At 40.3% G+C, this 241,918-nt stretch overlaps 14 protein-coding genes across 36 annotated transcripts; 5 read left to right on the plus strand and 9 right to left on the minus strand.

Moving 5' to 3' along the window:
• Positions 1-2,575: 2,575 nt before the first annotated feature.
• On the minus strand, positions 2,576-19,698 carry tars1 (threonyl-tRNA synthetase 1). Of its 2 annotated transcripts, none has more exons than XM_029511388.1 (19): positions 19,547-19,698; positions 18,045-18,108; positions 17,185-17,375; positions 16,588-16,711; positions 15,542-15,663; positions 14,696-14,813; positions 14,546-14,610; positions 13,929-14,007; positions 13,570-13,716; positions 12,658-12,756; positions 11,066-11,232; positions 9,757-9,919; positions 8,548-8,685; positions 6,882-6,959; positions 6,697-6,797; positions 6,307-6,411; positions 3,642-3,714; positions 3,119-3,233; positions 2,576-2,994 (listed from the first exon to the last, which is right to left on the minus strand). In XM_029511388.1, exons 1-19 carry the CDS (start codon positions 19,603-19,605, stop codon positions 2,846-2,848), a joined length of 2,157 nt encoding a protein of 718 aa, XP_029367248.1. In that variant the 5' UTR covers positions 19,606-19,698; the 3' UTR covers positions 2,576-2,845. The 2 variants fall into 2 exon arrangements, with proteins under 2 accessions (XP_029367248.1, XP_029367247.1); XM_029511387.1 differs by having other exon boundaries at positions 18,045-18,122; positions 19,546-19,698.
• A 32,111-nt stretch (positions 19,699-51,809) lies between these two features.
• Positions 51,810-83,799, minus strand: tmem8b (transmembrane protein 8B). Its single transcript, XM_029511284.1, has 12 exons — positions 83,702-83,799; positions 83,016-83,223; positions 79,497-79,630; positions 78,381-78,649; positions 75,758-76,140; positions 68,779-68,875; positions 68,120-68,243; positions 64,838-64,980; positions 63,354-63,532; positions 60,119-60,265; positions 55,588-55,704; positions 51,810-52,145 (listed from the first exon to the last, which is right to left on the minus strand). Exons 1-12 carry the CDS (start codon positions 83,782-83,784, stop codon positions 51,810-51,812), a joined length of 2,220 nt encoding a protein of 739 aa, XP_029367144.1. The 5' UTR covers positions 83,785-83,799.
• Positions 83,800-92,049: 8,250 nt separating this feature from the next.
• On the minus strand, positions 92,050-107,203 carry mccc2 (methylcrotonyl-CoA carboxylase subunit 2). 2 transcript variants are annotated; one of them, XM_029510464.1, is made up of 17 exons: positions 107,003-107,203; positions 104,921-104,987; positions 103,532-103,616; positions 103,206-103,307; positions 102,647-102,774; positions 102,168-102,280; positions 100,722-100,835; positions 100,497-100,561; positions 100,109-100,208; positions 99,914-100,009; positions 98,842-98,914; positions 98,643-98,719; positions 96,819-96,885; positions 96,311-96,467; positions 95,186-95,300; positions 93,619-93,704; positions 92,050-92,698 (listed from the first exon to the last, which is right to left on the minus strand). In XM_029510464.1, the coding sequence occupies exons 1-17, from the start codon at positions 107,132-107,134 to the stop codon at positions 92,581-92,583; spliced, it is 1,695 nt and encodes a 564-aa protein (XP_029366324.1). In that variant the 5' UTR covers positions 107,135-107,203; the 3' UTR covers positions 92,050-92,580. The 2 variants fall into 2 exon arrangements, with proteins under 2 accessions (XP_029366324.1, XP_029366325.1); XM_029510465.1 differs by lacking the exon at positions 100,722-100,835.
• Positions 107,204-114,613: 7,410 nt separating this feature from the next.
• Positions 114,614-149,624, minus strand: LOC115048351 (transducin-like enhancer protein 4). 15 transcript variants are annotated; one of them, XM_029509759.1, is made up of 20 exons: positions 149,266-149,624; positions 148,778-148,863; positions 147,048-147,111; positions 146,886-146,930; positions 137,759-137,821; positions 134,446-134,520; positions 133,321-133,522; positions 131,467-131,483; positions 126,487-126,609; positions 125,629-125,682; positions 125,377-125,529; positions 124,897-125,029; positions 124,444-124,631; positions 123,827-123,903; positions 123,490-123,739; positions 123,129-123,376; positions 122,181-122,328; positions 121,023-121,173; positions 119,503-119,579; positions 114,614-119,058 (listed from the first exon to the last, which is right to left on the minus strand). In XM_029509759.1, exons 1-20 carry the CDS (start codon positions 149,308-149,310, stop codon positions 118,951-118,953), a joined length of 2,307 nt encoding a protein of 768 aa, XP_029365619.1. In that variant the 5' UTR covers positions 149,311-149,624; the 3' UTR covers positions 114,614-118,950. The 15 variants fall into 15 exon arrangements, with proteins under 15 accessions (XP_029365619.1, XP_029365618.1, XP_029365617.1 ...); XM_029509758.1 differs by having other exon boundaries at positions 133,321-133,519; positions 148,778-148,875; XM_029509757.1 differs by having other exon boundaries at positions 148,778-148,875.
• Positions 149,625-176,352: 26,728 nt separating this feature from the next.
• On the minus strand, positions 176,353-182,199 carry psat1 (phosphoserine aminotransferase 1). Of its 2 annotated transcripts, XM_029510884.1 has the most exons (9): positions 182,051-182,199; positions 180,611-180,671; positions 180,396-180,465; positions 179,540-179,745; positions 178,867-179,039; positions 178,552-178,721; positions 177,655-177,783; positions 177,174-177,311; positions 176,353-177,026 (listed from the first exon to the last, which is right to left on the minus strand). In XM_029510884.1, the coding sequence occupies exons 1-9, from the start codon at positions 182,105-182,107 to the stop codon at positions 176,924-176,926; spliced, it is 1,107 nt and encodes a 368-aa protein (XP_029366744.1). In that variant the 5' UTR covers positions 182,108-182,199; the 3' UTR covers positions 176,353-176,923. The 2 variants fall into 2 exon arrangements, with proteins under 2 accessions (XP_029366744.1, XP_029366745.1); XM_029510885.1 differs by lacking the exon at positions 177,174-177,311.
• A 3,993-nt stretch (positions 182,200-186,192) lies between these two features.
• Positions 186,193-189,441, minus strand: isca1 (iron-sulfur cluster assembly 1). The gene is made up of 4 exons (XM_029511101.1): positions 189,322-189,441; positions 187,928-187,981; positions 187,445-187,550; positions 186,193-187,279 (listed from the first exon to the last, which is right to left on the minus strand). The coding sequence occupies exons 1-4, from the start codon at positions 189,400-189,402 to the stop codon at positions 187,131-187,133; spliced, it is 390 nt and encodes a 129-aa protein (XP_029366961.1). The 5' UTR covers positions 189,403-189,441; the 3' UTR covers positions 186,193-187,130.
• A 969-nt stretch (positions 189,442-190,410) lies between these two features.
• Positions 190,411-201,516, minus strand: tut7 (terminal uridylyl transferase 7). Of its 2 annotated transcripts, none has more exons than XM_029511432.1 (29): positions 201,389-201,516; positions 200,049-200,499; positions 199,608-199,762; positions 199,328-199,444; positions 199,061-199,238; positions 198,875-198,963; positions 198,442-198,493; positions 198,255-198,324; positions 197,945-198,071; positions 197,696-197,815; positions 197,481-197,615; positions 196,739-196,916; positions 195,802-196,496; positions 195,414-195,564; positions 195,167-195,253; positions 194,979-195,079; positions 194,611-194,668; positions 194,262-194,365; positions 194,049-194,138; positions 193,801-193,914; positions 193,554-193,631; positions 193,280-193,457; positions 192,989-193,036; positions 192,797-192,888; positions 192,593-192,708; positions 192,292-192,491; positions 192,131-192,183; positions 191,947-192,013; positions 190,411-191,678 (listed from the first exon to the last, which is right to left on the minus strand). In XM_029511432.1, exons 2-29 carry the CDS (start codon positions 200,479-200,481, stop codon positions 191,620-191,622), a joined length of 3,945 nt encoding a protein of 1,314 aa, XP_029367292.1. In that variant the 5' UTR covers positions 200,482-200,499; positions 201,389-201,516; the 3' UTR covers positions 190,411-191,619. The 2 variants fall into 2 exon arrangements, with proteins under 2 accessions (XP_029367292.1, XP_029367291.1); XM_029511431.1 differs by having other exon boundaries at positions 200,043-200,499.
• Positions 201,517-202,495: 979 nt separating this feature from the next.
• On the plus strand, positions 202,496-204,198 carry ccno (cyclin O). The gene is made up of 4 exons (XM_029509934.1): positions 202,496-202,846; positions 203,290-203,475; positions 203,572-204,029; positions 204,114-204,198. The coding sequence occupies exons 1-4, from the start codon at positions 202,496-202,498 to the stop codon at positions 204,196-204,198; spliced, it is 1,080 nt and encodes a 359-aa protein (XP_029365794.1).
• A 2,554-nt stretch (positions 204,199-206,752) lies between these two features.
• On the plus strand, positions 206,753-209,098 carry mcidas (multiciliate differentiation and DNA synthesis associated cell cycle protein). Its single transcript, XM_029509935.1, has 6 exons — positions 206,753-206,914; positions 206,997-207,116; positions 207,719-207,779; positions 207,984-208,210; positions 208,404-208,514; positions 208,655-209,098. The coding sequence occupies exons 1-6, from the start codon at positions 206,753-206,755 to the stop codon at positions 209,096-209,098; spliced, it is 1,125 nt and encodes a 374-aa protein (XP_029365795.1).
• A 3,051-nt stretch (positions 209,099-212,149) lies between these two features.
• LOC115048879 (cell division cycle protein 20 homolog B-like) lies at positions 212,150-221,875 on the plus strand. 5 transcript variants are annotated; one of them, XM_029510713.1, is made up of 11 exons: positions 212,150-212,243; positions 216,114-216,330; positions 217,505-217,614; positions 218,257-218,308; positions 218,729-218,845; positions 219,442-219,647; positions 219,800-219,894; positions 220,015-220,243; positions 220,790-220,915; positions 221,002-221,125; positions 221,711-221,875. In XM_029510713.1, the coding sequence occupies exons 1-11, from the start codon at positions 212,205-212,207 to the stop codon at positions 221,806-221,808; spliced, it is 1,413 nt and encodes a 470-aa protein (XP_029366573.1). In that variant the 5' UTR covers positions 212,150-212,204; the 3' UTR covers positions 221,809-221,875. The 5 variants fall into 5 exon arrangements, with proteins under 5 accessions (XP_029366573.1, XP_029366572.1, XP_029366574.1 ...); XM_029510712.1 differs by having other exon boundaries at positions 219,442-219,894; positions 220,074-220,243; XM_029510715.1 differs by lacking the exon at positions 212,150-212,243 and adding an exon at positions 214,781-215,581 and having other exon boundaries at positions 216,114-216,416; positions 219,442-219,894; positions 220,074-220,243.
• On the minus strand, positions 213,581-215,449 carry gpx8 (glutathione peroxidase 8 (putative)). Its single transcript, XM_029510717.1, has 3 exons — positions 215,181-215,449; positions 214,769-215,030; positions 213,581-214,117 (listed from the first exon to the last, which is right to left on the minus strand). Exons 1-3 carry the CDS (start codon positions 215,385-215,387, stop codon positions 213,954-213,956), a joined length of 633 nt encoding a protein of 210 aa, XP_029366577.1. The 5' UTR covers positions 215,388-215,449; the 3' UTR covers positions 213,581-213,953.
• Positions 221,876-223,857: 1,982 nt separating the features above from the next.
• LOC115049308 (uncharacterized) lies at positions 223,858-226,470 on the plus strand. Its single transcript, XM_029511403.1, has 5 exons — positions 223,858-224,026; positions 224,741-225,106; positions 225,297-225,599; positions 225,806-225,937; positions 226,033-226,470. Exons 1-5 carry the CDS (start codon positions 223,978-223,980, stop codon positions 226,125-226,127), a joined length of 945 nt encoding a protein of 314 aa, XP_029367263.1. The 5' UTR covers positions 223,858-223,977; the 3' UTR covers positions 226,128-226,470.
• Positions 226,471-227,707: 1,237 nt separating this feature from the next.
• LOC115048998 (granzyme A-like) lies at positions 227,708-229,927 on the plus strand. Its single transcript, XM_029510912.1, has 5 exons — positions 227,708-227,804; positions 227,975-228,116; positions 228,707-228,845; positions 229,068-229,343; positions 229,450-229,927. Exons 1-5 carry the CDS (start codon positions 227,753-227,755, stop codon positions 229,594-229,596), a joined length of 756 nt encoding a protein of 251 aa, XP_029366772.1. The 5' UTR covers positions 227,708-227,752; the 3' UTR covers positions 229,597-229,927.
• Positions 229,928-233,673: 3,746 nt separating this feature from the next.
• On the minus strand, positions 233,674-238,619 carry areg (amphiregulin). Its single transcript, XM_029511240.1, has 6 exons — positions 238,478-238,619; positions 237,685-237,861; positions 237,155-237,371; positions 236,839-237,000; positions 235,409-235,522; positions 233,674-234,019 (listed from the first exon to the last, which is right to left on the minus strand). Exons 1-5 carry the CDS (start codon positions 238,512-238,514, stop codon positions 235,429-235,431), a joined length of 687 nt encoding a protein of 228 aa, XP_029367100.1. The 5' UTR covers positions 238,515-238,619; the 3' UTR covers positions 233,674-234,019; positions 235,409-235,428.
• Between the last annotated feature and the right edge of the window lie 3,299 nt (positions 238,620-241,918).

Consider the following 241,918-nt stretch of genomic DNA (forward strand, 5'->3'; position numbering starts at 1 on the left):
CGACCTGTCCACGGTGACCCCGCCCTCGCCCAGTGTGAGCTGAGATTGGCCCCAGCACCTCCCCATGACCTGGAAACGGATAAGTGGTTGAAGATGAATGAATGAATGAATGAAAACAAGGAGGCCGGACTGGCCTGATGTTCTTCAGCTCAAACAGCCCACTTCTCGTATAACGGCTTACTCCGGCATCATGAGCTGCAGCACTGGAACCTTTTAACATGTGAATCGATACCTTAAAATGCATGTGTGGCGAGAGAACAAAAAGTTTGCTCAGTTCAGTGAAGCGTTGTGACCCTTCATGGCCAGGTTGCCAGTGAAGCATACAGGAATGATCCAACTTGGGGGGGGGGGCAAAGCTTCACAGGGAGGCTGAGAGCCAGCAGCCCGGCCGAATCCCCAGAGATTTCTGGCAGTCTTGCGCTGTCTGTTGACACTCTCCTACTCCATTGACTTTTTCATTAACCTCTTTTCAAAATGTTTTTCTCTCCCACACTCCACCGACATTGGCCCCCCCCTTCCTCAAGATCCTGGTTGAGCTGTTCCATCTCGCGGTCAGATTTGATATGAGGGTTTCTTTTCAGCCACAGACAGATACGCCTCTGTGGATTTTTTTGTGGTTTAATGTGTGCTGTCCTTACAGAGCTGAAATCCAGTACTTTTATGTTTACTGTAATAATTACTGAGTCCATACTTTTTCTGTGTGTGTGTTTTGGCGTGTTCTTAAAAAGCTTTACCTGAGGAAAATGTTTACAAATCCAAAACTAATGCATCCAAGAAGCAACGTCACAAACCTTTCTCTCATACAACATAGACAAGTCTTGCACATATTTTATTTGGTGCTGAAAAAATTTGACAAAAAATTGACGAAAAAAAAAACAAACAAAAAACTAAAAAAGTTAACACTTCTCACTTACTTTAATTATTTGTAACTTCCAGAGCAGCCAAAATCGATATTTTCACTGGCCCGTTTTTAGAGTTGGGCCGACAGTCTTCTCTACTGCTGTGATACTTTTGCTCCAACTTTAACCTTGGTGCCCGTGTTTCTGCTTAATTCACTGGGAGAGGTTTGCATAATTAAAATGAGTAATTGCCAAATAAAATAGGAAACAGTTAACGTCATCGCTGAGTCAGCTCGCTAATCCATAGCCACCAGTCACTGGAACTGTTAATACTTTTGGAAGGAAAAAAAAAAGATATATATTCTCTGTGTGACCTGAAGGTTGTACGTAGTGTGTGTGTATATATATATTTATCTACACATTGTATTTTTTTTTACCTGCTCTGTTTATATGCCTTTTCGTGTGTATTTTTTGTCCATGTATATTGAGCTGCTGAAGCAAACAACTGTCCTTCATTAAGGGCTCAAAGGTTTTCTTATCTTAGCCAGAAGCATCAGCAGGATTTACCAATGATAAACCTGTTAAAAGCTTCATCAATATTGAACCATAGTGAGCAAAGAACAGCAAAAAAAAAAAAAAAACAGTTTAAGTATTTCTCACCAGGTTGGTGGTGTATTTTTCTCCTCACCAGCACCATTGGCATTAATCAGTGCAGGGACTAGTCTCTTGATTTATCTGCCCCAGCTGGAGTGGAGCGAACAGATATAGCACCCACTTGTGGTTGAAGTAACAGTGGTAGCGTAAAGGAAGAGTTAGGTGTGTGACATATAGACATATACATACACATTGAATTTTAAGCTTTGTATAATTTGAGCAGATAGATGGTAGTAACTCACACTAAGGTCTAATCTCTCATTTGTGTTTCATTGAGATACTTGCAGGTAATTGGAAATATTTACCGAAACTTTGAGACAGAATTTGTATAACACTTCTCTCGTGCTTCAGTGCAATTGAACAGACAGCAAACGTAAATGTTCCCTGAGAGCAGTCAGCATGTAATAATGAGAAGCATCAGGTGTTAACCCTCCAGCACATCACTGATTTCTGTCCCAAATGACAACACACTGGTGGAGGGAGGTGATAAACATCCACTTTAGCCAAACTACTACACAACTCTGACACCCGTCTCTCCAATTCCACTTCTCCTTGTGGAAAATTGGAAATTTTTAGCCCCAAACTATCTCATAATTTCCACTTCGGGCTAAATATGAATCCTGAACTTGCGCAGTGAATTGTGACTTAAGTGATGGCAAATGGCAAGTTGGGTTAGTTTTCTCTCTTCACACCTCTTTAGAACAAAACATGTTGACTTTGTGTGCTGCCGTTGTTTTACTTTATTACTGGGATTATTTCAGTGTGTATATATAGGGACCAGCTAACCATAGGGTTAGCTAACCATCAGATAGCCATTTTTAAAGTAAGAAAAAAAGCTAACCATCAGACAGCCATTTTTAAATTAAGAAAAAAATTAGTCTTAACCTGCATGTTATAAAAAAACAGCACATGCACATTCATTTGATTGATTGTTTCATTATAAAAATTGTAATTCTTGCACAATTCCCTGAAGAAACTGAGTGACGGATATAAATGAGTTAAGACAGTGGTACAAACTATTTCCTCTTCATTCCAAACATGGGAAAAGTTCTGTGTTCCAGTTTATCAATGGTGCAGAAGTGTAAATTTGCTCAGACTTTATACTGTAGAGCAGTAAGGGTACAGACAATTATACTTCATTACACGTAGTATGGCAACCATGAGCTGTAACAACAGACAAAGAGTAATGAAGAATTTTTGCAGGGATTTTTGCAGACAAATGACTAGACAATAATGTGAAATGAGTTTTGCCCCTCACCAATAACTGTTTGACCATACAGCCCTTTAAAGTTACGAGATTCAAGCACCTGTCCAGAGTGGAACTAAGCTGATAGAAGTGACTTTGGCAAAGCCTAGAATTCCTCTTCAGCATTTCGACTCCTGGAGGCCTTGAGGGTGTTCAGACGCTGAATGCACGCTTCCACGGTGTGCTCCCCATGAACCTTGTTATCACGAGTGCGCACGTTCACAGTGTTGCTTGTCTTCTCCTTTTCTCCCACCACTTTTCCATGGAGGCAGACATGCAAAGAGGACAAGAGAAATCAATATCTTGATTGACAGCGAGGAACAGATAAAGGGAGGAAATGCCAGACGTGAGAGTGAAATGGAAGTGTGTTACCACTGACCCAGGATAAAGTTGTACTGCGCCAACTGGGCATTTCTGATCTTTTTGTTCAGAGTGCAGCCGGGGTCGAGGTCCACGTCTGTCATGAAGCCACTGTTGTGGAATTCTTGCTTGACCTGCCACATTTAGCAGAGCAACAGTTTAAAATCATTTTTAAAGTCAGTGCTGGATTAGGCCATCATAGCAATCGAGAATATTAGACCGGTTCCTTTTCCAATTATGTGGACTGTGTTGACAAACCTTTCCATCAAAAGATGCTATAATATGAGCTCAAGGTTAACATTTTTAACCCATCTGAATCAAAGTCCAGAGTTTAAGGAAATCTCTACATGAATGGCATGACAACACAATACAACAGCAAAATCACAACACTGACAGCACAGGAGTCCAGCCAGTGACATTACACACCTGTGATAAAACACTCATGTGGTAGTAGAATTAGTTGAGAGCTTCAGGGCACCACTCGTTCAGACACTGCTTTTGGAGTGTGAATATGTGCTCAAGTGGCTGAGGTCAGTGCTTACCTTCTGAGCATACTCCTCACAGGTTGGTCCCACAGGTACGACCATCACTTGACGAGGAGAGAGCCACAGAGGCCTGAAATGGAGCAGGACATATTTGTGTTCGGTTGTTTAGTGGAACAGCAGGCTGGACACAGTATGTGCAAAAATTCACAGCCCTACAGATCGCAGAGAGCCATTCAGTACGCTTGGGCCCCTGTGAGACGAAGACCCAGGAATATTTGAGGATTAAAGAGTTTTGCTGCACACAACTTCAACCCCAAGTCTCCCATTCCGAGGGGGCATCTCCACTACACTTATTCTCTGCAGCGGGCTCTACTAGCAGGCCCCTGCTGGTAGGTTTTGCTACCTGCTGTTCTGCTTTGTGCCATCTGTTCGTTTGTGAAAATCACCGAGCTGGAGCAGCGCATTTCCAAACTCTACAAGATCCATGAAGCTGAACTGCAAATGGACACCATCATCTTCCATTCCACACCAACAGAGACTTGAATCAGCCACCTCTCCCCCAGTGCCTTATGCCATTGATCCTGGTCAAGCAGCTGCTGCCCCTGCTGTCCCTCCACCAACTCCAACACCGACCCCACCTGGATCAGGCAGGGGGTTAAGCCCAGATCGCTGGCCACAGGTGATCCCACATCATGGACCCTGGTTGCTCCTTGCAATAGGAGGAGCAAGCACCCCCCTCACACACTCCACCATGCCATCCAGCTGGGCAATAAATTTTATATCTTTGCCCTGCAAGACTTCCCGCCCCTAGAATCTGACCCCCAAACTCCACCGCTGCTTTTCCACACAGGCCAACAATGCACTGTCACTTTAGTCCCCCGCTCTGGGCCCTACTCTCCCTGGAGCTCACCGTCTCTCCATCCCAGACTTCACATCGGCTCCACAGCATTCTTCTCCCTCACCCTCCACCCACTCTGTCACCACCGCCCAGATGTCCATTAGAATCCTCTTTCCTTCATCAGCAACATCTGTTCGCCCCCGCCACTCCAATTGGAAACTTTATCACCAGAAAAGCCCGCTTCTTCAAGGCGGGAAGGCACTGTTGTTCCGGAGTAACTGTCCCCATCATTCTTGCTTAACTCCCTGACATACTCCAAACACGCCCACCATCAGTCCATAGAGTAATCATTCACATTGGCTGTGTAGACACACCCCAGGAACAGTCTAAAATTATCTCAATGATGAAATCTCATCCCATCATCCTATGTTAAAGACTGCTTCCCCACCACTTTTCTAATTATCTGAAGGATTACCGGCTCCTCCCTCAACCTCGCTACTGTTCCCCCATCACTGAAATTGGCTGCTGTAACCCCTTCATCAAGACACCTGGTCTCAACCCTGATCGTATCAAAACCTTCCAGTCCATCTCCAACCTCCCCTTCCTGTCAAAAATCCTGGAAGGTGTTGTTGCCACACAAATCAAAGCCTATCTCACCAATAATGACCTCTATGAACAATTTCAATCTGGATTCCGTACCCACCGCAGCACATCTTCCTCTCCTCAGACTCAGCTTACTGACAGAAAAAAATGTATCTTAAATCAACAACTGTTCCTCCTGGATTGTTCCTGTCCCAAAGTGCCCCCTAGGGTTCGGGGCTTGGTCCTCTCCTCTTCATCCTATACCTCCCCGCCCCTCAGTCAGATCACAGTCTTCGTTTCCACTGTTACACCGATGACATCTAGCTCCACATCTCCACTAAATACATCATCTCTCAGACCCACTACACCCTCTCAAACTGTCTCTCTAATATTATACACTGGATGCATTGTAATGTCCCAAACCTCAACTGCAACAAATCAAACATACTCATAATTGGTCCAAATTCCCCTCACCCTGACAACCAAAGACTTCCACCTCTCCGCTGACAACTCCACACTCTTACCGTCCGTTTTTGTCTATTTTGCACTGTTATCTGTCTGTAAAGCGTCTTTGAGTCCTGTTGAAAAGTGCTCTACAAATAAAATGTATTATTATTATTATTAGAAGACCTGAGGTGTCTATTTATATCTAAAAACCTGAAAATCATCATCGTATGAAAAAACTGTAAAAGGGATAGCAGGAGGACCAATATTTAATTATCAAGCTAATGCAAAAATTCCAGTTCATGTTGAGGATTGATGAGGGCAGTGTAATAACCCTAAAATAGTTCTAGTCTGACATCAAACTCAAAGAGAAGAAAAAGCAGACAGTAAACAACCCAAACTATTAAGACGTGGAATGGCAACCAAAGTGTGTGTGCAGCGACAGGTCTACTGCTGAATATTTTAAAGCAATTTTCACACCATTGCTCTTTCACCTTGTTAGTTAAATTAATGTGGGAGGTTTACTGAGATATTACATCTGTTATTGATCGTTATGGAATTTCATTATTCCTGGAATGACTGAACACAAATTTATGGCATCATAGCATCCCAAAAAAATGGTAAAAAGCAGCAAATCAAACCACCATAATGTATAAAGAAATGTGCTTTGTTAGTGCAAGACCCAACCCCCAAAAAAAACCTCATCACATCATTAATTTAAAATATTCTCAGTGACAATGACGATTTGATTGATTTGTGACTAATAATTCTGTTTTTTTTTTTCCCCACATCAACTGCATGTCTGGAATTGTGCCCTATTTGACGAATCAACACTTTAAAAAGAGTGTGTTTACAAACCATTTGCCTCCATAGTTTTCAGTCAGAATAGCTATCATCCTCTCAACTGATCCCAAGATGGCTCTGTGGATGATCACTGGTCTCTTCTTGTCATCACCGTCATGGCTACAAAATTATTTGAAAGGAGAAAAATCATTGTAAATGTGTATATTTTTATTAGTCATGAATCACCTTTGTTGATGATTTTTTTTTCTTTTCAAGGCCAAGACAAGAAAAAAATTACAAGTTTTACAGCTTTGGAAAAGTAGAAGAACATTGTCATTCTTAAATTTTCCTTCTTTCGTCCAAGTACTTAATACAATAATAAAAACCTTGCAGGAGCGACAAGAAAAACAACATTCTATTTTGTCATTATAATCTAATGTAAATGATATAAGAAATGACATTTACCTGACAAAGGTGAGATTAAAGCGAATTGGCAGCTGGAAATCAAGCTGAATTGTGGCACATTGATGGTACCGACCGATGGCGTCTTTGATCTGAATGTCAATCTGCAAACAAAGGAGCCGTGATCAGCGGCAGCCAGCCTGCTGTTTCGTAGACTAACTACATCATTAGTGGAGAACAAATCTCACCTTTGGTCCGTAGAAAGCACCGTCACCTGGATTAAGAACCCATTTCTCACCAAAGTCATTCAAGCTGTTCTCCAGTTGCTGTAAAAACAAACAATTACATCTTTGTTACAATATCTGTGGCTGACCAACAAGTAAATAGTGGTTTTGAGAAAAGCTATATATTTGGACCTGACATTTTCTTCATCTGGAACTAATCACTGAACTGAGAAATGTTAACGTCTCTATTATATTTTATGGTTGCTTGTGGGAGTTAATGAGGTGAGGGGAACGCAGAGAAAGTTCTGTTTCAGTAACTATGCCAAGTTTACGAGTTACTTTTGTGTGTGTATAATTTTCCACCTTTGTACATTCAAACATTAATCATAATAAGCTGGAGTTGAATTCAGAGAATGTTTCCCCTGAGAAAATTGTCCTAATAGGTCAAGCAAAACAGCTGTACAATTTACAAGCTATTATAATCTGTCTTCTGTTTCTCATTTAACAGATGTTATCCCTATTCTGCAAACTGTGACTGTCTGTAATTTTCAGACAAAAAGATAGATGTGCCATCATTAACCCATGCAATGAGTAAGAAGTAACAAAATCTCTTTATTGCTGTTTTAAGACTCTCTGGCCTCTGGTGTTTCTCAACAACAAGCTCTTTACTATTGCCTCTTGAATGTTACTGAAATGACGTTCCATTATCATCAGTATCCAGTTTTTTTTTCTTCCAGTGGGAAAATATACACTAAAAATTACACATAGCTTCAAAAAGAAACAGGAAAAAAATAGAGCCAGTAATAGGGAGTGTGTTCTTAGTGAACTCTCATTTATTGAAGTGTGAATGTGGTTGCGGTTTTCAGCTGATTTATGGGAACCTGAGACAAGATGAAATCTTTCTGGTGGGTCATGGGTGAGGAAAATGGAACATTTGGTCGACAAAAACGAGGATACATTCTGAAACTTAAGAACATTTTGACACTAAGCAGCCTGCAGCAGATTGAGATGACAAAAATCTACATTGATGACACATGGTGTGGGGACAGAGAGAGATAAAAATGTAGTCTGTCAGACACCAGTTTGAGGCAGTACAGAAAGTCAAATCGAAGTGCACTGCAGATTTAATATTTCATTGGTGAAATACAACACCTCTAAGAATCTGATCAAAGTGTAGAACTCAGCACACGCTATGTTTCTGTCAACGCACCTTTTTTTTTTTTAATCCATTCAGTGCTTGCCAGACTAATAAACTGCATGTGCTTCATACACCACTGCTACTGATAAGACCATGCAATATATTCTTGTGGCACTTTTATCTAACAACTGTGATTTTGAGCAGATTCATCTATTTGACTGAAAGGTGTATCAAAAAGCACTGGACAATAAAACATCATTGTTCTTCCAATTTTAATACATTGTCTATAAAGTGAAGCCGATTTGGATTCTCCAGGTAAGATTTTTTTTCTGTCTGAGAATTTATGGCAGCTCAACAGAAGAAAACCCATTAAAAATCGAAATGTTCTCTAGGTCCACAAATCTCACTCTAACATTTGCTGCCTGGGGGGTTGCCTGGTAATTTCCATCTTGATACCATCACATATCAGCATCTGTACTCTCCAGTGACACTTTGTGCAAGAGTAGTTCACATTTCTAACTATGTGAGAAAAACAAGAGGTATACTGATTACCTTCTCCGCTTGGACCCACACCTCTGGATCCCCGAGGAACTTCTCTGGTCTTGTGGAGAGGTTGAGTTTGAATGTGAAGCCAAACACATCATAGACAGTACGTAGGAAGTCCAGACAGCCTTTGATCTCCTCCTCGATCTGGGATCAAATATAAAAAATGAAGCAGAATTTGTGTCATCCATCTGGACATCGCTTCAAGTTAAAATTCTGATGTCATGCCTGATTTCACTTTTATAGGTCTTACTAAAACTCTGAAAAGAGATGCAGGCTTCAATGTGTTTTTAATGAGAAATCGCAGATTTTAAATGCTAATACATCAACTAAAAAATTTTAATCGCAATATAACAATCCTATGTTTCTGCTGGGCCCCTGTGGGTGCAATCATGCACCTGCACCAAAACATGATCAAAGTAATTCATTAAAAGGATGTGCAAGGATATACCACCCAATGAAAGGAAGACCTGAAAATTAACGACTTTGGTGGGTTAAGTGTCTCCTAAGAAGCATTTTCGCACTCCTCAAACTAGGGCTACCATCTGGAGTCACTGATTATAAATTTAATGGTGGATATAAGATAACGAAAAAGAATTCCCTCTGCAGTCTGCTTTAAGTTTGCTTGGATTTGCACTAACAAAAAGAAAGAAAATTAGATAACCATGCACTTGTTATTGATAAAGAGGAAACAAAAATCTGTGAGATACACACTGCAAGTTGCTGTGTCACTACATTTCGACAAAGCAATTAAGAAATCTCTCCTTCCTCCATGTCCTGTTAGAATGCATCAATATTCAAACCTCTCTGGTGAATAGACTTAACATGCAGCTTGGTGGATCGAGCTGCAGCAGATCATGGAGTTCTCTCACTTTATCTGAGAATGTGACAGACCATTCGCTGACTGCATTATCTGCATTTATTTAATAAACTGTGCCAGCTCACTGATGTACACAGATTTCAAGACTAGGCTGTTTTCAACCAGCTATAAATGATTTTTAAAAGAAAGCCACCTCTGTAACTGATGTTTTCTTGGTTTTTGTCTCATAACTGTTTAACTTGCTATAAAGTGTTTTACAGCTAAAATTTTTTATTGCTCAAAATAGCAAGTGAAAACATTTATCAGGCATGCTGTCAGAAAATTATGACACTGCTGAATAAAATTCTTTCAAATATTAAATGAAAACAGTTTCAGAATGTCAGTGATGCAGGCCTAACCTGGTCCATAGTGCAGAAGATGTGAGCATCATCCTGCTGGAAGCGGCGGACACGAGTGAGGCCAGTCAAGGCTCCTGACAGCTCATTTCTGTGGAGGACGCCAAAGTCGGCCATGCGAAGGGGCAACTCTCTCCAGGAACGTGGTCGGTGATCAAACATCAGACTAGTGACAGAGTGTAAAAACAGCATTAACAACAATAACATTACAACTACAAACTTCAACTTAAATATGCTGTATAAAATATTTCAGCTGCTTCTTAAGTACAACTGCGAAAGACTCCACCCAATAACTGATTTAACTGACAATTATCATTTTAACAAAATGTGCTTGCAAGCTTGATTTCAGGACAACCACCAGACGGGCTGCCCATGTTGAGAGCACAAAGATTGGAACAGTAAAAAGGAGATAAAAGATTTGAATAAGAGCTGCAGTGTGGCTCTTTACACTGCAATGCAGCATTCAGCAGTAAAATGAACTGGGTCATTCAACAACTGAAAACATGGCAAGCGTGTCAGTCCATTAAAAGCTGACCTGAACGGGTTGACAAACCACTATAGTGGTGAAATAAGAAGCTATTTCACAAAGACTGAGTCTTATGCTGATAACAAAAGCCTTGAGCAAACTCTTGCAAAGCTATTCAGGTGTGGCAAAATATTATTTAATGCTTGTCCCTGCTTGCCAAAATACTGTTAGACTTTTTTTGTGAGATAATAAGGTAAATATTTTACTACGGTTAAAATATTTTGCATTGTGCCACGAGCACAGCAGATTCTCTGATTATAAACAGAGAGCAAATAAAAACATGTTTCACACTACTGCACAACCTGATACACAAATCAGATGGGTGACAAACTCAGGGGTAGTTCTATCTTGTTTTGCCTGCCTGTGTCTGTCTGCTTCAGGAAATTGATGAGTGGAGCTGAGAACTTGTTTTACATGCAACACGCCTAAACAGTCTGTGCTATGAGGAAGACTTGCAACATCTCTTCCCTTGGCCTCCTGACTGATATTGTTTGTATTTCGTCCTTCACAAACACATAAGTATTCTCCTAAGCATTCACTCACACAGATAGATTCACAGATACTGCATACAAACTGACCTGAGGACAGAGTAACACGATTCAAATTTTCTGTCTTTTAGCTTGATAACATGTATCAAAATTGACAAATTTTACGTGGTCTTAATTTTAGTCAATTTTTTTTATTATAGGTTGTCATGTGTGTAGCAGAAGTTGGCATTCTTCTTAATGCGTCTTTGAAAACTTGGTTTTAATTTCAGCAAACAAGCCTGAATCCGAGAGGCCTCACCAGTGTCCGGGGCAGTTCATGGGTTTGAGAGCGAAGGTCTCCTTCTCCACCTCGAAGGAGAACATGTTCTCGCTGTAGTGCTGCCAGTGGCCAGAGGTCTGCCATAGTTTGCTGTTGTAGATGTTTGGTGTCACCACCTCTTGAAAACCTCTCTTCCTGTATTCACTCTGCCACAGACAGAACAATGTTTTCTTACAAAGAAGATTTATATGACTTCATACATGTCACAACTGCAAACAACTCCTTTAAGGTGTTTCTGTAAACGTTACCAGGAGACTCACTGATAAATAGCATACATCTTCAAAAATGTACTGTTTATAATTCTGCAAGCAAAAGCTGAGCTATGAAAAGCAGGCTACATCGAAGAATGTTTATCATTTAGTTCTTGTTCCTGCTTGCTGACTTTTTTCATATAATAAGCTAAACATTCTACTACGGTTAAATAATCAGTGCATTACACTGGTTTAAAATCTTTACACTGACTTTTAACTTATCCAAACAGCTGCATATTCTTTTAAATAATTTTATTTCCATTATTTTGTGACTTAGACTTAGTTTATGCATGTCACTGTATATTCTTTGTATGTATGTAACGCATTGAATTGCCTTTGTGTATGAAATGCACTATATAAATAAACTTGCCTTTCCCTGCGTATTGTACATTCACACTGTTTAAACACTAAAAAGGTGATCTGGGGAAAACTAATGACTCCTTTATTGCATTTTGGGTCAGGCTGTTTTGTTTTCCATCAGTTCAAAATTCAAATTCAAAAGAGACAGCTGATAGCAACAATAAAATGAACCAAGGTAATTTATTTAAAATCCTGACAGTTGTCAACATTATAAATATGTGAGTTTGAGGTGTTTTGTTGCTTCTACAGACAGAGCCATTTTTAAACCAAATCTCATTACTCTCAATCTACTCAGTGAAATAATTTTACCACATTAAAGTCATATTAACTCTAATGCACACATTGTGGCTGCACTGATAGAACAAGAAAGCAAATGTTTTGAATCATATTGATAAGTGCACTCTTTATAAGCAAGAACAATGCTGTCAATCATGTCTGTTTTACATGTTTCCATTTATTCCAAACAAACAGCTATGAATAATATGTTTGTGTTCAAAGGTTAGTGTTACTGACTCAAATTTTTATATTACTCGACCAAAAATTTTATATATCCCAGTCAGTAAGCATGCATAAACTGTGTTTATCTGTTTCCTGCATTATTGGTGTGGGAGGAGAAGGTATGGATATGAATTTGCATTTTATTGTTTGTTCTTGCCCAAGTTAATGTTCTATAGTTAATCTGTTTAAATTGTGGAAACACTGAGGCTGAGATTTGATTAATTATCCCTTAGTTTATCATTTACAAAAGCAGGTACTAAAGCTGTATCATCAACATACAGCCAAAGCTCCCCTACTCCTATAAAAAAAATATGATGTTTGAAGTATTTGCAGCAATCTCTTATGAATACATAAAGCCATTATTACACCTCAGGCCAACTGAAGGTATAAATCTTCCTGCTTCATAACCTCTGTGATCTCATGCAACTTAAAGTTTAGAGAGAGATGACAGCTCTGACTTACTCTGATGAACTCAACCAGTGTATTGTAGATGAAGGCCCCCTTTGGCAAGAAGAAGCAGCTCCCTGGACTCAGATCATGGAAGAAGAACAGGTCCTGCTCCTGAATAAAAAAAAAAAAAAAAGTATGTCATGTTTGCTGGACAGAAAGGAGCTACCACTCAGGTCAAACTGGTTTCAAGTAATGCAGCCATAATAGAACTAGATTTGTATGATAATGTACTTGATCTGCTGCTTTTCCACACCTGCAATTACTTTGAATGAATGGCAACAAGTAACATACCTCAACCAGCACCATGTCAAAACATGATGTTACAGATTATCTGGCAATAAAAATAAATAAACCCACACATTTTAAGAAGCTGCTCTTTATATTTGCGCATTCTAAATGAATTGCTGATTTATGCCATGGAATAATTTTGCCATCACTCTGAGCTGAAAATAGGTCATGTATAAATTTCCCATCATGACATTTTCTCTTGGTTGACATGTTAATTAGCAATACAGGTTAACAAATATTATTAACAATTCACCAAGTATGTAACACTGTAGTACCTAGAACTTTTACAATATATTAGCTAACAGGAAACGCTGCTATACTATGAAAATGCACTATGAGTGCCACTTTTATGCAGTCAAGAAATTACTTTGGATATCTTGTCTGTTGAGAATGTGTGGTGTGGTTACATCAGTGACACAATAAATTAAACCATAACTCAACTACTTGAGAAGTTGTCCTCCTGTATTTCATAGCATATTTGATTTGAGCGAGAGCATTACTGCAACTCTGCAGTCAAGCCACAGCTTACAGAAAATATCTTACATTTGAGAAAATAAAATCGTGACTATGAAAGTTATGGATTATAGATAACAATTCTTTTTCTAACCAACCATCCTTTCACATTGCAGTACATACCCGGCCCAGTTTGCGGTGATCTCTGTTCTTGGCTTCCTCTTGAAACTTTTCCCACTCCTTCAGCATTTTAGGGTCAGGGAAGGAGATCCCATATATCCTCTGGAGGGTTTCCATGTCTGCCTTACCCTCCCAGTACGTAGATGAATTCTAGTACATCACAGAAGTATGTTAGCTTTTATAATTCTTCTGGGAGCGTGAAATCCCTTGAGAATAATGTATAAAAAAAGGTAACTGTGAAAGGAGGACAAACATGCTTACTACCTGACAGTGGGGTCACAGACAGGAGTACTTGTGTTACATATTTGAATCAAACTAAAATCTGCATATACAACGACAGCTGCCTTGCTGTAAACACTCACCTTGTGGATCTTAAGTGCCTTGATTTTTCCAGTATGTCTCACATGAGGCCCACGGCACAAGTCAATAAGGGGACCACACCTGGAATGTGTTTCATACGTTTGAAAAATGCTATGAAATAACCAGTTCTGTTTAGGACAAAGCTAGCAATACTCCAGATTTTTACTGTCAACAAACCCCATAAATGGATGCATTAGTTTTACCTATCTGCTCGTTGAGCCTGCTCATCCCTACAGGTGGCAAAACTCTCAGAAACTGGTTACACACATAACTTTAAATTTTTGATAAAGTAAAAACATATTTTATAGTTTTCACCAAATGCTATTCATATGAGTACATTTTTACTTGCAGCTATTTTCAGTTGTGTATATGGTGTGATAAAGAGCCTTTCTGAGAGCAGAATGTTATAAGCCGCATTGGCTCAAAATAAACTCCAGCATGCAAAATTGTGTAATAACATGTAACCCAGCACAATGATGTGGCTAATTCATATCTTTTAATGGGGTTGTCTGACAAAAAACAAAACAAACAAACAAACGCAGGATCTGATCTTATCTTTCATAAATTTAAAGAAACATTTTTAAAAGATAACATTTAGAGATGCAGGCCCAAGACTCACCTGTACACTGTGGTAGTGGGAGTGGTGACCTTCTCGTTCAGAATACGGCACTTAAACTTGTTGTACTGTAAAGGACAAGAGGTGGCTTTAAAGTCCTGAGGTTTATACAGCACTCCTTGCATAGGCCTTTGTGCGTTTACTTTAAGCTACCTTGAACATTTCCAGCAAAGTCTCCTTCTTTATCTCTAGCCTCTCAAATGGCTGCTTCTCCTTGATGATTTTCTTGCACAAGTTTTCCAGACAGGGAAAGTCATTGCTCGATACACCCCTGTCCAAGACATCAAGAGAAAAGCACAAATTCGAACAGTACGCTCAACTATGACATTCTAACTTAGAAGCCTGCATTAATATGCAAACTGTCTCCAACTGCTAAATTTAGGCTGCCAGAGTCTCCAGGGGGCATTAAGGATGTGACCAGACCTTTTTTTTACCCCAACAACATAATTCTTTGACTTCAAGGAGTTGATAACCTCTGCCAAGCATGGGCAGATACTTAAAAGTCCTTGGCTTTAGGGCTTGAGCAATGTCAAAATATCCTTGCACAAAACAGCCTCCAAGAATGCTATTAGCATAAAATGCCTTCATTAAAGAGGTTGTAGAATTAATTAGATGGCACTCCTCACACCCTCATGGAGCCTGAAGTCGGTAGAAATGCATCCGTTTCAGGAAAAAGGTCAAGTGAAAGAAGTTGTTTACAAGGAAGAAGTGTTCAAATTTCTCAAGGATTCTCAACATGCTGTCGAAACTTCAGTGAGAAGCAATCTTCAGTTCTTTCTGTCTGAAAAACTATGCTTTTAGGCTTCCAATCCCAGTAAACAATATAAAAAAGGTGTCATTTGAAATCCACATCCAAGGCAGATCTAGTTTGACCAGATTAGTGTCATTTCAATCCAACTGTTTCGTCTTTGTTACCTTGTGAAATGCACTACAAATAACAATAGCACAAAGTCGACCAGCACAGATACATATCATCAAAAAAAAAATTGTGCAACTCACTCATTTTCTAGGAACATGTCATAATAGAAGCCGTTCTCAATGGGGGGACCGTAGCAGAGGCAACCTCCATACACCCTCTCCATGGCTTCACCCAATATATGGGCACTGGAGTGCCAGTAAACCTAAAAAATAATGCCATATTAGTCAAGTAAAAGTCTAGTGTACCCCTTTGTCTTTGTTAAAAAAGAAGTAAGAATAAAGAATTTATGTTCTAAAGATTGTTATGCTTTCTGTCTGTGCCAATGTTGCAATCATTCACAGGGCAGCCAACTTTGTTAGAGCCTTTTGGGAAATGAAAGATGCTTAAACAAGTGTGTCACTTCAGTATACTGATAATATATAAGACATACTAAAATATGCAAAATAAGCAACGGAACCTACTGACAAAAAGTATCTTTCAAAGCAACCTGGTGAAAATTATGGAATCACTTAGTGTAAGAACTAAACAGTGTCAGCTGAAAAATGGTTTAATACCGTGTAAACTACCTTTGTTTTTTAGAAACAAGCCTCATTATTCTCTTAGAGAGACCAGTTGCTGTCACTTTTATGACAGTACATGATTGCAGCAATTTCTTATGTTCTCACATCTCTACTTAATGTATTTGTGGTTCATACCACAGAGCTTTGAGGCTTACATATTGTAAACCTCTCCCTAATCACTTAAACATTTCATGCTCAGTACCAGGCCCTAATCGCATACTAATAGGATGGAATGAACAACAAGGGAAACAGTTACACTTTACTTAGTAAAGTAGAAATTTTAAATAAACATATTCATCATTCAAAACTTTTATTACAAATTGTTAGAATTTGTCATTATTATTTGTACTCTGAGTGTATTCCTCAAGAAGCAAGAGAATACTATTATGTCCAATGGTTTTCCCAGGTAAGCTGTCAACAGGGTACTGAATAAAAATTTGGCAGTAAAAATGAACAGTCTAGGCTTCCAGAAGATACTTAGATGAATTTATCATTCCACTTTCCTCTCTATGAAACAATATTTAGGACTTGTATGGCATCTAAAACCAAGGCTGAGAAATACTCACAGCTTGAGCTTCCTCATCATCAAATTTGAGCAATTGCAGGCTGCAGTCATCTTCCAGAGGTCGGTCCAAGTCCCACACACTGTTGTTCACTTTGGCAATCACCGTGTTGTCAGCCAGGCCTTGACTAGACATGAAATTTTTTTGAATATTCCTCAAATTGCAAATATACAAAAATATTGATTAAGTAATTGTTATTTTTAGAATATTTCCAATGTAACTAATTTATTACACTAACAAAATTTAATCTCCAAACACACTCTTTCTGCATACTGACCAAGCCAATAGGAAAGGGTTAAGTTGGCCCATACCAGGGCATTGTCTTCTCTGCTTTTAATACTAATGACAGTATTTCTCAAAGTTCTTTTTTTTTGTGTCTTCAGCAGACAGCAAAAGGTTGGTGGGTGCCATTTCTAATTACTGTTCTCATAATGAGGGTGTTGTGAAGTCTAACTATGATTACAAGCTGTACAAATAAATTTGACAGCTAATCTTTGAAAATTAAACTTCTTAATTACCACTGAGGCTTCCTTTTTTGTGCAAGATGAAAGTGTTGTGTCACATTTGAAGAGAAAGAATTAGTCTCATCATCACACTGACCTGATCCCACAGGCCACCTGGTATGGCGTGGTTTTCCATGACTCAGCGTCCACCACCTTCCCATCGGGCAGGGTCACCTTGATGGCTCGGCTACTCTTTGCAGCCCTCTCCGCGAGCAAGGCTTCATGTTCAGCCTTCAGCTTTTCATACAAACCAAGACGCTCATCGATGTACTGAGGTGGTGGTGACAGCTGAATGAAAAAAACTAAATTGTGAGTATGTGGTCTGAGGGGGAAATGCTGTCACTGTAGATAAATTTCAACTGATGTTAATATGTGCAAATTGGTAATGTCCCTATTAATAAAAAAAAATGTTGGCAGTTTGAGGTGGTTAGATGTTAGTGTTTCACAAGAAAAACATTGCAAGCCAAATAAAATATCTTCTGTGTTTAATTATATAAGGGATTATAGTGGAAAACAGTTAAACACAAAGACGTCAAAATTACACAAATTGAAGGTTGAAACTATTTTTGTAATTATATTTGCACAGAAAATGTAAATGTGCTGAAATATTTTCCTTGAAAGTCATTGCAACAATACACAGAAAAAAAGAGAAGGTAGACAACACCAAGTATTTTGAGGGAGAGTCTTTAGTAACAATCCGCTGGAGATGACTGTTAACTGTAAGTGCATTTAGAATTTAGAAAGAGCCTGTGTGTCAGTGTGGCTGGACACCACACCAGTCACACAGACATAACTTTGAGTTGTACTTTTACTGCTAGAAAGTGTGTGAGCATGCAACAAAAGATTAACATAAACACATCATATACAGCTTTTGCCTGTAATATTATCATCCAAAAAGTTAAATAGTATCTAACGACAATGTGTACATACTTTCTGATGCATAATAAAGTAGCTCACCTCAGCCCGGCCTCCTGAGTCTCCACCTGCACCTTTTGCTTTCTTCTTTCCTCCATCTTTACTGCTTTCAGCTCCTCCCTTTCCAAAAAAAAAATCACATTATGAAGTTTGTGATTTGCACATTCAGCAAAGTCACAAACAATTGCAAGAGATGGCAACAAACTCTAAACTCCATTTATTTATTTATATAGCACTTTTCATACATATCAGCAACACTAAATTCTTTACAGGTTAAAAAGGAAAGAAGAAAGAAACCTGAAACCTGATTTTGTTGGCAAAGTTTAAAAGGGCTGTGATCCGTCCCAAAACTTGATTGGTATTCCTCTAAAATACTGTTCTTATTTATAAAAAAAAAAAAAAAATCACCCAGTTGAATTTAAAAAAACCAAAACACTTTCTCTAGGATTTTGCTAAGAAATGGTAAATTGGATACAGGTTGCCACCCTAACCCTTTAAAACTGCGGGCAAGACACCCATTTGAACAGAGCAATTGATAATATTTAAAAGCTCATACTGAAAGGATCCGTAAAATTGTTTTAAAAGTGATGTGTGGATCGGACCTAAAAGGCAGGTGGCTGGCTTTATTTGGGAGAAAACTCGACCCAGCATCAGCAGAAAGCTCTCTGGTGTTCCTGTAGGGTTGAAAAGCTGGAACTAATCCTGTCAATTTTACATCTGATGTGGTCTGCAAAGTCCTCACACAGAGCATCTGGGACTTTTTCAGATCACTGTTCATTTAAATAACAGTCATGTCAAAAAGGAAAAATGGGGAATGGGATCAGTAGCTTCAGTATGGGTATTATTCTGAATAGCGATAAAATGTGCAGCCACTTCATAAGTTAGATAGAAGTCCATGCCTGATAAGATATTAGTTACATTGAGTTATTAATGGGCACAAATGTGATTTAGGAGGTCTGGGTATACATCCTGTACTAGAATAGCTGTAAAAAAAATAAGACTTAAGGCCAATCATTAAATTGCTAGATTAAACACTGTCAGTGGCCCAATAACAATTTATAAATGGTTCAGTCCTGGTTAAAACCACCAGAGTTAATACTACAACTCCTTATTTAACCCAGTTTTGAAAAGTAGGCGTTGTATGTCAGCCGGTTGAATAATGAGCATGAGTGACACATACAAAGTCTAAATTTTGCTGTGAAATAAGCGCAAGCCGGCCGATAACAATTTAATTGTCAGTTTGGGCTTCCGTTCAGAAAGCTACATTTGCTAAACCAAGCTAGCCGGCTGGGAATACTTTATTGCAATGTGGCACATTTTAGCGCAAAAACACATTTCAATACGACATGAAGATGCGCGTTTTTGCGTAATCTTGAGGGAAACGTTTTCGCTAAAGTTCACACATCCTTAGTTAGTAAAACTAGCAAGTGGTAGCGCCGGCACATTTCTGGTGGCTAAATGACAGCAGACCGGACTCCTAGCGAAATTAGCAACTAGCTAGCTGCGCTCAATGTAGCCGAAAGTCCCGGAAGTGAATAATCACCTTCTTCCCTCCGTCCACTTGCAGCTCGCTCATTTTATCCACGACAGTCTGCTCGGCCATCGCCAAATGAAATGCTACCTCACTTTCGGAGACAACTTTCACCAAGTCAGAGAAACGTGTATCTGTTGGAGTATGGGTGCCCGGTGGGATCCGTCAGCGCGACCCGGATGTCGCGATTCTGATGCAACATCGGTAAAGCAGGCGGAGCTCCGTGTGACAGACAGCACGAGTTAGTCTGATGAAACCAGAGCAGTACATCAAGAACAAACCCTGCAGCAAAAGATGAAGAATCGGAAAATACCAGCTAATAACAAAGTAGTAACTTCTATCAATGGTTATTGTACATTTCGGCACAGTTTGTTTAATGCGAAGTTGGATTAAACAACATCAACCACCCTGCTTCCCCAGAAAACCCAGATTACCTCCATATAATCTGGGTTTATGTCATTTGAGAGAAATTGGGAGCATGGTAGTATAATATCTGCTATGTCATACGGAGGACTCCACCAAGGTGTTGTTACAACAACAAAAAAGAAAAAAAAATCCAAAAGCAAATGATTTATTTTTCATTTACGGTTCTAATTAAAAATATTCTTGAACGTTATAAAAAAGTCACTGTTTAGTGGACCCAGAGGCAGAACGCTGATTAAGGTGAGTACGTTGAATTGGAGTTATTATAAAGGGAATTGGGGCAGGAAAGGTAAAGTTGAGGACTGGGAGATGAATCAGAGGCAGGCAGGTGATCAGTGGCAGGGTGATGAATCAATTAATGAGGAAAAGCTGCGCTGGAGATGAGCAGCAGGCACAGGAGATAAAAAGTTCATCAAAACAACTCTCAGACAACACAAGGAGGCCTTCACAGTGCACTGCATAGGTAGAGCGAACAATCTGGTAGTGAGTGACTGGGGAGCCAGGATGTAAGTACTGCTGAGGCGATAAGATGATGAGTATCATATGCAATCAGCAGGATGAGGAGAGTGGAGCACATCACTGCGTGTAGGGGCAAACAAACAAAGGAGAGAGAGATATCACATGAGGCGCGAGGGGGAGGGGAAAACAAGAGAAACCCATGAGATATGATAAAAATAAAACCATTATTATCCTGGCCACCTTGGCCAGCATAATTGAAAGGAAATTACATCAATATTTCCTGAATCCCAAATCAAGAGTTAAAACCCAAAATGCAAAAATTAGAAGCTGGCATAAGCGGATTTCGTCTTAGAAATTACTTAATTTTCTGTCCAGCAGTAATAGAATCATTATAATTATTTTAGCTTGAACTCCAGTTTTAATGCAGTGGTTGGTACCTTGGTGCCTGAGAGGACAATGAAAGTGCAATGTAAGGGATTCAGTTTGGGGTTGGCTAGGATTTATTGCCCAAGGGATCCCTGGGAGGTGACTTGAGCAGTGAGGACACCTATATAGCATAAGAATTTGGATTTGTCATATTTTTATACACTGTTTTTATACGCTGTTTCCTTATGGAAGTCTAAATTGCGGTTCAGCGCCCTCCATGTTAAAATTCTGGTGGAAAATAGGCTTGTCTAATACAATATTAAATTATATTGTGTTTCCATACATAGTCTAATTAACTTACACAGCATCCATCAGAATAATGGAGGCTATAGCTGCTTATCATCATCATCCTCATCATCATCATAAACATCTTCCTAAAAAGCTCCAGGAAACTTTTATTTAGGTGAAAAACACAAACACTTCCCTTAGAAAAATGCATCTTTCTGTAGTTGTCTCTGCGATCATGACAGAGTTTCTGTTGTGTGGAGGAAGGGAGAACCAGCAGGTTATTTTTGGTCATATCGGCAACCTGTTTTTGTTTTGTTTCTTTTTTTACCATTCTATTTTGTGTAAGACAACATGATTACTGACAGCAGGGTTATACTTTAATTTGGTGGAGCCATGTGTGTTCGAGCTGAGCATTGTATTTCTCTGTTTAGCACACTTTAAACCAGCGAGGTGGTTTGAAATCAACAAAAATCTGCATACTCTCAGTGCTTAATGGCACATGTGAGAAGACTACAGCAATTTGCTTAACAGAAAATATGAGAGGAAGAGAAGCAAGCATTTCTTTCTGTCTTTTTTTTCCATTAATTTGTAGTATTTTTGCTTTTGTTTTTTTTTTTTTTGTAAACTAAGTCATTGTATGTTTTCTATGATTAAATGATGATTTCTTATAAGCAACAGGTGATTTTCAGTGCACCGTTCATACACCCCTTGAGCCTCAAAAGAAGTGTTGTCAGCTAATGTTGCAGTCAAATTCTGATAAAGCCTGTTTTCAATACAGGATTATCTATGATTTGTGATAGAGGCAATGATCTTTGCAGTCTAAAAACTAGGGGCAAATAGAGGTCTTGTTGCCCTCCGTTCTGCCACCAGCAGTGGGTTTCATCCGAATATTTCGTTGCCAGTAGCAACCGCTGCTGGCACAGCTCCATGACTCTTACTATTTAACTGGGCTAATAGTTGTGACTGTGCTCCACAGAGAAAAAGTGTTAACTTCAACTAATTGATGTGCACAAAATGTTCATATTATTCATTATACACCCAGTAATTCACATTCCCATGTCCTCTGACAGTGGATACAGTATGTAGCTCCCTACTGACTATGTTGTAAATTTTTATTTTCGCCGTCTATGGATTTTCACTCATTTCTCGACCAAGAACAACCGGTACCAATGATATCATCGAAGAGGGCAAAAGGTACCATCCGTTCCCCCTACACCCTGAACTCTGACTATAAACGGCTGAGATGATAAGCCTGGGGTATAACTAAACTCTAGCTGGACCGTTTTTGGCCTTGAGCTGACAAGGATTATTGTGTGCCATGTTTTACAGATCCCCTGGGTAATAGAAGAACCAAAGCAACACACGGACAGTGCAGGCAGTGTACCAATGAACAAGCTCCACTCTTAGCATTTTTTTTTTTTTCACATGCTGTGTTAACCGTGGCGGATCTCTTTAACTTGGTTAAAAAAAAAAAAAAACAGACAAATGCCACTGTTGGCAGCTACACAAAAAAAAACCAAAACCACTAAATGGGAATAATAAGAATTTAAGATTAGTTGAGCTAATGAACCTCTAGAAATATGCGACACAACAAAAAGAGCTAAGATAGTCCTAATTACTTCACCACACAAGAATAACGAATAAACACTGATAAGTCAGAAATGTGGGGAATTTTTTTTTTTTTTTCATTCTCCAAAAAAAAAAAAAATAAATAATGCACAATGTGAGTGTCTAAAACATTAGTGTTGTCCCTAACTTGGGACAATATGTAAATAAAAGGTAATGTTTGTGCATTCTTGTTATTTATTGATTTCATTGTTAAATTGCCTAGTTTTGAAATATTAATCATGAAAGAAAGAACTGGCAAAAAAAGGCACGTCTTTAAAATATATATTATTAACTTTTTTTATGCTATGCAAGTCTCATAAGGATCTCATGTGTAGTTTAATTGCATGTGTTTAATTTTTAAATCTCTAAAACGTAATTATGAGCAACATATTCATTATAAACAATGCTCTTTGTAATTTGTAATCAGATGAAGTGACTAATCTACACATATAATATACACTCAGAATGAATGCATAATCAAAATAACAAAGAGTAGTTTGGTCTGGCTGCTGATTAGGATCCTATTGCTGATTGTGCTGCTTAATGAGAGGGTATCCGAGGATGTGTTCGTGGGTTATGTTTGAGCTTATGGTGCTTTTCATGTTATTTTCCTCGTGCATTAGTTGAAGGTGCCAGACTTCAGACAACGTGTGCATTTCAATTATGGTGGAACGGCGGTTTTAAACTTCTGATACTCTCCAAGGGAATAAAGAAGAAGCTGCAGCTCACCAATGCGATCCCACTGTTCTTGGCCTGCTGTGAAGAGAGAGAGAAGTCTTGAATAATTAACCTTCAAGCAATTGAAAAGTGAGGCACTATGTTCTATTTCCTGGCTCTTTGTTGGGGCTTTTAACATGGTTCCAGTTCTTCCTCAGAGTGTGGCTGATATGTAAGGATAAGGGAAAATAGACCTCATACCACTGTACAAGGAATATGACTACAGCGATATGTTTAAAAATATATTTAAAAATATGATCACAAACACATTTCTTACATTAGTTGTGTCATTTTTCATTTAATTTATTTCTGAAAGGAATGAGATAGTGGGCTTTTGGATATAGGCTGTAAATAGAGTTTGATATGTTAGTTATTTAATAATTCATTATGTGACGTAAGTAATTGGTAAAATACCACTCCTCTCTTTTTCCAGAAATAAAGCTGCACATAAAAGCAGGAAAAGGTGTGAGGTAAAAAAAAAAAAAAAAAGTGAAAATGGGATGGTTATTATTTATAGCCAGAAAGTGAAAAAAGGACATTTCAGCGGCCAAGATACTGTAAAAGTGGATTTATTCAAGGAGCCTCCACTCTTGTAAGAGCAAAATTTATGTGCAATATGTACAGTCATTCCCTAATTATTTGGAGATATTTTGAATATCTTTTTTATCTCTTAGCCATTAGGTGTCAGTAGAGAAACCTTCCAAAAAAACAACCCTCAGCTCCAATTCAGTACCAACTCAAACACTCTGTTCTCTGCCAGCAGTTTGCACACCCCCACAGTTCAGCAGCTGACATTGTCACCTCCTGCACTGAAGTTTTGATATAGCCAGCATTTGTCTACAGGCATCTCTGGAGAGAGCAGCACAGAGCTCCTGCCGCTCTCACTCTGTTCCACATTCAAAGGAGATTGCAGAGGCAAATACATGATGGGATTTGTTCCAAATGCATCATAAATATTTTATACTTCTATGGTAAATTCTTTTATTTCCCAATTCAATCTGGGAGATCATCATTTGCTGCCATTGTCTGTCAGACATGAAATAATCTCTGTCTCTCAATTTCTTGGGGAATTACACTTCACGAAAGAATTCATAATTGATATGGATTAGGGATGCCTAATTAAAAAAAAACTTCACTAATCTTAGCCAAGTCCAAAAGCTGAGCCTTGAATATGTGATGCAACACACAGCTGGGGAGAACGAATAGAGGTAGGCGATGAAAACATCCATGGGAGCAGGAAGATGGGTTTTAAGTTCAAAGCTGATAACACCTCCTAAGAGCTACTCATGAGGGTCATCAGCACCTCACAACCAACAACGATTTAATGATGCAGGCCTCCAAGTAAAAGCATTCGTCCAGCAAATAAGCCCACTGTGTTCCTGCTCCAAGGGCAAGCTTCAGTATGAAAAATTCCCAGCCTTCAGCTGCCCTCCATACTGGAGAAGGATGACACCAGGTCAGAGACAAGGGCAGGGAGGCTCACCATTCACCCCGACCAGGCAGACAACCATCTGCTGCAAAATCCTTTATGAGCCGGTCCAATCTCAACCCCCCCCCCCCACCCCGCCCGGCTCTTCCTGAGAGCTGTCACACTGCTCCCACCTCCAGAAACCTGAAAACACATCCCCAATACACAGAGGTGCACAAACAAGCTCTGGTGTCCTTTTAACTCACTATATCTGAGTGTGAAACCAACTACTGTTTTGATTCATTATCATCCTTTTCATTAGAGCTCGCAACATTTTCTCATAATTCACATATTAGCATACTGGGAATTCAAAACTTTTTTATTTTTATTTTTGTTTTTCTATTAATATCCCTTGTGCCTTTCAGTTTGCACTGGTTAAAAAATGTCATTACACCTAAGGAGGATTTTAGTGTCTGTTATATGTCAAAACAGTGGCAGCACATTGTGTTTCTTCTTGAAAGTATAAGAGTCTAAATACTGAAATATGGTGTTTACAGTTTTAATACAAATGTTTTTAGCGTTATTTGTATTTAGAAGACGAGCAGGAAAACAAGGCTTACAACGCAGAGAAAAATACCTTTGCATCATCCAGTATTATTATGGTATACTGCCACCAAACCTTTTACATGCCAAACAGCGTTGTTGCCAACAACCAACAATGTTTTTTAAAAACACAATTCTACTATGTTTTCATTTTATTTTAGCAAAATAATGACCTTGAGCTTCTCTATTGTTATGGGTATCTGTTAACAAAACAGCTATATGAAAATGCATCTCATCCATTGTTGTAAGACAGTTGAAAGTCCGTTCCTGCGTTATTGTTCTGAGCTCAGAAATCTGAGATATGAGAGCTGGCTGTAGAATTGCAATCACAAGCTTCATTGTCCTAAAATACAAAAAATTAACTAACACAATGTGAATTTGAGTATTCCACATATCAAAACTGATGGTGATCAGTCGTCGACTGTAAACAAGCTCTTGTTACTCTACAATATTTTGATGTGTTATTTATATTTGTGTTTTCGTAGATATTCATTGAGCAATTATTTATCATCATTCATCATAATTTAACAATGGACAGTCATTCTTGATCAGTAAAAAATTGCGATATCTATGAATATCCAACTTTCCTTATCAAAAAATCCTTCAGTCAAAGATCTCTTATACTGAATGAATACAAATAACATACTCGGAGATGCGTGACACACACACAAGCACACATGCAGACACACACACAATTCTGTTTTCCGGTGTGTTTTCCTTTCTCTGCTCAGCTTCCTGCAGAGTCATTCGTTCAATCATTTATCTTCTACCACTTATCTGTTTCCGGGTCACCTGGGGTGCTGGAGCCAATCCCAGCTCACACTGGGTGAGGGCGGGGTCAACCTGGACAGGTCGCCAGTCCATCACAGGGCCGACACACAGAGACAGACAGAGATGACAGACACAATTTAGAGTCACCAATCAACCTAAACATGATGTCTTTGGACGGTGGGAGGAAACCCACCCAATCACAGGGAGAACATGCAAACTCCTTAGAGAAAGGCCCCAGGAACTCGCAGCCTTCTTGTTGTGGCAACAGCAACAGCGTTCGCCACTATGCTACCGTGCTGCCCCTTCCTGCAGAGTCCTTCACATGAAAAGCTATGATTTGTACTACTCTATCAAATTAAAGTGTACCCATGTGACAGCACAGTCTGAAAAACTGGCTGTGCCAGGCTGCGTATGATCAAAAATGTACAGATAAATCATACAACAGCCAAACCAATAAAATTGTAGTTATGCTTGTGTGTTTTTCATTTTTACTCAAAACCTGACCGCGGCTCACTTTCCCTACAGTGCAGATGGTAAGGTCCAGGGTCCAGATTATGCTTCTTAGCTCACCGCCACCCCAGAGGAAGGCAAAATCATAAAGCTGAATGGACAAGAAAAATCTTTTTTTTTTCTTCCCTGCTTGCATCTTTGTGAGGAATGAAAATTGGTTGATATGGAAGACAAATAAAATGTATATCGCTTCAGATTCAAAGGAGCATTTATTGTCTTTCTTCTCACCGCCGGAGGTGATGGCATATCAACTGGTTGTGGTTAGTTTTGAAGGAGAGAGAAACAGAGGGGAGGGAGATGGAGAGATTAGGCTTGATTCTGGCCCCTTATCATTCAGTTCAGTCTGCTGGCTCAGCAGCAGTAAGCAAATTGAAACTAACAGGATCAGCTGTAGCTACTACCTCTTCACAGTAATATGCCAGCCAAGCCCAGCCTGACTGTCATTAAAGGATTGCTCTATATGTCCTCTGCAACTGCCAAAAGAAGCCTGACGTACTTAAAGGAGCAACTATCCCTGAAATAAAAATCACACTAAACGTTTGTTAATATGAAGATGTCTCCCTTGAAGGTGAAGCCAAGACTCTCTGTTGTGATATTATTTTGAGGGCTTGTACAAGGACAATGGTTTTGTTTTTAGTAATGACTTATTACAATGCAGTAGTTTGAAACCAGAAAGCTTCAGTCATTGCCCAATGCATTCACTCTGGGTACAATTTATGTGTTTTGTATATGGAGTGTGTTAATGGGGGCACTCTCAGAATGAGGTGCAATTGTTCCATTTTTTCACCACTGAATAAGAGCGGCTATATAATTTTATGTAAATAGGTCCCATAACAAAAGATTGCACAAAAGTAAAAAGAAAGCTGAACTTGTTTTGAACTGCGGACATGCATCTAATCACTTCAATAGCAGGATAAGCTCTTAGGATGAAATAATCCATTAGAAGCATAGGAACAAGGGGAAAAAACCCTTAATTGACCAAGACATCAGCAGAACATTCTCTGAGTCACTCCCACATCTTTGGTGAGTACGACATAGAAAATCCCCAGTGATCAAGCAAAGCTGGAGCTATCCCACAAGTTCTCTTTTCATTTCACAAGCCCAAAAACATCCAAAAAGATCCAGGAAGTTCATACATTAATATGGGATTTTCTACCTTAAAAGAGCAGCAAAACAAATTCGAGTGTTGCTGTCCTTCCCTTTATGGGTATAAAGTTTGACTTTGAAAAGCTCTGCTTCTGTATATATCGTCAGGAAAATATTCAGCCCTCGTGCAGATGTTTGTTTATGTTAGAAGCAGGTTTCATGGGTTTGAGTTGAGACCAGACTAGCATCTCTTTAGAGGTTTAGTCTGACAAAAGAATAATACAAAATACACCATCCTCCAGGTCTGGATGACAAAGTGACTTACTTACACAAATTACACAAAACAAAACATTCACGCACTTGTCCCTAAGCTCAAGAACATAAATAGACATTTTGGTTCATGACACTCCTCACCTCTTCTGCAAAGCACAAAAACAAAAGCAGGGAGTTGACCCACTTAGGGTTACACGGATTTAAATCACTGATGTTTCAAATATTGACGCTGGGGGACTAACATGTCAGGCCGGAACTGTAAACACAGACTTTGTGTAATTATACATACAACTCACATAGCTGTAACAGACTCGGTTACTTTTCTATTCTTTCACCATAATCAATATTTTTTGCAGCATTGAATCAAATGAAAATGGGTAAACATTGTGAAATTGTGGCGAACCCAGAGAGAATTTTCACCGGCACTCTCCGCTTCTTTACTGTGAGTTTCAGCTTATTGTTTAGCTGTCTGACAAACTTCACTGAAAATGTGCATCTGGTTCACTCTCACCACTCTCATAGCATCATTGTTGGCCATAGCAGGCAGCTGTTATTAGGGGGAAAAGCTCTAAAAGCTTATTGTTTACTTCCTTCCCAGCAGCAAATGGAAGACAGCTAAAGATAGCAACTAGCTGGTGCATACAGTCAACCACTTAGCAGCTTAAGTGTGAGATATTCTTTTTTTTTTTTTTTTGGCACTTGGCGGAGACAAAAAAAAGTAAAAAGGCCTGAATTACCTCCAGAGTAACTGTCAGATATTTATATTTTATTTTTGACTGTTCCACAAACTTAAGCGAGTTGTTTATCAAGACGACAACACTTGGCGGTTCACTTCTATGAGGTGCAGCCAAGCAATCCAAGTTAGCACAAGTGACCAAAGTGTTTATGTAAATTGGGTAACTTGTTCTTTAACCAATTGGCCAGAAACAAATAAATAAATAACATCTAATTGATAATTGTTTCTGCTCACATTCATCTTTATCCTTCACCAAGAAGGTTCGTCAGTCAATTGCTGATGAGGTTCTCTCTGTTTGTCTCACAGAATCTCATCTTTGTATGGTGTGGATTTCTTAACAAGGTAAATGAAAGGTAATTTCCCATGTTGTTGGTTTTGTTTTGTACATTTTATGTGCCTTCCAAACTTTGCATGAATCACTCACTCACTCACTCACTCACTCACTCATCTTCATCCATATCCAGGTTGTGGGGCTGCTGGAGCCAATCCCAGCTCATATCAGGGTACACCCTGGATGGGTCGCCAGTCCGTCACACGGCCAACACTCAAGGACATACAGAGACAACCACACTCGCATTCACTATGGTCAGTTTAGAATTAACCTACGGTTGGACCCATGACCTTCTTATTGTGGGGCGACAGTGCTAACCACTACACCGCCGTGCTGCCCCCTTGCATGAATCAATGTTCGGAAAAGCCGAGTCCAGTGTTTTTTTCAACAGACTCACTTAATTGTAAGTTATGAGTTCAATACAACAGAGATTCCATCTGGATCTGGATTTTAGAACAAAACATAGTTCATATAATAATTTCTATACTCATTACATAATAAAAAAAAAAAAAAACATTTGCAGCATATTGGGGTCAAAAGTTCAATTTTAATCCTATTAAATGACGATGCAACATTTGCCAACAGGATTTTAAATTGTGGATTGATATCAAAGGAAAACATTAAATGGTTTCAGATCAGAATAATGTTTCTGTAGACACCTTGTTGAATTGCTCAAGGTTTCTTTGGCCCTGTGCTGTTTTTCATTTACTTATTCCCACTTGGCCTTACAACATAAAACTTTGTTTCATGCTTAACTTTGTGAAGTTTCTTGTTGAGTCAGTCCCAGAGATATGACATCAACTTTAGGGTCATTTTTTAGATTATTTTGTGAGGACTTTGCCAAGAAACTACATCTAAGTGTCTGTTTGTACAACCTTAAGCAGCACAGTGCATCACAATCCATTTGCAAGCAGTCAATCACAAATAAGACTAAATTTGCAGTCCACTGCAAGCTGAAGTGAAACAGGAACTTCCAAGTTCCGTCCCCGGAGTAAAAAAGGATCATGCAAAAAAGCAGGAGGACATCAATAAAAGACAATATTTAAAAGTCCAGTTTTGGAAGAGACCCTTTCTTGTGGTTCTTGTGGTTCTACATATAGACTTAATGTGAGCCAATGTTTTTTCTGTAAGCACAAATTAACTGTTGCTGACAAAATGATGAAGGTCCTCTATAGCAAGTGTTATAGTGGATAATGATTTGAATAAGTTTTAATATTTTCGAATTTTGTTTTGCAAATTGACTTTTTGACAAAGACAAAATGTCTGTATAAAAAAAAAAGTAAATAATAGTCTTTCTAACTTTTTGGTTTTCATTTAAATAAGATATAGCAAATACATTCAGGAAACAAATTCCATGTGATAAGGCGTATTGTATTTCACTTTTAATTTTTATGTGCACTTTGCTGATGTACCAGTCTCAGAGAATTCTTTAGAGATACAATCCATTGGATAAAACTGAGCAGCACCTCAGAAAAGACAGTCAAGTGCTTCACCCTTCCCTCTGAGACCAATTTCTAAAGTTATGATAATATTTCCTTTGGAAAATAAGGAATGGCTGTTTTCCTAATTTCCTACACCAATGTAACTCTCTGTTTTGGCATCAAGTCACATATCTCTCACATTTAGGCTTTCCTTTGAATGCAGCACTTTAGATCCTAATTGCAAAAAGCAGACAAAATCACATAATTTCAATTCAGGCATCTCCTCACGGATTAACCATGTAGAATTGATTTGAAATTTTACTCATTACTTTTATGGATGAGGCATAAAGCGTGAATTTGGTCCAGTGGAACAGTTAACATTTTAACTCTAAGCTGTGATCTGAAAGCTCCATTTGTCCTCAGCTTCTGCATCTAATGTGAAAATTAACTGAGAACCATCTTCTTTTTTTTTGTCTTAATAAAATAATTAGTCAACAATTTAAATATTTCAACTCACAGAGTTAGTGGTAGAAAGTATACATATGAAGTGATGTGCCATTTTGAGACTCTTCACTTAAATCTTTCTATATTGTGCTACTTTTAATTTTGAACACATTAGTTCAGAGGCAAATTTATACTCTTTATTCCACTACATTTATATTACCACTTACACTGCAGATTTAGATTTTTAATATCATGCAAATGATCAAAGTTATGTTACATTATGAAAAGGTTAGATAACACTTTGTAGATCCCCAAAGGGAAATTCGGAGCTGTCCAGTAGTATAAATTAATTAAAATTATTCTAATCTTTGCTGCATCGATGAAGCTGTGAATGCACCAGTAATTATGATCAAATAATATACATTATTTTCGCAATGAACCACTCGGCACAATTACTTTTTCTACCCGTCATGCTTCTGCAGATGCTTATGCATTTGTAATACTTGAAGCATTTCTACTGGAACCAACTAGTAAAACAACTAATGATAAAACAAGATTATGGATAACATTAAGTCAGCAAACCTCAGGGAGATCTAATATATAATATTACTCTATGATCAATACTTACCTATAATTTGATGATGCCCTCCTTTGCTTTTTTTTCTTCAAATGTTTATTAATAGCATTATTAGCAGAAAGAGAATCACAAGCACCTGCTAATTAAAATCATTTTGTGAACCGTCTGAGACACGCAAACACACACACTCTAACACAATGGTTAATTCTATTCTTATCTGGAAAGGTAGATTTTATGAATAGCTGATTGGTGATAATCTTTCCAGGCACAATCGTCCACACACAAAAGCGGTGAAAGGAAAGTATTGTGGAACATATAATGAGACATGCACAATTCACCAGCACCTGGTGTAGAATTGAAGTAATGGAGGGGACATGAAGCAAAATCCAGTGAACCAGATAACCCATGAATAAAGCAGTAGGGAGATGGATGGAGCAGAGGCACAAGCCCCCCCCCACCCCACCCCCCACACACACCCCATCCCCTCTCATTTCCTCCAGAGCGGGTCGGGAGGCATCCTTGACTTTAATCAGGCTCACCTAAGCATACCTCAGCGCTGCCATGTCATGATGATGGATGGCCTGGAGAAATACCTGTAATGGCAAGCTCTCTGCTAAGCCGTGTGTTTGGCAAGCAGGTGCTGGCTCTCTAAAAGTTTGGTAGTGAACCCAGCAACTGATGGAGACAACTCAGACATGCGCTTTTACATATTTTTCATCATTTTCTCCTCGGCGATTATTAAATTTGTACCTGGGGAAGAATTAATGCTTTAGCCTGATGCCTTGAAGTGAGGACACAGCTGAGAAGTTCAGGTTCCGAAGGTATTTCTGACATTTTGTGTGATGTACCGTTGAGCAGTTACATGTGTCATTCCTTCTTGCCTCTGGACTGACATCACAGAGCTGATGGAGAGATGTCTTGTCCTGAACGATACATTTTGTTCTTTGAGAAGCGCTAAAGGCTCAGTTGAATCTATTCACACGCGCTTTCTCATGCCGTTGCCTTCGAGGGCTACGGCTACTGCTGCACACTGAGCAGCTCTTGTAATTGTAATAAATAATGTATGATTAATATGCCTGATTAAACAGTCTGGGAATCCTCTCCCTGTGGGCAACACTACTTCTAGCAGAATAACAAAGATTACCTCAGAGCGTTCCACTCTTGTCACACCATTGTCTGATAAAAAGTTAGACAGCAGCTTCAGATCAAAGAACACCTTTATGCAACATAACTCTTCAAGTTCAGTTTAGGTTTGAAAGTAGTGTGGCGGTTCACGGCTGGGTCGTATCAAAAGGTTTTTAGTTCAGTGATACTTGCAATGGAAGACGATGTTCATAACATAATATTTGTCAAAACTACTTTTTGCATTTTTCCAGCACATATCAGCCTTATCGCCTTCAAATTGCAGTGATGAGGAACTCTGCTGACGTCAAAGTTGAAGTGGCAACCACAAAACTGACCATCAAGCAATGGGGTGGGATTATGCTGAAATATATTGAAATGTATATCAAATTGTACCTTGTACAACTTAAAAATCGAATAAAAACACTGTATCATCTGCATAAAAAAAAAAAAAAATCAACAAGCGATTGGTAACATACAAAGAACAGCAATTGTCTTAGAGTGAAACTCTTGATACAGTGAAGGGGAAAAACCCGAGAAAAGTAAGATAGAAGCTGTTGGCCAACGTAAAATGGAACGAACAAAACAAATAAAACGGCAAATGAATAAGGAACATTTTAGCACACTTGTGTTTCAATAACGTCATTAATCACTGAATAGTTTTCTGTTTGGTTTGTAAAGTCGTACCTATGTGGTGATAAAATGCCATTTGTGTCTTGTAACTCTTGAATTTGTTCACCTGCACACTTTCCAAAGAGTAAATGGCTGGAATTGGAATACATAATCTGCAGATGGATCAGATTTGAAGCTCTGAGGTTCTCTGTCACATCATGAGGTGTAAAATTGGATGAGCGAACCGTAGAATTAATTGGGGCTTCGGCTCATAAGACTGTTTGGGATCGAGATAGCAAAGACTCAAACACAGAACCTGCAGAAAAAAAAATGTTAATTTTGTGTAGCTTGCTGCTTTCTCAAGCAGGCAAGTCGTTCATGATTACATCCCTGAGAGAATGCAGAGAGTAAAGTCGCTCTAGTTGTTCTAGAGAGGCAAAACTCAGATTTACTGAGAGCAGTACAGTGAATCTGGCGCTGTCTAAAAATTTGATTTATCATTATAAGTATTGTTGCAGTTGCCATGCTCATCAGTTTCAAAATCCTGGTTTTCTATTCCAACTACACAACCCAACCAGCTTCATCTGACTTCCATACGAGTACAGGTGTGCGGCAATTCAATAAAACATTGCCTCAGATATATAATCCGAAGAAATTTCCCTCTGACATCTCCACAGCAAATTTAAAAGCACATTTAGCAATTTGCAAACACGTGTTTCAGTGTGGAGATTGTGCTGAGCCAGTTCACAGTTTTGCTCAGGCACAACTTCACATCTGAAAGGGAAAGCTGGAACCCAAACCGACAGCTAATGATATCAACTGACAAAGTACTCTCACATCTGAACTGCAGCCATCCTAATGGTGGCCAATGTTATTGTAATGTAAACACAACAATGAATACATTACCCCGGAAGCTTAATTTTTGCAATGAATTTCATATTATCTAAAGTACAGGGACTGGTTTTGGGCAATCACCTCATTTTGTAATGTGTAGGGTGCTCAAAGTCTCATGTCCTCCATCCACTTTGCTAAGTGCTCAGTGCCATTTGTGTTTTAGCAGTAGTACTTGAGATCCTTTTTGTCCATTCAGTGTTAAACTCACCTTTTTGAAAATTGCATTTGCCACTGCACAGAGCTCTCTGTCCTGAGCCCACCCTTGGGTCTCACCTTTTCTTCTGCCCTCTACTTCAGCCTTATCCTCAAGCCTGTAACGCATCATCATCACCTCTTTAGGTAGAGAATTTTGGCCTTCATTTCTCATTTTGAGTTATTTCTTCTTTGCAGGATTTGTGGCATGCCCTGCACTCTGGACCCTTCAATGTTAGACACAAAGTATGAAAAATTATATTTTCCGTCTGTTCTTTCTGATGGAGACAACACTAAAACTTCCTCGCAATAATTTCTCTTTAAATGTCAAGTTCCTATGGACTTGAGACAAGGTCAGTGTCTTTGTCCATGAACAGGCCCCTGATGTATGAAAGGAAAATACATTACAAACTCAAAAGGCTTTTGAGAAGCATGCTCTGTCCCTGCATTTTGGCTAATACACCTAATGGGACCACTACCACAAGCGGTCAAGCGAGAGAAAGACTAGCGTATTTCTAATTTAACTGCCAGACACTTTGACAGACACTGACCTTTGAAAGACAGAGGTCCTTAAGCATTATTACAGGGTTTGGGGTGGGAAATAGAAGTCATTTAGTGTAATGTCTGGGACAGACACTCACAGCATTCAATAAAGCAGAAGGTTATAGGCTGTCCATTTAAGTCTAAAACAGAGCATTTGAAGAACACTTCCTAAGTGCTGTGTGCAGCCTTGTTGAGGCTCCAGAAAACTGACTAATCTGACAGCCCAAAATAGGAAAATAGTAGTTTGATTTAATGTACCAGATTCCCATTAAGCTGAGAAACAAACCCATTTATTAATGTATATAGTTTTTTAAATGATCTAGTTGGTAAGATAAACTCAATTCTAGGCAAATGAACACATTTATAATGAATATATCATTGGGCAAATAATTATGCAATGTTTTTGAGAAAATGCCACACTAGCTGAAATAGCCAGCTATCCTTAAACTATTTTTACTCTGCTCTCATCTATAGACTCCACCAATTATTTTAGCTATGTTTGCTATATCATGTTATGTGTGTTTGCTGCTGGAATGTACAACTGAACATACTTCAACACGAATAGTTACTGTGATTCAACTGCAATTTTTTGTCCTTGAGTAATTTACGAAGCACTGGCCGGTCTCAAAAGAAAAGACGCTGCAGTGGAATATGTGCACGCTATCTCTCCATAAAGGGGGCATAGGAGGCATTTAAAGATTCATCAGAATTTCAAGGCAGAGAGCGGGAGTGAGTAAATAAATGCAAAAATCCTGCAGACATTCTGGCATGTCATACTGTAACTATACAAAATGACACGTGAATCAAAATGAAGAACGGCTGCAATGGCATTTAACTAATACCATGACCGTGGTAAACCTTTCCATACAATTAATTATTCATTGTCTTCTTGGTTCGCAGGCTGATAGGGTTTATTCCAACACTGGGAAGAACTCTACACAACAACAGTGTGCGACAGATTGACAGTCAGTCACACTGTCATTTATGGACCGAATAGTGTCTCCAATCCAAATGACCGGCATGCGTTTGAGCAAAATCCCCCCCAAAAAAATCCAATCCGAATGTGGCAAAAATATGGAAATACGCTAACAACTGAGCCACCATGTCACTAATTTCCATTTGCAGCCACTTGAAAAATTTTTGGACATTTTTTCTGCCCCGTACACCCAGAAATCAGAATTGGGTTAGAATCCAAAAAGCTGTCTCCAAAGAAAGGACAGCAACAAGGTTAATGGCCTGGCTTGCTTTATGACTTTGGATGATTACTTTTGGTGGTAATTTGCTGTTTATAGGAACAGAAAAGCCTATAAATAGTGCAGCTTTGCAGAGTGACAATGTGATTATGGCTTTGGCAAGTCAAGATAAGAAAATCGTGTTGCTCAAAGTAAATGCTTTCTCGGGATTCACTTTCCTTGACCTAGAAAGTCCCGTCACTCCCACTCATGCACACACTTATTTCCCCCTTGAGATGGTTTAAAGTCAGTTAGGCTCTGAGGCAGCAGGTCCTATGCTGTCCACAAGAAACCTGACTCTTTTACACTTTCATTTAACTTTATTTTGTGCTGTCACAGTAAAATGACAAATGTTGTATATCACCGGGACAGTTAATTAAGACCGGGAGTTGATTAATGGTTTTTAAACTAACGTTACAGAGTAAAACAAAAGAAGTAATGGCGCCTTCATTAGAAGTCGTCACAAGTTTGCGTCTCATTTTATTGCCGCTGGACTTGGATGACTGCGTGAGATTTAGCTCAATCTGAAAGAGCTCATAGTATTACATCTGATTAAATGTCACATTGCCACAGTCACCACAGGAAAGAATTGGGTGGTTTTTGAGGTGAGAGGGAGAGTGAGATCTGTGAGCTTCATAGTTCCTGTAGATTTTTTTTTCTCGTTTTGCACCCATGAAGACCTCTAATGTTGAATTTCAAATGCCCTCATAACTCTTCATTGTGATTTACCCTCAATGTTAACTTGCACGCTAACACACTAAATTAAGATGTTGTCGCAAAAAGTGCTGCTTTACATAAATGAAGGAACTTAGACGAGCTACCAGGGCTGTAAATGCTTGTTGACGTAAAAATGTTTCAACCTTGATTTTCATTCATCCACCTCAATGGCTGGTTCTATCAACCAATCTGGCGGACACACAGGCCATATAGGGGCTTGTGATTTGTTGTGTACTTTTGAATTGTGAACCTGAAGTCTAATTTGCATTTAGACTGCGACTGCACTGATTGTGCATTGGGCAAAACATGAGCAACGAAGAGGCTCAGTAGTGTCCAGACATGCACGGCGTGCCAGAGCGCTACCATGCTAAATTACAGCCAGAAGTCCGCTATTATGTCAGTGTATGGCAAAAATATAAGTATCTGTTGCTAATATTTCACTTCAGACTCTTCTTGAACTGCCAAATGTCACAGAAAACACAAATTTATTTGTATGCTTCAAAGTGGCCAGTGGACTCTTTAGCGATAATCTGTCATACTGAACTGGCAATATGAAATAGCATCTTTTCCAGGCTTTTAACTTGTCAAACTTGAAGTTCTTATGCATGTGAAAAACTTAATGAGTTTAGGAGTTTTTACTTAAAAGGCTGTTTCCTGTGAAGAAGATGATTAGCTTTTCCAAATTTGTTTATGACAGGCTGTGGAGCCCTGATAGCCTGATTTGACTCACTCACCCTTATGTAATGCGCTCCCCAGTGCAGCTTGTATTGTTTTTCTTTTCATACAGTATATGCCTTCCCTTTAAAGTGAAAATCCTCTGAGACTGAGATGAAATTTAGGTTTGATGTGGTTATCTAACAAATATGAGATAAAAAAAAAAAAATGCTGCAGATAACAGATTCTGAAAACTGCCCTTTTGTGAGTAGTAGCATTAATGATTAGCGTAATAACCTGGCCCAAGTACAGGCTTTGCCATTATTGATCATGCTATCTAACTGCAGGTATCTGGTGCTGTGAACTGGTTCTCTTTTTTGGGATTTTTTCATTATCTTTCTCTGCTCGCTCCGTGCTGGGTTGCAGGGGCACTGGAGTCTATCTGGGCTCGGTATAAGAGCTGACAACACTGAGCATTACATGAAAGAGGCTGACCACGGTTTTACAATCAACTTGGTACCTTAGGTGAGAAACACATTAAAAATCTGCTCAAACAGCGAAGTGGATCCATTCACTCAGCAAAAGTGATCCCAGATGAGCTGAATGATGACTTCCACCCCCTTTTTTAATGTAAATGGGGTTGGGAGTGTTTTCTTTCCATTATATTGCCATTTTACAAAGTTAACCTTTTCGTCAAGGTATTTACGGACAAATTTACGCAACATATCGTATGCAATAGCATATCACATCGCTTCTATATCGCACAATTTCACTTGTCAATCTGTTGATATATCTCTTCTAGTGACATGCTATTACTTGAAATACAGATTAATATATATGGTTATGTCTCTTATGTCGCTTATGTGTTCTTAGTTGGTTAACCTTGCTTGCTCCCTTGCTTGCTTCAGTTTTAACTGTGGCTTAATCAATCAATAAAAAGGTCGCCATTAACAGTTTTTTGTTGTTGTTGTTGTTTTTTTTTTATCACAGTTGCCTGTTTTATTGTCAGGAGTCGCTGCTTCCTGACACTTCTACATCACAGAGGTGAACAATTAACTTCTGATGGTTCGTTTGACAAAAAAAAACAACAACAAAAAAACAAACTAAAACCAAAACAGCTCATTAGACAAGTCAAAATTAATTAGCAGCTCTTGTGAAGCGTAATTAAAATATTTGATGCTTAATATTTAAAGAAAGTGGTATTTTTGAAGTGCACATTGTGCTCCCTTGGGCCTATTACATTTCTTTTAATTTGGAGACAAGTTCATAAAGTCATTTTCTTTGATTGCCAATCAAGACATTAGTGAGAACATGCTTTGCAGCCAACCAAACCCTGTGAGGTTTCATCAATCCATCCATGCGATATTTACAGGAAAGAGGAGCTTCATTTGGCTCCACCATGAATAAAAAAAAAAACAAATGTTATACATATGTATCTGCTTGTCATGTCATTTATCTTTCTCTAAGAACATTTCATATATGACAGAAATTGGGAATTTTTCTGTCATATATGAAAATGGTGATTCATTGTTTTTAATCCACAGCAACAAATTTTAACCATTTGACAGCCCTACTTTTAAAACTATAAAAGCATTACAACAGCAACAACAACAACAACAAAAAATAAATAAGACTAACAGCCAATAGCAGGAGACACGTCAAACAGTACACAAACACAAAACAGGATTAAAACTGTTTGATGAAGCACGTACAGAAACTACTTGAACTGTCGGTGAAGTTTGACGGCTTGTTTTAAGTGAAGTGGTTGAGCAAATTCAAAACCTGGAACCAAGCAAAAGTAGGAGCTGTTTTTAAAAGTGTTGGTACAAAATACTGCGCATTTCTGTGTGAGTGGTACTTCCAGTAAAAGCTTGTACTTGATGAGAGCAGAATGATCAGTCTGTTGCCCTGTTGGTTTTGCATCTGTGACTATCTCCCTACCGCTGCACCTAAATGACGCCCACAGATGGCAACTCTGTTCCAGAGCTGTGTAATGCGCTGTTTTTATGACCTTGTCTATAAGCCCCCAGTCCTCATCAGTACAGTTTTCTTACGAGACTATAATATGGAAATCTTGCCTGTTACACCAGCTGCAGCTGTTGCTGAGCCTGTTGTCGGTGGCTGTACAGTGAAGGCGTTGGGCAGTTGAACTCCTAATAATGTAGAAAAAAGAAAAATCCTTTCTTCACTCCAGCACCATTGACAACAATTGGAAAGTGGTTCCTCCTGTTTGCCTTTAATTCAGGAATGACTTCCTACATCTTGGTGGCATTTAAATCATCTTTATTTTCCCTCCACCACTTTTGAGTCACAAAAACCCCTCTCTGTGAAGAGGGCTCATCATTATTCTGTATTCCCTCTATCAGTTTTTGCTGCTCTCAAATTTAATGATGCGGTCCCTATCATATTTTGCAATGCAGTCATGAGTGAAATGTGAATGCAGAAGTGAACTAAAGATGCACCTCCGGGGTCCACCTGTGTTCATTACCACTGCAGATGAAATGAAATTATCTATTCTCCATGCTAGCTGTCTCTTAGGAAAAAAAAGGCTCATTCAGTTTAACAAAAGGCTGTGATGGAACTAGTTGGTTTTTAATGGACAAATGGCGATGGTGGTTAATTAGAGGAACATGTGTTGTGTGTGCATGCCCTCTTATGTATTTGTGATTGCTGAAGAAAGCTGTAGCAAAATGCTGATTTGTGCACCTGCATAAAGTAAATCAATCAGTGAACTTTTCTTTACTTGCCTGACTACCTCCATTCGTCCAGACAGTATATATATTTGGTCTAAGCGCTATACACTGAAAAACAACTTTTTTCTAACTCATCCACATTTTAACAGATCTTGTTTTTCAACCCCTGAGTGAAATTTATTTATCAGCATAACATCTCTTTCATTGCCGTGAAGAAGGCTGAGCATACTGCGGGGCTGCATCAAAAACTAGATCAGACGTGACTTTCATCGAGCTTGACAACATAGATAAGATTAGACTACATGCTTAATATCACTGATAACGTTACCGTTAAATCATATCCAGGCCTATCACTTCAATGCACCATCTTTCTGTCTGATACAACCAGCACAGAGCAGAGCTGCAGCTGCTTTGTCGTCAAAAAAATATACATTTTTAATGTCAGCCTAGTCTACTTTTTGATTCAAACTGACTCTTTGTCCTGATTTGCTTACGAAACATCCATACTGTGATCTTCCCAGAACTAGGAATGCTCCATAAAACAAATCACTTGTTTGCACTTATTTATCTGCAATAACCACTTAAGACTTCAGAGCAGTCTGGTGTAAACAGCATGGAGCATTTGAGGGTAGCTGTCTTTGTAAAGGGAAACATTTTTCTCATCGGGATTGTAAACTGACGGGAAAAACACCATGAGAGATTAATCTCTGTGGGTCTCTGTGGGGAACTGAGGACACCCACCCTTCCCTGAGGGTGTCAGGAAGCATCTGAGGGGTCAGACAATCTGAAATGAAAAGCACTGAAGGCAACACTTTCCTGCAACTCAAAAATCTGTTGTTTTTTTTTGCCCATGGCTACTGTTCAACTCGATATCCTATACTGAGGGGTAACACTGATTTCTTTTAATCATGATCACAATCAAGCAGGACACTTATCAGTTGGGCAGAAAGAGTGTGCAGCCTGGGTAATAAACCTGCATGCAGCTTGTATCATTTGAGCAGTTGCATCACCATCTCCATGAGCTGTTAATGAACATGTGTTGTCTTCCTTTTTTTTTGTGTTTGGCACCTACTTAAGTTTCCTTTTTTTTTCTTTTGTCATCTTCTTTCTGGCAGCTGTCCAACTTCATTTCCACCTGCTCGTCCTAACCAGGTGTCACACCCTCAGCAAATGTTTTTGACACAAAACATCACACCAATACCAGGTGAACAAGGAGTTCAAAGTCTGCATGGGTTGATAATGTGGAACACACCCAATTTCACTATATTTATTTATTCATTTTTATCAAATACTGCTGTGTTAACGCCTAAAACGTCTATATTGCAGATTAAGCAAATGTTGCTACAGGCTCAGCATTGGCATATTTCACAAAACACTGTAGATTTCCAGGGCAACAACACATCTTCTTCTCCACTGAGGAACCCGCAGAAAAAGCAACAAGCTCTTTAGACTCGAGCCAGTGATTGACCTAACTTCCTGGACTCCCCATCCCTCACCTCCCAAAGCAATATTCTGTGGACCTAATTGGAAACACTGTGGGCTTATAGCAAAGAATGAGCCAATCGGGATGTCTCCGTCTCTACAGGAGTGGAACTGCATGCTGGCTGTGGAGCTTGTTAGGCATGGTTAGTTGCAGCATCATGGGATCATGGGAGCAGGAGCACACTAACACAAACAACACGCACGCTCACACACACACACACACACACACACACACACACACACACACACACACACACACAGGATTTACAGTACAGTAACTCAAATCACGACTGTCTGGAGAGAAGCAGACACAAATTTTATGTGGTACATTTGAGGAAAGTACATAGCATTATAGTCGAACATTTTGTAGTTTATCATACCACCATCTGAACCTTTCAAAATAATGGCGTTTGGCCAAGTCAAACCAACACATCATCCGCCTAACTGGAGGACAATGAGACACACTCAAGAAAAGAAAGTCAACTTACTGCCATATAATGGCACAGTTAATCAAACTGTGCCGTTGGATGCTGCTGCAGTTGTTTATCCATGGCTGGCAAATGATGTTGGTAATAGGCTGACAGTACAGCCAACGCTGTACATACAAATTAATAACACTCAGTCTCATTAATCTTTATATGAATGTCAAAATTTGCCATTTTATGGCAAGAATACATTCAGCCACTTGTCATTCAATCTCAATTGTGCAGAATGTGAAGGGAGAGTTGTATAAAAATATGTTGCTGCTGTGAGGGGCAAAATTTGCTACACAAACCAAAACCAGGATATAAACATGTTTATTCGTGCTTATTGCTGTTAAATATTGAAGTTTGAATCCACTCACTTTAAGATGAAGCCTCAAGTGGCAATCTTATGAAATGTTTTGTCACTTCCTTCTTTATTCAACCCTGAATGTTTCAGCTTGGCGACCATAAAGGACGAAAGGACTTTAGGGAATCACTAAAGGGAGATCAGTTGATTCCAAAAGGGATAAACCTTCGGGGAAAAGGGAATTTTATGTCAATTCATGGAGGGATATTTCCCTGAAAATACTTTGACCGCTGTTGGCTTTGTAGAAAAAAGTTAGATAATCACAGTAAGTAGGATTTATGTTCTGTGAAATATGAACCTTGTATCCAAAATATCACGAGGAGCTATTCATAAATTTTTTAGATATTTCCAAACAAAAAAAAAAAGGAAAAATGAATCTAAAATAATCAAAAAATCCAAACCCTCCCCTAAATCAGCAGTTAGAATGCCTCGGGCATGACAGCAGCGTCAGTGGAAGCAAGCACGTGATATGAGCCTGACGTGAGTGACAGACACCCTGTGAAAAAAAAAAAGAAAGATCACAGCACAGGTCACATCAAATTTTTTTGACCAAAAGCAGGCGGAGAAAGATGAACGCCAGAAAAAGAACCTGTCCGTCATGTTCTTTTCATCTCCTGGGTGCTTGTTTTTATGACGGTTGTTATAAGCGCTGCATCCTCCAGGAAAAATAATAAAAACAATGCTGGCTGCACAATAAACTCACAGGATCTATATGCAGTGGAAGTGACAGGCTAAAGATAAATACTTCAAAAAATGAATACCATTAAAGTAATGTTATATGATATGATCACAGGTTTTCAACAAAGAAAACTTCACTTCACAAACTATGTTAGAAAGATGGTGAAAGGCGGGAAGACAGATTGACGGACACTAATGACCGACAACCTCAGCAGGCGCAAAGTTTGTTAAAAGTAATGCAGTTTATTTAATCATATAATTTAGGTGATTTACATAATTTCATAACAGTCAGCAGCTGGCACAGGCCTACATGTGGTGAGCTGATAGGTTTGTGTATTTAGCATAATGCATCACACCCCTGGAGGCAACAGGGAGGCCAGATGTGTCTCATGATATGAGGCAACTACCACAAACTAAAGAGAAAGGCTCTTCTGCAGTTATAAAGTGAGAGAACTTTTACAAAATCAAAAGGCTGGGACGAAGATTTAGACCTTTCTGTAAATGCATTTTGCAAAACAGGCGGTGGCGGCTTATAAATTTAGACTTGGATCAGCTTATGTCCACAAATCAAGAAAAGTTCATATCTAAATTAGTATATCAATTTTAATTAACTTTTTCTTTTTTTTCTTTTTTTTTTTTTTGAAAGAGATGAATGAGATTTTTCTGAAAATTTCAAGGAAATATTTTATCACTTTCCTTCAATATTTGCTTTTGCTCCACACGATCACATACTGGAAGATTTGAGATTAGTTGAAGTCATATGGCAGGATTATGGAAAGATTGGAAAAGCCTTTGTATGCGGCACATCAAGAGCAGGTGCTGAGCCAAGAAAAAGTCCATATAAAGACTTGGGACACATTCACTGGCATGTTGCCTGTCTTTGCTTTAGTGTGATTTAGTTTCTCAGTATTTTATCTGAGGTACAAGTTACAGTTCAGATGGAAATTGGATCCGAAACAATCGGCAGTATTTTAATTGTGACACAATGTTAACAGTACGTAAAGCAATTGACTAGCTGTCATGTCATAGTTATCGATTAGCATTTATACATAATACAATATAATCCAGTATCATGTAACAAACTGACAGGGGTCATTTTGCTACACTGAGTAGTTTTAACATGAAATTAATTTTCATTCATCTACATTTAAAAACTCTATGTCTTATGCATTCTGACCTTCACTGAAGTGTAGTACAACGCACATAGTAGCAATATGTGGTGCAAACAGTTTTATCAATGTCTGCTAAAAACTAACAGATAATGTTTTGACTTTATAAAGGCCACTGCTGCAATTTTAATAGTTAACGGAGTTAAGGATTAAAACCCACTGAACGATTTGACATCTTAACAATCACAATGGTGTATTGACATAAAAATGTGATAATTGAGGCCCCTGTCCTTCGAACTGGCAGTAATCAAATCTGAGTTCAGACGACCAGCACTGTGGTCCTTTATTTTGAAGTTGCATCATTATTGCATCTTAAACTGCAAACATCATTATCACTCTCCAAACCCCGGGGCTCTTCACAGTTTCAAAAGCCAGCCATTATTTGGTCCTTCATGACAGATGACAGTCTGTGTACGGCTGCACGCTGTATGTGCCCACGACAGACTTTATTAAATCTCCCTGCTCTACCATTCAGCCGATCCTGGTCCACAACATCTGAAATGTAGCATGACCTTTCTTGTCCCATCAGACAACCCGGCTGTCTACTTGATGTGTTTAGGTCCAGTATGTGCTGACAGGAATCTGGAGAAGAAGCAAACTGCAGCCAAATTAGAGATGTGAAGCTACTTATTTCAATTTGCCTTGTTTTGACAGTTACACCCCCTGTCTTCTATATTCTCTATTTAGGATTAAAATCTGCTGCAGGGCAAATTTCATGGGACAGTGACTGATCAGTATGTAAAATATTCAGACTAGTCAGAGCCACAGTGTTCCATAAGGAACTTGTAAGACCTATTCAAAAATGACAATCTACAAGTTGCCAGAAATAATTTTGAAACAAAATGGAATTCTTATCTCACGGCAACAGGACCAAAGCACCCCAGGGACACAGAAGGTGGATATTCAGCATTCAGCATGTACAGATGTCAAAGATAATAATTACCCCCTTGCTTCAAATTTATGTATAAAAGTAACAGATGATGACACAAACTGATGAATGTTGGATTTATCTAATTTGACTTGTTAGCATTTGAGGCTGATATTTTGCAGACTGTTTCCAACTCCCAGGTGCCTTCCTAATCATGGATTATGTGGAAAAAATCGTGGAAAGAGAGGTCTTGGAAATCATTTTTGTTCAGTTATTTTGCTGCAAAACTTTCAAAATATCTGAATTATTAATGTCAGCTGAATAAGAATGGCAACATCAGAAAATATGGCTCCGTCTGTTTCATCAAAACATTCTAATGATATGGTGGCCTTTCATCTTTTATATGGAATAATGTTTGGTGTTTTCAGATTTATTTATTTATTTATTTGCACGCACACTGAGACAAACAGTCATGCCAACAGCTCTGTGACGCTGTCCTAAAAATATAGTGGTCCACTGGACTTTATATCACATAGTGCTGACATAGTGACGTAAATAAACTCTTGTGCTAAGCATGTTAGCTTGCTAGGATTTGCTAAATGGCACTGATAATGATGGAAATGTAAGTAGAGGGAATGTTATAAACTCACAAAGTTTATCCACTTCTTCCTGAGCGTCTGCACCCAATTTCGATTGCTGTTGAAACATTATCCCACAAATGTAACCAGGATTCACCCTCTGGGCACCCTAACCCTCTGTATAAAATATCATGACAGTCAATTCTGTGTAGTTGTGAAATTTTGATCTGAACTATCTTTGTGGAGTGAACCAAGTCCAACCAGACCAATATCCCATGGGTCATGCTCCTAGCATGGCTAAAAATGAAGTAAATCAGTTAAAAAAGGTCACTGCAGCAAGTTCATACAATTTAATAGAGCAGCGGAAGAGAGTCCACAGAGGCAACGGGAATGACAGCGTTCGACCTGGGGATCTCTCAAAGATATTGATTGCTCAGACACTGAGAACTGTGGGATTGGTAGAGGTGGCTGTACATCGTGAACTGTCTGTTGTCAGGGGTAACTAGACATGGCAGTTTTAAATCATACAGTGTATCTATTGAGATAGTATTGATTATACTTTGGACAGAGACAGAGACCAACAACCACTCACACTCACAGTCAGACCTACAGATGTCTTTGGACGGTGGGAGGAAGACGGAGTACCGGGAGGAAACCCCAGAACATGCAAACTCATGCACAGAAAGGCTCCAGGCCCGGGAACCAAACCCGAGCAGCGCTGTGCTGCCCCCATTACACTCCAACACCTCCTAAATAACAATCTGTACTAATGTGCATCAGCCCACAGACTAAATCATATTTGAGCTTTGACACTCACCAGACTTCTGCCGTAAGCTGTTCTGTTCTCTGCTGGGCGCGTTCCCCAGAACAGTATTTAACCTGCAGCACTGAGTTCAGCAGCTGAGATAAAACTTGGGAGCCTCTCACTCTCCCTTCAGTCTCTGTGCTATTTGCTGCTGCAGTTAAGGAAGAGCTTGTATTGCTCCTTTAACTGACCGAGCCACAGCAGCTGTAACAACCTCATCACCGCATTTTGCTCTCTTACCTAACTTTTAATCTCCCTCATGGACATTCACTAATCCCTCATTTATATTTAAATCACAACTTTATGCAGAATGTCTGTCTTAATGAGGCAAATGAGGCTTGCTACTGTTTCAAGCTGAATTTAAGTGAGAGATAACAGGATGAAGATGCAGGAAATGCTGATATTTTTCCCCTCTGTAGCAGCAGAGTTGGACATACTTTGACCTTCCCCTGAAAAATTCAAAGACAAATTACGGAGAAAATGAGAAATAAACAGGCCCATGTTTATTTCCTGTAATTGTAACCGACTCTTTATTAACTTAATCTCAACTAGCCTAGCATCATTATGGGGCAGCGTTTGCACCCTAGAGTCTATCTGGTTCAATGAAATTGCCCCATATTTCCTGGTTGCTATGCAATTGTGCAGAACAAGCATTAGACTCGTGCCAGATGGATGCCCAAATCATTACAGATCGACCAGCACGTTTAATGGCAAGCAGCAGACACTGTAGGTTAAATACGTTCCCAGCCTCTCTACAAGTCTAAACCCTTCTGGATGAGAAGAGGCTGAGAGATGGCTCATCATTCAGCATCAATCAGCCCTTCAGCGTTTCGGCCCCTTAGATCACAGCATGCATCTTTGTATACTGACCTTGGACACAAATAGTGTTCAAATTGCATTTCTGCCACAATTCCCAGCTTTGGGAAGCTTATGATGTGCAGCATTTGTTGTGGCTGAGATGGAAGTTCAATCCTAAAGTGAGTAATTCGTAGGCTTTCTCGCCAAGGCTGTTTGTCTCAGTTTGGAATAAGTTGTCATATATTCAAGTTTTCCCTCTGCAGCATTCAATAGTCCTCAGCTTTTTCTGACCGATGTTCCAGCAACTTGATGTGCATCTATTGTTTGTCTTTGTGAGTCTGCTGGCTGTCTTGTACTGATTTTCATTCTCTGAACTGTTGTAATGCAACACATACCACTAATTAGCATTCAAATGAATATGACTTGTCTGCGTGGCTGCTTTGTAACGGCGTTCTGGTTCATTTAAATTCTGAGCTTCTTTTTTCACACGGCATTTGCAGCATTTTCTCTACCTGCTGCAGTTTTCAATATCAGTTCTAATGCCTGTGTGTGTCTGCTTCTGATGTATGCTTTTAAATTGTTATGAAGCATTTTCTTCGCCAGTGAATACAATCATCCAGTATATATTTTTTTTCATTGCAAATAAATGATTATAATTTTTTTTTTTTTTCCAAATACAGCTTGTATGTACATCGAAAGCCAACAAACCCACAAGAGGGAGAATTTATATTCATGAACATGCTGCAGTATTGGTGTGACATCTACCAATTGTGCTAAGGATCACAGATTGTACAAAGTGTTTGGCGTCTGATGTGGATCACTGCAGACTTTATCATTGCCCTCTGCACTGAATAAAATTTAATTTGATGCAACCAAGATTTTCCAACAGAATTATTCATTCTAGGTTGTGAATAATCAACATCTCGCTATTTATGTGACAGTGGTTCAAATTACAGTTTGTAACACGCTACTGGCACGCCTATATCTACGCCTCTGTTTTAGGAGTGAAAATGCTTCACTAATGTTGAACAGAACGAACTAACATGCCTCTGAAGATTTGAAATACCTGCAGGTTCGAAGACTAGCTCCTCTTTACTGTAACATACTTGACATTTAGTGCTGATTAGTCTTTGACTCAGCTTGCTAGGGATTTTTTTCCTTTCTGACCATGACATACGCATTCACCTCAAAACTATCAACGCAAGCGCTTCATCTCATCTAAACAAGAACGGGGACCAGCAACAAGTGGGCGGCAAGAGCCTCCCTCCCCCAACCAGAAGCACAGCGGAGCTCATAATTTTTTACCCTATAGCTCTACAGTAGCTCAGCGCTGCAGGATTTACCCAAGGAAAAACAGTCATGGAAATGAGCTGAGCTGAAATTGCTCTAGTGCTGTAGGTTATGGTGTGTCAGAGTAATAATCCTGTTAGATATGTCAGCCGAGAATCCATGAATACAAAGAAGGCACTTGCTTTGACTTTATGTGTGGTAGAAGTACAAGAACATCCCCTGTTCAAATTTTCAATATATAAGACCTTGTCATTTTGGTCTAATTTCTCTCATTAAGTACAGTTGCAGGCCTTTTATTCCCACCACTCTGCACTTGGAATATTGTGTGTCTTATTACACGAATTTCCATCGCTCGGCTTGTCATTGAAGTGGCAGGGGCGTGACTGAGAAAGGACCTGAAACACATATATATACGGCCTCACAAAGTTTAGTTTTGATTTAAGCAGTGCCATGGTATTTTTCCTTTCAGTTTTAAAGGGATCCTTTAACACGGTTTCTGAAGTGACTGTTTGAGCTATAGACTAATTTTAATGAGATGAGGACACGACCAAGGATCCTTGATGTATTAAAAGGATGGGTATGAATCAACAGCATTTTGGCAAAGCAATGACGCAGTTCCGCTGCTTATTGGTCATTTTGCTCTGGTTTCTTGTTAAGCAAGAACTACACATTCTTTCTCATCCTATTTTCCATTTGGACAGAGCGTACGGAGTAGAAAGGTTATTGTACGGACTTTAAATACCTCCAGTGGCCTCATTCCATCACATTTTCACAACTCCACAGAAACACTCCAAGAAAAGAATGGATGCATAATTAACTGCAGCAGCGGCGGTTCTGATAAAAATGAGGAATTAATTTTTTTTTTCCCTTCTCTCCTCTATCTCACCCTGTAAATAAATGCTTTGCTTACTAGCCGTAAAAAAAAAGGTTAGCGTGCACCACTAGAATTGATTCAGTCGGGTTTTAATAGAAATATAAGTCATATCATTCAGTAAGTTTACATCACTGCTAACGTCTATCTGTTTTTTAGTTTATGTTTATTGGAATAATTGAAATCTACAAGAGTTTTTTGGGTTTTTTTGGGCCACTTGACGATATAATTTTTTTCATCTGGTGAACAGCTGTTTTGCCATTATCCTTTATTTGGTGTTTTGGAGCCATCAGCCAAATGGGAGTGCGATAGTCACTCTCTCTCTGCTCTGTTAGTCCCTACCACCTCCTGAGGAGGTAGGGACATTTGGGACATTTGGGACATTTGGGTGAAGCAATTTGCAGCTAAATGCTCCACAATGCTCACCAGCTCCTCCAAACCTGTGCCTGTCTCCTGTTTAATGCTGAAAAGGTAGTAGTGTACATTGGCTTTTTCATTAAACGACTCCCTGCTGGGGCCAGAAATGACATGAGCTGAAAATTGCTGCTGGCTCTGTACAACTTTAGATTCAGGTGATAGTTGTCGGCATGTTTTCACATTTGGTATGTTATTGAAAACGTGCATTGTAGTCTCCTCAACATTTCGGCGTACAGTGTCTCAGTTAAACTGATACCACTCTAGTGGTGTTGGGTGGAGATGAAGCTAATCTCTGCTCTCATGCCAAAATGTGGTCTAATTCTGTCCACAAACAATAAAAAATCTTTCTCCCAGCTTCTCTAAAGACAGAAATCTGTTATCAGTACACAAACTGAAAAAGAATAAAAACGACAACTTGTAGTTTTACAACAGATTAGACTTTCCCTCAAGACAGTGAATAAGTTTATTTCCCAAAAAACGATATTGATCTTCTAAACGCTGTGTTGATTACTTTTTAAATAATCTTCGATGTCAAGGCCTCCAATCATGGCGCGGGCTACAGTATATACATTTGTCAAAAAGTCTTTCATCTTAGAAAAAAAAAAAAAGAAAAATCTGACAAAAAAGACCTGGTGTGTGAACAGAATGATGAACACAGAGGAGCCTCAGAGGGATCGCACCTAATAAAAAACAAAGAACAGACTCATAAAACTCTCACAGCTCTGCCTGTCCTTACACAAGAGGAGAGACAGAGAGGGATAGAGAGACTACATATTGACAGTATGCTCTGATGGTGCCTTCATGCTGCTGCTCTGTAGGAGAATTATTTATCTCTTGCTCTATTCCTGGGAGGCTGCTGTTGACAGCGTCTCATCTCACTGTCTGAGTACCCCTGGCTTCTATTAGGGCCAAGAACTGCAATGCACTGTCTTTCTGGTGGGGGAGGCTCACCGGTTGCACTCTGGTTTTCTAAAAGCTGCGAAAGCAGAGGTAATACCGAGCCAAAGAAAGAAAACATTTATTGTTTATGAATGTGGTGTCACACAGGTCCTGTCAGAAAAGAACAGGGAGGTGAGGTCTTTGTTTGAGGTCTCTGAAGTGTTCCTGCCTCCCCTCTTCGCTTTCAACAGGCAGCTGGACTTTGGACTAGTTCCCATCAAGAACAATCAGCACATTCGTGTAAAAGCAATACATTTGCGGTTGCAAAAAAGACAGTCTAACATTCCACATGACGACTAGTTTTGTTTGTTTTTTGTTTTTTTTCTTTTTTACATTGGTGATGTCCACTTTAGTTCATATTGTTATAAAAATTTACAGAATAACATTTTTGTGTCTCAGTGCAAAAGATATATTTCAAAAGAATTTCAGAAAAGCCGTGCCCTTGATAAATGCCCCCGCCCCTCCCCCGTACATGTCTCCCCCCTGACCTGTGGCGCCCCTACAGTAAAATAACTGGCCAGTTATTTTACCGACCACCAATAAATAACCAACAGAAGCAGTTTTACAGTCACCGTCAGATAGCAGCAGTGTTTCAGCTTTGACTTTAAATACATATTCACAAACAACAGTGTGCCACTGTACACCCACGATTCATCAGAACAACTTTAACTATAGATAATAATAATTACAGTTGTATTGATAGTAATTACCATGAACAATAACAACAGAAAAGAAGAACTCCAATGTGTCACATCTGCATTTCAGTATTTACATTGCTTTTTCAAGTTCTGTGGCTTAATTTCCCGTGTGTGAATTTCCCAAGTAAAAGAAGGCAATGAAGTGTCTCTAAGGTAAAAGGCTGGGAGTTTATCAGCTCGTACAGATGCTGTTGATGGAGATGATGGCGGGGTCCACCAGGCCCAGCTCTTCGTGCTCATTCACGCACAGCTGATAGCCACAGCCCCGCCTGCGCTTCAGCGGGGTGACCTTGGCGTCAGGCTTGGCGCGAGGCGGCAGGAGGAAGCCGACGCTCCCCGCGATCAGCATGTGCCAGATGCTGTGGATGTAGAAGTAGTTCTCCTCCGTCTCAACGAAGGCGTACAGCGCCACGGCAGATGTGGCAATCATGGTGCCAGGGAAGAGGAAAAACACCCAGCGCTTCCAGGTGGGCGGGTAGCAACGCCGCCGACGGATGGTGCGCACCGTCTGACAGGCCAACAGACACATAACACAACGTTTTTCAGCCGCAACACCAGCAAGTTTAAAGAAGCAAGCTGCCTTTGCAAATGTACTTCACTGTTTTGTTTTGTTTGTTTGTTTTTTTAATGCATTCCTTAAGCTAATGTCTACATTTTGTTTTTAACAGATGTGATGGAAAAAGCCTGTGTAGTCAGGTAAAATAACATGTTAAATGGGAAGACTGATATCTGCCAACCAGCATTTCTTGTGCTAAGAATTGTGGTTAGATAAAATAAAAATAAAAATAGATGAGTGGTGCTGGATGGAGTTTATGTGAAACTGTTCAACTTGACTTCAACTTCTAAAAGCTCATGAAGGAACTTAACTTGAAACAGTTGAAAACTATGGCAAAATATGGATTGTTAATTACATTTTTTTTTATTAAATTTATTCCATTATTGGATGAATTACGTTTTTACAGCCAAACAGAAGCAGAATTATATTTCCATTCATTTGAGCTGTTCACTGGTGAGTAAACTTGAAATTAGGCTTCTGCACGTTCAAAGGACTTTTAGAGGTGTTGTCGTATACATGTGTTTCTTTAACACTTTAGCTTACTTTGGCAAACTAGAATGCCAGAGGAAGTCAAGAAATCCCGCGGAAACAAACAATTATATCTGTGCAATGCATGAAAAACTTCTCAACATTGGGATAAATCTAAATCAATCAACATAAATGAGTGAAATTATGATAAGATGGGCCTTGATGCAAAATGCTTTGAAGAGCATTTCACGTCTGGAAAATCACTTGTAACAGGAATATGCTGAGGTGGATGACTGCATTCCCGACCAAGTTTCAGTTACAATTACAGCTTTTAGATTTGCAGTACAATGTCAGGGTTTACTCTGAAATGAAAGCATTTTATAGGGAGCCTTGGTCTCTTAAGTCTTGAATTGAATTAACATTTTATGAATTATCCAGCAGCCCGCTTAACTTTGTGCCATCGAAGGTTATTAATTGAACATAAACTGTTGAATTTTTATCAAGAAATGTCGATTTGGCAGGTATAAACTTAAAGGTTTGTTCGCATCGGCTCCTCAATCAGCTATGAAGCATAATTCCCTCCTAAAAGCATCCTGGCTGTGTTGCAAATTGAAAACAAAATAATATGGCAATAGTCCTATTTTTACATTATTTAAAAAGAAAAAATGGTAAATGTCACATTTCTGTCTAGGAATTTATTAGGATACTAAGTGACCTATTAAGCATTTTAAATCTTATTCTATGAGGACAGAAAAAAAACTACTAGAAATAAAGGGAATATCACTGAGGAAGCAGCAGGCAGGCAGTTCACTTTGGCTGGAGGCACAGAGGCATCGGGCTTCTCCATAAATCTCAATTGGTTTCAGTGTCTGAAATTTGTATTCGTGCTGCAGCATAAACCTCATGCCAATGATCATTATCAGCTGGTAGATGTTTTAAATTGGTCCTCAGTGACTGGCCACTTGCCCCTTCAGCTATTTTGTTATTTATGCTCATCTTCTGTTTGGTTTTATGCATTTAATACAGAACAAGGAAATTCTTTCTGCATGTGACCATAGTTGTTTAAAGTGTGGCATTGACAGATGTGGACATGTTGTTTCTTTCAAAAACACAGTTTGGAGAGCGCTCCATAATTTTATTCCGCCTCTATTGTCGTCACTGCCTGAACTCTGATTGATTTTTTTCCCCCAAAAAATTACAACAGACTCCTTTATCAAGGGAAATTTCAAAGCGATGAATAATAAAAATATTTAGAATAGTAATTTAATCATTCAGCCAAGATTATGGCTCTGACTGAATTACTATCCTGTATGCATTTTATTTTAAAGACTAATAATTTATGTGAAAAAAAGTGAAGAAAAACGTGTAAGGTGTTTTTACTGTTCCCCTCCTTGTGCAGCTGTTCATTCTTAAGACAAACAGACCAGGGTGATCTTTCCCTGCGTAAATAGGATACCTCATTTATTTTAGAGAATTGACGATATTTGGCACTGACAAATTTGAGTTTCTCCCCTCCCTCCTCTTACTGCTCATGACACCCCTGCAAAGCAGCAGATGCTCTGTGCCCTCCGCTTGACTGATCTAATTCGGTTGTGTCAAGGAACATTCAGAATGCCAGGCTTTGCAGAAACATGACAAGTCGAAATGAAAAGGCCCTTGTAGAAAACTCAGAGGTGCAACACTGAGGAGAGAATGCTGAAATGTCGGCATACGCTATTGAACAGATGATAAATTATGAAGTGTAAAGTAATCACACAATGAGCACAGGTTTATCTTGAAAAACTGCAACATTAGCATGAGATCCAAGAGACTTTCATGGAAAAACTGCTATGAGCTAGTTTACTGATGCCTCTTGCAGTGCAGTATGGAGTTTATTGCCATGAGAAGCTGAGTGATCGTCTGCACAAATTTATACCAGTCCATGCATTGCACAGATCTGTCAAAAAAAAAAATGACAGCAAGCCATCCATAATTGACTTACAAATGCAACAAAGGCTAAAGAAAAACCTCTCGTACTGGAAACCAAAGGCTTTATGTAAATTCTTGAATGTGACAATAGCGCTGTGCCAGATTCTGCAGTGCTGTTGAAAATTAAAAAAAAAAAAAAGAATCTCGACTATGGTCAAAACATACTGTCTCCAATGTTTGCTGGAAAAGCTGGAGGGTTTACACAGCGGAGTTCTACAGTACTTCATCTACCATAGTTTCTGTAGGATCCTCCAGCTCAAAGAAAGATAAGTCTCCGTAAGGCTACAACTCCCACACTATGCTCAATGCAAAGCTTTCTCCAAGGAAGACACAAACCTTGTTTTCGAACTCATGTCAGAGGTTTGGTGTTAAAGGCTTTTTTTCCCCCAAGAACCTTGCCTGAAAGACTATTATTTTTTATCTTCTCAGTTCAGGGAGCACATTATGACTCGAAGAAGAGTGAGTGAAAGTACAAGATGACTTATAATGGAACTACAACCCATGACTAATACCCAGAGGCTGCAAAACTTTTAAAACCTCCGTCGATGCTCATGTAAAACAGCTTCATTGGTCAAAAACTGTTTTGAGCCATGCACATGCATTCGCTTAAATGGTGGATTAAGTCCTTTTACACATGCTAGCATTAGGAACAATAGAGGGACAGAGCTGACGTGTTTCATCAGCATATTTGAAAAAGCTCATGAAGAGGCACATTATGATTTAAGCAAAATGGAACAAAATCTGCTGTGCAGAACCGGAGAGAAAGTAATTTTATGACGCTGTGATTTTCCCTGTTATACTTTTCTTTGCTGTAGTAAGTACACAATTCTCATACACAGTTTCAAGTGTGAAAATGATCTGCACACTTTATAATGTAATCCCTAATACATCTCTTAATTAATCAGTTCTTAGCTGGACACTGTTCTACTGTGGGGCAAGTGTATGAATTGGCCCTTACCCAGGCCATGGCCATGATGCCCAGAGCAAACAGGCTGGGTCCCAGCAGGTTCCACAGACCATGACGATCCAGCTGCAGAGCCATGGACAGCGACATCGCCCCGAGCAGATACAACACCTAGGGAAAAAAAAAAAATAATCTAAATCACATGGATCAATAATGGTCCTCCACAAACACTTTAAGCATGGCTACTTCCACAGTAAATAAGAGGATGAGGAAATAAGTGGTGAGTTGTAATCTTTTCCCATATATGTTAAGAAAATGGCTAAAAAAGCTGCAGCTGCATGTCAAATCTACACGAGTGGTGTTAACCAAACCAAGAGCTTTGGCGTTCCTGTATATGTTCTGTACTTTCCTTTTTCCCTGTTTGGCAGCTGTGTCCTGTTTTTCAGCTTTGAGAGTTCGACTTCTTCGAACATGGCTGACTCCATTTCCAAATGATTTTACGAGAGGTCTAGTAGGAAACTGTGTTGCAGCAAATGAAAGGATGAATGTACCAAAAGCTGTGACTTACTGAAGGCACAAAGTGGTTGTACATTCATGCAGAATTTAAAAATCTGTACTTCACGCTAAAATCAAGTTTGAAAAGACTGAACAGTTACAGCTGTTTTGGAGATCAACACCAACCACTGATGGATTCTTGAGCCAGCCCAGGTGCATGAGCAAACACGGGCACACAAAAACACCACACAGCTAACTACAGTACTATAAAAAGACCCAAAATAAGCACAACAAGGAAGACAAAGAGGCACAAAATGACCTGAAAGAGTCATAAACTAACTACAAAGAGATGCAAAGTGATTGTACTCAAAAAGAGATGCAAAACAATCACATTAAAGCACAAAAGAAATATATCTCAGACTGAGGTTCTTCGGTAAAGGACGGGGTGCTGGGGGGCCTTTTACGTGTCTGTGCCGGGGGACCCATTGTCTCATAATCCATTCATGTCCAACAATGACTTGATCTTGCTAACAAGTATTGTCTGCGTATCCATAGTCTGTGTCAGTTTATTCCACTGTGCTACGAAGCTCCATTGTTTCTCAAAGACTATTAAAAAAATATCAGTGAAGCCGCACTTTTGCTCTGGGTGACATTATTTCCAACACACACACTGGTTTATTCTGACTCAGTGTCACTCTCTGGAAAACCAAGTGTCTTTGAATGCACAGCTGAAAATTGTCCTTGGCAAATTCTTTATTAACTCCTGTTTTAGTGATGCAAAACTACTGTTTCCAATTATTTTAGGAAATTGGCATAGTTGCTTTTTCTTTCTTTTTTCTGTTTTGAAATCAGACAATACAGCGAGAACAGTAACGTAAAAGACACTGACAGACGGTTTAACTATTTGCTGCCTGATCTCTTCATTGGGTTTTATTGACAATAAGAAAAACAGAAAATAATGCAAGGGTATCCTGTTAGCAACAGATATGAGAGTCTATTACAAAAATAGCATGAAATGTTGCGTTTCCTTGTCAACTGCTTACAAAAAGCTAAAAAGTTCTCATTACTTAAAGCCACTACCAGTTTAGTAGATTGGTGGATGGTGAACAAAAAAAAAACCACAAAAAAAAAAAACCCACCAAATCTATTCAGCTGAGCTGGCATCAAAATTTTTCAAAGTGCTCTCAAGGGTAATACACCATCTGAGCTTCTTTATAAGAGTGAGAGCAACAATAACAATGATAACAAAATGCTAACAATAGAGACTCGTACTATAAATACAACCAGTTTAAGTGTTTTTCCCCCCAAAGCTCACAATTTGACACAAAGCCATGGGATATGAAAGAGATAAAGGAGAGGGAGGAAAAATCAATAAACTGGGCTACACATGCTTTGGAAGAAGTTAATCCTGACCAGGATGCCTGCAGTCTGCATTCTTCTGTCTGGTAGCAAGTGTGTGGAGAAATTGGGGATTTTCGAGCAGGGAAGGGATGACCTGCCTGCAGAAGAACAGGACTAATTGGCACACACCAAGGAGGAGAGGACAGCGTGGTGCAGCTGGAGGACTCTGTGCAGCAACAGTCATCAGTCATACTGCACCGACGATTCATGAAGTAGCACCCAAGCATGCACGTGTACATGTATGAAGGTGTGAGTGTACGGAGGCGTACATGCAGAGGTTTGGCTGTGATGAATTATCATCTGTCACTGTGACGGACAAGTTTTGAAGAACTATGGTGGTGTCTAGTTTTACCTGCTGCATATAAATTCCTGCTGAACTCCACATAGTAATACACAATTTTACTGCATTTGTCCACGTGTGGATTATAACATGCTTAGCACCAGTGGCACAATAAGATAGAACAAATATGTTCAAAGTCACAGAAGATATCTAAGAGCTAGATATCCAAGCTCAAAGGTATTTGCTTTCAAAGCTATCAAACGCATCGCCTGGCCATCTCATTCAATATGAGACCTTGTGTGTTCCTGCATATATCACACGTTCTTTGACAGCTCTTTGCTCTGGTTTTGTAGATTTACACACTCTGCTGACCTGACTGCCTTTATTAATGCCCTAAACTATGCTTTCTTAGTTTAATCAGCCTTAAGTAGGCTACTTTAATTTTCCAAAGAAGCACAGATGATATTCAGATAATTGTTTGTATTGGAACTGATCTTATTGTCATCATAACGTTGTACTTTCCAAGTTAATTGCAAAAATCACCAAAAAGAAGTAAACATAAATGGTGAGATGATCAGACAAGTAGTCAAATTTATGTGACTGAAAACAAAAGTGAGAGATTAAATTACTGCTCAAAACGCCTGCTTTGGCATGTCATGCTCATGTTTCATATCCTGCTTTTCCAAAATGTCAACAACTACACTACTGAAAACAACGTTTGCAACTCCATTCGATTAAAGAAGAGACCCACATTGTATTGAACGTAACAATAACTTAAATCAATTGATATGGTTCCGATGCAGGCATTGCAACATATTATACTGGCGTAATACTGAAAGTGCAAAAAGGTCATAGACACACCACACTGTGAGGTGCTGCTGGGTCCTTCACCCTCTGCTGCTACTGCTGTGGTCATGGACGTAAACAAACACCGACACACACTGTGTGTCTGTGTCTTGTGCAAAAACACACACACACACGGTCCCACTTGCCAGTCTTGACATGTGCGATTTGATTAGTGACTGCGTACTGCAGTGCTCAGCAAAAATGAAAACTCTAGAGGACAGCAGATGTTAGTATACTCTCCCTCCCACCCACTACTCCACCTCCTCTTCCCCTCCTCTCTTTCTGTCTCGTTTATGTACATGGACACACACGCACACATACTGTCAAGACTGCTCCATCTTGGTGTGACGCCAGGGAATGACCCAGGGAGAGGGCGCACCTGTTAGTGTTTTGGGCTATCCACCGCAATATGTCAACAACCAGAGATTTTAGCACCACACATCCCCGATTCTAACACACTGATCTTTTAATTTGTTATCAAAATTTTGAAGCATATGCGATGCTCATTTATAGCTCTTTAACGCAGCCCTGCAGCTCCCCTTCTCAGTCCGCTAATCCCTCTCTGCCTCAGGGCTTATGTCAAGTTGTCGGCCACGAACACAGAGCTCTCAGCTTAAGTGCTGCCAAACCACAACACATGACAGTGGACATGCCTTATGGCCTGAAGACGTCTGGTTCCAATCACAGCCTTCATCCAACATTATGTCAAGAAAATCAAACAGGTCGAGGGGTGCTCCAGCGAGTGGCTGCTCGGCTGTGTGTGTGTGTGTGTGGAGACAAAGGTGTTGGCAGAGGCTTGTTAGATAACAGGGAGGGATGGAGGGATGGAGGAAAGGTGACGAATGAGGGGGTGTTGTTGAGGTCCAATCACTGTCAGCTAATAATAAAACATCCAAAGTTAGTGAAGATGCCTTGGTTAACTTTTTTTTTTTTTTTTTTACCTTTTTGTGAGTTGGCACCACAGGATTCATCCACAACAACACATGAATATGTGTTTTTCAGGCTGTACTCTTATTGTTGCTGCTGGTGCACGTTTTGTTTAACAGATGTTGCCCTCCGCTATTGATTTGGATCAACACTGTGTTGGCAATTAATGGGTAACAAAATCTAGCACAGCTACAGTCCTACACTGAGCATTAGTTCTTTGAAGCAGTTATTAAGCTGTGTCGGATGCTCCATCCATGTTGAGTCATGCAGACTCTGTCGGTGTACGAAGAGGTGTGTGAAGCAGAAATGATCCTCACTGAAAACATGATGGGGAGCTGTAATCGGAAGGTTGGCGGGACAGTCCGGGGCTAGCTGGTTAGCATGCTAGCTACAAAATTATGTGCTGCTGGTCGCGTCAGAGAGTAAATAAATGAAATGTCTTGCTGAGCTCACAATATTTCTTCTAGACTGCTGAGTAAGCAGTCGTTAGCTTTTTCTCGCTAATGCTAGCTATGCCGCAATAGCGAAAATAACTCCTTCAGTGGGTTGGAAGTGGAATCAAAATGGCCGACACTCACTGCTCAGAACAAATAAAGAGGGTAATAAAGAGCAGTAAAATTACATTTAGACACTCACCTGTTTGATGATGGACTTTAGCCTTGCCATAGCAATGACAGTAACCCACACTGACATGAGCGAGCCGAGGAAGTCACAGAACTGCAGAACATCGTACTCCATGATGCAGAACACCACGATGCCCGGCTGGTCACAGGCATGGTAGAACTGCCAGGAGGAAGAGCGGTGACTTAGTGTCCAGCTGACAGGTGTTGATGGTGCAATATCAAATAAAATCCCTTTTTTTCATGATGTGCCCCCCCCCCTTTACCCGGGGTGGGGAGGATACGTGTTGTTTAAGGTGAGGCAAGAAATGCAATAATTCATTAACCCAAACATAATGTCTTTGGTCAGTGGGAGGAAACCGGAGGAAACACTCTCAGACACGGGAACCGAACCCGCAACCTTCTTATTGTGGGGCAAAAGCACTACGACCACCACGCCACTGTGAATGGTCCAACTGAAGTAACACACCACCGTGTTTAAAGGCTTGTCAGACATCCAAACACTGCACAATGGTTCATAAGACTCAAGGGCGTAACTTTGAGTTGAACATTAACCTGCGAACCAGGTCTGAGGATACTGAGGCCCCCATGCTGCCCCTTTACACTGTTTGGTGTTCATGTTTTTGTTTTGTTTTGTTTTTTTAAGTCTGGAAGCTTTGATCCATTGTATCAATACGGGTACTATTACTATTTATGGATCCAGTTTTTTACAGTACAATACTTTTTTGAGGAATAAAAGAAAACTTAAAGATCAAATTAGGAACATAAATTTCATTTATTTCATTTTTCCAACTAAAAAGTTGAAATAGAATAATCAATTAAAGAGAACGAAACAGCAGTGTTTTTAAGTCATTGCCGTTGCTGCCCTGATTCTCTCACACACACACACACACACACACACACACACACACACACACACAGAGTTGTAACCATAAAATCCAAAACACCATATTAGACAACTTCTACAGGTGTTCTACCTGGAGGTGCTTTGGCTGCACACCCACAGTGACCCGTTATTACCGGACTGAACGAGAGATTAATTACCTTCAATCATCATTATAAATGAGGGTGCATAACGTTTATATCCAACATGCAACTGTTTACTAAATCTGACTGTGTGTTTAATGTTTCTATCCGACATGTAACTGTTTACTAAATCTGACTGTGTTTAATGTTTATATCTGACATGTAACTGTTTACTAAATCTGACTGTGTTTAATGTTTATATCCGACATGTAACTGTTTACTAAATCTGACTGTGTGTTTAATGTTTATATCCGACATGTAACTGTTTACTAAATCTGACTGTGTGTTTAATGTTTATATCCGACATGTAACTGTTTACTAAATCTGACTGTGTGTTTAATGTTTATATCCGACATGTAACTGTTTACTAAATCTGACTGTATTTAATGTTTATATCCGACATGTAACTGTTTACTAAATCTGACTGTGTTTAATATTTATATCCGACATGTAACTGTTTACTAAATCTGACTGTATTTAATGTTTCTATCCGACATGTAACTGTTTACTAAATCTGACTGTATTTAATGTTTCTATCCGACATGTAACTGTTTACTAAATCTGACTGTGTTTAATGTTTATATCCGACATGTAACTGTTTACTAAATTTGATTCCGTTTAATGTTTATAATCGACATCTAACTGTTTACTAAATCTGACTCTGTGCTCATTTTTCCTCAATTTTCACCCTCTGCTGTAACCATGGCAACAAAGTCGTCTGTTACCTGGGTAGCGAATCTTGCTAATTGGCTGGCTAGCATTTCAGCTAAGACACAGCAAAGCAGAAAGTGGGACAAACTTTGCTTTAGTTGACTGATTATTTGACTCATGGGTGGTGATAGCACAACTCCTGTTAGAAAGACACCTTTGCCCAGCCAACAACTTGAGATAGTTGGTTGCAAGGATGGACAGTAACGAAGTAGATTTACTTGAGTACTGTACTTAAGTATAGTTTTTGAGTATCTGTACTTTACTTGAGAATTACTTTGAGGGATAGTTTTACTTTCACTTCACTACATTTGAAGGACAAATATTGTACTTTTCACTCCACTACATTTCTATTGATGATGTTACTTCCTACTTTTGCGCTAGTCTAACATTACTCTTTCATTGTTTTTAATTGTAACAGTTTTTGTAACACGTACACCTGTGCATTTTCCAGGTGAGAATATGGCCACGATGTATAATCCTCATCCTACCTGGATTATTTCTCCATAACGATCGGCTCATTCTTCATTATACATTGTGGCCGTATTATTACCTGGAACACGCATTAACTTGTATCCACAGTTTGGATGTCTTCTGTGGACATCACTGACAACACGGTCTAACTCCTCAGCAGTCACAGTTGAATACAAGTCCGTCTTTCTGTTGTGTCTGAAGCGGTGGAGTACTTCTTCTGAATTTGTCAGAAAGTGCGGAAATAGTGCCAGAAAACAGCCTGGCATAGCAACAGTAACCAAGGGGGGCGGGGCTTAGCAAAAGCTCGGAGGCCAAACCATTTGCTGGTGTGTGTGTGTGTGTGTGTGTGTGGGGGGGGGGGGGGGGTTGACAATTAGGAAGAAAACAAAAAAGAAGTTTATGTAACTCAAATGTTACATAATCTTTTCCACAAATGGGCTTCTTTTGAGAACCCCCCCACCCACCATGGGTCCGGGACAGCCCGTTCATCCCCTCCTAGGGTTAGTGAGTTTGACAGATAAAATAAATTAATGAATCACGGCAACAGGGCCATGAAATAATTAATTGAATAATGAAATAATTATATATTACTACAGTTAATGACCTGGTATATTAAATTCTATCCCTTTTTCCTCCATAAACAAATCATCTGAGTGGGTGATTCGTTCTGTTTTTTCCTGGCTCACATGTTATAACGGCAAGAATTTTATCTTCATTAGGAAGATTTTGAGGTCAAAGAGAGAAAGACTCCTTTCATGGTTCAAAAATAATCGACAGGGAAATTTCATGTTTCATCTTTCATGTTTTACAACAACCCTCCCACAAACTTGCTGGGATAATAATGTATGTTTCTTTCTATCACAAAAACCTTAATTGTTTCTCTCGGGCTTGTAAAAAAAAAAAAAATTCTAATAATAATGATGAAGTCGTCACACGGCTTTTCCCTTGTTTGTGCCTGTCTTCTCTCCCAAAAATGTTTTACAGGTCAACTCAACACTCAGATAGTGTGCATGCACTGCTCTGACAGCGTGGCAGTCACTCACAGTGGAGAAGAACATGGTGAAGATGTAGACTGAGGCTTCCAGCAGATAGTGGCTTCGGATGGCGATGGCCACAGGTGGGACGAACATCAGGTTACTGAGGCAGAGCAGCAGGGTGGAGAGGAGCTGGAAACTGTAGGAGTAGGCCTCTGAGTTGTCTGTGCATCCCCAGCCATCCCAGCCTAACACATGGGCGCACACACACACAGTTAGTAGGATGACTGAAGAAAGATGTAAGAAGGGCAAGAGCTTTTGTATGTGCAGGTTGCTGGCATTGAAGAAATTTCAGTCTTCTTTTAACTTTCTATAAAATTTTGAAAATTCTCATCCTTTTCTTTTGGCTGAGAGATGAGAAGAAGCACTACTGTAGATGAATAACTTATTTTCAAAAGCTCTTTCCTTCTCTGCAAATGGAGAAAATTTCCCTCTAAAGCCAAGTACTTCATCAAACCTTTGTTGAAAACTCACAGTGCTCTATACAAAATTAGAAATAAACATGTGTGAAGTGGGTTATAATGCAACCCCCACCCCTCGGCCCCCACACACTCACACTCCAATTCTTTACAATTTGAATTGGATTCTTATCGAGTAGCAGATTGGACAAGACTGCAAAGCCTCAACAGAGGTTTTGCAGTGTGAGATGGGCCAAGGGCAAGGGCTGAATGCAAAGTGCCTGCCAGGAAGCAGTCACACATATGAAGTATGACAATGAATTTAACTCCAGGGAAGCCAGCTCTGATAAAAGAAGATCAAAGGAGGGATTTAAAAAAAAAAAAAAAAAAAAAAAAAGAGAGAGAGAGAGAGAGCCTCAGAGGACATGCTTTGTTTAGTTTCATAAGCTCATCTTTTATTAAAAAGCTGTTCATAATTAAGAGAGTGTTTTATTGTCTTATCAAAACAGCTTATATTAGAAGATTAATGTCACGCTGCTGTCTGTCCAATGAGTCATACAGCAGCACCTACAATTTAATTGCTGCATTGTCAGTTCAGCTCTGGAAAATGACCTGTGCCACCACATTGTGCTCCGTCCCATTTCCTTGTCACTCTGCATGATGTATTTTCCAACAAATTAGACATTCTTTGCAGCCTTGATAACCCATTTTCCTAATAAAAACTTTTATCTAATCTTGTGTGTAAAAAAAAAAAAAAAAAAAAAAAAAAAAGAGTAGCTTTTGACTGTTGAAGAGCACTTTCACTTATGAATTCATGGTCAGGCTTTTTTTGCTAATTATTAATGGCTGATGAATAATTGAAGGCGCTGTTGAGTATACATTATATTAATACTGTTATTTATCCACTTCTATTAGACAACTTGCTTTAGTTTGTTGGTAATTGGTTTTCCGCAGCTTTGTGAATGAGAATGCAATTTTAAAATGAAGTGGACATTAAACTCAGAATCAAATGATGACATAAATAGATTGCCTAATCTAATTTAGTTCACCTGCACTCAATGTGTGAGCTAACTGTGCAATGCCAAATATGATTACCTGCTTTGCATTCACATGCCGCATAAAGGTAGTTGTTGGTGCGCAGAAGCTTGCACTGTCCATATGTGCCACAGTCATTGATGCACGGAGTCAGGTATGCACGCATGTACACTTCGGCTGTGACGTTGGTGCATGCTTCAAATCTGGAAAAAAAAAAAAAAAAAAAAAAAAAAAAAGTCGCAGACAGGCAGAACAACAAAAACAGAAAAAGTTTTTTTGAAAAATTATGAATTCAGGTGGAGGCAAAAATTTGTTAAACTTTAAATGGATCTCAACTGACATATTTGCCACTCAAGCTTGACTTTTTTTTTTTTATTAAATCGGTGGGTAGAGCTGTTTTTAGCCACACTAGAGGCATTACTCTCAAAGTCATAACATTAGGCTGTTGTTTGGTGAAAGACTAATGTCTGTGCTCATTACTGGTGCTTGATGAAAAATATGAATTAGTCCACAAATTTGCTTTCTGGCTGAATACCTGCTTTGTTTTTAGTTTAGTTGAGTTACTAATTAAAAGATGCCGCTATGTTCCACTAATGCATTAAACTAATATAGTGAGAATAGTTAGTATCATGCCAATCAAATATCAGCGTGTTTGCAGCTATGTAGCATGGCTGCAAGATTGGATCAGAGTATTCCAGAACTCATATCGTGGTTTTAGCTATCAGATATCAGTTGGCTCTACTCTGTTAGATTTGCACAACCTTTAAATTCATAAAGCCATTACAAACCAAATCTCCAACAATTATGTCTGTGATTTAGGTCAAAAAGAAATCAATAGTCATTCTGTGATTGGGTGACCTGCATTAGGTCCTGCATTTGAAATTACTCTACGACTGTGTCAATAGCTCAAGCTATATTTCAACCAAATGGTTTTGCTTTTCTTTGGAACTGACATCCTGAATAGATGATGCCATACAGGTAATTGTAGCCCGCAAACCAATAATTTCTTACACGACACTGGATAAAAGAACAGCTTGTATGTTTACGCTTATACTCTAGCTTTTCTAATTGCAGGCTTCTACGATCAATCACAGACAATGAAACTACGGGAGGTAACAAATGTGTGTGGTTCCCTTTTCCCAAAAGGTTTTTTTTTGACACAGCAACTTGCTTCTTTATTTTATAAGTTATACCAATCGACTTAATTGCAGAGTTAAAGAGCACTTGATATTCACGTCCTTTCCGTCCCTCTTTGTCTCTAAAAAGATTTGACTTAAGCATGTGTAAATTCACAGAAATCTAACACATACAATTGAAATGCTCATATGTGAGGATGTGCCATATCCCACACCATCTGTTATTATCTCTTTTTCAAATATAATTGTAATTCCCAAGTAGCGTGCAAAAAGATCTGCATAATTTCATTCTGTTCACATTTTTTGTGCCACTGAGGGTTCAGCACAACAGCTCAATATGCTGAATAACTAATACTTAAAAACTTGTGAAAAATATTGTTAGGGATCAGTTAATGGAGGCCATTTTGTCCACTCTCTTCGATTTTTCATACTGTGTGTACCTATTGTCCTCATATGGGGACTAAACAGGTGTGTGAAGATGGAGAGAACGAGAGAGATTACAAGATATTTTCTGGAAAAATCAAGTGTTGTGGTATTTGCATAAAAAGACCCAACATGTTTTGCCAGTGCAATGTATCACAGTCTACTTAACATATATGTGATGGAGAAATATATGCTTTCATAATAAATCTCTTCATGTATTTATGATTAACATGACGATGATGATGATAATGACAAAGATAAAGAAAGTCTGAGACCAGATTGTTGTATCTATCTACAACAACAATACATGTGGGAGTTCTGGATATCCTGTCAACCTGATATGTCACCTGTATGTTATTTTACCATATATTTTCCTCCTCTGAAAATATTTTATCATGTAGTTTGTAACACATATGAAATGCCCATACTGAACTGTGTTTCCGGGCAAATTTTATGAATGTATTTTGCATCTGCAATATTATATGTCTCTATGTTTAAAGATGGATTTTCGTTTTGTAGGTCGGTGTGTCTTTTTGAGAAACAATATATTTTTTTCCTTTTTGCTCTAATTTCCTCGTTAATAAATTGATTTAATGAGAAAAAAGTCAGAAATCTAACCTTCTCCTGTCACAGTCATATGCTTGGTGTACACCAGCAGCTCATTTGTGAATACAACCCCAAATTAATTTGCGGATAGACAGATGGGACAGGATATGACTGATTGAGGGAGGCTGCACTGTTTAAACATTGAGCATGGTGTCTTCATTAGAGCACAGAATTATTAATTTAGGTAAACAAACTAGCAACTGTTAGAAGAAGATGACTTTTTAAGAAATACGGCTTGTCCCGATTTTAGGAAGGAAATATTACTTCACAAACATTGTTGTGGGTCACTTGGATTAAGAACTGATAATGAGAATGTAAAAAAAAAAAAAAAAAAAAAAAAAACGGATGAGCAACAGTCGATCAAATGTTTTTGGTGAATATCTGCTTGTAAATTGTGCTTTAGAGACTTTTTGGGTTAACTATTCCAAAACAATACGTTTACATTCTGGAACAACAATTTAGGAGGTAAATTTATTTGCTTTTCTGCCCAGATTTAGATGAAAAACATCAATGCCTCTGCCATTCATTTATGCTTCGTACGAAGTTACCTGGCTTAACTTTGCATAAAAACTGGAAATAGAAGTCAAACACTAACCTGACTGACCAAATTTAGATTAATCCACGTACTGACACTCTAACGCTTGCAAATGCTGGATTAAACGGCAACAAATCAAAGGCTGAGGTACGTTTTTACCTGTAAGTTTTTAACCAAATGGCCCAAATCAATCCAATTTTCAACCGTGTTAGGTCTTATGCAAAAAATTAGTACAAACATTTGCCTCATCTTAATTAAAAATGGAATAGAAGATTCACAAAAATGATAACATGGATTTTTGATTTGGTTGGTCAGACACAGCCAACTCAAAATGGCAGCAAAAGACATCAAGCAGATTTTGAGGTCATACAATTTTTGCGGACATTAAACAAACACGCAAAAGATTACCAGAGGCTCCAAGGGTGTGTGCAGCAAAAGGAGCATGTTTTACAAAGTTAGGAGAAAACGAGCATAAAGACCTTGCATCTATATTCTCTGCTAAAACAACATAATAGTAGCTGCAGAATAAGCATAAATGCGTCACTTCTGCTTTACAACTAACTGCTGAGTGACGTTCACTATTGAAGGAGCGTGTAAGCATATTAGGATCCGTACATACAGCTGCAGTATTGCCTGTCTTACCCATGTTCAGTGGCACACAGAGAGCGCAGACTGAGGTACCAGGTGCCTGTTTGTGGATAAGGAATCCTCAGCTTGGTGATATTAGCAGAGGCGTTCACAGAAAGGAAAAACCCAGACACCGATTCTGCAGCGGAAGAAAACAGCAAACGACAAGTCAAACATGAAGTGCACAAGTGGAGGATTTTCACACACTAACATTGACTTATTCACCCCAGAAAACTGGCACTTCACACATTTTGTGCTAAATTGCTGAAATACTGAAGTGTCAGTTTAAGTATAATGAGTAAGATGAGGGTTAAAGTATCAGTTAAAATTAACGTGCTGAAATTAGTTGAAAACTCAGCTATAGATTCTGTTAAAGTAGTTTTTTTTTTTTTTTTGTAGGTGATCAAGTGAGCTGAAATGAAAGTTCAATAAAATTAATTCAAGTAATTGAACTTGAAAGAGGATGGGAGTAGTTTAAGCCAAATAAATAAATATAATGTATGAAAACTCAAAAGTTTTGCAAGTTAGAGGAATTGGACAGTTGTTTTAATTGCTCAGAAGCGAAGACCTGAAAGCACCTTTAAAACGCATCAAAAACATTCTTTGTTTTGTATTATTATGTCACGATGGGCAGTTTATTTATTCAGCGATTTTGTTAATTAAATCCAACATACCTGATTCACATTTCACTGAGGAGTTTTCCCTCAAGAAAAGAGGCATCCCATGATTTAGGCAGCCAAATACTGTGACATTAGCTCCCTTCAGCATTGACTGCAGGAGAAAACACAAGCAAATGTCATTCATGCATCCAACCATCAACCATCTGCTGCCATCATGCTTGTGAGCTAACGCTGTTCATGATTGCCTCAGGTCTCATTTCCCCTCAGCTGCTAGATAGTAAACTTTAAAACTAACAAATCAAGGGAAACTGTTCTCCCACTGTCTGCCTGAGGTACTTAAATGAAGATGTTGGCAGTTATCTCCTCCGAGCATCAATTATATATTAACAAACCCATGCAATAAAAAAAAGTCCTGGAGGAGAATTATTCAAGCACCAGGGATTATATATGTCTATAGAAGCAGGCTCATTCTGCAGACAACTGAACAGCGGCCACCACGGCCCAATTTACTTTGAGTAAACCAACAACAGGAGTACCAACGGCACCAAGAAACACTGGGCGTGTCCACAGAGGATTGGTGTGCACGCCAACACTTAGTTTGACACTTCACAAGTTTGGAAATTTCTCCTAATTTATTTACAGTGTTTCTGGGAATAAAGAGGAGCTATAGCTGCAGCAGAGCAGTGGCATGTTTTACAGCCATTGTGGAAAGTGTCCATTAAATTTAGTAAACCTGAAATTACAGCTTCTCTTTGAGAAAAAAAAAAAAAACTTTGCAGAACAAGTTTAGGCACAGTCACTGCACTTACTTTGAGTCTACAGGGAAACAACCCTGGTAGTTTGGATAACGTAATATTTCTCATATAACTAAGATTACTTCTCCCCTTAGCACAACATGAGCATAATGTATATACAGGGAATTGGCAAAGTTGGTGATTAATGCAATAACTCAACAAACGCTCTGCCAGGTGCTGAGATTTCAGGATTTCTAAACTCACCATCTGGCCTGTAATCTCCTGGTAGTAAGATTCAATCATGCCTGCTGGCATTTCAGCAGAGTCCCTTCCCCCTTTTGTCCAAACTCTCCTCCAGAGTGTGAAGATGAAGAATTAAGAAAGAAACAATCATGAACAAAATATCAAATGGGCCGCTGAGACGCAGACACCAGGGACCAAACTGGAGCGGTAGCCACTCAATGCCAGGTGCTCAATCTCAAAGTCAAAGATGTATCAGCTACCAGCCAATTTCAGTCTGTTGGCCCACCACTTCAGTGCAGACTCAAACAGCCTGATAACTGTTGAATAAATTCTTATGATATTCATGGTGCATAGTGACTAAATTCTTACTAAAAATCAAATTGTACTCCAGCACCACCACCAGTAATGAGAAAAATGGCAGCGAACTAAACGGCGTTACTTTGTCAGGTTATCTAACTGATCCATCGTTACACCACCCATACTATTACTGATTATTACATTATATAGGAAGAGGTTTCTCTAGTTATTTTTAGGAACGAACCACATGTATCCTCATAACTTTAGTGATGCTTTTGATTGTTTGTCGGATCATTAGAGAAACTTTGCATACAAACATCCTAAACCAGCACGGCCTCACAGAGACACTGACATGGCGGCACACTTTGCCCCAGCTTGGAATAAAAGCCTCTTTATATGCACCTATTTAATATATCTGGTGTTTATTTCTTATGATAATTTTATTTATCTGTTTCCACACAACACAGCTAGCTGTTAATACCCAACAGAGTGAGCTGAAGTTAAGATGCAGTTTATAACCAACAGCAGCACTTACTGTGTTGTTACAGCAGAGTTATGGTTTACCGGCAAAATGCTGCTCAAGAGACACAGACACTGCTGCTACAGATAAGGAGGCTTTTTGTAAATGTCTGTGCCGAGGGGCTCATTGCACCATAATCTGTCTGTACAGAGTCAAACACAGAAAGGGATAACAGCAGTATTGTTACGGACGTTTATTATTAAGTCTGTATGACTTAAAGAAGGAGGAAATTAGTTCCCTCAACATTATTGCCCCTCATCCTGGCCTACTTATGGCTTCACTGAGGTTTTATGTGATTCAGCAAACCTTTAAGTGGTTTAAGGTGGGGATTTTTCTTTTTTTTTTTTTTTTTTTTGTAATTATCTTGCCAACACATATTTGAACCTGAAAAAAAAAAATATATAAGGTATTTTCTTATGATTGGACATTTCATTACTTGTTCTTCCCAGCTCATCAGACAAATACAGATAAAAAAAATTGGAATAAGAAAAATAATGGCACTTTAATTCCTTTGGCATCATCGGGACCACCCCCAAAATGAGATTATCAAGCGTAACCCAGAAAACAAGAGCAAAACTAAATTCTTGTCTTATAGTTTTTAATTCTTGGGTCTTGTGTCTCAGTTTTTCTTGCCTTTGCAGTGAGCTCATTCAAGAAATCTGATTAATTTTATTTTTATGTGTATTTTACAGCCCTAATATCCCAATGTTATTACTTTGACTCATAATCCCTCCATATTGTGTGTATTAAGACCAGGAAATCAAAGAAGTGAGATGCTCTCAAGTTCCAGATGATTATTTGCTGATACATTTGATCCTTCTCAGATCAGATCTGCCATGCCAGCCATTTGCTCGGTGTGGAGATCGCATCTTTGTTTTTGACTCTCCTCCGCTTGTCAGAGCTAATGTTCATTTTTTTTTGTTGATAACTTGCCGAACTCATTCTGCTTTTCAGCCCCATCCTAAATCATTTCCTCTCTGGCTGGAAGCTGACTATTTCTCAACGCCCAGCAACTTTGCTGTCCAACAGTTAGTTTTGAAAATGGAATTCAATCACGTCAAATTTCTCTTGTCAGGGCACCGTCCTTAATGTATGTTTAGTTGAGCTTATTGAGCTGGCCTGTTTTCTTCTGTGTCCCATTTGAAATTCATGTCTGGAAAGGTAATGTTAATTTTGTTTGGGCTTTTATTTATTGCTATTACTTGTAGAGCACTTTGTTACATTGTTGTGAACATTGAAACATTAATCATGTTTAATATTGCGATTTATATGCCTGATCCATTATGCAGCTGTTCATTGTGATTGTGGTATGTGAGTGGCAGAGACATAATTCAATCAGGAGCACTGTCTTACAACAAAGCAGTACTCAAGGTGACTGAGGAAAGTACTGTTAAAAAAAACAACAACACATAAGTAAACATCCCTTCAGAACCATTACTGCAACAGGACAGATACTTCAACTCTGATCTTTAGGCAGAAAAAAAACTTTTGATAAATGTTATCTGTGTGTGTCCTTGTGTGGCCTTTGATTGGCTGAATATCCCCCCGAGTTATGCTGGGATCTATTGCCAGGCAGGACACAATGCCAGCTGGTGAAAGAGCATGGATGGAGTTGGCATTTATATTCTAACTGGCCAGTTCCCAAACTAATTAAAATAAATAAACTCCATAATGACTTTTTTTTTTCAATAAAACAATAACCTGTCTCATGTTTTGACTGATATTGGACATAATAATCAGATTTTTACCCAAAAAAAATAAAATAAAAGGTTTTAAAAACAGCCCACAACAACAAAAAGGAACCTTTGTCTGTTTTGCTTTGGGTTTTTTTTTCTGCCCCTTTTGGCTTCAGTTCTGTATTTTTATATTCATTCAGCCAATGTTTATTTGACAGGGACGGATGCAATAGGCCTAGAGAATTGAATAATAATTTTCAAACGCAATGCATCACAGCATTTATAGCTACTGGTTATTTCCAGCATCTATCCCTTGAAAGGATTTTGAAACAGCATACACACAGCAATCTTTAAACACACATAAAAAACACACCCATTGAAACATACAACCATATATACATCACCCCCCCCCCCACCATCCACCTGCATCTGCACCCGTACTTACCCCCCATGCCTCCATCCTATTTCTACACATGATTGATTACCTTTCAAAAATTTCTACAGTTTGATCGTAAAGTGCTGATACTTATATTCAGCTTTCGTCTCAGTCTGCAGTTCATTCCATGTTGAAGCGTCATTCATTGAAAATAACACCTGGCCAAATGAGGTTTTTCTGTATGATATGTTTTCCAGCAGTCGTATTTCTGGCAAACAGTCAAACAGCCTGTATCAGTTGCACCAAGTCACAGAGAGCGTGAGCAGCCTGTCCATGTAAACACTTCCAAATAAGAGCGGCGTTTGCAAATGCAATATAGTTGTCTAAACTAAACTGAGCGTGTGCCATCTCTCAGGATGTGACAGTGGTGTGAAAGGCTTTCTGTTCAATGTTTTCAGTGTACAATTATGGAATCTCTGTAATGGTTTAATCACTGACCTGTCTGTGACCACGAGCTAACATGGTAGCGGTAATGGGAAAAGATCTGCGGCAATTCTACTTATTCTTTCAACCTGTTTATTAAATTTCAAGTGAGGGTCTAACAGTAAGCCGAGGTATTTCACCTCAGAGGCTGATTGGTTATCTTAACATCCAACTTACAGTAGTTGATGCGGTCTTTGTGTGACACATTGTGTGTCAAATGTGAGTTTTCAAGACTGTGTGCTATTGCCTCCAGATATATTGACAATTGGGCTGCAACAGCCGTAGCTGTTTTACCAGAAACATGCATGTGTGTGTCATCTTTGCACATTTGGAGACCAGCTGCTATGCATGACTCAGGTAAGTCATTTCTGTAGAGAACAAAGTGTATAGGTCCTAAGATTGACCCTTGAGGGTTTTCTGTTTTACACTGTTAAAAAAAAAAGAGCATTTGTTGTTGTTGATTATGGCGCATTCAAGTTAAACATCTGCAACATACAAGACCAAAAGTGACAAGGAGACAAAGAATTGTTTCACCAAGGAATAATTAATAAGTAGATTAACATATAATGAACATTGTTCAGGATTTAATTTTTTTCAGTATTTCATTATTAATATATTTATTTACCATATAAAAATTTTATTGAAAAATGTTTGAGTATATAATTACACAGTTCTATTATTTATTGCCATCGGCCATTCATTTATGTAATTCTTAATAGCAAATTTTGTTTAATAAATAAAAAATACTTTATTTGCTCAGCTATCAATTTATTTCCCAATAGAAATCACCACATGCCCACAATATAGTGGATTAATGTCGCAAAACAAGTGTAACATACAAAAGCTAACAGGGCCGACGTTGATAGTGTCTCAAGGACTAACACTCATTATGGCGCTTACAATTTCTTTCTCTGCATAAGCCCTACCTAAAGAAAACTGATCTGCTGCCAGTTGAGCTATCAGTGGAAATACAAGCCATAAGCATTACAGTCCCACTCTTTCTCAGAGAGTGATGCAAGGCAGACAAGCAGCTCCAGCCATTGTCTCCTTAAGCTCTGCAAATCTGCCAGTCTCCCACTGGTAGCGGCTGACTGGATTCTGTGCCTGTGACAAGCAAGTGATAGATCATCGCCGAGGGGGGAGAAATCTGTCCATAGAATAATATAGCGTGACAGTCTCTCTGAAGAATACATTCTTGTGGCGACAATCAAAGCAACCAGGTTTTCACCGCAGCATATTGTCCCTGACATCTGCAGAAAGCATCAACTTAAACTCAATCAACTACATCCACTTGTGACTGTTTTGGAGGCTGGGGGGTATGGGGGTCAGGGTGTAGCCCACGCTGTGAACGAGGCAGGAAAACACACAGGAGAAGTTTCTGCTGCAGGGCTGCACGGAGAAGCATGGAGGTTTACCGAGTCGCCCAGCATGACCTTTTAAATGGCGAACTCACTGCATCATCGCATCAACAGAGCAATCAGACAATACATGCTCAAATGAATTCCACAGAAAATAGTTGTCATTTCTTTAAAAGTCAGCTATTTGGGTTTCTTTTTTTCAGGGATACACCCATTTGCCTTCTTACTGGAGATTAGATGAATAGACCGTTCATCTTCATAGAGATAAAAGGTGCGTCTATCATAGCTTATCGTAGAATACGGAGGCAGGTGGAATCAGCATCGCTGCTTTTTAACAACTTCAGACCTGTCCTATTGGCATGAACAACAAACTACTCAGTTAATTACCAATCAATAATTTTCCTGATTTATTTTATTTTTATTAAAAAAGCTATCATTGACATTTAGGGAGGTAAAACCACAAAATTATATATATTTGGATTAAAATAATGACAATTGAAAATGAAGAAGTTTAAATTCCGTCAATCAATTAAACAACAGATTGATATTTTCAGCTTTATTAGTTGTAGGATAGTCTTAATATGGGTTTAGAGTGATTACATATTCTTTTGAACTGAGTAATTAAAGGTGTCTGCCGGGCTTTTATGCCTCCTCCTTCAGTTATTTCAATAGTGGCTGACTTGTTCTCCTTTGGGAGAAAAATGTTTAAAAGTCCACCTGCCAGCTTGCAGCTCTCTGGTTACTTCTGGCTCCCTGTAGAGCTCCGGCACCACTGCAGGTGCGTTTCATTACTTTCTAGAGGACAGCTTAACAAAGACGTATCAAATCCTGCTTGGCTGCTTTTTGCATTTTTCTTTGCTCTCAATTAGAGACATATGTCACAATCCCAAACATTGGCTTCTGAAACTTTTTCAGCTCCCGCAGAAAAGTCTGCAACCCACAAGGATCCACATTTAGCAAAGCAGCCACACAGTCTGTGAGCCCAATTAGTCACTCTTGCTAGCGAGGAATTTTTGCTTCACTTACTGGTGCACATTTGCATTCTTGATGACTGTCTGGTCCTTTGCAATAGTAGCATGCAGCATATGAAGGGTGAAGGTGGCAGCAGAGCTCTGTCCTACATATTGGACCAAATATCTCCTTAACCAACCTTTACCAGCCAGGTAATAGAAAGTGGACTTTGAATTACAAACTGAAGTTAGAAACTCAACATTGACATACAAACTCAAGCTAAATTTAAAAACTTAACTGAAGACTTTTCCGAATGTATCACGGGACAATAAGCATATTGGGAATGTGTCAGTTGCTCATGAGTGAAACTATTGTTCTGTTTTGAGGGAACTCACCATGTTGAGCTTGAGCTCCATGTTGAGGACTCCTCCACTGTCTAACACTGGCATCAAGTTGATGGCGAACACAGCTGCCCTGTCGGGTGGAATCGATATATTCGGACCGAAGAAGACATAGAAGTGCACGGAGAAGGTGTCCAGCTCGTTGCGCAGGGTCGGACGGATTGGCCAGCACCTGTTGGTGTTGGCTGTGGCGGTGAGGTAAATGATGCTGTCCTCCGAGGTGTGCAGGCGACTGCCGTTCTGCAATAGGCTGGGCAGGGTCGCCACTGAGAGCGTCTCAGACAGGGAGAAACCCATCGCCGTGCCAAAAGACTGAGGCATGTTCATGGAGGAGCTGGGCTGGGACTGGTCCTTTGACAAATTGGGCTTGGAACAATCTGTTTCCAGAGGAGATCAATCAAAGTGATGCACAGGTGAGTTGAACACTGGTTTGTTGTATAGGGGTTTAAAAAGCGCACCTTGCGACATCTTACGTAATGTAATAATCCCCATCATTAAATCAAACAAACAATTCCCAGAAAATCTCAAGCAAACAAGCAATAACCAAGTCAGTTATTTTTCTTGTATTATTATGCAAGCTACGCCACCGACTCCTTTGCAAACGTTTGAAATGATCCCCTGTCGGCTGGCTTCCAGCATGTAAACAGCAAGGTTCAGCACTGTACACTGCTTTTTAATGAGACAAATATTCCTAGTAATTGTAAACTGTATGCTTTCACTCAACACAAAGCAACTCACTGCAAAATGGCCATTGATGGCAACTACCAAGTACCATCAAATACCACCAACCCCAAGGGTAAAGGATTTCAAAGGCTTTTCTGCCTCAGCCTCGTTTGCATAGTGTTGTCTCTGAGAGGGTTTGAAGTATTCTGATGTACGTTCAGGCAGCTGAAGCGTTCCTAAAAATACCAAAAATACCAAAAACTACACGCTTGAGGCAAATGTAACTTTGTATAAACCTAGAAGTAAAAATTCAGTGAAACCTGAACGTACAGCTCCAGTTTATTTATGTATGTATGTATGTATGTATGTATGTATGTATGTATGTGCGAGGGCGGCTGGCAGATGAAGTCGCTGTGTAAATACTAATTCATAATCCAAAAAATTGGATTCTTTATGGTTGCATATGGAGCATAACACTAAACGCTCGATGTTCAAACATCTATCCAGGAAAGGATTGCTGCAGTGAAGATGTCATATGAACAGTCATAAATTATCACCTCCAGTCTCGTTTTAGCCCTTTTTTTATGTAGCCAGCAACCCTGATACCTGCAAATTGGACTGTATACGGATAAGGGCTCATATTTCTGGGACTGTTGATAACAACAACAAGCCATAATAGGGAGAGCATGAGAGAGGGACGCCTTTGGATGATCTTTTCCTTGAACCTGAGGTGTTCTTCAATTTAAATCCGCAAAAGGTCAAGTAAGATCTGCTTGGCAGGCAGGGGGAGAGACAGAGTGTGAATAATTAGTGTCGGTGTTGCCATGGTGACAAAGTGCACCATACAGTGTCAAACAGAGGGAGGGGATCGCTACATAGGAATGGACTTCCCACAGATTTGTGAGCCATCCCTGCGGAGAGCGCATAAAGAATATCTGTGCACTCCACAACCCAAAAACAGCATGCAGCACTTAAGCGTGGTATCACTGGCCTCTTAGCAATCCCTTATGAATCGCTTCAGTTTGAGCTCCGGCCTTTTCTTCAACAAGCTTCTTGATGGTCCAGCTGTGTCTGGCATCCCTTTCCCATCAAAATACAGGCCCACAATTCAAATGTCTGCCCTGTGTGTCTGTAAGAGGGCATGGACACTGTGCATGCATTTTTATTTTTGCTTGTTGCAAAGACAATTTATACTCTGTCTTTTTTTTTTCCCCAAAAAAATGCCTTTAAAAAGTGAAAGTCTTGTTTCTTTATATTTTGACTGTATAATTTTGAATATGATACACTGCCAAAATCAACTCTGAGCTTTTGTTAAGCCTAATTTATGAGTTTTCGTGGTCTCAGAAATCACCCCACTATCATATAAATTGCACTTCAAAAGCAGCAGGAAGCAAAATAATGAATGCAGGAGTCACCTAAAACAACTAACAGATTGCTGCAACTACCATTAGAATAACTTATCAGAAAATAATAAGCAAACAGAGGAAGTCCAATATGAAACTAAATAATCAAATAACTCAGTTTTATTGAAGAAATTGGTAAATGGCCTAAGTTACATGACGCCGTACTGCAGGAATGAGCGAAATGATGCTTAACAGTGTTATTTTAACATTAAGACAAGAAAAAAATTATTAAATACCAGTGCACTGAAAGAAGGAATGAAAGTTAAAAATGGATGAGTGAATTTTAGTCACATTACTAAAAAGTGTTCACAATCACAAGAAAACACCAAAAAGATGGCAGTTTGAATTGCTATTTTTTAATCAAATATAGCAATATAAAGGAATATTACACTACACACAGCAACGTGTTAACTATGTTATAATTCTTCCCGTTTCTTGAGTCACTTTCTTGAATTATCATAAATTGCTGCTACAATTTTACCGCCTTGTTCTGACAATGAATACCAAACGAACACTGCTGCTTTATTTTGGTAAAAAAAGAACGCACTTACCTGTGACTTGCACCCCGATATGGAAGTAGACATCAGAGTTACTTAGATATCGTTCCACCAGGATGTAGTACCATTGTTCCCAGGCAGGAACAAGGGTGTCTAATTCACAAGGGTTCCACTCCCTGCAGTCAAGGGCACTTGAGTTATGCACCGGTGGCGCCCGCGCTCTTATCTTCAGCACCACGGGACAACTGTCACTACTCTTGTTCTTGGTGCTGCAGTTTACCAGCTGAACCTTCACCTTCGATATATAATTGGGGATGAACACTCTGCACAAGCACAAGTACATGTACATGTGCACACACATACATACACACACACAGAGACAACCACAGGAAGACGTAGTTTAGGCAGCAGTTATACCAACGTATGTTGTCCACGACACATTATTTATGTGCTACACAACAGTATTGTGTAGTATTTGTTTCAATAGTTTAAACGATATATATTCAATCGTCAGAGTAGCAGTTCAATTTATTTCTTTCAATAACTTCTGAACAGCAAATCTACTTGGTTAGGTTTCTGAAAAAAATATAACGGTTTGGGTAAATTAATAAAAAGAGGTTGTTTTAGAAACAAAAGCCTGGCTCTCCACTGTGAGCCAGTGAAGTGGTCCAGAGGAGACTAAAATCTGAGTGTAAATAACCTCATTGATTAGGCGCCCTGGGTGTAAACAACACTGTTTGCTATGCAGTCCCTTTCCCCACCACGCTGTATACACCTGGGTGTAAAGAGCCAAACTGGACATCCACCTCAGCGCCATATAATGTTGTTTATCATGGACCCCTGGGCGCAAATAGCACCTGGAACAAAATTCTATTACGCTGAAGCTGATGTGATTTTTCATCGAGGGGAAGTTAATAAAGTTTGTTCGGACCAAAAGCAAACACTTGGAAATTTCATCATCTTAAAATAAAAAAATAAATATATAAAAATACAATATAAGCTTATAAAGAACACTTCAGGAAAATCATAACTCAAGAGGCAGATGAGGAGGTGAACAGAGGAGAAATATTTCAGAAAGCTTATTGTGTCTCAGATGAGATTAAGTATTCTCTTCAAAAGACGATACATTGTGACTTTAACATTTTTTGGAAGAGCAGTTAGAAGACTTACTTATACAGTGCAGATCTGTTGTGGATGGGGATCATCTGGTCGATGAAGTATCCAGGATAGAGCACTGAAATCCCAATTAGCCTCTGGACTATGAGCTGAGGTTGGAACAAATACTGGCACTCTTCAGACAGACCCTGCACATACATCACGACAATGGCTGAGTTGGTATTTTAGTGGTTAACTAACCAATATTTCTTAAAGGCTGGTAAGGAGGAGATTAGATATCATTCAGAGTTGCTGAATATTCCTAATGGACTGTGTGCATAAAGCCTGTCAGCTTCCTGGATTAATATCACTCTGTCCTCCCTCTGCCTGCCACATAGTGTAACATGCACCCGCTATTTCACTTGTGTTGTTCTGAACCATTAATTCTTGATGTGCATTACCCTGTGAGATGAGCCAAGCAGACAGACTGACTCGGAGCCATCAGCCCGTGCATTGTTTCTACACATAATCTGCTGTAAAATTTGTTTTTAAAAGGAGCAGGGGTGTACTGCACCTGATCCAAAAGGACAGGTGTGAATGCCAAATGAGCTTCTTCGTTTCCGTCAGCCGCTCGCTAATCCCTCCTGCTGGAGCCACAATTACTGTGGCGCGTCGTTAGTCCGGGAGCTGTCGATGTGACCCTTTGGTTTATTGCAGCTTGTCAGTTGGACTTCCACATGCATCTTGTAGGGCAAGTTGTGCTTTAATTAAGGCTCAACCAGTATGGGTTTTTGATGGCCAATGTTTTTTAGTTTGCAGTTGCAGACATCTTTTGATGGCATTGAGGACTTTTACATTTGACCATTTTTGTGCCAAAAAAGATATAAACATCACTTTATTTTGATCAGAATTTGATACCCTTGGCAGGGTACTGAGGCCGTTAAAGCTCCTCTAATTCCTCCAAACCTCCTGAGGCCCCCCGCCCGCACTGAAACCCTGACTGTTTTGACGGGATGACCCTTTGGGACGTTGCAATTTTAGGAAAAAATTCTGGGGAGTGTTCCAGTTTACCAGGTACACCTGGACAATTCATTTTCATTCATCACGATGCTTCTGCAATAAAATCCAGCCTCTGAGAGCTGATGGGTCTGCGGTCAGTGGTGGCATAATGAACTGCATTATACTAACAGATAGTCTAATATTTTTACCTCGCCTTACCTCGCCTCCTCACCTTTAGACAAATTCATGAGACTGAAGCAAAAACATCTCAATAAACTTTTAAAGCTCAGAGAGGATGGCTGTATGGCAGGAACAAACACTGGATGACATTAGATTATAAAAGTGAACAAAATTGGCTCTGATAACTGAAGGCTGGTCTTCGAATGAAAATAGATAAACATATGAACGACTAAATTAACTGGAAGTTGTAATATATTTGCAGTCTCGGACTGATATCTTTGGTGCTGACAGTAGACAACGCTGACTGGCCAATATCCAGCATTTAATAAAAGTCTAATATATACTGGCGAACTGTTAAGTCAAAGCCTGATTTTAATGCTCACCATAAAACGGTAACATCTTGTTAAATAATGAAAAAGTGAGAGAAAAGTGAATTAGGAACATTCCTTCTATTGAAAATGAAATGAATGCTTTGAATTAAATTAGTCCGTCCTTCAGTATTGTGACCAATTCTATTAAGACAGTCTTTGTCAGTAAAGTCCCGCAATCCTTGCTCATTAATACAGTTGCGTCACTGTTAGACTTAAGATGGCCCAAAACTTTGATGGCAGCGTCCCAATGAATGCCTTCAAAGCAAAAAGATGTCTGGATGGTCAGGTTACCATTTAATATCTCTGCTATGATTCAATATGATTCAGCTGCTCCTTTATCTTTTTAAGGCCAAACTCAAGTACAACATACAGGTGAAATAATTCAAAGTGTGATAACTCTAACTTGAAAAATTGGACTTTCAGGTCCTATTGTGGACAGAGAAAACTTACAGTGCAACCTAATTGCAATTTCAGCAGATCAAACTGGAGGTTTTATCGCTGTATCTTTGTTTTTTTGTATATTTGTTTCCAAATCCTTATATACTGTGCGCTAAATTCAGCCGGGATGGTCATTAATGCAGTGTGCATCCCCTCGTTCCGCTCGCAATGCTTCCATCCATGTTTTCTTTCTGAACAGAAAACATCTTGGTTGCCAGAAAATTGCCCCAGAAAGCAGAATTTGGAAATGGTATGTTATTTCCATCTATACAGTGTGTCATTGGGAGCAGATCACATTTTAGCCCCAGCTGTCTCTATTCCCAGTGGCCCCAGACCAAACCAATTCTTTTGTACATGCAATATTGATTGCAACTTCTGATGATGTTTTTGATTGTTGTGTATTTCAAGTGCACTTTTGCCATCCGGCGGCAACCACAGAGGAAGCTCAACTGAACACCATGCCAGCGACAAATAAATTGCCTGAAATGGAAATCAGCAGGTGTTTGTGCAGCCAAATAGGAGAACATGATGAGATGAAGAAAAACTCACTGATGCTGTTCTGGCTCTTTAAACTCAACAGTGCAAACTAGAATATTAATCACAAGGACTCCTTACATCATATTTTGTACCATGATGGGGAGTAAGTAACCATGAGGAGAATATTTTAGATGTAGATGAATGTGAATTTGCATTATGTAACACATTAGCATGAATAAGTTGTGGTTTCACCGGTCTCAATTTGTGAGAGATCCAATCGTGATGCTGACAGAAATATCTCAACTGTTAGATGTGCTTTCAATTTATTTATCTGTTTAACTTATCCAAGCAGATAAGTAGAACAACAGATGTAATTTATCTGTCTGGGCAGTTGATGGAGATCGCCGTTGAACTTGGTCAGACATTTCAGCAATAATCTTAACTTTTGATTCACCAATCAACCAATTGGCAATGTATGTTCATTTGCTCTCCCAGATTTCCCTTGGCCCTTGACAGTTTTGGCAAATCACACCCATTTGTCTAAAGCAGGGCAGGTTTTATATGATGACCGACAGCTGAGGCATTTTCATTAACATTAACAACCAAGATGGCTGTCACAGATGTGAATAAACCACTGATAGATTTTTCTTTAGAGATTTCAATTTTAGGAGAAAAAGAAGAAATCACACTGACAGTGTCCTAGAATAATAAAAACATGTATATGTGGTATTACCATGAGGATTTGATAAAAGTTTGATTTACCCTGTGCCACGTCACGCACACATTTGTTACTCTGGTCATTTTGGTTTGTAAATGCTGATGACTCTCTTCAGAAAACAAAAATGGGCTCAGCGGTTTTAGAGCCTTTCACCAATGAAAATTCCAGGCATAACTGATCATTTCGGTGAGATAGTTCCAGTGTCCTGGCATCGTGCACACTGGGTCTTTGGGACACTTGATGGAACTGAGCCATTACTATCAAAATTTGCTACACCGGTGATTTGCCTGTGCAACACAATAACAACATTGCTGCCAATGTTCGCAACATATCAACAAAATAACAACCTGCAGATTCAAATTTGAATGTGAAACTATTACGATGTCCGTTTGGGGAAAGGGCCAGGCTCACCTTGACGGAGATTTTGCCTTCATCCTTGGGTAGATGTGCTGCTAGGAACCAGTCTCCAGGCAGCGGGCTGGTCACGTTGAATGCTCCTGTTGTACGATTCGGAAGTGTCCAGGTCAGGGTCACAGCAAAGGATCCTGGGACGACTGTGTCCCGTGGGAAACGGGTGTACAAAGGGTTTATTACTGGTGGAGCTCCAGACCTGAAGTACCTGTTAATTGCAAAGCCAAAATCCAATCGCTGTTACGGATTCATACTCTCATAAACAACAGATGCGTCTGCCAAACGGAAATTCATCCATAGGAGCCACTGACAACATGAACACAGATGGTATCATCTATTTAAAATTCAAAGAACTCAAATCCAAGACACATAATCATCTCCAGTTCTACTCCGTTGAATGTGATAACCACATCACTCACAACATCACAGGAACACAAAATAGTCACCTTAGATACCGACTTTCATGACAAATACTCATTACTAATATGATTTCTTTTAAAAAGATAGGCAGAATTAAAAGCTAAAGACAGCTAATTACTTTTACAGTTGTTTCTCCTGCTCAGGGTTAACAGTATGCTAGCCCTTTCCCCAATGTTAGGGTACGTCAGAGGTGTATTACTATCTCGTTATAGCCTATATACACAACTTCAGAAAAAAAGAAAGGTGTGCCAAACTCATTGTCTTACACCGTAACATTGCGGTTCGGGCAGCTGTCTCCAAATGTGCCCCCTTGCTCCTTGAAGGTGATGAGGTTCCATACGGCCATCATGGTGTCGTCAGGCACATTGAAGTGGAACAGCTCCACACTGGCGAAGGAGTTGAAAGCATTCAATTTACGAGGCGTGCGGGTGAAGTATTCCGTCACAAAAAGGCAATCTGTGGGGAGTAAAGAGTAAAGAGAGACTGAATATGTGTGAGGATTAATAGGACGACAAACAGGAAATCCTGAAGAGTAACCCACATTTGATCCACAAATCCACGATCTCAGCAGAAGCTTAATGCCAACATTCACAAGAGCAATGCCAGCATGCAATTGATGAGCAGGTGTAACATTTGAACGGATTATCATTATTTTAATAATGTTAACATTTGCTAATTTGCTCCTTTAAAGAAATGCTGAGGTTAGGGGAATTTAGCCATAAACCAAATTGGATTCTTCCTCTGGGAATCGGCTGTGTACCATATTTTGTGCCAACTCATTCAGTAGAATGCTGAGATATATAAGATAAGTTCGAAATTTGACCTAATGGCGGCGCTAAATGAAAGGTCTTTAAAATGAATCCACTGTGGACCATAAAATCTCTATAAGATTTCCTGGCAAAACACAGCTGTTGTTCATTGAGAGATTTGTTCTGGACCAGTTGACTGCTCTTCATATCCACCGACGCTGAGAGTCACAATTAACACTTGTGCTTACGAAGGAAAACCACTTTCAGATTTTGCAGTAGGTGTTCTTGAGCAGTCTCCCTGTCTTGATTCCACAATGACAATTTTTTCCCACAATACTGCTCGACATCATCTAAATACATAATCTCAGACTTTAACTCCTTTTAAAGCAGCTGAAAGAAAGTGAACAAGTATGCAGGCTCACTCGCGTCCTGCATAATGTCAAATCCTTGGATTACATCCACCTACGGCTCTGCATATAAAAGCAGCAGAACAAATGGTGGGTGTAATCTGCCACATTACCTGCACAGGCAGGGCTGGGCAAGTGAGCACACCCAGCAGGTGGGCAAAATCTGGGGGACAGCGCGTCAGTTAATTGCTATAGTAGAATATGTTTCATCTCTTTGATAAACGTTATCGTGGCTACAGAGAACACCCTGTGATACATGACGATAATATGCAGACACCTTGATATTTCATTTGAGGACAGTTTTTATTCACCCCCCCCCCCCCCCCCCCAAATATCTGTATTACACTCTCTTTGTGTTGTTTCATGGCTACTCACTCTAGCATCAGTATTTGGAATACCTTTCCGTGTTTTCTTTCTTTCAGGGTATAATTTGTCCCCCCTGCAATTTGAGCAAAAGCAGTACAAAATTTTCTACCACACACGTCTGTTTTGAATATGCAATGAAAAGCAAGCGCCTTTAAAACAGCATGGGCCCAATTTATTTAAGAGTCGCAGTGAGAAACAGTAAGCAAACTCGTACTAATGCTGTCACTTAAAGCTGCATGTTTTGCTTTTTGCCTCTGCCGATCGCCTTGATGATGATCAGGAGGAAAGAAAACCAAGTGACCCTGTACAGTGACGAGCCACAGAGGCGTAGATGCGTGAAGGAAAAGGTTTTCTTGGATGTGCAGCGTGCTCTAATGTGTGCCGGTGGAAAAAAGAGAAAAATGGCTCTGCTTCTCCTCCACTCTATTACCCATCCTCAAAGCTTGCACTGGCTCTCACCTATGGAGGCAATCTTGAATACTAAAAGAGTAGAATAAGGAGGCAGAAAGTAAGAAGAATGAAGCAGTCTTACTGTCAAGAGCTAAAGACTAAACCCATACAAAGCTTTCAGCCTCCTTCTACTCTACTTTCTGCATTATAAGTGAGTCTTCTTTACTTTTAAAGTTCTCCTTTGCCCTTAAATTACATGGATGCCGGCGACTGAGGCTGGAGAACTGGTCTTTGTTGCAGATTGAGATGCTATAAACTTGATGGACGCGAAGGGTTTTTATCTAGCTACAGCAAGGCCGCTAAAAGTTAGTACCAGATGCTAGCTGGCTGATTCTGCACATCTGGATATAGGACTGACGATTGAATGGCAACGTCTCATAACCTCCCACCGTACCGCTCAGGAGGTAGAAACTAAGAAAATCAAATCCTTGCTGCAAATGAAGCGTATTTGTCAGACACGCTCATATTTGCATTTTGGTAGTATTACCTATTATTAGCATACAAAAATTATTCAAATGTTATTCAAGTCGATCATCTGCTCACAACTCAAAGAGCTGCATCCTGTGGGATTTGCTAGTCGGTGCTCTGCTTTGTAACGAGGTGTCAAAACAGAAAAAGTTGGGAACCAATGGCTTAATGAGACAAACAGCTTGGTACTGTTTGGCAGTCAGACTCCACATACATAAATGTAGCCAGTTAATACATTTACATTTGCCAGTAAATTACCTTTGTTATTTTTTTGTCATCCCCCCATCTGCAATGTATGTCAATGTATGTCAATGATTGTCAGCATTCTGACTTAGGGTGCGTTATGTTGGCTGTGAGTGATCACAATCTTTTTTTTTTTTTCCCCCCACCAGATTTCACACATCACGGTTATGATTCAGCCCCTTTCGTAATGTATATGACTCATATATGTAGATACAGTATCAGTTGGATTTGGATACAGATCAAACGTGCCAATTGAAACTGACAAGTTCCATCTCCAACATCTTAGCACAAATCACATCCCAAGGATGAAAATCACAGTAAAGAATAAGATTCTGCAGCATGAAGCGTATAAAAAAAAAACAAAAAAACTGTGCCGTGAAGAATCCAACCGCCACAATCGGTAACTGCACTAACTATGCAAACACATCAAAGCACTAATGTTTGTTTGCCTCCTGAAGAGACATTTATTTGTCTTTATTTGAGCAGCAGAGTGCTCACAGGATTTCTTGCAGCACAGTTTTGAATTCTGTAATCTGTTCAACGAGCACCTCCCAACCACTGTTTTACCCTGTTAGACGCTTAATATAGACATAATCCTGCTTTTTGTCATCTCAGCTACAGATTTATCCTCGAACACTGAGCTGGATCATCTTTAAACTGCATTTTTTTTTTTTTTTTTTTTGGAACGGCAAAGGTAAAGCCTGCTTTGAATTTACTAACCATCTTGTAGGATTTTAAAGTCTTGAAGAAAAAAAAAAAAACCACTTAAAAGGCAAAAGAACACTAAAGTGAGAAGCCATTTGTAATAACAGAATGTGTCATTAACAGCCAATCAATTCCCATTTGGAGTAAACACACTCTGTTCTCTGCTTCAGCCAGAATTTACCCACCAACAAGAATAAACGCCTCAGAAATCAAACACAGCCGTAATGATTATTAGGCCATCCACCTTCGTCTCAGATTGCAGACATTGACACCGGAGCTGTCACACACGAAACATTCACAATTTCAACAAATCCCAGTGTTCAGACCGGTGTGGATAGGCTGACTGTCCCAGAGGAGCACCAGGGCATGGAAAAAAACATTTAGCTCTATATATCTCATCAATAAACCCAAGTAGCTATAATATATAAGTCCCAAGAAAGAAGAGGAAAAGAGGGCAGAGTATTGAAGCGAACCTTCAGCGAGGATCGATCAAAACTGATGGAGCAAAAAAGCAACAAGTCAGTGCAGGAAAGACCCATGAGATGTTTGAGATCTTTGGCGACCACAGTCAGTGCAGTGTGCGTTGGAGGTATGGATTCATCGCTGTCAGACAGTTCAGCAGCAAGGCTTTGTCTTGAAGCAGCAAAGATGTATTTGTGGAAAACAAGAGACAACACTAAGTCTGCCTGCATAAGATGCTGTGTTTTTTTTTTTTTTTTTTTTTTTTTTTTTAAAGGGATATAAATATAGAGCAGAGAAAGAATTGAAGAATAGCAGACTGTTTTACTTCTTGGTCCCATTTTATGATAAAAGGAAACAGATTTAAAGCTATTTAAAAGGTTTAAATGCGCATTATCCAATAAAATCTGCTCAGGTTCAATTCATTATGCAATTAGGATACCTAAAAATAAATAAATAAATCAGGAAATAACAAGACTTGACCTGAAAAACGCCTTATTTAGCGAGCAGTCGTGGCATGTTTCTGCACTATGCCAGGGAGCCTGAACTTGTCTTTCCTCTCTTCAACAAAGCAAAACAACGACAAAACAAACAGAGTAGCGACCAGAGGCTTCAGAGGAGAGGAGAGTCCAGCCCCGGTCCGGCTTCCTGTGGCCACAATCGGTCCTCCAGGATCTCAGCCTACAGCCTATAAGAGCATCTGTCAAGTCGGTGTGTTGGTGCCATAATTAGCAGTAACCTTGCCCATGCGTCACCTAACTGAAGCCAGACTGTTCTCATGAAAACCTTTTTTTTTTTCTTCCCTCGGCTGAGCCCAAAATTTTAAAAAACAGCAGTTGTGGATCTTTAGGTTTGGGGAGGGGGGGGGGGGGGGGGGGGTTGGAGGAGGAGGAGGTGGGGGGGGGGGGGGTGGCTGAATTCAAACCAGAAGCGGGTTGCGAGATGCGGTTGCCGCCGCCGCAGCCGCTGCAGCCGGAGCCGGATTTCAGCACCCCCGACAAAGGAACAGCTCCCCGGGAATCGAACAGGGTAAAGGAAGGCACTCACCTCCGAGAGCGCACAGAGAGGTGTAAACAAGCACGAGGAGCCCCGGAGGGCGGCATCCTGAGCCCAGGCGCTCCAGCTGCCACATCGTTAGAAGCCAGATATGGAGTGGGGGGCTACAGCCCGGCTGCAGGTCTACAGTCGCTGTGCTGCTCTACATTTTCCCTTTTTTCTTTTTTTTTTTTTTGCCAACGACCAGCTGTTTGCACATGACGTAATGCAGACGACTCCGGGACGGCGCCTCCCCTTGGCCTTTGATTTGACAACCTCAATATGTCGGCTCGCCTCATTGGACCGGCGGTCCTGTCAGTCCGCGAGCGCTGCAGACGTCGAATGCACCACAAAGCTCGTCACATCGGCGTCCGGATCCACACACACACACACACACACTCACTCTCACACTCACTCATTCACTCACCCACTCTCGGGGGGGGGGGGGCAGGTGAGGAGCACTGAGGCTGCAGCCCCCCTCCTTCTCCTGCAGGACCCGGGACATAAAGTTTGGGGGGATAATGCAGCATCTGACATGAACCGGTGCGCTTGTAAGAGACAGGAACCTTAATCATGTTGAACATGCAGCTTCATCTGCACTGCAGTGTAATCCGATGGCAAACAAAACAGAGGGAACATTTTTATCAATCAATAAATTGGAGTTATTTAGCTTTTTCTTTGCGTGTCCCAAAAGCCCACTTATATTATCACCGTGTTACATGAAACCAGCTCATCTCAACTCCTTTGAAACAGCACGTAGAGCAGGAAATACTTCCATATTTTCTGATTCTGTACTTTCCTCTAACCCAAATCCGGTTTCAGTCACCAGGAAGGGTTAGAATTGGTTTTATTCAGGTGACAGGAAAAGGATGAGAATTGCACTGAAATGAAAAATAACAAGGTGGTCGAATTTGCAAATGGCATTTTGTTTCAATTTCCAGAAAACTGAAACACAAAGACTCCGCGAAGAGTAGATAGTGTTATAATACAATTATTCGGGATTTAATACCACCAAGTCTATGGTCTTCTCTTTTGTTCCTGAGTTGCAGCATTGAATAATGTCCAGAAGTGTTTTGTACAACATTACGATGTCACAGTGAAGTTCACTTTTGACATTTTGGATATCAAACGCCATCACTTTTCATTATTTTGTCCTACCAAACATTTGAGTTTTACCACCTTGTAAATTGACCTTTGACCTCCATATTCTAATCTGTTAATCCTTAAATCCAAATGAAAGTTTGCGCTGAATGCGAAGACATTATCCACAGCCCTGCTGATACATCACATTCACAAGACTGGGCAAGATTTGAGGTCACAGTGACCTTTGACCTCCAACACATTCACCCACGAGGTCACGTGAGCACCAGTTGACAGAAATTCCCACATGATGTTACTGAGATTTCTCATTCACAACAACCGCACAGACAGTCAAAGCCTTAAACATCTGGCTTCAGTCATGACCGTCGCTGTAGCATCAAGTGTCCAGCTGATTTGGAAATTCGAAGAATCTCTCCCATGTATAGCTGGGGACGGCCGATTTACTGCAGGGTGAAAAAAAAAAAAAAAAAATCCTCCCCAATGTCTGCATTAGACAGACACTCCCCCTCCAGGAACTGGACATTAAGACTGACTCAGATTCTCAGCCATCATTATTTTTAGACTGTGGGGTCTCCAATGTGAGTCACAACTGTCCAAGCAGATCTGTCAGAGGGCCAATGAGCCCTTGAACCAGGTTGGAGATATTAACTGGCAGAAATGAAACATTAAACTGCCGACATTGAATGAATAACAAAATGGCTAGGAGGTCAAAATCATGCACAATTTCTTAACCAAATAATTTGTTGACACTAAATGAACCCATCACCCAACACAGCTAAATTAGCTCGCAAGTCAACTACTATCAATCCTGGTCTCTGTATTTAAACAACATAAAGAGTCAGAACAAGCCTCTCAAGCAACACATGACTTAACTTCTTCCTTTCTTTGATTTGACAATTTTTTTTTTTTTTTTTGGTTTGTTTGTTTTGTTTATAACAGTGAAGTCTCCCACTTACCCTCCTCTGCAAAGTCAGTTACACAACAGAGCCACTATCAGCTCAATAGCTGAAAAGAATCCAACTCAAGACTGAGAGATTTTCTTGGGTTGTCCTGAGTCTTATTAAACGTCAAAAGTAAAAAGTGATAAAACTAAGATGGCTAGTGAGGAGTGATCCTAAGATTGGTGGAGTACCACAGTCCTGTGTTTTTGATGAGGACATGAAACAATGCGGTGAGAAAACACTTCTTTGTTTTGATGATACAACAGAGTCATAACCGGCGTACTGTTGGCAGCAGTCAAAGTTTACTCTGCGGTCTTCTTCAAAGTTGTAAAGCCCGATCCCCTGGATACCACGACCCACGCATAGCAACCCATCGCGTCTGGATGGACCCGCTGTTAAAATACTGCAATATTCAACTCAGCTCGAATGCAGCTTCATCGTGTCTGACTGAAATAGCTTATTCCTATCTAGCTCAAGACGTAATTTATACCTATAATGTAGAGATACTTGAAAGATGCACAGCAATGAATGGATTTCTGACAGGATAAGTCTTGGGAGCCCTTTTAAGTTACAATGCCTGCACATAGTCCCTTTATGTACCTGTCTGTTTGCCCGGCAATCTGTCCTAAGAGCATTTCAAAGTGTAAATCCTCTATGCTCTGAACTGTTGCACAAACTCAAAGCCAAAATATTATACGGAAAGCTTGCCAGATATACTGTTCAGACACAAGGACAACCTCACCCTCTGTAAAAGCAGGACCTGGTAGCCACCTAGTGAGTAATTATGACTGTAATTAAGTGCAAATGTGGTCATTGAGAAAAAAATTGATCTATTTTGACAGCAGGGAGTCAGAGTATAGCCATAAATCATCTTTGTTTCTACTCACGACCTTCCCCGGTCTGTTTCTTTTCTTTTTTTGCACATCTTGAAAACTCGAAAGGCTTTTATGAATCATTAGGTCTCAGTGTCACAGGCAGTTTTACTTATTTTCATAAAGTTTTTAAGCAGGCTCATGCTGTTCGGTAAAGCCTCTCACTGAGGCATTTGGTGGAAGAAAACGGAGGCATAACTAGCAAGCCAGTTTTGAAAAATTGGTGGTAGGAGGTGGTGAGGTGGTGAGAGTGTGTGCGTGCATGTGGGTGGGTGGCAGTCATGCGTGTACGTGCGCATGCACGCACGCACACACACACCATGGCCAGAGTTATTTCTGCTCTCCCTCAGGTGAGGCTCTCCACAGCCTCAGTGCACCAACCACACAGTGATGCACGCACAGAGACGGGCTTCCAGTTAGGAATTTTAGCCAGCTGGCTTTATAGAAAGTCAAGCATTTAAATTCACAGCTGCAGTCAATCCAAAGCCCCAGAAAAGTAGCGGACAACAAATATAACTTGTTTCCAAAGTGAAGTCAGATGTCCTATACCAATATGTGAACATACCAACTGCGTGCAACATGTTCAGTTAAAGAGATAAATTGACAAAAGAGGAAAGGAGGGAGGGCGAGAGGAGGAGAGGCAGCTGGTAAAATCTTCCTCTATAGCTTAGCTCTTTAAAAGCGGATGCTATTCCTGTTTGCTGAAAACGATAATAAGAAAAAGAAAACTGGTATATTGGGTTTAATAAAACCATTAGTCACATTAGACATCATTTTGAACTACAGGAAGCTGCATTAAATTGGGCATGGGGAAAAAAAAAAAAAAAACCTTCACACTGACATTTTCATCAAGGCAGGTACTCCATCAATATAAAAGCATCAGTATGTCATCTGAAAAACACTTAGCTTGGAAAATTTCTGGTGTGGATGTATCGTCCCTCTGGACCTTAGCAACCGCAATATTTATGGCAAAACAGTGCCCCCTTATGATCCTGTTTTTTTTCTAGTTAACACTCAGCAGCAATAGTTAAGAAAAAAACCCAGCACATCTAAATTCATATTTTTTTATTTTTTTTTTTTTTTATTCACCATTTCCAGTACTTAAAAAAAAAATCCTCTCCACCAAAAGGGAACGGTTTTCTAATTACAGTTGCATTTACACTGGGATATTAACAAATAAGGCACAAACCAGACAGCGGAGACGTCATGTAGTGTTTTGTTTGGTTGTTACTCTCAATCTGGTGACACATCAGAAATAGAACTACAAAAACTAGAACAGGTACAGTTCAGGACTCAGACTTCAGTCTCGACATAGTCTGAGGTCTGTGTCTGTCCAGGCCACATGAGAACTACATCCTGAATACGCCAAAATGTGTCTTCTTTGTTGGTGCATTCAGCGCTGCACTGAGACTCAGGCCCAAAACCAGACGAGTGTCAGCAGGATCAATAATCCCGTCATCCCACAGTCTGTAAAAAGCAAGCGCACCACTTTATTAAATAACACATTATGTCTCATTCATTCATGCCTCATGCAGCACTTGTGCAGTTCTATTATGAGCGACTTTAATTGAGTGGCAAGATTTGGAGTCTCGTTGAATAATTCACTCATTTAATCTCCTATTAATACACTTGTAGAGTTTTCGTGTAATCTTTTTTCCCAAGCTAGCTTGATACTATTTTTCAGCATCATCCACGATCAAAGCATAATTTTCTATTATCTGTTACAATAATCCTGATCTTTCTATATATACACACACTAATGGCTACAATGTTGATTTTAATTAGAGAAGACACTTTCACTCGATTGGGTTTAATTTCAGAGACTTCAAATGAAAAATAAATAAATAAATAAATAAAAATACACCACACATACACCATATAACACGTTCTTGTCCAGACATGCAGCAGCATCCAGGCACTTTTCCAACTGGATAACTATATGGCCTGCCTAATTTTAGCAGCTGAATTATGTACATTCCTGCAACATGTATACATAATTTTATAGAAAATAATTGTATAAAAAACACAATCATTGATCTGTGCTGTGCTCACATGCAGCATCACATGCAGCATGAAAACAGCCCAGAGGATTTAGTAAAACGCAAAGGCGGCTCATGTTAACCAACAGGGCATCTGATGGGGGAGAAATGCATCACACCATCACAGCTTCATGTGGGAGGTCCCTCTTGCTGTTTCTTGGCTTTTGGATGAGCAGGATCACACGATGTATTGTAATGATTTTCAAATAAATGACTGTTTGTATTGCAGAACAGAATGATATCTCTTGGTCCCAGTGTGTGATGCTGTGACATACTGATTCCATAGTTATAGCTTTCCCTTTTACCGCTCACTGCTCATGACCTGCAGTAGGATGTACAGTGGGTTACCTGGCACTTGAGTAATATGGGCTGCCTTCCTCTTCAAATCGTCGCACTATTGGTTCCTTCATGGCAGCCTCTTGCTCTGCTGTGAACTGTCAATAAATCAGCACAACAACAGAATTGATTGGTTTGATGAATGAAAGAAAAAAAATCTTCACATTGTATCCATTTAAACCAGCACAATGGGGACTTGTGTCAATGTGATTCTTAAGGCAAATTCATTTGTCATGGAAGCTGGCTTCAGTGGCTTAAAAATAATGAGTCAATCCTTGTGAAAATACTGAGTGTAATGAAAAATGTTTGAGTGATTGATGGTTTTTTTGCTTGAGCATCGAGACTGTTCTTATTGATTTAAATGGGACAAAATAATACCAATACCTTGAAACGTAACTCTTTAGCGACTGCTAAATTAAACACTGAATTCCCTAAATGTGGGATAAATAAAGTACTATCTTATTTTATTCTTCCAAAATAAGCCTTAAGTTGAACCTAAACCTCTTAAAAAAAAAAAATCAGCCATATATGAGAAAGAAAATCCTGATGACTGAGAAGCTAAAACCAGTAAACATGCAGCAGTTTTGCTAATAATAACTGAACTAATTATTTTTGTTGATCACTATTACAGCCCTCATAAAATCTATTTATTGCAGCTGTTCATCATCAGTAGTTTGCTGCTAGGCACCAAACTATTTGTGCCTATATAGTATATATCAAAATTATTATTAATTATATAGATGGTTTTCATGACTTATCTTCAACTAGGGCTATGCTAACCCGTTAATCAGTTAAAGGCACAGTGATGACAAGGGTCGGGGGGTGAGGCGCTTGGTTTATTCATTTCACCCTCATCCTCTTTCTGATCCAACGGTGGGAGTGAAGGAGGTGTGGGTGGTGGGACGCGGTCTGAAACAGCTCAGATGTCTTGTTGCTGCATTCATAGTCAATTGGCTTGCCCACTTTTCAGCGATCCAATTAAGTGAGATGGATTAAACCAAAATCCCCTTTGTGACTATGCCTCATTTTACGCCACACTTCAGAAATGCGTCACGAGATAAGGATGTACTAGCTGAAGGAAATGAGGAACAGGAATTGTGTACTACGTGAAATTTATTTTGTACGGGAATGTTGACAGCATTTTAGTTTAGATTCCAATTGTGCAGACAAGTGGAACAAGATTTGTGTATTTAAACTATATACAATTATTAACCCATAATTAGTTTTTGGCACCTTTCAGTCATTTTAATGCTTCATATTGTTAAACCATCTTAAGCACTGATTGAAATGCCTGCCGTCAGGGTGCTGATATGAGGTGTCATTCTGAGGCTATTAAGGTACACTTAATACACCCATAAAGGCATACTTTACGCAGTTTAATTACATCTATTTGATGACTGCACTATTCATTACTTCACACTGTTATAATTTTAACCCTCTGGTAAGTGCCATGTCAAACCATTACTGGAGAAAAAAAAAGTGTCTTTCATAACGTTTATGCTTTTGGCAGCAAATCTACCAAAGCTAATTTAAGCCTTTCCAATGAAGCAAAGATGGGATGAATAATGTGGATCATTACCTCCTTTCCTTCACGTGCCCTCTGATCCTTAGTGATGGTGGCCAGCACAGTAGCTGCCTGCTCACCGCCCATTACTGAAATTCGTGAGTTTGGCCACATGAACAGGAATCTGGGGCTGCAAAAAGACAAACGAAAAGGTATTTCTAAACCGGATCAGATTCCTGCACTCTCGATGAACTGAGGCAACTATGAAAAATTAATCTGCAGCAAATGAGGTTGTAATACCAAATGGTGACAACTACAGCAAAACATGAAGTATTAGTGCAGAGGCTGGGAGTAATAGAATTCCAGTAATCCAAGATATTTCATTAAGTACGACCAATTTTCCAAAATCTTAATTCATTTGTACTTATTTAACATTTTCATCTCATACATTAAGAACGTGAAAAATTATGGAAAGTAAAAGGGAGTAAAGGTTGAGTGGGATAAAATGCTTAATATAATCTTCCGTTTCAACAGGCATATGAATTAGAAAACTACTAATTCAATTTATAGAATGTAATTTTTGGTGCCATGTATTTTTCAATGACAGTTATAGGTGTGCACACAACAAAAAAAATGTTTTTGTTTATGCAGAGGGAACTATAAAAAAAAACATTAATCTTAAGAAATCCCTCAAGTGACAATTTGTGACAGTTTGAAGCAGTCTCTGTTGGGCCCTGAAGAGTATTAGATACTGTATCTCTGGTTCTGCTTTTTCTAAACTGTCCATCATGAGTCCAACTATGTTATGTCAGTCAGCAGCGGACCCTTTGGTAAGGAGCCCATGGCTACCATGCTATCAAAACTGGCTCTCTTCTTCTGTCTTTAATGTTTCTACTAAAGCAATGAGTTGTAATCTGTGTCAAAATATTCGGACTCAAACAGATATTCTGAATATAAAATCTGTTTTGTCTGAACGCTCTTGTTGTTCCATTTTATTGTAAAAAATTCAAGTGCATCAGTTATTGCTTTTTTAACACAGAAACTAAAACAACATGCAGAGCGCTTTTTTCCCCCCAATCAATTCAGTTATGGACAAAAAATTCTGACAATGCTAATGACTTGCATGGTGAGGTAACAAGACATGACCAGGGGTTCATTTTGTGACGCTACCAGTGCTGTCACTCATTAACCTTTTCATACCTGTAAGCTCTGCCACACATGCCATAGTTCCCAGCACCGTAGGAGCCTCCGATGATAACAGTAATCTTTGGCACATTTGCACAAGCAACTGCGGTTACCATCTTGGCTCCATCTTTGGCAATTCCTCCTGACTCATATTCTCTGCCCACCATAAAGCCTGAGATGGAAATGAAGAAACGAGATTGCAAATAAAAACTGGGTTGACTTTGATAGAGTGTGTGTTGTTTATCTCAGTGGAGAAAGTCTAAGTGTGTTAAAAATAAATGCTTAATGAGTAAAACTGAGACTTGAGAAAGAATTAAACATCATGTCATATGACCGAACAAATCAAACTATGCAATCAAATGGTAAATATGGAGTTCATCAGGTGCATCAAATCCCATAGAAAGCCACAATACCGATACAATATTTCACTGAACTCATTCCATATTTATTATCATTCCTGCAACAGGGAAAACAAAAGTAAAAATAAAATAAAACAAATCTGCAAATGAAAGCTCCCACTAACCTGTTATGTTTTGTAGGAAAATTAGAGGAATGTTTCGTTGGCAACACAACTCGATGAAATGTGTCCCCTGAAAAAAGATGTGTACTATTCAATGAGCCCAGGAGAAAAAAGGACAGGCATGTACTATGACTACCTTAAAATTAAATGATATTATAGTAATGATTTATTTTTCTGCATAATTCATGAAACAACAAGAATATAAAACTTTAAATTTACTGCCAAAAGAACAGCAATGCAAGTGCAAAATAGAGAATATATGAAAACAAAACAAGCTGACATGCCTAACTGTTTGCACACTGAAATTAGCCTGTCTGGAGTTCTTGTTGATTTCACAAATAGCTGGACAAAAGCGATATTTAAATATCAAAATAATAAAGTTGATTGATGTCTGGAGACCAAATTGACAACTTCTTTGTGTCCATAAACTCATCAAGAGTGCAACCCTCAATTGGTTTGCCTTACATTAATCATCATATTCATCTGAGACAAAACCAGTGGTGGGAGAAACTTATCAGGCTGGCAGGGAGGTCATCTGCTTTCACACTGGCTTTGTATCTGCAAAATTTAACTTTGAAATAAACGAGCTGAATATACTTCAGTCTTGCCAGGGAAAACACAACACAACACAGGGCTGCCAGGAACTATTGGACAGGCAAACAAGCACAAAAAACTGCGTGCTGTATGGAGCCACCTCATTTCCATATACTTTGTATTACTGAATTGCTGAGGTGCTTTCTTCATTTTGGCATTTACCTCTTCTGGTTTTCCCTCAGTGAGGCATCCTGCCTTGCATTGCAAAGTGTAAACAGAGGTTAGAGACAATGTGAAAGATGGCTGCCTATTAGAAACTGTCACTTGGTGACAAATGATCTATCAGTTTACTCCCTGATGGGTTTGCAACAATTGGAATTTAATATTATCTCTGGTTACTTCTCCCTTTCACAAACACGGATATCTGGGGAAAATCTTTTAACAGCAGCTAGTATAATAGAAGCCCACGTGTGTCTCCAGCAATGACAGTGTGTCACAAAAATACAGCTATAAATGCAGGTGCAGCATTGATGTTTCTTGGATATGCTCCGAACATATCTGTTCCAAATCTGTATCTGTCTGAGGCACTAAGTCTCTTTCAATCATAATTACAGTGTTGTCACATTTAGCCCTCATAGAAAAAAAACTATCAAAGAATTTTTTCTTTTTTTCTTTTTTTTTTTTTTTCAAGCCAAGCTTGTAATTGAATTCCAAATGTGTTACGGTATTAGTCTATAATCACAAATTCAGCTCCTTGTCTTTCCTACGGCTGCATACAGTGTAGCTCTGTTCACAGCAAATTGGGTTGCAAATTAAGGGAATTGTATTAAATGAAAATTATAATTGTCTCTTTGTGGTCTCTAAATGCTGTGTTATTACAATGCCATTCATCGGCCTACTCATGAGATGCCCTACACAAGTGCAATTTCAGGGCTTATATGCGGAGAACACAGCACCTCGACGGTGAAGGGTCAATAAAAATCATGAATGAACACTAAAGCTTCTTCAAGCTTCTAAAAGAGGAAAATGTATTTGGTATTCAGTGTTGTATGCAGCAAGTCTTTGTGAGCTACGTAACCAACACAGCCATTTTACATTTTTTTACATTTTGTGGCATGCAGACCTAGTCTGTATATAAAAAATAATAGTAATAAACCCCACAGTCATTTCTGGATATTCTGAACATTTTGCTGATTGAGAGACAGGGAAGAGAGAGGCGATAGCGCTTGTTTATTCTTCAGAGGAACCTCATTATTACCACCTCAGTCATTTTTGGGTACAAATGACATTTACCTTTTTTGCCGATTCTGAAAACAAGACTCCGTTGTTGCCAATGATCCCTACAGGGTAACCAAATATCCTCGAAAATCCTGCAGAGGCGTGTATTAAAAGTCAAATGGTGAGGTTGGTAGATTTCGGGGGATAAAAAAATATATTTCTTTTTTGAAGACATGGAAAAAAAAAAATGTTATTTCCATGTCATTTCACATACCTGTAACAAGAGTGTCTCCATAGAAAGCTTTGAACTCATCAAATTTGCTGCCATCTACAAGTCTGGCAATCACCTGCAAACAAACCAAGTCAGAAAGTTAGAAAAGTCAGTCATGGCAAAACATTGACAGATTTGTGGAACAAGAACACAATATTTTTAGAAGTTTTCTAAAGTGTTAAAGTACACTATAATCAATTCTAATCAGACTGTTTTTAAACAGAAGTAATCAGTCACTTATTGGGATTACTTTCAGCCACAGATATCTGCATGACAGGGTATGTCAGGAGATTTTGCTACAAATAGTTATATAAAAAAAGTAAGATAAATATATAAAATCCAAAGACTGTTAATTTAAACAATTTGTAGTTTATTGTCAGTGAAGTGGTCTGTGCTGAAAAGGCTATTACAGTAGAAGAACTCTAAGAGGAAGCAGTCAGTTGAATCTTAAATGGACTGCCAATTCTGTTCCACTACACTACAAACACTTTGACCACTCAAGAGCAATAATTCTTTCTGCTAGGTTTGCATCAGGAATCAAAGACACAGGCTTTAAACCAAATTAAAACATCTGGCAAGCACAGCCAGACATAGTGAAAACAAAGTGAATAACAGCTGTCTATTATGGGCTCAGCCCCTGATAGTGAAATAATGTAAAGTACATTCTGAACCAGTGAGATTAATTGTGTCATTCACAAATCTTGAGTATATAAAATGTATAAATATTCTATAAATTTTGTTTTCTGATGGTAATACTATAACAAACCAGTTTAATTAACAGCCAAATTGTAAAACACGTGTATCATGGAAATTTTTAAGTAACTGTTTGAATGAAACTAAGGGATGATATTTACTGATTTTAGGATATTCCTACAGATATTACTATATGTTGTGTGGTATCTTTTGAAGAAGAAGAAAAAACAGAAAAACACATATTTTTAATTAAATGATCAAGTTTAGAGTGTAACCATGTTTAAATTCCTGATCCAGCCAACAATCTCAGAGTAAGTGTCACTCAATTCCCAGTCAATCTCTTTCTTCATAGAAGAAAATGTACAGGAATCTGGACATGTACCTCTCGGACATCAAAGTTGCGTTTCAGGTTTTCTCCAACGATCCCATAGAGTTCATCTGCAGGGTAGAGAGGGGCTTCAATTGGTTCTGTGGTGACCTGAGAAAAATAATGTCAGGCTTAATGTCAGCACGGAATAGAAAAATGAAAGGTGCTGAATGATTAAATGTGTCAGATGATCAACATTATCTGACCGACCTCAAGATTTTTCCTGTAGTTGAGGTTTCGCACCGTCTTTCTTGCCAAATGAAGCGCATGATTATCGTCTAAAGCATAGTGGTCTGTCACACCTGACTTTCTGTCAAATAGGCAACAAATCAATCACTGTGAAGTGTTTCATCAATGCAAAAGATATTAAAAGGTGACACACATTCTAATGCCTGAAGCAACCTTGACAGCGTCTCAACTCAGTTTTTTACATTTGCCGAAAAAGAAAACTGACAATAAAGGTCCAATATTGAGATAGATTTTAGATTTAATTGGAGTTAGTCTTTACGATTGACCACAATAGTCTAATTAATATTCCACCTCTTAAAACAGAAACTTTTCCTCCAACATGTCTTGTAAGATGCTGTTAATTTCATACCTGCAGTGAAGATCTGCTCCACCAAGGTCCTCTGCAGAAACTTCCTCACCAGTAGCAGCTTTGACCTGTCAAGACAGAGATTTTCAACAAAACTGAAATAACAAACAATATATACCTTGCTGGAAAGCCTGGAATAGTGGTATGTGAACTGCAAGTTTGTCAACTTAATATTCTAAATTTCATCTGATCATTGCACAATTTATCATAATGGAGAAATGAGCAAACCAGTGGAGGTCCTCCAAGAAAAATGGTCCCTTGTTTTCGCACAATGATGCTTTCATCTGCCATTGCTGGGACATAAGCTCCTCCGGCTGTGCAGGAGCCCATCACTACAGCTATCTGAAAAAGACAAAGAAAAAGAATACAGTCTGGTTACAAAACATGCACAGTATTAAAAATAAACATACTGCAATGGCAAGGAATGAAAGCTCTCATACAAGATTAATGCAACACTGGTGCCAAAGAACTGTGAACTCTCTTGTATTTATTCTAAGTACAACATAGCTTCAGGAGCTTTCAGCCTCCGACTTTATTAAACCAGGAGGAACCATAGAATATATGAAAATGGGTGTTAACTCAGGGCCTAAAAGGTGAAACCAATCTAAATGCGCCTAAAGTCTGCATTTTATCTAATGACCATCAGGGGTCGACTCCACTGGTTGCGAAAACAATAACCTTTCTTCTCACTTGATTAATTCATGAGAAAAGCTGTTTCTTTACATTAATCCTCTCAATTTCTTGTTCCAGGCTTTTTCAGCACAAAACTCTATTCTTCTTTAAATTACACTTAATAAAAGGCAGAGAATGCACTGTGATTAACAGCCTGACAATCAAGAATACAGAGCAGGTCAAATCCTTCCCGCTGTCCTCTTCAGTTTCAAAAAAGGGAGATGACAACAGCCAACTTACAAATTTCAGGCTTCAAAACGTAAGTTCACAAACCAATGGGTGACGCCACATTGGGTGTCCAATTGGGAGGTACTGGTTTTGATTCTGCACTTCATCATGGAGCTTTTCTTATGAACCCCTTTTAATGAATATTAGAATTGTGAATGTCATTACCAGAATGTTAAGGGGATTGAGGAAATGGGTGCAATTCTACATACAGTATGGCCGATGGAGAAAGAAAGAAAAGGACAGATGCCAGAGAAGGAACATTTTCATCAACAACATGAAAATATGGGAAGTCAGTGTTAATGTGGATTCTATTTTGTGAAGTTGTATGAATATATTCTGTGTTTATCACTCCTTGGTTGGCTGGAGAGATGTCAGACAAGACTTGTGACTTCTCACCAGCACCCACAGTAATCATCAGCTTTCGCTCAGACAGCCTTGTTTTCATTTTGTTTTTAAAAGCGAGTATGCCTCACCTTGCCTTCAATAGTCAATTGGAGGATGGATTTTAGTTCCCCACTAACAATGAAAGATGAACCAGCTACAAGAGCACAGTTCATTTAAAATTACCATCTCTGCTTTCTGGCATGAATTTTCAGGAAAACCTTTCAGTTTTCAAAAAAGACAACAAATATACTGTCCAAGACGCTACAGTGAAAGACAGTGACCAAGAGCAGACAAGCAAATTATGAAAGCAAGCAGTCTAAATTCCCATCGTTCTGCTTTCAGTTTGTTATGACATCGACACATCAAACACAATGAGAACAAAAGCAACACCTGCGCTATTCCCTCTGAAGAGAGTCTGGCTTGGTTGAAGAAGATGCGTCCAAAATGATCCCTATCTGGAAAGACATCCGCCTGTCTGGGTAGATTGGCTCCTCCAGAATCCACTGAAGTAGACAAGAGCATCCAGATATTTAGACAATTCAATGATTAATATTAACATCTGGCCATTGGCTGCATTACAGAGCATTATTATTTACTAAGCCTTTCTGGGATATCCCAAATCTGCATGGTTTAAAACGAAACGACGACAACAACAACAACAAAAAAAAACAAAACTGAAAACCATTTAACTTTTCCACACATTATCATTTGACTTTGGAACGACTAAAAAGCCAGCTTGGCTGAAAAAAGTGCAGAATTTAATGATAAATAAACTAAACTTGACTTTATGACATACAGTATTATGTATGCAGTATTATTTCTCCAGCATCCTCTATTATCTTACCAAACTCAAACGTATAAATACTCGCCTAAGTAAATGCATGGCAAGTGGTTCTGCTGGGCAATTTCTTGTGCACGAAGGTGCTTCTTCACTGTAATTGGGTAGTATGTGCCACCTTTCACTGTGGCATCATTTGCAACAACAACACATTCCACCCTAAGGAAAAAAATAAACACTTAAATGTGTGAAACAAAAAGCCTAATACAAATTACAAAAATTAAATAACACTGCATGTAATTGTCATAAACTCATATCTGAGTATTTTAGAGTAAGTTTAGGCCCTTTTTCATCTTAAAATCTTGTCTTATGTTGAGAATGCTTTAGGAGAAAAATCTGGTCAAACTTGTGATCAATTATATGATTTCACACTGTGACGGATTCATATGTAAAGAAATGAAAGTTTCAAAGCAATAAAAGTTAGATCTTTGTCAAAGGCAAAAGTCCAACTTAGATAAAATGTCATCTTGTCATCATCATTTTTGTGGCTGCAGGTGTTACTTTTTTATTTAAATATCCTAGCGGGTAATTTGGATAATTAAACCTCTACAGATTAGAAGTGAACACAAAAGGGCCGTAGCAGTTCTTACCCTGAAACCCGCCCAATTCCTGTAATTATACCACCTGCTGGGACTTCCTCTTTTCCATACAACTCATGTGCTGCAAACTGAGAGAGTTCCAAAAATGGGGTCCTGGAAGAAACGCAGATGAAATAAGTCATATGACATCACACATTTTGAAATGTAGACGAGATATGGACATGCTTGATAAATTTGAGAGTGACAGCGTGATATCTGCAGTGATGATCATTTTACATTTAAGTACGACAACACTACCAGTGTGCATATCTGTTTTTCAGTATGACTTAACCACAAATTTTAAATTTGTTAAAACAAAAGATAGAAAGTTGTGGTACCCCGGATCCAGCAATCTGTCTATACGCTCTCTGGGAAGGAGTTTCCCACGAGAAGTATGAAGTCTTCTGGCTTTTTCTCCTCCACCTGAAATAATAAAATTAAATGTCAAACAATTTGTCAGACTTTGCATAGTCTGGGGTCAGTATAGCCGCGTAGCTGTTAGTGCTGCTGCCCCACAATAAGAAGGTCGTGGGCTTGGCCTGGGGCCTTTCTGTGCAGAGTTTGCATGTTCTCCTCGTGTCTGCATGCCTTCCCTCCGGGTACTTCGATTTCCTCCCACCATCCAAAGACACGTATACTTAGGTTAATTGGTGACTCTAAACTGCCTGTATTTCTGAGTGTGGGTGTGAGTAGTTGTTCGTCTCTGTCTAGCTCTGTATGTTGGCCCTCCAATAGATTGGTGACCTGTCCAGGGTGTAACCTGCCATATCCCAATGTGACCTGGGATCGACTCCCGAACCCCCTGCAACCTGGAAACAGTAAAAAGGTTGAAGATGGTGCTGATATTCCACTGAACACATGTTCATGTTCAGCCAAACACCAAACCTTTACCCAACAGACTCACATCAACTGTCATAATGGCAACTATAAATATATAGTGTAATTTCCTCAAAGTTAAATATGTGCTGTGAGGCGTGAGCAGTTTTACTAAAACAGAAAAGGACAGTTAATTATGTTTTACTTAGCATTTCATTAACCACAATTCCTGAATTCGAACACAATTTTTTGCTGCTTGAATTAAAAAACAAAGTGAGACATTCCAGCGTACTGTTAGGATTATACACTTATGCCTCGATACGATTTTTATCACAGTACTTGGTTGCCAAGCATCAGATGTTATTTTCATATTTTCCAAAGAAAATGTACGTCACATGCCAGACAGTTAGTATGACATTTAACTAGCAACAACATAGTGCATAGCTTGAAAAAAACAAAACAAAAACAACTAAATGTGCATTAGAATAAACATAAATAATATTAATGAGTGTATATTTCTTAAATATAAATCCTTTTGAAAGTTAAGTGCTATTTAGCTGTACCTGCTCATTTATCTTGGTCCATGCTTAGTTCCAAGTAGCGATGAGCAAGATAAGACACTCATATTGGTCGCGTTCCTGCATATACAGTACCTGCCCATGACAGATTTAGAGTCGCCCATTTTTAGCTTTTGGCTGATCTCACATCTGCTGAGCCCACGCCAGCTACGGATATTACGTCACATTGTTTCTGTCCACTTCAAATTAAATTAAGCAAGATAAAATTTGAATAAATTGATCACAGAGGAAAGAATAGATTTTTTTTCAAATCACCCATCAAAGAGTGGGTGCATCAAAAGTGTCCCCCCATCTGCGACAGTAGTGGACTATATGTCATGCACTCACACTTACCCAGTTTAATCTTCTCTGTCCGGCTTTTCAGCTCATCAACAAGAACCTGCATTCTTTCATAATTCTCCTGAAAAACAAAAACATTCATACATTTGTTTGTCATCATATAGGATTTCTAAATTATGACATTGTAGCACACATATCCCCAAATACATAAACTGTTGCTAGAGTTAGTCTGATGAGGCCTTAAAGGAACGGAACGTTGAGTATCATGTAAGGCATAGGAATATCTATAAAGCACATTTATATGTTTAAAAAAAACAAAAACAAAAAACAAATACTGAATTAACTATGTAATTAAAAGACCACTCGGATCTGGAAATAACCTACCACACCATATTATCCTCCAAATACCAAGTTAATCAACTAAGAGGACCACCATCTCACCTAATGCACTCATAAAAAAGATCATAAAAGACTCCAAAGGGCCTTTCACTGGCAACACACCCGTTAGCATGTTAGCATGCAACAACACCCAATCATCAGCTATAAGAGTTCCCCCTTAGAAAATACATAAAGTTACAATTATGAATGTCAGGGAACAGGTAAGGTCAGCTTTTATATAATTTGCAATTGAGAAGATTAGTAACCTTTCAACACTCACTGTTGAACAAATGCATTTGTTCAGAGGGAAAGAAAAAGGTCATGAATATAACTTCAATAACACAGATTTAAAGTGTCACAAAATCAAACAATGGACATGTTTTTTTAAGTTTGTATGCTCTGCAAACATGTAGAAAATGTGTCTGCAGTGCCATCAAGTGGCTTTTCTTGGTGGTGCCTAAATGAGGACGAGCAGGTTGTTTGGGGACAGCGACACCGATTATGATCTAAATGTTAAATTATAACTTCAGCCTTAACATTCTTAAAATATTAAAATGTCAAGCATTAATAAGAAGTCAGTCTACTTTGCATTTCTCCTACCTTGCCCTTAAATTTTTACTATATTTATTCATGTTAATTTATATGCAATGCTGACATTTAGGTGGTTAGCAACTGAGATTACTGTTGCAAAAGATGTTGCTTGTGGTAGATTTAGCCCTTTTCATATTTCATTTTCTAAATGATTATTTTCACAGTTTATTTATTTGTATCTTAACATAGGAAGGAGAATACATTTTCACTATTGTGGGTTTATTTGTCAGCAGGATTAATCATAGACAAATAAAGAATTTGTACTGAACTTGGTTGAAGGCTGGGGCACGACCCAAGGAGGAACCTATTAAATGTTTGGAGCAGATCTAAATGATTTATTACATTTGACTATTTTTCCCTGAAGTCGTTTGAAGTCTGTGTTACTTGAAACTGACCTTGGCAAACATCTGCTCTCTCTCAGTGCACTTTTACTTTTTACTAAGTGAACAGAGGTCATTACAATCTTTGCAATAAAACAGATTAAAATTAAGACTGTCCTGAAATGTTGACACGCGATGTCGATAACAAAACAGAAAAACACTCAAACATCAGTTTTCCCATCTGCAAAAGGATGGCCTCCTAAAGCTGTAGAGGAAAAGATTGGGAAAATCTGCCATTTTAGAAAGACAGATACTTCCTTATCTTAATTAGTTCATCTAATCATTTTACATACATTCTTTATTTGCATTAATAAGAAGGGCAATTTAAAGTCTATCTAGACAGATTCGCTTTGATGACAAGAAAATAATGCTGCTTAGCCTTTGTACATTTCGAAGTCCTTTGGAAACAGCATCCATTCATTATGTCCAATCAAACTGAAGTTGGAGTGCCTGTTTTTATTCTCACTAAAGATTATTTTAGTGGAGCGGATGAGGTCGGTGAATTAAAAGCTGAGGTTGTGTGGCTGCAGAAACACTGAGGTGACGGTGGGACCTTCAATCAACACACAGCTTTGACCTCCTGCAGCCACTGTGAACACACAGCCTCTGCACGGCAAAAGGAGCAAATAAACTACAGTTTAAATGCTTAAAGTTAAAGCCCAACTTTCACCTGATGTCACGACAACCTGTCACCTGAGCCAGATGAAGTTAACTCGGCTGTTAGCAGCACCGAGTGAGGCGTAGCATCGCAGCTGGGCTAGCTGACGTTAGCTGCGGGCTAACCTACCTGATACTCTGAGGACTGTTTATCCGGCTGGGAGCCGAGCCGAGCGACTTTATCGGCGTAGTAAGGCCGTCTGCAAGCCAAAGGTAAACTCCGGCACCGAACCAGCCACGGCCTGACCGTTTGGAGAAGCATTTTTGATGCCCGCGTCTGACTTGACGTGAAATTTGAAGGTGTTAGCTTGCTAGCTAACCTAGCAGTGACTTCTTCTACGGTTAATGTTAGTACGACGGAAGCTCCATGTCGCCCCCTGCTGTTTATATAAGCAGCTCACAGACGCACAATATCGACACTACATTGTATCTCACCCTCACTCATCTCTACAAAAAAAAAGTTTCTTTTTAAAACAAACTACTCAGTCGCCTGCACAAAAGGTAAAACAAATCGTTGTTTTTTTTTACATGATATATTTATATCTTTTTAATAAATCAGCAGTCGCCTACACAAAAGTAAGGTGAGGATGCAATAAACAATCATGCTCTTTTATTAGTTAACCTCTTAAAGACAGCAGTAAACAGAATACAACATTTTTTCTGAAGACTATTGGGAAAAAAACGAGGAATTGAAATCAGGCCTGTGGAGCCTGGTTGTGGGACTATTTATTCTTCTTGTCAATGAAGAAGGCTCCTTATGTCTCCAGCTGTCATTGTCCAGTTGCAGAATGTGCCCGGGGCCGACCAGAGGGCTCTGTGGATGGATAAGAGTCTACACATTAAGATCCTAAAACATTTTTTGCAAAATACTACATCTCTTTTTCTTTGAGTTTTAAATCAATTAACGAAGACCAAATTGTGTGTAATTATTTAATCAGCCTACTATACCCAAGGTCAAGAACGAAAGTCTGTACATTATAATTCACATATATGCCAGTCAGTTACAATCATTTGACTTAAATCTTTCATAATTCAAAGTAGCAAGGAAAAACAAATTTCAAGTCTTGAGGTTGTAAACTGCTGGGTATGATTGCAAACACAGTGATCATCATGCACGTCCACGCTGCCACCATGTGGATTTGGAAAATATTGCAGCTTATATTCTGTCAGTGTGTGAGTTCATCAGCCTTGAATTCATCCGAGTTTCATTCTAACTAACCGTCAATTTCGAGAAATCTGTTTGAAATTATTTGATAGTATACTGACATTTTTTTGGAAAGTAGAAAAAAAAAGACAAAATGCTGTTCATAACAGAATATTAGCTGAATATTGGGGTTCAAATTCATTTCATAGAAACCTGCTAGGTTGACACCAAAACCGAAGCAAAGAAAAGATGTCATCTTGCTTAGAAATGGGAGCTAAACTTGATTTTAAGTGGGAATCAGAGTTAGCCTAAAAGCTTCACAAAAAAACATCTCCTTCTGACCCGGGTGCTTTATCTGAGGTAGAGTACATTTGGCAGAGTATATGCTGAAGAGCATTCAAACCAAGAGCTTTTAGTTCATTTAGTTTTAAGAGGCCTTTCTCCTCCAACGCTTCAACTTAGTCTATCAGCATGCATAGAAATGTCCATGACCTCCACTCAAATGGCTGCTCTTGTTTTCTTAGGAAATATACAATCCTCCACTCCATTTGTGAACTTAAACCCTCTCACTCATCCAGCTCTCTCTACTTTGCCGTGACTCTTGAACCCTCCTCACCAGTACAGCGTTGAAGTGACAGAATAGATGTAGAGGCATGGAAAGTCTCTTTCAAGTAAAAAAAAAAAAATAATTATAAGTAAAATATTTTAATGATTGGGAGATGAGGGCAGCAAATTGGCTTGATAACACACGGGATATATGAAAAACAGAAAGAAGAATGTATCCTTTGGTAATGAAATGGAAAACCATACTGCTGTGCCAGCCAAGAGTCTCTGGGAATGTTTTACTCTCACTAGATTTTTTTTTTTATTATAAAGTGGTAATATTAAGTATGACTTGTGTTTTAGTGCATGCAACAATGATGGTGTGTTTAAGGACTAATGGGAAGTACGAACAAACGATCTGAACATCTATTGTAACATAGTGGTTAGCTCGGCTTGGGTTTGAAGTCTCATTTTTAAAGGTTATTTATCAAATATGAAACAATAACAAAGCAGCAAAAAAAAAAAAAAAACCCAAAACATAATAATGTCATCCAGAGCAAAGTTCAAAGGCATCTTCCAGCTTTTGGTGTGGTATTTCCTGCTTCTCTCCTCTTTGTTTTGCTAGCCAGTCTGCCCACATGTGCATGGAAGTCCCTCCCTGTGAAAAAGAAAGCCCTCCCAACAAAGCTAGACGAGTGAAGAACGCAGCGTTCAGTTGAAGCCCAATTTTTCCTCACAGAGGAAATCAGACCCTTGGGCATCAAAGGCTCCTGACAAAGAAATAGATAAGACCAGAGTCAATAATGGTTTGGCCTTTCTGATAAATAGGGCCCCCAGCTACTGGGCTCCTCTCCTGCGCAACCAGCTCCCTGTTTGGGTCCAGGAGGAAGACACCCACTCTACATCTAAGATTAGACTTAAAACTCTCTTCTTTGATGAAAACCTATGGATAGGGCTGGCTCAGGTGAACCATCTGCTATGTTACGCAACAAACTCCCCTTCCCTCTCTCTCTTCGTGTCTCCCGCCATGTATTTATATCATGTCACTCACTTTATCACTCCCATGGTTTTATTTCTCCTCTCTCTCTCTTTGTCCTCATTCTGCAGGGATCCCCTGCCAGAGCTGCAGGCTCTTGATCTGCATCCAGTTCTGTTTGAGGTATATTCTTGTGAAAAGGCGTTTGTGGTCAGTAAGGTGCCTAAAGATAATATATGATGTGGTTTGGCAATTTACAAAATAGTTTTTAATTGGATGTAAGTCATGATATCTCAGCTTGAGCTGTATTTATTTTGCCTATTCAGTCTTTACCTTCAAGCTGTAACAAAAAAAAAAAAAGAAACATGTAAAAGATTATTAAAAGATAATACTTCATCACATAACAGATCAATCAATACCTATTTTATTAGTCTTTGAAACACTGCTGTTTGGGTTGAATTGTTGAAAACAAAAAAGCTGCTTTCTTCAATCCCTTCCTTCAGATACATGTTGCAGTGCAAGGAAATGTCAGTCAGTCACACACACACACACACACACACACACACAAACACACACACACTGATTCCTCCCCTGTCTTTACACAAGCTGAGCTGAAATCTCTCATCCTACCCTTTTTAGGAAGAGATAATGATGCTCGTTTCACAGCTCAAATATGTCATTAATGGGTGACACAGCCTTGAATGTAGGATATCAAAGCGCTGCGGAGTATGGCCCCCCCCCCACCACCCACCATCGGGCACAACCTCGTTAAGACGGCGGAGACATGAATTAATCATCGGTCCTCCCTATAACAGGGCAGGAAATTGTTAGTAGCATCAGTTGTTGCATGAAATGTCCCTTTGAATTGGCCAAATGTATGAAGCTCCTTACAAATCTTTCATCTCATTATAGGATCACTGTCAAACTTACTTCACCAGATAAGCTGATGGACACACTCCTTAGCATGTACCCTCATCCAGTCTCTTTCACAGCTGTGATGGGACTGGCAAGGTGAAAAATGGGAGGAGATGGAAATTAGAAAGTCAGATATGACAAGGACTGATGTGGATGGGTTCAAATCTAATATGAGGGTATAATCAAGAACACTATGAACCTTAAAGCTGTGAAATAATCCTATTAAAAATACACTAAAGCAAATCTTCAATACATGGCCAAACCTTCCCCACCATACAGCAAAAGAACAAATCTCTATTCACATGAATTTCCTTTCAAGACGTGCAGCCCACCGGTGTAGTGAGAGGAACCCTTGTTGCACCAGGAGAATTGTTTTTATTAAACTTCTCCCTCTTATCTCAGAGTCCTATTAATGTGAATCAGCGCAGAAAAGCTTGATAGTGCAAAGCTGTATAAAATGTCAAACAGCAAAAAAAAAAAAATTGTCTTTGCTTGTTGGTTTTTTGTTTGTTTGCTGAAAAGACGTTTGGTAAAAGTTTGCTCTTTCATGTAAGACCCGGGCTACATTATTGCTATGTCAGAGCACAGCGTCTGAACCTGGCTTCTAAAGAAAAGTCTTTCACCTGCCAGTAATTGATAAGATTCCTTTTCAGAGCCAATAACTAAGAACGGAAGAGAAGCGCAGATGAAACCTCACATTATTGGCGATCAGATGTTGTAGCAATTCATCAATGTTTTTGATTTAAGAGAATAAATCCTGACATTTCCAGAAATAACTGTCACTTTTGTGCCCAACGTGTTTTCGGGGAAAATAAAAGAGCAGAGATACACAGCAGTATATCCATGGCTGTCTTCTGGGATTCGCTGTGTAACCCATCAAATGAAAGGCCGAGGATTTTTAAGTTCATTTGAGGTTTTATGATCAAAGCGCAATACAGCCACTGGAAAGGAACAGAGTTGTTCACAGACCTTCCAGTTCCTCTCATCAGGTGTTGAGGTTTTGTTAAAAAAGAAAAATATAATCTCCTAGCAACCAGAACTGATGCTGTGCCAAAAGAAAGAGCACTTTCATGGAGCAGTTTAATCTGTCCTCAGAGGGCAAGAAAGCCCCAATGAAGGAGCAAAAAATAAATTCAACTGAGCATTAATTGGTGATAAAATACAATCTATCATGTTTAATATTTGTTGCTCGTATAATTTGATTTGTTCTCCCTTAAGCCAGACTGTTCTGTATTTTGTTTTTGGATGGTTTCAATGACATTATTCTGTCCTATTTAGCCACATTTAATGAGGAAATGTCACAGCAATCATGTCATTGGTCCGGCCAAGATGAATTTTAGCTTCACCACCCTGACTCCTCTTGACAAAAGGCAGCTGGGTTTTTAACATGAGCTTTTGCATCTGAAGAAAATAAGAAATGGTTATAATACTAAATATTCCAGTCAGTCTCACCACTTTAATTAGTTTAGAAGCCTAAATGCAATCACCGGAAGTAAAAGGCTAATGATAGGCTATAGATGAACTACAACGCTGTTGCGTCATCATTGTCACCACCACTATGCTGCCAAAATTTGTAGTTTGATTTAATGCTTTAGCGGAAACCTTTCGTCTTACAAAGTTAGTTCGCAAAATCGTGAGTACAAACAAGTTCGTCCAAATAACTTTCTGGCTGTGACATCCTTCTGTGGTCTCAATTAGCCACTCTGTGTTTTTTGCATGCTACCTTGATAAGCTCAGATGATGATCAAGGTAAACCGGCACGACCATCTCAGCATACTGATGTTAGCATTTGACTCAAAGAACCACGGTGCTTATGCACATTGCAGGCTTTTGTTCGGTGCTTTTTGTAGTGAGCTGTGTTATGAAGGAGGGCTTCAAATACTTTGTTTTGAACCGCACTAAATATTCACTCTGTTGCATTTATAATCCTCTCCCAGAGTGTGCTGTCACAGCTCCGAAAGAGTGAATTAATTAAGCTTGTGCCTGACAGTGCTATGAAGTTAGCAGAGTATTGTATTGGCTCTGTAAGTGGCTCTTGGCAAACATTATGCATTCAGCAGACTTGGGGGGGGGGGGGGGGGGGTCACCAACGTGGTCATTAAGGTTTTTGGAAGGGCGACAAATGCGACAGCATTGGCTACAAACATCCAAATGCAGGATGTAGTTATGCAGAAAATTAACGCTATTTTATCAACTTTATGAGCTAAATCTACCAGCGATGCTATTTGACCCATGCAACCTAACCCCACCTTGCTTTGTGTGGCCTGTTTGTTTAATCCAACTTCTATGTCTGTCAGGAAAGTAGGCAATTTGCAAGCTGCGAGTGCTCTTAATATAAAGCGCTGAAGTAGGGTGGCTCGTTCCCACATTGCATCCACACCTTTTCTCCTTTTCTCCCACTTTTGGTTGTTTGAAGGGCTGATTGGAGAGCCATAACAGGAGTATCATTCACTGTAATGGTAGAGCGTCCTCCTCCACAGCCCTCACTTAGATCACTTAATCCACTTCAACAGTCCAGCGGTGTGCTCTGCATGAACACAGCACGTTCACAATGGGAGGTAAGACAGAGACCAACACTGACCTGTCAGCTTGCACTAAAATGTCACAGTAAACTATTTGAAACCCTCGTTTCTCACAGCTCATTTGATGTGGATGTGGAGTATGCCCGCCACCACGAGTCAAAATCTAAAGCTTTTTTTTTTTTTTTTATTGGCGGGGGGGGGGGGGGGGGGGGTTGTTACATACTGTAGTTCTTGAACACAGATGATTTAATGTGTAAATTATTGTGATATTAGGGTTGTCCACATCATCCCCCACTTGTACTTTTTTCTGTATTCATTGTGTTAATATAAAGAATATGGCGTTTTCCAGAGTTCTGTTAATTGGTGATAATGGAGTGAACACAAATGGAAGATATAATATAGTGTGTATATATACATGTGTATTTATAGAATATGTGTACTTGCAATAACACAAAATTTGTGCGGTTTTGAATTTATTTATTTTTTTATTTTTTTCATTTTAGCCCACATACTGCTATACTTTTGTTGCTCACCAGAGGCCAGCCTGGGCGCATTGCATCTCAGCCTGATTGCGTAACAACTAGAAGAATTAAAAGGAAGTGAGTCAAGAGACAGATGGTGAATTGACAAGTGATCTGTTCCCTGTCAAACAAAAGAGAGAGACAAATTAAGCTGCCCCTGCTTTCAGTTCAATCCTGAAGGTTCCATCCTCTGAGAGGGCATAATTTGATCTTTGTACGAGGTTACGTGTGGGTTGCAAACATTTTTCAGATTTTCAAGTGGGCCGTGACTTGGAAGAAAGAAAAAAATGAATGAAGGTGCAGGTTAAACAGAGAAGTAGGTTAGAGTCACAAAAGTCCAAAGCTGAAAAACGTAGACATTAAAGGACAGACTAGAAGCTGTTGTTCCGTTCTTTTGTCACAGAACAGTTCTGCAGTGTTAGTTTCTCTCAAGGGCAGAGCATCTTGAACACGTGTTAAGAGCTTTAAAGAACCTGATCTCAACAGAAATACTACAGCAGAATTAATGTCTGGTCATGGCTGACTCTTCCGCAGGTACTGTACAGCAATATCAAATTTTCAAGGAAACCATTAGAATATTGATGCCCTCGGCATGCATAGACAAGAGGCAGGTTGACAATGAGTCCATTAACAGGTTGTCATACACAAATATGTGAATTGACAAATGAAATATGTGGAGACCTACGCACAAGTCAAGTGTTCTGTTATGAACATTTAATATCTCTTTTTTTGCAGGATGTAATAAACCTGCTTTCACTGAATGTAGGTTAACCGTGGCCATCACAGCAACACTCAATTTTTGTTAATTTTTCTATATGTGTCAAATGTCATGGATACTCTTATAAAGATAAAGAAAAGCCCTATTTGTTGTACCCTGTAATGCCATAGAGGAGTAACAAGGTTTTCTTTGGCTGTTCAAGTAGAGAGCAGTCAAAAGATATCTGCAAAATAATCCGTGCATGCAGATTCATTATTGCAGGACCGTTCTGTCCGTGAACTGGCCCTTTGTCTAATGGCTAAGTAATGCAACAGACCATCTTCAATTCGATCACTTAAATTGGAGATATTTTACCTAGGTGTTACAGATCATGTGAAAGTGAATGAGGCTCAGACAAAATACTCCACACAATAATTTAATAAAATCAACCACAGACTAGAAAAAAGAGAGCAAAGGCATTTTGTATTGGGGAAAAAAAAAATCTCAACTAGCAACAGGAAGTTTCACTGTAAGCTTGAATTATTACAGTAAATTTTTTAATGCCTTCATGAGTCCAGTCAAGCTAAATGCTCAACACATCATCATTACTGTACATGTCATTGTTTCTGTAACAGGTCATGTTAGCCAGCTAACTTGGAGCAATCATGTGAGTAACATTCAGATTTGACTCTGGATATGAGAACGAGTGCAACTGAAATGCATTTTCTTCTGTTTTTTCAGTATTATTGGGTGGCTAGGTATTAGATACCGTACAAGAAGGGGCCAGCAGGTTTCATGAGTCATTCAAGAGCAAAAAGCACAGCAGAGCAGTCTTTGACAGCAAAGTGAATGAGTTGTCATTTTAATTTGAAAGCATAGCTGACTGCAGCAAACAGAGATGTTTCGGAAAGCACAACATAAGGCAAACACTGTGAAAAATAAACAGCCACCAAGACCAGTCTTTTGAAGTTACCATGTTTCTGAGTGCGGCTGCCAGGGAAATCACAAAATTATCAGCCATGACAGCGGGATATCTTCCAAGTGGTCTCTCCGGTCTCGGGTCCATGAGACCTTTCTTGTTTGAGGTGACTACACTGCAAAATGTCCTTTTGTATTCATACCAGTGCAGTAATTATGAGTAGTTTCTTCAAATGTGACACACATATTTACGTTTGAGCCATGTCCGGCAAAACTGTGTAATTGTACAAGAAGATCTGAAGCCTGCAATGCCAGTGCTCAATGCAGACCTGCCTGCGTCACAGCTGCAAAAAACAGTATTGCAAACAAAATTTGACAAACTCGAATGCAAATACAGAATGAAGCCTTTCGAAAACTGATCTTTCTGTGCGCCCGGAACCTTTAAGGAGTTCTTGCTTTGCATGAGAGTCTTCCGGGCTGACATAAGCTGAACTTTTGTCCGAATGAAAATCTTAAAATATATATTTAAGTGCAAGAACACAGAACGGAAGGTCTCAGGCAGATTAGTACTGAGCATACCAACTGCTCTCTTTATCAGCTTGGAAAGTAAATAACAGCGATATGACCATGTAAGATATTTTTAGTCATGGTTGTTGTCACTTTTATCTTTTCTAAGATAGTCATTAACAGAGGGTGTCCTTGTCAAAGGAAGAAATGACTCAGTGAAATTTTATATGCTACAGCACATCTACATCCAATGGTGACATTATCAATATTACAGGACAACTTTGATTACTATGGTGAGAACATGTTTTAGTATGTATGAGATGAGCTATATTTTCAATCATATTCCTACAGGCACTAAAAAGCACTGTGAACCTCCACCCTGCACTCAGTGGGTGCTGAAGTGAAAGTTAAAACAAAAATATGCAGGTTGTGACAAAATGTAAGTAGTACATATAATATCATTACTATACCTCTCTGTTACAGTCAAAAAAAAAAAAAGAAAAGAAGAAGAACTTTTGGTGCTGTAAATTACAGGTGGGTTACACAGGAGATTGGCCTTAGGCACATATTTTAAAATGATTTTGTTTAAGACTGAACCTCCAAACAGTTCTATTTAGTTAGAAAGTTGAACGTGGATGTTACAAAGAGGGGATACTTGGGAGTTTACTTGGGAGCCCACCACCACAATTTCTTGCTGTGGGCAAGAAAAGTTATGTGGGCGGTTGTGATTGTTGCCTTACAAAACCGCCGTAGGCTGTCGTGTGTACTTTATGACTCCAGGGCAGATTGGAAGTTAGTGACACACTTCAAGCTTCAGCAGAACAAAAGACATGATAAAGTTAACATTAGTGTAGCTTTCCCACACCAGAGAAAATTCTTGGAGAGTAACCCAATGAAGTTAGATGCTGGACTTGCAAAGTCTGCTTAAATCTCCTAACTCACTCTATCTCGTAATAATGGCTAATTCACAGCTTTTGTATATATTTACCTGTAAATTGGTCATATGAACATAGTTATGTAGCGTTACAGCAAAGCTGCAACAGCAACATGACCGAAGTAGAGCAAAATATAAAGTAGCTGTAAAACCTAAAGCACTGCGCTTCAAACATTCAGACAGATGTCGCAATAACTATGATTCATGTGTTAAGCAAAGCAAATAAAACAAGAGTGGGGTACGATTCATGTCACTTTGCTGATGAATATGTTCTTAAAAATAAAAATCAATTCAAAAATGCTGCAAGATATACAAGCAATACCAGCGATTGTTTAAAACCACTTAGCAGAGTCCATCATGTTTCAGCTCTTTGTGTAGTTAAACAGGACGAAATGGGAGTCAGAAGCTTAGCAGTATAAAGGCACTGTGTTATTTCTACAAGCCAATAGAAGTAAATCCAAGAGAAATCGCGACCACATCACTGCCCTCTTGTTTTTCAAATAAATGCCCAACAGTCTTATCAGAAAATCCTGGCAGGAAAAGTAGGGCCAGTTGACCTCCTAACACCAAACAGCTTTCCTGAAATCTGTTAGGCAGAATCCAGTGAGCATCCAGAGGAGTCTGGATTTAGGACGTAGAACCAAGTGCAAAGGGCAGTCCTGTTAGTTTGTTCCTTCAGTGTCCACAAAGTCAAAACATACACAAATACTCACACACACGCATACAACAAGCTCACAAATTAGCTGCTGAAGTCCAATGACAAGAAAGCGACAAAAGGAAAACACACAAGCACAAACTGCAACCAAAACAATAGTTTAAAATAATGGGCGACACACTGTTGAGCTTCTTTGTTAAATTTACTTTCCAGGATGAATACCACTCTCATGTTTGTCCATTAGATATGAAGCTACAAGCAATAACTGGTTAGCTTAGCTTAGCATCATGACTGGAAATCAGTGGGATCTCCAATCTTGCCCCGATCTAAGGATACAAAAGTCTGCCTGTCAGCATTTTAAAGCTCAGCAATTAAGACATTATGGCCCATTTGTTAAGCCCAGGAAAAAAAACAAAAAAAACAAAACCAAAGGGCAAAAATGATAAGTTGTGGTTTTGCTGAGAGTTAAACGTAGCAACTTGAGTCCCTACTTTCCCCTTTAACCTCACAGGAACAACAATAGGTAATGGGTACATTAGCACATATCAGATAAGCCATTTCCCCTTGCCGACACTCTTTTTAATGAGACAAGCTATCTAGCTTTATAGTTTGTGTACACTAGCTCTCTGCAAGAGAGCAAATGAGGATTCTTCATCTCAAAAGGCCAAATGATTAACTTTCTGGACAACATGAGCTGTGTCTCTCACCACCCACCTCCACATCAAGGTGATGTGAGATATATCCTCCACATAAGGTACACATCAACGTGCATTTGGCAAGAAATCGAATTTTGCTGTTTTTTTTACTTCTGGGGGGTTGATGCTTAGATAGCGATGCTCGAAAGTAAGCCAAAAAAAACGAAATAAATAAAAAAAATACACAAGAAAGAAACGCAAATACAGTGAAAGGTTGTAACATATTAAGCATAAAGACAAGATATAATTAACTGAATATGTATTGCTGTTGGATGTCACATTTCTGAAAGCATTTAATCAAAATAAAGAAACTGACAGCATACCCAAAGAGGAAGATGTTTTCGATTGAAGGCTATATGTTCGCTTTCAACAACATATTTACAGGTGCCTGCTTTTGTGTATGCTTCGACCAGAAATGAACTCTGCAAGATGAAAGCTCAGCAACAAGTGATGAGGTGGAGGGAAGAGGGGAAGTGAGAGCAGCAGCTGACTGTGACTAGACAGCGGTGTTATGTTTTGAAAAGAGACTTTTGCCATGATCTTAACATTGACAGTAACACTCTCATTTTCAGTTATGGTAAAGCTGCACAAAATCAGAGGTTCCCTCGAAAGATATTCTGAGCTCAGCTAAGTAGACTTCAAGCCTCCAGATAAACACGAAGCACGTAGGAGAAGCATTTAAGTGAACAATGACGTTTGGCAATGAGTCGGAAAGAAACTTTCCTGTTAGATGCTTACATACAGGAATGCTATCTGCTCAGTCTGGAACAGCAGCATCCTTTCCAGATTTACTACACATGGAAATTCTTTCATCCTCAGCATAAAAAAAAAAAAAAAAAAAGCACCTGTGTTCTTGGTTCTACTTTTTCATTTTGATCTACAACAAACCAGGAGATCAAAAGGTCATGGTCCAAAGAGAGACTTGAAGTGTTTGATTTGTTCCATCCAAATCCATTTACACACATCAGAAACTGTACACAGGTGAGGGAGATATCAGAGTGTCTTAGGTGGAAGGATGACCTTGTTTTTTAATGGCTGCAGCCCTCCCCCCTTAGTAGATGACCTCGTAGACTGTCGCTTTCTTATCTCCGGAGCCTGTTACAATGTACTTATCATCGATGGAGATGTCGCAGCTCAGCACTGAGGATGACTCCTTCGACTGTAAAGGAGAGAAAAGATGTGTGATAATATATAAAGTGTGCTTGACACTGGCAAAAAAGCTGTCCAGCTCAGGCTGCAAACGTTGTCTTTTCTTTATAAGACACTGATGAAGTCCTCTTGTTCAAATATTTGTGTTCTTGATGACTGATAATATCCCAGAATGAGGGCTGAATGTCTGGCTACACTTTAATATTTTTAAGAATTCAGATTTTGCCGTCCTTGGCACCTTTTGTACGTACAGCCTATTTCTAGTCATAATTAAACATTTTAACATTTTTCTAACAAAAGCTTAGTGTCAGAGAAAAGAGAGGTGCTTTATGTTTTGTTTAATGATTTTTCCATTAAGCCTGACCTGTCCTGGCAGCTGGACTGTTGGGTATCTGACCCCTCAGCGACCTGCAATATACATTTATATTCTAGCTGTATGTTCTTCCAAATGTACCTGGAATATGCTGGCTCCGTATGGGGTTCTCCATGCGTTGAGCAGATTGTCTTTTCCTGTACTCACAAACCATTTTCCTGCAGAGGATGGCAGACCACATAAGATCGCATCAAGAAATATTTCAAAGATTTATCTTTACAAGAACTGGCTGACACAAAGCTTGCCTTGATTTGTCACTCGACTCATCTAACAAAAAAAGGTATGTATATGTATATACTATATGTACTATAGTACCTCAGTTATCATCCAATCATATTAACTGAAACCATATAAGGTACACGCTCAGATATCCAGTGCAAAGTGAAAGTGATCAGGTGGCTGAGATTGTTGTCTGATTAAAAAGCAGAAAAGAACAGGGCACTGGGGTGAACCAAAAGGAAAGGATGGAGTGTTTCAACCCAACTGTCACACTGAGGGTGTAAACAATGTGATAAAATCCCCCAACAACTCTGCACCTGAACAACAGCTCCTCGTTTTAATCACTAGAGGGCGGAGTGATCCAGACTGAGTCAGATAAATATTTTACATATTTAATATCAGTGTGGATATTGTATCACTTAGTGTGGACAGAACTCTTGTTTTTTATTTATCTCTCTCTCTTTTTAAATACATTAGTCTTGTAGTCTGTTCTGTTTATCAGGCAGGTTGCCATGTCCTAATGCATAGGCTGCTTTATCAATTTATTTTTCTCTAAATGGGACCATAATTTAAAAAATGAGCATCATGTCATACTCAAGTCTTGAATCTGGTGGTAGAGACTGAAAGCTCATAAAGACCATGATAAATCAGAGCAAATAAATCAACTTAGAAGTAGGGCAATTTTCCCATAGGCTTCAGTACAATCAGATTTCTTTTTGCAACCGGTGGACTCGCCCTCTGATGGCCATTAGGATGCATGTCTAGGGCACTTCCATATTGGCATTCATTCATTTTTCAGACCAGGAGTCTACATTTCAATTCATGTTTGCAACCTCTGAAAACTGGCGGCTTCAAAAAGAAAAAAAAAACAAAAAAAACAAATATGTTATTGTAATCAATTTTTGGGGGAAGACTGGCCTGTTGGGCAGTTTACAAATTCAGTGATGACAATGTAAACATTAAAATCATCTATCTTATCAGTGAGGTTGTTTATATGGGTGCATCATGCTAACCTCTAAAACTTTGCTGCCGATTCCAGGTTTAGATTAGTTGGACTTTAGCCTGATTTCTGGCTTTTCAGTGTTCTACTCTGAAAATCGCTTCAAACTAAACTGTTTATTGACTCCTACACAAACCAGCAGCATTCAGTCGCATTTCCACTTCCCTTGCTTATCATGTAGAACTGCAACTAGCACTAAAATTAAGAAATGTAATTAACTTGTGATAGAGTTACATTAAAGCTAAAACAAGCCATCATCACTTCTAATCATTCCAGCAGGATTTGATCAACAAGTCAATATCAAACTTGGTGCATAAATGCATTCATTTCCTTCCTGTCTTTCAAAAACACTGGTTATCTACATAGACTTGTTTATTCTTACCACAGTGAGCAAATCTGAGCGAGAGCACACAGCTTTCATGCAGGTGGAGCTGGTACTTGTCAGGTTTGGTGACATGCAGGACCTCCACATTACTGTTCTCCATCCCTACTGCCAGCCATTCGCCCGTTGGACAGTATCCCAGCGAGAAGATCTGCAAAGCAACCCAAAAAAAACGATGGCAGCAGGTATACCTCTTATAAGCTTATATAAAATATCTCTTATATCAGTCTGCTCTGGGAATGATTGAGTGTGCGGATTGTGCTTGTCTGTGGGGGCGGGCGTTTGTTGGCAAATGTCCACTATATGCTTCTCTACGCCATCATAAACATTTCGGTCGTGGACGCACTAATCTGTCAAAACAGATGGCTGTTTCAGTGTTTAAAATGGTATTGAATATGCAACAGTCCCTCTAGCAGGGCTGCTGAAATGAAGTGGGTGAATAATTTAGTCAGCTCTCATTTGTTTCACATATCTTGACAAAATTTCTTTCAGACGATCAAGACCATAAACCATACTGGGCACGCACAGGACGGCTTGTTAAAGCCGGTGAATACAAATCTTCTTTTGTTGTTAAAGGCAATGGCATGAAACTGTCTTTGGAGGCCGGAGAAGGTATTATCAGAAAGTACAAGCATTTTATTGGCCAGGTTTCTCCTGAGCCGCCCTGCCCTCCCTCAGTTCTGCACACCCATGCACACCCATGCCCTGTGCACACTGAGATTGCGAAATGGGTCTTTTAAGGAAAATTGCAGTAATGGTCTATTATTGCAGCTCTCCTCCTCACCTGAAGAAAAAAAAAAAAAAAAAAGCCTAATTTTTTACTGCCAGTATTATTAATGTTAAAGAAATCTGAGGACAGGCCAGAAAACCAGAGCTCGGTTTGGCCCTGACTGTATCTTAACAGAGTTTTTAAATTGCTGCCATAAATCATAGCCTGAGGGTATCATCACATAAACTACAACTTGTTGCGACTCCTGTAACGCACAATTTCCACCACAAAATAATGATACAAACTAAATAAGAATTGTACATAACCACACCTTGAGATCACATAATCCCACAATTACTGCTACACAAACAAACTGACAAGTTACAGAGCTAACTTACATGACAACTGTATCATTTTACGGCGCCAATTGATGTGTGCGTCATGATTACCTGGGAGGTGAAGTCATGCTGTTGCAGCTGCCGTCCCTCTCTAAGGTCCCAGGACCGGACGGTGTTATCAAGGCCACCAGTCCACAGCTTGGTGCCATCATTAGAAATGTCTATACAGCTGGCTCCATCAGTGTGGCCCTGGAACTGCCTGCAGAAAATGAACACAGTCAGATAGGGGCGTTCATAAAATCAAAGAGATGCTCTCAAAACAGAAGAAGGAAAGAAGGAGTCTTTACATCTTCACTCCGTGGACCTCAGGTTGTAAGACAAACCACAGACTCATGGGCAGTGACTAAGTGACTGACACACCATCTGCCAGCAACAGGAGATCTTGTCAGTGATATCGTGAAATGGCTGGATTTGAATCACACGCAGATCACGCATGGGTAAAAAAAGACCAGTGGAATATTTTAACTGTTGGCCAATGCCCAACCTGATATGACTCATTTTAAGTGATTATATCAAAAATATGTATCATATTAATGCAGCATAGGTTGTGCAACATTGTCACATGGAGGTGAGTTCTACCAGTTACTGTCAATGCCATTGATTTTTTTGCATATCCATTTCATTTTCTTTTGTTCATATTTCTTGGGCAGAGCATCGATGAAAAACACAGTCAGCATTTAAAACTGTTTTGCAGCAACTTTCCTGCACAATGAGGAGAAAGAGCAGAAAACTAGCCCAAAGAAGAGACATAAGGCATAAATAGTATTAGAAGTTGTACTAAAGTATGTTTCATATCTTGAGTTTGAGTTATGACTTCTGGCAGTAAAACCTTTTTCCAGTTTATAGCTGAGACTCAAGGCTCTTTGTTACACAATGCTTATCTCAGTTTTGCAATAGTGAAACTTCTATTTTAACTTACAGATAATTCAATTAATCGAAAGATCAACAGAGCTCGGTCTATGACCCCAACGCTCCCACACCACACTCCCAGCGCCGTACCTGACAAGAGTCTGGTTGTGAAGATCCCAGACAGCTATGTTTCCGTCAGAGCAGCAGGAAAAGCAGACCTTTGAGTCAGGACTGATGGCCAGAGCGTAGCAGGCAGGTGCTGACGAAGTTAGTTCTGCTTTTATCCGCGGAGTAGGTGTTGCCAGATCCCAGATGGACAAAGTACTCGCCTCACCCCCGACAATCAGAGTCCGTCCGTCAGGGAGCAGCCGACAGGAACGGATGTAGTTATCTCTGTTCTGATACGATAGACACACGTGGAGACTTTTTACTGTCGTTACAAAATGTAGTTTTACAGGTAAAACTGCTAAAAACTGTGTCATGCACACAAGGGTCAGTGTAGCTCACTCACAAGGCAGTCCAGCTGGGATACAGGGGTCTTGTTGCCCGGATGACTGATGTCCCACACCTTGACACAGCCCTTGCCGCCAGTGTAGACGTGACGCGTTGGGTTACTGATGGTGACAGCACACACCACCTCCCCGTGGCTCAGAGTATTGATCTGTCGTGCATGACGCGGGATGCCAGGGCCGATCAGCGCATCCGGAGGAAAAGGCACAGGCTGCATTTGTCCATCAGCACTCACATGGAAGGAGTAAGCTCTGAAGGTGAGAAGCAAGGAGAGTAAAGGGAGAGCGAGATTTTGCGGGGAGATCGACACAAATGAGAGGGAATAAGGGGGAACGTACGGTTTGCCACCAGGAATACCCGACAGGTTGGGAGGAAGCCCAGGGACACGTATGTGGTGATGGGGATCAAATCCCACCTTACAAGACAAGAGAACAGCAATAAACAACTAGATCTGAAAATATATGAATGAAGGTCCGCAGTGTGCAGAAATTAATCAATTAACCTTTTTTTTAATTTTTTTTTAAGTAAGACATAATGTAATACTAATGTTATTAGTTTATAAACCACAGAGCCCCCGGGCTGTCACTTTTGAAGAAGTGTAAAACTTTTGTATTAATGGGTGGCGAACTTTGGTTGAAAAGTAGAGCGGCGTTATGCCATCTAGTCTTGACACACACGGATCAGATGCTGCTGATCTGTAGCTGTAGCGTGGTTTGCCATCTCAGTGCGGCTTTTTTTTTATTTCTTCTGCTCACACATGAATCATCAACGGTAGTAAAACCAGTTGTGAAAATTTCAAGTAACCCTAAATTCATCAAGTGGGAGCAACATTGCAAACTTTCAACAGACAACTTCTACCAAAGTTGATTTTGGAAACTGACTGAATACGTATGTATTACTGTTTGTATACAGAATGAAAGTGTGGAATGAATGAATGAAGTGTGCGCTCAAGTACCACTTGTGTGCGGCCATAAGCTGCCACCGCAGCAGCAGCCACGGCGCTCATTTGTGGTGAGATGTTGTGCAGGCCGGTGTAGGCAGCTCCCGCTCCACTCAGCTCTCCGTTCATACCCGGGTGAGGGACCATACCAAACGGTCCGGGGTAAGAGCAGGGCACTGCCAGAGGTGTCCGAAGACCAGGAGCTACGAGACAAAACACTGTCTGACACAAGTGGGGACATTTGCATCTGGAAGCAGCGTGCCTGTTGTTTTTAAGAGGACTATTTCAGGGTCCATCTCAAAGCACGCCTCTTACATTCTTTACATCATTCCATACATTATATATGAATATACATAATATATGAATATTATCTTCTCCTCAATTGCTATCTATGGACACCACAAGGTATTACATGAAAGGTTTTAAAGACATAACATTTCTTTAACTCAGGAGTTTTTAAACACTCACCAAGCGTCTCGACAGCAGTTACTTTACCGGGGGCAGACCTCAGGCCCGGAGTGGAGGTGCTGCTGGGTGTTGGGGCATCAGAGCGGGATGTTGGGGTGCTAGACTTGGACACAGGTGTTGTGGACTTCTCATTCTGCAGTATGATATGAATAAGAAAAGAAATCTTAATTGTACAAATAAGAACACCACTTCAGATGCTGCTCTCTTTATGGGAGGAATTCAAATTTTTTTCATTTCGCTAATATTACAAATATAATCGATATTCTTGATTCAGTTAACTGTTCGATTTATCGTATTGACTGACAGGAGTTTTCCGTCTTACTGATACCACCTTCACTCAGTTCTATGCCTTCCTTTAAGTGATCACTGAATTTTTATTTATTTTTTTTCCCCATTTTTCTGAATGCCTAAAATTAGTAAATCACCCCCAGAACTGATGAAAAAGAAGATCAGAAGGCTATAATTACCCAAATGACTCACCAAATTAATCTCTTTGGACTTGGATGAAGGTGTGCTGCTGGAGGAGGCGATGGAGGAAGGACTCAGAGGAGCATCCTTCTTCAATATGCGACTTTTGTCCAATCCATTCTCCCGAGGAGAGTGGGCAGGACTTCCTCGAGGAGACACCGGATCCTGTGGTGGGAGAGTGCACAGAAATCACAAAGGAAGATTTTTTGTTTTTTGTAGATCAGGTAACACAGAAGCTGCCATGATGTTATTTATATTTTGTACCTCATTTGAGACATCCACCACCAAGTTGTCATCACTCTTTTCTCCATCACTTTCCTAGCATCAACAAACAGAAGAAGCCATTCTTGACTTTTGCTGTACTTTGCATTGATGAACAGATGAGGGAATGATTTTTTTTGCTAAAGTCTAAATGACACTGTCCACTCTAGTATGGACAGAAGCTGCACAGTCTGTATACTCTTTAATGTTAGATAAAATTTAATGTCTCTAGGTTTTCATAACTTATATCTCCTCCCCCAAAAAATGATCGGCCTACATTAATTATCTATAAAACCGCAGACAATAAGTGCATTACCCAACACAACACCCCATTAATTTAATATTAAATGTATGCACATGATAATGAAATAGGGTTATCATAGCATCGAGGATTTAATTAAAATTATGAAAGAGTGTGATAAACCATTTTTAATCCTCCCTCTGTCAATTTCCATGTGGTGTTTTAACATTTTGCTACAATTGTTAGATAAAACTGTCAAAAAGGCTCCATTGTGGCCAAATGTGCCATCCAGATGGCACATTTGGCTGAGGTTCAGGCCATAAACTTCAGCATACTGGGTTAAAATTCATGTCTCCATTGACAACTGGCCAAAAACATTGGTGTGGGAATTTGTGAGGCTTCAGTTCCAAAATTACATGAACAATACTGTCCATCAGCATGCCTTGGTTTTTAGGAGATTTGTTTTTACACAGTTGGAACTGTTTTATTTTAAACTCAACATTGATAAGTGCAGTTCCAGCAGCACAAAGTTAATGGGATCACACGAGAACCATAAATGTAAATGAATATAAATAAAACAGTTCAACTCAGCGAAGGCTAGCTGTGACATTTTCACTCACGTAGCGTGTGGAGGCCAACTCCTTATCATCCGTCTTCTGTTTTTTGCTGTCGGAAGAGTAATCGCTTGAACTTCGGTGCTTCTCTCCTGTCCGGAAACTGGCCGAGGGAGAAACAGATGAACTCTGAAATTAATAAGAAGCGTATACTTAACAAAAATGAGCACGCAATGAAATACACTTTATCTCTGCAGTACATGTAGCAAAACCCAGCTGACACTGGGTCAGGCCAGGTCGCCAGTCCCTCACATCCTCACCTACAGTTCTTTCAGAATCGCAGTAAGACATAAATGAACAAATTAAGAGTTTAGGTTCATGACCTCTTGGTGGATCCCACTTACTGTGAACGGACACTGTCTAAGAACGGACACACAAGATCACAAAGACGGAAGGACTTGATCCAGATTTTGGTATCCACCATGTAAGGACAAACTAAATATAAGTTGACTTCATCAGTATTAAGTGAAGAAAAATGTGGCACTACGTCTGCTGCTGCTGGTTAGTGACACAAACAGGTAAATAAAGAAGATGAACAAGTCTCACTTAAAAAAGTCTACAATCCACTCCACAGCTTGATTTCCAAATCACTGTAAAAAGTACCTGCCAAAAATAGTAAAAAAAAACAAACAAACAAACAAACTGTATGGCACAACACTAACCAGCAGGGCAACATCATTGACAATTTGACTACACAATCGTGGCTTGAAGTCAGCGGCAATATTTTGAAACCGGGGGATTTGGTTCATTGATGTCTCTCTTTTCCTAATCAAATACGGCATCCTTTAAATACCATTACTGAAGGATTAATCCTCTTTGAGAAGCAAAGATCAAAATAAGGTCAGCTAAACATTCCCCCTCTTGCTCTGCCTGTCCCTGCTGATCTCTCTCTCTCATTGGGAGGCGCTCCTTAGCCGGCAGACGGCGGACAGAGAGAAGAAAAATAAAGCGGGACCTTTAACTCGACCTTTCCACTAACTCACGCTTGTAACCTTTCCACTGCCCTTTGCCGTGCTGCAAGTGTTGATGACAAAGATTCTGTGGGGGAGGAGTGATGTTCAGTGTGTGTGTGTGTGTGTGTGTGTGTGTGTGGTCGGGCAGGACTTGTACCTGTTTACATTTTAGTACTCCGTATGTGCAAACACTGTAGAGATGTCAGTGTGTATACACGTGCGAGTCTCTTCTTGAGTGAGAGAGCAGGATGAGGCCGGCCGGCCCTCCCTCCCTCCTTCCCTCCCTGTCTCCCCCTCTCTCTCTCCCCCTCTCTCTCTCTCCCTCATTTCAGACTGATTAGATTAATTAGCCTGCAAATTAGCCCTTTCAAAAACATCAAGGCAAATTAATTTTGCTGCAGAGACAAATGAAGCCTCTACCGCGCACGAGCATTGTGTGAAGAACCGTGCCGTGTTGCTGGGTGAACGTATTAATTTACAAGCACATCGTAATTATATTTGCCTCCCATTTCAAATTGATTGTGCAAGTCCTGATAATGATACCTGTAACCTCCACTGTACTTTTTCTCAGTTACATAAACAGTCTCTCTCTCTAATTAGACTTATGGAGGCAGACAATCACCAAATCGGTCTTGGGCCGCCTCAAAGCATTCAAAACCAAATTAGAGGGGCATATATTAATTAATTAGCACTAAACCTCATAAACGTGTTAATGGGTTAGTGTTACTGAAATTGCCTCTTGTCTCCACCTCTTTTATTGTTCCTGAGCACATATGGTTTTATTGGCAAGCATTAGGAGATGTTTAATCACCAATCTGGCCAAGAGCTTCAGTCATTTTTATCATAACAAGACAAAAGTTTATAATATATCAGTATGAGAATGTGACGAGGTGGTCACGCTGGGATGGAGCCAGCTGGTTAGCATGTTAACTTTGGCAAAATAAAAGAGGACTTATAGAAATAGAAGCAAAACAAGTTAAGACCTAACATTGGCTTTGATTCCAACTGCTCAAGAGAAGGGATGAAGGTTGATGCTGACAAACATTTTCTTAAGGCTGGTAACTTTTGTTCAGACTGCAACATTGGCAATGGCAAAAAAACAAAACAAAACAGAAAGTCTCAACATCCTGTTAAAAAGGCCTCCAAAAGATGCTTATCCATGTGGATTGAAGGGTTTTCCAATGTAGGGCGCCTTAAATGCAGGTTTAAGGCCCCCCAATATGCCCGTTTCCATCTTAAACAATTACAAATTTTGTAAAAAGAAATCAAAATAAATCAAAGTTGGGTTATCTAGTTGGGTAAGGCCCAAAAGAACAGGTCAGGGTCGGTCACAGGTCGTTGTTTGAAGATCACCTGACTGCCATCGTGACAATGAGCATTACTGAGCTTTGTCACTCCAGCAAAATGTAAGAGGCTTTTCAAATGCAAAATACTGAGAAACATATGTAATATCATGCACTACAGTAAAAAAAGAACCTTGATGTGAGATATCCTGTCCATGACTGCAGCCAAGGACAGGAATCAACCTTAGCTTTCAGACAAGACGTGCCTAAAGTTCTCAGAGAAAGATGGAAATGTGAACATCTATATTTTGTGTCTAAAAAAAAAAAAAAAAGATTGGAAAAGCCCAGAATGCCTCCTTCAGGCCTACCTAAAAAAATTATCATTTGCATGCATTCCCAGATAATTCATCTATCACAATATATTAAATATATGCAACATGAAAAGCAATAACATCTTTACTTCTTTCCTCTAAAGCATCCTCCCAATTTTACCTTTTGTCACATTAACCAAGACATTATCTGCTCTTTGCCTGTATGTCCAAGCTTTTCTCCCTCACCGTAGTTACATCAAATACCCCGGGTTCAGGTCAGCTGATCTCCTCCTGTGCTTTTGTTCAATCCCGTTTGTTTCTCAGTGTAACTGTAAATCTTGTTTATTGGAGAAAAGGAAAAAAACGTCAGGGCAACTGCAGAGATCACAGCAACAACGAGCTGAAGCGTGTTTACTTCGACAAGTGATTCATTGTAAAGGTCAGTCCAAACTTGAAAGTGGCATCATTAAGATTAATTTTTCCCCTTTTCAGTAACGCGTGATCGCACGTGATCACAGATGAGAGCTTTGTTAAAGCGTGATTTAGTTTGAGTTACTATATTAAAGTCTCTTAAAAACAGAAGAATGTATTTCTTATGTGCCGGCACCTCCGTCCACACGTTCTTTCAGATTAACGAAATTCATCATGGTGGACTGACAGGAAACAACACGAATAGTCAACTCACACACACAAACCCGCACAAAAACCACAACCACATTAGTCAATGGCACTGACACAGTATCTGAACCAACAATGAGATTTGTTTGGTACCTATGAGTGACATCAGCAGGCCCGAGGAGCTTCACACCACGCTTATACTGGCAGACACGCAGACACACATGTACGTCCACGCCCGCACACCTTTGTCAGTGTGTGAGGTGCTAACGCCAAGGACATTAAGGCACAGATGTTCATGCAATTCACATGCACTGTACCCTGTGGACGGTTGCCAAGGCAACTGTAGACCACTGACAAGGGGCTTATTGGTTTCATGAAGTGACTGTTGGCCACCATGTCAAAGAGCAGCTCTGTGCGCACGCTTGTGTGTGTGATGTGAGTGTGTGTGAGCGCGTGTGTTCTCGCAGGGTGCTAATGAAGGGCATTCATCATTCTGGTCTCTCTATCTTTACCACTGATTTCTGACAAGCTCAAACAAAAATAAATGAAACTTACACACACACACACACACACACACAGCTAATCGCTCCCATCATGGTGCCTACAGCTCTGTGTCTGTAAACGTGCATGTGTGTGTGTGTGTGTGTGGAGGAAGGAGGAGGATATACTACATGGGGAGCAGGAGATAACATATTAAAACATTCTTCTTGTCTCCACCTACTCCAAAACACCAGAGAACACATCTATAACCCGTTAAAGTTATGCATGCGTGTGTGTGTGTGTGTGTGTGTGTGTGCGAGCTCAGGCTGCTGGAATAAAGAAATGCTAATCTGCTCATTGAGTATTCAACAAACCAAATGTTTGCCTTGGGAAAAAGAGCTCCGCTTAAGGGACTAATTACTACAAGCGCTGGTTGTTCCGTTGATCTGTTGCGCTGCCTCTCTCTGCTCCCTCCTTCACTAACCAAAATTTTACTTTTTTTTTTTTTTTTGCTTGTTTTTTTTTTTTTTTTTTCCTGCATTCATCCAAGGGCTTCTCTTTTTTTCCAATTTGGCACCACTTTCATGTATGAGATATTTTAAATGCATCTTTTTTTTTCTGTAGAAAGCAGTCTAGAATACATAAAGGATTAAAATTAGATTAAGAAGATACTAAAATTCTTATGGGAATATATTATAGATGCATGTCTCGTCATTACTTAATAATATTAGTGTGATGAGCTGCAGTCAAGAGTCTTTAAAATAGAAATATAGATCATAATGGGTAAACTATGTGAACACCCACAAAGATGGGGAATATTTTTAACATCAAATATTTCATGTGCAAATGCTATTCAAACAAATTTTTTGATTTACATCAAATCTGAAAATTGATGTTAAATGTCCCACACTGTGTAGTGAGACGTCTGTCTTTTTTATTATAAAGCAGGTCTAGGCTCTGTAGTAACACTGTTTTTAAAGTGCTTAGTGCACAGAGAAATACACAGAGCCAAGATTCAGAAACGGAGGTTTAAGACAAGTCATAAACTACGTGATGCCACAACAAAACACACCCCTCCTCCATGCCAAGCCCCGCCCCCCTGGATCCACCATTCAATATTGCAGGATTTGATTTCTCCAAGTGTTTACCCGGAAAGTCACATATATTTTCTTGTGGAGAGCCTGATAGCGCAAAATATAATAATACTGGTGGGGAACGTTAAAGGCAGGATGAGCATTTGCTGCCAAATTTGTGCATTTTATTTACATTGAAGGGTGTCAAAAATAAAATCAGATATTAAACTGAAGTCATGCAAAGGAAAGGAATTAAGGACAGACTTACCTTCACTGAGTCTCTGTCTGAGGAGGTGATGAGCAAGGGACAAAAAAAATAAAAAATTAAATTACAGATTAAAGCAATTCAAGTCTGGAGAACGACTGCAAAAACATTTTGAGACAATTAGCACAAACAGAACAATACAGCTAAAGATAGTTTAGTTATTTTTTAACAGTCAGTGTTGTTTAATGTGGACGCTCTGGGGGCTCCATCTAAAATCTCTCTGAATTCTGACAAAGATGAATGTGCTGCTTTTGCTGCATGAGCCTTGACCCTTTGTTTTGCTTTTTTTGTTTTGCCAATTGTGACTGTGTTATGTTATATAACCACAGTGCAAAAGCTCGGTAAGACTACAGTTTTGCATTTTCTAATTAGCATTTGAATGCTGGCTTTCAAGCTAAAAATTTAAAGGAGCAAAGCAGAAATACAGAAGTGTCTTGACCACCACCATTATAACGTGAATACTCTCTTAACATGGAAGACTGTGGCAGCTTCTGTTGTGGAGAAGTTCAAAAGGTTTGTCTGCTATATTTTTAACCAATTCTGTTGAGAGGAAAGTTAGCTAAGAATAAAGCTCAGAAGGATGTCCTATTTATCCTTTGTAAGTGGAGTTATTATCAGGCCTGTTTGGAAATTTCCATAGATTTAGTGAGAAGTGGCAAATTAAAAGCAAAACCTGAATGAATAGGTGGAGAAAAATAACAAATGCAGATGCTTCCTTGCAGGTGAATCAATGTCAATGTCAAGACGCACTGACCAACATGAAAACAGTAAGTTGGTTTGTCCTTCAGTTTGTCCATGCTGCACACGTGACCAGCCGCACCCACAAGCACAGACAAACAAAGCGACGCTAAATTTGCCAAATTGGCGACCACATTTTCAGCATGATTCTCAAATTTCTACTTACCTACTTACACTTGTATTCTCCATTACAGGATCACCTGGCTATTGATTGTGCTTCTATTTGAAGTGACTTGAAAGATGTTAGCTTTAATGTGGCTGCAAGTAAATGGTGATGCTTCTCTGCATTGCTGCATTGTAAAAACTCTGATAGTCTTGAATCAAGAGTTGGCATAAACTCCCTCAGTAACACACACACACACACACACACACACACACTTTCTCCACATACAGTAATTAAATGCCTGAGTTCAAAGCGTGGAGAAGAATTACAGCTGTTCTGTGTGCACTAGAGAAAAGAGGCATTGTGATGGTTGGGTATCACTCCTGATTAGACCAATTAAAATAGCTTAATTACAGATCAGTTTTTAATAGCTTTAACCGCTCCTCATTCAGACACCTAACAACCAAGCATCTGCAAGTACAAATTTTGATATATCTCAAATATGGCCGAATATTCTAGATGTGCAAATTATGGGATCATTAACTAAACAAATGAAAAAATAATCAGCATTTGTTTTTATTAAACATATTAAGAGTGAATTGAAACGGCGCAGTAACAGGCAAATTCGGAAATATGGGCCTGATAAAGGGTTGTCACTGTGCTTCACAATATATCAGACTTAAAAAAAAAATGGTGGCCTTTGCCTCGATAAATATCAGCAAATGTGTGAAAGTTTTAGGGCAATTTAATAACACAGAATACACAAATACAAAATAAAATTAAGCATAATGCGACAATTTGATAAAAATTACTAGGTTACCCTTATGTGTCTGCATCTGTCCCATACAGCTTGACTTTTATTGACTAAAAATGCAAGAGAATGTAACCAAACAAGACTTATTGTCACTGTTAGATACATCAACAAGCAGCGATGCATGCCATCTTAGACATGGACCAACACACAGAAACAGACTAACACAAACACCTACACCATGAACACACAGAGCAGGTCTTACCTCTTGGGTGGTCGCTGTTGTTGTCATGGTGTTTCCTCTCGTCTTTGAGCGGCAGCTGGTGACTCAGGGCAGTGGAGAGCGTCAGCAGGCTAGTAGTTCCAGCCCCGGGTGGGAGGGGGGGCTGGAGACCAGCCGGGTGAGGTGTGAGCGGGACGGGGATGGCGTGGCCGTGAGAGAGGTGCTGAGCCTGAAGCTGCTGCTGCTGAAGCAGACACAGAAACGCTGATTAAAGCTACACTTTGATCTGAAACTCCTCCACGTGACAGACATGGCAAGGTGAAGAGGGAAATTGGAAAGCTGAGGGAAGGAGACTAAAGAATACAGAGGCGAGGTAAAAAGGTAAAAAAGAAATTAGCAGCACATATGATACCTCAAACACCTAAAGCCTGACCAGAGGCCTTTTTCGACTGAAAAATAAAGCTATCAGTGCTCTGTGGTCACCAAAATCCGGTTGCACTGTTCCTAAACAGCTTTTTCCGCACTGTACTTTTTGCCTTTATTGTGAGAGCCACAGTAAGAGAGAGACAGAAAAGTGGGAGACAGGGACAAAGGTTGACATGCTGTAAAGGCTTCAAACGAGCCCCAGCAGTTAGGATGCAACGCAGGCGCCGGCCATACTGAAATTTCCTCTTATGTATCAGCCAACATGCAGTGACACGTAGGATATATCTGTGATGGGCTACAGCTTGCTGACATCTGCCACGGAAAATAACAAAGATTTAAATGTCTGGCGGAAAGCAATTAACAGACAAAATAGTCAAACCATTCTTTTCAAAACATATTCTGTGATATTGATAATGAGAATCTGGTGTAATGAAAAATCTGTTCTTGACATTGGCTCATCACTGAAAAATGTTCCTTAATTTGTTTAACTCGGGTACAACTTGTATAAAACAACTTATTCATCTTTGTTGTCGTAGGTACATTTGATATGTTACTGTGTTTCTCTTGCAGAGCAATAAACTGCCCATCCTTCAGCATTAGCACCATGTTTTCTTCTTCATATTACTCTTTTCCTATTACTCTGTCTGTACCATTTATCTCTTTTAGGTCTGTCTTGCAGAATCTTGTATTTAGTGTGTGTGTGTGTGTGTGTGTGTGTGTGTGCGTGTGCAATACACCCACTCCTATGATGGCATTGAGTTCAGCCATGGTGACCTGCTTGGCCCTCTCCACCGCCTGCACCACCTGCTGCTGGTGCTGAGAGACAGAGACAGAAACAAGCAGACGGAGTGAGAGACTGAAACAGCTACTGAGACGGAGAAAAGAAAAATCTGCTGATTTCAGACATCTGTTTTTTTTTTTTAAAGAGGCGCTAAGAAGATCTATGGACAAACAGAAGGAACTGCAGCAACATCCACTCAAATGTATTCTTTCAATCAAATAAAGATGATTATTAGGCTTGGTAGGGTTTTTTTTTTAAGTCTTTGAATATGTGTAAATCACCTACCGCCTCCATCTGTTTGTGCCTCTCTTCAATAAAACATGAGCCAGCTAAGCTAAGTTTTCACCAAACTTTAAAGAGCCGGACTTTATCGATCAGCAGAGCGTTATGTAGCCCGACGCACTCTGGTTCATCTCACAAACTGCAGCAGCACAAGGAGCTACAGTAACTTACTTTAAATGTACCACACTTTTTTTTGGAGAAAATGGTAAACGGGTTCTACTTATTGAAGACAGGCCGCATTCATCCATCACTCGCATGCTCGCGCAGCCCGTTTTCTATCACAGTATACACAGTATACGATACACATGCGGTGGCAGTTCAGTACCTTCCACTCTCTATCTATCTTGCACTCTTGAATGTGGGTAGGAGGGACCAGGGATCAAACCACCAACCTTTCCATAAGCGAACGACCCACTCTAGCTCCTGTGCCACAGCTCAGTTCAGACCAGATCCAGTCCGAAGCCATCAGACACAAACTTGAAACACCTCTAAGTCATCTTTGCATTTTGTTCTTTACTTGGAAAAACAAGTTCTCCTTCTCGCAATATGATATTCACCAATACGTGCAATATCTTTCAGCTGACAGAGGAAATTGGCAGCTAATTAGGGGGTGTTAGTTGGGGAAGTGTAATTTGCACTGGCCAGTCAATCCCGTCTTTGGAGAGCAGACTTTGAAAACCAAACTGGTGATGATCCAAAGAGGTGGCTCGTGTTTAGTAATGTGTCCATGATTTACTGTAGCACAGGTTACCAAACTTCCTGATACGAACTCTTACAATATCTTATGCAGAAGCTCAGCATGTGACAAGACCCTGCAAACTTACAGCGTAAATCATTGTATGCATGTTTAATTTTTGGTACGATGAAACATTTCTCATCCATCAGTTTTTCAGTCACAACAGATATAATCAGAAATCTGATGCAATCCTGTTTTCTGTCGTCGGCCCAGTCCGCCCGCACACCTCTAGATGGTGTAGCTGTGAAACTGTCAACATCGAGAAACTGAGACAGGGACAGAAAACGAGTGAGAGAGACAGCTAACGGTGCAAAGTCATCCAGAGGGTACAGAGAGAGAGAGACAGAAAAAGACGGATCCAGACGGTGAGAGCAGAACATCAAAGTAGGCCAGAGATGAAAGAGCTTATCAGGTGTGGAAATGAACCTGACCGTTGAGTTCAGCTGCACTTCGGCAGACACAAGCTAACCTGCACTGCACTGAACCTGACACACACACACAAAGCTTCACCAGTCTGATGAGTATTGGCAAACAGATCTTAAACCGTTAGTACTGGTCATTCTAACTACCGCTCTGGGACTGGGCGCAACTAAAAACTTTTACACAATGTGAAAACAAACATCTTAAATTCTCTCATCACTGAGGGAGGTTCACACAGTTTACCCCAACACAAGTGCAGAAAACAGGCAAAAAAATAATAATAAAACATTTTCAATCCTCAAAATAGACAAGAACAAAGCTTCTTGCGATAATTAAAAAAATAAATAAATAAATAAAAGGAAATTCACATCTGTGATGGGATTAATTGGATCATACTTGTTGGATCAGCCAACAAGTATCATACTATAATCTACTATTACTATAATCATACACCAACAAAATGATAGTCTGGTCAAAACAACATACCAAAACTTTACTTTATATTAAATGGCTTCATTCGATTAACCTTATAACTTCACCTTTCAAAAACTCTCAGAAGAGTTTCGACTTAAATTCATGATTTCAGTCAAAGAAATAGCATAACTTGGACTCCCAGCTCTAGGACTCACTTATTTAGTTGTTGTTGCAAATCTATTATTAATGATATTTAAGGTGTAGACCCAACCCCATCGAAATCTACATTATGCATTATTCTCTGGACATATTGGTCTTCGCATGGGTAAATATATTTTTGAGCAATTATTTCTGGATACAGTAGGTTGAATAAAGCATCATCCCATTGGTGTCAACAATGCTACTGTCAAAGAAATTAACAAACTGTGGGAAGGAACAACATCAGAAAATGACAAAAATAAAATATAAGACAAAGAGCGCTCGCAAACGCACGCACACACAGTCGACATGATTTGCTGCACAATAATAATGTGATTCCTTTTACATTTCATATGCGCACTCGATAAACGAGGCCGTGCATCAAAACAAAGCAGTAAAAGCTGCTCCCTCTCCCTGCCTCCCCTCTCTGCGGGCCTCAGGGCTGTGTAGCAGCACCACAGTCTAATGCCATTATTCCTAATCCACCCTAAACCCTCCTAATCCATAGCTAATCTGGAGGAGAGCTTTGGAGTCCCAACTAACTCCTTGCTGCTGTTCCCACCCCTCCACACACACAGGCACACACAGGCACACACACACACACACACACACACATTTGCACATGTGTACACACACACAAACATGCTTTCAACTCCTCCAGAGGAAGGATTTATCGGCTAAACACACACACCTAAAGATTTCATAATATACACACTGCATAAAAATCACTTCTCACACCCACCACTGTGCACGCATATGTCCACAGTGTATTCTAAGACATTTTTATGTACATTCAGATGGACAAATGCACACAAACACAAATAAAAATGGTCCCCTCATGCACACACACACACACACAGTCATCCACTGGCTCCTGCATATGTTAGTGGGAGACATTTAATAAATTCAGAGCATATCTGCCTATCCCGAGAAGGGAGGATTAGCCTAGGATAATCTGTGAGTGTGAGTGTGAGTGTGTGTGTGTGTGTGTGTGTGTGTGTGTGTGTGTGTGTGTGTGTGTGTGTTTACATGCTAGTCGGCATGCATGTCTGTGTATTCATATCTGTCTGTTTTGCCTCACAATCCACCACACACTTTTTCTCCTCCTTGTAAGGTTCATATCTGTGTCTTTTCCTTTCTCTCCTCTCCCTGTTTCTTGTCTCTCCTCTCTTGCTCTCACCCGCCTCCATCTTAACTCAGTGACAGGCGTTTTTGAGTCTTACCTCCTGAGAGAGGAACGGGATGACTTGGGCGCAGATCGCGTTCAGCCGCTTGACGATCTCCGCCTGCAAGACACATGTGGGCACAGAAAACACAATCATCTTCAAATTCACAGACTGACAAGAAGACAGCCGTCCTCTGCACCCAACCCACATCTGCTCGCATCAGTTTAATGTGTGCTAAACTAAAGTAATAACCTACACAAACATATATATATCTCTAGGGCGAGTTTATGCAAAGTAGCAGTAAAGTAGCATATGCTTTTTGCATTTGCTGTTAGACACATATTATCTGGTGACTTTGGGCTCCCAGGAAGCATTTTAAATTTCAGAGTTTGATAAAGCATTATAATTAGCGGGAGGAGAAAATGAGCAGCAATGACCATGAAAAGAGCAAAACAAACAGAAACTACAATATCATCCGTGGAAATAGAGCCATCCAAGAGTGACCCACACTGTTTGACTGAGAGCACCAGTGTCACCAACACAAACCCCACACAACTTCATCACTGAGTGATTATTTTAGTAGGTTGTACAGTCCAAGAAAACTTCAACTAAAATGGAAATGATGGCGTGATTCAGTATCATTTTCTGCTCATCTGCTGTGCACAAAAACATTCACACAGGCCCAGATGAGCACACAGATTTCAGTCCCTCTGCTCCAGTCCTCCGATCTTAAAACATTTTTAGTAGCTGCATCTCCCCAGACACACACATGTTCACCTTTTCAATGACATACGTTCAGGATAAGGCAGGAAAAGGCTGCTGCCTTTATAGCTTTTGCTATCCAATGATTACAAATTATTATGTCGTATTTGGAGCTGTAGAAGGCTTCAGGACAAGAATTTGCATCTGAATGAGTCACAGAGACAGCGAGATAGTGCAGTAACACGCGCGCACACACACAGATTTTTGTGCTCGTGTCTAAAGCTCATTACAGTAAAATTATTTTCAAATAGCCCTGACTTTGGCTACGTGATCATCATTCTTGTAGGTGAAGCCAACATATATATATATATATATATATAGTGCTATCGAAAGAGTGTAGTGTTGCACAACATAACCAAGCAGTGCATCCATTACCCACAATGCAACTGACTGCCCCAAACAAAGATTCAGGTGCGTTACAATAGTAGTAACTGATGCAGCCACAAATGATGAGAGCAAATACTCCGACACCAGCTCACTGCAGTTGTTTTAGAAGTTCCTTCAGGCTGGCTCAGTGTCTTTTATCACAATTCAGACATCCCAATAAAGACTGTGTTTATGTCATGTGCTAAAATAAATATAGCAGGAAATATACTATGGCTGCGTAATGAACCTCTCACCAAGTTAATTTTGCTAATGTTAGTAATCACTTTCACTTTCGGCAATCTGTAGGTTATAAAAACTCCCTTTGACTGAATGTGACCTAATGTTCAGTCCCAATTAGCCTTAGCCTGCAATTTAAAGACAGATATGATTGGCACAACCTCTGCCCATACAAAGCAACCTTACTTTTAAAACTCATCACTTCTGCTAGTTTGAAAAGCCCAGCGTCTTCCCATTGTCTGGACAGGACTGAAAGTTTTGGAAAGACACAACTATCAGACAGTGAATGCAAAATGCACAACAGGGGTAACTATTGTTACTTTAAATACAATCACAGGTCATGGCTCAAAAATGAGGTTAATTAGCACCATATTAATCTTTTATCAAATGTGATCGAGGAGAGTTTGAAATAAGATTTCTATTGACTGATAATGATATTTATATACGCCCAGCCTCAAAATTCAATATCAACCAGGTAACATCTCTTATCCTTCAGTATCTCTGAAAGGTTATTCCACTGCTACTCTCCCTGAACATCAATCAGCATCAGTCTAATGGATGATTTGTGAATATAAATCCAGGATTTGGCCCACTTGATAATTTGCAGGAACGCAGGCAGAGGAGTCCACTTGAGCGAATCGCTGAAGGAAAATTTAAGACACCTGTGAGATTTTTGTCGACTTAATCAGTTAAATTAAGAGCCCACCACCTTGAGAGGCTGAGATAATTTTCATTAATTCCACTGAAGCAACATGGCTGACCTTGTCAGGTGCTTGTTTCATTTATCCTTGACAGAGGTGAACTTTGCTCTGGTATCAGCGGTAACAGAAGGCCCCAGAGGCCATGAGAGCAAACCCACTGATATAAACCCTTCAGACACAAGCACAGGCAACACTTCAACGGGAGGATACACAGATGAACACAAGCATGTGCACACAGACACAAGCAGATACACACCTCCATAGCCTTCTCTGTATTCAGCAGATGTTTTTACTGAACCCAGGGGTTGGCTTTTAAAGATTATACAGCACTCTCTCTCTCTCCCTACATCAGGTAGGATTTTTTTTTTTTTAAACAGGAAATTGCCTGATCCACTGTCCCAAAGGGAGTGCTAGTAGTGCAACTCAAATCCAAACACAAACACAGACAAAGGATAGACTCACAAAGAAACACTAATGGGCACGCAGGGAAGAACAGCATCTTCTTTATTTGAGAGACTAAATGCATAAAACTACACACTTGTGATTGACTGCGGGAAACATAATTTTGTCAATACTACAGAATATAAAATCTATCTGTCTGTGATTCACAACACAACAATCGTGTTGTTGTGATTTGCATGAGGGCTTTTAAAATGTTGGGTATCTTATTAATGAAACAACATTTTTGAGAAATTATGTACAGCAGCAAACCTAGTTTTAATCCAAATCAGGGCAATTAAGGAATAAAAGTGCAATTAAATTTTAATCCATCAAGGGTATGCATATTTATTATTATTATTATTATTATTATTATTAATTGTATTCCATTTGGGTGAAAAAAAAAATCCTGCAAGATTTTTTTTTTTTTTTGGGTTCATGAAGTCTAAAAACTACAAAAATGTCTTACATTTGCAGCGCATATGCTGTGGTCCCCGGTTTGATTCCCAGCTGACTGAACCTTTTCCTATATGTCACTCTCCTTCTACCTCTCCCATTTCCAAGCTTTCCTCATTGTCACATCAAAATATTAAAGGCACAAAATATCCCAAAATATTGGACCGAAAAAACCCTTCAGCGCCATCTTTGACACACATCTTTTTGATGATGTTTTGTTTTGTTTTTTTAGGACTGCTGTTCTGAGCTTTTTAAGCTTTTAAAACTTCAGATCAACTTCAGAGGACAGGAGCGTGGAGGATTTAGTGAGACGTGGGATGTCAGTGCAGCAACTATCAGTAGAGTCATGGAGCCATTTAGAGTCAGGCACATGGGAAACTCTGGGGAAGGGTGCAGTTCAGCTTACCTGTGATTAACTCAGAGCTGCAGCTGCACACACAACCTAAAACACTGACATTTTCATTTTATATTTAACGTTTATCCATGGAAGACTTGCTGTGCACACATGCCCTTTTTCATCTTGTTTCTGCCTCACATTTGTGCACACTGGGGAGCTGCCCAGTACATATTAGCCTGTGAGAAACTCCAGTGAAGCAGCGGGTTTGGGGTTTAAGAGCCTTGCTCAATGGCACCGTAGTCCTCGGTGCTAAGCGGAAACAGGGCCATTTATCATTTGGCAATCTTCCGTAAAGTAAACACCAACGCTGAAGAAGTGTATGAGTGCATGCTTTCTCTAATCTGGCATAAACAAACAGGTCAATGAGACGGCGAAAGGACACCAGATGGAAAAGGATTGTGCTCCTCAGGTAAGCAGGCACTGCCACAATAAAAGCAACTCCACCTATCCAGCTAACCTGAAGTTGGCAAAAAAGACCTAATCACATGTTTCAGCAAGAGCCAGAAGACAACACAGTCACAGTTGTCATTTTATTCCGAAATATAATCTCTCACTAAACCAAGCCGAGGTATTTCTGTGCCGAAACCTTAACCACCAGCATTGGCGCATCATGACTTTGAGTTTGGAGGACAAAAGTAGTGATCCTTTTGATCGGGTTGCCTCCGTGTTTTGTGTTTTGTGTTTTTGTGTGGCTTCAGTCAGGAAGGAAAAGGTGCAGTTAAGCTGCAATAAAATAGCATGATAAATAGTAATAATAATAATTCTTGTGCTTTTGCAAGTTTGAACACCCCAACTGTTAAAACTGATTTTGAAGTATTTTGGGGGTATTTTATGCCTCCAGAGGAGAGTTGACAGAAAAGAAATTGATACAAAAGTCGTTGGTCAGACTGAACTGTGGACGTTGCACTTCTATAGACAGAGGATTATGGCGTTAGGCCAGCCCGGCACAGCAGTTCCACATATTGAAGTGTATGAATGGCCCGATGTAATCTTTCAATGTGTAATGAATCAACAGTCAATAACGAAATGAGAGCTTCAGGACTAGTGGAGCAGCAGTAAAGAGATATAGTTCAAAAGGTGTCACACACACTTTCCCTCCTGCTGTAGCTCCTGCTGTAGCTGTCAATGTCAATGCTTTCATGTACACATGAACACATATACACCTACACACATGAAACTCATGTGTGTCATTCATGTCCACATGTGTTGATTATGTTGTGCCAAGGTATTAAAACTAACTCCTAATCTGCATCTAAATATGTCGCTGTTACATAAATATGTAAAGGTAATACATTCAGTATGCCATTTAACCTTATGGCTACATTTTCAAATCAATCTGCTCCTAAACTGTATGCCTACTTAACTATGATGTATCATTCTGAAAAAAAATAAATAAATAATGAAATTATACAAATGTCACGCTCACCGTGATGGTTTACACAGCTCAAGCAAATATCAGCTAACTGAGTCTACTGATTATTTCCTCTATCGAACAGAAATGAATGAGACCGAATGGCTGTCTGGCATGACGTCTCTTAAAGGTTCTTATTTAAAACCTAAACAATTAGTTGATTCATCAATCAGTTGTTCAACTAAGTTCTCAATAAACTAAGTTTATTAAGTTTATTAAGAACTGTTTTGACTTTTAATGAAAGCCATTTTGTGTAATAAATGGTTCAAATATTGAACAGATTCCTGATGATGACAATACACATTAGTAGCGAACAGTCCAAAACATACAAAACTTCCGTTAAAGTACTTTTAAACTGTAGTATTGAAAGCTTGTCAAACACTGATTCATCTACCAGATCAGTTGTGAAAATGTCGATGTCTCCTAACAATGCTATGACCTGAACCTCCAATCAATTCATTTTGAAGAGCTGACCCTGAGATGTTGGGTTCAGAAATGGAAACAAAAGCGCTGGAGGGAAAAAAAAAAAAAAAAGGGAAATGGATATGCTTTTCCACAAGGCAACACAACCAATTTCAGGTGACATTTTACATCAATGGCAAACAATCGTGACTGTCGGCCAGAGTGCAGGGATGTCAGCCTGTTTGGCAACCCCGTCTGTTCACACTGCAGCAGACACCGAAGCGAAAAAGCAGGGCTCTTTTTTCTCACGTTTCCTGTGGTTTGAGCAAACCTGGAGAATTTGATTCTGCAGAAAACAGAGGCCTTAACTTCGACCTGGACCTGCCAGTGTCTTGACAGTGAATTTTAAAAAAGAAATAAATAAAGTGACTGGCCTGCGAGTCTTCTAAGGTTAGGACTCAAACAGGTCGATTCATAGAGTTTATTGGTAGATTAGAGGACTCTGTGGTCACATAAAGCCCAGCAACCTCTGAGGTAAGATCATTTATGTTGAATTTATCTTTGACCTTGTGTCTAAGTCCCTGGAGAAATGTTCCTCCAGTTAAAATAGACAAGAATCGGTGAACAGATGTAGCTTAGAGAGGGGAATGTAGAATAACTTATTTTTATGATTTGCCCCCAGTGATCAGATCAACAACATGGAATAAATGGTGTGACACTCCTGAGATCGCACCAGGAAAAGGCCGACGCAGAGTTTGCCACCAAATATGGCTTCCTGAGATAACCTATTTGTAATCTTTTAGCACAGGGAGCAAAAATACCCCAGCAATAACCACTTAAGAACAAGATGTCGCCCAAAAGAACGAAAAACCAGCTCCAATACTCCCACTTCAAGTCCTAACAACAAAGAAATAAGATCAGACAGGAGCCCTGGAGTCAGATTGGGTCAGATACGAGATCAAATGTCCTTCTCCCCCGTGGAGCTTTGTAAGCACCACATCAGCACCACTTTTCACCACCAGCTAATACACCTAATGGACCCCACCATATAAAGGCTGTATTCCCCTGTGATGGTATGTGTGTGTGGGTGTGTGAAAGACACAGCTTGATAGGACAGCAGAGACAGGGAGGCAAAACAAAGGGCACTGTACAAGACGGACTACACACAGCTCAAACTGCAGAATGAGTACAGAACGTAAAGATTAAGCTGATGATTCACATGATGCAACGCTTTACAAAATGTGTAAATCCGCCTGTGGCAACTACTCAATTAACCAAACACCCACAGTTTCCTCTCCATAGAAATTACTAAAGATCTTTTGAAATAAAAAAATTGGATTATGTTTACAGATGGAAGCAGGAACTAAGTGGGACTCCAGTCAAAATCCAGTCCAGTTGTCTGGCAACGCCAACTCATTTTTTACCTCATTTTGAATTTGGATTAATGGATTAACAGAACACGATATGAAGTGTCCGTGAGTTAGCTCTACAGCTGCTCGTAGGATTGAAAAGAGTCGGCCCAGCTCTTTCCAATCTGAGTGGTAAACTAAGATAACAGCAGGCGCAGCAGGTGGTGGAGGATTGTGTTTACCGGACAGATACTGGAGTGGTATCGATCTTTTCATTTTCTTGTTGTCAGCACAAAAGAAAATAAGAATACTTCCCAAAATGTCAAATTATTCTTTCAGTCATCTCAGGACAGCTAAGATTAAACCCGTGACCTTGTGTGGACTCGAAGGTTGGAAAATGCTAAAAAGTACTTCCCAACCTCACCCAGTTTTCATCATCCAATTACACTCAGGAGTGAAATTTGAAGCAAAACCTTTCAAAAATGTTTCATATTAAAGAAGTGCGTCGACCATGAAGAAATATGACGAGATAATTACAATTAAGTCATTTAAGATCTTATTTTCTATCATTTACAATTTCCAATGTGCTTTTAATCTTGTTCTAAATACAACATTACGTGACCAAAATCCACCAAATGAAACAAATGGCTCCTTATCGGCAGCAGTGAAATGAGTTGTCAGGGCTCATTGAAAACACTGCCATTCTTCAGTATAAAAATGTCTTATTACTTCTTCCTTTCACCACACTCTCCTGCCTCCTTCTTCCCTTTTTTTCACCCCCATCTTCCGCTTGCTTTATTCCTCTCTCAGTCTCGCTAATTTGCAATTGATTAGCTGTCCTCTAGCAGCTCAGTCCCATGCTCTACACCCCTCAAAGCATCCCTCCTCTTTATCCCTTCTCACCCCACCCCACCCCCGCCCACCCGCCCTTTCCTCCGTCTACGAGTCAATTTCTCTTTAACGAGCGTTGGTACATTTCACTCCCCGGGCACCACAGCCCTTCTGTGTAAATAAAACAGAGAGCAGAGCCAAAAATCAATGGGCCTATTACCCTCAGAAAATGCTAAACAAGCAATATTAGCAATTCACTTGGTAGAGGAGGATGACTGCCTTAATAGGACTGTACCTGACCCCCTCCCCCCACCCCCCTCACCCCCCCAGCACAACACGCCCCACAGCCCCCATACAACATTGCCATTGCCCCCCAACCTCCTTCCCTCAATCTCAGCTGGCACTCAACCACACACGTCGTATCATCCCATTGAATGCCATGGACAGAAAACACACATTAACGCCTGTGCATGCTGGCATAAGAGCGCACACAAACACGGCCGTCACATCAGAATCATCTGCTTCCAAAACACACACACACACAATGAAAACAGGCACACAAAGGCTGCTGGCAAAAACTAGGAAATCAGTCTCCAAAACTGTTTCCTGACAGAAATCATTGGGCACCAGACAGAGCCACTGTCCACATTTTATCTCTTTTCATTTTTTCTACCAGTAAACACACGTACACACACACTAACAGCAGCACAGACAGCAGGATTTATAGTAGACACCCCATATTTCATCAAACAAGTCTGATTAGTGTGCCAGTAAAAAGCTGCGTGTGGTGTGTGCAACGTTCACAGAAAAACCGACACTCACACAACAGAAACAAACACAAAGACCAATACATACCTCCTAGCAAACACCTAAAATATACCAGCACATACGCACAAACACACACACACCAACTACAGTGCACACATGCACACAAAAACACACACACACCAAGTAAACATGTACAGTATACATTCAGGCGGTTCTAAAGACACCCAACACTACACTCGATACACGTGCACAAAACCAAGTAAACACACAATATAGATACACACAGCCAGACAAAGACCACACATTTATCACATCTTCTCATACTTGGAAAGCGCACACACACGCACCATGTCTCTGGAAATGAATGTGGAGCTGGTTAGCTGTGGCCGATTTAGCCTGGCAGCTGATGTGTGGTTAACACAGACATTTATGCTAATGACCCTCCGTGTTTAAAAAAGGCAGCAGTAATGTAAAGGCTCGTTAAAGGCCAAATCCTCGCTCGCTCCCTCATTTTTCAGCCCATTTTCTCTTTCAATTATACTGATGAAATTATTATTCACATGTGAAATTATTACTCAACCTCACCAGGCAGCAAAACACGCTGAAACAGAACAAATGAGAAATGGAAGAACTATCAAATATTGCAAAGAAACATTAATACATACACAAATACTGAAAATTCAATCTTTAATTTCGGTAAACACTATTAATTGAGGAAGAGCGCAAGTCATTAGAAGAGGAGTTGCTGCATGATAAATGTTCTTTAATATGTAAGAGAGAGGGCATTTATTCTGTCTATAGTGTACATGCTTTCAAAAGAGCTGCAAAATAACTGACAGAGAAAATGTTGACCACAAAAAAAGGGAAATGGTTCATTATAAGAAGGTTTAAAAAATTTAAATTGACCTATTCTTCGAGAATTAAGCAAAAACTATGTAAATGAACAACGTAAAATGTGGAACCACTAAGAAACACTATTAGCGTGTGCATTCATCTGATACCAACTACAGTGTGCGATCAGTTTCACTTCCTTTTCACGCTTGTGTTTTTTTTTTTAGTTTCCTACCTGCTTGTGCATCTCAATGTTGAGTCCGTATGACATTTCGTAGTACTGAAAACAACAGATATCAAAGTAAGGTCAAACAATCCTGTCCCGTTACCCTTTTTGCACACACAAAAGCATTGATGTAAACACAACACGCACACACACGCTGTCAGTGGAACTCACCATGACATAGTGTCTCTGCATCTCGGTTTTCTCACTGGCCAGTTTCTCACACTCCAATTTCAGACTGTGAGACAGAAGGAAAATGCTCGGTTAGTGTGTGACTACCAAACCCAGAGCGTCCCTCACACGTTTGATATGAGTAAAAAAAAATACCTGTAACCATCGATGACTTCATCTGAGGCCAATTTTTTATTTTTTTGGTCAATTTGATGTTTTGTCACATACGTTCCTTAAATGAAAGAATCTAATTACAAATGTCACATGCAGAAAGGTCGAGCACCTGAGTGACTACATCCTGTTTCTTTCCATTTGCATTTCTAAATTTAAGTGCACCGCAGAAAGAAAGAAAGAAAGAAAAAGAGAGAGAGTTGCTTGGATCACACCAGTTTCCCCTGCAGACACAGAAGACACTTACTCAGCAGGTACAGTGCAGTAATTAATGGATCAATAGACGACCACACAAAACTCATCATATATTCTTACAGGGTGAGTGGAAGGCCAAACTGCACCATCAACAAAAAGGCAACCATATAATGAGGATCCATTTTACAAGTGCAGCTACGCAAAAGCTTAACTCTTTCAGATTGTTGGTTGGAGCTGGAAAGCTGCGATATATCACCACAGGAAGCTTTTATGAGGAAATCGTCAAGTCTGTAATGGTGTGACACAAGTGCAGGCAAAGTTAGGATGCTGACAGACAAATGGAGAGATTCAAAGGTTAGAGTCGGTTATGGGCCGACGTGTAGTGAGTGCCTCTGTCTGTCCCTCCCTTTTTTTTTTTTTTTTTTAAATCTGTGTCTCCCTGTTGTATGCTGAGCACATGCAGCTGGAATTGTGCTTGGTTCAGCTCGTTCCGTATTGGCCAGAAAAGCAGACCACTGGTTCATCTCACCAGGTGATTCGGCGGTAATTACAAGGTGGCCCGAGGTGAGCGATTATTATGCATTGGTATCGTGCTTACGGTTCGTCCCCGAGCAATGTATTTCACACTTCATCATGTCGGGTGAAAAAGCATTTCACACCACTTGCACCTGCAGAGAGAGACATGCATACCAAGGTTGATGGGGTTTACCTGTGGTTCACCAAGCGAGTGATGGACCTGAAACAAAGGTGGACTACTGCTGTATTAGCTCCATCATGGGATCCCCAGATGGAGATTTACCTCACGCTGGGCATTTTTATGTCTCAATCAACTCCTTCAAAAAATCCATTTCTGTCGAATATGTCACGGCATTGCATCATGCGCTTCCTTAATAGTTTGGTGATAATGCATGACTCATATGAATGGAGCAAAGCAGGTCAATGTCACAGATATTAACCCCTGTCTAACCTCTGGAGGCTTCCGTTTGAAATACGGCCAAGACCAACGGACACTTATCACTGTTGATTCATCCATTCAGCTAAGCATTTTCTCATATAAAATTGTTTGCCCTGTATAATTTAAGCAAATGATTAAATACTACAAATTTCTTGTTTAGTAAGTCCAAGTCAAAAAACCCCAACCACCCTTCTTTTTTTCAAAGTAAGAAAATCTGTTTGTAAAGAATATTTTCTTTAAAAAAAAAATTGAATTGCATTTAATACTTCTTCTTTCAAATGCCTAACACTGCAGCTCTGATGACCCAAGAATAGCACACAGATCAAATTTAGGATCACTTTTTCATACCACCGCAGAAAGTTTCATTGCTATTTTGTGAATACATTTCCGATGCTGCATTCAAAGCTCTCACCTGTGGTACTGAGCCTGGAGGAACTGGAACTCCTCCTTGATCCGGTCGCAGGACTCAGTGACAGTGAACTTGAACGGCTGCCCCGGCTGGTGGGGGACCTCAACCCAAACCAAACAACATGTGAGGGAAGAGAGGAAGAACTGAGCCACCAAAGTTCAGCTTCACCGCACACGCACACGCACGCACGCACACACACACACACACACACACACACACACAACCACACGAACAGAGGCGAGACTGTGGATGACAATAGGCCTCTGTGATGCGAGTGGCCTTTTGGTTTCGCACAGTGCTCCTTGCACGGTAACCCACGCACACTCGCAGACACACGTACGGGCGGCAGCAGCTCGACAATGAGCGCAATTGTCAGTGCGGGAGCGCAGTGGCACGGAAACTTGATCTAAACTGATTACACATCAGGCGCGCCGCTGTTAATCTGCGCTGTTTGGACACATTGCCTTTGGCTGCCGCCGCTCTTTACTTACCGGATGCCGCGCCGGGGGGTACATCTTGCTCAGATCTCGAATCATTAAAACTGTATTGCAAACTTCATCCACATAAACACGGGAAAAAAAATAATAATATTAAATGCGCGGAACAAAGATCTGTCTCCGTGCGTAAAAAGGTCAGTCAGTGGTCGCTGTGCGGGCAGGTTGCGTGAAGAGCGAAAACATCCTCGGATCTTTGGTTGGTAAAAGACGGTGAGGCAGAATTTTTAAAAGTCCACACAGTGCGTTAAACAAAGCGGGAGTTACTTCAGTCCTCTCCAACACCTCCAGTGCGTTTTTTTTTTCGTGTGTGTGTGTGCGCACAAAGCTTTAGATTCTTCCTCTGAACTGACAGCCAAAGATCTCCTACAACAACATCGACTTCTGGCACACCGTGACCCCCCGCCCCCCCCCCCAAACCCCAAACCCCAAACCCCCTCCTCAGCTTGTCCTCGGCCGTCTCGTCGTGGCGCGTTCACGGGTTAATTTCCTCCAGCCTCCGTTAATGTTGACATCCTCACGCAGCACCGGAGGAGCGACCAGCTCGGCGACTGTGGCAGCCTGCCCCTGAGAAGCCAAATTTAGAAGCAACCAGTCGTACGGGCGCAATTACATATTCACAACAATTAGAGGAGCCCCGGACCGTGACGTCGGGACGTGTAGTTTAATTCACATTAGTCGATAATAAGCACTACGGATGCGCGTCTGCTGGAAAGAACTACAACTTCCCGGCTCCTCCGCGAAGCCCCCCAAAGCCAATGGTGTGTGGTCCGGAGGAGGGGCGGCCATTAAAGGCGACCAATGGCGACAGAGAAGAGGACGCGCTGAGCTCCGCCCTCCTGCCAATCACCGATAAACCATCCAATCATCTCCATCACGGTGCAATTTATGCAGACTCCCCACGTGGGGGCTCGCTCTGGTACTAAAAGATGTCACAGGGATTAATCTGGAAACTATCTGTTGACTTATGTGTGTGTGTGTGTTTTTTTTTTTTTTTTTTTTTTTTTTTTATAGAGACTTCCAGGCAGAGGCGAACATATGGCCCCTTGGTGTCTCATGTTTTTTCTGGGTGTTTTTTTTTTTTTTTTGTGTGTGTTTTTTTAATTGAATCGCCCATTAAATCCGTCTGCCATTATGTCCACAGATTGCACTTACAACCCTGCAATTAAATTCCCATCCAGCTCGCCCATATTCACCTCAGCCTGCTGCCATAGGACGCAAATCATATTGGAGCTGATGAGATAATGTACACACCTAATAATTAAATTCACTGTACATTACTGCGACTGATATAAAGGCGTTGTGATTGCAGGATTCGTGCCAAACAACACGTCGTCAGTCCCCTTTGTTTGGTGTCAGTGATGTGTTGTAAAAAATAAATAAATAAATAAATAAAAAGCAGTTTTTCAAGACAGTTTCTTTCTTTTCATTTTTGATTTTACCTGCAGTCTAGGGCACATTTTCTTAAGTGGCGCAAAATGCTATATGAAGCATCTTTAATGGTGGCTGAATTCCATGTGGCTGCTTCAGTTTCTCCAGATGTCGATCTGGTGTGTCATGTCTCATCGGGACATTTGGACAGAATGGACCCATTGTTGGTGTCATTAATACAGCCGCTGTGCTGGGTGCTGTATGATGAGTCAAGATGCCCGCTTTACAAGGTGACCACCAGACCACCAGAGCATTTCCAGTAACCATTTGTATGACTTATATATTGATACTGTATTGTTCTAATTTGTTTGCATGAAATGTATGAAGTACATATACCTTTCGTACTCACTTGACTGTACACTGATATTGTCTGTTTACATGTTTATCTTCCTGTTTGTTTGTTCTTTACATTGTATTGAACGTCAGACTCCTGTTAAAGTTGATTCACACTCTGCAGGCGGTTTTACCGATCTGACCTGATAGGACCTCTGCAGTCTGCGTGGCCGTGAACAGACTGCTTATAACTTATTCATTAATTGACTGACATTTTGATCAACAAGCTGTAAAGGACTTTTTTTACTTTTCCTGACCACTGTCATCTTTGGGGAGCTTTAACGGCACATGTGACTGACTCTTAAAACAGCAAGAGACGAGTTTCCCACCCTGGTATTTCCAGATCATCCAGCCATCCATTATCTATACTTCTTATCCACCAGGGGCACCGGAGTCAACCGTCTGAGTGCATGGTTCACCATGAACTGGCCGCCAGTCTGTTGCGAGTATGTCATAATATTTCATTCTCGCTAATTTTAAAGTCACCACTTAAAAATGTGGACTGAAGGGGAAAGGCCCAAGGCCCAGGGTTCAAACCCAGAATGATGTGATGTGAGGCAACATTGCTAACCACCGTCATGTTTCAAGGCCAGTTTAACAGGTAATAGTAGCAGTTTTTGGAAAGAACAAATTTGTTGTTGGTTTAGATTATCAACTGGAAAATGAAATACAGATGTTGTTTCTGGCTGTTACTGTTAGAATTAGCAACGTGGCTACTGAAGCAAGACCGTAGAAAGCCCTGTTTAAGCTAAAAACCCTGTTCTTTTCTTTATTTATGCTTGCAAACACTATCTGAAGACGTGAACTGCTGACAAGGACCGAGCCCAGCGACCATCACATGATGAACCTGTGAACCAAAAAGTTACAGAAAACTAAGCCCCATCCTCTCGCTGTTTCGGTTGTGTAGTGGCAGATGTGTTTCCTCCGTGCTGTAAATGGAGCTTTAAGTTTAGAGGGAACCAAGGTAAATATTCATGGTGCTCCATTATCCAGCCAAGTCATATTACTGTCATCACATACATATAGAGGACAATTAATGTTCACTTTATACGTTAAGACATATTTATCCAATCCAGCCAATTCAAGCTCGATGACTGGATGATTATTGTTTAAATACACTTTACTTCCCTGCTAAAATCTTGCATAGGGAGGTTTGCATCTTCAAATTATTATGAAAGAATCTAATAGGTTGTGATATAGTTATTAATCATCTGGAGTCACGATTGATTCTGAATAGTTTCGCACTGATCCAAGCCTTAGAAATGCTCAAGCAGCGAAGCACAAAACATTGTCTACGGGGGAAATTAATGGGAATCTTTCTTCTGGAGCCACAGGCCAGAAATAGCTCATTGCACTTAGCAGGTCTATTAGCACAGGGAATCTGGTTATGTTACATAACTCCCAGCACTCCTCCACCTTATTTACACCTGAGGTCTGATCAGCTGAAGGCGCCGCTGTGCGTAGAGGACCCTAAAGTCATTATACATGCATTATTTTGTTTACCCATTGCAACTAATACCATCCAATCAAAACAACTATTGTTCAGTTAACCAAAACACATCATTACTGAACCTCATCGCCTCAATCCGGCTCTTACATGCACGCACCTATTCAGTGTGAGAGAAGGAGTATATACAGTATTTCAGCCTACAGTTCCCACCATAAGTAGATGTTCAGTGTGGGCAGATGAAACACACTGTTGCTGGGTCAGCAGCTCGCCTAATCACTGCGTCCAGTCATTTAACTGCATTAACTCACTAAGTAACTATCGAAGAGCTTTATCACCTGATGCTGCGTTGCACTTCATATTTCTTCCCTCATTCTCTGAATGTCAAATTACCTCTTTGATCTACAATTAGGATTAGATTTATTACAACGTGTGCACCTAATTGTATCTTATAGCTGCTGTGCTGCTTGAACATGATGAAGCAGGACATCTATCATCGTTACATGTAACCCTTTTTTCTCCTTGCTCAAATACACAGAGGCGAGCAAATGGTTATCCACACGACGCCACCACATCAATCCTCTCTCTCCTTGTCGGTCCGTCCGCCTCTGTCTTTTTGTCTTTCCTGTTGTCTCTCCCTCTGCCTCATACATACACAGGATTGTGCACACATACACAACGGCTCAGCCATTCAAATACACATCTCTATCTGCCGCACATACAAACTAATATCTCAGGTAAGCACAGGGCCTAAAGTGACCTGCTGTCGTGGTGCCTGAATCCACTAAGACGGCGAAAAGGTAATATCGCGCCCTCCCTATTTCCCCTCCAAGGTTTGAGCCGTGGTGTGGGCGAGCAGGGGAGGTGCAGAGGTGAGGGAGGGGGGCAGGTGAGGAGGAATAAACAGATTTATTTGCCTGCGCCCCTCTCTGATTATTTTGCCCCTGCCTTTTGTTCCAGACCTTATGAAACCCAAATGTCAAGTGAGGCGAGGGCCTCATATCGAGCCCTGTCAATCATGACCCTCTGCGCACCTGAAGCCCTGACGCCGGATTATTGGCTTCAACACAAGGGCTGCCTTTGCCGCCAGCCACGACGCCTCAGATGATTCGACAGCCACGGGGGTTTTTTTGTGTTTTTTTTTTTTTTCTAAAGAGGAACTTCATTTGGCAGCTGATGCGCAGGAGATTGCACAGGAGCGTATTTTGAGGGTAGATGGGCAGCAGGCTCGATGTGTGTATGGTTGTGTGTGGAGGGCAGAGTGGCTTATTGAGGGAGAGGGGATTAAGGAGGAGGGAGGTCGGCTTGTCATGGGTAACGGAGGGGAGTGGGTGGCAAGGAAGCCCAGCCTTAACATCTTGCTCAGTGCGCTGATCCCGACCAGCTATCAACACCTGTACATATGTCTCTTAATCTCACTGCAGCTCTTTCTTCCTATCCCTCCATCTTTTCACTTGTCTCTCTCTCTGTCACACACACACACACACACACACACACACACACACACACACACACACACACACCACTTTTTACAGTGTCTGCAAATTTTTTTTTTTTTTTAATATAACTTCTCACTATTACTAACTTTTTTGATGCACATGCACACTCCACTGGCTTTGCCTACAGCTCACCAGCACCAAAGTGGATAATGGCGGAAATAGCGTGTACTTTCCACGCTGCGAGCCCGCTAGAACCTCTTTAGGTAGTTGCACCGGTAAAACAGGCGGGGCAAACAACTTTAGCTTCACATGAGTGCCAGTCATATGATCAGGTTCATTCTAAACTGGCACATCAGAGCCATATTTTTGGGTACAAAATGAATTTGTTTGTTGTCCTGATAAATTGTGAGCAAGTGCATGAGAGTAAAACTTTTGATTTAAGAATTTTAGCTGCTTTAACTGAATAAATCCGTCTGTGAATTAAAGTTTGAAATTGAACAAGCAACCTATACCTGTTTGGGGCAGGTCGATTATGCTAATCATCCCCTATCAAGACTGCAAACCTCCTCAAGCAAGGATAACCAAACTTGGTTATCAAAGTCAGTGTAGTTAAGAAAGTTTGGTGGCCAATAAGTTTCACCAAAAAAAAAAAAAAAAAGGGAATCTTAGGATAAGAATACAAAGTCCCACAGCTTGTCATAAACAGGGATACTTGGATTTCCATTAAACACCGGAGCTCTGTAGAAATCCTCATCAAAGTCTAAAACCAATAGCAATAGCTCTGTGTCATGCAAGATTTTTCGGAAAAAGACTGCAAGACAGAGATAGATGTTTGACACAGATTAAATCATTTTTAATTTGCCTTCTCCTGATTCAACATGTTTTTGTGCACATGCTCATGAATAATATGCCCAAGATAAAAAGTTTTTCAACACTGATTCATAACCCAGGTGTCCTTCGAACGGAGACTTTAAATTTCAAGTATGAGAGATACTGAACCAAAGTAACAGAGACAAAGGCGAGGCAGAAATGTAATTTGTTTTTGTTGGTATAAAAAGGGAATATGAGGACTGTAGTACTTCCTTTTGTGTGGAAAATACTTTGGAGCCACAGCCATGCACCTAAACCAGTTCTGTGCCAAAAGCTTTTGCAGAGATATGAGGATCCTGAAATGCTGTCTGAACTGCCGAAACCAGGAAAGTTTTCAAAGAATAATTTGCCATTGCCGTGTGAAGACTGAGTGCAGTACAAACCAACACATGTGAAGTAGCAGAGTCAAGGCCAAAGCCAAGTACAGGTGCCAACACTTGTTGCTATCAACTCAAATTGGAGGCACATTTGGTAATTTTATGAAGCTATTTGGTCTTCCAGACCTTTCAACTCTCAACTAACATCAGATTTATCCAGGCAAAAAGCTGTAAACATTATGTAAATGTGGTGCTGTGAAAAAAATATTTCCGCTATATATTGATAAAAAAATAAATAAATAAATAAATATATATATATATATATATATATATTGTGGAAGCTTGCAGGCAAAACATGCAAATGTTAGCTTTTGCTTTTCTTGCATGTTACTTACAGAGTGACAAAGTGAAGTCACTCACTGCTGTTCTGCCTACATTGTAATAAAGACAGCCCATCATGTTTAACCGTCTTTCTCTCCAAAGGTCATCAGTGAGATCACAGCAAGCTCATTACTCAAAGTGACGAGCGAAAGCATTGTCAAAGCAGCGTGCTCAAATCTCCAGCTCGTTGTATTCATCATGATTCATCATATTCCTATGGCAGAAGTTGCTTGGACATAAAAATGTTTATAAATCCCTGCAGATCGTTGAATGGCACTGAGGAGCCATATTTTCAGTGGGAGTGCCAAAAGTCAGGTCAGAAATTTTTATCATCCCACGCAGGAAAATCTGATGTAGTTTGACTCTATTAGACATTTAATTTGGAAAAATTTAAAGAACCCACGCTTTCCTAATCACATTGTGTAGACTGATGAAATATAAATCTGTTTTACCAGTTCTAGATGTCACTTACAAACACACTAACGTGTTTCAATGGCAATTCAAAGTGATTTAATTATACAAACATATAGGACAGTATAAGACTTACAAAATAAAAAAGGGCAGAAACACCTTCTGATATAAGAAATCTGATACATTTGCAACTGACTTCGAGATCTAGATGCTTTTCCTACAGTCACGGTGATTCTCAGGGCTTCTGCTGTTGTCCTTTAGGTCAGCAGGGTTTCAGGGGTATATTTACTCTGTTTTTACCTCCACGCCACCCTCTGGGTTTATAAAATAATAATATAGCACTTGTCTGTCATTGTGTGTGTGTGTGTGTGTGTGGGTGTGTTGGAGGTTCAGTGTCTAACTAATCACACTTCCTTGAGCACTAACCCTTGGTCCTGTTCATAAATCTCTTGTCCTTACAGCAAGCTGCGTCTAAATCCCCCATGGTCGCCCCTTTAACACGTCATTAATACCCGGCAGCCGCCCCTTTGAACAGGGAGCTTGTGTGGAGGGATAACCGGGCCTCCTCAGACACAGAGACAGAGCGGCGGAGGCAGCACGGCGTTGGATTTACTCTGTTACCAGCAGGTTAATCCTGCCTGCCCACTGAGAGAGCAAGGGGAGGCGATGTGTGTCTGAGTGTGTGTGTGTGCGGGGAAGTGTGTGTCTTTATTGGAGACAGTTAAGGATCGGCTCCATCACGGTAACGACTCTGGGGGAACATCAGCATCTGGTGCTCAAAGTCATCCAGTCCCCCCCGAAAGGAACATACAGATTGCTGCCATTTCTTTATTAGATTACAAATGGATGAATGCAAGTGTTCGTAACTGATAAAAACCGAAACAGCATGGAGAGTCCAGATGACAAACAGACCGGGACGCTGAAAGAAGAAAAAAAAAAAAAGAAAAAGAAAAAAAAAAAGGGGGGGGGGCAGGCAGAGACGAAGAACAATTAATTACCAGGGAAGTGGTGACATCGAGAACAGATGAAAAAAGAAATCCTGAGGGTCCAACTAATGCAGTGAGCTAATCAGAGCTACAACAGTCATAAATGTACAAGACACTGGTTTATGGCAGGCACCGTAGAGGAAGGTATTGTGGGTAATCCCCTTAATAAGCAGAATGTAAATGCTTAACTATCTCTTTAAAGCCGACTATAAGGACATTATGAGCATATGCAAGGTGATACTAATAAGATTCACTATTTGAAAACAATTTTCCTACAAAAGCTCATTTCATATCGCTCCTATAGTGTCACCACTGATGGTCTCCACTACTGGGTGCCTACTGAGTGTATTCATAGCAATGCTACGCCTCGATTCAAAGTGTTGTCATATCATATCATGGTCCTACAACATGATGGATTTCCATTTTTGAAAATAAAAATAAATGTCAGGTCCACCCGAACGCATCCATCGTACCAAATGTATTCCTCAAACGTACGTAACAAAAGTTGATCAATGTAATTATAGCTCAGTTTAGTGTGTTTGACAAGGCAGCAATGAGGCTGCTGACATTTTTTTTGATCTAAAAATGTTCCTCCCTTTGTCTGCTGTGCAGAAGACTCTCAGATAGGCAGTTGGACTTTTAACATTCTGTCTCCTCTTCAGTCTAAAAGACTAATCAGCCACTCGGCAGGGCTCTGGCTGCTAACCAGGACTAATTCTGCCTCCTGCTGGCTGGCGACACACACTGGGACAACCATGATTGGCTGTTTAGCACCAGGGGGTGCACCTCTGATTGTCTGCTTAGCATATTTTCTCCCCTCATTCTGTTGGCACACACGTGCTCTTATTCTCATTGCGCGGCGCCAACGCAAAGGAAACAGGGGCAAGTTATGTATGTGTGTCTACAAGTGCACATGTATTTCGTATCGCCTGCTACAGGATTGTGTTTGGGAAAACACACACACACACACACACACACACATGCCAAAAAAAAAAAAAAGCCAAATTCATCACCCAGACAAAGCTCCCTCCGCCTCTTCTTCCCTTTCGCCTATATTGTTCTTCTTTTTTCTTCCAGCACGGCGCAGATCAGATAGAATGTCACCTCTACAAACTGCCGCGAGCTAATTAGCTGTTAGCCATGTTTGTGTTCTTGACTGATGACAGGATCATTTACTCTGGTCTCCAGCTGGCTCTGTTTGTTGGAGCCATCTCATTAGCATGGCAAATTAGTCCCACTCAGTCAGGGTTGAGCCTGGCCCAATGAGAAATGATTGGAATGCAAATCAATCAAGAGGGCGGGGAAATGGAAATCACAAGATTTTGTTGAAGAGGGAAGGATGAGGATATTTTCTTTTGGAGGAGATGGGGGGGGGAAAAAAGGCCGTTTCCTTGAAATTAAAGACAAAAGTAGGAAAGGTCGAGATTGAGCCGATTCGGGGTGGGTTTGTTTTTCCACGGAGGTTTAAAGAGTACGTCACTTTACTTCACCTGTAACAAAAAACATTCAAGGGCACTGTGGCGTGTGATTGCTATTATTCTGAGGAAATTGACTGTAAATTGAAGAGGCATTATTCTGAATTTGTGAGTTTAATTCCCGTAAAAGCTCAGCTTCATCCTGAATATCAAAGCCCAAATTTAATCAGCAGCAGTCGTACATCAAATCAATGTCCTGACAACCAGGTAGTAAGTCTCTGAATTCAATAAAATCCTGGAGGGGGGGATCTACGAATAAATTTAAAAAGTTCAATATATTAACACGATGCAGAGGCTGGTGAGACAACCTGTTTGCTTGCATTGCTCTCTAATTCTGCTCATTGAGCTGTTAAAACTCAAAAACATCAATTAAATAATTTTTCCATTTTTTGGTGGTGGTGGTGGTGGTGGTGGTGGGGGGCACAGGACAAAAGATGGGCAAGCCACTGGGGTTTTCTAGGTGCATTTATGTTGTTAGGGGTGCAGGAGGTCTCTCTCTGTCTCATTTTCTCTTCTCTGTGTGTGCTTTACGCCTTCAAGTCAATCTCTGTGAAGCTGCCGCTATCTCCAGTTTCATTTGTCGACAGGCCTGGCAGTAGGGAGGGAGGGAGGGAGGGCCTGGTGGTGGAGAGAAGGACGGAGGTGAAGAGAAGGGGGGGGAGCAGTAATGTAAGAAAATTGGAGGATTAGACGGCGAGTCCTCTTCCTGTCTGCTGCAACCCCCCCTCCTCCACCCCCTCCTGCTTCTCATGCCTCCATCCAACCCCCTCAGACTATAATAACACAGCCTGACATACTGACGACCAGCTCCCCTCCCTCTCTTGCCCTTATCCCTAACAGATCTGTCATACCTCCTTTCTCCTTTGCTTCATTTTCCTCTTCTGTTTTGCAGATCTGAATCCTGGACTCTCTCCTTCTTGATTTCTCTTTTTCATTTAGAACTACATTTTATTTGTATCTTGCTCTTTCTCACTGTCATTCTCAGTTACCTGTGCTCGCCCCCTGCCATCATCAGGTTCTCTAATCATTACCAAGACCTGCTCTAAGCTGCTAAAGCATCTGCAAGATCTTTTGGTGTGAGTCGGAGGGAGATTTTTATTGTCACTGTGTTTTAGCATGCAAGTAACAGAGCGTACAAATGTGGTGCTGACATGACACAAAGCAGCCAGGCAGTGGTGGTGGCGGCGAAGGGAGGGCATGAGCAATGAGCGAGAGTTTCAGAGTGTACATGGAGGGGTCTGAAAGGGCCTAAATGGATCTGCGATTGGACTCTCTGAGGTCGTCATCAGCACAGATTGGAGGCCATTAGGGCCTATTTAAAAGAATTACTTCCAGGATGCAATCAAAAACCCTGATAGGTAATCAATGGCAACTAGATCAGGGCACAAAGGCAGTCCATGTGTCTCAATCAGCCACCATTCAGCAGGACAGGGAGATCAGTACTGGCCAGAGACTGCATTCACTTTATGCATTTATACACTACATGCATGCAAGCGTGCGCACACGCACGCACACACACACACACACACACACACACACACACACACGGTACAATTGCGAATACCTGAGGTACATGCACACATAAATGCACACCAATACACACTGTCGCAAAAGCGTACAATCTCTGGGACAACACTATGTATTCCCACAATATCCTCTCTCTCCCTCTCTCTCTCTCTCACACACACACACACACACACACACACACACACGACAGTAAGTTGATCTGCAGATGGCCATGTTACACTGCTCTTCTCCTAGACAGTGATTTATCAGGAGGCACGTAATGCTTCCAACACCACCCCCTGAGCTTTCAAAGAAGAATTACAGGACATAAAGGAGAGAGACAGAGAGAGTGATGGAGGAAGAAAGAGAGAAAGAGGGAGGAAAAAAAAGATGAGTGTGGAGAAAAAGTGGAGAGGGAGTAATGGAGGAATAGGTATGAGCGAAGGGAGGGGAGGCGGTTGTAGACAGACAGGTTGATTTATTAGACCTTCTAGTTAACAGAGCCCTCTGCACAGGCGCATGGTGTGCATGCACACACACACACGCAGCATCCGTTGAGAGTGATGAGTGGGGAGAGGTTGGTAATGCTGCTCAATGATGCGTATGGCGTTTAGTTCAGTCTGAGTGGGCCCGTTTCTACAGCCATGCAGGCTCACAATATGCCCCGGCAGGTGGATAAAGAGAGAGAGAGAGAGACGGAGAACGACGCAGAAGAGAGGGAGAGAGAAAGTGCCAAGGCCACAAATTGGGTCAATATGCCTGGTTCATAAACAGAGCAGAAACCCTCAGAGCAGACTGGCACGCTGCAGGGCAAAATTAGCACCCACATCCGAGCTGGAGGGACTTCAGGGTGCACGCAAACATGCACACATACATATGCAAACAGACACGGTGAATGTGCAATAACTCGATTTATTAGGTTATATATACGGGCACATATAAATGCAGAAACACATATACCAATAGGAACAATAATAGCCCTGACATGATAAAGCACCATCAAAAAGGGGATATGAAACACACAGCGCTCCCTGCAATAAGATTACAGGCTATCAGCCCTCAGTAGATTTGCCAGCGGGAGTCCCCAGTATAATAAAATCAGATTAAAGGACAATCATATTTATTTCTAGTATATACAATATATCAAGGTTGCTCAGTAGCTGGTATTGTGATAGGCTGTGAAAAGGCGAGCCTCTGTGTACTCTCCCTCTTCTAAGTTGACGTTAGGCTGTGTTTAATGAGCTTCAGGTGTCAAGGAGTCGGGAATGTAACAGGATGTGTTGGTGAGGGTTATTGATTTATTGTTTTTCAAGGAAGCTTTGGTACTTTTGTTATTGCCTGGCTGTCACTGGTAATGTCATTTCACAATCATTTCAGGAGAATAAAAGTTGAGGGACGATGTGTAAATGTGAGCCCGTGATTGCTCTGCAGTCGAATAAAATATTAGAAAGTGAGACGACTTGGAGAGCGTCAAATGACTTCTGACACATAAATACGTCTCCTGCTCTGAGAGTAGGAGAAGATATGGTAATGCACACAAAGGTTTAAATCGGCATAGACGTAAATGAGGGGGAAATGTAGCGTAACTAATGAATAATAAGTGTTAATTTTTGGTTTCTTCCTTCCATTATACCCACCACCTGAACCAACACTAAATACTACACAGCAGGATGGAGGACAAATATACCATAAAACTACTTGGACCAAAAAAGAAATAAATTATCATAGCTGTCATACAAGAACTGAGAGTGAGCAACTGATTTGGCAAACCTACGCTTTCTCTCTGTCGTCAATGTTCAAAGTGAAAATGTTACCGACTACGGCTGTTTTTGGCCTAGATGCTCAGTCTGAGCAGGTGTCCTTCCTCATTAATTAAAACTTAAAGGTTCTCAAACCAAAGCAAGTTACATTGGCAGGAGATGTACACAAACCTAAATGATTGTTTACTTAAATGTCAGCTCACAGCCTTCGAAAAGCAAAAGGTTCTCCTCATTAACGCATTCTAAAAATTTTTTAAGTAAGCTGTGCAACATTCAAATATGTGTTGACTATTTATGGCAGGAGCTGGTGTGGTGACATTTATTTTGCTCAGAAAAGTTTGTTTTCTAAATGTGACGCAAATGTGCAGCAATTTCAATTTTAAGCTGCTTTAATCAATATTTTTGATGTTAAGAGTGGCTGAAATGACCGTGCAGTCTGAAAAGGGATTTTCATTATAAAGAATACGCGCAAAATTATGAGCCAACTCTGTGGTGGTTTTACAGTCTGTTCATTTACAGTTTCAGTTTACTTTCACCACTCGGGTCATTTTTGCGACAGCAAGCAGGTGTTTTCATTGAAAAGGCTCCACAAACCTATTGTACGACCTGCACGGCACCAATCAGTAGACAGACAGCGTGAAGGTAGCAACTACAGCTAACTGTGGACAAATTGAACACGGCAGCTAGAATACAAATATTTTCCAGCAGAAGTCGATGGAAATCTAAAATGAGAGTTAATACCGGACTTTCTTTCATCAGCAGCTCACGCCAGAGACGTAGCAGTAAATTAACTGTTGCATGGCTGCCTAAGAAACTGTGTGGTTACAATTTCATAAGTGCTTAAGACATGAAAATTAGTTTATATATCAACTTTGGTGGCGGTTGTTTGTGTTGGCTCCGAGTCGTCATTAAAAAAATGGTTATTGCTGATTTGGACATCATTAAAAGAGCAGAGCTGTGGATGATTGCAAATTCGTGATACTGAATAGAAACAATAAAAGCAAAGTATTTAGCATTTTAATGTGCATCATCTGCGACCCGGAAACGGATAAAGCGGTTGAAGATTATTGAATGAAATGAATGAACGGATATCATTTTTAAGAAAATTTGGAAAGTCATAGAGGTTATCTGCATGAAAAAAGATCTTTATATGATCCTACTATGAGTTTGTTCGCTGTTTGTTTGATTTTTGCTTTAACATTTAATGCCAAAGTCAATGCTCACTGGGCAGACAGACTTTACACAAAAAAACCACTGAAGTACATCCAGCTGCATCAGCTTTCATAAAAAAAAAAAAAAAAAAAAAAAAACTGCTGCTCTCTTCAAGTGTATTAATCTGTGCTGTTATTTGTTTTGGTGAGACATTTAATAGTATTTTAAGCAAATGAAGCAAGTCATACACATAAAAAGGTGTCACATCTGTATGTGCATAAAAGTTTGACTGTACTTTATACTGTATGCTGCCGGCTATATATGGTAAACCTGCAATAAAGCTCATAGCTGAAGGAGTGTCCGGTATGTATGCAGTGTTAGCCTCTCCTCCTGCACTGCAGGCTTTGAGGTCACGTTGCACCACAGCATACCTTCATTTGGTCACTGTGTTTTTACAGAGGAGCTCTCTTCCCTCCTCTGAATAAAGGAAGCTCCATGCACTCTGGCCCCAGCCAGCTTTGTGCTTATGCAAGCAGCTGTTTGTCTGCTTTGCTCATCCTGTCCAGGGAAAGCAACTGTCTAAACAGCTCTTGTATCATTGGATTGGAGAGGTTGTTATCTGAGCCTAGTAACACACACACACACACACACACACACACACACACACACACACACACACACATACACACAAAAAAAAGGTTAAAAGCCCAAATAGATTTGACTGATTCCAGCAAAGGTAGGATTGCTTTGTGCACTCCGTTCTGAGGACAAAAGAGGAACAATCTCTGAGGTGACCACAGCATCCTCCGTCAGCTTTGTCAAACAGCACATCTATAAAGGACTTAATCAAAGAAGCTTGAACTAACTGTGACCAACCCAAGCAAATGGGCTAAAAATGGATCACATATGGATCATGATCAAAACTTGTTTATTGTAAATTCCAATGCATCAAGATGTACATCATTATAATCATCTTGTAGACAATTTCTAATATTTTGGGCCATAGGGAGGAGAAGGGTGTCTTTGAAATATAGTGAAATATACAAAAGCTTTTCAGGAGAGAAACAATTTTTTTTTTTTTTTTTTTAATGGAAACTCTGGAGCAGAAGAACAAGCTACGAATTTATATAATTTGGAGATTAGCTATTTACATTTTTGAAAAATTTACAAAGAAATAATTGTCTCATCTCTATCTCCATTTTCATCCACTGAAGTCCACAAACTAACCAGCCAAACCAAAACCCGTCGCATCTCTTTCCCGAAGCAACTCATGACGGTCCAAATGTGCCTGAACGATAAAACTATGACCTCGTGCATTTATGAAGATGGCTGACGTAACAAACCCAAATTGTTAAAATGCTCAGTAGCACTGAGGGGAACTGCATGCACATTCACTTCACTTGAATTGCTGATTTAAAAAAAAAAAAAAAACAATCATAAAACAGAAGATAATGTTAATATGTTCATAACGAAAAAAAAAAAGAAAATTTGATGGACAATGTACATCATGTGACCACTTGCTGTAATAGTCTCTTACACATACAAGCTTTCACTGAGCTTGCATTAACATTTAAAGTCCACTTTTTTAGTCTCAGGAAAATTGGAACTGTGCTTAATCATTCTGAAATCACATCATGCAGAGCTGGGAGGCCCAGACTTTCCACTGGTCCACTCGCCCACACGACTAGATATCCCTCTTTCCTGCCTAAATGCCACACAATTATGAGTGGCTCCAGGTTTGGCGGGGCCAAGATGGTTGAGGGGTTGTCGAGGAGTGAGACTGCATGTGCAAGCACACAAGCATATGTGTGTTTGTGCGACTGTACAATGTGTGAACAGAGAAGTCATCTTATTTACCCACCTTGGTGTTAGGGGTGGCCATTGCCCGCCCAGCTAAATGCCATGCAAATGCTGCCGCTGCCGTCAAGCTGCCAATCACGGCAGTGTTGGCATTCACGGCATGCCGGCGGAGCATTTACAGCGCCTGTGATCTTTTCTAAATGAGAAATAACCCCAGCCTGTCCAAGCTGGCCGCGACGTTTAAACAACATTATACCCAAAGTCCCAGTGGAAAAACGCCGTGAAGTGAAGAGAGCGTATTGTGTCAGAGGAATGATAAAGAAAACAAAAAGGGGGTGGAGGGGAGCCGGGTGGATGTGAGATGGTAAGGGAGGTGTCTTACTCCCATAGTACAGCCTCATTATGATGATGTGATTTGCTGGAATGGCAGCAGTGACTCTCGTCACTAATACCAGCTCCCCTGAGCCACAAAACAGCACTTTATTAAACTTTATGAAAGGCTTAGCTGTCCAATTTATGAGCCTGCCTGCTGAGGACATGAGCATGCAGAGCCAGAGGAAACACTGCAGAACCACAACAGATGAGATTGCACACAACAAAAAGTTTTACCCCTGACGGTACTTTTTCTCTCGCTTTATTCAGAAACGCAAACACGAGACATGGTGGTGTGTTAGATTGCTCTTACAAGAACTGAAGGAAAAGTGTCGGCTTTCTTACTAAAATATGCCCCCGTCATCTGACATTTCATTATATTTCTGTCATGGAATAATAACAACAAAAAAGAATATTAGTGTGTCAAACTCCGCAATGACTTTCAAGACTAGTATAACAATTTATGTCAGCACAACACACAATACAAGGTTACAATCACTACAAATTTGTACATGTTTAAGTGGAAAATGCTGGATTCATTATGGGATACTTGGCTTAAAGACTTATTTTTTTTATGGCAGTTATAAAATTCTGGATGCATAAATATGAGTACAATGGGATCCGATACAGAACTCTGAGGAATCCCAATATCACCTCCAAATGTAAAGAGATGGGACAACTACAGAAAAGGTGTAATACTCTCTGAAGTACAAAAACAGAACCTCAGACTATTTCACGGCAAGAATAATTGTTCCTTCCCGGAAAACACAACTGATGATAGAACAGTCTCAACATTTCACCATTCTCAATGCACAATATCCCTAAAAAAGGCTGCCATCTTCCTGCTCGCCAAGAGGACACGATCATGCCCATGAAAATGACTGAAACAATAGTTACAAGAGCTGGAAGCCAAGCTAGCTTTAAGAGACAATCCCATGCTGCCACCTCAAGAGTAGGAAGGAAAATTACATGATAAATACAAAAGCAATTCAGATCCTTATCGGACAGAGAGCTGCTCTGAGATCAGCTGTAAACAGAGACATCCTTTCCCAAAGTGTTTTTCTAATTGACGTTTATTTTTAGCTTTCACTGGTCAAGCACTAGTCGTGCCACACTGCTGGGCTCTCGAGCGATCAGAATAAAATAAAACGCAAATACGCACGATGGCATTTATTCCTTCTCTACAACCCAATTTATCAAAGCAGGCAGGTTCGTAAACACAGTCAGTGACACATCACAAACCATTAAAAATATAATGTACAATGATTTCCTGCCCTGACTCAACCACATCCTTGTACCACAGCGGTGCTGAATGGATGAGTGACAAAATGACAATGTAACACTTAAATCGATGGCACTCTGCTGCTAATGAATGACAAGGCTAATTGTGGGAACGGCTTGTTGCTCTTTGGTTTAGATAAATACTCCGACAAGTGAAGTGCTTTAATTATCCCCAGTGTGTTTGCGCCTGAGCACCGTCGCCACCGCTTCACTTGAGATGCCTGCCGGATGAGACAAGCTAATTAAGAGTGATTTCCCCGCTCCCCACTCATTAATAACACAACAGCAATTAAGAGGAGCTAGTGGAACATGGTGCATTTGGTGCTAACAAGATTAGCCTCATAGAGAGCAATGAGTTTACAAGACTGACAGACACACAATTTCTCTCTCGCTCATACACACAGGAAATGTAAAGCTTGAGAAAAGATTCATTTGAGAGACAATAATACCAGAAGGTGTTGGGGAGAAGGAGGGATGATGAAGAGACAACAAGGTTATGAATAGAAAGTGCAGAGAAATGAGACAAAAATAGCAAGGAAAAGGCAAATGATGTTAAATGAATAAGACAAGTATGAAAAGGTGCAGAGGAAAGGGAAGGAAGGGGCAGCAGACAAGATACTAAAAAAAAAAAAGAGGAGAAGGAGAAAGCGAAAAAGTGTGTGCTTTCTTTTTTTAAATTCAGTATGAATCAGCAGAGTGGCCTTTAAATGAGCTGTCGCATTAAGGACATTCAGTTTCATGAGCACGGTGAATAATAACGGAGGAAAAGTAGAGACTTTGTACCGCTGATCATAACAGCATTTAATTACCAACAATATTTGATCCTGCATGAGTGTGATTATGGAGGTAATAAATGTAAAATATGCAGTATGTAGGTTACGTTTACAATCAGGCACCAATTTACTGCATGTAGGTACTTCAGTCAGCACATGGGATTTGATTACCCAACATGAATTTCATGGCTGTGCTTTGCTATAAAAAGAGATTTAAAAAGGAGCCATTTGTGAGTTTGGCTAGATAGCCACGTTAGCATTAACGATCTCCAGAGACATTGCAAAATTTCAAGGTATCAAGTAGGGATGGGAATCTTTTACTATCTCACGATTCAATTCGATTCCAATCTTTGGGGCCACGATTCGTTTCAAAATTGATTTCCAATTCAAGAGGATTTGATTCATAATGATTTCTGCTTCAATCTGTAGGTGTGAAAAGGATCCTTATGATTTACGCCAGTCTGCTTTGCAAGACAGAATGACAAATGGAGACATTAAAGTGTCACATGTATTAAGTTTTAAACATTTATCCATGCTTAGAAGGAATTGTTGCATAAAAGCATTATCACATATTGCTTAAATAACAAAAAGAAAAGTGTCTCTTTCTTTTTATTTTTATTATTTTTTAAAAGGCTTCGCAAAGTGCTTAATAATTTTGCAAACCTTGCACTCTGAAGCTCATGTCAAGCTCGGTCTTCCCAGGCATTCAGTAAATAGAGCCCGATAAAATCTGTGATCACAAAAAAGGAATTCATTATAAACACGGAATAACAAAGAACTGGCCAACATTTTACATAAACGTTTTTTTGTTTCTTTTTTTTTTTGGAATACAAGAGGAACATACCTGTCGGGAAAATGCTCTGAGAGGAGGTCACTAATAATGCATGCCCCACACCAGTGTATAAATAAATAAATGAATGAATGAATGAATGTGGTGACTTGAGCAGGAGGGGCACCTGAACATGTCTAGGTTAATTGGTTAATTGGTGACGAGTAATGGACTGGGCTAATGCAAGGAATGGCGACCCCCCCCAGCTCCTAGACCCAACCAGACCAAACTAGACTGGTGACGGCACCCCTCCAGAGACCGGACCAGATCAGACCAGACTAAATGAGACCCCCCCCCACCCCTCCCTCCCTCCAGATACCAGAGACTAGACTAGACGAGAGACTGGAACCCTCAATTTTTATTTATTTTATTTTTTTTTTCGGAATAAAAAGGAACATATCTGTTGGGAAAATTCTCAGAGGGGGTCACTAATAATTCACGCCCCCCACCAGTGAAGCAGCCATCTGAGTGCCAAATGCTAAGTCCTTCACTGAGCTCAACACAAAGACGTTGACTATTATGTACTTCAATTGAGATATCAGTAATAGTTGGAAAACCAAAGAGCACGGGGGCAGAAGAAATTCAAAAGTTTACAGTGGATTTGATTTTCCCACCAAAGTTATGGAACATCTGTTTTATTGTTTTATTATGTTTTTGCATAAATGTGTGGAAGCATTAAAGTTTTCAGTTATAACTGAAAATTACTTAAAACAATCAGGGTCTCGAGGTTAAATTTGCGTAAAATTAAACAGAATTCTCAAAAATTTTAAACTGGAAAAAATAATTAATAACTGGAAAAATGTAATCGGAATTTGGAAGTTTAAAAACACGTTGGTTGAATTTCTCTTTCCTCCATTATTGTAGTTTCCCCCTTGTTTTGGTCCCTACCGCATATGCAATTTTGGGACATTTTAAATCAATTCTGAATCGTAGTAAATGAGAATCATGATTCTTACATGAATCGATTTTTGGCACACCCCTAGTGTCAAGGTACTCTCTCCAGGTTGGTCCATTCAGCCTGTGGTGTCACGTTCTGCTCAGAAGGTGAATTATAATCTCCTGTACTGAGCACCACCTGCTCCCAAGTTCAGCATCAAAAATACTGACCTACCATCAGAATAAGAAGATGAAACGGGGGGGGGGTCTGGAGCCAATCCCTGGCAGAGGACCCTGGACAGGTCGCCAGTCCATCACAAGGCCGACAGACCAACAACCGCTCACACTCACACTCAGGAAACCCACACAGGCACGGGAACAAGCTCCACACAGAAAGGTCCCAGGCCCAGGAGCCGAACCCGCCACCTTCTTTGCCGTCTTGTACTTGACATTTCAGTTCTCCGCAACCACAACAAGCAACTTGAGCTCTAGACTCTGACGTTCCTCTCAGTTTCACAATTAATAGTCTCAAAGCTTTTTGTTTTGATTCAAACTACTTTCATCACCCGTTTCCAGCAGCCTACCCCTCCCACTCAGCACCAAAGAGCAAACTGGAAAAATCTAAGCAACCAGCTGCTGAACAGACTGGAGCTGTTAGTTGTTGATGTTAGTGGAGACCAAAATGGTTAGGTGAGGTTAGGACTCCACAGAACACATGCTAATGTCGCTTTGTGCCTGCTAGATTTGCAAATGAACATTTGGATACCTGATAATAAGCAGCTGTAGCTCAGGAGGTAAGAGCGAGGTGGCCATTGGTCAGGTCAGGTGCATGTGCTGCATGTATAGAAAGTGATTCTGGCTCATTGTGTGCAGCAATTTAAGCAGTCTATGCCTTTTTTCTTGAGAGATTTTGACAATTGTGTCTTAATGCACGTTGAACAGCACCAGTCAATGGATTTAAACCAGTTCAATGATAAATTCAGTATTTGGACATACAGAGCACAGTATCTATAGAACAGACTTCAAGGCCATGCAAACTGTGTGTGTGTGTGAGTCTGAAATAGACTGTGTAAAGGATGTCAGTCACAGGAAGTTTCCATGCGGCGAGCGTGGAGCTCTTGAAAAGAGACTCAATCAGCAGCACTAAAGCCTGCCTCTGCCTCCGCCACCCTACTTTTTGTGTCGACTAATCTCCACTGTAGGATGTAGAGGAGCCATTTGATATTGTCTTCCCCGGTGTTTTTCATTATCACCGCCTTACTGCAGCCTGCCGGTGGCATTACCTCGACATTAGTGGGCTTGACAGGACGAGAATCACCACACAATCCTGTCACAACCTCCCATCTCTGCTGTAACCCCACTCGCATCTCAAAGCCCCTCTGCCTCTTCTTATCTTTCACTTGCTTTTTCTCTGCTTTGGGGTGGCTCTGCAGCAGGGTCATGGACAATACGTTTAGGGAAATTACTGAGAGGTTAGGCATTTTGTCAGAATCCAAATTGCATTTAGGCGGAGAGTAGAGTAGAAAGAACTTGTCATAGTACGTCTGATAGAGACACAAGTGAATAAATCCTCATTGGAAATGCAATGCAGAAAGCTGTGCAGTATATATGATCTCCTTCAAACAAATCCCTGCAATCAAATTTTTAAGATTAATGGAATTTAACAAAGTAAAAAAAAAAATCTAATTTTGTTAACTTCCTGTAACAGGATTTTTTTATTTTTATTTATTTTTTTGAGTCATGATCCTTTTTGTGTCGTTTAATTTTCCATTCTAATGTTATTTCTTGGCTGCAAAAAAAAAAAAAACTCACACGCCACAGTTCATTTCGTAGCCAGAAGCACAAGCAGCAAGATTTGCTCAACACAGTCATGCTTCGCAAACATGCACAAATTGTTGACAAGCTTGTTTCAATTAATGCGTGACTGCTACTGCGTCTTGCACCCTCCAGTGGCTGTTGTAACAGGAGCATGTTACCTTCTCCACATTTTCAAACAGATTGTACATCTTCTGCGGCTTCATCATCAATGCTTCTAATGAGTAATCTGAAATTTGTGCTTGTCAGAGCTTGCATTGACACGTCCTGATTTGTTCCACTTTCTTTCTGCAGTTTTTGTTGTGTGGATAAGACAGCCTGTTCATTCCTGAAACATACCTCATGCTGTAACACAAATGAACCATTCTTTTTTTTTTTTTTTTTTTATATCCAACATTTTATCCATGAAACAAAAAAAAAAAAAAGGGACAGTTCTGGCTACTTTGCAAACAGGATCATCCAGAGATGGACACTCAAAGGCAGGTTCCATTTTGAACTGAAGCGGGATACAAACAATAACTCAACCAGTTATATTTGCTATTTTTCTACATAAAGAGGGAACAGCACAACAAAGTTAAGACTGAGCCACCTGGTCATTGCTGACCACTTTAAAGTCTGCTAAACAGTGTGGGAAAACACAAAAAGGCATAAATGTTTAAACTTTGGGCAATATTAACATGCTACGTGTTGTTAGGTCTGCCATTTAACTGCGCGTTTCGTTTTACAAAAAACACAAGTACAAATGTGTAATTCGTTCAGATTTAACATTATTATGTTGAACAAGCAAGAATGCAAAACAGCCGTGACTCAACCTACCTTAAAAGATGTCTGAAGTGTGTCTCAGGTGTCCTTCAGCGTCCACAGAGCAAACAAAAGGGCAAAAACAGTTCCAGCTTGGAAATATTTCCATGTGACAGCATTTGTGACAGGTGGCAACCATTTTTAATCTGCATTGACACCACCTAGTGTGTGGAGTGAGGACTAGAGTTAACAAAAAAAAAATCTCTCCACAGGAAAACAATTCTTCTTCTTCTGTGGTTAAAGGGCAGCTGACGTCCCCAAACTAACAATGCTTATTAAATCGTTGAATGCTCTTATAGTCTCCATTTAAGCATACATTCCCCATCAGACCTGACTGCACTTTCAAGAAAAGCTGAAATTTTATTAGTTTGCCTAACCAACACGTGGACCAGATAAGCAGAAGGCCCTGATTGGATAACTCTGTTTATTTACTCTGATTATTTTAGGTTCTTTTATGCAGCTGTTAGGACCTATAGCCTCCTCTGTTGGCCAACACTTCTGGCTTCACCAAAACGTTTGTCATGAATATTTTGGCCAAGGCGTCCAAACTCCATACCTGAATGTTTGAAAGCTGATGTTTCCGTTTCACTGAAGGCACTGATGTGGCTCAGAGGAGCTAGTATCTCTATAAACCTTCCATATTTCATTTTTCATAAGTTGCACATATTGGAAAAGTCACAAATCTTCAAGTTTCCATCTTGGACATAATGACAGCGGGCATTCTCATCTTACGCTTCCACGCGCATTGGCTGTGAATTGTCTCTGACAATGTAAGAGACTAGGAGCCAAGCGGAAAACAAACAAGAAAGAAAAAGCTAAAATAGAACAGCCATCTGCAGAGATGCGGCTACTGAATTTCGAGACAGCCCTGAAGTCCTGATACGCTGATAAAGATGAATCAAGCCACATTAAAAATGGAAGTTAAGCTCTGATATGTGCTTATATTCCCCTCTGGCTCTAACAGAAAGGAAAGTTGCAAAGAAATTTTAATTTACTGGGCCTGACATGAGCAGAATACAAAAGTTGCTGTAGCTGAGGGCAGCATGAACTACGACAAGATTTCACCAAAAGACTTGAACCTCGGAAAGCTGCAGATATGAATGTATAGAAAATGATGAGGCAGTATCTCATAGTTCTGGCATTAAATCTCATCGAACTTAAAAGCAATACCAAGCGTTGGCAGAACATATTTTACCCCTCAGCACACAAACCAAACCAAGGTCCAACATCTCCCGCTCTGGGGATCCACAGTCAACACCAGCATTCAGAGTTTCTCCCCTGCTCTTATTGATATTTGCTAACAGCCAAAATTACTTTTTGGAAAGAATCATCAGGGATGTTATATAAAATAATAACTCCTGGATCAACTTTACCTTGTGTTTCATTACCTTTCAAAATGAAAGTAAGAAAATAGCTAGTCGGTTTCTTTTTCTTTTTTTTCTCACAGTCACAAGCCAGTCATTGAAACAACAGATATAGAGTCAGTTTCAGAGGTTGCACTTCGTGATCACCTACTATCTAGTAGATTTCAAAAGGTATGTTCCACAGTAGGACGGAAAAAGGGAACATCATGAGAAATATCTTGCTTTTACGGAGGCGAGCTGCTACATAATACAGATATTAGCATGCAGAGAGGCTACCAGGTTAACGGTTCAATTCCCACTTGTTCCACCCATACAGCCATTCATGCACTGAGAGAGCTGCAAAGCATGAGACATAAAAGCACCAACAAAACGGTGCATCTCATGCTCTATTAACATCATGCCCACTACACACTAATTGCCTTTTCACACGTCTGCAGCAGGATGGCAGTCATCTGGAGAGCAGTTAATTACATTAAATGTCCAGCTCTTGGATATCACGTTCGCCCAACAATAACGGCTAACTACACAATTTTCTCTTCCCGATACAGATGTGGTTTTCGGTGTTCTTCATTTGAGGGCATTTGCCTGCTGTGGTGAGTTGACCTTATCAGGGGAAAACATAAAAATGGGAGCGTGTGTGTGTGTGTAGTTGTGTCTGCATGCAGGCGTGACGGTAAAATGAATACAATGACTTTCGTTCTTCTTCTTTTTTTTTTTTTTTTTGTTGTTTCAATCCATGTAGTGATTCCTTTTTGTGTATTATCTCTTACTGGACACTGATGTTATTAGCATATATCCTATTAGGCACACTATGCTGTTTTTTGTTTTTGTTAAAATATGATGCCAACAAAGCCTCACTAGATGGGACGGGCAACACTAACATCTTTGTAAAAGGAGTCAGGCATCCATTTAATCGCCTCTGGTTTTCTTTTTTTTCTTTTTTTTTGTCAGAGGTAAATTTTGTAATGAACACTTCCATCTAGAGGTTACTTAGAGGAAAGACATCCAGATTTCTTTTATTTCAAGTTTTACAGCAACAGCACACGCACGACTAAATATTGGGGAATATTGTGTGAGAATTTCCTTTTTCTTTTCTGAAAACACATTTTCACTTGAGCGCTTATTTGGAGTTTACTTGAACTTTCCTGCATAAGGTACACCTTCAGTTAGAGAGATGACTGAGCAGTCAATTGAAATGTGAAAAAGACAGCCTTTGTGAAGGAATTAAACTGAACCACGCTTTGATGCCTGGCTGCCAACTGTGACCTTCGTGTCATCTACCGTCGGGGCCTGAAAATAAAAAAACATGGCAGTTTACTCAAGTTGTCTTTCGGTATTTGTAATTTTTTTCTTTTTAATTTACACATAAATATATATTTTTAGGAGATAGTGATGTTGGATGACGATCCGGTCCGTTGAGGAACTGGAAAGGTGCTGTTGGCAGAACTGCGGGAGGTCATGACACTTTAATATGAGTCACAAAATCAAAGCAAACACATGAAGTCGAATCAAACACACCTCTTCGCTCTGGCTTCAGCATGTTCTTTACAGGGAGGTCAAAGGTCAGAGTCACACAAAGTCAGTCCTTTAGAAGCTGGTGTGACTCTGCTGTCGGGCTGAAAACAGCCTCAGCAGGACTAATGCAGGAGGGAGCTGGACTTTGGGCATCCAGATGGAGGACAGTCTCTCTCACCATGAGGCCGTCCTGCCTCCCCGCTGATGTGCGTAGACCTGTTTTTGTTGTCAGCAGTAGGAGAAGGTGATGGTTTAACCTCTCAGATTAAAAAAAAACAACTAACTTTGCCTGCTGAGTAGTTTTCCCGCATAATATTATTCAATAACTGTAAAATGAACCCCGAGTTCATTTTCACTGCTCCAACTTGTTGAAATTTTCTATCTATTCCATCTGGAAAACTTGATAAACTCGATGATTTATTTATTCTTTTTTTTTTTTCTTTTTTTTTAGTAGTTACCCATTTCGAGGATTGAGGCTGATCTAATCATCAAAATGGGTCTCAAAGACACACACACACACACACACACAAAAACCTCCAACTCCTTTTTCTCCATTCACCATGATTCCTAAATGCTGACTCCTGTTGTTTACTTAAAGTCTGAACCAAGTGGCATCCAGAAAGGTTCAAAAACAGTAAGTTTCCCCTGTAACAATTTACCAGTTGATAAGATGCTATCTCTGTTGGAGAAGGCAGGCACAGGCAGATTTAATGCAAAGAACTGTGTTTAAAAATCAAAAAACAAAGACAAAAATAAGGAGAAGTAGGGGGAGAAAGGTGGTGGGAGGGAGGCATGAGAGGACGGTTGTGCCAGAGCTAACCCCTGCTGCTCTTTTCCTCCACCTCTTCTTTGGCTTGCTCTTGTTTTCTGTATTCCTTTGTTTGTTGTCAGACATATCCCTCTCCTCCTCCACGTTGTTCTTCATCTCCTCTTCCTGCTCCTTCTTTCTCTGAGCCAGCTCCTGCAGACTCACCTCCAGTGCTCCACACCTGGCCTTCCACTCCTCCTGTCTGCTCTCCAGCTCTCTGTCTTTTTGAGCGAGCTGCTCCAGGACTTCTACGTGAGCCTTTGTGCGAGCCCGCCTCTTCCTGATGTTCCTTTGGAGGAGCTCGTCTTTTTGACGGAGCTCCTCTTGGAGCTGCCTCTCCACCTGCTTCCACCGGGTTTGTTGCCGGTTCATTTTCGCCGCCAGAGCCTTGTTTTCCTCTTTCAGAGACTTGATCTCATTGATGGCAGAGTACAGTGCATCTCTGAGGCCCTGAACCACTCTATGGTGGTAAAACTGCTCAGTGTGCCGCAGCACTGGGCAGGACAGGGGAGTGCCACAAGGCTGAAACACAGAGTTACGTGGAATTGAACCCCACTTTATGGATCTACTATTGTGTTTAAGCGAAGAGCATGATGTGGCCACAACCACCAACTTCAATTACACTTACTAAACTAGGTTTTGATTAAAACCGAGAAGTTGGTTAGTTGTTTTGAAATTCAGCGGTGTATTTAGGAGGAAGAACAGGCTGAAAGAGGCAGACACAAAAAAAAAATCCAACCTGTTTTTTTTGTCGGTTCATTTCAGCTCACTGAACAGACTGAAGCAGGTTTATCTTGCAGCTGAAACTGGACTGGAAGCCTTTTTGCTCTGATGCAGGATTCAAGTTTGTCAATACAAACAGTTGCCGTTCGGCAAAATGTCGAGAGGTTTGGCTCAAACTCAAAGAGACCGGTCAGCTCAGGCTTCAGGGTGCGAATGAAGAGTTTCCGCAGCTGCAGCTTCCATCACGATGATGATGTTCTATAGTTGTGATGTAACAATTGAAGACCCCATTAAACGTTCTGGAGCCTCACAGTTCTGACAGCTCCAGGTGGCATTCAACAGTTGCCACGCCGCTCATTTCTTTTATATTGGTCACAATCAGAGTGCATTATATTTTAACGTTGTGAGTTCAAGCACAGAGAAAACATCTTACACTGATAAAAGGAAGCAAACAGATGTTTTCCTCTTGAAGGTATAATTTTTTTTTTTCCACTGACCTGAAATCAGTACCTTGTGTTGCTACTTACAGGTCTTAGATTATATGAAAAGTGAACATTAAGTATAGCACCCTTATTTAGATTGCTTCCTTTACTGCACTTCATTTAATACTCAGTGGGATTTATTTATTTATTTGTTTCATAGTTCACATGGGTCCACACATTGAGAACCAATAGTCTATAATCTTGTTTCAGGCATTAAGTTCTGTAAATATACTTTGGGCCACTACAAAACTGTGTCGACAACAATACATGTAGCCACGAATTGGCCTGATTTCACATTTTTAATGGCATGTCATCCAGAACTTTTAGCTCGCCTTTAGTCATTTTTAAATCATTTGATGATTTCAATTTACAAACTGGGGAAAACAGACAACAAATGGCATGGCAAATTTTTGAGTAATGCCAAGTTTTACCAGAATGTAAATACGTTTTCAACAAATAACAAAAATGAATTATAGTTTTCATATCAAAGCATTGTTAGTCAATAAATCCTTTTAAATTGTAATTCTATCCAACACATACGCAAGTTTAAGACAATACTGGCAACAGCAGGGGATCTATGGAAGTGTGTTACAAAACGGGCACCCAAAGGTGTCCCGTCCTGATCCAACGTGGATCTCAACTAGAGGTTAACTTCTTTAAAAACGGTACTGTAGGAATGGCACTCAGCTGGGTGACATTAGGCCTGTTTTATTGGTGCTCTTTGAGGAACTCTTTCATATAAGCAGCCAGGACTTCAGTGTCCTCCAGTGTTACTGCGTTGTACAGCGATGCACGAATTCCACCAACCGACCTGCAGAGGGAGACAAGGTAGATTTTACTTGAAGTCTTCAAATGCAGAAGCAGGTCGGTCCCAGGATTGGTTCCTGTTTAACATGATCCAACCTTCCCCGGTATGCTGTAGATATCAACGAAACAGCCAAAGGAGGTCCACTCTAACCTGTGTCCTTTCAGTGCTATCATTCCACGTTTGGCTGCTCCATCCACAAACTCCTTTTCCAAGGCCTCGTCTCCGTCTTTCTTACCCACACGAAACGGTACGTTCATGCGGCTTCGACAGACCTCATCTACGGGGCACCTGGATGGGACAGAACAGCTAAAAGTTTTTAGGATTCTGCCTCTCACCTCAGTCATGAATCATCTGAGTGCAGACAGTAACAGTGTGTTACTGACTGGAAGGTGGATGAGGTGAGACAAAAGAATGAGCTGATTATTGGTTTGACTCGGTCAGTCAGTGAACATGGCGGCTTGACATTTGGTGAAGTTTAAGGTTTATGTTACAACATTTTAAACTCACTCTACACTGTTATGCCGCCTTATCTTAATTCTTCACTATACTTTTTCTGAGCCAGCTATGTGGTTTAAAATCTTATCGCTGTAAATAATGGGCAAACTTTATTTTCTAATTTTTTGTTACTCACACATAGAAACCATTCGAAGCATCGATGATGTCATAGATCATGGCGGACTTCTGCTTGTTGAGCGTTTCCATGACAGCGCTGCCACCGTTGTTCTTAATCCACTGCAGCACCAGACCCATGATGTAGATACTGGATGGACAAAATGATCCAAATGGTTAAAACATGATGTTATTACTGTTTGTGTTTCTCCTTCTCATATCAAAATCAGACCATAGTGTTTTACAAACAGATTAGAAAAATGTTCAAATGATGCTGTAGAGTGAGTCGGACAGCCAGCAGCTGGTTCGCACATCTTGGCAATAATTCTGCTCGTCTACCAGAAAAAGTTATCTCACAGTTTCAGACTGCTAAAAAACAAAAAATGAAAATGAAACATGTGTCTATGTTAGGTTACGTTATCCAGCAGCTGGTTGCAGCTTCATATTAAGCAGACAAATAATGGAACATTATCAAACTTCTCACCTGACTGGAAAAAGCGTAAATAGCTTGTAATGGTGTTTTCTGAGGTATGACTTTCTAACATTTTCATTGAAAGATCACACCAGCTATTTTTTTTTTTTTTGTTATTTTATTTGTAATTTTATTTTTATTAATTTATATACAGTAATATGCACGACACTTAATTATTTCAGATGTTTTGATTCTCATCTATTACAGGATGCCATCAGTCCTAAATTCATTCTTCAGTAGGATGATAACTACAAAAATCAACTGGGGTCATAAAGAACCAAATTCAACAAGAGTGAGCAGGCCTGCAGGAAAAGGGGTTGGACCCCACAGACTCCTGATCTGAGGCCTGAATCTACAGAAGGTGGAAAGTTTTTTGAGATGCACAACCTCCTCTCCTGGGAAGAGCTGGTACTGAGCGTCTGCTGTTAAAAACAGGCTGGTCCGTACCTAAAACATGGAGGCGTGTTGTAGAGAGAATTCATGTCAGCCTGCACCTTGTAGTCCAGGACAATGGGGCACTCTTTCAGGCTGTGGCCTAACAAGTCCTCTCGAATAATGACCACTGTGACTCCCGCACAGCCCACATTCTTCTGGGCTCCGGCAAAAATCAGTCCAAACTGTACAGTGGAAGAGAAAACATCACAGAATTAATGTGGCTTCACTCTGAGAACGAATAATTTATAGATACAAAGATTTTTCCACAGTTTTTATATTTTTGTTGGGATTTCATATTATCATTGTTGTTCAGTGTCACCTCCTCACCTTCGACACATCTACAGGCCGCGACAGGAAATTGGAGGACATGTCGCTGACGAGGACCACCCCGTTTGTTTCAGGCGTGAAGTTGTATTCTACGCCGTGGACTGTCTCGTTGGAGCAATAGTACACGTAAGAGGCGGAGGGGTTTAGGGTCCAGCTGCTGGGGTCGGGGATTTCTAGAGAGACCAACAGCACACAGCCAAACAAAAGTGGGTCACCCAACAAAAGGAGCCCACAGTCACGAGGAGACGACAAGCACGCTCACAATGAAAAATCTAACATCGCTGCTCTTCCCGCATATGATACTTACCACCTTCAAGAAAATTCATTCTGCCTGAAAAAAATTTTAACGTTTCCAATTTCCCCCCCCCCCAAAATTACTAGAAAACTGTCTCCAAACATTTACTCTAAAACTTGACTGAAAAACCCCAATCAGGCACAACCATGAGGAAGAGACTGCTCACATGTCGGAGTATGCCCTCTTTGTTTGTTACGCAACAAACTGGACTCAGCCAGTTTCTGCAGAGGGACCCTCCTAATGCAGCATGAATGACAACGCCTGCTCACTATGGCTGAAACTTGACCGACTAATACAAGTGATAGAAATGAAGAAAAATGAAGGTGGTGGCAGCCGCTACTTTAACTCACACACACACACACACACACACAAACCTACTTGTGTAACGATCCAGCTTGGGGTGGACAATATTGACTTTGCCATATTTCTCTGCTTCTTTCGCTGCTTTAGCCGACCATGTGCCGGTCACCAGGTAGTCGGCGCACCTGTCCCCTTTGAGGCCGATCAGGTTGAGAGGAACGGCGCTGAACTGACCAGAGCCGCCGCCCTGCAGAAACATCACCTTGTAGTTGTCTGGGATATTTCTGGGAAGACAGAAGTCACCATTTTAAAACGTAGACATCAGCGCTTGCAGCAGCAAACTCACCGGTTCATCCACATAACATCTCCCTGGATCAAATAATAAAACCAAAGAAAAATTCAGTTATTGTTACTGTTATTGTACATTTTTTTTGACTATTTCGTTGTAATTACTTGCCATTTTTTTAAATGCAGATCTGTTTTTGGTTATTTAATTCAAACTTTAACATCAGTCAGATGGGTGGGTGAATGCTATTAAATCCATTTTGAGCTTTCCTTTCTTTCTTGCGCTACAAGACTAGACAAACTACAGTAAAGTGTGATTCTTAGCACATGGATGAACACGCTTACCTAACTGCAAAACACCTTAAAGCAACGAGCAAACCCTCAACCTTTGACAGGTCGCTATACGATAATGTAGGTAAAGAACTCGAGAGGCATTGTGTGCAGGAGTTAATTAGTGCTGCCTGTCATCCTCACTGATATTTTTCTGTATATCTTGTTGTGTAACAGGAAAGAAAAACAAGGTATCACCTAAAACCACCTGGGAAGGTTGATGTTATCTCTGAGAGGTCGGTTACCAGCGTAGTGTCTTGATTTGTACGGGGAATATCAGAGGACACCATGGTAGACAGAGAAAACAAAAGTAACTCACAACAACTCTCGCAGGAGACACTGTGTTTTTTCGATGATGTTGCTGAAGTCTGATGATCGATGACTCATCTCTGTTTTAAACAAATACATTTGAGTTTAATGTCAGTGTTATTATTTCAGCCGGTTCAAATCAATAATAAAGTGGCTAATAGATGGATATTCCTCATGAAAAAATACAGCAGTGATGTTTCGTAATGACTCTGTAGTTCTACTCACCAAGGACACTAATGCCGCTGTTGCTGTACTTGACGAATTCCTGCTGTGCTTGTAGGAGAACCTGCAACAGGCCGCATTTGAAGTATTTAAACAAACACTGTCAGGTGAAAACTGATCTTTTTTTTTTTTTTTTCAAAATATAATAATAAATGAACAAGAAACAATAAGATCCAAGTCAGACCAGCTGTGAGTAGTTTGACACAAAACCTGAGACCTGCGAAGTCAAATTACATGTCTTATCCAAACAGAGGATTTCTTTTTCTTTTTTTTTTTTTTTTAAACTGCTTCATTTGCAGAATATTTGCCTGCCTTCCTGGTGATCAGCTAAATGATTAACTCCAGTGAAGTTTAGCAATATCTGCAGACTAATTCCATTATTGAAGTGACATCTGTAACTGTTGGAACTGTTGCAAATGTCAAAAATCCAAGAATGTCGATTTTAAAATCCAGTGAAACAAACAAAAAAAAAACACAACTTACAACTTCTAACAAAAGTTAGAATAAGAGAATAATAGGCTATATTTATTTCCTCAAATCTCAAATTTAGCAGAAATAATAAAAATAATAATTATTATTAATTGTCTTATGGTTTCACACCTAGACATCTTCTTATTGGTGAATAGAAAAGCAGCATCAGAGGAAGCCAACAGCAAGGCAACGTTGAACACACAATTTCTACAACAACTAATATTCTGAATTGAAGATTATTGGAGTTGAATGATTGTTGTTTAACATGTGGGGTAAGTTGAAAAGACTGAAAGCAGCAGTGGAGCTTCATTCAGGGGCCAACAAAGCAGTAAAAACTTAGACTTTAACGCTCATTTAAAACAAACAGGTGAGTTTGGAGCATCACTGGGTGCATCTGTTTCCCATCCCTGGTGTCCTTTTTGAGGGACAAAGCACTAAAGCAGGATATAGTTGGGGGACTAAAGCACTAAAGCAGGATATAGTTTGGGGACTAAAGCACTAAAGCACTAAAGCAGGATATAGTTGGGGGACTAAAGCACTAAAGCAGGATATAGTTGGGGGGACTGCTTTCTCTGCTCTGCTGCCATCTAGGGGTCGTTTGTGTCGCTGCCGGTGAACACAATGGAGCAGGTTTCCACATGAATGAAGCAGGCTGACGCAACTCAGCACTCCGTTTTCAGATCAGATCAGATCAGATCAGATGCTGAGTTGGTGTTTGTGATTTTGGTTTCTTCTTTTTTTTTTTTATTCTTTTTTTTTGGCAGCATCTACATTAAACAGTGAAAGCAAAGAAGCTTGCATCTGCAAACCAACAAACAAAATAAATAAAAACAACCTCCATAATGGAGCATGTGGGTGTTTCCAAATAAACTGACGCCTGTCTTCTTTGCAGTATTTGGCGCTTGGCTCCTCTTTTCCCAGCTTCTTCCTCCAAAGTCAGAGCTGCAAACAAGCAAACAAAAACGAACTTACGGACTGCGGGAGTTTTGCGGGTCCAGCGCCGAAGTTGATGGTCCGTTTCTGCTCCATGATGTGAAGGCTGTCCTGCGCTCAGCCGCTGGATGTGCCCCGGTTTCCTGCCTCTGTCTCGGCTGCTCTCCGGCTGCTCTCCGCCCGCACTGGCCCGCTTGGATGCCTATTATCCGGGCAAGCGGGATGCTGCGTTCAGGCGCCGCTCGTAAACGCGCATGTCCGACTAAGGCAGATGGAAACTAACGCGCGCTGAGATTAGTTAAAGGAAGAAGGAGAAGAAGATAAAGAAAGAAAAAAATCAATCACCACCTATTCTGGTGTTTGTTTTTTTTTCTTTAATTTGCTCTATAGATATGACAGTCTGCTTTACTTTGTCCTAACATAGTAAATTACGTGTCTCTGTAAACAACATGAAGGCAGCACATGGGAAAATGTTGCGTTTTACTGTCCAAACTCTTGATCAAGAAAAATTATCTTCAGAAGAATCCTGACATTGAACACCTCTTAAGGTCAATATTAGTCACTGATGTTACATTTTTATTTGTTTGCTTGCTTTTATTTATTTGTATATTCTCACGGCTGTGTTGCTGATCTGTTTGTGCAGGTGGTTGTGTTTCTAATTGTCAGCATGTGTGTCGGCAGATCGATTAATCTGCTGCTGACATGTCTCCCCGGATGAGCTCTGAGGATCTGAGGCCACAGTTCAGCTGCGTCATACAGGCCTGGTGGAAAAATGAACAGGTCCAATGCCACCTGAACGCAGCACCAGCGCCCGAGGGCCCCAGCAGTCATCCCATTGGTTTATATCAAGTGTTGGTGTTTAATAAATGGCTGTCATTGGAGAAATACTGATATAGATGTGATGTGATTGGCTCTATTGCCACACTATAGAAATGTGAGTGAAGCAGAATTTACAGAGAAAATCACAATTAAAATTTGGGATTGTCAGAAAATTGCTATATCTTAGTTGACAATTTGGTATCTTTTCCCCCCTTCCCCCACCAAACACAAATAAAAAAATAATCTTATATTAAACTAACTGAACTAATGTGACAAAGCCCTGCAGTTGAGGTGGGACTTATCAGTCCTCTAATGAAATGTCAATGCCATATGACTGACTTAGTTTCTTTATGCCGTCCTCTCATGCTGTCGCTCACAAGACATCTCGCTGATGGCTGACCTTTGGCTGCTAACCCTAACCCATTTTCACTTGTCCAGTCGTCAATGAGTCAAAGGGCCCTACAGCAGGAGGCCAGAACAGTACAGGTAATCCATTAGTCTCATGCAGATTTGTGTCTTGGGGTCACTCTAAGTAACCCATGAAGGGGGGAGGGAGAGGTCAAAGTACAGCAGAAAGTTTAAAAAAAGTAGGATGAAACAAAAACTGTGAGGAAATAAGGGAATCATTTAAAAATAATAAAAGATTCAAAAATACATGACCCTGAGTACCAGGAATAAAATCTTTAAGTTTTTGATATATTTCTGAAGCTTAAATGTAAAATTCAGGTGTTTCTATTTTTTTTTTCCTGACGACCACCTCATATCAGCACACATCTGAGCCTCTTCACACCTCCCCGCCTAATTAAACCTGTCTGTCTCTTCACCTGAGGCTGAAATCCTCCAGATACGAGTTTGAATATTAGTGGTGTTTCTTGAACTTTGATGTCTAACAGCAAATATTTGCCATACTGTGCGTTCTGCCTGAATTGTATTTGAGTATAGGTCTAGTTAAATTAGACCATTACTTATGTTTTCAGGCAAAAGACAAGGGAGTAATGACAGCTATCGCTTTCATTTTATCTAACATCAACACAACGCTCCTTCGTTCATGCCCACGTCAGGCCTGGACAAGATGTGCGATTGGCTGCGATTGGCTCCCTGACAGAAGCAGGATAGATAATGATGTGATTACATCATATTGAAGAGTGTGTGTGAGGAACTAATCCTATCCCTAACCCTCCACCTTCCAGCTTCCGCACTGTTTGCACAACATCGCAGCACTTTACAGTTTACATTTGGAGAACTATGTGAAGAAGTGATGAGAGAGCCACAGTGGAAAAAGCAAATGTGGGAAATGCAATGTTTCCCATTATTTAGACATGAGCAACCACCCATAATTTCACATTGAGTATTTGAATATTTTGAACTCTCACACCTCTCTGATAACACAGGAACTGGAATCAGACTACCACAGTACAACTGAGAACCGGGGAAGAAAACAGAGCTCATGTAACTCAAAAACAATCTTTTCCACAAATGGGCTTATTTTGAGAAATTATTCCATAATTTAATAACTCTGGTTTTGACCCTCTCCTTTCTCTTCTCCTTGCTCATCCCATCCCTGCATCTCAAAAGCTCCAAATTAGACAAACACAAGATAACAGTGAATCTATCACCAACAAAACAGGGAAAGCTGGTTTTGTGCAGTTGAGAAAATGAGCATTTAATGTAGCATCATACTTGGACATGTGTTTAGTTAATTATAATCATTTAATTGAATTATTACAGAGATGGATGCATTTGGTAGTATTTGTAATAATTGTGCTGTGTTATTTTCATCACTTCATTGAGAAATTTTGAAGCAGATGAAACCCGGGAACTCAAACATTTTGTCACCAGCCATCAATTCTGCCAAGCTAGAAAAAATGTGACAAAGATGTGTTTCAGCAGCTCGTGATGGTAACGTGAGGCATCTGACTGATTTCCCTCTTTAAGAGATCACACGGCAGAGATTGCCATCGTGCGACTGTGTGTGAGAATTTGATAGACCTGTTTTCACCTGGCAGTGCAAGTATACACAATATCAGGAGTAACAATTCTGCCAAATTATGAGAAGGTTCTTCTAGTAAGAACGGGGAGTCTTGGGATGCTTTGGCTATTTCAGAATACCTTGTCTCAAGATTCAAAAGTTAATTTAGTTATGGAGTGTGCCTCACCTTGTACAGAACGTAACTGGGGAGGCCAAAAGCTTGCAGAGGAGGATAAAAACCTAAATGGGGCCCCAACAGATGAGGAACAGGACCACCATAACCACCACCATCTGGAAGACCCGTGCCCGGACCGCCGCTGCTTGGAGAGCCGGTGTTATCCTAATAAGTGGTACGATTGTCTGTCAGTGTTGATAACATGATTTTTTTTTAGATTGTATAGCAGTACATTGTCTACAGGTGTGGAAACAACATTGTTAGCATGTTTCAGGATAACAATAAGAGATATGCATGTATATAGCAGTACATGTAACCAACCAGTTCGAGGAGATACTTGAGGAGGCATCAACTGTGATGCAGAGGACACGGGTTTGGTCCAGTCCTGCACAGCCCGTATGTGAGGATCCATCTCTAGCTGTTTTAAATATTCTCCCTGTGTCTGGGTCAGGTGTGTAAGAACAGCAGGATTTGAGGACATTGAGGCAGGTTGGAGTTGAGGTGAGGCCACTGCAGTGTTGTCACTCAGGTCATCTGGTCTCTGAAACCGACAACTGGGCAACTGCCTGATGTATTCAGGGAGGACAGCTCTGGATCTGAAGGTCCCTTTGCTGTTTAGGACAGAGAGGGTGGTGCTGATGTTTCGAGGATCAATCAGTGTGGTTTCGTGATGTGGGGGTTCCCTGACAGTCAAAGTGCTTAAAAATCTGAGAAAAGCAGCAGGGAACCACGTTCAGCTTTGATGGCATTTCCTGCACTACACCTGATCACTTGGTTTCTGAAGCTCTGTATTTATTGTTGTAAAACTTAATTGTACCTTTGTGATGTTGTTCTTTTGTAAAAGCATTCAAATATGTATCAAAAGGAAAATGAATGAATACTGTAAGCATCATTTTTCACTACTGTAAAGCTGTAAGACTCTCTGCCATCAGAATCTCCATCCTTGTTTTGATTGTCCATGACTCTGAAAGACCTTTAAAAAAATAAAGAGAAAAATCATCATTATTTTATCAAAGTAAAAAACCTAAATTGGATATTATAAGAATTAAACGGCTCAAAACCCCTGTATCACCCTCTCCTCCTGCATTTTCCCAAAAAACCTCAGCACAAAAGATTCAACAGCAGCAGAAACAGCGACATTATGATGTAACAATTGAAAGTGTTAAATGAGATATCACCATGACAACCGGTACTGCTGAATGTAAAACAGTGGTCATATTTCTGGATTTAGCCATTTATTATTTCATATATACACAGACATATTGCACAGGTCATAAATCTTAAGAGCACGCGATCTACACATACACAAGTTCCTGGTTTTGATCAAGCAAAAAAAGAAACCAACTGAAACCCCCTGTACTCTTATGTGAGGGATACACGTTTTGTGCGTTGCGTTTTTTGTGCGTTTGACGGGCGATTTACATTCCTCATATTTACACAGAGATAAATACATTAACTTTTCAAAAGACTATACAAACTCAAAACTGATCCAAGACACTCAAAGTCCTCCATTTCTGCACACGTCTGGTAGACAAAGATGGATAACAGTACACTGTCTTACAGTGTGTTTAGGTAACAGCTGCTGTAGGCCTTAACATTTGGATTATGGTAGATAAACTCCATCTTAAACAGGATGCACAGTATAACACTCCATGGCTTTACCAAGTTATACCTGGCCACCTTGCTGCTTCAATGGGCAGGCTCACTGTCAGTGTTGTACTATTTCCTGCATACCAGTGGTGGAAAGATGAGACTGAAGATTTCATGCTCATGATTTGTAGAATGGTGCATAGTTGTTAAATAAAAAAAAAAACAAAAAAAAAAACTTATTTTTGAGGTCCTTGTAAAGATTTGCTTTAACTGTAGAGCCAAGATTAAAAAAAGAAGCATTTATATGAAACTAAAATTATTTATGGGTTTAACTTGACTACACAGATCGTGCGAACACCTTCAAAGCATGAACATACATACTTGGGGTTCAAGAGTGCATGTGTGTATGTGAGTGACCTGCAGGAAGAGCAGTGGAAGTAAAGGAGACACATCTCACTCATTTCCTCATGTCCAACTTCCTCGTCAACATTCAGTCGCTCAGTTTTTATGGATGGGACAAGGTTTGGAGCAGGGACTGCTGTGGGGGGACGGCGACTCCATGATGCTCAGATGTTGAAGCTCTCCCCACAACCACATGTGCCTTTGATATTGGGATTGTTGAAGACAAATTCAGTGGAAAGTTTTGATTCCACAAAGTCCATCTCAGTTCCCAGGAGGGTCAGCTGAGCTTTCTTCTCTATGAACACACGCACGCCTGCAAGAGAGTCAGTGAAAATTACTTCCAAGTTGTAATGTCGCCACCAATACTCTAGCACCACCTAGTGGAAGTACTTGGAAGGTTTATTGTGGCCAACAGCAGTACGAGCCATAAAGTTGTGCTGTTGAAAATATTTTTACTACAATGGAAAACACAACAGACCATCCTGCAGCACTTCCTCATCAGATTTTTCTTTCTCCTTGGTGTAATCCAGTGTGTAGGTGAGTCCATTACAGCCACGTGTTCTCACTCCAACCTTCAAACCAATCTAGAAAGAGCCAGACATCATGATCCTGGGTGATTTAACATTTACCAATATACAGTGCAGTTGGTTTTGCTAAGTAACACCAACAAATCGAAGGCAGATGTGTTAAGTTAGGTAGTTAAAACAGAAAGGAAAGGGTGATTCTATTATCCAATAACCCTAACCCATATTTATTATTAGGTAAATATAATATAGCTGCTTAAATATTGATAAGTTAATTTTTCGATATTACAAAGCAGAGGATGATAAATCTCTAACATTGAAGAAAGCACTCTAATACAGTTCAAATAAAGAAATAAGGTAAAAAAAAAAAAGGAGAGAATAACTGTCTGCTCCAGGATATGAAGGTTCAGTGACTTTCTTTCATATTATTTACTCACATATTCCGGCTTGTCCTGCAGCAACGACCTGATTTTATTTACAGCTGCTGGAGTCTGAAGAAGACAAACAGAAGATAAAATGCTTACTGCTCATAGTTGTGATATTCATTAGATTCACATGCAAGCAGTTTATTTAGGCAAAATTCTAACCTTTTTTCAAACTAAAACACAGAGAAAACGTCTATTGAGAAGCAAAACATGGTGCCATCTGACATGTCTAAAGCTGTTTTGATGCTGCCGTCTGCACCATGACAGCTTTCAGGTGTTAGTGTCTGAATTTACTAAGAAGCTACATTATAATGAAGTAACATGCAACACCAAAAGCTGTTGAAATACAGGAGTGGATATGAGTAAAGAGAAGTGTTTAGCATCTCTTTCTGAGGTATTTGGGAGGTGAGGTGAACGACACCAGCCATATGGTGCTAATCCCTCAAAGCCGGTGTGAAACGGTGCCACCAAATGTACAGTACATCCCAACTGTGTCACAGCCTGCACTTGTTTTCATACCACCACTGTCAACCCAGTGTAATGGTAAGCTCCAAAACCTGCGTGTAGAGCAACACTCACCAGTATTTTCTATACTAAACCATTAATGTGACAGTGATATTGGCAGGGCCTGGCGGGGGGGAGGGGGGGGAGGTGCAGCGTAAGTCTTCAACGACATCATCTACAGCTGCCCCAGCACCGAGAAACAGCCCACTGCTTTGTACTTACTTCAGTGCAGAACATTTATCGGCTCAAGGCCGCACATTCACGCATTATCTCCAAACAGCACGTAAGCAGAGCTCGTTGTGCTGATTGTCGACATGATCCCACCCATAACGTCCCACCATGACTCTGCAACGGGCAGCTTTCAACAACTGACAATGAATTCAGCTGCTTTTCTGTGTGACGTTCAACAGGAGAGACTGAAGGGGATTTTTTTTTTTTTTTTTTTTTTTGGGGGGGGGGATTAAGAAGCTCATATGCAGCAAATGTCCCCGAACAATCAGAGCATCACAGTTTTCACACAGACAGCTGGGCGACAAAACAACTGTTTGTTTCACAACAGATTTGAGCATCAACAAGCCTCTATACTCATTATCAACATCTGCGCAACTGAACTGAACCTAGCAACAGAAATAAAACTCGTAAGAATCATAAAATCACCTCGTTGAATGTTTTTTTTTTTTTAACATTGTGTTTAGCCGGCATAACGTTTTGGAGCTCAACGACACGTTTCCAGAAAGTTGTTCTGCGTCTGACACCAAAGTCACGGAGTGTTAGCCAACTTAGCTAACTGGGGCTCATACAACGTTAGCCAACGGTATCAACGCTGCCGGCACCAAATAAACGTCCGCTGGCCGGGAAGAAACGTTTTGTATGTGCGTTTAGGGCCGCGGTCAATCACTCACCAGCGTCAGTGCGGCTCTTGTTGGGAGTATCTTCCTCTTGCTGACCGCTCGGACGGTCGCCCGGACCATGGAGGCAGACATGTTGCGGAAAAGATAATCACAACATGCTTCTGTGCAGGCGTGTCATAGCCATTTGGAAACGCCCCAAAAACGACACTGTTTTCTCATTGGCTAGTGCTATGACTGACAGGCGCAGCAGCCAATAGGCTTTAAGGATACCACGAAATGAAGTCTCTGTTGTGTAACAGCGCTGAGATGTTATGTAGTAGGTGTTTATCTTTCCAAAAAGATTCTGAATCAGCTTGTGAGGTTTGTTTACAATTTAATCGTATTTACCCTTACAAGAAAATGCTAACTCTACGGCCACTTAGTTTTATTCAAGCACTCCAAATCAAATCGCTCGATTTCTCTGCAGCTGAGAAATCTGCTTTGTAGGTCAAGTGTACCGGTCGACTGAGCAATATTTGGTGTGGCATGCAATTGTTCCTCTAAATAAGGAGAAGAAACATAATCCAAATATACCACATCCAGACCTCTAGACAAGACCTTCATGCTCAAACAAACGTGTGTAGGGTGCTTTAAACAAAACACAATCCAAAAAAAATTCAAGCACATAATCCACAGTGGGATTTGCTTTGTTTAATGAATGCTGAGACACATAATGGATTGCAAGCCAACCTTTCCTGGCAGGATTGGAGTTCCTTGATAAACTAAATCTTCCACTTGCAAAAGAAATGCATTGAGGCTGGCATTAAAACAAAGTTACTTTAAAATGGGAATTTCATTACAGTACCATCAACAACACTTTTTTTAAAAATAAAATTTAGCCATATTAGGACAACAATATAGCCAGATAGTCCATATTTGAAGTTGAATGATAAGCAGGTCTTTGAGACTTAGCAGCAACATAACACAAGGGTGTGGATCCTCACAGTGCAGCTACCAATCTGTGGCACCATGACTATAAAATGAAGCCTTTGTGGCAAATAAATACATTTCTCTCTCTCCCCTCAAATGACTGAGATTACCTCTAGTTTAGGGGTAAGTGAACAAAATGTTTGCAGCAGTGTATACGATCAGCTGGACCAGTTTTTTGTTTTTTTTGTTGTTTTTTTTTAAAACCTTGACCACTATGTAAGCAGGAAACTTTTTCAACTATACGTTCTTGCACCACAGTTACAACACTCCCTACGTACATGTTAGAGTAAGCACAGGAAGTACAGTTTCACTTCGCACTTGTCATTTTACCTCTCACTCACACAGGCAGCTCAGGGGCAACATGTTTATGAAATAGGGGTAGATCAACAGTCTCAAAAAAATAAAACTATGATCCTGACAAACTATCTACAGGGTGTTTTCTCTTACACAGAGACACATAAGTGCACAGAGACATCCTGCATGAATAGCTGCTTTCAAAGCTGAAGGAGACACAGACTGCTGGACGTCAGTGCTGATGACAAGTACAGCAGGATTTAAAAGAAATTCCCTAAAAAAATGATCATGGCCATCATTTAAATTCTTCTGAACCTATACTGTAAATCTCTTTTGGTTAAATCTGAAGAAAAAGAATTACACAATTCACCTTTAACAGCCTCACAAATTTAGAAAATAATGAATGTGTAAACTAACAAGCAACTTTCAGGTTTATCTGAAAGGGCCTCCATCTTGATCACTCTTAACTGACGTGAAGTCACATTAAGCAGCAGACAACATACCACACCATCGCCATGTCCAGTTGTCTTACAACTGAAGCAGTGTTTAAAAACACTAGGTCTTACCTGTGAAGACGGTTGAGCCTATATAGTATCAATAAGCATTAACATCTATTGCAAAAGAAACTGTTGGCCTGTTGCAAAAGATACATTATTATGGTTATCAGGATCCCAGCAATTAACAATAAGTCATAACAGACAAGTTTCAATTACTTGCGTTTTCTAATTTAAGCAATTTCACACTGAATCTGCAATGACACTGCTTGAAATTTAATGAATGTAAAAAAAAACAAACCCAAAAAACCTTGACTGGCAGTGTAGGTAAACAAGGACATGAGGTCTATGCATAATGGATTTTTCATGTTAAAATCAAAGCTTTAAAAAGCTCCCCCAAGGAGAAACACTTAAGAGGGGGGGGACAAAGACATAAAAAGGCCCTATTTGGCTTCAAGTCAAGGCGTCCTGGCTTTGGCTTTTAATGGGCTTTCATTGGCCCAACAGTCCCATACAGATTTAAAGGTTTCTGGACTTTGTGTCTACATGGACAAGAGTAGAATCTTATGGTTTGTGTGGCCACAGCTGCTGCTCATTCTATCGGGCTCTTCCTGTGACCAGAGCGGCCCATATTTCGGCAGGCTAAACTACCTGAAACAAAACAAAAATTTTCACAAGTTATTTCAAAACAAGCTTTAAACCTGCACTGGCCACTTCTGCAATGTAAATATACATGTATGCTGCCAGGCTAAATGACTAAGCTGGCCAGACTGTCACAATGTGATGAACTAAAAACTTTACTATTTATTAATATATTCAGAAGAAAAAATAAATAAATGTAATGTTAAATTAGCTATATCATGACACATAATAGAATACTAATTTAAAGTGAGGTTACAAGTATCTTAGGGGCACATACCAGCTTGTGGACTTAATATCACAATTTGTTGCTTTCTCTTCTTCTTCTCTTCTTGTATAGGTGAACCCTAAAACAAACAAAAAAAAAAAAAAACGTAACATAAATGGGGACAATGGGGAAGATTCACGTAGAGTTTCTATTAATTCATTAGAATTAATTTACATTACCATCACTGAGATCATACCTGTTTCTCCTTTTCTCTCAAATTCCTCAAGTGAGTTTCCATCTTCACATTACCTGCCAAATGATGAATGAAAGTTTTACAAAGACTTGCATTTTCTGAGCAATAATGATGTATAGCATGTTGGACTTCATATTTTATTAAAAGCTAAACTTTATATGAACCTGCAGGGTTTCTGTACAACTGACAGTCCTTCTTGATGTGGGCAGTTGAACCACACAAGTAGCAGCAGCGCATTTCCAGTGCATCTCTTTTCCTCCAGTGCTCACGCTTTTGTCTGACCTGATCCTTGTTGTTCTCAGCCATATCCATTTTTTCTCTCATGTGCTCTGGCCTTTTGTCTGAGTCCCTTCTATGCTTGGACCTGTGAAGATTCACAACAAAATACAAACAAATAGGTAACAAAGTGTGGAAAACCATCTGACAGTAAAACTGTGATGAACTATGCATTGCAATGGCACATACTTCTTACGCAGGGGGCAGTCTTTCATGAAGTGGCCAATCTTGCCACAGATGCGGCAGCAACGATCATTTGGAGCTACTTCTCCCTCAGTGAGAACCTCAGGATCAAAGAAATATTCCTGGGACATATGAAAAGAAACTACATTGTGAGTGCTTCCATTTTGCACTAAAATATGGAATTATTGTGTTTCCGTAGTAATTACTAACCATTTGACTGGGGTATAAGGGAGGGAAGACTTTGATGGGTGTGCCAAACACTGTTCTGCCGTTGATGAAAGCCTTCATGATGAAGTTAGTCACTGTTTAGATTGGACACAATTAGAAAGCATATTTGAAAAGATTGGGAAACAGGTGACCACAGAGGATAGATAAAAATAGACAGAAAAGAAAGTATCATACTTTTCCTGGAAAGACCCGCACCCAAGTTATGATTCAGGTCAAACGGATCTGTAACGAACACAGAAGAAAATGCAACATGATTTAATAACGACACCAATTTCCAAGTAGCCACACCGTAATTTCAGTTCAGCACAATCTCACAAAATTAGTCATTCAGAGAGATGTTTTTGATTAAACTGCATGGAGGCAGTTATAGTACAATTATAGTACTTAAAGGCCACTGCACTTTATATTTTCTCTTTGTCTTTTTATCATACATGTCAGAATCTTGAAAATGTTGCATACACTAACCTTCGATGACAATGTATTTGGAAGTCCACTGCTTGTTGAAGGTGGTGAGGCGAGAGTGCTGACGGATACAAACAACATGCTCTCTAAAGTCAAAGTCCTCGGTGTAAAAGCGGAGCAGGCCGAGCCACAGCTCTCCCACTGTCTCAGTGTTCTTCGCATACTGTGGCCAGCAACTGGGCTACAGAAGAAAGACAGGATTGACATGAAGACAAAGTGTGAACAACTCGTACCCTGAAGTTTTTAGACGGATGTTCACTGTGAATCCATTACTCACTAATGTTTTTAAATCATGAAAGAAGTACACGTTCCAGCCATCAACTAGCACTTGCGGCTTCTTCTTTGCATCATATATCTGCAACAATCAAGCTCAGTCAAACAATTTTGCAATTATTACACAACATATCTTCATTCTACACGGTTAAGAGCAGTACGATATTATGTCTGTCTTATCAGTCTAACTGGCATCACATTGTAATATCTGCCAAATTAATGGCAAAATATTTTTTTTCCACCCTTAGTACCTCTTGTAGTACAGGAATAACTGGTGGGCTTCTCTGCTGGAGAAAGAAAAGCACCATGAGGGTGTAAGCATATGATGAAAGGCTTCCACGTGAAGCATCCCCAATATCACACATCTGCCAAGGAAGGAAAAACAAATATGGCTGTAATACAGTAAAGCCGTACAACATAATGAAATTATATATTACTATAGAAACCAAATCTTACAAATTAAGAGGCAATCGACTTCAATTGTTTAAAACATATTCACCTTGGCAAAAACCTTCATGACATAACAGAGGATCTTCACTCTCCTGTCAATGGCAGCATATGACGCTAGCAGGCGCGTGTTGTGCAGGGCCTGAAAAAAAATAAAAATAAATAAATAATGTTAATAATAAATACAATAAATTACATTTTTATGACAATTTCATTTTACCTAAAAAAAAAAAAAAAAAATCAGCAAAAAGGAAAAGAACTATACCAGTGTGTTGTACAGACTGATGTCTCCCTCTAGGCCAGTACGAATATGGTAGAACTTCACAATAGGTACTTTTGCTGTGGTGATAGGTAGGATGTTTTTCAGACCTGGTGAAAAGGTACAGACAAGGAGACAGGTTAAAGGATAGACTGTCATTTTCTTTTTCATCAATTTTGCTCCACTCCTTACATCACCAGTTCATGGTAAACATTAACTTTGGTTGAGATAACTTGTAATTTCCCAAACAAAAACAAACATTGGCAGCAAGACAACAAATTAATCAATTGCTGCGGGGGGACCTATTCCCAGTAATCCAAGTCTGCAACTTAGACACCTTTACCTCATGTCTTACCTGGGTGTTTCTTCAGCTGTCTTGCCAGGCTTTCAATGATAATGATGCAGTTACCATCCTGTTGAAAATGTGTAGATATAAGGATCGTATATACATTTTATTCAAGAATATAATACAAGACTGAAATCACCATATTAATTCTTACAGATGTTCCCTACTGTATTAGAAAAAAGTGATTATCTTAACATTTTGTCTTTACCTCTAACAGGAAATTTCACAGAGGCTTGATAGTGATAACTTGATAGTGCAACCATCTTTAAAAAGCTCACAAGTAAAGGCTGACGCTGAACTAAGGATCACTTGAATGCATCAGATTTGTAACTGTTTATGCATTGTAACATTAGCAATGAGATAAAAAGATAACTTACATCAATGGACTCCTGCCCTTCCAACACCATACAAATGTCTAGGTCACTCTGTCGGAAACCAAACCCATTTTTGGATGATCCAAATAACTGTAGCCGAGCGCCTGTGCAGGAAATTACATGACCAGTCAGTTTAATTGTTGATAGAAAAAAAGAAAACGGCTAAATTAAGTGTGGCGGATTTACGTCACCAGGAAACTGTCGTCTGACGAAGGACTCCAAGTCTCGAAGGATGTGCTCTCTTACACTCACTTCAAGTTCATCTGGGGCAAAGTCAGCTGAAAAGAAAAACAGGCCACAACAATGTACATTACAAATGTTAAAACTTTTGACGGTACCAAAAAAAAAAAAAAAAAAAAAACAAACAGAAAGGTGGCGTATTTCATGGCCATCAAAGTTAATATCTTGATGCAAAAAAATACAATTACGAATACTCACTGTAGCACTGCTCACAGACTTTGTTGAGGACACTGAGAAACTCTGGCGTCATTGGGGGCAAAGGATCCAGATCCACTTTCTTGAAATCCTCTGGGCAGTCTTTTTTCAAATGTCCATCACGCTTGCACAAGCTGCACACGACCATGTGTGACTAATAAAAGAAATTAAATCAAGTTTAACTGAGATAGTGCACATAAGATTATTTGCTTTGTTAATTCTTTGTTAATTCATTTTGTATTAAAGTACAAGACAAATGACGTCCACGCAGCTTCAAAAATATTTGGTCAAGTTTGATATATGCTTTCTTACACATGCCAAGTCCGACTTTGGCCATCTATATGCAAAGTTGGGGGAGGGGAAAAAAAAAAAAAAAACAAGCTAAACATACCTTTCCTCTGGTGAAAGCTTGCTTGGTGAATTCGTAGCGTAGTCTGCTCTGCTTTTCATTTTTAGTTTGTGAGCTCTCGTCTTTGACTGCATCCTCTAAAGGTAGAGGTGACAGAGTGAAAGGTGCCACCTCTTCATCCTCTTCCTCATCCAGTGAACCAGGTGTATCCAAGTCTGGACCCTCTTCAGATAAAAGCTCCTCCCCTGAAATCTCATCTACCGGGAAAATCTCTTCATCTTCAGTGGTGAAGCTGTCCAAGTGGTGTCTGGTATGTGCGTCCTCATCAATATCTAGATCCTCGTCCTGCTCGTCATCATCCTCTGAAAGGCTGCTTTTGCCCAGGTCCTCCTTTTCCTTCTCTCCCTCTTCATCTGAGTCAGTGTATTCTTCCACTTCCTCCTCTTCCTCGATGATGCAATCAGAATCTTCAGGGCCATTTTCTACATCTTTATGCTGTGTTGCATGTTGAGATGTAAGAGTCAGCTGACTATACTGGCATGAAATGTCTTCATTCAAACCCTTGGCATTTGTTTGACGACCAGGTCTACACTTTGCTTCTGTATTATGTTTGGCAGCTGACGTGTTGAGGGACAGTGCAAAATACTTGTATGTGGTTTTGAGGCAGTGGAGGATGTACTCATATATTTGCTGGCTGTTCACTGTCCGGGCCACATTTCTCTTCACAGCAAATGGGTCTGAGCACAGAAATAAAAACATTTGTTAAAGATAAACCACGAGCAGGTAAGAGTGTGCAACATGTTCAATCCATAAATATTAATATACTTAAACTAACAAACAGTGTTGGGTTTTCTGTTTTTCAGTCCCACAGTCAATCAACAAAATAGCTCCAACAAAATCAACAGCATTAGCATGTTCATTATACCTAAACTCTTAATACTGATTTACAAAAATGGCTTCAAATAAGTAAGTTTCTAACCCTCCACAGCAATGCGTTTCTTTGGCCAGTCTTTGATCTCTCGGGACAGCACACTACTAGTTCGCACACTTATCACATTGTCAGCCATGTTGAACTCCAGCGAGTAGAAGCGAAGCATTTCAACCCAGAGAAGCCCAACTTCTGCAGGTGGGCGAGGGCTCTGAAACACCAGTGGAACCTGCACAGAAACATGAGCGCGCATTAGCAGTGCAAACCTGGACGGTCTTTGTTCTTCAGGCTCTGTAAATTCAGTGCATAATAAGGAATTGTATTAATCGGGTTTAACGTTAGTAAGTTGTCAGCAGTGTAGAAGGATTCATGTGGGAAATGCAACTTTTTCTGACAAAAGCACCTAAATTGTATATCCTGAACTGTGGTTTCACTTACTAACTAACTAAATAAGCATACATTACTACCTGCTTTGAAAAAAATATTAAACTATTTGCCTTACTTCCTTGGAAATACATAAAGGATTTACATTAACATTTTTACTTTACCAACACAATCAATTTTGTCTTCAGGAACAATTTTCTCTGTTTAGGATTAATTCAAATTTATTTTGAATAGCAGAACATTATAAATTTATTCCCTCCAATGAAAATAAATGTGGGCAAGATGTGTTCTATGACTGAACATTATGATGATAAATGTAGACACCTTATCTAAGCATGGCAATTCATTGTCAAAATGACAAAATGCACTAAACTGCCAAATAACAAGATCAAGAGGTGTTTATGATTACCTTTCCCTTTATACTTGAATCCTCTGTTGACTGTGATGATTCTCTGGAGGAAGGGGTGTACGACCAGTGTAAATATCCATCTTCTGCATGAGTTAGATTGAAGTCTGACAACCTGCTGAGTGAAAACACCTTAATCTAAAAATAAAATGAATTGATTAGTTTCTATTGAGGAGAGTGGATATCTTATTTCAAAGCCAAGATGAAAAGAAACACACCTCATGGTTCAGGTAGGTAGGCAAGAGGGATTCTTTGCGCTGCTGTAAAAAGTAGATAACCATGAGGGCGAAGACATAGGGGGGCAGCCCACCTTCCTCCGCACGGTCAATCTCACAGATCTAACCCAAAAGCAGGCAAACGTGTTAAATACAAAATATTTTGTTGTAGAGGAAAAACTGTGGTATACTGAGTCACTTTTACTAGTTGTCTGGCTAAGAAAAGGGTTAGGCTCTAAACTGGAGACATACCTGAGCCCAGCGTCTGAGAGCCAAAACCAGTGGGAGAAGAAGAGGCTCCTGACTGGCAAGAGCAGAAAGATAGGAAGTGGTTTGGAATGCATTTTCATTCCCTGCGCTCACTTTGCAGATCAGGCCACTGTTGAAAAACGTAACAGTTTCAGTCATCATTAGCATTTTTTTTTTTATGTTGTTATTATTTCTCTGCAGGCAAGGGTAAGAAATCATATTCCAGCAATATTATTTTTGTCTTGACATTTGGCATTAAAAAATGTATCGTTTTAATTATCAATATGTCTATACGTAGTCAAGTAACACCCACCTCTTTTTCTCTTTACAGATGACAACGGGTACCCTGGCATGAAAATCGGCTTCCAGTTCAACAAAGAGAGCTGGGGATAGTACATGACATATTAAATTTAAAGTGCCATAACAGCCTACAACCTGACTAGCTTTCTTAGTGGAAAATTTGGATAAAGCAAAGTCATAATGAATAAGAGGTCACTCACGGCTCACTGAGAGGCTCTCTTTAACCAACAACAAAACGTCTGGCTGATGCATCTGTGAATACATTCCATTTCAAAGCCTTTACACAACATAGATACAATATAAAAAGGACACATGAATGTGTTGTGTCTTACAAGTACAATGTCAAAAGAGTGAAACATCTGACACCTAAAAGTTAAAGAAAAAAAATTCTAATAAAATAAGAATTCTTTTGCAAGCCACCCTGTCTTTACAGTCTCTGTTACAGAAGCAAATCACTCATCACTGTTATTATACACACTGTCTACTTGTGACAAAGACATTGTTCAAATTGATACTTATTTGTTTTTGTTGTCTTTTTCTAGGATGTATGCTGGGGGTTTCATAATTTCATTGATAAACAAAAGCCTTTTAAAAACAATAATCACACTATTGAACTCACACTGGGCTACTCACATGAGGTGGATACTGAATGTCAATGTTGACATCAGAATCCTTAAATCCAAACTTAGTGCAAGAGGATCCATAAAGCCTGAGTGTGATCTCTATGAGAAAATAGAGAATACAAAGCAATGACACCATCAGCGTGAATTTAGGTAAGTCTCTGTCTCCAAGAAAATATTCTGTGTACAGGTAACGTACCAGGGAGGACAGACAGAAGGAGGTCTTGCATGACAGAGACCACACATCGTCTCTTCTCTACGTCCTCATCAGTCATCCCATGTTCCCGGACAACAGCTTCAAGTGCTGCACTTACTGCACTGATTTGGTCCGGGCCTGGAGGCAGAAGCTCAGTGAGCATTACCTGCTCTTGCCTCTCCTATAAACACAAACAAGCAAGTATGTTAATTTATACACACACAAATGTTGACTTTAAATGGTACTTTGAATAATTAATTAGTTTCTCACCCTTGTCCTTTTCTTATGACGTTTGTCTCTGATGTGCTTGTACGCTTCAGACACAGATTCCAAGAGAACATCACACACAGCGCAGGTATAAAGTGCACTGGAGTTACTATGGGACTTCTGAAGAAAATAAATAAATAAATAAATAAATAAAAAAAGAAAAGGGGAGGAAAATATAGATATCAGACACCACTTTCGAAAAATAATACAGACTTGCACAATATAAACTTAACAAATATGCTCAAGTCAATGTATTTGTGAAGAAACAATGGAAAGTCGGTACATTCTTCAGGCAGTAGATGTCATCTTTGTTAAGACGTTTCTCTGCTTGCTGTAGGTTATGCAGCTCTTTGGGTGATATTGTGGCGTCTTCATTCACACTGCCCCTGTTCTCTTCAGCAAAAACTTTCTTCTTGTGTCTGTTTCTCCGTCTTCTCCCTTTGGATGGAACAAATGAAGAAGTCCACATGTAGAAAATCCATTATTAATATCCTTAAGTCATGAATTGACTGAGTCAAGCAATTTATTCCCAAACTCAATTTGTTATACAGCATATCACTGTGATCAAAGTCATAGGGGAATAAAGAATTACAATGTAGCCCATTTATGAAAGACGCCCACTGAGAACACTGAGGCAGACTGCCTCAGATTATTTGTCAGTTTAGGTGGCGATGAACCTTAAAGTGTTCACTATATATCCAAAATCAGATTTTCAGACCTTCACCTGGTTTAGCAGCAATCGGCTCAGGGGTGTCTTTTTTCCCGTGCTCTCTCTCATCCTTTGGACCCTCTCCTTGGATACCCCTTCTCCAGTATTGCTGCTGTGAACGCTCTCTCCAGTTATCTTCCCAACTCCCACCACTGCTCTCAAGACCTATGGACCACCGGACATCATCCTTCTGTGAGGGGCTGTGACCAGCCCTGAATCCACCGGGGGAGTAGCTCAGAGGTCCCGATGCTCCCTTTTTAGGGCTGGCCCAGTAGCTCGCACCCTGATTCTTCTTGCCCTGATGACCTCCCTCTGGCCTGAAGCTCTGTCCTCGCCCCTGGTCTAGGATCCTCCAGTTTTCCGTCTTGTCTGCTGCTGCTCCTGCTCCTGTTGTTCCCCTCTCCCAACCGCCTTGTCTAGACCGGTAATGCCTGCCTGTGTTTTCCATGGTTCACTTACACTAAGACTGTGGGATGAAATGCTCTGTTAATTAAATACAGTACTTTAATAGTAAAAGCAAATGGCATAAACAGCAAGCAGGGTCATCTGCCAAAGCTTTTAGTTTGTAAGATTATACTTGTTTTTGTATGTGTGTTTACTGCTTTGTGCAGAGACGATCATAGGTTCAATTTTCACATCTGTATTTCAAACAGACCTGATGCAGACCTTTACAGGTAACGCGATGGCGGTCACAATTACCTCAAATCATGTTTGACTAAGATCAGACAAAAGATCTCTGCCTGTAAACTGGATAACTGGCTGACTCCGGCAGAGTCAGGATATCGGACTTTCATTAGCCATGAACCGTGACCGTTTAGTGTTCAAACCTCATCTCCGTGTGAAAAAAAGCGATGCTTCCCATGTGATCACAGCGAGCACTGGCATTAAATAAATATTAGGTTATTTATCCTGACAGTGTCCATAAACCGACGACTCAAGCTGCCCGGCTAACTGTGTAGTTAGCCATCTCACATACCGTTAGCTGACTTTGTTATTGCAAGGAGTTAGCAAGTGTTAGCTTACTTGGTCCTGCAGTCTGACCTGAATTATTCAGTGCTCTTTCTCGAGTTAGATGCATATAAATCTGCCAGACAAGCAGCAAACACGCCCTCAACGAACCGGCGTTACTCACGGAATTTAACATTTAGCTAACTCGACACCAACAGCCCAGCTAACGTCCTCACTACTCTTGTTAGCTAACATTACGACACCCAACGGTTAGCTCCCTGGCTAGCAACAGCTAGCTTCGCTGTTAATTTGTTTTTAAAGATGGGAAGAAAGCTGCAGCTTCGGTAAAGGCAGCCGGCGGTAAGATGTCAGCGGCCAAAGCCAGTGAAAAGGACGTCTTTAAATACCTTTTGTATGCGTAGAGAGGGCATGCTTGAAGCCTTGTTTAGGTCTGACTTGGCATGATCGTGTGTCTGGCACTGGAGTTTGAAAGGTGAAGTCCGGACTGTCTGTTTTGTAGCAGTCAGCGTTTTAAGTTCCGCTCACCGCAAAAAGCCAAAGCAAAACAAAACAAAACAAAACAAATTAAATAAAAAAAAAAAAAAAAAAAAAAAACAGGAGAGCTCCCCTCTAATATCAGCTAAAATTATTCCGACTGCACAAAATAATATTATATCCAGAGAGCGGCCGAGAAGTCAGCTGAGAAAAACTTTGGAGGCTAAATTTGGGGGGTGTAAACAATGACATAACCTCAGCCTCCACCCGTCCCCACTGCTGCTGCTATTTTAAGACGTTCGCTAATTTTGAACAGCAATAACAGCTTTCAGAACAGAAACAAGAATGTAGCCTTTTTTTTAATCATGAAAGTTTTTCAAATCATCATATGTGTTTTTTTTTGGGGGGGTTTGTTTGTTTGTTTGTTTTTTGTCATGTTTAGCTCTCACAACAACACAATTCAAGTGTAAAGAGACAAAACACGTTGGCTTTCAGCTATGGAAAATTAGTGTGACATCACAAGGAAAAACAACTATTACACGTGAAATGACAATTTAGGTTTCGCTCTATTGTCATGTAAAGAAAATCTGACCGAGGAATTAATTTAATTTTATTTCATTTAATTTTGTTAATTATTTTATATGCACATTGCGCAAAAACATAGCCATCTTTTATTTGATATTATTATTATTATTATTATTTCTTAACTTTGTTTGAATGATGTGTTTATAAATAGGCTTATAGTTCCCCTGAAGGCACAGCATACGGCTCAGAGAAATTAATTCCTACATGGGACAATGGTTTGTTTTGCCTCGGTTGCTCGGGGCGACGGAGGAAAGGTGAGCTGCAAAGAGCGGGGAAGACCCCGGGAAAACTAACGTCAGCTGGCGGAGCCCCCCTCCTCCACCATCCAGCTTCGAGCACCAGGCAGCCCGCCGCAGTGGGACCCGGATTCAGTAAAGCTCAGCTGGCTGACGGGCTGCCGATCGGCGAGCAGCCTTTGGTGAGGGTCGGTAGGGATGGTGTCATTTGTGAACGGAGGATCCGGGACTGTTTACAAACGGAGACGCACGAACGGCGCGTCTCCTCCGACAGAAGCGCTCACACCCGGCAAGCGGCGGCAGACCGGGAGACACAGGAAACAGAAACTCATGTCCAAACTGAGCGACTCCGGCTTCGAGGAAGACTTGGGGTCTTCTCCCGTTTCATCCCCGGCTCGGACAAAAGTGTCCCCGCTCCGTTTGGATGATGATCCTCCTGCAGAGCGACTGTCCAGCTGGTACGTCCAGTACGGAGACATCGGGTACAGCATCCAGAGGGAGAAAGAGGCGCAGCTTCATCCCTGCAGCAGCTTGGCACGACAGCCACAAGTAGGCTTCAAAATACTTTACAGGCTTTACCGGTGTAAAATACAGAGCAATGCAGCCACAAATCACACATTTTTTATTTTGAATTAATTTGTTTGAATCAGGCTATTTGTTTGTTTGTTTGTGTTTTTGTTTTTTTTTGTTTTTTTTACTTACTGTCTATATGTAAATATGGTTCACAGAACCAGAAAGGTCATGGTGGAGTTCTCGGTAAAACTCATAGGTTTGCTGAAAATCACAAAAAAAATCATACTGTTTGGGGACTGAATGGAAGACTATTAGTGGCTGAATGCATGAGTACTTTGGATTAAATATTTGGGAGATCCTGCTATATTTTTATATCCTTAAATATCAGTGGAATTATACATTTATCTTAGCCAATTAATAAGATACCAGTTATTACTTTATTTATTTTTCTTATGTTAATATTTTCTGTTCACTTGCAGCTGAATGCAGAGGCACGGTGTAAGCTTGTGAGCTGGCTCATCCCTGTACACAAACATTTCCATCTGTCCTTTGAGTGCTGCTGCCTGACAATAAACATCATGGACAGGTTCCTGGCATGCACTGCGGTGGCTGCTGACTGCTTCCAGCTACTGGGTGTCACTGCCCTTCTTCTTGCCAGCAAACAGGTGCGCCATTCAATGAGGTAAATGCTTGAAGATCAGATATGTTGAAACTTTGGACGTCATTCAAAGAAACACTCTCCTTTTATCTGTGTCATCAAGGTGGAGGTTGGCTCACCACGGATCAGCCATCTCTTATCACTGTGCTGTGATGCTTTCACCCAAGAGCAGCTCTGCAACCTCGAGTGTCTCATCCTCGTCCGTCTCAACTTTCACCTCGCTGCACCCACCATGGCCTTTTTCTTGGACTTTTACACCAATTGCATTGAGGCTGTGCAACTTGTAGCTGAGAACACAGGTGGCAACAGGTTTGCAAGAGTGAACCCAGACACAAAAAGACTCCAGCAGTGTCGCAACCTTGCACAAAAGATATGCGAGTTGAGTCTAGCAGACTATGCTTTCAACAAGTTCCCACCATCCTTGACTGCTGGCTGCGCACTGAGACTAGCCAGTGACTTACTGAAAAGTGAACAAGGGCTTGTTGAGCATGCAACCATCCAGTCACAGGAAGATCCCTGGGACGGTTTTATGGTTGATTTATGTAACCAACCAGCTTATGCTGGTTCTACCCAACCATCTGAGAGCGTGGTGATTTCTACAAGCCAGTCGCCAATAGTGAAGGGCCACTTCCTGCCTATGGGGCTGGGGAGCTACAACTACAATTTGGTTCAGGAGTGCAAAGACAATCTGAAGCTCTTGGTGTCATTAAACCAGGAGACATTAAAATGATTCCTACGATGTGAAAGCAATGTGCCATGTGCCATAACATGTTAGCAAAATGCCAAATTCTTATTCTTTCTTTACTTTAAAGAACATGGAAGGGTGTGCCCCATTTATGTGTGATAAAATGAAGGTGATGTTCAGAAGTAAATCTGGGGCTCATCCAGTCAATGCGCACTAAACCTTAATGTACTGTATATCTCTCAATCAGACAACCTGTCATACTTGATACAAGCCACTGAAATTTTGACAACCTGTTCTTATTATTCACTCTCTCTCAATCATTTTCTTCTGCTAATTTGTGAGGGTGACAGGGGTTCTGGAGCCAATCCCTGCCAATTCTTATAATTGTTGTTTTATATTTATTAATGGTCAGCATTTGTTTTAACTATTTTTTTTCTACATCAAACTGATTATTTACTTTAAGGTATATGCACTGACTTGCTGAATGTCTACATGTCATGTATCTGTTGCAAACTATTAACAAAGGACCTGAAAATGTGCTGTAAAGGAATATTTGATATCATGAAATAAATGAACAGTAAATGAATTTATGTTTGTTTGAACTGGCAATGAAATGTGTTATTGCTGTTAAATGGTAACACCACCTTTGTTTTTTATAGGTGGTTTTAAAATTAGGAAGCTGGAAGACACAGCAAAGAAAACATCACAAAAAAGGCTGATATTTGTAACTAATTTATTGGGTATGTTTTTCTGCACATGCGCACATTAGTACTTTAAAATTATTTCTGTGATCAGCAACAGGGTTTAACTATGAGGGCGTAGATTTAAGAGTCCACTATGTCATACTAAATAAATAAGTTAAATGATTGAAAAAAAAAAAATATATATATATATATATATATTTATTTTTTTTTATTTTTTTTTTCCGAAGGTCAGTTAGCGAAAAGCTAAATGTATGAGTCTTAAAACCCGGAAATAATTTAGCGTTTTTCCACTTCCGGTGCCAATCTCCCGAAATAAATTGGTCTATTGAGTGGGGTTTTGTTTGGATACCAAAATAAGGTGTTTGTTCAAGAAGCTCAAGATATTTTTACTCGTTATTCTACATGAGATAAGTCAGTAAATATCCCAGTGGTGATTTCAGCTAACTTTTATGTGGCCTTAAAAGGTGGTTGCTAACAGATGACTACAGAGGTTTGGGACCAAAAACCCCGAAAGGAAAACTATTTTCATCATCACTTTACTGCCTCGTTGTGTTCACATTCGCCCTCTAAAAACCATTTCAGTTTTTTCAAAGAGGAAATGTGTGCAAAGGAAACATAAGTACGTTAAATCAAATTACCAATTTAAAGCTTAGTGGTGATGACGTTGAAGTGATGCGATTGTTGTGAAGTTTGTTTGTTTGTTTGTTGTTGTTTTTTTAAATAGCCATGGCATTGGCCTTTTACTTCAGACTATTGTGTTTGGGTTTCAAGCTTTATTGCGCATTACACCTGGACCTGCTGATCAAGGTGGGGTGCGATTTTTAAAGCATATGTATGGCGCAACTTTCTAACTGTCTCGGGTTGTAACAACTTATTCTGTGGTGGAAAGTTTACCGAGTATATATAGGTGGCATTTCTTCAGCTCGTGACTATATTTTCTCTATTTATCTGCGGTGGTGGTGGTTATCTATCAATTATCAACACCATAGACCACACCATTTTTATTCTTAAGATTTTTTTATGTCCCTACAAGCAACTTCTGCCAAATTTCTCCATTTCATTGTGATTTAAGATATTGTGCACGAGAAACAATCCTCCTAGCAAAATATTATTCTTTATTTCTGTGCTGCATGGAGAAAATAATAATCACACCGCGACAGTTCAGTTTGGTTATATTGACTCTCCAGTGTGACAGATTTGTGTGATAGTTGGACCTTAAAGGCTTAAAAAAAATATCCTCTTTCCAGTGCAGCAGCAGGACACCCTCATTGTTGACACAGTGTTAACCACACAGGTGCATTCAGCGTTAAGTGCAAGGAGACTTACTCTTGTTTGTTTACCAATAGGGACATTTGTCACAAGTATTTACTGAGCTGTCTGCTTTAATTGCCCTTTTCCTTTTCCACATTGCTTTAGATGTGGCAACAGGCATTGGCCTAATTGAGGTTGACGTTTTAAGCAGAGATATTATGCATTGAAATGTTTGACCATTCACGTTTTAAATCATGATAAAAGCGATGACCATAATTACACAAAATAACATAAACTGATATCCCACTATAAACAACATCTCTAATTTGAAATGCTGCCTTGATGTTTATTTTTTATTCTTCTTCTATTATTATTATTGATATTATTTTCCAATTAAACATAGAGGTGATTAGAAGAGGTCATGGCGAGCTGCCAGGGCGACGGGAATAGTTGGCCGCAGGCGGAGGGAGGGCAGATCTGAGGCGGGTAACACCTGCTGCAACGGCGCCGTTATTTGCGGTATACCACTTCACACTTCAGACCAGGAAACCGTTAATCTGCCCCGCTCCAATCTCCGAGGACGCTGTCCCTCCCTGGAGACCAAATAGGTGCACTTGATTGGGCCAAAAGTATGAAACCGCGGCATGGAGACATGCAAGCCGGGAGAATGTCGACTATATCAGCTCCGTATCAAATCGGGCCCCTTCAGTTTTGCAGCCGAACGGACGGAGATGCAAAGAGGCAGAAAAGCGTTCGCTGGCGGCGTCTGCCTCAACCAGACGGCCCATCGGGGGAGGAGGGCGACAGTAAGCGAGATCTAATGAAGTCTCTCTCTTTGTTGCAGCTCTGTGCGGCCGGGCAGATGACTGACGTGTTTTCTGTCTGCAGGATAAAGCGCTGCTGCCGCGGAGCAGCAGTCCGCTCACTGTGTACGTTGAGCTCCCCTGCATCGGTGAACAAGGTTTGCGCATCTTGGACGTCACCTCTGAATGTCATGCTCTTCTTGAAGTAAATAGAAAGCACGTATAAACAAATAGGCTCATCCAGCCACGCATTTCTTGTGTTCCAGCTTTTTCAACAATATCATGGGATGATTTGGGAGATTGCGCCTCTGCAGTGAGACGAGAGAGCGGCTCCCTTGCCTCTCAGGTAGGGGGTGGGGGGTGCTTTCGTTAATGTTAGTAATAAATGAAAAATCCTCGTTTGAATCCATGCATTTCCAAGATTGAAACTTGTACCGGGGAGAGGAGGGGCATCTTGTGGCAAATCTGTAGTCCTGCATCACTCCAGAGCTGTTAATGTTTGACACGGTGTGCTGGAATCCTGCACGAATGGCGTTGTAGTTGGGCCGTGACTCGCAGAGCTACTGCCAATTGGCTGGACCTCACCACTTCTGTTCACAAAGTGCCCCTCTGGCCCCTCAGATCACAGTTTACTCACAAAGTGTATCCACGCTCACTGAAATGACCACTGGGACATGTCCTGCCATACATCCACAATACACAGCTTGGTGGGATTTTCAGGTAGATCAGTTGTGATTGACTCATCTCAGAGGTGTTTTGAAATGTACACATATGCGTGTGTTAACCACCTGTTTTGTTCATCCACAGCTAAATGAACCCGATGCAGATGATCAAGAATTTGGAGATTATGCGTTGGATTTCATGGCAGGTGAGAGAACCAAAATGTTTACTTTATGGAGCAACGCCATTAAAAATCTGAGCTGTGGACATCTCTCTCTTTTTTTTTTTTTTTTGGAATATATTTGCAAATGTTACTATTGGTCCACTACCATATCATCATGATTATGATCAATAGGAGAGATTCTCCAAATTCACATGTGCTGAATCCGTGGATGTTTTCCTCCTCTGTCAGAGTCCCCCACCACACTGGAGAGCAGTCTGTCTCAAGATGAACTGGTACCATTTCAGGGATGTGTCATACCTCCACTCACTCCCCAGCGAGACTTCTCTTCAGAGGACAGTGCTATTAACTCATCCACTGAAGCAGGCAACCCACCTGCCCAGGATGGAGCTTTATGGGAGGGCATCGCTCAATGTCGTGTTTGGGGATTGGATCATTCTCTGGAAGTCAACCACCAGGTAAAGCTTTACTGTGAGGTTTTTGTTTTGTTTTATTTTGTTTTTGGATGATTGCAGTGTTGTATTTTATGTGACCATCTAACTTTGAAATAATTATGTATCTTCATACAGTGTCTAAATTCAAAGATTAGCAGAAATTGGTGATATTAATATAAGGGACTGAGCGAACAGATTTTGCTTTTTGCATTTGCAGCTGCATGAGACCCTGCACAGACGGCAGAAAGAGATCGACAACCTTCAGGAGAGAAACCTTCACCTCAGGCAGCTGGCCAGTCGAGCAAAGCATCTTGCCTCAGTACTGGAGGTGATACACATGATCTACACAAGCAAATACATACACAAAGTTTGATCCTACCTGCTCTATAATCTCTGATGCCAGAATTATCATTATTTACATCTAATCGATATTTTTATTTGTTTTGTAATTCCACTATTTTGCTTCAGAAACTGATGACGGTCAGAAACCCAGCAGCAAATGAAGTAGTTCCACCTTGCAGCGACAAAACCTCGTGGAGTCCCTGTAAGAGGCAGCGACTGGATGAAGGATATGAGACAGAATCCTCTGACTCAGTGGAGGACATGCTGAGGGACATTAGCACACGCTGCAATGCCGTCCTGCACGGCGCCACGACCGCACCGACGACGCAGCAGCAGCAGTCAGATACAATACAGATGTTTGGTACATTCTCAGGCCTACAGACATCTGTTTCTAAAGTCGGCATCGTGAAGACTGATGGAGCAGAGACTGACGAGAGCATCTCATCTTTCAGAACTATTATCAGAGAACACTGCAACATAAGGACTCAGGTGTTTCCTCATGGACGTGCCTTTACGACAAAGACTCAGGAAGGTGGATACCGCTTTCGCTGGGTTCCCAACCACAGCTGAAACCAAAAGACTGAATCCACTGTGCTTGTAATTAGTGATTTGACTGGGAAGTTTGGGTGGGCAGCAACTGTTAATGCTTAACTAATAATCTGTAGTGATATCTGTAAATGATTAAATTATGTCTTCCTCAGGTAGCTTCTAAGATAATCAGTCAGAGGTGGTGCTTAACAAAGGAAATAATACTGCCCGAGCTTTTGTTTACATTCTGTTTCTGTTTACCTGCCTCAATGTCATGTTTAATTTTGCACCCCACAGCATGTTTTTGTCTTGGAAAATACAACTGATTTTGAAAGTTTGGCAATAAAATATTTTTTTAAGTCTGTAAAGTTGAACCGGAGAGATTTTTTTCATTAGGAAACACTCAAGTGATATTTAAACAAATGGAAAGAAACTGTTTTCCTTGTTTGAGCAGTGAAACAAATGTGACCCCATGACCCCCTTTAAGAAACAGAGACTTCCTTTTCATTTGTCTTTGTCTCAGTGACTGTGTGGTCTGGAGAACGGCCCTGAGTCATGATGTATTGCAGGTAACATCTTTGTTTATGTCCTTTCTGGAAATTAAAAAAATATTGTGTTTCCTAATTGCATGACTTATTGGTCAGAAACACTTACGCTCCCCCCCAGTACAAATATCTGCTAACCCTTTGACATCTTCCTTAAAGAATTTGATATTTAAAAAATTGTAGCGAAAGAAAAATGAAAGGAAAAAGAGATGTGACCTTCTGACCTCTGTATCTGTGATGCCAGCTTCCCTGTTGAGGGTTTGTGGGAGGCGGTGAGGTCCAGATGACAACAGTGAAGCTCAGTTCAGACACCTGTTTAAACTCCTCAAACCTGAGCCCGTTTACTTTGCTGCAGTGAAGGCAAAGCAGCAGCCACTAAGGTGGGGACAATGGGCAGTATTACTGCTGCCATCCATAACACCGTATCAAACACTGGATCACCGATGAGGACAAGATCGACCTGATGATGGGCGTCTGTCTGACGTTTCATTTTAAGATAAAGGGTACATTGGAATGAATTTATGAATTTATCTATCAATTTGGGACTCAACAGACAACCCTACATTGTTTAAGGGTCATTGGTGTAAAGTTTTTTTTTTCTATATTAATATAGCAATAGCAAATAATTGTAGGCTATTTGTCATTGTTTGTGATAGTGATAAATATTGACACTATCTTCACAGAACAATCAATTGATAGGTAGATTGATAGGTTGAGAGATAGAGAGATTGAGAGATAGGCTGAGTAAAGAAACTTTTTTGATGGGAAGTCAATCAAACCAGCACAAAGACACACAAAAGCAAGTGGGAAACATATAGATATAAAATACCAATAAGATGCTAAATGAAATAAAAAAAAAGACCCCTAAAAGATGGAAACATAAATGACTATAGACTGTATAGACCGTATTTGCTGAACATGCAGGTACCATGTCTAACTAACCCTGACCCCACTGTTTGATTAAAGCCTTATAATAATAATAATAATAACAATTTATCTATAAGTGCATTTCAAAAACACTCAGGGACGCTTTACAAAATATGGTCACCTTTAATAAAATAAATTCCATCTGCCAACGTAAAACAGCCTTCAGCCGCTTTCCCTGCAGACAAATCCGTTTGTCATTGAGCAGCGGTGCGCTGGGGTGGGGGGTGGGGGCTTTGTTTAAGCCTGGCTCTGACACTTTTGACCGGCTAATCTACCGCCAAACTGCGGGGGGATCAGTGCGGGAGGGGAGGAGGAAAATACAGACACAATAAGTCTCTACGGTGACTAAAGTAAACCTGAGTGAAGGCTGCAAACCAGAAGAGTTCCGCGGGAAACTGGGCGGAGAAAAACCAAATACAGCCATTTACTGATTATTACAGCTGGGCCTCTGGACGAATATGAGTGTTTGGATTCCAGATTCTTTTTCGTGCAAGCGAACCTATCATAGGTTACATTCGTTTTACACTTCAAATATGGAAAAATACATAAAGGCAATAAAAACATTTGTAACATTTGTAAAATATGTTTTCATACTAATAAAAAAATGTGATTTGGTTACGGTGAAGCCCTTTTGTCCGTGTGAGTTAATTTCTAAAGATGAATTTAGTAGCAGGTGACAGCTAACTGGTCAGGCTGTGTTAGCAGGTAACTGTTCAACGTGCAGTCGAGAGATTTCCGTGGATGGCCTGGCTTTAGGCCTGTTTGGCTCCTTGGTGTTATTATGAGCTGTGGCCCCGGGTGGATGGCCGCCTGCTGGTCCTCGCTGATGGAGCTGCCCTGCCTCGTGCCATTGAGAGCACGCACCTGTCAGACTCGAGCTCGCGGGGTGAGCGCATATGGAAGTGGCAGGTGGCGAGAACGTGCGCTCGCTCGCGCCGTTCAGCCCGTTTAGCGCGAGAGCAGCTCCTCGTTCAGCCGAGCGACCCGCCCGTCGGAGATCAACAACAGGACGGAAGTAATGACAGATCCAATCGATTCATCTTTTCTTATTCCTCGTTCCCTTTGAAAGAAACGTGCGTACGTCTAGGAATTCTTCTGTTTTATTTTATCGAAGGGAAATATTTTAGGGTGCCCAAGTAAAATATAATAAAATAAAGAATAAAACATCGCTCGTAAATGATTTCTACTTTGGAAAAACTTTTAATCTAAAAGAAGGAAATTCGGCTAAAAAATGAAATAGAATGTTTTTTTTTTTTTTTTACTAAAACTTTTAGGTTGTATTTTAAGAGAGTCCTTGTTATAAATATGCCTCATGCACCTGCACCTCAGGGTATAAAACCAACACAGCCAGTCATCCTCATTGATGTTATGAACTGATAACCACCTCCGCTTTTCAATCATTATCTAGTTGCTCTTTTTTTATTTTAACTGTGTCCACTTGTTTCCAATAGGAACCAGGACGCGGAGGGAATCCCTGAACAAGCCACTTAACTTATAAAAAAAAAAAAAAAAAACTCTACCTAAGCGCCAATAGCAGCGTAGCTGACGGTGCTTCCCGCTCGGCGGTCCGCCCGGAGAGGATATTTAAGAGCCGGGTCGGTGAGAGGAGGCGACAGGTGCACCGGGCATGACCGGGTCAGCCTCCGGCCGCACCTGGAGAGGGAAGGAACCTGAAGATGCGTCTGAAACTCACGACCGGAGGCCCAAATAAATGGGTGAGTTTAGTTTGTTTCTAGCAGAACAGACTTTCTAACAGGGAGGTATAGATTTTTGTTCCCCTGCTCTCACTTATGGTCTGTTGGTGCTGCTACCAGGCAACCACCTCAAACTCCAAACACATGACTGCTGCTCTTTGCAACAACATCAGTGTAACTAAGGCCTAAGCTGCAGAGAAAATACAGTGCTGGATAATTATTTCAGGTGTATTTTAATTTTAAGCACACCAGACAGTTGTTCCTGACCTATGAAGAAGAAGAAGAAGATGATGATGATGATGATGATGATGATGATGGTGGGGATCACCTCGACCAAATCGTTTGTTTGCTTGTTGTGATGATCAGGACAATTTGAGGGGAAATGGTCACAGGTTTTGTAGGAGAGAGGAGGCAGTCCCTCTTCCAGGTAAGACGGCCAATAAGTAAAAAGCGTTATTTATGCAGCCTACATCCGTCCTCACCGTCCTCCTCCCAGTGCTCCTGAGCTGGTGGTGACGGCGTGGCAGTGTACTGCTGCTGGCTGTGCCACTATCTGGCTGCCAGCTGCCAGCTGCACTCCTTACTGCTGCCACCAACGGACCTGCAAAGAGGCACCGCCAACAAAAACCAGAAGGCAACTGATGAGGCATCTTTACATGCCGCGCTAATCGTCGGCTCAACATCAACTCCATGTAGTCAAATCCATATATTTGCATGAAGAGTTGTGGCTGGTCAGGAGGCAGTGGAATGTTAGCTGACGTGTCTTTTGGCAGCTCACACTGCTCTGCTACCTTAACAGTTGCATTTGACCACAATCATGTGTCCAGTAACAGCTGTCTGTAGGCTCAGACACCAAAACAGCAGAGGACGACGTTTTGTCTGGAACCTTTGGAGTCGTCATGACTAAACTTTACAGATGACATTCAGAAGGACAGTATCACCTGATACTGCAGACATGTCGCTTTCAGCTGTGGATGGCTGGTAGGCAGTGTCTTGTTAGCTGGTTTATTGTGTGTGTGCCAGCTTACCTGCTGCTGCCCTCCAACTGTCCATTTAAATCCATTCCAGCAACACAGAGGACTGAACGTTCACCTCTGGGATGCAAACTTCTGCTGTACGTCTGATAAACCAGTCATCGGTTTGTAAAATATTCAGAGTGAGAGGGCACCGAAATCCCTTTAAAATTTGTCAAACAGAAAAATACTCACATCAGCACCAAAAAGCGTTTGTGTTGCATTACTTGCAATTTGCTATTAGCATTCTCATCCTGAATCTTAATGTGTGGAGTTGTTTATCAGATAATTAAGTAGCTCTATGGTGATTTAATCCTTTTAAGACATCAAGGATCCCGGCTGCATCAGCTAGATCAAACCTTTTTATTGCTGAATGGCAGGTTCACAATTTGCCGAGCGCAAATCAATAAGAGTGGTGTAAAATGTAAACAAGGACAGCAAGGTAGAAAATAAGCCAAACTAAATATGTAAAACACTTCAAAGGATCAACGATCCTTCAGTCGGAGCAGTGGTCATTATCAGGAATGTTCATCATTAATGTCGTTATAAACCACAGGATGGTCCAAACTACACACACACACACACACGCGTGTGGGGGGAGACGTCACCCGACCACACTGTCTGTCACAGTTCATAGTCCACCACCGGCTACTCCTGGGTGTCGCAGGAAGCACGGGCTTAACACAGCGGCTTGTCAGCCATCCATCAGTGAGCGCCATCATAGCTCCACCCGTTTCTTGAGGATGATTTCTCGCACCAGCGACGTGGCCTCTTGCCGAACGCTTTCCAAGGGCTCGTCGGTTCGCCAGAACCGGACCACTTTGCCCTCTGGACTCACCAGAAACTTCCAGAAGTTCCACTTTGGGATTTTCTGTGCAGAATCTGAAAAATAAGATATTTTCTTATTTAGCTATAAACTCTAGCGATGCCCTGATTGTTTTTACGAGAAAATAACAGCGAGACACGGAAGTCTTTAACTTTCAAGTGAATGGGAAAACAGTCACAAGACCTAACACTGTCGCAACGGTGTTAACTGGGCCTCAGTGTCACCTCAGTGATTGTAATTTTAGCAGAGCATTAAAGGTGCTAAACTGACATTAACAGTTATTCTGAGCATAACAACTACTTCTGTCTCTCCCTTCAATGTGTTATGACACACATTGTATATTTTATCTACACATCACGAGTTCAGACAGCTTCTCCATCCCAGCTTTCAGACTCCAGTTAATAAATATTGATCAAACTAAACTTCAGCACCGACATGAGGTTGTGTTCATGGTTTTGTCTACAGTTTAACAGTCTGCTTTGGCAGGCAGGAGGAAAGGCAGGTGTAAGGAAAAAAAAAACTTAAAAGTGAAAACATTTTGAGATAAAGTAAAATATTAAATATTTGTAGAGTCACAAAATGCAAAGGGCCCTTCATTAGAAACTAAATTCTTAGTTTATGATCTGACAGATTATGGTGGCGCACTTCCTTTCCTGTATGTTGCAGTCATGTTGTGCACTGATGTGCTGTTGTGTCTCTCTGCCAACCTGTGAGGAACTTGAAGGCCGGGTCTGCCTCTGAGCCCATTATTTTGATCTTGCTGAAGAAGGGAAAAGTGACGCCGTAGTTGGACTTGGCGAAGGCCTCGGCGTCTCGGCTCGTCCCGGTCTCTGTGTCTCCGAACTGTCCGCAGGGGAAGACCAGGACGTTGAAGTGAGAGGTGCCCAGCTCCCGGTGCAGCTCCTGCAGGAACCTGTAGTTCGCCTCCGTCTGCTCGCTGCGACTCGCCACGTTTACAACCAAAGACGCCTGCAGAGGAGGAGAAGCAGGCTGTGAGTAAATCTAACAGGAAAGCAGAACAGAACAGAACAAAAACAGAGCCAACAGGAGGCCACTCGGACGGAGTCTGCACAGATGTCTCCTTCACAGCCGGAGCTGCTGGTGATGATGTGGACTTACTTTTCCTCGGTACTTCTCCAAAGACACCGACCTCCCCTTCGCGTCTCTGACCTCGAAGGAGTAGAAGTCCTCCGGCTTCCTCGGCTTCACCAGCTGGGTCTGCAGCAGGAACAGGCAGCCCACTCCGACCGTCATGCTCAGCAGCACCGTCAGCTTTTTGGCTTTGGGGTTGGAGGACTTGGCCGGGTAGCCCCCTAAGGCCTCCATGTTGGAGGGGGAAGAAGAGACCGTGCTCGGTGGAGGTAGAGAGGGGGGGGGGGGGGTCCTGCCAGAGGAGCCGGGGCGGACCGGACGGAGGACAGAACCGGAAACGATCCGCTGACGATTTCAAAATAAAATCGCCATTGAAACGCGTTCATCTGGAAACAATCACAGGATTTGTTAGAGGAACTATTAAGAATGTAAACATGAAAGTAACTTTTTGTTTCATTTGGTTTTTAATTTAAATTTGTAAAAAAAAAAAAAAATCAAACGAGTATTTAACGAAGTAAAATAAATTCTATAAATTAGCCTCATCTCGTGCTTTTAAATTCATTGCAGACACTTTTGTCCATCGGGAATTATAGACGTTTGTTTGGATCATTAAACTCCTATTAGAGATCCAACATCACAAAAAGATACTGAACGGATTATATCGGTGATTATAAACACAGACTGAAAGGAAAAAACACTTGAACTTTTCTTTTAAACAGTCACTTGAATCGACCATTTCAAATTTGTTGGACATAAGATGGTAATCTATACTAAAATTCGGTCCAAAGTAACAACACTTTTCTAATATTGACTGGTGTTAAAGAAGGAACACACAAGTTGTCTTTTGAATGCTTTGTATGAGTATGAGCTGTGAGTTTTTACATTTACATCGACGGTTTTTATTCTGTGAATGAACCTTTCTGCGTTTATTTACTATTATTTACACTTTTGTTTTGTCAGCGACGTCACGACGTTCATGCCACGTGCTACAGGCGCTTCAGGAGGCGGATCCTCCAGAGGAGCCGCAGAGAGGCCCCTGCTGTGAGTACACCTCTGCCCACAGGGCGGCGCTGTGAGCTGACCTTTGACCTGGATCCGGTGTGTCAGAGGCTGGAGCTGGATTCTCCACCCAGAACACATGATCCGGATCAGAGACTCCTGCAAGGGAAAGATCAAGGTATGACCGGAAAAACGCACCGAATCATGGAGAGATGTAGAAAACCTGCTTTACTCCCCTAATCTCCCCTAATTTAAATGTATCAGGTAAGAAGGAAGTACTGCTTTTAATTCAGACACGCATTCAAATTTTCATTTTCAACATTTAATAAGGGTCAGAATCAGAATAATCTTTAGAGGTCAAGTATAGTATCTATATAAACAATGTTTTGTTGTTTGCCTGAGTTGTATTGCAGGTAAACACTGATTACTTGTCACAGATCTCCTCATTTTTATCATTATAACATTTTTTTTTTTAACAAAAATATAATTTCCAGAAAGACTTGACCATATCTATTCAACAATGTTTAAAATGGTCTATAACTTAATAGATCATTGATGTAGACAGTGATCCCTGACTAGCCTCCTGGGGTGTTGTGGGCCTAACTAGACAAAACACCAGTGAAAGGAGGTCCCCAGCTGACGACCCCAAAGACATGTTAGCTATCACTGCCCACTGGCCTAGTTAGATATTATCTTCAGGGCTCATAGGGCAGGGCGAAAGTTTGTTGTTAGGGAGTTAGATACTGAGTCAGGTCCATTTTTTGTTGCACAAGTTTCTTGTCTTTACTCTAAATTAAAAATCAAGCTCCATTCACTGCATATACAGAGGCTTAACATGACGTGGCTCAGAAATGAATTCTGTTGTCTTCTTTTTTTCCATAGCAGTGAAAAAATTCAGTAACACTCGGTTCATGCTTGCATGCCCTGCAACTTGCTTCAAATGTTAGATACAACCACTGTTCATACCACTGCGGACAACACTAGCTTTTAGTGCTGCATATCAGCTGTCTGCAGACAGTGCTGCAGAGTGCCACATTGTGTGGTCTCAACCCCAAATACATATCTTTGCCACAAATCTTCTGTCACCCCATATAAAGACTGATTGCAAAACTGCTATTGTTGTTTTGAATAGATTAACACAAAGTTAATTTAATCTCCTTCAATGGTTTTAGCAATCTTGCCATTGCCTGTTTCGCTTGTAGAACACAAAATGTATTGTGTGTACTCGGTTACTAAAGAACAGTAGGAAACCTGACCTTAATGGGCCATAGCTACGAATGTAATGCATCCACCTGTCCCTCCCATAAAGTCAATCCAATGTCATTTTTATGCCATGTCATCTCTCCAATCAGAGACTGTGTTGGATGGAGACGTTTCCCTCCGTGGATTTGTTCCAGTGCCAAACACGTCACACATCATCTCTGCCAAAGAATGGCCTGTCACTGAAAATCTCCCAGAACAGGTTTATTAAAGTTTTTTAGCAAGGACATGTTGCTGTTTATTTATTTATTTATTTATTTATTTATTTATTGCCTGATCTTTTTCCACCAGACGACAAAACGATACATTTTAGATCTTAACATTTACACACTTATTTATACAGGGTAGTTTCACTCAGTCCAAGTCTCGGCTGTTGGTCACTGAACAGCTCCAGTAGATCACTTTAAGGGGTAAAAGCCTTGCTCAAAGGCATGGCAGTGGAGTTGATACAGAGTTACATTTTCCCACAGAGAATGAATCTTTCTAGTGTGGGAATGAAATCACTGATTTTTCGATCAGGAGCTTGCTCAAATACCCTGTGAAGAACGTATTCTCTGTCAGTCCTGACAGAGAATAAGTGCTATATGAAATTAGAAAAGATGCTGAATCACTGAAGGTTAACAACATAATCTGTACCCACATAAAACTAAAATGGATATTACAAACAAAGTTTAGTGTTTCAAAATACCACCAACGTGACCTTTTTTTTTATATCAGAAAAACTGCCCACCCACTGATAATTCCAATCTTGATGAAATCTTTTCATTTAATTTGTTTGAAAGAAAGAAACCAGTACAAGCGTCAACGAAACAACTCTAATACCTATAATCCTGTTTCTTCGAAGGGATGGATGTGGAAAGCTGCAGTTCAAGAATGTTGTCATGCACAACAGACTGGTATAGCATGAAAGTTTTTTTTTATACTTTCACTTCACATTTAGCACACACACACACAAAGATTAGAGATACTGCAGACAGATTAGTGATAGTACTGGTGTCATACCAGGAAATACAAACAACTGTCTGATTAGCTTTTGTCAGAATTAAAAACTGTTTCTGATTAATTGCATGATTGTATTGTTAGATAATCCCTCGTGTGATGTAATGGAGGTCTGGAGTCTGGGCAGCATAAGATATCAAGGTTTAATAGAAATCATTGTTTAAATTAATTCAATAATTAACAGACACACACTAATGTTTTTTTTTAAATAACAAAACTTACCGTTTTGGGTTTTTTTTTGATGGGTCAGGAAAATAATGACTTTAGAACTCAACAGTAACCAAAACACGTATTTTTGATGTGGCCCTTTTGCTCAGGCTCTGGTGTGAGAAGACATGATTTGCAGCCATTTGCTGTTCTGCACAAAGCTGCTGTGAGTCTGCAGGGAAAGTCTGTGATGAAATTGGCAGCGCCGTCACTACAGAACGACTACTGTAAGAGACAATGCAAATCCAGCATTCCACTTACAAATGCATGAAAAGTTGGAGTGAAATCATGTGAAAAGATCAGAGCTATCATTGTGCTGGGCTCTCTGTCAATACGTTCTGTGGCACTCAGTACCAAACTAATTTCAAAATATGTGTCAAAAGTATCGAGTTTCATTTTTGAAGATGACTAATTTCCACAAGCAGCTGAACAACTGTTGATTTGTCACTCAAACAGGAATAATTAGTATTTGTTGGGGATGATTTCATCCATGGATGAATGAAAATGTTGCTTTGAGGGGTAGTTAGGGCAGTCAGGCAATGTTAATGCACCTTGCAAAGTTTATGTTTTGAATTCTCATATACTGTAGCACAGTTACTCAACAAAATATAAATAAAAAATCCAAAAGAGATCCTCTTCACTTTCTGTTTTTTTAAGTGCATTGGTATTTCTAAATCTGACCTTGTATTGCCGATGAGCTCTAAAGAAGCAGTAAAAACAAATTCTATTGTCTTTTTGTAAAACACACTTTAACGGTTCTAACGACAAAATAACTATGTCTGCTTGTGAGCCCTGTCACTTCTCTCTCTACGGTCCATTTCAGACACCAATGTGCTGGACTGCAGTTGTACTGGCATGGTGGCACTAGCCCTGGGATCCTCTGTGCACCTCTGGAATTCAGAAACTCAGACTCTGGTGGGGTGTTTGAGTCCACAAACAGGACGACTGCGTCATCAGTCAGTCTCATCTCTGTGCTGGAGCAGAGAGGGCAGCGCTCTCTGCGTGGGGACCAGGCAAGGGGAGATTCAGGTAAATTCTACTGAAGTAAGTGAGCGTGCCGATGGTGAGAACTGTGTCACACAAGCTGTGGTGAAGGGGAAGCTCTGCCCGGCGAAGTGGAACTGCTTGTTGAATCAGCAAGATGACAGTTTGTGGTATGCTTGTCTATGTGACTCTTTTAGTTGTGGGATGTTGAAAAGAATCAGAATATTAGGTGTCTACCGTCACACCTGTCTGTGGTCGGAGCCCTTTCCTGGAAACAACACTTACTCAGCAGGTATTCACTTCTGAACAGAAAGCGATCTCACTTGTTTTAGTACTGTAGGTATCAGTATGATATGTATCGTATTGAATGCACTATTTATTCTGGGTAATAACAGTGTTCATGATCTAACAGTGGCTCTGTCCTTGGCCGTATCCATCACTTTGATCCTCGGACACCTGCCCCTCTGGTAGGCGCAGCCGTCCAGAAGGCTGGAATCTGCAGCCTCCAGTGGTCACCGTGTGACGACTGGCTGGCCAGCGGCTCCACGGACGGCGTCCTCCATATATGGGATCGTGACATTGCTAGATTAACAAGGTTAAAAATGCCAGTTACTACAATGACACAACCCAGTGCTGTTAAGGTCAGTGCATCTTGGGCTTGAACCTTGGGACAAGATATTGTGGTTTTTGTTTTTTTCATGTCATGCTAACATCTGCATGAAGCCACACTCTTTTGAAGCGATTGTGGTGTTTTATGTATTACAACTCTTTCTTTCTAATGGGAATGTGAAAGTGCGCACCAAATATGAAAATCATTCTACTTTTTTTCAAACAATTTCAATTGTGGTGAACCCACCAACCGATATTGCTCTCTGTACCGTCCTTCTGCTCAAATTATGACTGATGGTGCATCCTGTTCATGACTTTTCTCTGTTTGTCTACTCCCAAATAAACATGTGCCTTATTCACAGGGGGGTCAAACATGTTGTGTAGTATTTGTTGTTATTATTTATTTTATTGCCACCAAATGTATTTCCTTTTGGTCACTGTTCAAACAAGCAATGGACTACAGGGTTGTGAAATACTGACAGTTGATGCTGTGAACAAATTGGCCAGTATTTATTCCACAAAACAGCCCGATGACCATTGTGTGTATATTTGTATGTTCATTCTGCCTGATTGTTTAGGCGATGGGATGGTGTCCGTGGCGGAGAAAAACCGTCGCTTCAGGCGGGGGGTGGAAAGACGGAGAGCTGAGAATCTGGGACACACAATCGGGGACATGTGTGACTTCCATTAGCACAAACTCACAGGTGATAAACTTGCAAACTGTTGCGGAGGTTGTTTTTTTTTTTTTTAAACATATCGGCTAGACTATTGCTCCTGACTCCAATTGCAGATCTGCTCTCTTCGGTGGGCTGAAGCGAAGCGATATCTGGTCACAGGTCATGGCCTCCCCCATCACCAAGTCATCTGCTGGAACTCAGAGTTTCCCTCCCTTAGTCCGGTCTACCAGTTCACAGGTTAGAGAGCCTGGAAGACATTTCATCGTTTAACAAGTTCTTCTTCGTTCTCATAGGAACAAATGTCTTGCATCACTTTATGCACACGCTGAGTAATATTGAGTGCAACAGTTGGTCCGTGGCTGCAGCTCTGCCATTATGGAAATATTTAATAGCCATTTACTGAATCAGTCATGTGCTGATGGGCTTCCTGTGAACTTCAAAAAAATACTATATTTAATATGAGATGTCACCGTTTCCTCTTTAAAGGAAGCTTTAGAACACATTTGTAATGATTGAAACTGTGTGAGCAATTTGTACGCAAACTGGATTTACTCTGATGACTTTGCCATTACGTGTCACTTGATTACTCAGTGTGCTGTGTTCATTTTAGCAGTTCTCTGTTTGGGATGGTCTTAATCTTAACCGATGCCACTTCAATAATTTAAAGTTGTTATTTCTCTGAGTTGGCTGACAATAACTTGAGTGCGCTCTGTAATATCGACACTAATGGACATTTAAAAGCCTTTTGTTTCATCAGATAAACGATTGAAAGGTGAAAAGTTCAATGATGCAGTTACCGTTTGTTTTTTTTTTTTTTTTTAGGTCATTCCCAGCGAGTGCTGCACTTGGCCTTAAACCCTGACTGTACTCAGGTTTTCTCTGCTGGTGTGGACCAGTGCTGTCATATCTGGGGCCTTTAACTATCAGCATCGCTCAACGCGGATGAATGTTGTCGGTGTTTGGTCAGACCTGCATTAAACTTGTGTTCGTTCACTTTTCTCAGTAATGTCACTGTCACTGTGTGCCTCTGCACATTTCCCACCCCCTCACTCTGAGACGACCTCGTTGCAACAAACCACAAATGGTAAAAGGTTTTGTGGCTCGTTTAGGGGAAAGATTTTTATTTTGAACAAACTCATAGGCAGGCATACATACAAATAAAACTATCCACGAAATAGGAGTCGAACTAATAAACAAAAAACAACAGAAAACTAAGTCTTTGAAAATGTGCCACAGGGTTTGAAGTAGAAACTTGAGGTTGGTTGGATTCATTAAGCTTGTATGAATGTGCTTGACCTGATGCTCCACTTCCAAGAGTGAGCCACGTGTGTCTAAACAGCCAACAATTAATTTTATTTGGGCGTTTAATGGGGCCACATTTTCCCATCTCAAGTTCTTGAGAGGTGCCAAAGTTGCAAGAATCCGAGCACACTTCAAAGAACACTTTGTGTTTGTGGTGAGGACTTCCTTTAGAAAAAAAAAAAAAAGCAAGACCACCATCTCATGTCTTGTGTCTTACGGGAAACGTGTTCACGGACACTGAGGTATTCAGTGCAAGATGTGAGGTTTAGGCTTAGTCAAATCAGACATCCCTTTCTCAAACCATAACTCTGCTCATCAAGAGACCGACTGAACATTAACACATCTGCAGTGTGAGAAATAAAATTTCTAAGAAAGCAAATAGAAGAGTAGAAATTGGAAAAAAACAAATAAAAGCATTACTCCCCTGACTTAAACCTTTTACTTTTGATTGCATATTTAGATCATGTCACCACCACAGTAAGACGGTGTAGTTTGACTCGTTCCTTCTGCCCGAATTGTTTAGCCTTCATAACTAACCAGTACAATTTAACAGTTGCGTAGTGAGAGTCTTCACAGTGTAGTAGAAAATCTAGTGCAAAAAACAAACACTCACAATTAAGATCCAAGAGCATCCGAAGAGCGAATGCTCAATGAAAACGTATGTAATATATGAGGCAAACTGAAACAATGCTCAGCTGCCTTTGTACTCAGCTGAGCATCCAGTACATCAACCTAGAGACAGCCATTCACCTTCAGGGTGTAATACTGAGACACAATGTGCCTCAGGTCCAGGATAACCTGACCAAACAAGTTTGGAGAAAAGAGCTCACGACTTCTAGTGAGGTTTCACTTACATGCTTTGTTTTCAACGAGGTCACATTTAATACACGTAACTGTGATGTTAATTCTCCCTCTGAAACTCTTCTTTCACACCCAAACCAGGTTTAAATGCTATTTTTACAAAAAGGTTTTCCTGGTTGGCCTGTCAGGACGTATGATGCAATTCTAGGAGCTGCGGCTTGAGCTAGCTAATCATTATCAGTTTTAATCTCAGAACATATCGAAGTACACTCAAAAAAGTCATCTAAAAATAGACTGCAAGGTGGAGCTCCACGGGAGTATTTTCGTTCCTCCTTTAAAAGGGCCCCTCACCTGCTGTCCAGGGTCAGATGCCTTGTTCAGCCTGTTCTTTTAATGTTTTCTTTTTTCATCACCATCATCAGGAAGTTAAAATGTTCTTGGTTTTCAAGCAAGCTGCAGAAATCATGACAGAAATGTCTCTCTCTGCCTCTGCTGCCTCTTAAAGGAAGCTTTTCCTTGCCAGTGTCACCAAGTGCTTAGTCATGGAGGGATTTGTTGGGTCTCTGAATAAAGAGCTTGGTGTAGACCTGCTCTATATGTTAAGCGCATTGATGTAACTCTGTTATGATTTGGATAGTGCTTAATTTTTCTTTGATTTGAAATGCCATTGACGAATTAGGGATATGTGGTATCAGTGGAGGCGGAAATGAAGGATGTAAGGTTGTAAGGAACTGTATGTATTGTATTGTTGTAAGTCGGCACTTTACATGAGATCATAACGTCATCGGCCAGATAAAGCCACTCCCACCTGACCCACCTCTTGGATCACACCACACTGAGCCACATTTATAAACTTCCAAGGAATGGCAAGCGTTTAAGGTGGTGAGAGAAAGACTGGATAAGTTGGAGGGATACTTTGCTGCGGGTTGGAAAAGTAATGAAAAGACAAAATCACACTGTACAGGAGTAAACACAGATTCTTCTGTATGTTTGCCTGTGAGACTGAGACTGTTCTACAGCGGCTGGCTCTTCTGGGTAACAATTTATGAATCATTTTTAACTTTGAACATTATCACGTAGTGTTCCATGAATAATATAATCGAATATAATTATTGAAAGTGCAGTCGCTGTGTCTGAAACATGGCATGCAGCACCTGCAGGAGATGACTAAAATCTTTACGCAGGACTCCAAACATGACTTGTCTGCAGTAGCTCTGGACCAAATTTAACCTGTCTTTACTTTATGAGACAACAGACCCCTGGAGACATACAGATTGTTGTTGGCTCCAATGTGAAACAGAAACAAAAACATGTGTGTCCTACAGTATAGACATTTGGCCTCTCTGTCGTGTAGCTTTGTCTCATTGTGGTCTGTCTCAGATCAGTGGGTGTCTTTTATGTTATTGTTGTGCATCTCTTTGTTCTATTTGTGGTTATTTTGTGGATGTTTCTCAGCTCTTTGTTCGGGTTATAGTTTCCCACGTAAGTTTAGTTGTGCTTTGGTCTTCAGTCAGTTTGCACGAAGCAGAAGTAACCCTAACCCCGAAACGTTCTGTTTAGTTAAGAAGCGTGCAGTTAACATGCTGATACTTCCCCGCACAGACGTTATGCTACACACTGCAGCTTTGTAAAATATTAGCTTGTGTTAGTTATTTGAAACGATGAAAATAATCTTGGACTGCACAATGCTGGCAGATGTTAAATATTAAAGGTTGGGCCTTTTTCCTCTCTGTTATATCCCTGACTCAGTGGTGTGCCATGGCTTCGCAGTGGGTCAAACCAACTCACGTTACTTCCCGGTGCAGAGACCCATGTCCTGGTCCAAAGCCCGGGAGTTCTGTCAGAGGCACTATGTGGACCTCGCTGTCCTAAACACAGAAGAGCAATACTTTGCTCTCCTCAATGCCACACATGGAAACAAAGGAAGCTTTTGGCTTGGTCTGCAACGTCACAGCGTCAGCAGCTGGACCTGGGTGAACGGGGAAGAGATGACTTACAAACACTGGTACAGGAGAAATGAAGTGGGCTGCTGTGCGTCTTTGGAGGCCATGTTGGAGAAAGACGAGAAGCTATTGGCTCGCTACTGTGATGAGCTACACATGTTTGTCTGTCAGGGTGAGTAATAAGAATCAATACAAATGCATAAATTCTCCACCATTATGCGTATCTTAAAGTAAAAGGTTGAAGCAACATGACATACAGCATGACTAATGACACCAAGGAGGACACAAACTTCCACTTGTAACCGTTGACTGGACTGAAGGTATGAAACTGGTCCGACTGACTTTTTTCTTTTCACTCCAAGGTCCAGTTTCCCCGCAGCCAGTGGCAGTGAACTCAGTGAGCACTGATCAGTTAAATCTTAGCTGGAACGTCTCTGCCTTTATGCAGATGACACTGCACAGTTACAATGTGACAACGTGCACCAGAACATGCGACACACGCCTTTACTCCTTCGACTCGGCCTTCATGAATATCAACATTTCCAACTTAACTTCAGCCACTGAATACTTCATCGAGATCACCGCTTTTGTTGTTCGGCCTGATCGTGTTAGTGGTGGAAATATGACCCTTCAAGGTTACTCTACAGTTCTACAAGTCAAAACAGGTAGGTCTGGTTTGTTCTGTACCAATGCACATTTCTTGTGTCATGATATATTTGAAGATCAACAACTGAAGTAAAGTTTATGCTTTATTGTTAAAATAATAACTTCTGACATGGCGTTATATAGTGAAACCTTTGAAGTATTTCAAATATTGCCACTTTATGGGATTAAGGTTATAGGGTAATTTTTTTTTTTTTCTCCTCCATAGCTGAAACTCAAAAGTGGCCCAAAGTCCCTTACATGTGGAAGTTACTGAAGTTTGTGTTTCTGGCTCCTCCACTGTGGATTGTTTACATATGTATATGCTTCCTGAAAGAACAGGACAAGATTTCCTTTATGTGTAAGAAAACTAAAACCCTAAACACTTCTCATGGGAAAAAAATATATAAAATATCAATTTACACATCTCTCACATGTTCTTTCTTCTTTCTCCAGATCATGATGCCGGTGATGAGGCTTCATCAGCTGAGCTATCAACTGAGGACTCAATTATTGAACTGATCCCTGAGACAACAAGAGGAATCAAATAAAGAGGAGGAAACATTACGTATTCTACACCTCCACAGAAAAAGGTTGGGCTCTAGATGATGGAGAAAGGCTGTTTAATCCATTCGTAACTCTGTTCACTGATTTGGATACAAACGACAATGTGAAATATTCCGAGCAAGTTAAATATATAGGCAGAAGTTTCTAACCTGGAAAAAAAGGCTGATGAGTAGTTTCCACCATCCTTCAAACTTAGAGAGATCAGATGTGTTATCTCCAGGTTATGTTAAATTCTGCATCAGTTCTATAAGCTCAACAAAAGTAAGTTAAAGTATTATTTATTGTTTTCTTGATTTTTTTTTTTTTTAACATTAAAATTCATCGGGAGACCGAAGAGAAAACCTTGGTTGAGAACTTTTGTTTTATGAAAAAATATTCATGCTAAAATTATGTGTACCACCAAGGCTTAAAGTAAAAGATTCATCTGAATGTGGCAGCCAAAGTGATGTATTAGTCAGAAACTGTGAATGCTTTAACCATTTCTCTTATTTTGCACTTTTGCACTTCTGTTTGTATTTTTTTTAACTTTTTGTTTGTTTCTATTGTTGTTTTTGTTTTTGTTTTTTTGCATTTTGATTTATGTAACCCATATCTGATGGAAATATATTTTTTGAAACCAATTTTTTAGATTTTCTAGGAGATAGTGTCAACAAACCGAACCCAATGTATCAACTGTAGCAAAGTCTTTAAGGGATTTATGTTTCAACGTCATACAACAATATTTCACAATGACGCAGTTGGCCAAAATTAAACCAAGTCATGTTAAGGCACTATTTTACATAACGAGATCCTTTTGGCCTCAAATCTTGTTGCTGTGCTGTGCCTAAGGCCTTCAACGTTTATGACTTTCTATTTTTTTATAGTTTTTTTTTTTTTTTTTTACATGTACGTAAATAAACTAATCTTGTGAAATAGTTGCAATGATTGTTTTTTTTTTATATTTCCATAATGTATAAATGTAAGAAAACAGCTTTTTTTTCTTGAGATGAGAATCTCAAGAGAATCTGCTACCTGTTGCGTCAACAAGTAGGATTAACCAGCAACACAGTTAGCATTCTCACTAATGAATGAATGAATCAATGGATCCATTGGAAAATTAAAAGAAAAAGTTATAACAACTCCATTCAACAACTAGAGATGCTGTTAGAACTGGACTGCGCAAGCTAACAAGCTAAGCCGACCCATTGTTGAATAATTAGCTGATTGGCCGGGCAGTTTTATATCCAAGTCTGTCAAAGATCAGAGCGGCAGATTGTTAAAGATTAATCGTCTGAGGGCTGTTTTTACTCTGCATGGATTAATATTGCCAATAATATTGCCATTGCCTTTGATGAGAGCGTCCGCTGCCTCACCTCCTAGATGATGTGAGGGAACCACACAGTCTGACTAAAATGCGTCTGATGAATGCTAAATGACAGCTAACAGTTACCACAGGTTTCTGCGTGAAGATATGACTCTTCAGTTCTCATGTCATGCCTGCGTCCATTATGCTGACTCATGCATTTCCATGCTCAGACCACATCCTTTGAGCTTGCATAAATATAAGTGTGTGCATCGGGGTGGGCTTCAGTGCATCTCACCGTCCCCCGAAAGACAGCGATAAGGGAAAATGTCATGTCTGAGGGTCTTCACATTAATGTGCCTCCTCATTGTCCAGTCAAGTGAGTAATGTTTTTATATATATACCCTTCATATATTTGCATTTCTCGTGTGTCAGTGCATTGTGAGATCTTCTCAGTCGTGTAAACATGCTGAATTTTATCACAACGCTGCAAAGTCAAGTTTTGCTGACTCTTCTTTTCTGCCAATGTCTGAATATGTTCCATTTTAGTCCATGGCTCTGAGATTATTGGTGGGAAGGAGGTGGCGCCCCATTCACTGCCTTACATGGCTCTGCTGCTGGACAAACATCCGCTCTGTGGGGGTATTCTGATCGATCCATCGTGGGTTCTGACTGCAGCTCACTGTTCAAAGTATGTGACAAACTGACAGAAACACTGGCGTTGGGTGATGCTGGTGGAGACCGCCAGAATGCATTTTCAGCTACATTGTCATTTGGTGACTGTGAAAGCCAAAGATGATGATTCAGATCATCTTCATAATTAACAAAACATTCATGATGAGGATATTTTCAGTCCTTTAGATATCAAAATGAAGTGATTTGGATTCACGTTATTACAGTTTCCCCAAATCCCATCCAAGGCAATCACTCCTGCACTATTTCTGTCCATTTCTTTTCGACCCACTGTTTGTTAGACTTTGTCAGAAGAATCCTGGAAATGCTGGGTTTAGGGTTTAGTGCCCGTATCAGCTTAACTGTGAGAGAATGAAGGTCGATGTTCCTGCTTTCACCACCCATTAGAGTCAGTTTCACAAGTTCAACCACAGCCTTGTATTAACAAACCCTCCTGTGAAAAGCAACACTTACTGACAAACTGACAAAGGACCATGTTTTGAACTAACCATATAACAGTGTTTATGTACATATAATGAGTCGAGTTGTTTTAAAGTCGCAGGTTTGTGAAGTGTACTCTGAAACATGACTTCGTTTTTGGTCCTGCAGGGTTAAGAAGGTGTTTCTGGGGGTGCACTCAATCAAAGCAAATGAAAACAAATCCAGACAAGTTCGAAAGGTTAAGAAGAGTTTCAGTCATCCCTGCTATGATAAAACGGACAATGTCAATGACCTCATGTTGCTTAAGGTAAGGTAACATTCAGCTCTGCAGGTAGGCATTACAACCTTGATAAAGGATTTTTGCTCCTTTAGTTTCTTTGGGCGGGAAAGAGAGAGAGATTTGATATTGATCTAATGTCAAGTCTTTCTTTTCACCCAACTAAAGAACTTCTCACTTCTTGTTGCCTTTAATGCTGTGCCTTTTTTATTTTTTTGTTCAAAGTAATATTCCTGCTCTTTTCATTTCCAGCTTGACAAAAAGGTGACAAAATCAAAGACAGTGAACTGGCTGAAGTTGGGTAATTCCATCAAAGAACCAGAGGCCGGCAGCAGCTGTCTGGTGGCTGGATGGGGAACAACAAAAAATCTTGACCGAACAATGTCAGACGTCCTGATGTCTGTCAACGTGACTGTGATCGACAGAGAGAAGTGCAACTCCCGTGAATATTACAACCTTCATCCGGTCATCACTAGTGGTATGATATGTGCCGGATCAGACGGCAAGAACAGCGCCGACACCTGTCAGGTTAGTGCATGATCTTTTTCTGTGTGTGTTTGTGCAGGAGGCAAAGCAGTCTGTCTTCTTTCACATCAGCAGCTGGACTGACTGCCATTTGTTATTCCTTCTGCAGGGAGATTCAGGAGGCCCACTGTTGTGCAGCCAAGGGCTGGTTGGGGTCACGTCTTTCGGAAAAAGATGTGGTCTCCTTAAAAAACCCGGAGTGTACACTTTCCTCTCCGCAAAACAGCTGAACTGGATCAAAAAGACAATGAAGTAATAGAATTATCTCCTACTCTATAAATGTTGATGAATCATCATCTTAGTGAACCATCTCTTTGGACTTTGTTTCTGCTTTACTCATTTTAATAAACTTATGTCTATATGAGGAGGATTTTATATTTATGTAAATCAATGAGCTAAGTCTTGAACATGAAAGGAAACCAAAGCGACATTATCCAATTTGTTGACCAGATTCACCACTTCCTGCATCTCATGCTGGTATTGATACTGTGACTCTTGTGGAAAGGTTGTCTCAAAAGCCACATCTGTGCTGTTACGCACACGGTGACAGTCTCTGTTGTCATAGAAGCAGCGTCTGAAACATAAAAGGCATCTACTCTTCTTTCTCTCTGTCTTGGCCTTCATTTAATGATCGTGCAACTATATCTCATTCCAAGAGCGCTCTCATCACAGCAGCTTTGCACATGTTCCTGTCATTTTCAGTTCTCTGCTCTCAGGTTGAACCAGATCAGCGTTCAACTCGAAAAAGCAGCTAAATATCTGTGCTCTTTCATCATCCTTCCTCCTCTCGAGGTTGGCTGTAGGTGATGCTTTCACAGCTTCCTGCGTGACATGAAGACTGTGATGTCAACACAGAGAACATGATGTCCTCAGCGCTCAGGATATTTAAACCCCTGAACAGGAAACATGCAAAATATAACAATATTGCACAGCTGCCTTTAGGAGAACTTCACCAGTTGATGCATGTCTTGTAACATTATAAGTGACGTTGACACAGTAACATTTTTGGGAGGCTTATTCATAGTTTTCTTTGTCTCCCTTATCTTTAATACAATTGTTCTTGCCTTCCTGAGAGCTGATAGCTGCCCATTTATGGTCAGCTCAGTTACTAATCATGTATCTCCCCCAGTCTTTGTGGCCCCGGGGCCACCTGACACCAGGTGGCACTCTCTGCTCTGAGGTTAGTGTCGATCCCACTCAGCTGCCTGTCAGCTGAAAGCAAAATTAAAAATCAGTTTCTTTCACAGGCTGATGAATTTAGACATGTTTCCATGCTTTCTCCCGGTTTCTTTTCTTTCTTTTGGCACCTATTGTGACGCAATGAATACTTTAGTCAGTGAGAAAGTGAAAGAGTAGACTCATAACACCCAGCATCTATAATACATTCATCCATTCATTCATCTTCTATCACCTATCTGTTTCCGGGCCATTGGCATCTGTAATACAGTATAACATAATAAAATAATTCTAATATTGAATATCATAATCATGACAACTGAGAGAAAATCACGTAACAAGTTAGGAAGTAGGAAAACGTGGCTTTACATCACTGATTTGTTTTCACTAAATCAACCGAAAAAACATGGTGGACGTGATTTTGAGCAGCAGTGTGAGACCACCATTACATCTGAGGGAGCTAACCTTTAGACATCCGAACGAGTGGCCTGATTGTTTTTGGCTTTTTTTTCAGGCGAAGCAGAAAGATGCCACTCAAAATTTTGTCCCAACCAAGACAAGGGACTTACTTGCGATCCCATCATCATATTTTCTAATTTGTTAAAGGAAAAGAACTGAAATGACTGCCAAATCAAGTTCATGAACAAAGATGTCTGATTATGTCTTTTAACACTAATAATGATCGACATCTGGGGACTACTGATGAGACGGTCATCCGTGCAGCAGGTCAGTTTAAATGGTATTTAGACTTAATCCAAATCATTTGACAAATTACACACATTGACCTGTTGATGGCACCAGAGACAAGCTTTGGCTATTGCCAACGCTCTTTCATGCCCAACTCGTTTTGAAGAGAACACAAATATCATTCCAGAGGTTTACTCAAAGTGAATAATGTTGTTCAAATAACTTAAACATGAACTACCACAGTATCACTGCCTCAAATAGACTGATATCAGGACAGAAGATTAAAAAAAAAAAAGAAAGAAAGTGAATTTACAGATTCATAGAACGTTTAGTTTTCATTTTGTTGCCTCTTTAAAAATAAAAATTAAAAAGTTTTTACACAGCATGAAATGGATGACAACAGTCACATAAATCTGGATGTAAATCATGGATAAGATAAGTTTCCTATATTGTCTCCAATTTATTTGCCAGCTAGACATGCTTACTAAGGTGGCTACCACGTCTGCAGTGCCGATGGGCTGGTCTGTGCTTCGTTCGCATGGCTCGCTAAATAGGCAAGTGTTTAACTTAACCAGAACTGCTGCTGCTAGATTTCAGAGTGAAAACAAATAATCCCCCCATTTGTTTGATTCTGTATCTGTTACTGATATTTATTATCCGTAACACCTAACTCTGCCTGCGTGATGATCTGTGTCATTTTGCTGGATTGGAGGTCTGTGAAAGAGATGAAAATGGAGAGAGCTTAAAAAGAAGAAACTCTATCCTTGTCAACTGACCTGCTCCTTTGTAAAGGAGATGGAAAAATGTTACCACACCCAAGCAAATTCCTGCATGTCCTTTATTTGATCTCCAGGTGAATTATCACTGACCAGCCATCTGCCATCTGTGTGTTTACTTTGTTACCATAGTCACCTACAAAAGCTCACGGGCCCACCTCGGTGCCACTGAAACTATCAAAGCTCACCACGCCCATATTAACTTATAATTGTCAAATGGATGAATGCTTAAGTGTTTATGACTGTTTTCGGCGTGTTTAAATAGCCATCTCTGCCATGGTGATCACCGTCTCGCACTTGAAAACACACACTGACACGGGAGCGTAAATGTTTTCCTGGACTTGCATCACCTGTGTATGTTGGATGAGCTGCCCACCTTGCCTCACCTTTCCCCCAGTAGTGACGCAACGGCACGCAGAGAAAAACAGTGAAACCTTGTTTTATGAGGGTAACTGGAAACTTCCGTATGCTGGCGGGTGAGTCAGAGTCTTTGTATTGCAATTAAGAGTGCAAACACAGATCTTGTGTCACTTTGTCCCAAATATGAGATTATAAAACGACCGTGTATTATGCAACATTTATTCAAAGGGAAGGTTCAGAGTTTTGGAGGAATTTTTAAGATAAGCATGATGCCTGAAAGAAGCTCTCCTGGTTCTGTCTAAAGCTTCCACAACATCAAGTTATCAAAATTTGTGCTGCCAAGAAATAGTCCAGAATATATATTTCATCAGTGTGCTCATGCTTCATTTTCTTACTAGAAACAAGCAGATCCCTTCCTGGTGTGACTGTAGTTTAAGAAACATCAAAAATCCCCAGTGCTCATATGGCGCAACAATGTGCAACAAGTTCAACTGTACCCAACGTGAATATAGCGAAGTATGACCCTGTAGTTTTTGGCTTGGTGCTGCAGAAGCAGATATTCATTGTCAAGTGTCCACTGTCAACGGAGATGTAGAAGTTTCCCAAGTCAGCAAATGTGTCAGGTCAAACTTTGAAGAAATATAGTACCTTTGTACAATGATGAGGCCATAAAAAGGTGTAAAGATCACACAGCATCGGTGTATTTTTGTACTAAGGTAGTTTTCCTTGCTGTTCTTTGTCACAAGTCTGTGCTTGTTGAGCTGTTCTGCCTCCTTTGTGCACAGTCTAATCTGAGCTCTTTTGTCCTGAAACATCTAACTATGTCCAAGTATTTGTTTGTGTTTGTCTTAGAGAAGTTGGAGTTACCTGGACTGTCCCAAAATAGCAGCAATGAGACACACACCCATTTTTATTTATTTTTTTAATAACCCAGTCCGCCTGCACAGCCGTAGGCTGTCGTCGCGACATCCCTCAACAATATAAAACAATGCCGCAACAAAGCAATGGAGTGTTTCTTAGTTTATACCACTTATCTGTGTATCTGGCCCTAAAATAAGCTGGTTTGTCTTCCAATACTTAAGCAACAAAGTGACACATTCGTTTGATGATCCTTGTCACACGGACGCCTGAGAGGACTTACCAGTCTCATGCTCTTGATTCTCTGAATTCCTTGGTGATGTGGGTTATTCTTGTCTGCTCGGTCTGTGTTTGGCTAAAAGGCCGAGCTGTTTGTGTGAACAGGCTGCTGAGGTATGGGACGCATCCAGAAGTGAGAATGTGAACACAAGCCGTCCGGCAGAGATGAATGAATAAATGACACCCTCACATAACACTGAGACACTTTATTAGCAATCAAATTCCATCCCTTTTCCAGACTGAGATGAAAAGCGTTTTCTCTGACCTATGACAACAGCAATGCAATAAATAAAACCAAACCTACAGATCATTAAAGGACTGAATGCTCAGCATTCGCACATAACAGACATAAGAACAATAATCCAACACATGAAGACTTAAACAGTCATTAGAAATAAATAATCACACTGAATAAATTACATTCTAATATGTTCCACACAGTGTTTTTACACAGCATCTAATGAAGCAGTCTATCACTTCTACTTCTTTGTCAGGTCCTCAGGCTCCTTTGGTCTGCCTCGTCTTTCAATTGTGCAGCTGGCTCTGGAAAAATACAGAGAGATCAAAGTTTTGGGTGATAAACAGAAGTAAAAGAAAGTATTTCAGAACTTAAATTTTGAAATAGCTTAAAATAACTGCGCAGGTAATACTTTGAACCGTTAAGAGTAACAAACTTCACTAGCCCTTAATTTCATGCTCCATTTTCACTGACACCAAATAATCAGCATGAACTAATGTTTTGTTTGTTTGCATCCCGCCTTAACCCGCCCGCGAATCAGAGTAACTATCTCAAGGTTGTGAGGAAAATTTTCACGGCTATATGGTTTGTTTTGAGACAAAAATGTCTTTCTTTCTGTATGTAAACATGTGAATTCTCAACATGTGTGTCTGTGTGTGTAATGTTATTGTTTGGGCGCACAGGTGAATGTGTACAACTGAGGTTTGGTGTGGTTTTTCTTTACGCTGGTATGTAGCACAGAGACAGGATAGGCCGAGACACCCCTGTCTAATCCCGGCTAATTCTTCTAGCGGGGATTCCTCACCACATGACGCAACGCGCTGTGTTCAATAACAACAACAAACATATGAGGGCCCTTCTGTCACTCTCTGAGCCCACTCTTTCCTGTTTGGCTTAAGATTCACGTGAGCAGAGTGCAGACACCACCCTCTGTGGATTAAGTCCTCAGAGGAGAGGAATACATCCCTGAAACATTCATGGTTAATACACGTCGCCGTTCGAACAAATGCCATCAACACAGCATCTGTGTGAGCGTTTGCGTTTACGTTTGGCGCCAATCTGGTGCCAATCCCAGGTCACACTGGGCGAGGGCGGGGTACGCCCTGGACAGGTCACCAGTCCATCACAGGCCCGACCGACCACTCACACTCATAAAGGCATAGTCACCAGTTAGCAAAACTAACTGGAGTCCCCGGAAGAAACCCACAAGCAAAGGGAGAACATACAATAGCCAGATTCTCAAAATTATGTATCGAGAACCGAACCAACAGCCTTCTTGTTGTGGGGTTCTTCTTCTCCTCACGTTATTTAGAGATACCAAAGCAGAATAGTATTACTAAAAATGTCCCTGATCTCAAGTAATGTTGACTTCCCATTGTTGTGAGTTAGCCAGAGTTTTAAGTTAGAGTTCAAGAACACAGTTTAGGCCCCACAACTTTGCATTTTAGCATCATGAAGGTGGTAAAAAACTAAATCAGGTTTCAAGCTCTTCACACACGGACTACATATGATCTATTTTAACACGCCAGGAAATTTGTGATGTTCAGGGGACAAGTTTTTAGAAGAAGATGTTTATGGATGTCATAGTGAAGGAACTTCATTTTGATGTTGTGTAACTCAAAGGAATTGTAACACTTGAGCTTCAAAGAATGACAGCGATTGCGTACTTTATGGTTCAAAAACATAAAACCTACCTCATCATAATTCAGCGTCCTCACACCACAACGTCACCAACAGGTTTCTGTAGCTTCTCCTGCTCCGGCCCAGTCCCAAGGTAGGTGGCCAGGTAGTGTTTCTGTGACCTGTAACTACAAAACAAATCAAATTCAACATGATATAAAAAAAAAAAAAAAAAGTGTTAATCTCAGGATTATCAGATGATCACAGTCCAGAGTCAGCTTTGGTCCTGTCTGGAAATGAAGTTCAAGATGTTTTTCTCATGTTTTGGCAGTAATTTCTTTGGATTTGTTCCCGAAATTAACTCTGTTTTCTGGAGTTAGTTAACCTTCCCTCCACTGTCTTTCCACCCCCTCCCCCCCTTTGTCGCTGGCTCACGCTGGCTATAACGTTTTAATTGCACTGCTGCATATTTGCACTCTCTTGGACTGTTGACTTTGTCCCACATTTAAATAATAGCTGGAAAGTGGTTACATATTGATAAGAAGCTTGTGACTACACAGAAAATGAGCTGTCCAGCTGTCACAGGAGGTAGTAGATTATTTCAAGTAAAGTCTGAATAATGTAGTAAAACTGGTGATTCGTTGTAGATTGGACTTGTAGATCACTACCAGCCTTCAATAAAAGTAAAAATGACTATTGAGGATGTTGGGGCCCTCTAATGATGGCGCTGAGCAAAGCCTTTAGTAGTGTGGGTGTGTTTGGGTGTGTTATGTGCCTTCTGATGTGTCAGTGTGCCTGTATGCCAAAAAGTGTTTCTAATGTGTGTTGGGATTTGCCAGGGTGTGGATGGCTGCCTTCATGCGTATTTGCATAAAGCTTCGGTAATCTGTCCTAGAACTGTTTTAAAGGATAAAGATTTATAATGTGACCTCATTTCCAAACCGCTGGCATCACGTTTTGTCTTTGATACTTCCAGCTGTTGTGAAATGCAATAACAAAGACAAGCAGGTCTCTCTGCTTCTGTATTTAATGTTTCTTTATTCCATTAAAAACAGAGTGGACTGGATTTCTGACTCCAAGCGAAGAGCGATAGCAGTTTGAACATTTCTCAGCATCCTCTGCGTGTTGAAGTAACACCATGCCCATCAACCTCAGGATACTCCATTAAAATGGCGCGAGGCATTCAAACTGAGATGTTTCTGGCTCCGTTGCTGTCACTCATGTCACTAATGTCAAGAGACTTGGCATTTTTTTTGTGTGTGTTTGTCTCTTTACAAAAATGGCACATAATCTGGTTATTTCCTGCTGTCGCCCTTCTTCATGTTCTCTGCCTCGGATCCCTTGCTGACTTCCCATCCACCAGCACCACCCAACACCACCCTCTGCTGCCTCTGAAAGCACTGAATCCAGCGACTGAGGCCAGGTCACTGCCGGGTGCCTGCCCTCTGGGTTACCTCAGCTTTTACTGCAGCTTTAAAATCAAATGCGCCACGAGCATACTCACTGAGCACAGCTGATGAGCAGAATGCCAGTACAGCTGAGGACTGACAGAACCACAGCGATGATCACCAAAACCATCTGCACCAACTCCGTGTCACTGCTCGCTTTGGTCCGGGTCTCCAGAGTCTGGATGCCACAGCGTTCGCCGTCGTAACCCTTCATGCATCTGCAGCGTGAGAGGTAACAGGAGAAAGTGTTTCGTTAATAACGGCTAATGACAGCAACAAATGTGTTTAACTGCAATACATCCCTCGTGCTGAATACTAACAGATAATCAGAAACAGGAGATGGATCATTCAGGGGACGGATGCTGCACTTACATGCACACGGGCTCCTGCAGACCCTCGATGTGCTGACAGTAACCGTGAATACAGTAGCCCAGGTGGGTGGTGGTGCAGGGGTCCTCTGTGGTGGTCAGAGTCGACGTGTATCCGTTAGTAAAGACGGCGTGCTCGGGGTTCAAGGGGGTTGTGCTTTTGCTCCTGTGCCTGCTCCTCCTCTTGCCTTTGCCTTTCCTCTTCTTCCTCTCATCTTTACCTGCAGCAGGAGGAAGGAAAGAGTGTGTCAACGAGCGCTTATAGCTCCGGCCCAGACACTTTTCAGGCATGGCAATAAAAGCTATCAGTTCAGTCCCTGAGCAAATAACTATCCTGACGGCGTAGGATATCATGAACACATTATTGACTGAGTTCCACCTTCATGATTTCTCAGGTACTTTTCAATATTAATGCCTTAGAAGCTTTTTGTGGTTAATTGAAAATATTGTGCAGTTCATCATTTAGATAATTCAGTTTGTTTTTCAGATTAAATATGTTCAAAAAATAATAAAATGAAGTTTTTGAAGCGATACCATGAAGGTTGAAATTTTCGGTGTCTCCCCCTGAAAGCTCTTCATCGGTTTCCAGCTCGTCATCTTCGCTCAGCAGATTCTGGAGGCCCTCCCCAGAGGCCGGACCCCCAGTCACTCCTACTAGTCCACTGGAGAACGCGGCCTCAGATCCCTGAGCACCTAGAGAGCTGCAGACCACTGTGAAATACACAGGAACGCAGGAGACACTTAGCATCATGTGATACACACCAATGTTGTGACCCAGTATTTGTTATTTGGGAAGATAAAGATAAAGCTTTCTTTGAAGCGAGAGCCGTAGTCAGAACAGAACCTGTTGCCATAAAGATTTTAAATGATTAACCATTTCCTGAGAAGTTTATGTTTGTGCTGAAAAGGCAACTAAAAGACGCAAACATGTTGGAATTGATTGATTGCCCAGAAATCAGACAAAAAGCCGTGAAACATTCTAAACAGTCCTGTTTCAAACACATCACTCACATAAGACAGGTGAACAATAATGACACTCAGGGAATAATAAAGTATTTGAAATATTTCTCTCTTTCTCTGGCTGTTGTGTTGCTCTTGTAATGATTCAGGTCCATGCTGAGAACCACAGTCGCTGCACATTATCTTCATTGAAATCTGCCTTACAAGTCTTCGCTTGCTGAGACATTTCTTCCCTTCTAGCCCCCCCCCTCCACCTTAAACACGACCCCCCCCCCCCTTCCTCCTCTGCCTTCATGTCATTTTACATTTAATTGATTTGCTGGCTCTGGCATTCACACACAAAATAAAGGCATGAGTCCAAACTTACCGAAGCATAAGAGACAGGTGAGGACGAGAGTGTTCATATCCCAGGAAGAGTGTTTTGGGGTTGACAGTCCTGAGCTAATCTGTGTGTGTCTGTGTGTGTATGCGTGTGCCTGAGTGTGAGTTGTCTATTTGTCCCCCGCTGACAGAGATTGTGCTTTGTCTCTTTACCTCCAGTGGGTGCAGCTTTTATAGACCAACGCCTGCCTCTCCACTCCAAGAAAAAAGAAAGGGTGTGTGTGTGTGTGTGTGTGTGTGTGTGTGTGTGTGTGTGTGTGTGTGTGTGTGTGTGTATGTGCGTGTGTGTGCGTGGTGATTAATCTGCCTCAGGCAACACATTTTGCACTCACACACAACAAACTTCAGTTGGAGAATAATAAGCCTGAATAAAATTGAGAGACAAAACAGTTTGATGTATTCTGACTTGTTTCTTGTCCCCATTAAAACACACACAAAGGTTTGCTCCTGTATCTTTAATAGTTATTGCTTCCTCTTTTTTCCCTCTATGGTCATGAATAAGGTAATAATTACACCATAAATCCATTAGTGACACACACACACACACACACACTCATAGCTCTCTTAGCAGGTAATAACCGTGTATCTTAAGAATGTCAACTAATGAGCTGAAAAAAAAGTCTTTCTGTTGTTTATTTTTTTATTTTATATTTTATTTTATTTGGGAAATAAAGCAAATTTGGGATTTGAAAGCATAATTGGGAAATTTAATAAGTTTAAATAGATGAAATGTTCTCCATTGGCAACACTCATATGCAGATTTAAAGATGACCATGCCCAGGACCAGCTGCACTTTACTCAAGGTACAAAGATGACCAACGATGGCAGTAGGCATATAACAAGTTTTTATGACTGCGTGCGATTTGCAATTAATTTATCAGTGTCAGGCTGTACAGATATGGGCGAGTGTTGAGAAGAATGTTAACAGCCCAGCTAAATCGTGGAGTGACGTTTCGACAAATTGACGTGTGGATTCAAATTGCTTTACAGGTCTGTTTTACAACTTTTACATGAGAGGTCAAATTTGATCTGAGTTTTTATGGGGGACAGCAGGCAGATTAACTTCTTTCCTTAAGCACATAGGACCTATTATTTCTTCTTCTTCTTCTTTTTTTTTACTGAGTCAGGGATTAAAATTCATTAAATCCAATTTTAATGTTAAAAGTTTGTTTAGTCTGATTTATCCTGTGTGGTTATTTTTTTAATGAAGGCAAGCGTTACTGTTTCAATACTCTGTAACTAAGAGGCGACCTCATGGCTTGGGCGGGGATGCTGCACATGAGGGTTTGTTGTTTTGTTGTTGTGTCTGCAGACAGAGGTTGTCCCATTGTTCGTACTCTGGTGGAATCTAAGTGAGGTCTTCTAGGAATGCTGGGAACTCCTTGGGTCATTCCTTCGGCCTCAGCAACGACCAGCAGCTCCAGACACATTTTGTTTATAACAGCCGTGGAATGAAATTGTTTGGATTATGTGTAATGGCATTGAAGATATGTGATATGAATGTGTGGAAAGTCTGACACAAGCCTGGGGAGAAGTGCTTCGTAACAGCCGCCCCCTCAAACACGTTGCCGTGTGGCTAACGGCACGAGGGGTGCAAACTTTCTGAAACACAAATACACACGTATCCATTTGGATCAAACTTTGACACCCATATTTTTACACAAGCTTAGTAGCAGTGATAATTAAACCACCTCCACCTCTGGAAAAAGGATTAATTTTCCCATGAAGCACAAGCTGGGACGAAGAATCTTGTAAATACAGAATAACAGCCTTCGAGGTAGACACACTAACAGCTCTGTGATGCTGTTCTTAAGCATAGTGGTAATGTATATTCATTTATTTATCATTTAGATAATTGGCCCCGAGTCTTGATCGCATACTTCCATATTTGGGAAATTCTAGCTGTCATCCTGTTGTAATGGTCGGTCCAAATGTGGACAATCTGACAGTCGTAGTGTAGATTTGGGCTTTGGACCAGGCGCAGACAGGGCCTGTGCACCAGTGCCGATATTAAAGTCAATACAATGTTGACAAAATGAGAGGAAAAGCCATCAAAGTTATTACAATTAAACTTAGTGCTCTTCAAATATCCAAATTAAATGGATACTGTCCAACATTTAAGTCGTCCCTCTCATAAATGTCAGGGTCAGACGTTTCAGTCTGGAGCTGAATGATCAAATGACATCATTCATCTCAGGTAGCACGGCTCACAAAAATAACACAGAAATTGAGTCAGGATTGTACAGCAAAACAAATGTGTGCCTGGTGCACGTGGACATTTATGTTTTCTTAGTGGACACGCAACCGTGCAGCCTAGTGGGACTTCCACCAACCACATTACTCACTGAACAAGTAACCTACTATTACTTATGCAGTAGTTAAGTAATAACAAAATGCATGTGATGAGTCCACGGTGGAGATTATGGCATCACTTCCCGAACTTCCGGATATGTTGATCCACAGGTTTTTTTTTAAACCCAAACGGTCATCAGTGAGTGGGTGTGTTTGTGGGTCCCAGTGTGTGGAAGTGCATAGTGATGTCTTTTTACACACAGCCTGAACAGGGTGGCATCGACAGGTGAGTTAATGTTTATGTGTGATCAGTGCTGCTCATTAGCATACAGGACATTTAATGATGTGTTAAAAACAGCTCATTGACTCTCGTAGAACCGCTAATGATGGTGAAAACTAAAATGGTGTTACTGATTAACTCGACACTGTGCTCAGTGGGTCTGATAATGACTGGTACGATCCGGACACACAAGGTTTCTTTGTATTACACAAGCTTTGGATGATGCTGGAAATTCAAGTTTTAGAATATCTCATGTTTTAAAAAGAAATGGAAACTCCGGATTGAAAGTATAATGATAAAACTGGCCTTCAACTATATGAAATGTTTGTATTTTGTTTGTTGATGCACGGTAAGGTGTTGGTTTTTTCCTCTGAACTGTAAAAGTTTTAAACCTCAATCATTTTCTTTTTATACTCTCAAGTGTCATTACTGTTTCATCAGCGGGATAAATGTATCTGCCATTTGTGTGAAACAGGACAAAACACAGACGACGCAGTCAGTGATCCTCAGTAAAGGGGACGGTGCTGCCTAATAAGTACCCAGTGTAGAGTGTGTGCTGGATGTGTGTTTAAAGTGTTAAACAGACACATTTGTCACGACATCATGTCACTTCAGCGGATATGACGCTGTTCCATGTGAAGGGATGTGTGTTAAAAGCGCATGTTTTTTTTTTTGTTTGTTTTTTTTTTTGCAACAGTCTTGGAAAGTTGACGTCTGCTAAAGACTCCCCGATTGTGTGGAAAAGTTCCTTTGTTAGACAACACAGTTAAACAAATGAATAGATCATCAGACAGCGGGAGAATCGCAGGTTTCCTTTATTTAGAATTGTCACGTTAACGATGGCTCACCCAACAT

The sequence above is a fragment of the Echeneis naucrates genome, chromosome 9 (genome assembly GCF_900963305.1).
Source record: "Echeneis naucrates chromosome 9, fEcheNa1.1, whole genome shotgun sequence".
NCBI classification, from domain to species: domain Eukaryota; kingdom Metazoa; phylum Chordata; class Actinopteri; order Carangiformes; family Echeneidae; genus Echeneis; species Echeneis naucrates.

Coding starts and splice junctions, on each gene's coding strand:
- tars1 (XM_029511387.1), bottom strand. CDS start 19,605: ATGGCCGAGCAGACTGTCGTGGATAAAATGAGCGAGCTGCAAGTGGAC. Junction 11,233..12,657: donor CACTGGTTGAGTTCATCAGA/GTAAGTCAGAGC, acceptor TGTCTGTGGCAG/AGTGAATACAGGAAGAGAGG. Junction 6,798..6,881: donor GTGCTTTCTACGGACCAAAG/GTGAGATTTGTT, acceptor CTTTGTTTGCAG/ATTGACATTCAGATCAAAGA.
- tmem8b (XM_029511284.1), bottom strand. CDS start 83,784: ATGATGGCCGTATGGAACCTCATCACCTTCAAGGAGCAAGGGGGCACA. Junction 83,224..83,701: donor CCGAACCGCAATGTTACGGT/GTAAGACAATGA, acceptor TGCAATTAACAG/GTACTTCAGGTCTGGAGCTC. Junction 64,981..68,119: donor CTGTGTGCCACTGAACATGG/GTAAGACAGGCA, acceptor TTTTTTTTCCAG/ATTTGAAGCATGCACCAACG.
- mccc2 (XM_029510464.1), bottom strand. CDS start 107,134: ATGCTTCTCCAAACGGTCAGGCCGTGGCTGGTTCGGTGCCGGAGTTTA. Junction 100,010..100,108: donor ACTACAGGAAAAATCTTGAG/GTCGGTCAGATA, acceptor TATTTTTCTCAG/GTCACCACAGAACCAATTGA. Junction 98,720..98,841: donor TGGAGACACTCTTGTTACAG/GTATGTGAAATG, acceptor ACGCCTCTGCAG/GATTTTCGAGGATATTTGGT.
- LOC115048351 (XM_029509755.1), bottom strand. CDS start 149,310: ATGATTCGAGATCTGAGCAAGATGTACCCCCCGGCGCGGCATCCG. Junction 125,530..125,628: donor TGGTGGATGTCTCAAATGAG/GTACAAAATATA, acceptor CTCCCACCACAG/GATCCGGTGTCTCCTCGAGG. Junction 123,377..123,489: donor TATCCCAGCTGGACTGCCTT/GTGAGTGAGCTA, acceptor CTATCGTATCAG/AACAGAGATAACTACATCCG.
- psat1 (XM_029510884.1), bottom strand. CDS start 182,107: ATGGAGCAGAAACGGACCATCAACTTCGGCGCTGGACCCGCAAAACTC. Junction 179,746..180,395: donor TGTCTCCTGCGAGAGTTGTT/GTGAGTTACTTT, acceptor CTGTCTTCCCAG/AAATATCCCAGACAACTACA. Junction 179,040..179,539: donor CAAGCTGGATCGTTACACAA/GTAGGTTTGTGT, acceptor TGGTCTCTCTAG/AAATCCCCGACCCCAGCAGC.
- isca1 (XM_029511101.1), bottom strand. CDS start 189,402: ATGTCTGCCTCCATGGTCCGGGCGACCGTCCGAGCGGTCAGCAAGAGG. Junction 187,982..189,321: donor CAAGAGCCGCACTGACGCTG/GTGAGTGATTGA, acceptor TGTCTTCTTCAG/ACTCCAGCAGCTGTAAATAA. Junction 187,280..187,444: donor TGAGGAAGTGCTGCAGGATG/GTCTGTTGTGTT, acceptor ACTCTCTTGCAG/GCGTGCGTGTGTTCATAGAG.
- tut7 (XM_029511431.1), bottom strand. CDS start 200,481: ATGGAAAACACAGGCAGGCATTACCGGTCTAGACAAGGCGGTTGGGAG. Junction 193,915..194,048: donor TCATGAAGGTTTTTGCCAAG/GTGAATATGTTT, acceptor CTTCCTTGGCAG/ATGTGTGATATTGGGGATGC. Junction 193,458..193,553: donor TTCATGATTTAAAAACATTA/GTGAGTAATGGA, acceptor TTTCTTCTGTAG/CCCAGTTGCTGGCCACAGTA.
- ccno (XM_029509934.1), top strand. CDS start 202,496: ATGGTGTCATTTGTGAACGGAGGATCCGGGACTGTTTACAAACGGAGA. Junction 202,847..203,289: donor GCTTGGCACGACAGCCACAA/GTAGGCTTCAAA, acceptor GTTCACTTGCAG/CTGAATGCAGAGGCACGGTG. Junction 204,030..204,113: donor TGTAACCAACCAGCTTATGC/TGGTTCTACCCA, acceptor GCCTATGGGGCT/GGGGAGCTACAACTACAATT.
- mcidas (XM_029509935.1), top strand. CDS start 206,753: ATGGAGACATGCAAGCCGGGAGAATGTCGACTATATCAGCTCCGTATC. Junction 208,211..208,403: donor CTCTGGAAGTCAACCACCAG/GTAAAGCTTTAC, acceptor TTGCATTTGCAG/CTGCATGAGACCCTGCACAG. Junction 208,515..208,654: donor ATCTTGCCTCAGTACTGGAG/GTGATACACATG, acceptor ATTTTGCTTCAG/AAACTGATGACGGTCAGAAA.
- LOC115048879 (XM_029510712.1), top strand. CDS start 212,205: ATGCGTCTGAAACTCACGACCGGAGGCCCAAATAAATGG. Junction 217,615..218,256: donor CTGAAAATCTCCCAGAACAG/GTTTATTAAAGT, acceptor GTTTCTTCGAAG/GGATGGATGTGGAAAGCTGC. Junction 221,126..221,710: donor TCCGGTCTACCAGTTCACAG/GTTAGAGAGCCT, acceptor TTTTTTTTTTAG/GTCATTCCCAGCGAGTGCTG.
- gpx8 (XM_029510717.1), bottom strand. CDS start 215,387: ATGGAGGCCTTAGGGGGCTACCCGGCCAAGTCCTCCAACCCCAAAGCC. Junction 215,031..215,180: donor TGGAGAAGTACCGAGGAAAA/GTAAGTCCACAT, acceptor CCTCCTCTGCAG/GCGTCTTTGGTTGTAAACGT. Junction 214,118..214,768: donor GGCCTTCAAGTTCCTCACAG/GTTGGCAGAGAG, acceptor CTTATTTTTCAG/ATTCTGCACAGAAAATCCCA.
- LOC115049308 (XM_029511403.1), top strand. CDS start 223,978: ATGTTTGCCTGTGAGACTGAGACTGTTCTACAGCGGCTGGCTCTTCTG. Junction 225,107..225,296: donor ACACATGTTTGTCTGTCAGG/GTGAGTAATAAG, acceptor TTTCACTCCAAG/GTCCAGTTTCCCCGCAGCCA. Junction 225,600..225,805: donor AGTTCTACAAGTCAAAACAG/GTAGGTCTGGTT, acceptor TCTCCTCCATAG/CTGAAACTCAAAAGTGGCCC.
- LOC115048998 (XM_029510912.1), top strand. CDS start 227,753: ATGTCATGTCTGAGGGTCTTCACATTAATGTGCCTCCTCATTGTCCAG. Junction 228,117..228,706: donor ACTGCAGCTCACTGTTCAAA/GTATGTGACAAA, acceptor TTGGTCCTGCAG/GGTTAAGAAGGTGTTTCTGG. Junction 228,846..229,067: donor ATGACCTCATGTTGCTTAAG/GTAAGGTAACAT, acceptor TTTCATTTCCAG/CTTGACAAAAAGGTGACAAA.
- areg (XM_029511240.1), bottom strand. CDS start 238,514: ATGAACACTCTCGTCCTCACCTGTCTCTTATGCTTCG. Junction 237,372..237,684: donor CGAAAATTTCAACCTTCATG/GTATCGCTTCAA, acceptor CTCCTGCTGCAG/GTAAAGATGAGAGGAAGAAG. Junction 235,523..236,838: donor CTGCTCATCAGCTGTGCTCA/GTGAGTATGCTC, acceptor TTTGTTTTGTAG/TTACAGGTCACAGAAACACT.